At 33.9% G+C, this 235,845-nt stretch overlaps 33 protein-coding genes, 2 long non-coding RNA genes, 2 other non-coding genes and 1 pseudogene across 65 annotated transcripts in view; 18 read left to right on the forward strand and 20 right to left on the reverse strand.

Moving 5' to 3' along the window:
• Window positions 1-5,206, forward strand: part of LOC112711888 (pre-mRNA-processing protein 40A) — a 9,954-nt gene extending 4,748 nt beyond the window's left edge. For all 3 annotated transcript variants that reach the window (XM_025764618.2, XM_025764617.3, XM_025764619.3), the window contains exons 9-29: window positions 90-147; window positions 250-599; window positions 689-761; window positions 850-1,041; window positions 1,123-1,191; window positions 1,314-1,391; window positions 1,640-1,726; window positions 1,814-1,848; window positions 1,961-2,066; window positions 2,440-2,520; window positions 2,602-2,694; window positions 2,764-2,817; window positions 2,916-3,032; window positions 3,203-3,301; window positions 3,542-3,589; window positions 3,665-3,751; window positions 3,882-3,989; window positions 4,088-4,152; window positions 4,374-4,476; window positions 4,566-4,814; window positions 4,918-5,206. In XM_025764618.2, coding sequence (XP_025620403.1) covers window positions 90-147; window positions 250-599; window positions 689-761; window positions 850-1,041; window positions 1,123-1,191; window positions 1,314-1,391; window positions 1,640-1,726; window positions 1,814-1,848; window positions 1,961-2,066; window positions 2,440-2,520; window positions 2,602-2,694; window positions 2,764-2,817; window positions 2,916-3,032; window positions 3,203-3,301; window positions 3,542-3,589; window positions 3,665-3,751; window positions 3,882-3,989; window positions 4,088-4,152; window positions 4,374-4,476; window positions 4,566-4,814; window positions 4,918-5,052 — 2,287 coding nt within the window. In that variant the 3' untranslated portion in view covers window positions 5,053-5,206. The remainder of the gene's footprint in view (window positions 1-89; window positions 148-249; window positions 600-688; window positions 762-849; window positions 1,042-1,122; window positions 1,192-1,313; window positions 1,392-1,639; window positions 1,727-1,813; window positions 1,849-1,960; window positions 2,067-2,439; window positions 2,521-2,601; window positions 2,695-2,763; window positions 2,818-2,915; window positions 3,033-3,202; window positions 3,302-3,541; window positions 3,590-3,664; window positions 3,752-3,881; window positions 3,990-4,087; window positions 4,153-4,373; window positions 4,477-4,565; window positions 4,815-4,917) is intronic.
• A 2,167-nt stretch (window positions 5,207-7,373) lies between these two features.
• LOC112713082 (uncharacterized) lies at window positions 7,374-8,263 on the forward strand. Its single transcript, XR_003158081.2, has 2 exons — window positions 7,374-7,816; window positions 7,928-8,263. It is a non-coding gene; the product is annotated as an uncharacterized lncRNA (long non-coding RNA).
• Window positions 8,264-12,398: 4,135 nt separating this feature from the next.
• Window positions 12,399-17,566, forward strand: LOC112711891 (uncharacterized). The gene is made up of 8 exons (XM_025764621.3): window positions 12,399-12,643; window positions 12,883-12,956; window positions 13,358-13,500; window positions 13,600-13,646; window positions 13,740-13,848; window positions 13,950-14,011; window positions 14,255-14,369; window positions 14,566-17,566. The coding sequence occupies exons 1-8, from the start codon at window positions 12,407-12,409 to the stop codon at window positions 14,706-14,708; spliced, it is 930 nt and encodes a 309-aa protein (XP_025620406.3). The 5' UTR covers window positions 12,399-12,406; the 3' UTR covers window positions 14,709-17,566.
• Window positions 17,567-23,740: 6,174 nt separating this feature from the next.
• Window positions 23,741-26,419, reverse strand: LOC140175225 (uncharacterized). The gene has a single exon (XM_072202175.1). It carries the CDS (start codon window positions 26,417-26,419, stop codon window positions 23,741-23,743), a length of 2,679 nt encoding a protein of 892 aa, XP_072058276.1.
• Window positions 26,420-27,406: 987 nt separating this feature from the next.
• LOC112709523 (serine carboxypeptidase-like 18) lies at window positions 27,407-31,691 on the forward strand. Of its 4 annotated transcripts, XM_072203500.1 has the most exons (15): window positions 27,407-27,526; window positions 27,738-27,829; window positions 27,954-28,838; window positions 29,103-29,248; window positions 29,326-29,408; window positions 29,485-29,607; window positions 29,811-29,913; window positions 29,991-30,133; window positions 30,224-30,310; window positions 30,405-30,569; window positions 30,668-30,739; window positions 30,830-30,948; window positions 31,040-31,153; window positions 31,239-31,293; window positions 31,399-31,691. In XM_072203500.1, the coding sequence occupies exons 4-15, from the start codon at window positions 29,122-29,124 to the stop codon at window positions 31,483-31,485; spliced, it is 1,278 nt and encodes a 425-aa protein (XP_072059601.1). In that variant the 5' UTR covers window positions 27,407-27,526; window positions 27,738-27,829; window positions 27,954-28,838; window positions 29,103-29,121; the 3' UTR covers window positions 31,486-31,691. The 4 variants fall into 4 exon arrangements, with proteins under 4 accessions (XP_072059601.1, XP_072059602.1, XP_072059605.1 ...); XM_072203501.1 differs by lacking the exon at window positions 31,239-31,293; XM_072203504.1 differs by lacking the exon at window positions 27,738-27,829 and having other exon boundaries at window positions 29,103-29,244.
• A 2,286-nt stretch (window positions 31,692-33,977) lies between these two features.
• Window positions 33,978-35,339, forward strand: LOC112713083 (magnesium transporter MRS2-3). The gene is made up of 3 exons (XM_025765838.3): window positions 33,978-34,508; window positions 34,696-34,863; window positions 34,944-35,339. The coding sequence occupies exons 1-3, from the start codon at window positions 33,978-33,980 to the stop codon at window positions 35,217-35,219; spliced, it is 975 nt and encodes a 324-aa protein (XP_025621623.2). The 3' UTR covers window positions 35,220-35,339.
• A 2,267-nt stretch (window positions 35,340-37,606) lies between these two features.
• Window positions 37,607-39,128, forward strand: LOC112711892 (uncharacterized). The gene is made up of 3 exons (XM_025764622.2): window positions 37,607-38,601; window positions 38,681-38,727; window positions 38,877-39,128. The coding sequence occupies exons 1-3, from the start codon at window positions 38,403-38,405 to the stop codon at window positions 39,009-39,011; spliced, it is 381 nt and encodes a 126-aa protein (XP_025620407.1). The 5' UTR covers window positions 37,607-38,402; the 3' UTR covers window positions 39,012-39,128.
• A 2,747-nt stretch (window positions 39,129-41,875) lies between these two features.
• On the reverse strand, window positions 41,876-43,316 carry LOC112711893 (uncharacterized). 2 transcript variants are annotated; one of them, XM_025764623.3, is made up of 4 exons: window positions 42,675-43,316; window positions 42,496-42,579; window positions 42,316-42,389; window positions 41,876-42,189 (listed from the first exon to the last, which is right to left on the reverse strand). In XM_025764623.3, exons 1-4 carry the CDS (start codon window positions 43,038-43,040, stop codon window positions 42,153-42,155), a joined length of 561 nt encoding a protein of 186 aa, XP_025620408.1. In that variant the 5' UTR covers window positions 43,041-43,316; the 3' UTR covers window positions 41,876-42,152. The 2 variants fall into 2 exon arrangements, with proteins under 2 accessions (XP_025620408.1, XP_025620409.1); XM_025764624.3 differs by having other exon boundaries at window positions 41,876-42,186; window positions 42,675-43,304.
• A 10,691-nt stretch (window positions 43,317-54,007) lies between these two features.
• LOC112711894 (cyclin-D4-1) lies at window positions 54,008-56,000 on the reverse strand. Of its 2 annotated transcripts, XM_025764625.3 has the most exons (4): window positions 55,337-56,000; window positions 54,870-55,263; window positions 54,691-54,794; window positions 54,008-54,453 (listed from the first exon to the last, which is right to left on the reverse strand). In XM_025764625.3, exons 1-4 carry the CDS (start codon window positions 55,592-55,594, stop codon window positions 54,229-54,231), a joined length of 981 nt encoding a protein of 326 aa, XP_025620410.1. In that variant the 5' UTR covers window positions 55,595-56,000; the 3' UTR covers window positions 54,008-54,228. The 2 variants fall into 2 exon arrangements, with proteins under 2 accessions (XP_025620410.1, XP_072059606.1); XM_072203505.1 differs by lacking the exon at window positions 54,691-54,794 and having other exon boundaries at window positions 55,337-55,733.
• Window positions 56,001-56,472: 472 nt separating this feature from the next.
• On the reverse strand, window positions 56,473-59,524 carry LOC112711895 (nucleobase-ascorbate transporter 4). Its single transcript, XM_025764627.3, has 14 exons — window positions 59,329-59,524; window positions 59,141-59,238; window positions 58,878-59,054; window positions 58,708-58,808; window positions 58,557-58,632; window positions 58,409-58,468; window positions 58,115-58,293; window positions 57,866-57,962; window positions 57,662-57,748; window positions 57,513-57,571; window positions 57,345-57,436; window positions 57,186-57,263; window positions 56,943-57,103; window positions 56,473-56,850 (listed from the first exon to the last, which is right to left on the reverse strand). The coding sequence occupies exons 1-14, from the start codon at window positions 59,432-59,434 to the stop codon at window positions 56,632-56,634; spliced, it is 1,590 nt and encodes a 529-aa protein (XP_025620412.1). The 5' UTR covers window positions 59,435-59,524; the 3' UTR covers window positions 56,473-56,631.
• Window positions 59,525-62,825: 3,301 nt separating this feature from the next.
• On the forward strand, window positions 62,826-64,498 carry LOC112711897 (protein CYSTEINE-RICH TRANSMEMBRANE MODULE 13). The gene is made up of 3 exons (XM_025764628.3): window positions 62,826-63,105; window positions 63,318-63,498; window positions 64,214-64,498. The coding sequence occupies exons 1-3, from the start codon at window positions 63,054-63,056 to the stop codon at window positions 64,257-64,259; spliced, it is 279 nt and encodes a 92-aa protein (XP_025620413.1). The 5' UTR covers window positions 62,826-63,053; the 3' UTR covers window positions 64,260-64,498.
• An 818-nt stretch (window positions 64,499-65,316) lies between these two features.
• Window positions 65,317-67,501, reverse strand: LOC112711898 (LIM domain-containing protein WLIM1). The gene is made up of 5 exons (XM_025764629.3): window positions 66,538-67,501; window positions 66,118-66,214; window positions 65,993-66,036; window positions 65,821-65,907; window positions 65,317-65,736 (listed from the first exon to the last, which is right to left on the reverse strand). The coding sequence occupies exons 1-5, from the start codon at window positions 66,673-66,675 to the stop codon at window positions 65,548-65,550; spliced, it is 555 nt and encodes a 184-aa protein (XP_025620414.1). The 5' UTR covers window positions 66,676-67,501; the 3' UTR covers window positions 65,317-65,547.
• A 154-nt stretch (window positions 67,502-67,655) lies between these two features.
• Window positions 67,656-71,124, reverse strand: LOC112711899 (ADP-ribosylation factor-like protein 8b). Of its 2 annotated transcripts, XR_003811826.2 has the most exons (7): window positions 70,800-71,124; window positions 70,433-70,514; window positions 70,300-70,332; window positions 70,059-70,180; window positions 69,120-69,281; window positions 68,730-68,912; window positions 67,656-68,033 (listed from the first exon to the last, which is right to left on the reverse strand). XR_003811826.2 is itself a non-coding variant. In XM_025764630.3 (6 exons), exons 1-6 carry the CDS (start codon window positions 70,841-70,843, stop codon window positions 68,795-68,797), a joined length of 561 nt encoding a protein of 186 aa, XP_025620415.1. In that variant the 5' UTR covers window positions 70,844-71,124; the 3' UTR covers window positions 68,552-68,794. The 2 variants fall into 2 exon arrangements, 1 of the variants encoding a protein (XP_025620415.1); XM_025764630.3 differs by lacking the exon at window positions 67,656-68,033 and having other exon boundaries at window positions 68,552-68,912.
• Window positions 68,429-68,500, forward strand: TRNAP-UGG (transfer RNA proline (anticodon UGG)). Its single transcript has one exon. It is a non-coding gene; the product is annotated as a tRNA-Pro (tRNA).
• A 1,437-nt stretch (window positions 71,125-72,561) lies between the features above and the next one.
• Window positions 72,562-73,861, reverse strand: LOC112709524 (serine/threonine-protein phosphatase 7 long form homolog). The gene is made up of 3 exons (XM_025761408.1): window positions 73,155-73,861; window positions 72,946-73,000; window positions 72,562-72,828 (listed from the first exon to the last, which is right to left on the reverse strand). The coding sequence occupies exons 1-3, from the start codon at window positions 73,859-73,861 to the stop codon at window positions 72,562-72,564; spliced, it is 1,029 nt and encodes a 342-aa protein (XP_025617193.1).
• Window positions 73,862-78,535: 4,674 nt separating this feature from the next.
• Window positions 78,536-80,174, forward strand: LOC112711900 (octanoyltransferase LIP2, mitochondrial). The gene is made up of 2 exons (XM_025764631.2): window positions 78,536-78,766; window positions 79,235-80,174. Exons 1-2 carry the CDS (start codon window positions 78,614-78,616, stop codon window positions 79,937-79,939), a joined length of 858 nt encoding a protein of 285 aa, XP_025620416.1. The 5' UTR covers window positions 78,536-78,613; the 3' UTR covers window positions 79,940-80,174.
• Window positions 80,175-82,002: 1,828 nt separating this feature from the next.
• On the reverse strand, window positions 82,003-84,635 carry LOC112713084 (endo-1,4-beta-xylanase 5-like; annotated as a pseudogene).
• Window positions 84,636-88,006: 3,371 nt separating this feature from the next.
• LOC112711901 (uncharacterized) lies at window positions 88,007-90,197 on the forward strand. 4 transcript variants are annotated; one of them, XM_025764634.2, is made up of 4 exons: window positions 88,007-88,254; window positions 88,543-88,786; window positions 89,320-89,380; window positions 89,471-90,197. In XM_025764634.2, the coding sequence occupies exons 1-4, from the start codon at window positions 88,196-88,198 to the stop codon at window positions 90,049-90,051; spliced, it is 945 nt and encodes a 314-aa protein (XP_025620419.1). In that variant the 5' UTR covers window positions 88,007-88,195; the 3' UTR covers window positions 90,052-90,197. The 4 variants fall into 4 exon arrangements, with proteins under 4 accessions (XP_025620419.1, XP_025620420.1, XP_025620417.1 ...); XM_025764635.2 differs by having other exon boundaries at window positions 88,044-88,254; window positions 89,347-89,380; XM_025764632.3 differs by having other exon boundaries at window positions 88,075-88,254; window positions 88,498-88,786.
• A 1,917-nt stretch (window positions 90,198-92,114) lies between these two features.
• Window positions 92,115-92,188, forward strand: TRNAN-GUU (transfer RNA asparagine (anticodon GUU)). The gene has a single exon. It is a non-coding gene; the product is annotated as a tRNA-Asn (tRNA).
• A 126-nt stretch (window positions 92,189-92,314) lies between these two features.
• On the reverse strand, window positions 92,315-95,094 carry LOC112711904 (probable beta-D-xylosidase 5). Its single transcript, XM_025764637.3, has 5 exons — window positions 94,405-95,094; window positions 94,160-94,329; window positions 93,952-94,049; window positions 93,104-93,865; window positions 92,315-93,015 (listed from the first exon to the last, which is right to left on the reverse strand). Exons 1-5 carry the CDS (start codon window positions 95,092-95,094, stop codon window positions 92,375-92,377), a joined length of 2,361 nt encoding a protein of 786 aa, XP_025620422.1. The 3' UTR covers window positions 92,315-92,374.
• Window positions 95,095-100,661: 5,567 nt separating this feature from the next.
• Window positions 100,662-105,241, forward strand: LOC112711905 (vacuolar-sorting receptor 1). Its single transcript, XM_025764638.3, has 12 exons — window positions 100,662-101,488; window positions 101,840-102,532; window positions 102,614-102,702; window positions 102,785-102,854; window positions 102,943-103,026; window positions 103,123-103,199; window positions 103,301-103,382; window positions 103,595-103,677; window positions 103,781-103,847; window positions 104,362-104,490; window positions 104,589-104,701; window positions 104,794-105,241. Exons 1-12 carry the CDS (start codon window positions 101,179-101,181, stop codon window positions 104,890-104,892), a joined length of 1,896 nt encoding a protein of 631 aa, XP_025620423.1. The 5' UTR covers window positions 100,662-101,178; the 3' UTR covers window positions 104,893-105,241.
• Window positions 105,242-110,096: 4,855 nt separating this feature from the next.
• Window positions 110,097-112,324, forward strand: LOC112711906 (AAA-ATPase At3g50940). The gene is made up of 2 exons (XM_025764639.3): window positions 110,097-111,358; window positions 111,634-112,324. Exons 1-2 carry the CDS (start codon window positions 110,327-110,329, stop codon window positions 112,051-112,053), a joined length of 1,452 nt encoding a protein of 483 aa, XP_025620424.1. The 5' UTR covers window positions 110,097-110,326; the 3' UTR covers window positions 112,054-112,324.
• Window positions 112,325-112,331: 7 nt separating this feature from the next.
• LOC112711907 (uncharacterized) lies at window positions 112,332-113,814 on the reverse strand. Of its 2 annotated transcripts, XM_025764641.3 has the most exons (5): window positions 113,307-113,814; window positions 112,920-113,183; window positions 112,770-112,835; window positions 112,600-112,665; window positions 112,335-112,454 (listed from the first exon to the last, which is right to left on the reverse strand). In XM_025764641.3, the coding sequence occupies exons 1-5, from the start codon at window positions 113,724-113,726 to the stop codon at window positions 112,335-112,337; spliced, it is 936 nt and encodes a 311-aa protein (XP_025620426.1). In that variant the 5' UTR covers window positions 113,727-113,814. The 2 variants fall into 2 exon arrangements, with proteins under 2 accessions (XP_025620425.1, XP_025620426.1); XM_025764640.2 differs by having other exon boundaries at window positions 112,332-112,665.
• A 2,029-nt stretch (window positions 113,815-115,843) lies between these two features.
• Window positions 115,844-117,032, reverse strand: LOC112709525 (uncharacterized). The gene is made up of 4 exons (XM_029289060.1): window positions 116,529-117,032; window positions 116,257-116,412; window positions 116,035-116,166; window positions 115,844-115,945 (listed from the first exon to the last, which is right to left on the reverse strand). Exons 1-4 carry the CDS (start codon window positions 117,030-117,032, stop codon window positions 115,844-115,846), a joined length of 894 nt encoding a protein of 297 aa, XP_029144893.1.
• A 3,126-nt stretch (window positions 117,033-120,158) lies between these two features.
• LOC112711908 (uncharacterized) lies at window positions 120,159-124,316 on the reverse strand. Its single transcript, XM_025764642.2, has 9 exons — window positions 124,003-124,316; window positions 123,537-123,617; window positions 123,015-123,135; window positions 122,826-122,920; window positions 122,185-122,256; window positions 121,662-121,895; window positions 121,444-121,552; window positions 121,080-121,266; window positions 120,159-120,700 (listed from the first exon to the last, which is right to left on the reverse strand). The coding sequence occupies exons 1-9, from the start codon at window positions 124,024-124,026 to the stop codon at window positions 120,610-120,612; spliced, it is 1,014 nt and encodes a 337-aa protein (XP_025620427.1). The 5' UTR covers window positions 124,027-124,316; the 3' UTR covers window positions 120,159-120,609.
• A 146-nt stretch (window positions 124,317-124,462) lies between these two features.
• On the forward strand, window positions 124,463-127,496 carry LOC112711911 (mitotic checkpoint protein BUB3.1). The gene is made up of 8 exons (XM_025764644.3): window positions 124,463-124,749; window positions 124,827-125,040; window positions 125,715-125,981; window positions 126,237-126,312; window positions 126,458-126,538; window positions 126,706-126,784; window positions 126,885-126,985; window positions 127,133-127,496. The coding sequence occupies exons 1-8, from the start codon at window positions 124,627-124,629 to the stop codon at window positions 127,212-127,214; spliced, it is 1,023 nt and encodes a 340-aa protein (XP_025620429.1). The 5' UTR covers window positions 124,463-124,626; the 3' UTR covers window positions 127,215-127,496.
• A 181-nt stretch (window positions 127,497-127,677) lies between these two features.
• LOC112711910 (ATP-dependent Clp protease proteolytic subunit-related protein 1, chloroplastic) lies at window positions 127,678-131,001 on the reverse strand. Its single transcript, XM_025764643.3, has 9 exons — window positions 130,239-131,001; window positions 129,984-130,099; window positions 129,671-129,874; window positions 129,397-129,501; window positions 129,245-129,307; window positions 129,023-129,134; window positions 128,472-128,533; window positions 128,192-128,374; window positions 127,678-128,114 (listed from the first exon to the last, which is right to left on the reverse strand). Exons 1-9 carry the CDS (start codon window positions 130,465-130,467, stop codon window positions 128,028-128,030), a joined length of 1,161 nt encoding a protein of 386 aa, XP_025620428.1. The 5' UTR covers window positions 130,468-131,001; the 3' UTR covers window positions 127,678-128,027.
• Window positions 131,002-144,850: 13,849 nt separating this feature from the next.
• On the forward strand, window positions 144,851-146,759 carry LOC112711912 (zinc finger protein AZF1). Its single transcript, XM_025764645.3, has one exon. The coding sequence runs from the start codon at window positions 145,577-145,579 to the stop codon at window positions 146,420-146,422; it is 846 nt and encodes a 281-aa protein (XP_025620430.1). The 5' UTR covers window positions 144,851-145,576; the 3' UTR covers window positions 146,423-146,759.
• A 9,522-nt stretch (window positions 146,760-156,281) lies between these two features.
• Window positions 156,282-161,236, forward strand: LOC112711913 (phototropic-responsive NPH3 family protein NPY2). Of its 8 annotated transcripts, none has more exons than XM_025764649.3 (6): window positions 156,330-156,688; window positions 157,636-158,510; window positions 158,966-159,035; window positions 159,125-160,300; window positions 160,446-160,984; window positions 161,127-161,236. In XM_025764649.3, the coding sequence occupies exons 2-6, from the start codon at window positions 158,449-158,451 to the stop codon at window positions 161,140-161,142; spliced, it is 1,863 nt and encodes a 620-aa protein (XP_025620434.1). In that variant the 5' UTR covers window positions 156,330-156,688; window positions 157,636-158,448; the 3' UTR covers window positions 161,143-161,236. The 8 variants fall into 8 exon arrangements, with proteins under 8 accessions (XP_025620431.1, XP_025620434.1, XP_072059607.1 ...); XM_072203510.1 differs by lacking the exon at window positions 156,330-156,688 and adding an exon at window positions 157,234-157,377; XM_072203509.1 differs by lacking the exon at window positions 156,330-156,688 and adding an exon at window positions 157,236-157,482.
• Window positions 161,237-166,403: 5,167 nt separating this feature from the next.
• Window positions 166,404-172,038, reverse strand: LOC112711914 (QWRF motif-containing protein 2). 2 transcript variants are annotated; one of them, XM_025764651.3, is made up of 6 exons: window positions 170,320-172,038; window positions 168,151-168,270; window positions 167,736-167,852; window positions 167,557-167,646; window positions 167,014-167,121; window positions 166,404-166,908 (listed from the first exon to the last, which is right to left on the reverse strand). In XM_025764651.3, exons 1-6 carry the CDS (start codon window positions 171,742-171,744, stop codon window positions 166,828-166,830), a joined length of 1,941 nt encoding a protein of 646 aa, XP_025620436.1. In that variant the 5' UTR covers window positions 171,745-172,038; the 3' UTR covers window positions 166,404-166,827. The 2 variants fall into 2 exon arrangements, with proteins under 2 accessions (XP_025620436.1, XP_025620435.1); XM_025764650.3 differs by having other exon boundaries at window positions 167,014-167,124; window positions 170,320-172,002.
• Window positions 172,039-178,637: 6,599 nt separating this feature from the next.
• LOC112711916 (small ribosomal subunit protein uS14z/uS14y/uS14x) lies at window positions 178,638-181,202 on the reverse strand. Of its 3 annotated transcripts, none has more exons than XM_025764652.2 (4): window positions 180,918-181,202; window positions 179,694-179,933; window positions 178,952-179,051; window positions 178,638-178,816 (listed from the first exon to the last, which is right to left on the reverse strand). In XM_025764652.2, exons 2-4 carry the CDS (start codon window positions 179,753-179,755, stop codon window positions 178,808-178,810), a joined length of 171 nt encoding a protein of 56 aa, XP_025620437.1. In that variant the 5' UTR covers window positions 179,756-179,933; window positions 180,918-181,202; the 3' UTR covers window positions 178,638-178,807. The 3 variants fall into 3 exon arrangements, with proteins under 3 accessions (XP_025620437.1, XP_072059988.1, XP_072059989.1); XM_072203887.1 differs by having other exon boundaries at window positions 179,694-179,946; window positions 180,918-181,200; XM_072203888.1 differs by having other exon boundaries at window positions 179,694-179,992; window positions 180,918-181,200.
• A 4,830-nt stretch (window positions 181,203-186,032) lies between these two features.
• LOC140175434 (uncharacterized) lies at window positions 186,033-190,169 on the reverse strand. The gene is made up of 4 exons (XR_011866205.1): window positions 190,009-190,169; window positions 188,775-189,001; window positions 188,575-188,695; window positions 186,033-186,422 (listed from the first exon to the last, which is right to left on the reverse strand). It is a non-coding gene; the product is annotated as an uncharacterized lncRNA (long non-coding RNA).
• A 2,762-nt stretch (window positions 190,170-192,931) lies between these two features.
• LOC112711917 (uncharacterized) lies at window positions 192,932-194,945 on the forward strand. The gene is made up of 2 exons (XM_025764653.3): window positions 192,932-193,194; window positions 193,485-194,945. The coding sequence occupies exon 2, from the start codon at window positions 193,566-193,568 to the stop codon at window positions 194,628-194,630; it is 1,065 nt and encodes a 354-aa protein (XP_025620438.1). The 5' UTR covers window positions 192,932-193,194; window positions 193,485-193,565; the 3' UTR covers window positions 194,631-194,945.
• A 257-nt stretch (window positions 194,946-195,202) lies between these two features.
• Window positions 195,203-198,999, reverse strand: LOC112711918 (uncharacterized). The gene is made up of 4 exons (XM_025764654.2): window positions 197,243-198,999; window positions 195,925-196,153; window positions 195,699-195,823; window positions 195,203-195,571 (listed from the first exon to the last, which is right to left on the reverse strand). The coding sequence occupies exons 1-4, from the start codon at window positions 197,582-197,584 to the stop codon at window positions 195,485-195,487; spliced, it is 783 nt and encodes a 260-aa protein (XP_025620439.1). The 5' UTR covers window positions 197,585-198,999; the 3' UTR covers window positions 195,203-195,484.
• A 458-nt stretch (window positions 199,000-199,457) lies between these two features.
• Window positions 199,458-201,777, reverse strand: LOC112711919 (leucine-rich repeat protein 2). Its single transcript, XM_025764655.3, has 7 exons — window positions 201,491-201,777; window positions 201,021-201,153; window positions 200,860-200,931; window positions 200,336-200,479; window positions 200,175-200,246; window positions 199,964-200,035; window positions 199,458-199,847 (listed from the first exon to the last, which is right to left on the reverse strand). The coding sequence occupies exons 1-7, from the start codon at window positions 201,570-201,572 to the stop codon at window positions 199,781-199,783; spliced, it is 642 nt and encodes a 213-aa protein (XP_025620440.1). The 5' UTR covers window positions 201,573-201,777; the 3' UTR covers window positions 199,458-199,780.
• An 839-nt stretch (window positions 201,778-202,616) lies between these two features.
• On the reverse strand, window positions 202,617-207,264 carry LOC112711920 (protein FAR-RED IMPAIRED RESPONSE 1). Of its 5 annotated transcripts, none has more exons than XR_003157627.3 (8): window positions 206,845-207,262; window positions 204,240-206,317; window positions 204,040-204,147; window positions 203,802-203,870; window positions 203,652-203,720; window positions 203,486-203,554; window positions 203,322-203,372; window positions 202,617-203,229 (listed from the first exon to the last, which is right to left on the reverse strand). XR_003157627.3 is itself a non-coding variant. In XM_025764656.3 (8 exons), exons 2-8 carry the CDS (start codon window positions 206,269-206,271, stop codon window positions 203,182-203,184), a joined length of 2,430 nt encoding a protein of 809 aa, XP_025620441.1. In that variant the 5' UTR covers window positions 206,272-206,317; window positions 206,845-207,264; the 3' UTR covers window positions 202,617-203,181. The 5 variants fall into 5 exon arrangements, 3 of the variants coding, with proteins under 3 accessions (XP_025620441.1, XP_025620443.1, XP_025620442.1); XR_003157628.3 differs by having other exon boundaries at window positions 203,652-203,723; XM_025764656.3 differs by having other exon boundaries at window positions 203,652-203,723; window positions 204,040-204,096; window positions 204,208-206,317; window positions 206,845-207,264.
• Window positions 207,265-214,505: 7,241 nt separating this feature from the next.
• Window positions 214,506-217,463, reverse strand: LOC112711922 (probable prolyl 4-hydroxylase 9). Of its 3 annotated transcripts, none has more exons than XM_025764662.3 (8): window positions 217,296-217,461; window positions 217,033-217,143; window positions 216,579-216,736; window positions 216,357-216,459; window positions 216,180-216,275; window positions 216,021-216,086; window positions 215,822-215,941; window positions 214,506-214,729 (listed from the first exon to the last, which is right to left on the reverse strand). In XM_025764662.3, the coding sequence occupies exons 1-8, from the start codon at window positions 217,344-217,346 to the stop codon at window positions 214,643-214,645; spliced, it is 792 nt and encodes a 263-aa protein (XP_025620447.1). In that variant the 5' UTR covers window positions 217,347-217,461; the 3' UTR covers window positions 214,506-214,642. The 3 variants fall into 3 exon arrangements, with proteins under 3 accessions (XP_025620447.1, XP_025620445.1, XP_025620448.1); XM_025764660.3 differs by having other exon boundaries at window positions 217,230-217,459; XM_025764663.3 differs by lacking the exon at window positions 216,021-216,086 and having other exon boundaries at window positions 217,230-217,463.
• Window positions 217,464-219,043: 1,580 nt separating this feature from the next.
• Window positions 219,044-220,049, forward strand: LOC112711924 (uncharacterized). The gene is made up of 2 exons (XM_072203889.1): window positions 219,044-219,215; window positions 219,563-220,049. The coding sequence occupies exons 1-2, from the start codon at window positions 219,178-219,180 to the stop codon at window positions 219,825-219,827; spliced, it is 303 nt and encodes a 100-aa protein (XP_072059990.1). The 5' UTR covers window positions 219,044-219,177; the 3' UTR covers window positions 219,828-220,049.
• Window positions 220,050-235,845: the final 15,796 nt, after the last annotated feature.

A 235,845-nucleotide genomic window follows, 5' to 3' on the forward strand; every position in this document is an offset into this window, starting at 1 on the left:
TATGTATTGGTTCCATCATATCATCATTTTCTGTTTTTAATGTTCATGTCTGACTTTCTTTTATATATTGGTTATTCAATATTTCATAGGTATTACTACAACAAGGTCACTAGGGAATCAAAGTGGATGATTCCTGAGGAACTGAAGGTTTACACCATTAAAAACAATGCCACTTTCAATATTCTTTTTCATTTATTTTCTGCTTCTTATTTAACTGAGATTTCTTTTCCGCAAATTTTATCCATCAAGTTGGCCCGTCAGCAAGTTGAAAAGGCAGTTGCCAATGGAACACATACTGATGCTCTACCGAATTCTCATACTCAACCGTCTGTAACTCCTCCTGTGATTGAAACAGCACCAACTGCAGCAGCTAATTCATCTTTGATTGGTCAAGGGGAACCATCAAGTCCTGTTTCAGTTGCTCCTGTTGTTAGTGCATCTACAAGTCATCCACAATCTGAGATGAGTTCTGGACCATCTGCCTCTCCTCATGTGGCTCCCATAACTGGAATGGCAGTGGCTGAAGTAGAGTTACCAGTAAATACTGCTACAATATCTGATGCTGCAGCAGGAAGTGATAGAGCTTCTGTTACCAATCAGTATTGTCTAGTATACCTTTCCTGTTTAGTTTTTTATTTTGATTATTTAGTGGTAATTTAATTCCTTTTTGTTTGTTGTAAATTTCTAGGAATGATGGCAACAACTTTCTGGTGAAGGATACACTGGGCTCTGCAGATGAAGTTCCAGCAGAAGATAAAGAAGTATGCTTCTCTTGTACTTCTGATGGGGCGCTATCAGTTCTTGTTGTGGATTTGTGGTCAGAAAGCTGATTAATCTTAAATTATGTAGGATGGTAAAAATGATTCATTAGTAGAAAAAACAAATGATGTGGCTTCAGAAACAAAGGCAGATACGGTTTCAGAAACAAGGGCTGATTTGGCTTCAGAAACACAGGCAAATGTGGCTTTGGAAACAAAGGCAGATGCATCTTCAGAAACAAAAACACGTGAACCATTACCCTTAGTTTATGCAAATAAGATGGTATGAGAAAGAAATATTGATATCTTAACTGTCTCTCTTGTTTTGTTCCCGCGGATTGATTATCACATTTTTGCTTATTAGGAGGCTAAAGAAGCATTCAAAGCACTGATAGAGTCTGTAAATGTTGGATCTGACTGGACATGGGATCGAGTAGGCTCATCTTCATGATTTGCTTTGCTGGCACTTACTTTTTTATAACTGTTTTGACTTATTAATTTAAATGTCTCTCTTTTATTTAATATTTATTTGCTGAAAATCTGTATGTTTTTCAGACTATGCGATTAATAGTTAATGACAAAAGGTACGGTGCATTAAAATCGCTTGGAGAAAAGAAGCAAGCTTTCAATGAGGTAATTCTTATGTAATAACCTTGAGTTAATCACAGACACTAAGCTTGGATAGGGCTGTTACTTCGTTTTACATTTGACCCTTACTTTTCCTTGTCCATGCCAAAAAGAGTGGCCTCTGAATCCGTTTACTTGAAACGTTGCATGGGACCGGAATTTCGATAGTGCTGCTGCCACAAATATGTCTTGATGATAATGTACTGCATAAATAATTTGTATGTTGAAAAGTGATATAACTCTTTTTTTCCCAGTACTTAAGTCACAGGAAAAAACAGGAAGCGGAAGAAAAGCGCATGAAGCATAAAAAAGCACGAGAGGATTTTAAAAAGATGTTAGAAGTATGTAGTTTCTACTTCCATTTCCTTATAATTATTTCTTGCTTCTTTGATGTTGCAATTTTATGCTGACGATAAATCAATTTCCAGGAGTCCACGGAGTTGAATCCATCCACTAGATGGAGGTTTTTTCTAAATAAGATTTGTTTATATTCTTGTTTCAAAGTGTCAATTTAAACATTCAGACTATTTGCTTTGTGATAATTTTGTTTTATTGTTTTTTGGACAATCACTCAGCAAAGCCGTGACAATATTTGAAAATGATGAACGTTTCAAGGCTGTTGAGCGTGACAGAGATCGCAGGGATATGTTTGATAGTTTCTTGGAGGAACTTATAAACAAGGTGGATTCTACTACCTCAGTAACTCATCATTATACTACCTCATCATGCTATTCTGAAGCATTTACACACCCATAAACCTTTATGGTGATCCAAAGCATTGCTAAATTTTATTTAAAAATAAGTTTGACTATGGTGAAAATGATCCCACACAGTGGAAAATGGCTTGGTTGTATAACTTGGTGGGTTACACATTGCTCAATTCTGGGTTGTAACATATTGATATGCAGAAATTTGAAACAACATTTTCATTTCACGTCTGATATGGATGGAAATGGAATGATGGTTGAATCTTCATTTAATATGATGAGTTCATTATGCTGTTCAACCTTTTTAAATGCTTCTAATCAATCTTCTTTCATGGTATTTTCATCAGGAACGAGCAAAGGCTCAAGAAGAACGGAAGAGGAATATAACAGAGTACAGGAAGCTTTTAGAATCTTGTGACTTTATAAAAGTACATATATTTTCTTATACATTATATTTCGGAAGATTTTATATGATAGACATTCAATTGATGCAAACTCTTCATCCGTAGGCTAACACACAGTGGCGAAAAGTTCAAGACCGCTTAGAGGCTGACGAAAGATGTTCGCGTCTTGAGAAAATTGACCGCTTGGAAATATTCCAGGTAGTTTCTTTATGCACCTTCATTAAAATTAAATTTTAGATTCAGTCCAATGTATATGTTGCCTTTCAGGACTATTTACGTGATTTAGAGAAGGAAGAGGAAGAGCAGAAGAAGTTACTAAAGGTGTTGTCTTGTTTATTACATATGAGTTTCTCTCAGATTCTACCCCCTTCCTCTTATAGTTTATTGCATTTGGTTATCTTTGTTTTCAAACACAACAGGAGGAATTGAGAAAGACAGAACGTAAAAACCGTGATGAATTCCGCAAATTGATGGAAGAGCATGTTGCTGCTGGCATTCTTACAGCAAAAACTCATTGGCGTGATTATCACATGAAGGTTAAATGCCAGATTATTAGTAACTTCTCTTTATAATTTTGTTTTCTGTTTTACAGTGAGACATTTAAAATATGATTTAGTATATTTATGTTGCCTGGGACCTTGTTTCTTTTTTGTGACTTGTGGCCTTGAATCAACTGCATTAATTTTTGTTTTCCATTGTGTTGTAGGTGAAAGATTTACCTGCATATCTGGCAGTGGCATCAAACACATCAGGTTCAACTGCAAAAGACTTATTTGAAGATGTTGCTGAAGAGCTAGAGAAACAAGTGAGTTTGCTAAATGATCTTCTGGTTGATTCCGAACTTCACTTCTAATTTAGTCTGCAGGATTGCTTTGCAAATGCCAGACATTCGAGCTTCATAAGCATTATCTTAGTTTTATTAAAATGGTGTTGTTCATTTACTCAAGTGAGCTGGAGGACTTTTACTTTTGTGCATCCTGCAAAGTTTTTGTGGTTAACGGAAGTGTTTCCTACAAAATGTTAATCTTCTTTCTTGTTCATGCAGTATCATGATGAAAAGAGTCGAATTAAGGATGCAGTGAAGTTGGCTAAGGTATATGATATATCAATAATATCTTCTGATTTCTGCTTTGCAAATCTGTTCTGATGCATAAAACGTGCTTTTCAGATAACATGGTCATCAACCTATACTTTTGAAGAGTTCAAATCAGCTTTATCTATTGACTCTCCTCCAATATCTGATTTTAACTTAAAGGTAAATACAGCAGTGGCACATATCTCTGCTTTAATGCTTTTCCTAATGTTGAGTTGCTTTACATGTCAGGGTTCTAATTGTCAATTTGGTTGTGTTAATGCTTCTACTTCATACTTTACATATCTTGCAGCTAGTGTTTGATGAGCTACTAGAGCGGGCTAAGGAGAAGGAAGAAAAGGAGGCCAAAAAACGGAAACGTCTAGCAGATGATTTCCTTCATTTACTATATTCTACTAAGGTGTGGTATTGTGGACATAAACTAACAGATGCTGTGCTATTTTGGTGATTGGGCAATAAGAGTATGATTTTTGTTTTTGTTTTACTTACTGGTTGCAGGACATTACTGCATCTTCAAAATGGGAAGATTGTATAACACTTATTGAAGATAGTCAAGAGTTCAGGTCTGGATAATGATGAAACTGTGTTTGAAACTCCAATGATCTCTCCTTTTTTTCTCAAACAATATTTCTTTTTCTTAATAGAAACTTGAAACGATTCTGCTTATATTTGAGTACCTTTCTTAAGTTCGATAAATTGTTGGGCAAGACCATAGTGAATTTTCAGTGATAAATAAACCTACTTATCTTGAAATATTTTTTAAGACTAATGTTCCCTGTTTTAGATCTGTTGGAGATGATAACCGTTGCAAGGAAATATTTGAGGAGTACATTACACAACTGAAAGAACAGGCAAAAGAGGGTGAGCGGAAACGGAAAGAGGAGAGGGTACAAATTCTGTTCATGCCATCTATATTTGAGATTCGTGCTTGTCATTCACTGTGTCATGTGTTCTGAACCCCAATCTTTTTCTGCAGGCAAAGAAGGAAAAGGATAGGGAGGAAAAAGAAAGACGAAAATCTAAGCAAAGAAGGGAAAAAGAAGGAGTTCGCGAAAGAGAGAAAGATAAAGCAGACAGTGACAGTGCCGACTTAACGGAGAAAGGCGATAGTAAAAACAAACGGAGGCAGCATCAAAGTCCTGAGCACACTTCTCATGAATTGGATAAAGAGAGGAGTAAGAAATCTCATGGGCATAGTAGCAGCGACAGGAAGAAATCGAAACGAGTATGGATTCATTCCTTTACCATTTTACAAATACAGAAATGCTTATGCTTAATATTTGATTTGTTCATTGATTGTCTCCTTTTTGGTGTTGTAAATGGAGCAGCATTCATCTGGTCATGAATCAGATGAAGGCCGGCATAAAAGACACAAGCGCGACCACCGCGGTGATCCTCACAGAGAAGGCGGTTATGCGGAGGCGGAAGACGATGACTATGGTAAAGATGTTGATAGATGGTAATTTTGCTGATCTAGACTCCTATAGCAACCTTTAGTTTTTGTCACTATGTAACATTTATTCAAATTATGAAATATAAATTTTGAAGAGTAACTTGTATAATGAAGATCTTACATTACATGTAGACTTAATAGTAGGAAAGATTTAGTTCTCACTATGGAGCATGGTTTGCGGCAACTTGCACTTATGATAACTCGGTCACTATCATTGTTTTTCAACCAAAAAAAAAAAAATGAAATTCTTTCTTTTGTATTGTAATTACATGGAAGCATGTTTCACATGGCCATGGTAAACAAGATCAGTGAAAATACTTTCAATATTGCTTAACATCTCGTTGAGTTCCTCTTACATTATACTTTTGATTTAGAGTCATTATTGCTTGATTCACATTCCTTAACAAAAACTGATTAATCACTCAAATAGGATAAGAGGCCCTGATCCCTATCCTCTTCTGTTAGCATATTTAATGTTGTGAGGATTAGCATCATCCATCACTATCATGTCACATGCACAAAGTCAAAGTGGCGTAGCCGCTTTGGGCGCCTATTTATTTATGTGTAGAAGTCAATTATTTCATTTGAAAGGCAATAATATGTATACGGTAGATACTTCATAGATTTGTACCACTGATTGGAATTGGTCACAATAAATGAGTTCTACAATTACAATTAATAAATACTATAGTATAGTCATTTTGAGCAACAAGATAACGCTGGAAACTTGTAGAAACTTCATAACACAAGAAAACAATAGAAGCATGAAAGATCAAAGATATGGTGAACATATAAAGGATCTTATTAAGAATGAGTTTTGGTAGTTTTTTCACTCTTTTTTGTATATTTAGTGGATTCATTATTCTCTTTAACATATAATTGGATATAGTGTGGAACTTAAATTTGACTCATTTTCTTTTACAATTAGATGTTGTATAAGACCGGATTAACTAGATTTTACAACTCAATTCAATAATGAAAAAAAAATTAATGATCATGAAGATAAATTAAAATGGTCAAAGATCAAAGGCTAATGCTGATCTAAATTGTCACCATAAAATGAAAACACAAAGTGAGTAATAACTGAAAGAGAGGTGCTACACCTACAAGTTTTTTATTTGAAACAAGTCCAATCAAGATGAATAAAATTTAGGTGAGTGAGAGTGATGAAAATAATTTTTGTTAAGGTTAGACTTAACTTGGTTGACAAAAAGACTTGTACGTGTAGTATGACTATGAAATAAAAGCTTCTTTCTCATGCACACTTAAAACGATAAGGATTTAGTTAATATATAAAACATATGCTAAAAATATAATAACAGAAAATTTAAATTATTAGGGCACATATTAACCATACTTTATATATGATTTTTTGAGTCATCAAGCATCTCACATGTCATTGATTTCCACATTAAAGTCATGAAAGCCCACCAGCAGCAACCATATACTAAATGCGAAAAGAACTGTCCACCACTCCTGCCCTCCTCATTGCTTTTAGCTTCTTGCCAATGTTATTCTATTTAACTACTTATTTCTTAAGTGATTATTATTATTATTATTAGAAAAAACATAGTCATGATGTACATAACAATAACATCATACCCCATCAATTGTTTCATATTCAACTCTTCCCATGCCTGAGGCCCAATGGTGGAGCCACCTTGTGACAATGAACTTCCCCATTAAGCATGCCAAACAATATTTCATGAGCACCATAAAATCATTGCAATCCAAAAACAATTACAAATAAAATCTAATGAATGAAAAAAGGAAAATGAAATATCATTGCCATTTGCAACCCTCTACCAAAGAAAACATTGCAATCAATTTTGCACTATGAACTTGCTCACGCATGTTGATGCACTTCATGATTGTTAGGAACATTAAGCAAGTCAAAGAACCATTAACCGAGACTTATTTACATAGGAAGCTATAAATTATAAAAGCTCCTACTTTTGGGACCGTTTCACAACAAATGCCTTATGTTTGCTTTAGGACCTACTTCTAGATGGTTTAATGAGAACATAATGGAATAGTCTAAGGCAACTTAAATTCTAAGGCAGTTCCGGAACCACTAAGCTTTTGTTCAAACAAAAGTCATATATTATCGTGATCCAATTTCAACCCTCAACTTATTATATAATATCAAAGGAATATATACTAGAATGACTTGGGCTATTTTATTAAACAATTAATGCTTAATTAGCTCATATGCATTTTTTAGTTTTTATCAATTAAAAGTCTTATCTTTAAGACTAAATATAGAAACAACTATATTATATTATATATTATATTATATTAACCTGAATTTTGTTCTTATCAAATTAATAATATACAAAATATAGACAGAAACTAGAAGTGTTCTAAAATGCGTTGTTGCTAATTCTTTATTATAATATTGACTTTGTCCAACTCATATAATAACCGAAAAATAATATATAGACATATATACTAGATCTAACATATATAATAGAATATTGTAAAGCGATTAGATATACAAATTTTTATTTATTCTTAAAATATTTTTCATGGTGTATATAAAAAGAATATCTTTTAGAGGATCATGGCTCCTATTGCTCCGGCTCTCTATAAATAGATCATTGAGTCCTGAGAGTGTTGTGTATCAAATCATATAGAGAATTAAAATGCATTCGTCTTCTAAGGTCAGCACCAAACTTTGCATGGCAACACTGTTCTTCTTCTTCTTATTATTCTTAACCAATTTCACATATGCTTCAAGACCTGTCCCTGAATCATCTTCCCAACCACCTCCGGTTAGTCCTCTTACTTTAATTTTTAGTTGCTATCACATCTTATAATATAATAATATATACTCTGTTTCCAATATTAACCAATATTAATTGCATGTTCTTCTCTTATTGAAGGTTGTGGAGAAATCATTTAATGTGGAGGAATATTGTGAGGGTGCTGCTAATAAAGATGAATGCTTAATGAGAAGAACACTTGAAGCTCACGTAGATTATATCTATACACAGAAAGCAAATCCATGATATATATCTCTGCATCACACTTTTGTTGTAATTTTATGTATAAGCTATAGTTTTCATCATATATGCATGTATGCCACTTTTGAAGAGCTACTATACTTCACTTTTCCTTTTCTTGTTTTGATATAGAAAGATATATTGATAAATATATAGTATTTGTAACCAACTATGGATGTATATTGAGTTTCGTAGATATGAATTTTGGTTTGTACTTTTTTAATGTTTTTAATTACTTGTTAACAATTTTAGATTGTGTTATGAATTCAGACATGATTCATTTTTACACTTTAATGGAACCTTGCATGATGAAGCTAAGAATAATCTGGGCTGTAAAGTATCCAACTTGTTTGCCATATATCCTACAAAATTAAAATGGAACCCCAAAAAGGTCAACCTTTTTACTTTTTCCCTCTCAAAGCCAATAACTTTTTTGGGTGGGAAAGTGGGATACACAAAAAAAATTCGTTTTTAACGTTTTGCAATGTTTCTTAATTTACAATCTATCTTAAAGCTAAGGTAAGGTAAATTAAATAGTGAATACTCAGTTGGAGTCAACTTCATGTAAAGTTGATAATTGAGAGCATTTAAATAAAAATTGAATCCTGTTAGAGAGACAATAGACTATTTGTATAATGTGTACAATGGACTATTGAGTTACAAAATGAACATCCACCTTTCGGACCTAGTGCTCTAATACCATGTTATAATACCACTCATTCCAAAAACTTCAGCTGATGAGAAAAAATAACACTAATGGTTATATTTCTAATACTCCATAAACCTCAATTGTACACATTGTACAAATATTTCATTAACTCCTCGTACTTTTCTATAAAAATTTAGTCAAATCATTCAAATCATTCAGTTACTCTCAATTATCAACTTTTAGGAAAAATTAATTACACCTAAATTTTCACCACCGTTAAATTATTTGAATGATTTGACTAAATTTTTATCTAAAAATTCTTAATTATCATCTTCACCTAAAATTGACTGGATCTGATTTTCCACCAAATTAAATATACCGGTTCTTTTCCTTTTCTTTAAGTACTCAGTAATAAAGAAACTTGTTTGGGACAAAAGGATAGGTGATGCCCCTCATCAATTAATAATAATGCATTAGTTCAACAAATTTGCCCAAATATGTGATTATTCTATTGAATAAGTTGGCATGTTTACGTATTGTGCAGGTTGGATTGTCTGATCTTCTAGACAAGCTAAATTAGTTTATTCAAGATTATTTGTCCATAAATTGACGTACTATCTCGTAAAATACCCTCGCTCTTTTTTTAAGAAAAACAGTCTTAGTTATATTAATAGGAAAAGTATATGGAACCAATTAATAATCAGCCAAGAATAGAATAACATAATTAATTATAATTAATTTTATTAATTTATAATTTAATTTGTTTTTTAAATTATTGTTGATCATGTTCAAAACATGAGAGAAGATACGCTAGTGATAGGAGAGAATCACGAAACAGATGCTTTGATCATTTATTAGTTGGTTCCATATAATTAATTATATTTTATTAATGCGTAACAAATGAAACATAGAAATCATATCAAAAATCATCCAATTTACAAGAAAAAGAAACATCCGTGTGCCTATCAGTAGCAACATCCGGTTAAAGTCACCGATGTCTCTAATTTACCAATTGGCTGATTCTTAGCTTATATAGAATTGGTTCCCTAGCATTGTTGATATTAATATAGGTTTAAATATTTAATTAGTTCATTGTATTGTTTGGTCAGCCAACATACGCGTATGTATGTGTCACAAATCTTAAACTAAGCCAAACCATGCATGTAATATAATCCTTAATTGTCGTGAACTATACATATATATAATACATTTATTATTGTTTGACATCATATAAATTGAAAATTACGATTATTATTACCATGGTTTAAGATAGGGGTGCACATGGGTCGGGTGAAGTCGGGTTTGATAGGATTCAGACCTGATTCGAAATATACACTGAGTTTATTTATTAGACCCGAATCCGACTCTAGACCCGATAAAACCAATACACTTTCGGGCCACAATTATATCGGGTAAAAATCGGGCCGTTAATATTACATTACGTTGATATTTTCTTGTAAGCTAGCATGTAAAAACATCCAAATTTCCAAGACTCCAACCATTATTTAACATGGTAAAATTCACTTAGAAAAATATAACAAGAACCAACCCTTCTTTAAAATTAAAGCAAAACCACAATCAATACTAATATTGTCCAATAATACCAAATATTTAAATCAATACAAATAACATAATATTATGCATTAATCTAAAGTCTTATGCATTCTAAACATAAAACATTAACTTATAGCCTTATAATGACTAATAACACAAAATATTAAGGTTTACAATACTTAAATTCTATATAAGAATAATACTTAAATTCCATATAAGAATAGTCATGATCCATCACTAATAACACAAAATATTAATTGTGTATGATGACCGGGCCACCGGACCGAATTCGGGTGACCCAAGCTATGACCCGGACCCGATCCGAAATAATGATCGGGTCTATTTTTGAGACCCTTACCCGACTCTAAACTCAATAAAATCACACCAAATTAGCCCCTAAAGTGTCCATGCCTGAACCTCATGAAACAATTAATCGTTAAACAAAAAGCACATAAAATAAATTACCCTATGACGGCGGCACTGTCTGTATATGATTATGTTTGTGCCACTAATGTGGCTTACAGAGTTGCCAGATGAATGCAAGAATGAATGACTAGTCTATAATTATGTTGAACATACACTCATGTTCCAACCAACAACTTTAGCGGCGGAGATAATGCGGCTCCAGGCCCATGACATTATATTGTTATTAAAATTACGGAGGAAAAATTAATTCGTCGAATAGTTAGTTCACTTGTCTATCTATGTAAGTATTGAGATTTTAAAATTCATCTTATACATACAACACTAGCAATAAATTTTTAAATGAAATTCAGATTCGTAATAAATTAATTTTGATTTGTGCGAATTTTAAATTCAACAGGACTGTTGTTTATTTATTTTTTATTAATTAAAAATATTTTTATACGATAAATTAAGATATAAATATATATAAAATAATTATCAAAGCATTTAATAATGCTTAACTATCGTCTTTGCATAAAAAGATATTTATGAGTATCATAATTAAACAGAAAAAAGTCATTGGATTGTTATTTTATCTATAAATTACAACGTATGGACCTCACAAGTCACAAGTAACAATATATAGAAGCTTCTTTAAGGACCTTGGTATGTAGAATTCTATATTATGCCTCTAGGCTCTAGGTGACTCTTTACGTACGGAGTTATTTGCTGTTCAATTTGAAAATTTTCCATAACCAATTACTGCAAAATTTGACCTACAAACTTGGTATTACTCGTTACACGTACGTTTCGATTGTGACCTCAAATTATATTATTAACGACTAAACTACCAAAAAGTTGTCCCGAAATTTAGATTGTTGATAAAAAGAACTTTAGAATGCTAATGATAAATAAATTTTCGAAATATTTAAAACATGATTTAAAAATTTAGATATTAAATATAATTTTTTAAAAAATTAGAAATTAGATTTTAATATATTTTTTTGTAAGTATTATTAAAAAAATAATTTTTATCTTTAAAGTTTTGCAATTTTATGTCAAGTCAAATTTCTTAAAAAACTTTTTTATTGTGAATGACTAATTTTTTTAAAAAATAAAATAAATTTAGGAATTAAATTTTGCTCAAAATTTTTTTGCTTATTTTCTAAATATATATTCAAATATTATCACAAAAATTCGAATCAAATGGATAAGTTGTTTACTAAAACGAAAATTTTATAGTTACTTATAAAAATATAATATTTATTGATTATTTTTATTATATTTTCAAGTCATTCAAAGATTATTTTGTTGATAACATCTCTTAAAAACTTTTTATCAGCTTATCTTTTGAATACTAATTAGTAGTTAGTTTTATTATTAGTATTTAGTTAAGATGTGTTTTAAGGGCACATAATAAACCTATTACTAGTAAAAAGTTTTAAATGTTTTTATTGAATGAATATAAAAAAATATATTAAAAATTTATATTTTCGATAAAAATTTTCTTGTTTTATAATTTTAATATGTGTTCTAACTTCTAAGGGCAGATGAGAAATAAACCCTCCTTATTACTAATAAGATTTCAGAATTAAGGCAACTGCTAAACAGTGAATAAATACATACCATATATGGGCCTATCTTAAATTGGGCTGATTTGGGATAACCCACCAAAATAGAACCCAAATGAAAATTTCTGACCAAAAATAATTAAGCGGATGAGAATTGAGAAGTTTTGAAAGAGACAAAAAATGAAAGCGAAATTGAATTGGGGCAAATGCAACCAAATGCAAATGTTGCAAACCCTAGCACCCGTAAGGGCAGCAAAACCCTGTTTCATGGTGATTACATCATTGGCATGGCTACGAAACTTGAAAGGGAGAGCGAGAGTGCGTGCATTCTCTTTCTCCTCCTCCGACGACGATTACGGAGACCAATCACGCGGTGGTCTCCCCCGTTTCTACTCCGAAACTTTTCCTTCTTCCAAGGCATCTCTCTTCTTCTAACTACTCTTCCTAATACAGCACATCATTTCTCTGTTATTTCACCTTCATTTTAATAATGGTTTGGCTTTGCTTCCAACATTCAACTTTTGCAACGATTTTCATCTAATTAGCATTACCGCCGCACTTGTCATTCTTACTGTTCTGTGTTAGATACCACATTGGCAAAGCCTTGCCACTTGTTTAATTGAAGATGGGTTTATTCTGTTTCTGTGGCAATGCAGGGTAGTGTTGTGCGTGTAAAAGGGGATGAATTTTGGCATATGACAAAAGTATTGAGGCTGGGTGCCGATGACAGGTAATCATATAGATCACTTGTTATGACTGAGAGGATAGTTTAGTTTTTAAGACAATTGATCTTGTGCAAAATTTAGTTCTGAATTCTACCCTTTGAACGATTTGAATTAGTAATAGGAATTATGATGCTTAATGTTGATTAGTAAGGGGAAAGTATTTTAGGCAGTTGCATTAGACTTGAATGTGGAAAGTGGAGTTCTTTCTTGTAGTTCATTTCCAATATGTCTGTCAAATATTTTATGTCACGGTTGTACCGTTAGCCACTATTTTTGTATATTTCTAATTCAGGGAACTGAAAGTTAAAGAGAGACTCTTCTTGTGCATATTTAGTGGTCTATGTTTCCGTATTCATCTCTAGCATAACTCCTCCATTTCAATGATTTGTTGATGATCCACATCAAGGGTAGAGCTCTTCAACGGGAAGGGAGGTCTGGTAGAAGGATGCATACAGAACATTGATCGTACTGGACTTGATTTTGTTGCACTGAATGATCCAAAGCTAATACATCCACAGAACATGCAGTTTCATGTATTTGCTGGTTTTGGTTAGTTCCTATAGTTGTCAACAACTTCATGGTGTTGTGTGTTTTGAAGATGTGAGCTTTTGAGCTCAATTTTTCACTTGTTGCACCATGCATGTTTAGGAACTTTGAAGGGTGGACGTGCTGACTGGCTTGTAGAGAAGTGCACAGTATGTTTCACTAGCATGTTGAGATTTTATCTGGTTAGACTTATAGCTTCATGTTATGGTTGTTTCTCTTTTATTCATGTTACAATGCCTTAGGAACTTGGAGCCAATAGTGTAACTCCACTACTTACTGAACGTTCTCCATCAATCTCAGAAAATCGGGTAGACAGATTGGAACGGGTAATCTTAGCGGCATCAAAACAATGTAAATATATTTTTACTTGCCTCTGAAGCTAAATGTTTTTGTAATCCTATTAGAAATTGGCTTTTCAGTTTGAGGAACCTAATGTTGTTGCTCTTTTGTAGGTCAACGGCTGCATGAAATGGTCCTGAAACCTCCTGTAAAGGTTAATGACCTTCTCCATCTTGTAAGTTTTCCATTTCAATTTTAGTTATTTGCCAAGAAGTCACAACATTGTAGTTTTTAGGATGCTTATTTTCTTGATGCTTATTTTCTTTTGGTCTTGTGAATTCTTTGTTTAAACAAGGGATTTGATCTTGCTATAAATGGTTATGTAGTGACATTTATGTAGTATATAGACCGATGGGATTCCAAGTCTTCCCTTCTCCTTTCTGCTCATGGCTAACTTTACCTGTTTTCTGTGCCACAGATTGCACAGTCAAAGCTTTCTCTTGTTGCAACAGCAAAGGCATCTCCTGTTCTTAATGCGTTGACAGAATTCGAAAAGGAAACTAGTGGCTTAATCGTAATTGGACCTGAAGGCGGTTAGTTTGCTTAATTTTGTTCAATCTTAACTTTTTTGTTTTTTTTGAATGGTTACATTATGCTTAAAAAATGGCAAGTCTTCTAATTGCTACTCATCATTATGATTGTCTAGTAAATGCCATGTTTCTTGGTATCAATTTGTTGCTTAAAATGAAAATAACGCTTGTTTGTTTTGGTATTGGGTGCCTTGTCCAGACTTCACCGAGAAAGAAGAGAGTATGATGATGGAAGCGGGTGCCATAGGTGTTAGTCTCGGGCCACATCGTCTAAGGGTTGAAACTGCCACAATAGCACTTCTATCAACTCTCGTGTTATGGTCTGACTCTCACCGAAGCTAAAAGTTTTGTATCACATGACATGTTTCTTAGATAGCATACTTTTATTTAATTTCATTTATTGGGGCCTAACTTGAAATTCTCAATTTGAAGTGGGGTATAGAGAATGATAAATGCAGGGAAGGTTGTGCAGATCTCGGCTTTCTTTAACTGTGAGTATTCGTCTTTAAACCTGTTGGTCAATATTATACAACAAGAGCTGAATTCAAAGTATATAATATTATTTTAGGAATCACATATTATAGAGAAAACTGATCAACGGGTAAGATCAACTGATAATAATTTTGATACAATTTTTTGCGCATATCAATAGCAATGCGGTTTCTTAGTAGTAAAGTAGCACAGGGAGAAGACAGATATTTTTGAATTTTGTGGGTGTTTATAGTCCCATGTGATGTGAGGACTATTGTGTGGAGAAATTTAATATAATGATACTTCACCATACACTCCAATCACTCCATAATGAGTCATGAATCCTGAGCCTACATGATTGATATATGTGGTATTTATGATATCAACATTGACTGATTATAAGAATTCAGTGGTTCGCAACTGCGATATCTATGACTAATTTTTAGTTGGTTTATAAGCAAATTCATTCTCTTAATAGTTACATCAAATTAGAGCGAAATTAAAATATATCAAGTGCTAAATAAAATAGAATTTTGCTAGCACTTTAAAAACATTTGTTAAAGTCCAAATTAAATATTTATGAAAGTAACAAGCTTTTGAAAATTTCATAACATTGATATATTTACAACTCAAGAAAAAGTGTTATCTTTTAAATTTTCAACAAGTAGATTACTCATTAATAAACCCTAATACAAAAATATTATATTTTGAAAGGCAATACCCCGTTGACCAAAGGGGAACAATCTGTTATTAAATACTAATATTCAGCTCCACAAATTTCACATTAATGGATAATAAATTTTGCATGACTTACCCATTTGTAATCTTGTCCAACTACCTGTATTAAACGTTGACATTAGGGTGTGAATCAAAGAAAGTTTGGGTGAAATATTTTGGTGATAATAATGAGAATATTATTATTTAACAAGAAAAGCACTCCCCTAGCTATTTCCTATTGATTTTTCTAGTTTGATTCTAGAATTTGCACAAATTTAATACATTAAAGGAGTTGTCTTAAATTGGATTTCTCGCTTCCGAAAGAAGATTTTCCTTACGTTGCAATTGATGACCAAAAAATGATTTTATATGCTATTAGATAACACTAAGGAACAAAAAATAAACTCAAAAAAAATTAATGTAGCTTACTTTTTTCCCCTTAAATTTGACCTAATACTAATCACTTCTGTGTAAAACTCCTAAAATAAGACCGTAAACGAAAATGGAAAAGGTCTTAATAAATTGGCGCTTTTATTTATTGTTACTACTTTTTAACCTGCCTCATGAAAGTCAACACAACCGGCAGCAATGCATGTGGTCCGAGTCAGTAACACCGACCAATTTGGCAATTCATAAGGACGTTGCGAAAATATTAAAAGAAAATAAAAATAAGTCTCCAGTAAGAGAAAGTAAAGAAACGAAAGGAAAAAAATTTCCCTATCAAGAAATAAATAAAAATTGGCGCAACCTATCGTTTCATCTTATTGTTTAACATTTTTTTTTTGTTATAATTGTTTAACATATTTATCGTATAGGTAAAGCTAGTAAACAATTATTTTCCCTTTCAAAAAGGTTTCGTTTTACTCTCTCGTTTTTCTTTCGTTGTAAATTCCCCTATTTTTCTATTGGAATATCCAGTGAATGTGTACCACTTGAAAATTAATAAATTATTTAGCTGAGGTCAATATGACAATATCGGGCCAAACATTTATATAAATACAAGGATCATATTTGAAGAAATTAACGATAATATTCAGTTAAAAAAAATGTTAAGTGATTAGTGCTTTTTATTTTATAAATATATTTATAATATTTTTTATTTTGTTAATATAAAAGCATAGATATAATGAGATTTATAATGGTTTCTCTGAGATTGATGTTGGCGAGCATATCCCATTCATTCCGTATAACATATAAAGTAAATATATATTTTTTAATTAAAAATAATAAATATTATTAAAAAAAAACGTTGAATGGAAGAAGTTGGTGATTACGTACATACAGATCACAAATAAATACAGCATTTATTTAGAGAAGTAGAGTATCTATAAAGCATTGCTTAGATGCGCAGCACTCAGTGCATGCATTATGATTCACTCAACCGCACATACATAAAGTTGATTGATTGATTCAAGTGCTAATTGAAGAGAAGGAACGTCGATCGAGCATCGCAGATCAAAAGGAGATGATGATGGAGAACCTGTTGGAGACGATAAAGTCTCAGGTGAGCAAGCTGAAGCTAACGAAGAAGAAGAAGAAGAAGCCATACATAAAAATCGATAAGAGTGCGAGCGTGAAGGTTGAGATCCGAAGCAGAAAGGCTCGCAACCTTATCGACAAGACTCTTAAGGCTGCTGATCGCCCTGGCAAAACCACCCCTATCTCTTAATCATCACCTTCCTTATGTAACATTCATTCACCACTCCCTCTATCTTCTGAATTTAAATCCTCTAATTTGAGAAATTTGGTATTTTTTACGCTATTTCCATTTATGTAAACAAACTGTCCTTGTAATTATGTAAAACAAAACAATAATTTTTTTTTAAAGTTAGGAGTGAGACTCAATCCGAAACCTCTAGATGAGGATGAAGAGATTATGCCATTTGAATTATAGCTCGTTGGCAACAAAACAACAATCCTTGTAATAGCTTTATTTGGCAATTAATTTTTGGATCATATATTATTATACATCCATCTATTAATTGTTAGAACATAATATTGTTTTCTGCTGATGTTCCTTCCTGCCTAAATGGCAGGCTGTATTATTGATGGTCATGATAGAGATTAAAGAGGTTAAGATAATTGTGATTATAAAAGTGATTTAGTTTAATTAGTATACTTGTTAATAATGACCGCCGGATCGGAAAGTGGCCTTTCAGCCATAGAACAAGGTCAATAAGAATATAAGATAGGCCTACCTAATTAAATGGTGAGTCCAATTCAAATATATAAATAATTTTTGTGGAACTAGCTAGTGCAAATGCTACTTGACTAATCACAAAAGACAAAACACGTATGTAGATTGTTTGATATCGTTGAAAAAACTCATCTAAAACATGATATTATGCTATGATATATTTTGAAGGTTGACAATTCTTGATTTTGAGATTTTTTTTTCTGATTGCTCACAGTATCCTCTAGTTCGACAGGTCAATGACTAATTCATAACAAATCTGAGCTCTATTTAAAGGTCTGTCGCTAGTCAATTGGTTGCTGCATGCACAAGGCGAAATTTAAACCTCCAATACTTATTTAAACAAACAAGTGAACTGATCACTCGACCAAGTTGGTTTGATTTCGAGATCATTTTTTTTGGTAAATGATTTCGAGATCATTACTAAAGTTAATTCCTCCTTGTACAGGAAGATAAACTCGTTTTTTTTTTCTTGGTCACCGGAAAAAGAAAACACATCTTCCCAAGATTGTAACATGTTCTTGCCTGGTTATTCCGAGGTATAGCTCGTCCTCTGATAAGGTCGGCGGACTCCTAGAGTGGACCAAGATATACGTCGACAGCGGATGAACAATGAGGGTGGGTACCTGCAAAGGCACTCCGACGCTCAAGTTAGTGTTGAGTAGATGATAGATCTTAACTTGGAAAGTATGACGTACCTCTCTCGGCTTTTCTTGTCTGCTTTATATTAATGTAAATGGTCGACCGTTTTCCTTGGGTTGTAACGCCCAAGTGGAGGATTAATTGTAAATCCGACATTATTGGTTAATGATTATTTATGGTCATGATGAAATCATCGGTTATGATCGGATCTTAGGCGTTACCGAGCTATAACTTGTAACCGATGCTTACTGGTCATATCACAGCCCCCAAGCTTGACCTGACTTTAAAGAGATAGGTTGAGCTTTTATGGTAGGCGAGTTATAGCTCGGTACACTGTGCCCCCAGATCAGCATATCTCTTTCAAAGTTACCTCTAGTAACTGAAAAGACTGGCCACTGTAATTATTATCCAAGTCTCGATACGTGTAGACTTTTAATTATTATTGTTTCTAAATAGGTGCAAGTTCCAAGACTTCTTTTTAACCGTTGAAAGTGTGCTTTATTTAATGGTGTTTGATTGCACCATAAATTTAAGGAGTTAAGCAACTGAATGGTTTGCATTTTTCTTCCTACAATACATTGGAGGGTTTTATTCAGAATCCTTTAAACATTATGAGTACTAGAGGTTAGTAACACTACCCCTTCTTTTCTTCTATTCTTCTGAGTCAATAAGGAACAATGAGTGAGAAAAAGGTGAAATCGTTACCCAAGATTGGGAATGAAGAACTGTACGACTGGGTTGGGGAGGATGTCAAAATAAGGGCTTCTTTGTTTGTGGATAAGGATAGCGTTAAGCAAGTTAATGTTGCTAGGATAGTGAAACCTGGCTTTCGCTTGGAATTACTGCCATGCAGTCGTTCTGATCGTGTTTTTCACAGAAAAAAGGATTTCGAAAATTTCTTTATGTACACTTGTGTTTTAGAAGAGTTAAGGGTCCGACTTCCGTTTAGTCAGTTTGAATGTGATGTTCTGAAACAAATGAACTGTGCCCTATCACAGGTTCATCCCAATGGCTGGGCGTTCATAAAGTGTTTCCAGATTCTAATGGACTTTTTGGAAGTTAACCCAGAGCTGGAGCTTTTCTTTTCCTTATTCCAAGCTAAGGGGGTATGGAAGGGTTTGTGGGTAAATTTAAACAGTACACCAGGTTTTTCGGTTTTCAAATTATATAAATCTTCCTTTAAAGATTTCAAGGAAATGTTTTTGAAGATTAAGTCAGTGGATGAGGATTTCCCGTTTTATTTAGATGAACATCTTGGGGAAAAATTCCCCTTGTACTGGTGTTGCCAACTGCAACACATCTTAGGTCCTGAATTGATAACTAGCCGGAATGAGTGTATTATATCTTTTCTGATTGAAATGGTGGCTAAGGGGGGACTGATGTCTGTGTCCGAATTGCTTCCTTTGGAAGATAACAAGTCGGCCATGGTGGATTATTTTGGTGAGTTCATTGAATTATATTTTGTTTTGAGTAGTTTTGGATAGAATAATCTTTTCTCTGATTGCTTGTTTTTTATCTGTGTGCAGCTGGGAAATTTCCGGGAGTGTCAGCCTCTACCCTTAGGGCCCGGTTTAAATCCAAAAACTTTGAAGGTTCATCTTCGAATGCTGAAAAAATGGATGTAGGGGGTGAAGTTGATCAGCCCCCACCTAAGAAAAAAGGGATAGTTTTTAAGAAGAGGAAGACTGAGGTTGCTATTACTGCTGGGGAACAGGACAAAGAAGGTGTGATTCAACTTGAAGACCTATCTAGTTTTACTGTGAAACAGGATAAGCTCCATGCTTTTGATGATGGCGGAGATGGCTCATCTGTTTGGGATCGGGGGTTTCCCTTCAATGTTGTTGCGAACGAGGTTGTCCAATGTTTCTCAGATATAGCACGGGTTGAAGAGGCTGGGGATGTGGGAGTTGATCAATTTCTTCAGGTTAGCTTTTCGATTTGAGCCATCTCACTTCAAATATTTGTAGTGTATATTTTATACTGTTAAATTTGTAATTTTCAGGTGTTGGGTTTTCGTTTGGCTTGTATAGGCCGAAGTCAAGAAAAGAAACACAAAAAATTTGTTGCCGAGCTTGAGCAGTGTGCTGTTTTGAAGGAACAGCTGACTTCAAAAGAATTGGTCCTTACTGAACTAAAGAAGAATGTTTCTGATCTGGAAAAGGAATTGAAGGTTGAGAAAGAAAGTCGTGAAAAGGCTACCGAGCTTTTGAAAAAGAAAGAAACTGAGCTGGAAGAGGTAAATAAACGAGTTATTGATCTGACTGTGCAAATGAAGGAGTTTGAGGCAGGTAGAGAGGGTGACATTCTTGATGTCTTTGCGGAAGGTTTCGAACGTGCTGTGACTCAGGCGAAGTTTCTTATGCCTGATGGTGACTTTGCACCTATGGACCCGAGTAAGGTGATTCGGGATGGTCAACTTGTAGATGATGAAGAGGTGATTGAAGAAGGGGGCGATAACTTAGTTAACTAGTTTGTGTAATCTTCAGTTGTTATTGCTTTGGGGATGATGGCCCATGACTGTTTTATTTTGTTTAACTGCTGTTTGTAATTAGGTTTTGTATGACCCTAATTACGTTGTCTGATACCCATAAGAGGGATTTTTGAACTGCATGCTTAATATGGCTTTGCATATTATCTGTTTTGTCTGTTAAGAGGAGTGGTTTGTAATTTGATTACAACTTTTCTCATGATGTTTGTTAGCAAATTGAAATTGAGCTTAAAAGAGAATATTCTATCAAATGTCATAAATGTAAATGAGTTTTATTCAAAACAGTACCTTAAAAACCTAACGTTGGCAAGCTAGCCTCATTAAAACCTCCTTGAGCAAAACCCTTTTGGGAAAAAATCTCAAGTGAGGAAAAAGAGTACTAGCATTCTGCTGTGCCTTAACTGTAATATTGCTTTAAAGAATGGACGTTCCATGTACTTGGGATCTTAGTACCATCCAAATGCTCTAGTCTGTAAGCTCCTCTCCCGAGGACTTCGAGTATGCGGTAGGGTCCGTCCCATGTTGCTGCAAGCTTCCCATGGGAAGATGGTCAGCGAGCTTCTTCAGTTTTCCTCAGCACCAGATCTCCGATATTGAAGGATCTTGGTTGAACCCGTTTGGCGTGTCTTCGGCTTAGTTGTTGCTGTAGAGCTTGTTGGCGAATGGCTGTTGTATTCCTGATTTCTTCTATTAAGTCAAGTTCTGCTCTGCGAGCTTGATCGTGATTCTCTGCTATCGCTCGTAAGGATTGTTGCGAAACTTCCAGAGGAATCATTGCCTCAGATCCATAGACCAATCTAAACGGGTTTTCTTTAGTTGATGTATGCACTGTAGTATTGTAGGACCATAATACTTCTGGAACTAGCTCGGCCCAGAGCCCCTTAGCATTGTCGAGCTTTTTTCTTAAGGCGTGTAAGACGACCTTATTGGCGGCTTCAGCTAAACCATTAGATTGTGGGTGTTCCACAGATGAGAAATGGTGATTTATCCTTAGTTTCTGCAAAAAATCTTTAAAATTATGATCGGTAAACTGCCGACCATTGTCTGTGACAACATGTCGAGGAATTCCAAATCTGCATATAATGTATTTCCAAACAAAGGATATCATCTGGTAGGATGTGATTCTCGCCAGGGGTTGTGCTTCAATCCATTTGCTGAAGTAATCAATAGCAACTACTAAATACTTCATCTGTCCAGGTGCAGTGGGAAACGGGCCGAGGATGTCTATCCCCCACTGGTTAAATGGCCAACTTACGACAGACTGGTGAAGATGCTCGGCTGGGATGTTAATGATCGGTGCGTGCTTTTGACATTGGTCACAAGTTCTAACCTTCTTTCTGCTATCCTCCCACAGACTCGGCCAGTAGAAACCTGCTCGAAGTATTTTCTGTGCCAGGCTTCTTGCCCCCGAGCGTATGCCACATATTCCTTCATGAGCCTCGGCTAACACAAGATCGGCCTCATTCCTGTCCAAACATTTCAAAAGTGGTCGGGAGTACCCCCGCCTATATAGAACGTTATTCATTAATGTGAAAAAAGAAGCTTGTCGTCAAAATCTTTTCTTATCTGAGATCTCTTTCGGAAGAGAGCCATCTTTTAGATATTGTATGTAAGGTAGTTGCCAACTTGTCTCATTGAAAGCGTTTAAAGTGTTAATGATGTGTATGCTCGGCTTGTCTAAAGTTGACTGTAATAGTGTTGCTGTGTGTGACTGTGTAGTGGCTAGTTTTGATAGAATGTCAGCCCTATGATTTTGGTCTCTGGGAATGTGGCAAATTTCTATTTTTTGAAAACCATTTACCAACTGCTGAACAAGTTCTAAGTATTTCAATAAAAGTTTATCTTTAGTTTGAAAGACCTGATTTACTTGTTGTACTACTAATAAAGAATCACAATAAACCTTTAAGCTGGCAATGTGTAAATCAATTGCTAACCTGAGCCCGGCGACGAGGGCTTCGTATTCGGCCTGGTTATTACTGGCTTTGAAGGAGAACCGGAGAGAATGCTCGAGGATTATACCTTCTGGACTCTCTAATAATATTCCTGCCCCTGACCCCTGTGGGTTTGAAGCTCCGTCCACAAACAAGATCCAATCGGAGTTCTGTTCATCCGTACATGGTTGGGTAAGTTCGGCCACAAAATCGGCTAAGTATTGGGATTTAACGGACCCTCTCGGTTGGTATTGAATGTCAAATTCAGAGAGCTCAACGGCCCATTTGATAAGTCTGCCTGCTAATTCTGGTTTTGAGAGGACTTGCCGAAGGGGTTGTTCGGTCCTGACAATGATGGTATGCCCCTGGAAATATGGTCGGAGTCGTCTCGAGGAGAAGACTAAGGCCAGCGTGAGCTTTTCCAACCTCGGGTAGCGAAGCTCGGCGCCCTGCAGTAATTTACTTACAAAATAGATCGGCTGTTGACCTTTCTGCGTTTTTGTTACAAGGACAGAACTTACTGCCATATCAGTAATGGACAAGTATATATACAATGGCTCATTAGGCTTTGGCTTTTGTAAAACGGGTGGTTTTGAAAGGAATTGTTTTAAGTTTTGAAATGCGGCTTCACAGCTTTCAGTCCATTCAAAAAGTTTGGTGTTCTTTTTTAAACATCGGAAAAAAGTAAGAGACTTTGATGCCAAACAGGGTAGAAATCTGGATAAGGCCGCAAGTCGTCCTGTTAGCCGTTGAACGTCCTTTATTGTTTTTGGACTTTGCATATCAAGGACCGCCTGACATTTTTCGGGATTTGCTTCAATTCCTCGGCTGGTGAGGATAAATCCAAGGAATTTTCCTCCGCGAACACCGAACGCACACTTTTCGGGATTTAATCTCATATTATATCGTCGGATCTGCCCAAAAATCTCGGCTAGGCATGGATATGAGAGTTGCTGACCATGGTCTTGGCGACCATGTCGTCCACATAAACTTCGATATTCCGACCTATTTGGTTTTCGAAGACCTTATTCATTAGTCGCTGATATGTCTCACCTGCATTCTTTAAACCAAAAGGCATAACGTTATAGCAATAATTACCATATTCAGTTATAAAGGCAGTCTTTTCTTTGTCAGATGGATGCATGAGGATCTGGTTATAGCCAGAGTATGCGTCCATAAAACTTAATGAACCATAACCGCAAGAATTGTCAACTAAAGTGTCAATGCAAGGTAAAGGATAAGCATCTTTAGGACACGCCTTATTTAGGTCAGTAAAATCGACGCACATGCGCCACTTACCGTTACTCTTTTTTACCATAACAACATTGGCGAGCCATGTTGTAAACCTGATTTCTTTGATGAAGTTAGCGGTAATGAGCTTTTTGACCTCGGTAAGGGATGCAAGGCGTTTTTCCGCTCCAAGGTTTCTTTTCTTTTGGGAGACTGGGCGAGCTTCTGGATTAACTGCCAATTTGTGCGTAATAACAGATGGATCTATTCCTGGCATATCGGCAGGCGTCCAAGCAAATAAGTCGGCATTCTCTTGCAAAAACCTTATGAGTGATTCTTTCTCTTCCTTACTGATTGATGTCCCCATATAGGTGAATTTTGCGGGGTCCTCGGTCAGGGCGACCTTTGTTAAGTCCTCGTTTGGCATTGGCCGATCTTCGAAGTCGGCTCTTGGGTCTATTTCTGTCAATCTTGGCTGGTCAGGTTGTATGGAGTTGACTTGCACCATGTTGCTCTTTTTGATAGGCTTCAGGCTTGTATTATAGCATTGCCGAGCTTCATGGAGGTCGCCGTGGATGGTTGCCACTAAATTATCCTGCACAGGGAACTTAACACAAAGGTGAACTGTAGACATGATTGCTGTAAATTTATTTAAAAATGGTCTACCTAATATAAGATTATAAGGACTAAAGTAGTCGACTACAAGATATTGAATGTCTTGTGTCTTAAATAATGGTTGCTCACCGAGTGTGGTTTGTAACCACACGGAACCCAGAACAGGGACTCGCTCCCCTGAAAATCCGACCAAGTCTCCATGGTACGGTTGCAGAATTTTGTGACTTAGTTTCATTTTTTCGAACGTAGTAAAGAATAAGACATCAGCACTGCTTCCGGGATCGAGAAGTACTTTGCGGACTATTAAATCCCCCAATTGAATGGAAATCACCACTGGATCGTCATAATTAGCATCGGCATGATTAAAGTCGGTTGAACCGAAAGTCATTTCTGGGAAATCCTGGATCGGCTGAGGAACTTTAAGGGCATCTGTAACAGCCAACATGGCCCTGTAAGTTCTTTTCCGGGCCGAGCTTGTATGTCTGCCTCCCGCATATCCTCCTGAAATACAATTGATAATTCCTCTGGGTTGGGCTGGTGCGTTATCTTTTTCTTTTGATGAGAGGCTTGCTGCTGCAAGGTCAGAAGCCGAGGTTACATTCTTCTGCATACGTCCTGTGATAAACTTGTCGAGATGACCTTGTCTCGCGAGGCGTTCTAGGAGATCTTTAGCGATCACACATTCATCGGTTGTGTGCCCATGTTTCTGATGAAAAGTGCAATATTTGGATTTATCAACAGTCTTGGATTCCGGGTAAGCGCCGGCCTTACGAGGAGGCTTGATTAATTTGGAGTTGAGTATTTCTTTAATAATGTCATCTCTCTTTGTGTTGAACTGGGTGTATGACTCATAACGGGGAACTGGCTTAAATGATTTCTTACTGTCCCGGGGTTTATCATCATCCTTGACGGCGGCTGATTTTTCTGCTTTGCGGGCCTGCCAAAGCTCTTCAACATCTATCTGTCCCTTGGCTTTCTCGCGAAACTCTGCCAAGGTTCTCGGCTTACTCACAACAATTGTCTCTTGGAACTTGCCCGGACGAAGACCGCTTTTAATGGCATGGAGATGGACTTCGGGATGAAGGTCGGGGATTCTCATGGCGATCTTCGTAAAACGGGTAATGTAATCCTTCAGGCTTTCTTGTGGGCCTTGTTTGATGGTTGTCAGGTAATCAGAATCATGCAAGTATATTGCGGATGCTGCAAAGTGATCCTCAAACTGCTTGGCTAATTCTTGGAAACGCGATATTGAATCTGCAGGCAAAGAGCAAAACCAGTCAAGTGCAGGACCATCTAAAAAAGAGGGAAAACAACGACATAAAATAGGGTCGGATGCACCGTTAACGATCATAATAGATCGGAATTTTTTAATATGCTGCTTCGGGTCTCCCATCCCATCATAAGGGGTTAAAGTTGTTGGCAAGGTGAATTGTCTCGGGAGTTGAAAATTCATGATGTCGGCCGTAAATGGGCCAGCAGAGTTGTCGCGCTCTTCTTCCTCGGCGTTTGGTTGGGCCTCCTCGGTTCCATGGGCCCCTTCCTCCTCCTGTTGAGGTGTTTCGGAGACATGGATCGGTATTGATTGGCGCTCATGATTTTCTTCTCGGTTATGATGATCATTGTTATGCTCCAGCCGAGCATTGACTAGTTGCGCGATTTGATCCTGCATTCTTTGATTCTCCTCCGCCATCCGTTGATTTGCTTGCTGAAGCTCAGTCACCATCCGTAGAAGCTCGGATGAGGTTGGGGGAGGAACATCGGCCATGAATGTGTTTTAAGGATATTTTGGGACCTTTGCGAGTGATATTTCAAGGTAGGGCCCCACGGTGGGCGCCAAATGTTCTTGCCTGGTTATTCCGAGGTATAGCTCGTCCTCTGATAAGGTCGGCGGACTCCTAGAGTGGACCAAGATATACGTCGGCAGCGGATGAACAATGAGGGTGGGTACCTGCAAAGGCACTCCGACGCTCAAGTTAGTGTTGAGTAGATGATAGATCTTAACTTGGAAAGTATGACGTACCTCTCTCGGCTTTTCTTGTCTGCTTTATATTAATGTAAATGGTCGACCGTTTTCCTTGGGTTGTAACGCCCAGGTGGAGGATTAATTGTAAATCCGACGTTATTGGTTAATGATTATTTATGGTCATGATGAAATCATCGGTTATGATCGGATCTTAGGCGTTACCGAGTTATAACTTGTAACCGATGCTTACTGGTCATATCATAACATATAATGGGCTTAGCAAATGCAACAAAAATTGGAAGTGTCTTTAAAAGGGCCATATAGTAAAATAAAATGCCCAATACTGTGCAATGCAAAAAAGCAGGAACAGTGATAATAATGTTATGGAAAATTATAGGTAACTAATAACATTCTTGAACAATGTGTTTACAATGTGAATTAATATGGTTAAAAGAATAAATTTAATGAGTAGCATTAAATTAGGGTGTAGTGTACTTATATTTGATTAGTGATTGTTCATGTTGTTCAAGATAATCATTGTTCTCCTAGCACTCCCCGTATACGCCGATGAATAACTTTGAATATGATAAACAAACTAAAATTGAACACATATCGTCTCACTGATATCTTCATGTAGATGATTATTTCTTTCTCTTATAATTAAGAATGTCGGAACGAGAATGTTAGAAAGTTAGTTGGCACATATGGATCACTAATTCACTATCACTTTCTCGTTAGTAAACGTAACGTCATATTAAATATAATCCAATTCTTCCATCTAAGGAATTTATTCATGAGGCTATCATTCGTTTTAAAAATATATATGGCACGCTATTTGCGCAAACTGACTTTTTCTATACACACACAAGATACCCAAATCTGTATATCGTAATATACGAAAAATGTTAGGTAATATCAGAATTTATTATTTTTTTAGTATAATTCTTTTAGTTTAGTAAACAATATACTTTATCTCATATTTTTAAACATTAATAGTTCTCTAACATTTCTCATAATATATTCCTTGCCACAGAAATTACAAAATTATTATGGTGTTTGTTGTCTAACACACTTAGCTTCAGTTATTAGTATTTGAATTGAGGCTTTAATTATATTATAGGTTGAGTTAGAGAAGCTAAGATCCAGAGATTAGAGCGTCCCTTTGTATGCTCTCCGAGTCTCCCAACCTTGCCGTCCATACCAATTTAAAGAGTAAACTTAGCATATATGAAGAGACATTTTAATTAATTAATTAATTAATTGTAATTACAATTAGTCCACTCTTCAATCTTCATGTATTACATTGCTCATTGCTATTGATTGTGATGAGTTGCAGGTAGATGACGAAGGAAGGAAGGAAGGAAAGCAAGTTGAAGCAATACATGATAGCACCGTTTAGGATTCTGAACAAAGCAAGGCAATTATACATGAAGGGTGTGGTGGAATGTGCTGGAGGTTATGGCGGTTATGCTGGTAATAATAACGGAGGTGCTCTTAGTCCTGCTCTTGTTCATGCCATTCCTGAAGAAACGAGGGTGGTTGTGCACAGGAAGCAAAGAAGAGAGAAGAAAATGATGAGCTGCTATAATAATGAGGATGAACAAGAAGCAATAATGTATCTTCTTCTCAACAACCGCCCTCTGCATTATTCATGAATTCAAACAAGAACTTCAATTGAAGGCGCAATTCTCTTCATTTATGATTCACCTCGTCCATATATAGCTTTGCCATGTGTTTTGCATATGTTATATCTATTTAGATTTTGTATGTGATGGATTTATATATATATGTAAAAATTGTTGGTATTTGCATGCTATATGTATTGTTATTCATGTTCACTATTTTATTTGATATATCTACTAGTAGAATCTTTAATCATGCATACATGTTAATTCAATCTTGCTTGCACTGATTCAACAACCAAATCACTAAATACAAACCTTAGCTTCAGAGATTTGCATGGAAATTATGATAAGAAGTTAGGTAGAAAGAGTGGTAGTTGGAAGTGTGGTGAGACGATTAAGTAACAGGCACTATAAGTCTGAAGCTCGAGCTCAACTCAAGTTGCTATCTACCATGGCATTCAGGAAACTAACTAACATGACGATCCTCGTGCGGTGCTCATTCTCATTCTCATTCTTGTCATCACTGCCAGTTCTTCTAAACCTGTTGACACGCTTCCTGGCTTCCCTGGCAAACTGCCTTTTAACCTTCAAACTGGGTTAGCTACTCTGTTTTCTTATTAATCATCTATATAATTTAAGAAGAATGCTAGAGAGTCATTAAAATTTATTGTATTTAACCATTAGATAGTCATTAATGGGATAAAGTATGTTGTTGGATTACTATGCTAAAGAAACTACTAAAGAAATTGAGTTAATAGCTAACTAGCTAAGTGATAGCAAAAAACAATAAACTCTGATATCCTAATATTTCTCATAATGTAATTTAGCTAATAATCAATTAATAATGTTGTATTGCAAAGTTATGTGGGAGTAGGGGACATGGAATCCGTGCAGCTATTCTATTGGTTCGTGGAATCAGAAAGGAATCCAGAGGAAGATCCTCTTTTGCTTTGGCTGACTGGAGGCCCCGGTTGTTCTGGTTTCTCTGGCCTCGTCTTCGAAGTAGGTAACTACACAAAACAAATTAAAACCCTAATTCCTCTTCAATTTCTTAAACAATTCATGTATTATGTATACATACAGGTCCGCTTATGTTTGATTATGCCAAATCAAGAGGCAGCGGAACATTACCTACCCTTAAGCTGAATCCATTCTCATGGACAAAGGTCATATAATAATTAATTAACTATCCTCCTCTTTCTCAAACAACTAAAAAATGATGCGTTCTTTCTATTATTTCAGGTAGCTAGCATGATCTTCATAGATGCCCCCGTGGGTACTGGATTTTCTTATGCCACAAATCCCGAATCTTATGGAGTCACTGATACTTTAGCAGCTGCACATAATTACCAGTTTTTGCGCAAGGTATAACTAACTTTAACAAAAGGTGAACAATCAAGATGCGAATACTTCACTTAGTCATCAACTCAATTTATTTAGGATAATAATTTAATAACATTTTATCTTATATTTTTAAATATTAATAATCAACTGATGGTCAAAAATAATAAATTCTGATGATGTTTTAATATTTCTCTGCTAATTTGGTATTTGAATATTGCATGCAGTGGCTTTTGTCCAATCCCAAGTTCCAGAAGAATCCACTATACATAGCTGGCGATTCTTACTCAGGCATAATCCTCCCTATTCTTGTCAAGACCATATCTGATGGTATATCTATATATAATTAATTAGCCTTGCATTGCTGTGACATGCACGTAATAATATAATTAATTAATTTGTTGAAGGAAACGAGATTGAAGGAGGAGGAAAAAGAATGAATCTAAAGGGATACATACTGGGAAACCCCGTCACAGATTTGTCTGTTGATAAAAACTGGAGAATTCCATTCTATCACAAACTCGCCCTTATTTCCGATCAATTCTATCAGGTACCATCCACTTTTCTTTTTCCTACTTCATTCATTCAATACATCTTCTTAGCGCCTCTAATTTAATTTCTTGTGTTAAACTCATGGCAGGCAACTAAAACAAATTGCAAAGGTCAATACATAAACGTAGACTCAAGCAATGCCGCATGTTTCCAGAACCTCCAACTTGTATCCGAGGTAGCCACGTCTTCATTATTATACATTTACATGAAGACAATTAGTTCTACTATTTAATGAGGTGCACTTTAATTTGAATTCATATATTTTGCAGTGCGTTAGGAATATTTTTACAGCGCAAATATTAGAACCAAACTGTTTTGATGCTGCCACAAAAGAGGCTAAAGCATTTGGATGGGATCCTAGTAATCTCACACACCATAATCAATTGAACCTCCTCCTTCCTAACGCTTTTCACCACACCCCAACCTGGTGTCGGGTAAATATAATAATAACAATATATTATATAGTTACTAACACTTGTTACTGCTTTTAATTAATTAAGGTGATGTAAATTAAACTGATTTGTTCTTCTAGTCCTACAACTACGTCTTCTCTTACATCTGGGCTAACGATGGAGAAGTTCAAACAGCTCTTCACGTTCGGAAGGTATATATTTAATTATTATTTATATACGCTAATAAATTAGCAATGCTATTTAATTTGCATACTATATCAAGTTATGAAAATATTTATTAGGGAATCAAGATGGAATGGAACAGATGCAATCGGAGTTTATCTTACACCTATGATGTCACAAGCACTGTACCATATCACAAGTATCTTATTAACAAAGACTATAAAGTTTTGATTTACAGGTAAAATATATATTTACACAATTATACATCGTACACATTGTTTATAGCTCTAATTAATTATTAAATTCACATCACCATGTGGAGTATACAGTGGAGATCATGATGCAGTTATTCCATATTTGGGTACAATGACATGGATAAAATCTCTGAATTTGTCGCTCAAACGAGACTGGTTACCGTGGTATGTAGGTGGACAAGTAGGAGGGTAAGTACACTTGATTATATTTACATCCTCTGCTAATTAACAAGTATATAAAAACATAAACATAAACTAACATGTATTTCTGTAGATATACATTGCAGTATACACAGGGGAATTATAACCTAGTGTATGCAACTGTGAAGGCAAGATAAAGCATTTAATTATATTTGACACGCTGATTTAATTTCTTATGGAGAAATTAAAATAAATAATGTATTATAATATATTAATAAATTTATTATCTGCAGGGAGGGGGACACACCGCACCTGAGTACAGGCCTGAAGAAAGTCTTGCTATGATATCTAGGTGGCTTGCTGGTTTTCTATCTAATTAAAACTATGAAGCAAGTTGCTATATTCGCGTGTCCGATACATTTTGGACGCGACATTCATTGATATTTGTTCGTATGTTTGTTATGTCCAATTATGTCTTAACTAAAAATAAAAAAATTTTCTCTGGATAAACACGCTTGGACACATTTAATTACTATCACGTGTCAGCGTGTTCAATCTTATTCTTAACATGTATTCTTAAAATAAATTTTAGATATAATATATATTATTATTTATTAAAATAAAAAATTTTAAATACTTGATATAATTAAAATAAAACATTAAAAATAATTAAAAAAATAAGTTATATTTTAATATCAATAAAATATCAAAATATCATTACGATTTATCCAAAAAATACTTTATATTTTATATATATGCATGTTTTCGTGTTTTATAAGATTTTAAAATTTGTGTGTCAACGTATTCCAGATCGGTACATCATAAAATTATAATCTATTAGGTCAACGATAAAATATTTGAGAATTATCAAATTTTATTATTTTTTTGTTATTGTTTAGTTATTAATGTTTAAATTATATAGAATAAAGTATGTTGTTAGATTATTAAACTATTATGATTCTCTGCATTTCTCTAAATTAATTTGTACACTACTCCTTTTAATTTGTTTAATTTCTACTATGGATTTTAGAAGCCAGTGTGACACTTTAGTTTCTTCACATCCATAATTTCAATACCATTGTATTCCCTCTTTCTCCTTTAATTTCATGCTATGAAATAAAATCCATTAGTCTTATTATTTTCGGAACCTAAAATATGCACTTAGAAAAAAGTAATGTAAAAAAATAATAGAGAAAAAAAATATCATTACATCGTTATTAACTCAAAGATTAAATTCATCCAATGATGTACAATAGTGCTAACAATGCGTGCTTTTTATTTTTCGATAAATTACATATGGACAAATTAGCAGGATAATAAAAATCAATCAATAATCAATTAGCATATATTTTAGATGTGCAGCTTTTAAAGTTGAATGTGCAAACTTTTTAATTTATGGTGCATTATTTTTTCTAAAGAAGAAAAGTATGGAGAGAGAGGGATAACAAAGATGGATGTCTAAATAATATAGTAATGGGTGTAAAATGTACAATAATTTTACATTATGAGCAAATTTAATTTATGTTTTGATGAATGATGAGTCAATTAGTTTATCAAAACGAAAAATTTTAGATATTCAACACTTTTATTTTATTTTTCCTAACATTCAAATAATGTTAACTATTTTTTTTCTTTTTCACACTAAAAGTGTTGATTTCCAAGCATTATTATTTGGTAATGCTACAAAGACAATAACTCAAAGTTACTTTATTTAATTTAACATTTATAATTTTATTCATATAACATTCATATTTATTATATTTTCTAATGAGTTATACCTCAAATAACATAGTTTCTCATACTCATTTAAAAGGTTGCGGGTTTGAATCTCCCTATCTATCTTTAGTAAAAAATATATATTTATTATATTTAATATTATTTAATTATTTCAGTAGTAATTAAAGAATGCAAAACAAAATAAATGATAACTAAAAAATACAAAATAAAATAAATGATAATTAAAAAATATAAAATAAAATAAAATAATTTTAAATTACTTTAGGTTGAGTTTTTATTGTCTGTGAAATATTATTGTTTATAAAATAAAAGTAATTATTAAAATAGTCAACAAATTATAACTCGAATGAAATTTTAATTAATGAAAGAATCTGATATTAATTATTGTTTTGAGAAATATAGGAAGGAATAACGAAATATCTAACGTAAAAAGGTAGCTAACAATACATAGAAGGAATTAAAAAACAAAATTAACTAGTCATGCTACAAGCCAATTCGTGGAAAAAGTGAACGTGAAAATGAAATTGTTATAGACAACCTAATTTTTTGTATTAATGTTAAATATTATCTAATTAGAGAAATAACATTTTTCATCTAATAATAATTATTTAACAAAAAAGTGATTATTCATATAAAAATATAAAAAATATTAAAAGATAATTAAAATTTATTATTTTTGATAATTATTTTAGTTATTAATCTAATTTTTTTAATATAATAATTTAATATATATTTTAACTCATTCTTAAAATAGCGCTCTATCATTCCGCTGAAAGTATTACGTATTTCATTAAAGTAGTATCAAACCATTTAATTTAAATGTCATGTTGGTTATAGTCTTTATTTTATTTTTGGTTATGAAAAATATTAAAAAGCTATCAAAAGTTATTATTTTTAGTCTATAATTAATTATTAATATTTAAAAATATAAAATAAAATATATTATTAATTTATTAGAATAAAGAAACTACACTTAAAAAAAATCAATTTTGATGTGCTGACATTTCTCTTTCGTTGTTGGTAGTAGTATAGCAAGATCCAAGAATGAAAATTGTGGGTGACATGCGTTACGTTCCCGCCTAAAAAAAAAAACAAAAGAGACCGAATCTCAAGAAAATGCATGCATGAAATGATAATGATGATGAATAGGAGGAGATCAGGAATTAAAAGGGAGTGGGCGGTGGCAGTGGTGGGGGCTGGCGGAGAGATGGAGTCGTTGGAGGCAGGGAAGCAGGAGATAATGCGGAGGACGCGGGTGGCGGCGCGTGACCTGAGGCGGATGCTCTCGTCCTCCAGCAGGACCACCATAGCTGGCAGAGAGTGCGCCATAGTCATCAACTTGGAGCACATCAAATGCATCATCACTGCCAATGAAGCTCTCTTCCTCAACTCCAGGGATCCCTCTCTCGTCTCCCTTCTTCACCACCTTCATAACCGCATCATCCTCCCTTCCTCCTCATCCACCAACATCCTTCCATTTGAGTTCGTTGCTCTCGAAGCATGCCTACACGCTTCTTGCACCACCTTAGAAAACCTCTCTAATATATTGCAGCAGGAAGCTCATACCGCCTTCTATAAACTAACCTCAGAGATTAATATTCTCAATTTGGAGCGCGTTCGCCAAATTAAGAACCGCTTGCTTGCCCTTACTTGTCGTGCTCACAAGGTAATTAAATTAAGGTGGACACTCACATGTAGATGTCTTCACCTAAAATTAATAGTTAAAAATTGAGATATAATTGTTCTTAATTATTAACTTCATGTGAAGACAATTACGTGTGAATTCCTACTTTAAATTGATTAGTGCTAATTTGTGATTAATATGTAACTAATGCAGGCTAATGTTCCAACAGGTAAGGGATGAGTTAGAGAGGTTGCTGGATAATGATGAAAACATGATTGAGATGTATCTTACAAACAAGTTACGTTCTGAAGATGCTGTGAGCAACGTAGAGGAGCTTGAGATGCTCTTGGGAGCATACCTTGTGCAAATCGGTGGAACTCTCAACAAATTATTCACGGTACGAAAATTGAAAACCTTTTATTAGTTGAAATAATTTATGTATATATGCATGATGTATGGCTAACAAGATGAATGAAGGTGAGGGAGTATGCGGAAGAAACAGAGGAGTACATAAAGGCGATGCTGAAGGAGAAACAGGACAAGCTGCTGCAAATGGCAGTGAGAGTGGGCACGGCAAATGTGATTGCGGAGGCCTTCATTACCGTCGTGGGTATTTTTACCATCAACATTCACATTGACCTGTTTCAAAAGCATGCCTTGCTTCCATGGATTGTAGGTGGCTGTGTTGCTTCCTCCATATTCCTCTATGTCTCTGCCATTGTTTGGTACAGGCACAAACACTTGCTGGATTAGCCACTGCTGCTCTTCTGTGGACAAAACAATCATTTTTTATGTAGCCTACCTTCAATTTCAGCTATTTCAAACTAATTGCCATAGTATTGCTCTAATTCTTTCTTGACTCTTATGTGTCATCATATACTGGCTAAAATATTTTTAATGTTTGAATTTCATTTAATTGTCTCTAATTTCGATTTATTTAATTTTGTTTTCTAACGTTTTTATTTAGGTTCAAATATCTTTAAAAAATTTTAATTTTGTCCCTAATATTTTACATAGAGCTAATGTCTGACGATAATTTTGACATAAATCAAAAACGTTAAAGATAAAATTAAATGTAATTAAATATTATATTTTACCTTAATTATAATAATTTGAAAATAAAAATATAATACATACACAAAAAATATTAAAAATGTTAACCCTTGTAAAATGCCAAAACTCACCACATACTTTATTGAATGTTTAGAATTATGATAAAATATAATTATTTCGTGAGAAATTAGATGTCAACTCTTCTATATTCTTTTTTAATTTTGTATAGATAGCATATATAATTTCGCTAAGAAGATAATAAAGAATTAAATCAATGTGAATAATGGATTGTAGATTTATCCTAATACATATAAAAAATAAAAAATACTCTACAAATCATCTAAATTAAAAAGATCCACTTAGTTATTCCAAAAACACAACCATCCCAAACCCTAATTTACCAAAGCATTTCACTCCAATATCATCTTTTTTTCCAACCGGTTGTCATCTCCACCTTCATCAATAATCATCCCATTTCACCGTCGCTGCTTGGTTTGCCACATACCGCCACCAGAGTCATTCACTCCTAGTAAAAATAACCATTCAGTTAAAGACAAAAATAAGAGTTAAATCTCAAAGTAGTCCTTGAACTTGCACTCAAGTTTCAAAGTAATCCCTGAAGTTAATAATTTACTCAAATTCGTCCACAAAATTGCCCTCCGAAACTCATAGTAGTCTCTAAAATAATTTCCGTCCATCCTTGCCATTGAAGACGACTGAAATGACGTCGTTTTGTATTTATTTAAAAAAAAAAAGAAAACTCGAGTCTCCCCTTCCCTAATCCGAGCCCCTTTTCCTTTTTCTCTATTGCTGATCCTTGCTATTGGAGACGACTGAAACGACGTCGTTTTGTATTTATTAAAAAAAAAGAAAACCTGAACCTCCCCTTCCCCTTTTTCTCTATTGCTACTTTTCGCCGATCTCTGTCACAGTATCGTATCGCGCCGCATGCTACCTCTTCTCCAACCTGTTCTAGTCACTGTTGCTGTCTGTACTATACTTATACTTGCACTCTGGAAAACCTTGCTACTCACACCCTTTAAGCTTGTTATCGTCTTTTTTCATGAGGCAAGCCACGTCGTTGCTTGTAAACTTACATGCGGTCATGTATGTCTGTCACACTCCTCTTTATTATTAGTAATTAAGATTCCAATCATTCAATAAGCTCATTGCATTTCTCAATTTGTGCCAAGTACAAAGAATCCAGGTTCATGCTGATGAAGGTGGAACAATCCTAAATTCGTGGAGGCATTTTCTGCTTCATCTTGCCAGCTGGATGTCTTTTTCTCTCGCTCTCTCTCTTTTTCTTTTCTTTTTTTTTTGTTAATTATTGCATTTTGATTTAGTGAGAATGGAATCCATCCAAATCTTTGGTTCATCATTTTAGGAGATGATCTTGATACTTGCGTCAACAAAGTTTCTTACTACTAGAATAGTTTTTTGATGAACAACTTGTTTTCTATTTATGGTATGTGTTTGGGAAAAGGCTCAGATTGGAGAAGGGGAGGGTGAAAGAAAAGGGGACGGGGAAGGGTCTCAAATTGGGGAAGGAGAAGGAAAAGAAAAAATGGGGATGGGTTGGAAAAGGGGAGCGTTGAAGGGAAAGAGAAAGAAGAATTGGAGAAGGGGAATGTGTTTTTCTTTTTCTTTTTTTAATAAATATAAAATGATGTCGTTTTAGTTCTCTCCAATGGTAAGGATAGACAGAAATTATTTTAGGGACTACTATGAGTTTTGGAGGGCAATTTCAGAGACGAATTTGAGTAATTATTAATTTCAGGGATTACTTTGAGACTCGAGTGTAAGTTCAGGGACTACTTTGAGAACTAACTCAAAAAATAATCATCCGCATATCTAATAGATTGAACATCCAACATATTTTAATTATATATAACTAAACCAATCCAATCAAAATAATCATCCACATAAAAATTAAAATAACCATTCGCATACCTACTAAAATAACCATTCTAAACTGGCCATTGTAGTAGGAGAAGAAAAAGATGAATGAACACAAGAGCCAACAAAAGAATGAACAAAATACAAGAAGCCAGTAGAAAAGGATGTGGAGTAGCGCTGCAACTACAGAGGTTATGACTATTGGGAAGACAATGCTTTGGGTTTGCAAGAACATGAGAATGGATTGAAGAAGACCATGCGCGAAAAGGCTTGGGATCAAGCAGCGGGCATACTTGCCAGCTTGGTTGGCTATGGGTTTGTCTTGGCGCATCGCAATTAGAATAGGCCCGTGTATCAACGGAATCTACTGCGGTGGTGGCTGGGATTCTTGTTGGCTGGGAATTGTCAGGGTGCTGGAGGGGATGCACCGGAAAGAGAGGGATCGGAAATCACCGGGATACAGAAAAATAAGGGGCACAATTTGAGGTGGCAGTGGTGTGTGTGGGGACCACGACGACGTCGGTGGGAGATAATACAGGCGTCGAAATTTTCTGCTAGAGAGTGGTGGGTGCAACGGCATAGGTGAGACCGCGGCGGCGAAAAGGGACACCGAAGACGAAGAGAAAACGAAGATATTAGGAGTAATCGTATGTAATAGGAATGACTTCAACCGTAAATTCTAATTTTTAAATTTTTAAATTTTATAATTAGATAATTAATTTAAAAATTTAAATTTTAATTATAATAATTTTAATCATTGTTTCTCCATTCTTTTTTTTAGCACAGAATATAAGTAGATATTAACATTAGTTAAAAAAAAATAAAAACCTACAATTAACATGAAAACTTATAGATCTTGACCGTTGATCCCATGTGGCGGCGCGTTATCCATTAACCGAAACCAGTGGTTGTAGAGAGAGAAGGTATGTAAGGCAGAAAGAAGAGAGTGATGATGCGATGGCGATGAGCTGAACAGAACAAAACATGTTGATGGCACTAACTGTCACAATAAACAAGTATGCTTCTTCCAACCTTCAAGCACTTCATAAGACACAACAACGAAAGCCACCATCAACTTTAACCACCATTACCAACAACGTTCAACTTGGAAGGAGAAGCCTGATCTTATCCACTTTAATCGCCACCACCCAAGTTCCCGAATCTAGGACCCAGCTACTTCAAAGTATGCATAAACTTATCTCTCTTTAATTACTTGTACATGCACTGCTCAAACAACTTTATGTATATACTTTTGTTGTCAGAATATCTCAAGAAATCAGAGGAAAACAAGGACAAAAATGACAAAGAGGTAAGCTAAATTTCCTCCTCACTGCTATCATCAGAAAGTAATGTATTTAGATGTTATTGAATTTGAATGCCACGATATAACTTCACAAGTTTCATAATTGCTTGTGTATGGCATGTATTTTTCTTGAATCAACATGTGTTGTGTTGCAGAGGTTGGAGAGTTATTACAAGCGAAACTACAAGGATTACTTCGATTTGATGGAAGGAACTTTGAGGGCAAAGAATGATGAGCAGCTTTCGGATACAGAAAAGGGTATCCTTGATTGGTTGCAACGTAACAAGTGAAATAATCACTCCACCCTTTTTCTTTTTCAAATGCTAAAGTTGCTTGCTAGTAGATTGTGATGTTTTCCTGTATCATTGAACTCTACAACCAATTCCAAATACAACCATTTCAAGTAATTGTACTGCATATCCATTTTCATACCGGAACGTATTGTAATTTTGTTTGGAAGGCACTTTCTTTTCTTGTAAGGTGTTTCAGTCAGTGAAACTTAAAAAAGATGGAGTATGAGAGACTTGGGACCAATGACTTGTTGCATAATAAGCCAACTTAAGTGGGATTTCCTTGACTTGTTCAAAGGGCTAACAGATATTATTGGTGGACTAAGGCCTAAAAGTCACCCTCAATTACTTGAAAATCCAAAGTGACTCAACTACCGAATGATATGCTACTGTTTAGGTTCACCAGTTACCATATTAAAAGTCAAAACTCAAGATCATTCTTAGTTCACAATTTGGGTGCTGATTGATGCTGTCAGAACTTGCATATTAAAATTGTGGCATGTTTATAATCATCATGGTGATCCAACAATGAAAATAACTAAAGTGAAAATGTATGTATAGAACAGCAAAAGAGTCATAAAGTGAAATCTACCTTTATACAGGCTAGTAAATATAATCCACTGGTGACTAATTTCCAAAATACTTAACCAACTCTAATAGTGCTTATCCTGCCCATGATTTTGGAACAGTTTGGCACATCCCCTGTTATGCTCTGGAGTCACCTTCATTTATAAATTTCAAGAGTCCAAATGAAGATATCTAAAGTCAAATCTGTAGCTAGCAGTTTGTACCAGACTACTGTATATGAAGTTATGTATATCTTCCTTCAATGTTTTGTTTGTACTCACATAATGGAATTTTAAGGCAAGTCAAACACTAATCCAAATTCCAAAGGGTACGAGTCCTATTATTGGAGGTTTCTGTTTTCAAAGTCCACAAATGAGTGAGCAATAATAAAACTTTACTAGGACTACGAGTTTCCAAAATCAGTAGCCTCTACTTGGAAGTAAAGTAATGAAAAATTACTTGGTGATTTGAAGTGAGGTTCTTACTACAGAATTCTATATATTAGAGGCATTGACTATTGGAAAATTTATTTGTCAATTATACTAGTTGTTAGTTGTTGGTTGTTACTGTCTTAAAAAATTGAACAATGTGGTTTGGTTCCAAAGCCATACATGCATAACATGGATTCTAGCAGTGACGTAATGAGTAGTTGTTACTCACTAGACATGTTAGTATGTAGTACCACAGTCATGTCCTTGGCATAATCCTCAGAAATTCAGAAGGTCTTTGTCTTAAGAAACGGGAACATCACAAATAAATTGGAAATGGTCATAAGAAAGATTAAAAAAAATAAAATAAAAGAAGATCATATATGAGAGGCTTATTTGAAGGCAACAAAGCAAAGCATGCACCCTTCTCAGTTTCCAAAAGGATAAAGAGGAGTTTGGTCTTGGTGGTGGTTGGAAGGGCAAAAATGTTCCCCCCCACACCCTTTTTGGATTCTTATATTATCCATTTTAATTTGGTATGGAATGCAGTGAGGCAATGAATATCACCATTCTCCATTTCTTTTTATATTATTTTTCATTCTTTCTAGAAGCTTTATTATGTCTTTCATGATTTGTCTTTATGTTATCTTCTTCTATTATTTCTATCCATTTTTTAATTAATTAACTTGCAGATTGTTTATGACAAACCCACATGTGGGTGGAGATCACAATTTTGACATCCTAAATTCTCAGTGGCCATCTTTTGTATACTTTTTCAACCTTTCCGGACTCATATGATCATATCAGATTTTTATTTTTAATCACAAGTCCAGCTAGTGACTAGGAATAAGCAAAGGAATAAAAAATTTGAAAGGCACAAATGTGGATGACATCAAGTCTTATTATATGACAGCTACAAAGCAGACAGAATTGGAGGGTGCAAAGCTAAATAAACAAACATCACATAGCATGCAATTTTTAAATAGGGGGGATCCTTCCAAAAGAGATAAAGTTGACAAACTAATCAAAATGGGGCATGTTCTTTTGGGTCAGGAAGATCTCAGGCAGGATCTCATGAGTTTAAGAGAGAGTTACTGATACAGATATGATATATTCCAACATGAGTGTTGCCATTGCATTTCCCTCTTCATATTTGTACAATGTCCTTATTGCCCATCCCTTCATAACAATACTACTCAGTATCATATTGATCTTGTCTCTTTCTGAAAACAGATTAAGACCTTAATTTTGATTCACTAGAGCAGTCAGCATACAATCTTTTTTAATAATTAATATACCCTTTTTTTTCTTTATATATATGACATAGAGTTATGTTAACATCTATTGCACTATTATAAAAATACAATGATCCTACCTAATCAAAGTAGAATCATATAGACTTTATCTGAATTATCAGCAAATCTTGTATCTATATACTTAGTCGGCAGCATTTTGTTGTCATGCTCTACTGAAAAATAAAATAAAAAAGGATGTAAATCTGGACCATTATATCCTGTGATATGGTTTGAATGCATTTATCCATATCATTGTGCCAAAAGTTAGCTAAGAATAATACAACGAACAATGCAAGAAGCTTGAAGAACATATTGTGAACCCAGTTATCTGTAATGAATGCAGTTATAATCTCTCTGCTCTTTCTCACAAGTCATTAGATGGCAAATTTTTTTTTTTTTTTTAAGGCCAGAGAAAGTTAAGACAGGGTTCTTTTCTTTTTTGTATCAATGTAACAAGTAAGATATTTATCTGTGTGTGTTTTACTACCAAGAGTTGCTGGTACTTCTTCATTACTCACATAAATTGAGCATGGTTTTCTTATGTAGCTTGTGTGCACCATCCATTTGGACAAAATTAAACTTTGAAATAAAAAATATTTATATATATATCATATTCTTATATTATATATATTCCTAAACTTGTCTTTTCTGGTTGTTTCCCACTGCATTGACATTGCTACCAGAAAGAAAAGAAAAGAAAAGAAAAGATAAGAAAGATACAAGGCCCCTATGGATATAATAAAATTCCTACAGCACCATGATTCTCCCTCCATTGATTTTCAGTAACTTCCACTGCAACTACTTCAATGGCAGAGGCAGCTATTAGGTTGATTGAACTCCCTCATCCTCTTTTACCTCATTCCAATCCCTTTTCCTCCATACCAGCTGCTAATTAAACAAAGAATGAAAATGAATTAATTATTTTAAAAATAATAGAATTCTCTAGTATAGGCTACATATGAATTGAGAATTATTTTACCATGTAAAGAAAAATAACCAAAAAAATAAACTTACTTGTTTTCTTGAAGTTCATTTTCTGATAGAGATGGTTGAAAGAAACCAAAGTGTTCTTGGCATGAAGATTTCCTCTGCAATCACAGGACACAATTGATATTAGCTACTTTAGCTATACCTCCTTCAAAAACAACATCAAATCTTTAAAATAATAACTAAATAATGAATAAGCTCAGTTACCTGAACATAAGTGGCAGAGAAACCTTGTGAACAATCTAGCATACTCTGTGTGTAAGTTTGTTGGTTGGAATCATCAACTTTGTTCTGAAATATTGTGAACAACCATCAGTAACAAACATATATACATTGAACACACATAAAGAAAGAAAGAAAGTATAGTGATGGAAGCTGAAACATACTGTGGAGAAGTCATAGACATGAGAGCTAGCAGTGTCATGAAGATAAGAAGGCTCCTTAACCTTCTTCTGTCTCTTGGTCTTGGAGAGCTTCACTGCTTTGGAAGCAGAATTACAAAAGGCTCCATTATTATTATTATTATTATTCTGATTCTCATCATAATTAGTGTCATCATGTGGAGGCCAAGAAGAAGCATCAGAAACCATGGACAAGTCCTCCTCATCAGTTGAGTCCTCATGCTTGTTCCTCCTCTTGTCCTCTTCATAGTAACCACTATTATGGTTAATGCTGTAAGAGTGGTCTAGATATAGAGTCCAACCAGACTCAACACCACTGCTGCATTCAGAAGCCGCCATTGCATCATTCATCTTGCTCAAAAAGAATAGAATATGGTTTTGGTGGTGGTTGTAGTTCAGTCACCAACACCAACACCAAGAGCAAGACCAATTAGTAAGAATAAAAGAAGTGAAATGGGAGAGTGGGATTTTGTGGTGAATGAAAAGAAGTGCCAGTTGGAAGAGGGTTATAAGAGAGGCCACCCCTTCACATGGTAGACAGCGAGGCACTGTGTACCCTCTTCACAAAACAGACTACACGTCCATTTCCATTCTACAGTATTTCGACACCTATCCCCCCTTCAATACAAACAAACAAACAACCAACCATTTCATTTTTTTATATTTGATTTTAAGTAGAAACTCAAGTGCAATCGACTTCACGTGAATTTGATATCTGAGAGCCGTTAAATAATTTAACTGATTTGATTAAATTTTTATTTAATGACTCTGAGGTATTAACTTCACGTGAAATTAACTTCATTTGAGTTTTTACTTTTATTTTATTAAAAAATTTTGGATTATTTTAAAAATATCGGTATTTCAATTATTTTAATATTTGAGAATTAGATCAAATCAGTCATCAGATTAGTTCGATTTAAATAAATAATCGATTGAATTTCGATTGAATTTTTAAAATTTTTACTCTACTGAAAAAATAATTATTTCAATTTTTAGAATCTTAACTAAAATTAATAAAATACCAGTATTTTTAAAATGCTTGAAATAATTTCTTATTTAATTTATTATGAAGCTACAGAGGCATATGATATGTGAGCAGTAGTCATGTGTCTCTTTCTATATATTTAGTTAGAACCCTGTTTTTGGATGAACACTACTAGTAACTAATAAGGTACATTACTTTTTATTTGGGAGTCAAGTGGTCAACATTTGAATGAGTAATGTATTATGTGATTTGATTTTAAGTACATGCTAAATCGGATTCAGTGTTTATATATGGAAAAAGGAATATGCTGTTATCAATGTAAACAGTACATATATTGCTATGCATGCTAATAGCTCTGAATTTCTATTTATGTGCCCATCATGTGTGGCGATTAAGGAAAACCCCTTAAGCCTCTTCTTCTGTCACTCTTTACCCACTATTATCAACCTTGCACCCCCAAAATGTAATGTGCTCTTTTTATGCCAACTCCTTTTATCTACATCCTCCAAATTAAAAAAAAAATCACTGCTACCATTCTTTTTTCCTTTTTTTTTATTCATTCAAATATTTTATATATACAAATATAATTTACATATTTTTCTACTAAATTATCAATGATTAAAATAATTAAACATGTCATAAGAAAAAAAATCGTTTTTTTTTAAATTTATTTAAGTGAGTTTCTACAAAAAAAATTTGTTAAATAAATTTTTTTAATTTTTAAAAAAATAAAAATAATTTTATATTTAAATATCTCATATAAAATAATTTTTTTATCTAATAATCATCTTTAAATATAATAATATAAAAATACTTATTATATTAAAAATATAAAAAATACCTTTTTATTTTTTCTAATATTCTTATTTTATTATTAAAATTTTACCAAATACACTTAAGTAAAAAAATATATTTTTTAACAATTTAATAATGGAGATATTCTTATAAAGATACTTAAAACGTCTTTTTATAAAAACGCTTATATTTTACATTATTATCGAACGTATTAATAAACCGGTTATTTTAAATTTCTTATCAAATTAGAATAAAACCAATTTATTTTATAACAATAACAATAAATTCATTTTTTTCGAAATTTAATTGTATTTTTAAATTTTTAAAAATTTAAATATTCACAAAACAAAAAATAAAAAATATATCTATTTTTTTATCAAAAAATTTAAAAATATTCGATTTAAATTGTGTAATTCGATCGAATCAAATTGGGTCTAATAATTATAATGTAAATAATTAAATTTATTATTATAGTTATAATAAACCAATTTTATTCTACTTTATTAAAAATAAATTATTAATTAATTTAATAAAAATATTCAATAATAATATAATATATGTAAATATTTTTATAAAAAAATATTTTTAATATCTTTATTAAAGTATCCTACTTTAATAATTAATACCTAAATAATGTATGAAATTTTTTGGTCTCTGGATAAAGGTAAAAGAGATGGTTCATCTATATATGCATTGGAGTGAAAAAGGTAAATTGGGGCATATGTTTGGGATTTTATGGATCGACATCCACATCCAAATCCACATGCAATCGCAGAATGAGATTCATAATCCTTCAAGTCTCTGCTTTTGAAGGATTTACTCTACCAGGTTTCACATTTTGGCATGTGGACACGTGTGCACTATTCTTATATAAGAGCTTCCACTTGCACATTTTCAAACACATGTGTGCACGTGCACATGCACTTCTCTCTAAATCCTTATCCTTCGTTTATTTATATCTATGTATATTGTATAGTGACACTAATACACACATCATCATCACCTCATTTATAAGGATAACTACTATCATCTTTTAATTTAACTATATACACACGAGGCCCTATTTAACACCTTAAACCTATGAAACTTGAATCTTTCAAAGTAAACAAATAATTAATAAAACTCAAGAAAACCATACAATACAGTATATAATATACCACTATATGTTGCTATGCACGTGGCCATCTTGGTCAAAATAACAATACAGTACTTGGACGTACTAATTAGCCCAAGAAAATACATAATATAATAATAAAACATCCATTTAATTTGGTCTCCTATCCATGAAGTCAAATAAAAGCATTATAAGGAAAAAAAAAAAAAAAAGAGAGATTAGGTATTAGATTATGTGAAGAAGTAGCCATAGTTTGGGACTTGGGTTATCCGGTGCTTAAATACATCATATGCTTAAATTTTAAGTTATTGTTTTACATTTATCTACAGCAAATCAACTAATTAAGGATATAATTAAACCGCCCTACATACCATTAACAAGATTGAGCCACCCATCATTAATATTAAAATGTGATAGGTTAACCAAATGGTCAATGTTTGGTTAGAAACAATTTAATAATAATAAATGGAGGTGGATTTTTATTTTAATTTCTCCCCATTTCGGAAGCAGAATTAACGAAGCTTCCTAGTTAACTTCTTTTTTCTTTTTTTTTTTACGTAAACAGTAGCAAACCCTACAAGGCTAATGCAACTATGCAAGGAGGGAAAATGCTTAATTAATGTAAATAGAGCTGAAAAGAGAGTAACAATAATGTTAAGAGAAGAGTAAAGAATGAATTTCTTTCACTATTTTCCCTGATGAGACCATGTGTATAAATACTATAAATGCACCACAGTTCAAATCCAGCTATCATATGCCATAACTTTGCAATTGCTTGATACGGAAATTATTGGCAGCTTTGGGCCCATGACTATTTTTGACCTAGTACTCCTTCAAATGAGTCAACTTCAATTAGCTGGTGATTATTACAAACAAAACAAAAGGCAAATTATTTTGAAGTTGTGCGGTGGTAATTTGGTTATTTAGGAATTAATTAATGTTATTATTTTAAAATATCAAGGATTAATTTGCACAATTTTTTAAAATAAAAATTGGAGTTAAATTATAGAGTTTAATTTTGTTGTATTAAGAATATAAAAAATTTTACACACTCATCCAATTAGATTTATGAATTTAGATAATTTTTAATAATAATTTTAAAAATTATTTATTTTTATTAATATGATAATACATTATTATTTTTTTGGTTGCCCGCTTAACATCTGGAGTTTTGCCTCGACTAATTCAGACTCAAATTAAATGCTAAATTATAAATAGTGTATATATTTTAGAGAGAGTAAAAGTGCATTTTTTTCTAAAGTATTAAGATTTTATTTGATAAATTTTTTTTAAAAAATAATTTGTAAAAGTATAAATTATTTGTATTTATCAAAATTAAAAAGGTTAATATAACCTAATGCATTAATTAATATCCAAATTTAATTCTTATAATAATATTTATTATAATATTTTTAAATTTTAAAAATTATTTTATCAAACGCATTTATTATTACTTATGCTTATTAAAAATTATTTTAAATTTAATTTACAAAATATAAATATTACAACTTTTAAAAACTATCTTTTAAAAACTAATTTTTATAACTTACTTAAAAATAATTAACCAAACTAATAAATCTAAATCTACTTTAAAAAAAAATAGAAAGGACATTAACTATTAAAATTTTACCAAGATTCTAATCCATAATTGAACTATCGCTTATCCCTTTCATCCCACTCAATAAATAAACAACAGCTAGCAACAACAAAAGAGAACAATGTAGATAAACAGTGCTTTTATATTAGAATTCAGTTGGTCTAACTTAATTTTGATAAATTAATTCAAAAAGTGAGAGTCAACTATGAAAATCATCGTATCCTTAATCTAAGGTGGGAATTGTAATAATCAGCAACCCAAAAAGAAGGAAGTGTACATTTGTCCGTACAGTGTGCTGAGTGCAAGTGGAAAGTATGAGTGAGTAGTGTAGGACCAAAATCTTAAATAGCACCGTGGCTAAAATCCAAATCTAACCCTCACCGCCCATATCATCAGCCAAAGTTAAAACTCCAAACCCATACTCTTGAAAAAGACGTACACTAACATTATCTATTTATCCATGCACAACTTATGTTGACGTTTGCACGGGTACTACTTCTAAGGAAAAATAATAAATTAATAAATTTCTACATTATCATTTTGATATTGTTTTGTTGAAATTCATGTATTATTAACCAATAATTTAAGTCTAATATATATATCTTATGTAATGGGATTTGATAAAATTGGATCAAAGTGTATCATGTGTCAAGTTTTGTGATTTCAAACATGTAGGCCAAACACAGAGAATTTAGGCCTAGAAAATGAAAAAGATAGAGTGTGACTCGGGTTCATAGACAACAACAACTCACTCAGTATTCAGTAATGATCAATTTATTATTCTCTGGGAATAGCACAATTCAATGAACAGCGAAATTCAATTGCTACAAGCCAATATTTAATTAATTTTTAGGTACCAGTGAACGTGGTGGTAATGAGTTTTCTGCCTGCAAAATAAAGTTGAGTTATTGGTAGCATATAATTTCTACAATATGATTCCATCGAATTGAATATTGAGTATCAAGTTTGAAAATCTTTTACTTACCTTGATCCATGCATAGTTATGAAATCATAATTAAATTGGTCAAATCCGTATTAACTGGCTAGATGATCTACCAAACCTGAGTTAATAACCCAATGTTTTTGACTAGGTTGATTTGTCAAATGCTTCCAAAATGAGACTACAATCTATGACCCAATTGGTGGCCGACACTATGACTCCAACTAGGCCTCAAGAACAATATGAGCCCCATGGGCCATAGGGTTGTGACCCAAATGGATCGGATACTAGTCCTTTTTTGGGCCTAGGCCCTGCTAGAATACCAAAAAAATATAGCATTAACCAAATTAAGTTACTCTAATAATTAACTTATTAGTATTTTTAAAACAAGTGTCTAAATTGTATCTTATGTATTCTAGACTCGGGGTTTAATATATCAAAGCCTTTATGAATAATTATGATAAATACAAACTATTGTTTTTAATGATAAATCAACTAAAATTTGTTAAAGATAATATAGTCACAATCCAATTAATGGACATACTAACAAAATTTTGCAGAATATTCTATCTTCAACACAGTACAATCAGATCAGTTTAGTATTTAATTTTAAAGATGAGTTTTACAATAATACATTTAGTTATTATTCATTAGAATTTGATTTGCAACCATCACAATAATACATTTAGTTATTATTGCATGCCTCCCTCTATTAACACTACTGGTACAGCAGAAGCTGTGTTTTTTTCCCCCCTCATATTGATTGATGGTTGAACGGAAGAAGCATTAAATGAAAGAAGGATGCACACACTGATTTCTTAGAGAGTAGAAATTGTGTTCCAATTATGTGGTGGTTCAAGAACAATTACATAAATAACTCCAGCTGTCTCAACTGCTATGATAGATGCTTAGTCAAATGCAATTCATCAAAATTGTACTGTTTCCCATGCTCTCCGCAAGTCTGTCTCTCAACTCTGCTCCTTCACTTCTAGTAGTAGGTTACCCAACTCGGAATATATGTCTAAAACTAAAATAATATGTCTTTAATTTATGTTATTAGTTATTACTTATTACTACTACACACACATAATAATGATGTTAAATTTAGGATTTGAAGCACAAATGCTCTGATAATCTTCTTGATATGTTCATGTTTTTTACACTCTGTCAATGCTCCTTTAATTTATTCAAACGCTCTTTGGAGCTAGTCCTTATTTTACATAACAGGGTTAATATGATTAATCAACTGTACTAATCATGGTCATTACTCATTAGAGTCTTAACTCTTATTTGCCATTCACACTACCTTTCCAATATTATAAATTGCTGCCACGTCTAACATTGCTTTTTAACTAATTTGGGTGGTTAATTATGTGATCAACTCATTTATACTATGTTTGTTTGAAGAGAAAATGAAAGAAAAGAAAAAGGAGGAAAGAAAAGAGGAAGAAAAATGATCATTTTTCATTGTTTGGTTATGAAGAGAAATTGGAGAGGAAAGAAAAGGGAGAGAAAACTTATTTTCTCTCACAACTTTCAATATTACCCCTTCATTTTTTTCAATGGATTTTATAATATAAGGGTAAAGTTGTCTTTTTATATCATTTCTTTCATTTTTATTTTCCTTTCATCCAAACACATCTAAGAAAAATAAAAATCCACTCAATTTCTTTCCTTTTTTTTTCTTTCTATTTCTTTCCTTTCAACCAAACATAACCTTAAAGTGTTAAAAGTTTAAATTATCCGATGTATATAATAATTCGTTTATGAATGACAGACTTTTAAATAAAATTTATATAAGAGGTGAATTAGTTATTGATATTATTTTGGCTACAATTTGCAGACTGTGTTTGTGGGCCCTTTTTCTCGAGTTTGAGTGGAGTTCATTAATTTAGTGGCGGATCTAGAAAATTTTGATAGTGTGGACAAAAGTTATATAACATGATAATAATTTTTGTAATAAAAATAATATATGTATGTAAAAAATTAAATATTAAATTATCTATTAACCATTATATATCTATGTAGAAATACATGTATTGTTTAATTTATTTTCAATGTGTATTTTATATTTTAATATATATTTTATACAAATAATTATTTTTTATATACATATAGTATGATTATTGTTATGATTATATTTTGTTATTGTAAAATATAATTAGTCTTCAAAATATCTAACATACAAATTAAAACACTAAAATAGTAATTCAAATAATAATATATAATTTAAAATTCTATTCTTTTAGATTTTATATTTTGAAAAAATTAAATAATTTTTCTCTTAACACTATCATAGAATTTCTCTCTTTCCATATATATTACTAAACAATGATTTAAAAATTCACTTCCCAATACAATTAGAAGCCGATTCTTATTGATATTCATAGTTAAAAAAATTCTTTCAATTAATATAGTTGTTATGCAAAAATTAAAGCTAATTTGAAAAGAAGACAAATAATATTCTTTTGAGTTGATTTTTAAAAAAGAACACTAATTTCGTTTAAATATGAGAATTGATCATTCTAATAAATATCTAATATAAAATTTTTAAATTGACGATTAAGTACCAAAAGTTGAGTAAAAAATTATTGTGAAATCAAATTTAATAATCTAATGGAGACAAATAAATATTATTATCATATACTACTCAAAAAAATTTTAAATTATAGTGGGGTGTTTGCCCCACACCCCTGCACTTAGAACCGTCCCTCCCATAACTGGTTTAAAAAATAAAGTAGAGTAAAATTTACATAATGTGTAAAGGGATAAATTAATTATATTATATAAGGTATTTTAATAAATATTATATTATTTAAAACTTAATTAAATAACATATAAATTAATATTAAATTTAAAGTATTTTATATTAAAAATATTTTACTGAATTGTATATATAAATTCATATAATTATTCAACTAAAATGTAATACAAACTAAAATATAATTTATTATTTAAAAATTTGAATTTATTTATTTTAAAAAAGACATAAATCTTTTATATTAGAGTTGTATATAATTACATCTTCATTTGTTACTTTTATGTTTAAATTTGTTTTAATTGTTATACGTTATCTTTTTATGTGGTGTTATTTGGTTTGCAAATAATTAAAAAAAATAAAAAAAGAATTGGAATGAAAAAAAATATAATATAAAATTATAAATTAATTTTATAATCATGATATATTTAAATGTATCTAGTAAATAGAGGTACTAAATTTGAACTCACTTGGATTAGAAAAAAATATTGAAAATAAAAAATATTAAAAATATAATATAAAATTATGAATTAACTTTATAGTCATGATATATTTGAAGGTATCTAGTAAGATAATATGCCAAATTTAAATTTATTTAGAGAAGTTTTTTATAATTGGTATGCGAGATTAAGAAATAAAGAGTAATAAGAGTCTTACGCAGCATACATAAATAAACTAAATAGTATAATAATAAGAATTTTAATATATATAAATTTAATATTTCAATATTTATAACTGAAATTCTTATAATTATTATTGTGATATTTTTAATTATATATTTATTATATTTAATTAGTATTTTATATTTTAATTGAATAAAATAAAAAAATTTTATTTTAAATTTTCTTCAAAAAAAATTTACTAAAAAAAGATAGTTAGTTAATTTCCACCTTTTACTAAGTCATCAAAATTATTGTCATGACATCATTAACAGAGAAAAAATAATTTATACTCATTATAAAAAAATTTAGTATTAACTTCTATATGTTATAAATAAATAGATGCTACTCTATTAATTGATTTTTTCTTTAATTTGTTGGCGATTAAATATTAGTAATTGAATTGAAAATCATTGTTTTTCTTTTTCCACCCCGACCTTTATAGTTTCCAGTTACACACATGGTATGGACATTTCATTCATTAAACGAATTTGTCTTGTACACCACTACGTAATAACGAGAGTAGAATTAATTGCTATTAAAATGTAATAAACGTTGGAATGATTACATTTGGGACAGAGATGACAAAATAATGCATAATAATAATACGATGATGATGATGCAAGTGGTTTCTCATGTATTGTACAGAGAAATGGTGCAGTGCCGGAAATTTAGCGATGAGAAGTGTTGGAGTTCCAGGCTGTAATGGGACCTGAAAATTGACTAAATGAGCCACGTGGTTGTAGGCCCACTGCCACTAGTTAACCCCCTCTTCTTTCCCAGTCTCCCCCCTGAGACTACAATGCCAATAATTCATGCACCAAAGCATGCATGCAATTGCAAGGGCAATCCCCTATGTGCACAAAACTTGCATGCATAGGGGCATAACAACAAAAATATTAACTCCTTCTGTTGTATTTATCTTATAAAAAGAAAAAATTCAGGTACATTTTATTTTATGTAAATTAATAATCGAAAGTTATTAAATAAAAATTTAGTTAAATTAGTCAAATTATTTAATTACTTCAACTAGAAAAATATATAAAATTAACTCTAAATCAACTAAGAATGAAACAACTTAATTAATTATAAATATAGTAATTAGTTTTATTTATTTATGATTTAAATATTAATTATTAAATGTTTTACCATATTTAAATTAGGAGGAGATACGTCCAGTATCATTGCAACGTGAATCACGAAAATTGACTTATTTAACTTCCATTTTTTCACTCTCTTTCTCTTCAAATGTCTAAAATATAATAAATCAGAAAACAGATTCAGAACTATCCAATTTACAAAAAAAAAACATCTTAATACTTAACATAATACTATCTACATAAAAAATTTAAATTTATCCAAAAATATTTAACTAATTTTTTACTGAAACCATCCTAACTCCCTATTATTATTGCTTCAGCTAGCATCTGAATTTTAACTCTTGTAAAATCTTATTGGCGTGTTCTCTTTTTGATTGTGTCATGACTGGGAGGGAAATAATACCAATAGAATCCATGATATGCTCATCACAAGTCCAACTAACAATTAAAGAGTTCATTGAGTAAAAATATGAGTAATAAGGAGTGAAAAAAGTGATTCTTATCTTTTTATTTAACTACTTTTAGTTATCAATTTTACGTAGAGTTAACTGTACCTACAATTTTATTTTTGTTTTATATTGTTTTGAATTATATATTTCGAATAATATATACCAACTTTGAAATATTATATCTGCAGATACACACTTTCAATATACTTCTTTTTGGTGACTGGACGAAATATATTTGAGATATACAAGAACAATTCCTAAAGACAAATTACAAGAAAATCAAGGTTTCATCACTATGCCTAATAAATTTATTAATATGAGCCGATTATGCGATGTCATTAATATCGTACAATGCCACCCTCCAACGCCGTTTCTTGATTGTTGGTCAAAACCACCTTATTACACACACCTTCAACGTTCAAGCCCCTCATTACGTGGCATGTACTCCTCATGTCCACGCCACCCTCCCTCTTTTTTTCTCGCTCATCACGAGATCTAGCATTCTCGCCAAAGCCAACACCACCACACCTTGCGTTTTCAACGGGATACGCTGTGTTGTTTTCAATATCCCGTTATAGGCCCGATTGTTGGATACGTGGCTCAACCCCTGTGGCTCAATACCTTTTCCTGCGGCCCAATCGCACAACCATTTCCATCCCCCCAAATTACTATTCTGCCCTCACATTAACACAAACGCTATGGACTAGAAAAAAGGGCGTTTCAGGCAATGCAATGCATTATTCACAGACAAACTGTGCTTTCAAAAGAGGAAGGGAATGATGGAAACATCTTGCAGTGTTGAACAACTAAACTAAACAAAACTCAATAGATCCACAATCATTCCTAACAACAACATCAACATCCATACAAGTATATACTTAACAGGTTGATTTTTACTTTATGCTTGATAATACACCAAAATTCAAAAATCACAGTAATAATAATAAAAAATAGAGTCACCTTTAGCCGGACCAAGAATCTACCAAATCATGACCCTTGGTCTTATAATCGAGATATAAATAGAGTGTTTTATAGGGAAAAAAAGTAACCTCTCTTCTCTCTGACAAAAGATACTAAAAAAGGTTACACATATATTATAATAATAAATATGATATGATGGGAGGATGTTTCCCGTCGTCTTATTACGGCTGCCGTACATCCGGGGCAGAGGATCGCAGCCGCTTGTTTGGCGGGTCATGTTGGGGGTGGGCTGAAGAAGGGGTGTCGCAGCTGGCACAGGTGGAGACGTCGAGGACGGCGACGGGGCTTTGAGGTGGCGGGTGGCCTCGCGTGGCTTTGGTGGTGGATGCGGGACACGTGTCCAGCACGTAGTCCTCCATTAGTTGGTGACAGCGTCTCACCATTTCCTATCCGAAAAAACCAACAAAGATTCATTGGAATAATAAAAAAAGGAAAATAGTGTGAGTGTGACGTGCAGCTTTCCATACTTTTGAAATCATCCAACTATTTGAAAAAGCAAAACAAACAAATTTACTACCACAAGTTAAGAAAAATCTTCTACTAACAAAGTCGCAGTACTAAAAAGTAATGATTAATGAACCAACTACTGCATACTAAAGTCAAAATATTATATATCATCATACATGGTTTACTCTGTGGTGGAATACATGAGGCTTGTGGTGGCCAGCTGAGCAGAGGACGGCGGCAGCTGCCACGGCGGACGGCGGAAACTCCAAGAACTTAATCACTAATCACATGGTGACAAAAATCAAGACAACAGTAAACACAAAAGAGAGAAAGAGAAAAAGGTAGATTACGTTACCACGGGTGGAGGCGAGGATGAGGTCGGAGGCAGCGGAGAGTAACTGTAACCGGTTGAAAGAAGAAGAAGAAGAAGGGAGGTTGGTGAGGTAATAATGAAGGTAATGGAAGGGGGTAATGGAACGGAGTGTCCAGTTGAGATTAGACAAGAGGCAAAGCTCCATTCTGCGAAGGGTTTTGGGGTGAAACAGCAAGGTTGGCTGGAAAAGCTGGAGGTCAAGCAAGAGAGGCACTTGTGGCTCCTCCATTTTGGCCGCCACAGACAAACACGCCACGGATAGTAGCTGAAATGCCCACCTGGATCGTACCGGAAGAGAGACGAGGGAGAGGAAACGATCCATGTAGTTGATGGAAAGGAAGGCCGTTACTGGATGGAACTCATAGAATGCCTGCACCTGCATTGCATTGCCAAAACCATGTCACATAACAACCAAACCACGTTGCTTCTTGCATCTTACCGAAGCCTACCTTTAACATCCAGTTGATGGCGTCCAACCGTGCGCTCACGTCCACCGAACCATCGCCGCACCGCCGGAGGTAATCCGCCGACGCCATGTGCCGCGCCTCTGCGTCGATGAGTTCGCTGATGTCGGAATCATCGTCGTAGGGCTGCCAGACTGCTGCCAGTGAGGGCGGAGAGGGGTGGTCGGAGATTGCTTCGCTGGCGTCTTCGACGCACAGCATGCTAGCGGAGGTAGTGGAGTGGTCTGGAGACGAAGAAGACATTGCGGCGGTGGTGGGTGGCGGGTGAGGGTTTAGTAGTAGTAATGGGAGTGCGGTGATGGGTCATTGCATTGTTGGGGGGTTGGTCTTTATGGATTTTTGTTTGACATATTAAGTGCTCTTCCTTCTCTCTCTTTTTTGTCTGTTTGCTGGGTTTAATTTATTTTCCTTGTTTTGTGAATTTTGAGTGTGAAACAGTCTCCAATCCTAATGTGTTTTCCGTTTTGGAAAATGGTGAATGGAGGAGTTATCAAAGCACAGAGACAAGTCATAGGACAGAAGAGAGAGAGTGTGTGGAAGGCAGTGGTAATGAGTAAAGAGGTGATTGGTGTATTAATGCCTTAATATCACGCATTTCTCTCTTCCTACTCTCTTCTTTCTCGCACCATAGCCTCGCTATTTCTCCACCATTGCACTTATTTTCTTTCTTCACTAGTTATACCAACTTATTTTCGTAGCTTCATCATAATTAAGTTAAGTAATATCAAATTTTTATTAGGTAATTTGATGTAAGTCATCACATTTTTCTTTAATGTTTTTATTATGCAACAATTTCTTGTAGTGAAATCCACTCAATTATTAGGTTCATATCTACGATTACCATGTTCTTTTTTTTTTTTCTCTCTTTTGGGCTGGAAACACCAATTTCTTTTGTTTGTTTTCACCTTGTGTTGACAGCATAGTAGCGTGATTCCCGCATGACATGGGGTCCGTTTAGTTCTAAGCAATACCCAAATAAGCCTGTTTCCAAGGGCCATCTTATTTCTAAGTCCAAGTCCTGAACAAATTTCTCTCTTATTTTTTAAAAATATTATATAATGATATATATTTGAATGAATTCCTTATCAGCACTTTTACTCAGATCACATGAAACAGAAATGTAGCACACCATCAAACTATAAGTAGTTAGATTCATCTCCATAATAGAAACATGATTACTTAGTAATAAAAGCTAACCTTAATGCTAGCCAATAATACGCTATAATCTGCCATTTTGTTTTATACATACTTGAAATTTAAAATGCTGGTGTGTTCAGTATTCAGAATGAAGGGAAAAATCTATTAAGGTTCATAGGCAGGGAATAGAACTCTTCGGTTCTAATATCCTGATCGAAGTTCCTGAACCTTCCCCACCAGTGTCTCCCACTGTCACGCCTCGTTGCGCTGTGGCCGCGACTCATGGTAAAATCCAACAAGTAAGCTACTATAATTGCCACAGTTGCTGGGGATGAGAAAATCACTTGCACTATACTGTTGAACTGCAGTAGTATGTCAAACATTGAAAATTCAGTTCCAGTTATATAATTTTCAAACATAGGCAGTGTTTAAGGTGATGTAGATGAATACATACAGCAATGGAGCGAGTATGAACAGGGCCATGACCAGATATTAACAGATATTCATTGAAGTATTGAGGAACGGAAAGGCCCATGAAGAGAGAAAAGCCAATGATGAACATTGTTCTGAAGCTGTTTAGATTACAGAATTGAAGAAAACAAAGGCCTGCTGATGCTGCTCAGTGCAGAAACAAATTAGTACAGCAAGATCAGCAAGTATTGCAACTGAAGTAACAGATTAAAGTGAACACACATACCTACATAGGCAAAGAGAATGCAGTACACAGCTGCTACAATTGGCAATGGGATCGAAGCAAGAACAGCTCCGAATTTTCCTACACACCATGACTCTATGAGCTAAGAGACTAAAACACAAATTGGTTGTCACTTTGACACAAGAGTAATGCATGTAACACCTAATATAGAGAAGAAAAACATGAATCCTGCTGATATTTGAACGACCCTTCGACTTCCAACTCGTGTTAAACCCAATAGTCCTGCATTTTCACTTAATACCAAAGAGTAACATTAACATAGATACTTAGTCTATACACAAATGATTTTGAAGGTAACAAAGTTTTTACACTGATGCAGTGGATCCAGTTGCCGTGCCGAAAAAGGCATCCACAAGATTACTAATGCCCTGAAATCATTGAAACTGGATCATATAAGTTTAATTTTGTGGAGCTACATGCTCATACAAAGATTGGATTCTTAAAGAATCAGACTGTACCAGCCAACCAATACCACGGCTAAGGACAGATGGTGGAACAGGAGTTGCACTTCCAAATCTTGAGGCTGCAATGAATGTCCCAGTTGACTGCTCCATAGAAAGAAAACAATTAAACTTAAATTTAAATCAATGTAGGCAAAGGATTACTGATCACAACTATCACCATAGTTTGCGTGTAAATGAAAAGAAAATGTTAAATCAAACCTCTATAATTGCAACTAGAGAAGCAGCAACCATTGCAAAAGCATCACCAACATTGAAAGAAGGGGCTCCCCATTGAAATGGATATGGGACTCTTAACCTGCATAAATGAGCAAAATCTAAAAGAGAATTCTTTAGATGATGCTTTGCAATCTTAAGTATCATCTGTTTATGCCACAAAGCATCACACACAGCTATGAAATCACTACATGATTCTCTTTAAAACAAGCAAACTGTTTAATTAGGACTAACCAAGGAGCAGCACTAATTAACCCGGATCGATCAGTACGGCAACTCAATTGAGTAATTGGTGATCTTCCTTTATATGCACCAGCTGCAGTCAAAATCTCAGAAAATGCCCATGCAATTCCAATAGAGTATATTACTGAGTATCTATCAACTACTCTTGATTTCATTATCTGGGGAATGTACTGCAAAGGCATATATAGCTCTAACATAAATAGTAGAATAGTTTCATTTAAAATGCATAACTGTTCTGATATGTTAAGCTGAGTTATACAGACATCTCTTAAGAAAGTAACATACCTGGGACAATATCACCAGAATAAGCAATGCAGGGAGCCCAATTTCAACACAATTTGCCAACTTCATAATCCAAAGAAAACCAATTATTTCACTTGTTAGAAGAAGAAACTCAGCAGCAATGTGCGAGAAAAAAGAAGAATGTAGATACTTTTGGGAAGCCAAGCGCAAAGAATCCAAGGCCAGTAAGAGTGACAAGGGGAACCGCACTTAGGGGACTAAGGAACCTGGAATATCAGCAACAGCAATGAATATAAACCGATTTCTGAAGAGAAGCAAGATGTACTTTGTTTTTGTTATACCTTGCAAATATTCTCCAGAATCCCAAGAAGCCGATTATGATTTGGAATACGGACGCAACAATGAGTGCACCTTGTATGGCTCTCACGGATTGTTTAAATCTCTGAAAATTCAATCAAGAATGAACTCAAAAACTGAAACAGTAGAGAGGTAGTAAGCAAGCAAGAATAACCTGGTGAGGGTCTATGAAAACACTCATCCTTGAGGAGAAAGCAACAGAAATAGCGGGAATGATGAAGGCATAGGAAGCCCCCACAACCACTGGAAGCCTTGTTCCAAACCATGTCTGCAAGAGAGTGTTAATGGCAGCAACAAAGAGCAGAGTCTGTATCATTTCAGCCTTCTCCACCTGCAAGAACAGCAAATTGAACAAATTAACGTAGGATCAGATAGAAGGAATGAAAGGTGAGGTTTTGTGTTGTGTTGTGTTCTGACATTGCCACCACCCATCAAAGGGACAAGTAAGGTAGAAAGAAAGACGATGGTGCCAAGCATAACGAGGTAGTTCTGAAACCCAAGTAGTATCCCTTCAGCTGTTGAAACAAAAAACACAAAATAATAATGGGTAATGAAGCATTAACAGTAGAAAGTAGAAAGAAGGAGAAAGAGATATAGGATGATACGCCATGAGGGGGAGCTGGTAATGCAGTAATCAACACCGGGAAGTTGATCCTTCACAGGATGAGGTTGAAAGTCATCATCAGACTTTCCACCACCTCCTGCTGCCATTATTTTCGATCAGTATGTAAGTGTGTATGTGTCTTATATTAATTGTGTTAGGCAGTGACGTTGTGACTACTCGATTAAGAGTAATAATAATAGTTAAGAGGTGGTGAACTAATTTGGTTTAATTTTGTTGTGGTAGCTTGCTTAATTACTTACTCTGTTTTTGGGTATTAGAGGTCAAATGTTGGGATACCAAACATGGAATAATAATTGATATTGATATCATCGTTTATCACTTGCTTTGCATGCTACTATCACTGTTTTTAGTTTCTTCTTTACACACGTTTCTCATTTCCTCAACTGCCACAAGGTAAAAGAAAAAGAAAAATAAAGTTTTCATTATGTTACGCAATTCATTTACTGCAAATACAAAAATTCATATTTTGTTAAATTATTCTTATTGTTATTCATATAATATGTCTTTAGGTAATAAAACCTTTTTACTTAATCAAACCCACTTACTTTTCTTTTGCTATTAAATTAAATTGAGTCTTTAAATATATATCTAACCAATTTAATTTAACTTTTGATTTGTTATACTATAAGAGTCATAATTTGCTTTTGTTTGCATGAATTTCTGAATTTGTAATCGACGAAATTAATTAATATTATTATTGCTGACTTAATAATCGAACAATTATAACATCAGGGTCATTTATCAACATAATGTTGTTATATAAATTTTTTTTTTGCCTCTCAACAAAAGAGAATATCCATGAGTACTATAAATTACATTTCATATTTTATGTTTTTTTGCTATTATTTCTATAATCATAGATTTATGGGTAAACTATAAAAAATATATTCAAATTATTTTGTCTAACAAAAATATTCTTAAATTTGTTATCAACAAAAATATTTTTAAATTATTAAAAAATATGAAAAATATACACTCATGATGATAAATAAAATTTTATACGTGACAAGTGAGACTTTGATATTAACAAAAGAGCCACATCATATTTTTCTATTAATAGAATATAGGTTTCTAATATCAAATTAAGAGGTGGAATCTCTTTTACAAACATCTTTTACTCTCTTATTTATTCTTATTTTGACTTTAACTATAAATATTAAAGAGTTTCTAATGAAAAACTTTTTAATTAAATTATAGTTAAAACTTAAAAGTAACCATTTCATACCTCCTATCATAATGAGACACAATTAATAAAAATTGTACGATAATAGAATTATTAATCAACTTTACCTAGATAAATAACATTTTTGCAAAAAGTGTAAATTATTTGGTAATATGGAAAGGGCAGGATCAGCTAAAAGAGTAGTAGTAGTATAATTCAGACTAGCTAGGCTACCTTTATTCTTATTATTAGCCACAGAAACAGAATATAGTACTAGTGATTTCAGAATGCTCATCATTGATGCAGTGCAGATACACATAGAGATGCAGTAGCCTGCTAATGTTGCTGTCTCCATAATCTCAAATGTTGAGCCATATCTTTATCCCAACTCCAATCTTCTGGTCTCTTTCTTTGACTTTATGCGTCATAAGAGTACAATTACATATACGTTGCTTCCTGGAAGAGAGAATAAACATCCAGAGCTTTTGACCAACTTCCATCTTCATTGTAATTTGAAATTTCACATATTTCAAACAATAAGAAAATTTGATATTGAATAAATTTAGAGAATAAAATATTCTTTTTTAGTTATGCTATGCTGTACCATAAATATGTGTTAATATAACTATATAAGTACTAGTAACATGTTTATGGTAATAGAATTAATGGAAGAAATAATTTTAATTTTTTTCTCATCTAAATTAATAAAATTGGTATATGTGTTATAGTAGTTTAATTGAAAAGACATAAAAGAAAATATCTAATTGAAACAGCAAATGTGAAACCATTACTTTTACTTTTATTTCTTCATTCTAGAAAAACCAAAGATTGACATCATATATATATACGCCTCAATTATAAAATAAAGATAAACAAAATGGACAAGAATAAGTCAACATTTAATTTAATTGTAAAATATGGAAATAGATACGAATTTTTTTTAATTACAAAATAATTGTCCATGCATCAAAAGCAGGCAGCTTCTTCCTAAGTTGATCATTCCACCCAACCTAGTTCTAACTTCTTTTCTTTGATTTTTTTGTGACTAATTTTCTTTGTTTGAATGAGCTCTGATCTATATAGACTTATCGGTTGATCCATCGTTTTTTTATCTATTAAATGTGTATAGTAGCAAGATAATAAATAATTAATTCTTTTAATAAATATATAGTCTTTGGTTCAAGTTTTAAAATAACAAAAAGAATTATATACATTAGTGTTGTGTCTATTTATTCACTTTTGTATATACATAAATATGATAATAACAATAAATATAAAATTAATCAAGATGGTAATTAATAAAATATTTTATTTTATAAATTATATATAATAAAAAATATTTTAGAAAAAAAGTTTGAACTAATTTAAAAAATATATTATATATATGGATATATTTATTTAATTTTTTTAATTGCATATATTTGTTAAGTTATTTTGGACTATATAGTTATTAAATTTTATGATAATTATAATATAATTTAAGGATTAACTATCAAAAATACACTCAAATAATTTTGTTACTGACAAAAATATATCTAAATTTTTCTAATGAAAAAATGTCCTTAGACAAAAATATCCAACATTAAATATATATTTCTCAAAAAATATTGTAGAGATTGAATTTTGATGCAATTTTTTTAAGCATAATTAAAAAATGACATATTTTAATTCTCTTAAACTTTGGTAATTATTCGCTAACTATATATTTTTTATGATTTATTAAAAGTATTATTGGTTGTTGACAAAAAAAAATCATAAAAAATATATATACTTAGCAAAAAAAAAACACCAAATTTTAAAAATAAAAATATATTATTTTTCTAATCGTGTTTGCAAAAAATCCCATCAAAATTCAATTTTTAAAATATTTTTGAGAATACATATCTAATATTAAACATTTTTATTGCGTTTTTAAATGATTTGAAGACATTTTTGTCGAAAACAAAATTTGAGTATATTTTTGTCAACTACAAAAATATTCAAGTGTATTTTTAATAGTTTATCCATAATTTAATTATATTATTTATAAAATTTAATTATAAATTTGAATTTATTTAATTTGAGTTTAATTTTGATATACGTTGGTACAAAATATTTTATACGATAATTTAATTAAATTCATGTGTTTAGATAGTTATTTAGCTAATAAATTTAAAATTCTGTTATATATTTTTCCCACGTGATAACATATGGATTGATTGTGAATAACAAAATTAAATTCTAATTATAAATGTGAATTTATTTAATTTATATTTTTAATTTGTAAATTTTTCCCTCTATCTTCTTGTATTATAGTAACTTTATATACTATTATAAATATAAATCATGTGGGAACAAAAATGAGAATTAATTGTGATAGGTTATAAAAATGAAATGAAATAAAAAAAAATAAACAAAAAACAAAGCACCAGGCTGTCCTCAGTTACAACCTATAATACCAAGGAAGAGAAAGAAAAAGCCATCAATAAATATCATAATCCTTATATCTTTTTCCACAAAATCACACCAAGCATAACAAATCACTCAAATTCTCCGCATCGATAATGAGTTACTACAACCAGCAGCAACCACCGGTCGGCGTTCCTCCGCCGCAAGGTCCTCCCTCTTCCTTTCTTCATATATCAATTTTTCTTTTTCTTTTCTTTTTTTTTTCCTGTTTGTTGTTGCTAGGTATCATTACTTTATTGGCGGCGCATTAGATTCAACTTATGCTTGTCACTGTTATTACTGGATCGGATTTTCCTGAATCGTTCTTCAACATGCTTGTATTCTACGATCTTTAACGATCTCTTTTATTTGAAAAACAGGTTATCCGCCGGAGTCATACGGAAAGGACGCTTATCCACCTCCGGGATATCCGCCGCAAGGTTACCCTCCGCCGCCGGCCTACCCGGCGCAGGGATATCCTCCTCCGCAGTATGCTCCTCAGTACGCTCAACCTCCGCCTCCTCAACAGAATTCAAGTGGCCCTGGCTGCATGGAAGGCTGGTTCGTCTCTCTCTCTCTCTCTCTCTCTCTCTCTCTCTGTGTGTGTATAGATGATGATGATAATGAAATTTGATTGGTTGAATCGGATGCGGTGACTCAGATCGGGTACGATCTGCGAGTTTTAGTCGAGTCTGAGTTGACTCGCTGGCGGCGTGGACGGCGCACCGTTAGCTTACGGCGCAGACGACTTTGACGCGTTAGAACTTAGAAGTTAGATTGAGATGTTTGGTATCATTGACGCTTTCTTTTGGTCTCCGTCACGTTAACCAATGTGGATGTCGTTTTTTTCGGGTGTGTGGCCCCCCTTCGGGGGGTTACACAATAACTTAAACCACCTCACCCACTCTTGGTATAGGGTCTTTTTCGTCCTTTTATTTTAAGAAACAAAAATCCTATCTATATTTATATTTAAAATAATAATAATAATTAAAAAAAAACATTGGCGTATAAACTTGCGTATTCTCCTTTATGCATGTTCCGTGAATGAACACGAGAGAAGAGACTCATTAGGTTCCTTAACAAAGAAGCAGTCAACAATCAATTAATATGTCATTTAGAGAAATTTATTTATTATTTTTGTTAAGCAGAAACTTGTTGACTCTATGAAATTTCATTATTATTATTATTATTATTATTATTATTATTATTATTATTGTGTGTTGTAAGCAAGCGATTCTAATGTGAATTATTGGAACGTGTTGAATTGTTGTTGCAGTTTGGCTGCTCTATGCTGCTGCTGCCTGCTGGAGGCCTGCTTCTGAGATGACATTCATTTGCACAAAATGGAATTCACAAATTGTATCTTGAGTCTTCATATTTAATTCTGTGACTATATATGTTCCTAGATTTTTATCTTCTTTTTCTGTTTGATTGTTTTGTTGTTATGAACCATTTTAATTTGAGCCGTATGATAAACTATTGCAGCATGCCAAATATCAAACTGCCTCATTAACAGAATTTTTTCTTTACTCTATTATTATATATTAGTTTGGAGTTGATACGATACTCTCTCGAACCTGAAGGGGATAAACTTATTTATTTCTTATTTCTTTCTCACCGAATTGAATATTCGGAGAGGTGATTTTGTCTTAAGTTACGCAGTAATGATTTCATTTTCTTGATGGAGAAGCCACCAAAGCTCCAAGCGTAAATAATGTGCAATTTACACGAATACCCTTTTGTTCGCTACTGCGGGTTGGGAATTTTGATTTTTCACTTTTCATTTTTGGGTTTTGTCATTTTCCACTTACCGTCTTTGTGCGATTGTTTAGCTTTCTCACTATACAAACAACTTCATATGCCCCATGACCAAAAAAATAAAAAATTCTTTATATGCCTTGATATTTAATCTTGATCATGATTTTAAGCTTTTGGGAACTTTTCTACTTATATAATTTAACTAATTTTTATGGTTGAATCAAAATCTCTTAATTTTATTTTTCAAGTTATTTCATTAGATTTATAAAATTTGGTGATTTTTTAAAAATCGTTTTTCAGATTAAGCTAAATCGATGTAACTATATATATATATATAACATTAATGATTAACCCTTTTATCCTTTTGGTTACATTCTTGCTATAGTAACTGACATTCCTTGTCTTTGCTAATAGTACATTGTATTTTGATTTTTGACTTTTGGGAATACGTTATTGATTTATTTCTATGTAGTATTTTGTTTGGATCTGAGACTCTTTTTTAACCTGCCTTATATATCTAAAATTTTCTTGCAACATTGCTTACATTTTCACTATTTTGTTTGTGTTTTAGCCTCCGGATTCAAAGTGTAAACAAAAATAAAATAAAATAAAAATAAATAATTATCACAAGGAGTAATGACATTTGCATACTCTAGTACTCATTTTGAGGGGGAAAATGCTGAAAGCATCACAGTCACAGCAATTAAGATGCTTGTATAGCAAATCCACACAAAGCACTACATGTATTTTTTTTCAAGCGATACAAAATTAATAATTGTAAGAAATAAATTAAATTAGAGCAGCATGCATATCCATCATACAAAACAGTGGCAAGATTATATTCCTGCAAAATTAAATAGCAATGGTGTTGACGTCATTCTCGAGCTGGCTGTAATTCCCTTTCTCTTTGAAGAGTTGAATGTGATGGTGTTTGCAGTAGAGCTTCCCCTCATGTGTAACAAAGTTTGATGAGCTTATAGTGCAACCTCCATATGTACATTTGAAGCAGCCCCTATGGTAGGGAGTCCCATTAATTGTAACCTTTAATACAATAGCCACAAAAGAATATTATTAGTATCAAATCAATACTTAATTAATAGTTTATAAAGAGTATTTAGTATTTACCCTCTCAGTGGGATACACTGTCTTTTTGCAACAAACACATTTGTCTGTGGTGCCCACGAAGACGTTTGAGATATGTTTAGGACTTCTCTATAAGATGAAAATGGAAAGTTAAGTTGGCAAGACAAATGATGCAAGAAAATGGGTGGATTCAAATGTATTAATTAATAATCACCTCAATTTCAGAGGGCTGTCTTTCTTTCTGGACTTTGGGAATTCCTGTTATAATAAGGGAAGGCAAATTAAAAGAAATAATAATTAATTAATTTAATTTAATTTGCACATGTTAACTATGTTTACCTTCGAAGCTTTTGTCTAAGCTACCAGTTCTCTTGAAGAGTTGATCATAGTGTGGTCTGCAGTACAGCACCCCCTCAAAAGAACAGTAGTTGCTCAGCTGAAAACATTGTTAAATCGTCACACCAAATAAACCCACCTTTTTTTTAATAGTTTATTATTAACAACAAATTTGTCATTTTTAGAAACCTTAAATTCGACCAGTGCATTTAAGAAATTGGAAAAGCATTTTCTCCTATTCAAATTATATATTTTGATGATAATAACTTGCATGTATCATAGAAACTGATTCTAAACCGAAGTCGTCTTACATGAATTCAAAGACATGATAAAGTTCTAATGCATATATGCATAATGATCATAAAAATGATAAAAGTTTATATCTATGTATGTATGTATGTAAAGTATGTTAGTGGTATAGACCTTAAGGGTGCTACGGCAATGGTGGCAACGGAAGCAGGCCTTATGAAAGATACGGCCATCGGCGGTAAGCTTATCAACAAGGTAGACCGTCTTGTCACATGCCATGCACTTTTGCTGGGTTCCTCCGAAGGTGGCCATGATTAAGAAAGAAGATTGAAGAGAGGGAGGTAGGGAGAGGGATGGGAGTCTATAACAGAAAGGATTCAATTTCCTTTTGCAATGAGATGCTTCTCTTATTTTCCCTCTGCCCCTCTCTCTCCTTCTTTCTTCCTCTTGTAAGACAACACAAATTAGAGGAGGAGATGGAAAACACACACAAAACAAAGAAAGAAAAGATTGTGGACATCAGTGAATTGCGGATCAATTAACCTCAAAACAGATCAGACAATAATATTCATGCACTAATATAGATGATGTGTTGGTGGGCTATTAAATAATCATGCATTTCGTCTCTATTTTTATGAGTAATATTTTTTTTTATAGCATCCTTAAAATTAATGTATATACAAAACATAATTCGAATTTTGACATGTACTTAGTCAAAAGAATCTAAAATTTTTATTTGTGTATTAATTAATTTCTTATAATTCATAATGCCTTTAAATATCATAAAATGACGTGCTAAAAGCTATAATACACGGATAAGACACAAGACACGACACGACACGAGACACGCGGACACACGAATTTTAAAATCTTATAAGATACGGGGACACGGCATATATATAGAATATAAAGTATTTTTTAAAAAAATTACAATGAATTTTTTATATTTTATTGTTGTTAAAATATAAAATAATTTTTTAACTGTTTTTAATGTCTTTTTTTAACTATATAAAAGTATCTAAAATATTTTTTATTTTAATAAATAATAATATATATTGTTTCTAAACTCATTTCAACGATATATGTTAAAAATAAGACTGGACACGCGGACACGTGATGGTATTTAAGTGTGTCCAAGTGTGTCCGGAGAAGAATTTTTTATTTTTTATTAAGACACAGTTAGACACGGCAGACACGCGTGTCGGGCAAGTGTCGTATCCGAAATGTGTCCGACACGCGGACACGACAACTCAATGAAGTGTCCGTGCTTCATAGGCTAAAAGTATAAGATAGGTAATTAACTAATTTTAATTAATCATATTAAATATTGTTAAACAAATCTATGACCATTAGGGCATTTGGTCTAGTGGTATGATTCTCGCTTTGGGTGCGAGAGGTCCCGCATTCGATTCTCGGAATGCCCCTATTTCCTTTTTGAAGTGAAGTCAACAAATTGGTTAGTTGAATCAATAAAGGAACAAACATTTTGAACTTTTGGAGATATTGAAGCTGCCAAATCAATTATCTTAGTCTTAGTAACTGGTTTAGTTTACCAATAGCAAGCATGTCTGCATGAGAATTGAGAAGCTGCATGTGACATGTGAAGACTTGGAAATGAATCATGTGAAAAGAAGAGACTGTTGTAACTTGTAAGTCATATTGGTCTTGAACTATAAAACAAAAAACAAGAGCATAGTAGTCAACAGGTGAATTCTAGGAAAATAAAATTAGCTTCTGTAATTGGCAGAACCAATCAGAATCTTCTATCCAGGTAAGCAGATGTTAGCATTTTGTGCAGACCAATTTTAATAAGAGAAACTACAGATAGAGAGAAGATAATCTTGATTCTGATTGAATGACAAATCTAGAATGTGATTTATTTGCTATGACAAATGTAACCAATTGTCACCTAACAGATCATGAAAAGTTCAAAGCTACCAGACTAATTTATAACAAACTTCAACATACTGTATAGATCTAACTATATTATTTAGAGAAGGTTGACTTTTGATGGATAAATAATTTTAAAACAAAATATAGCCATACAAATGACTTCTCCCAACATGGGCATTTGGTCTAGTGGTATGATTCTCGCTTTGGGTGCGAGAGGTCCCGAGTTCGATTCTCGGAATGCCCCACTTTATTATTTTCAGATGTGTTCTTTTTTCTGTTCTGTTCTGTCATTGACTTAAGTGTAAAACAATTATTTATTTAAATCCATCACACTTGTAGCATGAGTAATAATCTCAAATTATAATGCATAGCTCTCAGATGAAAATCTAAATAATGTACATATAAAAAGACATGGAATCTGATTTGGTGTAAGCCAGTCAAAACAGGAAAAAACAATAGTATTAGTATCATACTTCAACCAGCTTGATTGCAGTCTGTATTAACAGCACACATGGATTCATATGCCAGAACTTGAGCTTCAATTCTTTGATTTTGAATGTTTTATAAGCCAATCAACAACTGTGTCAATGTTTGTGGAGTTTTTACATGAGATCATGTAGCAAGAGACTTCTCTTTCATTGATGGATTTTAGTTCCCTGCACACATCAAACAAATTTTATTGACTAGAAGTAGTACAAGTACAACCTCAATTAGTAACTATGAATTAAGGTAAAAAAACATAAGATGTTAATAAATTAGTAAACTATGAATTATCTGATTTACAATTTTCCTGTAATGGAAATGTTTAAGCGAACTTTCTGATTGATTCAGCACCATGTTATACATCTCAACAAGAGACTTACATTTGCTCCATCAGCTCTTGCTCAGACAAAGCCCCTGGTTTGTCGATCTTGTTACCAAGAACCAACAGGGGAATACCATTTAAAGAATGCTTGCTCAACAAGTCATGAAGCTCATTTCTAGAGGTAGGTATGTTGTCATGATCAGCTGCATCAACAACATAACTGCAGGTTGCAACAGAGACAGAGTTGATGATAATCATGCTTAGCATACTAGTGTACATAGATAATCTACAAGGATTTCTTAAAAGAGAGATCATGTAGATGAAAATTTGTTATGTCTTCCATGGGGATTACAAAGTCTTCATTATACTTTGTTCATTTTAGTGCCACTAAAGTTCAAAGTTGATGCTCCTTCTTTCAATTGTAGACATATTATCCTAATAGTTTTCACCTAATAGGTTAGATTGGAAATAATATTACACAATGCCTCAGCAGAAGATATAGAGAATCAATGTCCAAAATAAATCTGCAGTGTTAATTAGAAAGTTAAAATTGAATGATCACAGAAATTTTAACATAGGAAATGAAAACAGATTGCAAATTAAACCAATTAGTTTTATACTCTTTATGTAATACACATTTTTCATAGCACTAATTTGATTTCTTTCAAATTTGAATTTTCAATTCCATTGTCCTTAGAACTTGAAACTACATCAGAAGCTATTATTCAACCAAAGAAGATCAAAGGAGAGCCTTGACATTCAACTCGTTTCTATAAAGGCAAAAGCCGACAATCAATAGAAGCCCACCACAGAAAATTCTAACATAAAAGTGTTGGTGAAAACTCAGGTGAAGTCGACTTCACGTAAAGTTGATACCTGAGAGCCGTCAGATAATTTGACTAATTTGACTAAATTTTCATCCAACGATTCTCAGGTATCAACTTTAAGTGAAGTCGACTTCACCTGAGTTTTCACCAATTGTGTTTTGAGGGCATACACAATAGCTGAAACGGCGCGGCAGTATCTCTCCCACATACTGCGAAACCTTGGTTGGCCTCCAAGGTCCCATAATTTGATTGTCACATTCCCTTTGGTGACCTTTTTCATGTTAAATCCTACCTGCATGCATATAGGCCACAAACTTCATCAATAAACAAGAAGCTTGTATAAATAGAGCAAAACAAATGCATTGCAGCAATGACATCTTCCAGTTGCATAAAGAAAAATGATAATGTTACCGTCGGGATCATGTCTTCGCTAAATCCACCAGTCTAGAGCAGAATCAAACAGAAACTCAGCATCAGCATCAGCATGGTAGGTAAAAGAAATCATAAAATAGACATGTTGAAGGTTTAGTTACATATAACATACCGCAATAACATTTACAAGGGAAGTTTTGCCAGCATTCTGAAGGCCAATCAGAGATAGCTCCATCTCTTGCTTGAAAAAGAAACTAGCACAAGGGAATAATAACAAAGATTATTATGGTAAACCAGTAAACCACTATAATGAATGAAGAAAAGGGTAGCAAGTTATGATAGGAACATAATTCAGTGCGATGAAAATTGATAAAAGGTATGGACTTTTTTAACCCCAGTTGAGAGTAGTATTGGGGGAATGTAAAGCATGATTCATCAATGATCCATGATCAATTAAGTTTCTCAACACAACACATTCAATTGTAGCATATGAATTGGGAAAGAGAAAAAGTAATGAAAGAGTGTTGTGTTGAGCTGACCTGCGTAACCAGTTGACAAAAGCATCCCAGAACCAAAGCCCCATAACTCTGCACTGTGTTCTGTTCTGTACTTTCAGTTCCGATTGTTGTGTACTTCTAAAACAACACGATCCTCGCTTCACACTTCACACACTTTTTCTCTTCCCTCCTTATCTCATTCCAAATTCATATCTTTAAAAATTAAAAATAAATACAGAGAGTATAACAAAGGCTCTGCCACACTTATAAATATTAATGAGCTTTTATTTTTTGTATGTTTTTATTTTTTGTGATTGAATATAAAATAAAGATATGAAAAGGAAATGCGTCAAATCAATTATAGCATAGTGGCATAGTGATAGTGCAATGAAATAGCCAAATAGGCACATCTTTATTATTAATAAATAAATGAATATATTATTTTAAGGCCGACACTAATTGTTTTTATTCACCGTCAAAATAAAATAAGTTTGTCTTTTATCATTCTAGAGATTGGTCGGTTTCCAAAGCTGAAACTAGGCTAAATTTTATCGAAATGGAACCTATATGTGTGCTTTTCTCGGATATGGAAGCATGGGGAATAGACGTATATATGGGACAGCTTTTTGGCAGTGCGAGGGTGAAGGAATCAGACAGTGTGTTTTCTTTGTAATGAATTTAGCTTATGAAATTGCACCGTCCGAATTGTATGCTGAGGAGAAATGAAATTTTTTGTTTCTCTAAATCGGACCCTCCGTTTTCACTGTGGTTTGTTTTTTAACACGCACTGGCACTACAAGTCGCATGGTCCGAGTTCCATGCGTTGAATTTGATAAGAACTCGGACCCTCCGTGTTGAGTGCGGATGAAATTTTTTTGTGGAACTTCAAGTGGAAATCGCATGATCCGATTTCAGTTGTTAATTTTTTTTTTTAATCATTTTAACCTAGTCGTAAGGTTCGAGTTCGTTAAAGTGATCTATATAAAAGCGTGAAGTAAGCTGGTAGGTTACTCGCGTCTTCTTCCCCAACTTGAACGGCTGCGTCTTCTTCTGTATCTTCGTTCTCTCTTCTTTATTACCTGCTGTTTTAAACTTGAAAATCTAGTAGCCAAATCTATTTTCTTTTCTTTTTATATGATTGAGAGAAATGAGTGATAGAGTGTTACTAAAAGTGTATTATTTTGGTCAGATTTTACTACAAACTTCGGAAGGAGTAAAATTTATCTGTGAAAAACCCTTAGATGTTGTTATTCCTTTTATCATCTCATTTGAAGAGTTGAAAGGGGTGATCTGTTAAAAGATTGATTCTGAGAGGGCAAAAAAGATATCATGTATTCTATACAGATATCCCATACAGGTATTTGGTGGATTCGTCCAGTTTCAAACCAGATATATGACGGACGAAGCGAGCATGCAAGAGATGTTTTCAATGTATATTGAAAACCGGGGTCAGATCTCGTTCATCGAGTTGTATGTTGAGTTTGAACAATCTGAGACCGACCGAAATATTCTACGAGAAGATTATAATAGTGACAGTGAAGAAGAGTTCGAAAGTAACTACGAGTTTGTTGGTTCAGATAGAGATGGAGATGAAGATCAAGGTGACGGAGCTACGGCGCCAGATGTGACAGAGGTGGCAAATGCACTCGCAAACGATGTACCGTTTGAGGAGCCATCATTCATGCGAGTTTTGGACTTGGAAGCCATGCATCTTCCGGAGTTTCCGGGATATATGACTGCAGGTATGTAAAAGTTACGTGAGTTTGTAAATATCATTCGCAGTTAGATCGAACTCTTGTACGGTTCAAATCCAGTAAGTAGGTGCCGTGGCCCAGTTAAAATTCTTAGGACCAGTTAGGACTTCTCCATGCGCCTTGTCCAGATTCCGCACCTCCTGAGGTACTCCCTGAACGAATTCGAATTGTCGCCTATACCTATCGGTAGCATGCCACTCAATACATTCAAATGACACCAAAGGCACTGTTGCGCTCCAGACAACCGAGTGCATATAGATTTCAGCAGGAATTATGTTAGGGTCCACGCGATCCACAGCATACGCAACCCACACAAACTGAAAAAATAAAGGAAATTCATGACTACAACCCACATAACAATCACATTAACAATGATTCATAGTATTTACGCAGGCACTAAACAGGAAACTAATACTACTTTAATGAAAACTCACCTCGCCTTCCTGAAGTTCATCAAAGGCCTTCTTAAAGTCAGCTAGCTTCATATATCTATATCATCGGTCACCACGCTCCCAGTTCCGCCACCTTATATGATACATTTAATGTTGACAACTGAGTTATAAATATCAATATAGGGGTACATTTAATGTTGACAACTGAGTTATAAATATCAATATAGGGGTACATTTGATAATTATATTACTTGTTTGCTAGCGGAAAACTGCGGGGCTCCCTAGGAACCGACGATAGATATGGCAGTCGGATCCAAGCCCAACCAAGAAGAAGTGTTAGTGGGCCATCTATTCCTTTACAGTCAACTCGAGATGCCCGGCATAATGTCCTGTAGAGGTGTGCTAGGCATGCAGATCCCCAACTGTATTGTATAATACTACCAAATTCACGAAGCAATGGTAGAAACTTCCAGTGCACACCTGCGCCTGATTTATCCCCAAACAAGATCGTCCCGATAAGCAACATAATGTGGCATTTGACATACCTCTGTATACCAATTTCATCAGTCAAGGGTAAATTTTCTTTAAGGTCCCGCAGCCAAGTCAGTTTTATGCAGCTGCCTCTACACTCCGACTTACGCGGCGCAACTCCGAATTGATGCAAACACTCCGCCTCCAACGCTTCGAAACTACTCATTGTCATCCCTGTAACTGGAAGTCCGTCCGTTGGAAGACCAAGAATTAGAGCAACATCTTCAAGAGTGACGGCACATTCACCAATGGGAAGGTGAAACGTATGTGTGTCGGGGTGCCACCGCTCGATTAAAGCATTCACCAGTGCCTTTTGACATTGGACTACCCCAATCTGTGATGCATGGTAAAAGCCAGTAAGTCGTAGATGCTCCTCTACCCTATCATTGTACCGATCCGGAAGAACAGGGTGGTCACATGTCAACATTCTTAACTTCTGCAAATAACATAACAAAGTATTGGTCAACTTCTATACACGTACTAGCTTACTACTAAAGTAAAATTATTTTTTTACCACAACAACTATTAATAATAACGATAACTAATACATAAATACCTAATCAAATCTCTCTACAATAACACATTTATCTTGAATAATATCTAATACTAATTAGACATATACTATTATTTAAACATATTTCACTCAATTATAAAAAATATTAATAATAACCACTCTATGCCTAAATTCTTTTTCGAACATCATTCATACCAATTAATAGTTTCCCAAACTAAGACTAATAATTTCTCACAACAACAACAATATAATTTACCTTCATTCATTACAATTATAGTTAATAATTTAAAAAAGATCTAAAAAAATTAAACCTATTTTCACTATTAATTACAATTAAAATTGAACCGTTGGGGCTTTCTTTTTTACGAACTTTTTTAATTGATATGCATGAAAAAAATTTGGGAACCTAAGAAAAACAGAAAAAACGATACATATACTAAGCCCACAAACACATTCTTAATCTTTTGAGACAAATTTCAGCAACTATTTTCCACTATAGAATGTTATGCTTTTTGAGAATCCATAAAATTCAGTAGCTTTTGCTGTTTTATGGTATTGGGATATCTATTGGTTGGGGACTAACAACCAATCTTTTTTAAGTTGCTTATATTTATATTAAAACATAACTATAATACAAATTATTAAAAATTCACAAAAAAATTTACGTGCTCTATGAAAAAAATACCTAACAGAGTTTACATTTAAAAATGTCCCAAACTAACAAAATAATAACAATTATTTCACTAACAATAATATTTACAATTAAAAATTAATTCAAAAATTTCTAAAAATTTTAAAAAATACATATAAATACTAAAAAATAGTAATAATCATTCTATTCTATGGATATTTCGAATTTGCACTTCTAATAACAACAATCATAAGAAATAAACATTTTACATTCATAATTTTAAATAAGAAACTTTAAAAAATTAAAAAAAAACTTACATAATCGGAATGACCGAGATAATGCATAACATGAAGCTCAGATCGATCAACATTCCTAGTTTTATTTTTTTTTTGCCATTCTTTTATTTTTTCAAGCATGCACAGTTGAGAGGAGAAAGAAGAAGAACAATGGGGGCTTCAGCTTGAAAATGAAAATTGGGAGAGTGATGTTTTCGGATGGTGAGAGGAGTGAATGCATGAGTGAGTGTTTGGTTTAAGGACACCGAATTGGGGAGCTGCTGCAAGGCGACGCGTGTCCTTCCCCTTCGAAATCGGACGGTGAGTGTGCTGAGGAAGAAATCGGACGGTACGTGTTGCATGTTGGAACTCGGACAGTGCGAATTGGCTGTGTGTTCGAACTCGGAGGGTCCGACTTGGTTCTATACTGACACCACAATTTGGTGATGCCCCTCCCTCCCCCATAACGGCGTCTAACTCCACCCCAGCTACAATATTAAAAATAAAAAGCGGCTGAAACTAACCCGGCGATGTTTTTTCTTTTATTTTCAATATTGAATTAAAAATCTTTTATGGTGTTTCGTTAATTAATGAAATATTCTCTACATTCATATAATTTTAGTATCGAAGTTCATCCAAATAATTTTAAGTCACATATTTTTTCATTTTTTTGAGTAAAGTATTATTTTTGTTCTCAATGTTTGGATAAATTTTAAAGTTGTCCCTAATGTTTCAATTGTCATATTTAAGTCCCTAACGTTTGAAAATTGACTCAATGTTATCCTACCATTAGGAATCCATTAACAGAATTAACGGTAGAACAAAATTGAAGCGATTTTAAAGCGTTAGAGACTTAAATAGGACAAAAATGTTGGGGACAAAATACAATACATAGAAATAAATTTTAATTTTATTCTTCAATAATATCAATTTTTTACTGTACATAGTATTCAATTATTTTTTAATCACATCTAAGTAAATTACAGTTAATCACATCTAAGTAAATTACAGTTAATCACATTACTTTAATTCTAAATAAATTAATTTTTTTATAATTTTACTCTTAAAATAATGTAATTTTTTATAAATAAATAAATTTTACAATTTCATTCTAAATAATGTAATTTTACTTTCATTACTTAATCACATTACTTATATTTTTTTTATAATTTTATACTTTCATTCTAAATAAATTAATTTTTTTATAATTTTACACTTAAAGTAATGTAATTTTTTTATAAATAAATAACTTTTACACTTTCATTCTAAATAATGTAATTTTACTTTCATTACTTAATCACATTACTTATATTTTTTTATAATTTTACACTTTCATTCTAAATTAATTAATTTTTTATAATTTTACTCTTAAAATAATGTAATTTTTTATAAATAAATAAATTTTACACTTTCATTCTAAATAATATAATTTTACTTTCATTACTTAATCACATTACTTATAATTTTTTTTATAATTTTACACTTTCATTCTAAATAAATTAATTTTTTTTTATAATGTTACACTTAAAATAATATATTTTTTATAAATAAACAACTTTTACACTTTCATTCTAAATAATTTAATTTTACTTTCATTACTTAATCACAGTACTTATATTTTTTATAATTTTATACTTTCATTCTAAATAAATTAATTTTTTATATAATGTTATTCTTAAAGTAATGTAATTTTTTTTATAACTTGTACACTTTCATTCTAAAAAAATAAATTTATTTAGAATGAAAATAACGTGATTAAGTGTAACTTACTTAAATGCGATTAAAAAATAATTGAATACTATGTACAGTAAAAAGTTGATATTATTAAAAGATAAAATTAAAATTTATTTGTGTATCGTTTTTATCCCAATGTTTTCGTCCTATTCAAGTCTCTAACGTTTCAAAATCGTCTCAATTTTGTCCCGCCGTCAATTCTGTTAACGGATCCCTAACGACAATACAACATTGAGTCAATTTTGAAAAGTTAGGAACTTAAATAGGACGATTGAAACGTTAGGGACAACTTTAAAACTTACCCCAAACGTTGGGGACAAAAACGATACTTTACTCTTCTTTTTTTCTCACGCTTCTTCTTCTATTCTTCTTCATCTCTTCTTCCCCGCACTCCTTCTTATTCTCCCACGTTTCTTCTTTTTCTCACGCTCGTTTACGCACGAAGTTTTTTTCGCCTTTTTCTTCACGTTTCTCTTCCTCCTCATTTTTCTCATTTTTTTGCGTTCTTTCTTCTTCACGTGTTTTCTCATTATCATCATTCTTTTGTTGTTGTTGTTGTTGTTTTTGTATTTTTTTTTGTCTTTTACTCCTCCTCTCCCTGGTGAAGAAGTCGTAGAAGGTGAAGAGGAAAAATTTTGAATTGTGCAGAATAGAAATGAATCGAACATGTTATTAATGGTAAAACAATTGTATAGTATTAAATGAACTAAACATTATCCATTATATAAATTCAAATTCGAACAGACTTTCTGCATAACACGTACTCATGCTGAAACAATTGTATAGTACTGAATGAATGAAACATAATTCATTATATAAAATCAAATTCAAACAGGTTTCTGCATAATGAACCGAATGCGCACTCATGGTGAAACAATTTTATAGTACTGAATGAACGAAACATAATCTATTATATAAAATCAAATTCAAACAGTTTTCTGCGAACCGAACACGTACTCATGGTGAAACAATTGTATAGTACTGAATGAACGAAACATAATCCATTATATAAAATCAAATTCAAATAGCTTTCTGCATAATGAACCGAACAAGTACTCGTGGTGAAATAATTGTATAGTATTAAATTAACGAAACATAATCCATTATATAAAATCAAATTCGAAACACCTCTGTCTACAATTTAGAGATTATCAATTCAATTAAGATTCACCTGTGTCAATTCAATTCAATTTAGCAATTGCATTCTATTCAATTCGATTGAAAAAATGATCGATTAGCAAAATGTTGGTGTTGTTGGTGAGAACGATAACAAAAGAGGAGTAGGAGGAGAAGCAAAAGAAGGGATGCGGGAAGAAGGAGAACGAGGAAGAGGAGGAGGTATACGTGAATTTGAAAGAAAAAAAAGACGATGTATGCGTGTATTTGAAAGAAGCGTAGGAGAGAAGGAGAAGAAAAACGCGGGGAGGAATGACACTCTTTTATAAGAATGATTTTTGTTGATAATAAACCTAATTAGATAAAACTTAGATGAAAAAAATATTTAAATGTGTAATATAGCGCTTGGTTAATTGCTTTTGGCTCACCTAAAAATACGCTATTTTTTTTCACAGTATTAAATTTTCAGAAGATTTAAAACATTTAAAATTATAATTATCACTTTAATATTTCATTCAAATCATTTTTTAAAAAAATTAAATGCTTTGTTTTGTTTTTAAAATATTTTTTTTCATCTAGCTACCACCTTATCAATTTATTCCAAGTATTATTAGTAGATTATCAAGTTATTGGTATAATTTAATCAATTTGGATTAGTCTAATTTTAACTATTTCGTCTATTTAAATAAATGTAAGAAATCGAATTTTACCATACAACTATACTTATTCTTAACTGAAGTTCAAATTCAGTGATAGATTAATTTAATTATTTTTCACCCAAAGATTCTTTTTAATTATATTTTTTGGTTTTCTAAAAAAAATAATTATTATTCGACACTGTGTGTCTTCACTTGTCATATTGCATCATCATCGCTGTCTTCGTCTTCTTCTTCCATCTTTGGAATGTAGATGCAGAGATGCTCACATTCTCTGCAACATCATCAACTTGAGCTTCCTTACTCTCTCATCGACACAAGCACTTGCAAGCTCTTTTCTAAAAGCATCTTCAACGATACCACCTCTTTCAACATCACATTCAATTTCTCCATTGCTGCACTAATAGTAAACATCGCGCCACACTCTGCTCCAATTCTACCATCTTTCAATTTACATCCATCTTGTACTCGATATCCAACATACTCATTACAATCTCAATTAGTTAAAATGAGAAAAAAATCTTTTATTTCAATTGAACCAACACGTAGTTAAAAATAAATTTATGATCTTTTTAAACCTCTATGCATTCTACTTGTTTACATTGATATTTTTTTTAACTCTGTAGAAAACACAGTTACGTAAAAGTAATAATTTTCTTCAAATAAAGCTGGTGTAATTATATTTTGTAGCTTTGCTCTGAATGCCCTTGAACTGTTTGCTGAAATGTTTCTTAGACCTGGTTTGGTAGATGCACTAAGATATACATATGACTTGAACTATCTAATTTTCAAACATATGGTATGAACAAATGATTTTTAAAATTGGAATGTTAATAAAGCAGATTTCATGATTAATAAGTTTGTTTGCCAACAGGGAATGAGGGTTTTAAGAAGCCTTGAGGTCTTGAAACTGGGAGTTGTCAACTACTTGGATGCCTTGAAACTGCAAGAAAAGCTGGTCTTGGATAGAAAATCTCATAGGATATGTGATACTCTTCTGTCTTTGCAACATCCACCTACATACACTGTTGGCAAGAGACAAACTGTTCATAATTTATTAATCCCACAGTCGGAATTGGAACAAATTGGAGCTGAACTTCACTACACACAACGGGGAGGAGACATTACATTTCATGGTCCACACCAAGCCATTTTATATCCTATCATATCACTTCGTGACATGGGAATCGGTGCTCGAAGTTATGTGGAAAAAATGGAGCTAACTATGATTGAAATGGCAGCTCAATATGGTGTGAAGGCTTGTCCTGGACTAGCTGGTGAGACAGGTGTATGGGTTGGAGAAAGGAAGATAGGTGCCATTGGTGTTCGGATATCAAATGGAATCACTTCTCATGGGTTGGCATTCAACATTGACCCTGATTTAAGCTACTTTAGGCACATTGTTCCCTGTGGAATTGCTGATAAAGAAGTTACATCACTGAGAAGGGAGACAGATTCTGTTCTTCCACCTGAAGAAATAATGCAGGAGCAGTTAGTTTCTTGTTTTGCAAGAATATTTGGTTATGATAACCTTATCTGGAAAGAGGATGCTTCAGTAGTTACTGATGGAACTGAATGAGACGAAAGTATTTTAGCAAACAGATAGTTGTATAACTTCTATGTTTGCTTTTATTCTTTCTTATTTTACTGTGTCAAATTCATTCTTACAATTATAGAGCAAATGGTGCTACTTATGCAAAGATGGCACTGAATACAATTCCACACATATTATAAATGTATCTTCCATAAACATTGTGTTTTGGGAAATAACTCCATTATTGATTTCTATGGAAATGCTTACCACTTTAGGAATATAATGAACTCGTTTGTTTTGTTTATGTTACATGCAGATCACCAAAATACATTTTGTACTTCATGTTCCTGGAAAGTGGTCTTGCCTGTCAAGTTTAGCTGTGACTGTCACACCTAATCAGGATTAAAAGCAATGATTCAAATTAATATTGTCAAGAATATCAGCAAATGAAGACAACCAATTTTATATCATGTGAATTAGTCACATATACAAATTGGCATGTGATGTAAAGATTGTAGAAATGTCAGAGTAAGTATGAGATTTGATAAGGATCACATGACATGCTCCTTCCTTTCCACGTTCTAACCCGCCAAAAAACAAAAATGCATTGTCCTTTTCCCCCTTCATATCTAAATCTGGATCTTCTAAACAACCATTGATTGGTTGGAGAAATGTTAAATTATGTTTAATCTCATCATTGTAAGAGTGCAAGCAAGCCGCTATTTATGCATTACCCGATAATTTTGATACTTTATCAGAGTCCATGACTCAAACCTCTTAAATTCTTCATTTTCCACAGAAATCTTTAACCACCAACAACCTCTTCACTTTTAGATACACTTGTCTATTCCAGTTCTACCTTAGCCATAAATTACAACACAAACATGCCTTCCAACTCTGCAATGGGGTAGTTTCAAGCACCAGAATTCCTTTATAATAACTGTTGTCAATTGTTGTTTCAAATAAAATCTGCCATGAAAGCTGCCACTCAGCGAGCTCTGGCGGATCTCTTCGTTCTGGTTATCATACATTTAATCATGTGCTCTATAGTTTCAGTCAATTGTGAGAATAGAATTAATCTGACAGATAGGTTGGCGACGCAGAAGCTGCTAGCTCATGCCGCCTCCTCAAAAAGTATAGATAAATTGAAAAGATCATATGAACCTTCTCAGAAATCTGTAGAGCCGAGTTTGAAGAAGGCTCCTTCAAGCAATTCGAATCCAACACACAACAGATGACTCAAACGGAAAGAAGGATCAACTCTAATCTCTTTCTTCATTTTTGTAGTTTATGTAACTAGTTAGTAAATCTTTCCTTTCACTTAATCAAAGATCAGAACTTTTCACTTAGCTGTTAGGACTTTGATGTATTTTACTTTTGTCTGTTTTGGACTAGGAGGATAATATCAAACCATCTAAACTTTTGTGGGATCACATGATAATGAATATTTTGCACTTTTGGACCAAAAAAAGGGTGCAATTTTAGTGATCACTAGTACTCAGATTATGCTAATAGTGACAGCACTTTGTAAGATGTTAATTATTCATGTTGAATTAATGTTATTAAGTTTGAATCTGAAATCTGTGTTTGCTGATATTACAATATTATTATAGCACATCCTCTTTGCCACAACTCCAAAACCCACAATCTTTAACTGAAGAGTCATCACAACAAATGATTCAGGTCAAAATGCATACCTAGAAGTTATCAAACATGTACAAAGTTGAAAGATCTTAATGAAATCATATGGAAAGAGATGTATAAGACAAATGTGAATATTAAAGAACATTTGGAAACTCATCATTTAAGCCTGAATGCACCAATAAAACAGAGCATAGCTCAGTGTCAGGGAAGTGAAGATGTGCCAGGCTTCAAAGTTCGAAGTATTATACTTTAAGGAAACATACATTGTTTTTATTTTTTATTTTTACAATTTGAACTCAATAAGTATACTCAAATATATTGGGTGCTTGTTTCATAATACTAGAGTGAGGGAACCTACTTTGATCGTTCGTTTGCATAACTATTGAAAATCAAATTTCATAAAAAATAATATTATATAATATTTTATCAGGATCTTTCAAAGTTTTACATGTTTGCTATAGCTTTTATGAATGCATTTTGACATGGATGGTTTGTTGTGTAGAATCTTTTCTTACACTTAGATTCAGTGTTTTTGAGGAGTGGCCAAGAGGATGTGTCACAGTTACATCATACTCTCCATGATGCAGTGAAAAATGTATAAATCCAGTGCTGTCTGCTATGGCTTTCTGAGGCTCAGTTTGCCACTCACTGATGAGCTTGTCCACAACGTCACTGACCAGAGTATTCTGAAAATTCTCATCAGTGAGAGCCATGTCCTTGAAACCTGCAGCTATTGCCGGACCAACAAACATGATGATCCCTTCAACAGAAGGATGAGAGTATTATTCTCTTAGAATTTCTTCCAAGTGCTCTGCCTGCTTCCCATCCAAAAATCAAGAATGAGAATATAATTTGGTGTCTTATCATTAAGTCATAAGCTATAGTTAATTAAAGTTGTACAACTTTATTCTAAAATTCTAAGAAGATAGTCTCTATCGAATTCTAAGGATGACACTGATCAAATTAACATGTTTTCATATCTTAAACATTAGAAATACTTGATTTGGATCTGAATCCACACTCACTTCTGTGAGCCATATTGGAAGTGAAGTAGTATCAAAAGCATCAAGAGCAGCTCTCATGTAAGTAAGATTTGGCTGGCCAGCAGTGAAATGGCCTTGCAGCCCTATTGCTGCTGATATTCCTTCATTTCCTGGAAATGACCGAATCTTCGCCATTTTCGCAATATAATTGGCTGGGCAGGAAGCTCTATCACCACTATATTCAATAGTGTTATACTCGTTCATGAACAATAATGGTTTTGGATCAAGCTGGTAAGTTTTAGAAAAATACTTTGCAGAAGCATTTTCACCAAGATTGTCCTCAAAGAAGCTGAAGTGCAGATTCTCATTCACCACATCCCATGCAATGAGTTCACCTTCATACCACAGAATTTATTCTTGTTTCTATTGCTTCCCTTAACTCATCAGAAGATAAGGACTTGACCCATTTAGGCTGCATGTTTTCATTGTCCCAGAAAATGTTGTGGCCTCTGACACTAATGTCATTCTCTTTGGTGAAATCCATCATGGCATCTGCTATGGTGTAGTTCTCTTGGCCTTGAATTTCCTCTGTGCTATACCACTTCATGGCATTGGTGAAAGTTGTCTATTTGAATCTCGATGCAAACCAGTTCTGGTAATCGCTGCTTGTGAGGATATGGAAGTTCATTCCACATCCAAAGGGGAAAACAGACTTTTTTTTGGTTTGATGGTGACACTTGCTCCTTCTAATGTTGTTTCATTTTGTATGTATTATTTGGAACCTCACCTTGCTCTTACGTACCTACAAGTTTAATTCAAAGACTTAGTCTTGATGGAAGTAGAACAGAAGCATAAACTTTCATGCTTGGTATGCACACTTTTAACTAAAAAAATTAAAAGGGTATGCACTTCTTTACCCTCTCGATGCTTTCATCTTGATGTGATCTCCATTGCTCTTTGGTGAATGGTTGCAAGGAAACACTATCAGCCCATATTTCCAGCTTTGAGTTCTTGGTCTGCATGGTTGAATCAATTTCACTTCACAAAATTTGAAAGATATCTAAATAAAAGAAAACCAGAACCATCTGAGCATTTGACTATTTTTTTCATGCTCTTAAAGCTGAGAAACATGCAGGTATTAAGTCTAGAAAGTTTTTCACTTCACCTCAAAAAGAATCTCAGCAGGGCTTGAGTAGTTGGCAACTATGCCACCTTTTAGCTGAGTCCAGCATCCATGCTTTGCTACCACGTGGCCTCCTCGAATCAGCTCAGTTGCATTCGTTTTAAATATAACTGACACTGTCACTTCCTTCACTGAGCTGAAACCAAGCTGAATATGGAAATAAAGTCACAAATTTCTGGTTGAAACACAACTCATGATACTAGAGGTAATAACAAGTCTAGAACATAGATTGTATGTATGAGAATGCTGTCTTCAAAGTCTAAGTTACCAGTAAAGTTGTATAGCATTCTTTTATTAAGTTGGACCTTCTGGGAGAAATTATCTGATGGTTGAGTACTGTTTCCCACAACAATGAATCTATTGCCTGCATTGGATATTCGTTCCTCGATAGAACCATTTTCGAATACTGTCCAACCATCTATGCTGTGATCAAATCCTGGATTTATTATAATGCCCCCACGATACTGTGCTCTTGGTGTTTCTGCCACACACTGCTTCATCAAGGCATTGTCAACAACCGCTTATGTGTCAATGGTTTATAGAAACTATCACATAAATGATTTAAGTATTTGTCTGGTTTAAGTTATATTTTTAAATTATCATGTATTCTTGAACCTCAGAAGCAAATGGTGAACATATACAAATATTTTAGTAGCTTAGAAAAAACACTGTAGTATTCTAGTCTCCATTATTTTAGAATATGATTCTTATTCATGAGACTTTATGTATTCTTGCCTCAGTAGTAGCAGAATAATCATAAGGTAAGGAATGGACACCAAGTCCTGCATTTATTCCATAAATATGTTAGTTAGTTATATGGTGAACAATGTAGATGGTACTGAAAGAGAGGGAAAGAGAGAGATAAACCTGAGATCACTAAAAGCAAAGAGGTGCTAAACAATAGCTTAGAGCCTTCTGCAGTAGTTTTCATCTTTTCACTGCTCAATAAAGCCTTCTCTTAATTTTATGTTACTATAAGGTATATATATATTTGAATATAATCCAATTGTTTAAGGAATTTGCATCCTCTAAATTTTAAATTTTCACTTTAGAGGATAAAATGATATGACAAATCTTAAAGAATGTCAGACAGGGGCAAAAGCAAGTATTAGAGAAGGGGGCAATGGCCCCCCAAATAAAAAATTTTAATGTATAAAGGTCATTAATTTTTATATTAGCCCCCCCTTAAATTTAATTTTTTCTTCTTCTAATATTATACTTTTATGTTGGCCCCCTCCTAAGAATTACTCTAGCTCTGCCCCTGATGTCAGATGCTCACTGTCACACAAATACACAACAAAATTCTTTGGTACATTTTGAATATGTTTATGTGAAATTTTATAAAATCATCATAGATAATTCAAAGCCTTTGTAAATATTTAAATTAGCTCACTAATAAATAGGCTATGTAAATATCATGGTGTTAGGAACTTCTATGATAGTTTATTATACTGCATTTGGACATATTTCTACTTAGTAATATAAATAAGAGTGACACAATTTGGCCATAAAAGTAAAGCGTTATAAGGTGATGCTTTTTTAAATATAAATTGTAATTTTATTTTACTTTTCTAAGTTACTTGCTTGTAAATAGTTTTGAGTGAAGCTAGTTTGGTTTAGGACAAGTACAGCACAGTGCATTAGAGAGTGTTTAGCTTATGACAGTGAATTATGACTCATTTACTATGTCCGTGACTCATCTTGGTTTTAAAATGGCACCATTCATCATAATCATAATAGTAAGTATATTTAATAAAAACCATAGCTTTAAATAATTGCCTTTTTATGTTTATTGATAATTTAATTTAATTAACTGAATGGAGCCGTGTTAATAGATAAATTTAGCCTAATTTTTCATGAATAAACTTAATAAATACTTTGTCTATTCTTGAAATAATATACTTTAATATTTTGAATTATTATTTCACAATAAATAACTTTTGTATGTCAGACTAGTACTTGTTATTTAATAAAATTTGCAGTGGCATCTGAAGAGGAATGCACATTCTTTATGGGAATAAAGAACACTGTTAAATGTTAATCAAGCTATTGCATACGGCAAGAGCATGAATTTGGTGAGTTGCAACTTGCAACTCATATTTGACAATGAAAAATATACCTCAAATATATAGGCAGGAAGTGTTTGGTGAGTGGCAGTGTATTAATGGAGTTTGATAGAGAAACATGCACTAAATTCATGATAATGTGATTGATGATGATAGCTATTAGCTAAGCTTTGATAGAATACATATACTCTTGTCTGAGTGAAATGTAAATCCACTCAACCAGCACAATATTCATTGTGCCATGGCCATACATGTTTCTTAGGCTTCATTTGTTTTTTTGGACTGAAACTAAAATTGAAGGATTAAAACTCATCTGTTTCTTAGGCTTCATGTGTTTGGTGATTATAAATTGGAACTAAATTTTTAGTTTTATACTTTTTTGTGAGATAAAATTTTAGTCTCTTTATTATCTTATTTTTTTTTAGAAATACGTAGACAGAAATTTTTAGAAACAAAGACTAAAATTTTAAACATATATTTAAAAAATATTTTTATTTAACTTTATAAATTTTAAATTTATTTTTCAATTTTCGTATTTATCTTAAACCAAATATGATATTGAAATATAACTTAGTATCGTATATTTTAAATTAAATATAATACAAAAATTTAATTTAGTTTCTATCTCTATCTTTTAATTTTTATCTCTTAATCTTAATTTAGTTTCTCTTCCAAATGTAGCCTTGACGTTCCAAAAAAAAGTTGTTCATAACCTACATTTTTTATTAACAAAGTTTAGAATGTCCCTAGCAAATTGATGTAAATTAGTTTTATATTTAGAAAAAAATGAGTAAATTATTATTTTTATTTATAAAAATTCTTATAAATTTTGTACATAAATAAATTAATGTTTTAGTATTTTTATTTATCCGTACAAACAACTAATATCTTATTAAAGAATTTGAAAGATAAAATAAAAACTCTCAAAGGTTGATGACATAAAAAAATCTAAGTTTATTATTAACTTATATTTATTACCCAAGTGAATTTCTTTTTCTAATTTTAAAATATTTCTTGTTAATTTCGATGGATCAAATTTGTATCTCTCATGACATTTAACTTAAAAAAACGAGTTAAGATATTTTTTCTCAACAATAAAATTTCATATTAACTTAGAGAGTATAACTGTGTGTTCTATGTGAAATGTGCAAAACCAACGTTTATCATTAATTTTACCTAATATAGAGATAGTTATAGACAAAAAATATTAGATGCATTAATTTGTTATGAATAGTTTTCTTGTATATTTTTTATTTTAATATTAAAATAATTCATAAAAAATGAAAAAAATAAAAATATCTTTTATATTCTAAAAACATAAAAAAAATATATAGATAAAAAAATTACTTCCCCTTATTCGGATACATCTTTTGAAAAATATGTTAGAATCATTATTTTATGAGACTAAGGTATAGTATTATTATTTTTCAATAAAAAATTTTATTTTTCACATTTTTATTCTACTTATCTTATGTTTTAAAAGTATATTTTAATAATATAATATACAAAATTTCAAATTTTTATTTATTTAATGCATTAAAAATTAAAAATATTTTATACAATATTCTTAAAATTTATATTCAAATTAAATTATTCTATTAATTTTTATAATTTTATCAAATTTATTTTATAAATTTTTAATTAAGTTCTTATATTATTTTAAATTTTGTAATTCAGTTTTTATTACACAAAAAAATATTTCTTTTAATAAAATATCTTTAAAATAAAAACGTTTAGGTTTATAGATTTAATTTTTAAATATATATTTTTAATTCAAATATTTTTTTATATAATAAAAATTTAATTAAAATTTTTAAACTGTAAAAATTTAATTATAAATTTGGTGAAGATAGTAAATTTTGTTGTGATAAGATGTGGATGATTATGTATGACTTAGGTGGCTAACCTTTTCAATGTTAAAGGAATCATTTTACAAAACAAAATCTAATAAATAAAGGTTGAAAATGAAGTCACTTTTCATGTATAAATAGAAGGCATCATCAGATGCAATATACACATAATAAAATAAAGAGCAATTCTCTCTCTTTATATTAAACTTTTCTCCTCCCTCTTTCATACATTACTAATATATAATAACAATAAATATATAAGTTTTTTCTATTATTATATTACGATAATTATTTTAGTAAATATCAAAACTAAAGTTCTATATTTATATTTTTTTATTTTTTATTTACATCTTCCTTATTTATTTAGTTATTTTACAACAAACTTAACCTTATTTTCATGACACATACGAACAAGATGAAAGATGAGGATCGTGCGGCTGGTGTGTAATGTTGAAAGAGGCATTGGGTAGAATCCGCCGCATGTGAGAATGGATAGCATGAAGTGGCACACAAACAGAAGCTTAGCCCTAAAACTAAAACTAGCTCAGGATCGTTGAATTACACTACAAAATCTCATGTCTCGTCGAGACTCTGATTCGAAGCGCTACCATTCTAAGTTCGATTCAGAATCCAGGTATGCTAACGCATTATCCTTAATTCAGGTTCCTAATCGCTCTATTTCTTAATGTCTACTTTTATATTTTGTAATCGCATCATTTTCTGTTCAAACTAGGGTTAGTTTAAATTCACTCTGGTATCATGTTTGGATTAGCTTAGTTTACGATCAAATGCTTATTCTCAGAAATTTTGGAAAGTTTAACGAAAAACACAAAGACGCTTCTTTTTTTTTTTTTAAATTATATCTGTAAAATTCAAGCAAAGGCGTTGGTAAAAGTGAGATGATGGGTGATGCTATTTTTAGTCCCAAGAGATATAGAAGGGATGGAAGACAAGAAAGAGAAAGAGAAAGAGAGAGGGAGAGAGAGAAGGACAGAGTAGCAACAAATGGAGGCGACCATACGGATCGGGACCAAAGACCCAATTTGCCAAATCGTTCTAAGGAAGTTAACAAAGATGTTGCTGACAAGAAATCAAATGATCATAATGAACCATCCAAGCATTCATCTGATCCTACTCAACCTCCAAGATCCCACCCTTATTATCAGGTGTAGTAAAAGCTACAGAGTAATTGTTTTTTAGTTTTTTTTTTTTATTATTATTATTATTATTATTATTATTATTATTATTCTAGAATTGAGTAAATGTAGGAGCATTGCTTGTTTACATGTGAACTAAGTTGTTCCAGTAGACCTGTATCATATAAATGTTAACAAAGGTCGTGACTGAATTCTGGTTTTAGGATACTAATAGTTTGTACTTGCCTAGTTGGCCGTCCAAGCTGTATAAAAGCGATTCCTCTCCTAGAATTGCTGAAAATTGTTCTCACAGACGTTGATTTGTAAGAAGTTGCATATTCATCATCTTGGGCTGAAAGCAATGCCTTAATGATAATTTTCAAGATGACCTGGAAATTGTTTTCCAGCTGCGGATTTAAAATCATTTTGCATGCTTGATTGTTTATTCAGTTTATCCAAACTATTTTTCGGGTGTGATGTAGCGGGATTCTTGTTCAGCCCCATGCTTTCAAGTGCCCTCACATGTAACCATCTTAGGCTTGCCTATGCATGTTTTATAACAGCATGATGAACGTGGTAATGCTGGGCAGGTTGGTCGAAATGCTGATCGTAGGGAAGCTGGTGGTGAGTTTCCTTCCTTCTTTAAATACTTTTGGATATATATTAACCGTTTGGTTTCTTGTGTATGGATGTTGACACCGGATATTCATGCAGGAAAAGTCTCTTCTCAAAGCAGAGAGTATAATGAAAAGGTGGAGACAGGTCATAGTAGAGAGCCAAGAGATGAGAAATCACATACTAAATTGGATGACAGTTTCCAGCGACGGGGTGGTTTTTCTGAGAGGAAAGATGAGCAACCTACTACTACGAGGAGAAGGCCAGCATTTAGGGAGAAGAAGATTCCAGTGGATTCAGGAGAAGTTAATCCAGCAACAAGGATGGTGGTAAAGGCTGTCCATACTGACCAGTCTTCAGAAAGGAATGAAAGGAAGGAAGAAAAAAGCAGCAACCCCAACCATATGGATAGACCTGAGAAGCAAAATGCAGATGACAGATTACCAAACAGGACTGAAGCTAGGAGGGATGGCTTTTCATCAAGAGTTAGGTATGGGGCCAATGGAGGCAATGGTAATTACAGGGGAAGAGATAGATTCCACGGAAGACAGGGTTATCAACCAACCAAGACCCGAGCAGAGAAGTGGAAACATGATTTGTACCAAGAGGTTAATAAGGACCCTACGCCAAAGAACGATGATGACCAGATTGCAAAGCTGGAAGCACTCTTGGCTTCATGATATCTGAAAAAATAACCAGTATTTGATAAGCTGTATTGATTGTTATCTTGGAAATCATAGTTTATTTCGTGTTTTGTCGAACAATGTCAAAAGATGACTTGCAACATTTGCTGATTTCGTTTTATAAATTACATGTTGAGAGTTTAGTCCTTTTGGTGAATTTTATGCATGTCTGTTAAAGTTGAGTGTAAGACTCTAAGAGCATATACATAGTAAGTTTACTAACACGAGAGTATGCCACCAACTAAAAAATATTTAGTAAGCCACGGCTACTTTTCCATCTTTGAATTTTTTATTCCTACCAACCTAGAGAACTTTCATTGTTGAATAGTATTTCACTTTTAGTTTTTTATTCTTGACAATATGAAAACTGAAAAGAAAGCTCTTTTATTTCACCAGTAAAGAGGTATTCAGAGTAACGAATCAATTTATATCCGTGAATAAAAAAGTAGTTAAATAAATAATGGATCCAAAGCTAGTCGTGTTCATTACAGTTGATACTCTAAGAATCAGTCTTCAAGAGCAGATGTATACACAATTAGATGACAAATAATGATACTCACCCATCATCTTAAACAAATGAATTATGTAAATACCAGAAAAGAAGATAAACAATAATATCTAAAAGTGGCAGGGATAAGATAAACAAAAAAATATTGAACATCTTCCATTTTGCATCAATTAGACTTTTGCAGCAAAAGATTTAGCACTAGTTGTGGCGGCAGCATTTGGAGGAGGAGGAGCAACGGCGAAAGGGCCTCTGGGACTGACCAAGAAGCTATCAACACCTTCAGCTGTAGTATTATTGTTGGGAGGGTGAGACTCAGACCTTGTTCTCCTGTGAGATGATCCAGTGAAGGAGTCTGACCCCAAGAGCAAATGGTAGCTCCGGTTCGAGCTCTCGGAATGGGACAAGCTCCTCTTCATTCCATGGTGGTGGTGGTGGTGATCATGATGGTGATTATTTTGGTGCTTCTTTATCGCTTGATAAAGATATGGAATCAAACCTTCCATTCTTTCCCTCACAAGTCACAGCTAATAACAGCCTTTGACAATCTTGAACAGCAGATGAATTTTGATTCTTGAATTTGGTTTGTATTGCTGAAGGTTTCTAAGGAGGAAATGTATTTATACTGCAACAAAATTGGTGTGCTATGAAAGGTACTAAGAAATTTCCAGCAGTGCCACAAATGGATGGGATGGAATAATTTCATTGACTTGTAAGGTCACTTTGACATTAGAATATAGTCATTAATAACGTGTGATATTTTATTATTAGTTAGAGAAGTAAAAGATTAATGCATGTATGGTGTTTTTAAACAATTTTGCTTGCAATAAAGGGAAAAGTTGGTAAGGCTTTGAATAATTTAACTCGGCAATTGGAAATGGAACTGCAATGCTCGAGTATGATAACTCTGACTTTGACTTTTGCTTCGCTTGTCATGTGTTCTTTGTAGTTTGTATCTTATATAATAATGATATGGCAACTAGTCAACTACTCCAATAAAATATTAAAAATATTTTTTAAAGATAATTTTTGTTTAAAAAATATTTTTTTTATTTAATCACACTTCAAATAAATATAACATTTTATAATATATAAAACTTAAATCTTACAATTTATTATTCAATAATCAAAATAAAATATTTTCACATAATAAAAATCATAAAATTTTTATTAGAATAGTCACCTAATAATATATGGATGGATATGGTCTTATATGGATATAGTTTTGACCAATAGGGATTAGATATTCCTTGCTTCGGCGGCTGTGTTATTGCGCGTAGTGAATACTGAATATCCACAGGACTTTGTTTTTTTCTTATAACAATTCATGGAACCACAGAATTAGTGATTGTGTGAATTCATTCATCAATTTCAGTGACATCCATCTGCAACTAATTAAATAGTGAATTTAATGACAGCATTATGGTATAGTTAACATTTGTCAACGAATGGAAACACGAATAACACCCGGTTAGATGTGCACTAAACCGACCAAAAGATTTAGCAATATATAAATTTAATATTAGTAAGTTTGATTTCTAAGCTTAACCAATAAGCTGGAGTAGCTCAGTTGGTTAGAGCGTGTGGCTGTTAACCACAAGGTCGAAGGTTCAAGCCCTTCTTCTAGCGATAGTGTTTAAATTTTTTTCTAGTAATTGATTTTGTATCAACTTATTTTATATAAATATAAATATTTAATATCATATCTTTATAAGTATAAACTATTAATTAGGTAGTAGACAAATAATGGATAGATTATAGATAGATAGATAGATAGTATTAATATTATGTTACGGCTATTTCCCACCAGAGTTATCACTGAGACATGAAGTGTTCTCCATCCACAATCTCTGAAAGCTTAAAATCAATGTTATGTGTGACTTGGTTATCACCGGAAGAACCAACCACAATAGTGTTCTGTCCAGTGATCAGATTTCTCTTACCATCACCATCCACTACTGATAATTCTTCACATAAATCTATTTTCACCGTTACAAATTCTGTCATCCCAACCTTAACTTGCACCCTTTCAAATCCTATCAGCTGCATAATTGGAGCACCAGGCACAAGCTCAGTCATTGCTGGCTTCCAAAACACTAGCACCACATGAGATCCATCAAAGGGTCCATTGTTCTTCACACCAATCACAAGCAAGAATGTTAAGTCAAGGCAACTTATGGCGGAAATATCAATTGCCTGAACATCGCTGAGGAACTCAAGTTTTGAATAAATGGATGATGAGTTCTTGATCACTATGGTGTTGGGAGCTGATGCTACATAGGTGGTGAATGTGGAGTAACTTAATCCATGTCCGAATTCATAGAGAGTGCTTCCATTGTAGAACCTGTAGGTTCTTCCAGGGTAATTGCTGCTTCTATTGGCTCTCATGTTCATGTCAGTCATTGGTACTTGATCAACATAAGATTCTGGGTACCATGTATAAGGGGACCTACCACCTTAAAAATAATATGAATACTTCACTGTTAGTTTCTTTCTAAAGCTTTGTTGACATAATCCATTAACTAATGATAGAAAAAACATTACCTGGGTTGTAGTCTCCAAATATTACTTGAGCTATGGCATCTCCACCAGCTTGACCAGGATATCCAACCCATAATATTCCTCCTATGTTGCTGACACTCTTAGTGAAAGAAATATCAACTGGGCCAGCTGCCATGATCACCAAAATCAATGTTCCTTTTGTAGCTTGAGCAACATCCTTAACAAGCTTCTCTTGAAATCCAGGTAGTGTCAAGTTCTCTCTGTCAAGGCCTTCTGCTTCAATGGACTGGTCTAATCCCACAACCACCACAACTGCATCAGCACCTGATGCTGCCTTAGTTGCTGCGCCGAAAAGGCTCTGAGTGCTGCATTTAACATTGCTGCAGCCAGGTGCATAACTCACAGAAGAAATGTACTTCTCTACTCCTTGCAATGGACTAGTGTAGCGGCAAGGTATTCCAGCATAGTTGCTAATCATAACTGTGGTTGCATTGGCATTTGGACCAATCACAGCCAGTTTCTTTATCTTGGTTTTTGATAAGGGAAGAGATCCACTATTTTCAAGCAAAACTATTCCTTGCTTTGCAGCATCTAAGGCTAATTGCTGATTCTCTTGAGTGCATACATCAGATGGTCCAAGATTTGCAAATGGAAGTGATTTGGGGTCATCAAAGAAGCCTAATCTCATTAGAACTATGTAATTGTACACCAGTGCTTGGTCTACAACAGATACATCTACCTTCTTCAACTTCACTGCATTTGGCGTGTATTTTTTTAGAAAGTCCCCACAATTCATATTTAAACCTGCATGTTAATGGTATAGTTTTTCTTCCTTGTTAGAAAAATTCTAGAATCTTTTTGTTGGTGTTAACATGAGTGATGATATTTACCTGCTTTCAGTGCAAGAGCCACAGCATCTTCAGGTGTTTCAGTGTAGTGAATTGCATCATAATATACTTCAATTGAATCACAATCTGAAACAATATATCTGCATGTAGAGTACAACATCAGTGAGCTAAGCTTCACTTCATTGTCTCATATAAAAACTAAAAAGAAAAGAATTGAAAATAACTGCATTTTATTTTATAAATGACAAACCCGTCTAAACCCCATTGACCTCTTACTACCCCTTTGAGCAGGTTTGGATCAGCACAAGTGGGAACTCCATTGACCCTATTGTAAGAACACATGACACTGCTAACATGACCTTCCACCACACAGCTCTTAAATGGAGGCTGATACGTGTCCTCCAAGTCTTGCTTTGTCACCTGAAATATACAATCAATTTACACATTACAATGTTCATATGATAATAATCATGCAATAAGTTTGTATATGTTTACCTTAGCATCAAAATGGAAGCGATCAATGCCTTTCCAGTTATCAAGATCATAAGCAGTGTAATGCTTACAACAACTTGAGACCTTAAGGCGATCAGCTTTGGAACTAGCTTCATCAGGCACTTCTTGTAATCCCCGGACATACTTGACAGCATATCTAGACACAACAAGAGGGTCCTCGCCGGGAGTTTCTTGGCCGCGACCCCACCTTGGATCACGAAACACATTGACATTAGGACTCCAGAAAGTGAGGCCAGCCAAGTCCACATTGTACATGGCTCTGGCCTCAGTGGACACAACTTGTCCCATGTTGTACCAAAGTGTTGCATTGAAGCTTGCAGCTGATAGAATCACTGCTGGGAAGCTTGTGGCACCAGGGACCCTTTTGTCAAAGCGTGTCCCTGGACCCAAGTTTGATACACCATGAAGTGCCTCTGACCACCATTCATATGCAGGGACACCTAGCCTTGACACACCGCTTGAAGGGTTCACTAATTGCTCTGCCTTTTCTTCAAGTGTTAGCCGTGAAACCAAGTCTTTGGCTCTGATCTCATATGTTAATGAAGTGTTACAAAATGGGAATTTGCTTCTTTGAGAAAAGCCTTTGTCACATGCATGCTTTTGGCTCCTAATTGGAACTACCACAACACAAAGGCAAAGAGATAATGACAACAATACTAGTTTATTCTTCATGGTCCTTATGGAATTTCTTTATGTTATGTTTGTGATCTCTCTGGTTTGATTTATATACAACAGGTTATAGTGTGGTTGCAGGTTGCTTGTGGATTGAGATATATAATGATTATAGGATGCTTAAATGAAACAAAAGCAGCTTTGGTTCTTCCATTTATAGCATGGCACCACTAGCCAAATGGTCCAACACATATAACCTTACTAATATAAGTTTAGAGTTTATTTCATCATAATTGTTGATATATAACGTTGCTAAATATGATAAGGTAATCAATTATAAGAAAGCCAGTGGGAGTGTGACACTATTGGGAAATGGTGATGTGAGATGGATGGATGAAGGTGGCCTGGGAAGAGAAAGAGAAAGGGTAAGGGTAAGGGTGCCTTTGAAGACACATTAGCTCATAAAAGTGCACGCTACTATATGGAAAATGTAACACCATGAAAGACACTTATAAGTTTTATACATGAAAATTATTATTGAGGCATTGTATATCTTTGATTACTCAACCATACCATGTAAAATTTGATATTTTGGCAGTACCTGGTTTCGTAGTCCAACTCAACTCTCTGATATTGTGTCCTTAATTAATGAGAAAATTGTAAGGAGTATAAATCATTTCACAATCCAGATATTTGTTTAAACGGATGAGTGAACTGATTGTTCGATCAACTTGTTAGTTACAAAAATTTTCTGTTAACACTTAATATTGACACAATAATGTAGGGATGATAACACCATCCGAATCTGTAGATATCCACCCCTCCCCTATCTGTTTGGGTAGATTTTTAGTGGGGTGGATTTTTAGGCGAAATGGGAGCGGAGCTAGGTTTAGATAATACCTATCCGTCCCGGTATATATATAATATGTGTAATATATATAAAATAATTAATAAAATGATTAATAATGTTGTATTATATTTAAAATTTTATTTTAATTTATGTTATATATATGATAATAATTATATAAATTTTAAAATTTAATTTTATTTATTAAATTTTAATAATTATAGAGACGAGTCGATACCCGTCAGGATGGAGCGGAGTTGGATATAGAACAAAAATCTGCCCTTGTCTACTCCGTTGCCACCCGTACAACAATGTTTCTCTCTCTCACTCCATTTCTGGTTATTTTGTTTTTGATAATATGACTGGGCCAAGGCCCAATTACCTCTTTTATTATCAAATTCTCTGTTCTCTTACTATTTTGGTTGGAGTCGTGAACTGCATCTATTTGCAATGTTTTGGTTGATTCAAAAACCCTTCATTTGGACGGTCCAATCCATACCCAAAAAACTTATTAATCATGTTCCAATTGAAGCCCCAAAGGTAGACGAAAAACACAAGGGAAAAAAGAGAAAAAGACAAATAGGTCCATGACTTCAAATTTTTGACAAATACATTTTTGACAAAATTTAAATATAAAAGAGTTCCTGACTTTAATAAACAAAGGACAATTTAGTCCTTCCGTCTATTTGCCTCTCATACACCTAACGGAACTGGCTGACATGGCTGAAACGGTGTCCAGGTGTCCGTTACGGTGCCACGTTGGAAGGAGAAAAAAGTTCGAAGGACAAATAAGTCATTGACGTCATTTTACAAATAAAGTTCGAAGGACAAATAGGTCCTTGAGAATTTTTTTTCAAAATTAATAAACTCATTTCCTAAATTCTCTCATCTACCTCTCTCCATTTTTATATTTCTCTCTACTATTTTTACTCTATATATAATTATATTTTATATTAGTAATTTGACAAATCAAAATATGTCATTCGATATTTTTTTACAATTAAAATATTTTTAATGTAAAATTATACACATTAAATTATTTTAAATTTTCGATAACGAATGTTAAAATTAATTACTAATAAAAAATTAGACTTTTTCATATAAAAATAATAACTAAAAATCTTATTATTTAATTTTTTATCTGCAGATATCTTGGTCTTCTTAGTCAGAAACTTTTGTCAACTTACGACTTTTTTGTAAAAGTAGTTTGATTTTATAAATCTTTTGTGTCATGCATAATTTATACTGTTAGAACAAAGTGAACTATAATTTAAAAAAAAATATTCTCGTAATGTTATTATGCATAAAAATACTAGTTCTAATATAATACACAAATGCACTAATGCTAACTTAATACATGAATGATGCACAAATGAACTAATGCTAACTTGATGCATAAATGAACTTATGCTAACTAATGCAACTGGTATGATGAAAACTGAACTAATGCAATTTAACAAATTCTAATATAATACACAAATGCACTAAAACTAAACTAATGCAATTTAAGAAAAAGAGTAGAAACATAACGAGCTCAATTTCTACAATTTTAATACAAATAATTTAAATTGTAGAATAAAACAAGTTAACTAGATTTCAAAATACAAGCATAATTTTATCAGAAATTATTTTTAATATGGAAAAAAAATTGGTGTTTTGGTTGAATATTGACATTTGAAGTGTATTACAGTATTGTGGAAATTATTTAACACGCCCCCACGTGTTGGCTAAGATGTCGCCACGTGTTCAACACGCCCCCCACGTGTTGGTCAGAATGATGCCACGTGTTCACCACGCCCCCACGTGTTGACTTCCCACAAAAAAAATCCACCCATCTATAATTACACCAAATTCTCCAATTTTCAACAAAAACACCGATATTTTTTTCATATAAAAAAAATTAGCCTAATTTTATAAACTAAATTCTCATAATAGAAGTATAATAGAAGTATAATGAAAAAAAAAAATTCTCAATGACCTATTTGTCCTTCGAACTTTATTTGTAAAATGACGTCAATAACTTATTTGTCCTTCGAACTTTTTCCCCCTTCCAACGTGGCACCGTAACGGACACCTGTACACCATTTCAGCCACGTCAGCCACTTCTGTTAGGTGTATGAGAGGCAAATAGACGGAAGGATTAAATTGTCCTCCGTTTGTTAAAGTCAGGGACTTTTTTGTATTTAAATTTTGTCAGGAATGTATTTGTCAAAAATTTAAAAAGTCAAGGATCTATCTGTCTTTTTTCCAGAAAAAAAAAAGATACACTTGTGAAGAAAAACCAAAGAAAGAAAAGGAGTTTCTTTTTCACATTAATACATTATCATCTAAATTCCTTTTTTTATAAATAAATATATTACTTTAAAATCGTGGGACATTTAAAATATGTCACTTTTAATATTTATAGAGTACTAAAATGCTAAAAACATTATTTAATTTAATTCAGCTTTATTATTTTTAATCCGGACAACCGATTTTCACATAGCTTAGAGTGTATTTGTTTGAGGTGAAAATGGAAGTAAGAAAATAAGAAGGAAAGAAATTGAAAAGAAAATAGTTTGTTTGGTTGAATGGAAAAGTCAAAGAAAAATAATAAATAGTGTAAAAAAATGAGTGGAATCCACTGAAAAAATTTTTCCTCTAATATTTCAATATTACTTTCTATTTTTTAATATATTTTAAAACATCTAAAAATAAAATTGTCTTTTCATAACATTATATACTATTTTCTTCCTTCCCATTTTTCTTTTATCCAAACATATCTAAGGAAAATAAAATTTTACTTAATTTCTTTTCTTTTTATTTCTTTTCTTTCAACCAAACAATGCCTTACAGAAAAATCAACACACACAATTTATAAATTTTCCAATAAATTTAAGTTTTCTTATTTCTTTATAAATATGAGCCCTCACTCTAGCAGCCATCCATGGATGATGGAAGCTGAACATCTCCATGATTCACGGTTGCCAGAAGAATAATAGTATGATAAATCATAGTTTGTTAATTACAAAGTTGTGTAGCAGCATCTCATTTTGTTTTTAAGTATTGAGCAATTAAAATTTAAAACGTTATTGTTGCCTTCAGCCTTCTTAATTGGTCCACGTGAGGTTTCTCCAAACACTTGTCAACTCGTGATTGGTTGGTACACGTTTTCATTTGAACCTACATGCAAGTGAACCTCAGAGTTCTGCTCACATATGATAATGCATTGAAATGCTAAAGAATAATATAATTATCCAGTGTTAGATTTCTTATTACTTTTTCAACTACATAAGATTTTCAAAATAATAAATACTTATATTTTTATTATTATAAAAATCTTGCACGTGAAGAACACTTTGTAATTTTTATGGTTGATTTTTTTTTATAAAAAGACACAAAAAATATTATATACATAAAAAATTCACTTACTAAATTAATTATGATATATTTATATATAAATATATGTATTATTTTATTTTTATAATATATTTTATATTTCACATAAAAATTTAGTAAAAGTCATGTGAGGAATAATAGATATGGTTCAGTTAGTGATTTAGTTATACTTTATTATTATGTGTATGATTCAGTTTATTAATTATTATGGTTCACCTAATGTGCAGCTAACTATGAATATCTGTTTTATTCTCAGACAAACATCAACTCCCTGGATTAATGAGATTGATGCAGTGTATAGTCTATTGGATCCAATGAGATTGTACTTTCTACCTTGCAAATTATAATTTGAGAATTAAAAATATATTTGAACAAAACCGAATCTTAGTTCTATTATTAGATCATTATTTTTTTTTAGTTAAAACTAAATTCATCCATCCTAAATTCCTAATTATACTTTCTTCATAAGTGTGTGTTTGTTTTTTTTAGACTTGACAAGAAAGAAAGCAAGTATTAAGGTATTGATTCTTTTTTGTAAGTCATTTGTTTTAGGAGAAAAAAATTAGTTATACAATATTTTAATATTTAAAATAAAATTCGAACCTTCAACTTTTTTATTAAAATATTATAAGATTACATGATAGAATTTTTGTAAAAAAAAATGTTTAATGGGCCAAGCTCAATATACTAATTCAAAGTAAAGCGGATAACAAATCCATGCTTGTATTAAAAATAGATATTATAGATTATAATCTTTTACTTGAAATAAAAATATTTTTTATATAAAAAAATAAATTATATTATCTATATGTTAAAAATTAGTTTTCAATTAAAAATATATATTTAAATATAAAATATATACTAAAATAAATTAAGTAACTTATATATTTATATTTAAATATATAGTAATTAATTTTTTTTACGCATGACATTTTTATAAAAAAATTAAATATATTCAATATCAATTATCTTTTATTTTTTTAAATTAAAAGTGAGATTAAAATTCAAAATTTTTAGATAAAAATAAAAAAATTATATTATTTAAATTATAACTTGTTGATTTTAATATTTTTGATAATTTTATCTTGTTATTTGCTATAATACCTAAAAAATATTGCTTAATTATTAAAATAGGTAAAATAATTAATTTTAAATTTAAAAATATAAAAATGAAAAAACTTTAAATATTTTAAAATTACTGTAAAAAATAATTTAAACAAAAATTAAACACTTCTATCTTAGTCAACTTAATAAACAAGAGAATATAAACCGATTTACCACTAACGCATTTCAATCTGGATAGATAATATTGTAAATCAACAAGACGGTTTATAATAAATTTTTTAATTAAAATTTTCTAAAATGAGTTTGATATGGAACAGAAGCTAAGGTTTTGATTTTTGAAGAGTCCAAATTAGTAAATTGCTTAATAGCTAAGAAGAGTAATATTTTGTCTCCGTGGACTCAACAGAGTGAGAAAAAGAAAAAAAATAAAGAAATAAATAAAAATTCACACAAAAGAAAAAGAGATCTTTGAGTTTTCCATTTCCAAGTCTCCAAGTCTCTCTCTATAGATTGCGAGAGACTTCACAAATCACTTGTCCCTAACAAACAATCAAACCCTTCAAATCAAGCATGCAAAATTAACCAACACACCACAATTTCTCAGCTTTTTTATTATTTTTTCCAGTCCCCTTCTCAAACAACTCAAAATTAAAAAGCAGCATCGACGATAATTTCCACTAGAGTTTCTTTTTTCCTTCCCCTCTCCCCCCTTTTTTTTTCTTTTTTAATTTTAGCAGAAGCTGGGAATAAAGGTGCAATTTTTACACTCATCGAATCACAGAAGTAGTATCGCCATCCCAATTTAGAACTTGTAAAACCCAGTTTCGGATTCGTCTCTGGGTGCTCCCAAAAATATGAAGAAGCTTCGGAGATCAACGCTGGCGCTGTTTTTAGGGTTTCTGTTGCTGTCGGTGGCGCCGTCGTCAATGGGGAGATTCGTGGTGGAGAAGAATAGCTTGACGGTGACTTCGCCGGAGAAAATCAAGGGGACCTACGACAGCGCCATTGGTAACTTTGGGATACCACAGTATGGTGGTAGTATGGCCGGGAGCGTCGTGTACCCGAAGGACAACCAAAAGGGTTGCAAGGAGTTCGATGAGTCTGGGATTTCCTTTAAATCCAAGCCCGGTGCTCTTCCCACCATCGTTTTGCTCGATCGTGGAAGTAAGATTCTCTTGCTTGAACTTATTTGATGTCTGAGCTTCAGCTGATTTTCAAAGAGAATTACTTTTTTGAAGTTATGTTTTCAGTTTTAAAGGTTTTTTTTTTATTTAGTGTATTTTGTAAGATTTTGTAGCTAGGGTTTTGCTTTGTGGCAGAAGCTTTTTGATGCTTTGCATGTAGTTGAGCTGGAGTTGGTTGTTTACACTGACTTGCAGTTTTGTTTGTGATGAATTTGGATTAAATCATCGGATGCTAGATATTATCTTTGAATGGATTGATAGCTGAAGTATTGAAGTATTGAAGTATTCCGTGGTTTGTATTCTTAATGTTTTATCCATTTGTTCCTTGCAGGTTGCTTTTTTGCTTTGAAGGTCTGGAATGCCCAGAAGGCTGGAGCTTCTGCTGTTCTTGTTGCGGATGATATTGATGAAAACTTGATAACTATGGACACACCTGAGGAGGATGGATCATCTGCAAAATACATAGAGAACATAACAATACCATCAGCTCTCATTGAAAAAAGTTTTGGTATAAAATTAAAGGATGCCATAAGTGGTGGTGATATGGTCAATGTAAATCTTGATTGGAGAGAGGCTGTTCCCCACCCAGATGACCGCGTGGAGTATGAGTTGTGGACCAACAGCAATGATGAGTGCGGAGTTAAATGTGATATGTTGATGGAATTTGTGAAGGATTTTAAGGGTGCTGCACAGATACTTGAAAAAGGTGGTTATACTCAGTTTACACCCCACTATATAACTTGGTACTGTCCTCAGGCGTTCACATTAAGCAAACAGTGCAAGTCTCAGTGCATCAATCACGGAAGATATTGTGCTCCAGATCCTGAGCAGGACTTCAGCACTGGTTATGACGGGAAAGATGTGGTTATTGAAAACTTAAGGCAGCTTTGCGTTTTTAAGGTGGCAAATGAAACTAAAAAGCCTTGGGTGTGGTGGGACTATGTCACTGATTTTCAAATTAGATGTCCAATGAAGGAGAAAAAATACAATAAGGAGTGTGCTGATGCTGTCATTAAGTCACTTGGTCAGTGAATTGTTATTGCCTATGCTTTTATCCTGGCAGTTCATAGTAAAGTTTCCTAATATGATTATTCAATATCTGCAGGTCTTGATCTCAAAAGGATTGAAAAATGCATGGGAGATCCTGATGCTGATTCTGACAATCCTGTTTTGAAGGAAGAGCAAGATGCACAGGTACAATTTTAATAAACTTATAGTACCACTTCATTCATTTTATCAGATGGTTATATGGATATTTAACAAACTAGTTTTATAGGTTGGAAAGGGTTCCAGAGGTGATGTCACCATATTGCCGACTCTTGTTGTCAATAATCGACAGTATCGAGGTTTGTACTGTATGTTTCTCAAGGTTATATTTTGGATTGCAACTTCTTAGGTTATATAATTTTTTATCTCTGCTAAAATGTTATCCAGGAAAACTGGAAAAAGGGGCTGTCATGAAAGCTATATGCTCTGGGTTTGAAGAAACTACTGAACCAGCCGTCTGTTTGAGCAGTGGTAATGTTTACTTTCTGTGTTGCTGGAGGAATATATCTTGCATGCTTTTCAATACTGGATCTGGTTCTTTTTGAGTGACAAACTTTTGGTTGGCAGATGTGGAGACAAATGAGTGTTTGGATAACAACGGTGGTTGTTGGCGGGATAAAGCAGCTAACATCACTGCATGCAAGGTATTTTATATTTGAGTGGAAATATAAATATTTAATAGCGTGTAATTCAGGTTCCAGTTTTCTATATTCCAAATTTACATATATGATTTTTGTTTTATCAGGATACATTCCGCGGCCGAGTATGCGAATGCCCCCTCGTGGATGGCGTGCAGTTCAAAGGAGATGGTTATACAACCTGTGAAGGTTGAAATGCTTTGTAGAAAACTTTTATTTTTGCATATATTCTGTATGGACTTCACTTTTAGGGGACAAAAGAAAAGGACAGTTGAAGATGTTTACTCTACTTTTTGCTTAGTTCTTGCTTTGTTGTGATGATCTTTTAGATTCAGAGCATCTGTGTTTTTTTTAAACTTGCTTTTCACTTTCATTTAACTAGTTTTTTCCTGGTTTTACAGCCAGTGGACCTGGGCGGTGCAAGATAAATAATGGGGGTTGTTGGCATGATGCCCGTAATGGACACGCGTTTTCTGCTTGTTTGGTTAGTAGCTATCTTGTTACCCTTTAGCTCAGCTTATTCCATCTTCAAAAGATCCTTAACAGGAGTTGAATTATGACATATCTTGTCACTGCTTCATCAACAGGATGATGGACATGTTAAATGCCAGTGTCCTGCAGGGTTTAAGGGTGATGGTGTCAAAAACTGTGATGGTGAGACATGATTATATTGTTTATCTTATTAAGTGTATTACAATTTGTATCATGCTTGATACCTGATGCACAATAACTTTCCTCCACTCCAGCTTGGCAAGTTGAATCCAAAATCCTGCTGAAACACAACCCAGCTGAAAAATTTCCAGATTGGTTTCATGATGAACCCCCTTTTTTGCACCCTTTAAGCTAGTTTTTGTGATTGCTTGACTAGTACATATTTCCAAAATGTTGGACAAACTCCTTGCTCCCTCTTCTGTTTGATTTCTCCTTGTTATAGATTTTTAATTGACCTAGATAAACTTATTGCTGGTCCAGTATGTGAAATGCTGACTAACGCGTGTAATGTATATACCATATTTAATTTCATCCATCATTGAAGTAGTTATGCAGTCTTCTTAATCATTTGGCTTCACATTATGAACTCGAGTATATACGGGAATGCTCTCATAATAACTGGCAAAGAAAGATGTATATCTAAATTTTTACACCATCATCTGTTTCATTCTTGCAGACATAGATGAATGCGGAGAGAAGAAAGCTTGTCAGTGCCCTGAATGTACCTGCAAGAATACCTGGGGCAGCTATGACTGCAGTTGCAGTGGAGACCTTCTGTATATCAGGGACCATGATGCCTGCATAAGTGAGTTACATGCACTTTGTCCTTCTCTTTTTGCATATCAGTATAACTTTTGAATATGCTCGTCGTCTTTGTTTAATTTGCTGCTGGGTTTTCTGTAGGTAAAACTGCGAGTCAGGGAGGGAAATCTGCTTGGGCTGCATTTTGGGTCATTTTACTTGGCTTGGTTCTAGCTGCGGCTGGCGCATACCTAGTGTACAAATATAGAATAAGGGTAAGCTTTATCTGGCATTCCATCATGGTTATTTTCAGCTTCTATAAAGAAGCATGTGATGACTCCTCTTTAACCAATATCTTGTTTTGCAGTCATACATGGATTCTGAAATCAGAGCCATCATGGCACAGTACATGCCCCTGGACAGCCAAGGGGAAGTAGTAAACCATGTCAACGATGAAAGAGCATGAAATGGAAAGAAAACACAGAACTTATGAGCCTCCCTAGTCTCTTGGGACATGATGATGATGCATGAAAGCTTGGTTGAGGTGTTGATGATTCGGCGCATTGAATTTAATAATAGAATGTATCATATTTGACACAATAAAAACACCTTGGGAATTACATAGTTGTCCTGCGTTTTTTTATTTGGGATGCACCAAGTTGTGTACTTTAAAAGGATGATTTTAGTAGCAATTTAGTAGGGTGGACTTAAGTTATCTCACTAGATTTTAGGACGTGTTTATGCGACTTCTGTTCCACACTTTGTTATTGTATCTTATCGCGCTTTTACTACGAAATCTACGTACATTGCCACAATGTTGTTGCCCTCACCCGATTTCTGATCACTTCTTAGATTAGATGGTGATGCCTATGCTTATGAATAGGTTGATTGCTTCTTTAAAAGCAACCATGGAGCATGGTTCCATTGCCGACTAGGTTTTGTAGCTTTCTTCAATTTTATTTATTCCCTCTCTTATCTATTCTGTCTTGCCTAATCTATTAACCTATACAATCATGTGTTATTTCCAGACTTATTTTAAAATTAACGACTCACAAGCCATTAGGGGGAAAAAGGGAAAAAGTTATATGATGCTCTATCTCGATCTAAAGGCGATTTAAAAGTATGGTTGAACGGGAGTGGATCTTCTCCAGTGAAAAAAAAATTGGATGGTGTCAATTGTGATCTCTTATCTTTCAATGTTCTCTCTCTCATATTTAATTTTGGTCCTACTTATAAAGTTAATGATGAGAGATCAAACTGTATTTCCTCAAGTGTTAAAAAAGCTGGAGAGGATTCATTTTCATGGTTCAACACTTCATTAAGTGTCGTATATTTTGGTTTGTTCATGTATAGAAAGACATTACGCCCTAGATACTAAATCTAAAGAGATATGTTATACTAGTTATTATCGTCTTTCTCTTAGATTGCATTTGGAAGAGAGATTAAAATTAAATTAAGTTTCTGTATTATGTTTAGTATAAAGTGCATAAAATTTAGTTATATTTTAGTATTTATTTGATTCAAGATAAATATGAAAATAAAATTAAAATATTTATTAAAATATTCTTAGTTATTAAAAAAATGAACTTTCGGTTCCAATCTCAAAACAAACAATATTAATATCAACTTAATTAACTTTAAAAAGCTTAATTAAGTTATTTTCATAACTTAGCCTCAGCAAAAAGAGGGAGCAATCGGATTAATGCTTTAGTAATAAATGAAATATTGGTGAGGAATCAAGCCAGGATCAAAATTGCTATCCGGAACTTTTACAAGAGCTTGTATCATCGAGAAGTATCGCCATTGATAGGTTTTTAGGATGGACTAGTTAATCAGATTCCGGAGGAGGAGGCTGCAAAATTGGAGAGGATGCCATCGGCTGATGAGATAAAGGATGCAGTATGGGATTGTGAATCGTCTAAGGCTCCTAGTTGTGATGGATACAATATGAACTTCATTAAGAAGTGTTGGGGAGATATTAGGTCGGACTTCACTACAGCTATCATGGATTTCTTTCAGTCTGCTACCCTACCAAGGGATTCTAATGTCACATGGACGGTTTTGGCTCCAAATTTGTTGGAGCTAAGGATATTAAGGATTTTTGGCCGATTAGCATGGTAGGATATGTGTATAAAGTCATATCGAATGTTATGGAGAACGAGGAGGATAATGCCAAGAATGGTTGGGGAGACACAGAGTGTTTTTGTGAAGCGAAAGAAGATCCATGATGGACTTTGATTGCATGTGAAACTGTGCAGTGACTAAAGATGAAAAAGAAGAGCTCGGTGATAATTAAGCTGGATTTCCAAAAAGCCTATGATAAAATAAGGCGAAGTTTTATGGATATTGTACTTCAGAATATGGGATTTGGGAAAAAATGGAGAGGATGGATTAAGGAATGTGTTTGCATAGCATCAATGTCAATTCTGATAAATGGCTTGCCATCTAGATCGTTTAAGGTGGAACGAGGCTTATGACAGGTGATCCTCTTTCTCCATTCCTATTTGTTCTTGTTGTTGATGTCTTTCATAGGATGGTAGAAGAGACAGTTAGAAATGGCAAGATTGCTTCTCTGTTGGTTGGGCAGAACAATGTTGCGTTATCTCACTTGCAATTCACAGACAATACCATACTATTATGCCCTCAGGAAGAGATGTCTATCAGAAACTATAAGTGACTCTTGCGGTGCTTTGAGCTAATGTCTGCTTTGAGCATTAATTTTGATAAATTTAATTTGATTCAGTTAATTGTGAGTAGGAGTGATCATGAAAGATGTGTAGATTGCTAGGGTGTAAAGAAGCTTCGTTGCCAGTTAAATATATTAGTTTTTCTTTGGGAGCGAATCTGAGGTTGGTTAAGACTTGAAAATCAATAATTAATAAAGTGAAAGAGAAGCTCATCTTGTGAAAGGCGAAAATACTTAATAAAACTAGTAAACCAATCCTTATCAAATCTGTGTTGAATAGTTTGCTAGTTTATTACCTCAGCTTACATAAGATGCACAGAGCAATGGTGGAGACGTTAATTTTCTTGCAGAGAAAGTTCTTATGGAGTAAGAAGGATAGCAATCAGGAGTTACCATTGGTGAGGTGGGATATTGTCCAAGCCCCCAAAAAGCTATGAGGTTTGGGAGTAGGTGATGTAATCATTCAGAATACAGCTCTCTTGTTCAAGTGGTGGTGGAGATTTTCAAAGGAAGATTGTCCATTATAAAAAAAAATTGTGTGCTCCTATAATGATTTGAATCCAAATATTATTCTCTCTTGTCAGCCCGTGCCAAAGAAAGGAGGCTCATGGAAGGATATATGTCAGTTACAGATAAAAGACAACAGGTAAGAGACAATATGATCAGAGGATTATCTTTGGAGGTAGAAGATGGCAGAAGAATTCGCTTTTGGAGAGATAATTGGCTACCATGTGGTATGTTGAAGTTAGTCTTTCCAAGAATTTTCTCGGTTTCAAACCAAAGCGGATGAATAATGGGAGATTGTGGGTTCTGTGATGGGTTAGAGTGGATATGAAATTTTCAATGGAGAAGACAATTATTCCAATGGGAGTTGGAGTTAGTTAATCAATTCTATGGGGTCCTTCAGCCAGTCATATTAACACATAGAAGAGAGGACCGACTACTGTGAAAATTTGATAAATTAGGAGTTTATTCTACTACCTCCTTTGTGCAGGTTTTGCAGGCTGAACAATTATTGGAGGATATTACAAGTTACATTTTTACTAGTTTTTTGCAGCTGGTTTGTGTTAATGGGCAAAGTCAATACTAAGGAGAGATTAAGTAAATTTGACGTCATTGATCAAAATTATAGTATTTGTGTTTTATGTAAATAGGATATTGAGAATGATTACCACTTATTTATTGATTGTGAGTTTACTTGGCAGGTGTGGTGTGTTTGATTGTGTGCCTATGATAAACTGCAGTGTATTTCAGGTTCAATTAAGCAACATTTTAAGAATTGGACAGGTGCACTTGTTTAAAAAAAGAAGAACGTAACAGATGGTTGATTGAGTTTTTTTCCTATTATTTGGAGCACTTAGCTGAAAAAAATGATAGAATTTTCAGAAATCAAGAAATAGATGTTGCAGAAACAATCAACAAGTTGATTAGAAGTTATAAAGAGTGGAGTGATAATTAATTTTTTGAGTTGTTGATGATATTATAAAAAATAATTAAAAATTAATTTATTTTATCAGTCTAATATTTTTATATTGATGCATGACTTTGGTGTGTTAAATTTTTTGTTTAAAAAAAAAACTTTAAAAAGCTTAACTTGATAATGAGGTGCTAATAGAAATCTTTTACTATTTTAAAGTTTCTCTCTTTTATATAAAAAAGGTGAAATATAATCTTTCACGGTTAAATATTATTATGTTACTTAAGATTTCATATTTTTAATTTAAGGAAAAGTATATGGAATCAAAAGGTTATCAGAAAAAAAAATAAAATTACATTAATTTATATTAATAATTAATTAATTTTAAATTTTTTAAATTCAAAATTTAAAAAATTTAAAATTGATTAAGTAAACCTAATTAAAACCTATAAAAAAATTTTTCTTCTCTCTCACATTAACCTACTCACCTCCAACAATCACACACATACACCCCTCTCTCTCACCGTCAGATCCTCTCCGCCTCTCCACCGCGACCCACTCCTCTTCCATCACCACCTTATTTGTCTTTTTTAGACCACTTCCTTTCTTCTTTGTCCCACTCATTCCAAATCAAATTGTAAAACCAAAAAAACACGAGGATCTATGCCGCGACCACGAAAATTTTCAGAAACATCCTCAGTCCAATTCTCTTGGTATCCTTGGAAAATAACCTTCCCCTGCATTATAAAATCAAGCAGGGCCTGCAGAAGCCTCAAACCACTCCAGGTGATGAACACGGTCAATATCCGAACCTACACCCTGCGACGCATCAAAGCTTTCCAAGGATATTTGTATTATAAAAGCTTTGGAGTGGGTCGGATTTGCCATCATTAACGGCAACAGATAACTGCCATTTTAGAGTCGCAGTAGTCGCACGGTAGCAGCATCATCACGATGTTGCTCTCTGCAGTTTGGGATATTAGGTGTTGTTTTGATGATTAAAAAGACTGCAAACTACACGCTTGATCTTAGCCAAAAGGAGTTCTTAAACAATTACAGAAATATAAAAAAAACATTCATTTAATATGAAAAAAAACATCCTAATACTTAACAAAAGAAACATCCAATTATATTTTAGCAAAAATATTTTAATATCTATAAAATTTTTAAAAAAATATGAAATTTTTAAAGAAATAGAGACATTCACATTTGCAATACAAAAAAATTCGAAAAATATATAAAAGAACATTCATTTAGTATGAAAAAAAACATTCTGATACTTAACAGAAGAAACATCCATATATATCAACTCGTAGAGATTTTGGATTTATCTAAAAGTATTTGGCTGGTTTTTTACTAATACCCTTTTAGTTTCCTAGCATTGCTATATTTTTAATGTATTGAAAAATAAAAAAATTATTATTATATACTTAATATGTGTTTTTAAAGCACAGTTTGCTTAAATTAAAAAATTTAATTTTTTTTCTCTTTTAGAAAAAAATCAAGAGTAAATGTTATACAAAAAGTAAATTACACTATATAGTAGTAATATGAATTTATGATGTTTACGGTATGAAGAATAATTGAAGTTTTATCACTTCTGTCAGTAAATAATGGTGATTCATAGTTACATGTTATCATGAAATTTGAATAACGAAGCAGCGTGCGTAGCAAGGTACTTGTGGAATGGTGAGACTTGATACCATCGTTGACAACAAAAGTCAACCTCCGTCAACCCCCAAGCTTCCATGAAACCCACTCTGCTCTCTCACTCACTCTCATTCCCAAACCCAAACGATGAAGCAACTTCACCTGCCTTCCGTCCAAACAATCATCTCCGCCGCAGCCTCCGCCGCAGCCACAACCATGCTGCTCCGCTCCCTGGCCCGCGACTACGTCCCCCGCGAGCTCCACCACTGGATTCACTTGAAGCTCTCGAAGCTGCTGTCGTCGCTCTTCTTCTCCTCTCAACTCACCCTCGTCATCGAAGAGTACCATGGCCTCTCCCACAACCACCTCTTCAACGCCGCGCAGCTCTACCTCACTCCTCACACCTCTCCCAACTCCACTCGCTTCCGCGTCACCATGCCGAAAAAGGCTACCTCCATCTCCGTCTTCATGGACCGCAACGACGAGATCGTTGACCTCTTCAACGGCGTCAAATTCACGTGGAAACTCGTCGCCAAACATATCCCTTCCACCTACATTCGAACCCCTGGCTCCAACCGCCACGACTACCCAACCCTCAAATCCGAGATCCGTTACTACGAGCTGCGGTTCCACGCTAGGCACAAGGACATGGTGTTCACGCAATACCTACCTCACGTGATGGAGAAGGCCAAGGAGGCGCGGCAAAAGCAGAAGCCACTGAAGCTGTTCACGCTGAGTGACCAGCGCGTGATCGGCATTCGCGGCAGCGCGTGGCAGTCTGTGAATCTGGATCATCCGGCGACGTTCGATACTCTGGCGATGGATGAAGACGCCAAGAACGCAATCGTGGAGGATTTGGAAAGGTTCGTGGCGAGGAAAGATTTATATAGGAAGGTTGGGAAGGCGTGGAAGCGCGGTTACTTGCTGTATGGTCCACCTGGCACTGGCAAATCGAGCTTGATCGCCGCCATGGCTAATTACCTGAGATTTGATGTCTATGATCTGGAGCTGACTGATGTTAGGAGCAATTCCTTCCTCAGGAAGTTACTGATTTCCACTGCCAATAGATCCATTCTCGTTGTTGAAGACATTGATTGTTCTCTTGAGCTTCACAATAGGCTCACCAAGACTCCGAAACCCCAAGGCCCTGCTCACGAATTTCACAATCAACAACCTCAGGTACAATCAGCAGAAAGACTAACTAATCATATCACATGTGTATACGATCTAAATTCGGGTTGATAAATTCTTTGGACACATCAGAATTTATTGTTTTTGGCCATCCCTTAGCCATTGACTCAATTCCTTTAGTTTAACTTTTTTTGTCTAGTAATCGAACAACATACTTTATCCCATAATTTTAAACATTAATAGCTAACTGATGACCAAAAACAATAAATTCTGATGGCCCCCTCTAACATTCCTCATTTGGATATTGTGGTTGCATGATGCAGGTGACTTTATCAGGGTTCTTGAATTTCATAGATGGGTTGTGGTCCAGCTGTGGGGACGAGAGGATCATATTATTTACCACGAATCGGAAGGACAAAATAGACCCTGCCCTTCTGCGTCCTGGCCGTATGGATGTCCACATTCACATGTCTTACTGCACCCCCTCTGGATTCAAGATGCTGGCATCCAATTACCTTGGGGAGGGGGTCGCCGCACATCCACTTTTTCCACAAACTCTGGACCTTATGCAGACATCTAAAGTCACTCCTGCAGAGGTGGGAGAACTCTTGCTCAAGAATGAGGACTCTGAGTCTGCACTGCAAAGTGTCATCCAACTCTTGTTGGACAAGAACAGGGGAGAAAATGATAAATGCAAGGCTGTACAAGGGGAATGCAGCCAAACTTTTGAAACTCAAGGATGACAACAAAAGCTTGGATTAGCTGAAAACAAATAGTATATAACTATATATTGTTCTGTTATTACATTGGAATTCATGTGCTTAACCAATACAATATCCAAGTTTGAGCAATTTTCATACATCAAACGAAAGAAAAGAATAAGCAAGAGAAGTAGAGTATCATGGATTCATGCTATATTAGTTCTCTCATAAGTTTTTGAAGCCATTTTGGCTGATCACCATGTACTGAAACTTTCTTAGAATAATGAAAAAAAAGGGAACATTACAAATGTCATTTTTTATTGCTATGCTATATATCTGCTATTATTGTTTTGTTTGGGTGTGGTAATATTGAAGTCTAGTCCAATGTTCATTCCATTGTAAGCAATTGGAGCGTACATCCAGAGATCATCAGAGCTCAAGAGCTGTCCAATTGAAAACAAAATATGGGGAAAAAAGTTGAGTCAATCTCTGTTTTTTCGTAAAAATTATGAAAATCGAACACATTTTTGCACCGAGATAAAGTTTGTATTTATGCAGAATCAGGAGCAAGGATCCTGGAGCTATCACCTTAATTTGGAGTTGTAAAAATTTCACATATTGGACAGCCTCCTCGAGCATTGTGCTGATATCCACCTGCAATTTCATAAGGAAACAAACTTGAGAATTTTGGCATCTAAACTCAACCAATTTGTTTTATTTTGTTTTGACAGTAGTTGGATTGCCACCAAGAAAGCTACCTTGGTTCCATTAGGCACTAAGTTTTGTAAGATTCTCAACCTTTCATTTATTCTTTCTCTTCTTCTCTGCACAATGTAATTTAGTTTAGAATATCTTCAAAAAATAATTAGGGAGGATATTGAGAAAAATGCACTTGGCATAGGGCATACTCTTGCATAGATGCTCTGTGGATCAGTAGCAGAACCTCTACTAGATCTAGATTTGCCATTTAACTGAAGACCTTTAGAATTTTTCAGGCTCAAGCTCGAAGACTCTCCTTCATTTAGCTCACGACACGTATCCAAGTCATCTTCTGAGCAGGAACAGCTCAAGTTTTCCCCCTGACCAGGACATCTATCTTCTTCTTTAATGTTGCTAATGGAAGCAGATTTTGGTTTCTTTGTAGTCTTAACATTTTTCTTGTTCTTTAGTATCTACAGAATAAAAATATCATATCATGATGAGAAGTTGAGAACACCACCAAATCAAACAAGTTATGAACTTAAAGCAGTAATATGCAATGTTATGAAGCATAAGGCATGCTTTGTGTTTTCTACCTCATTTGAACTCCGAGACCTTTTTCTTGGCTTCTCCAGCTTGCTGGTTATATTCTCTTGGGCTGGTTCAGAAACAGGTTCACTTGGTACATTCTTATCAGCAATAACATCTACACCTAACTCTTTATCAGTATATGTGCTTAATGAGGGATCCACCAAGTTGGTTAATGGATCATTCAAGTTGTCACTATCTATAATTGGAAACATATTGTTAGAAGCATCTGCAGCATAAAATGAACTGCTATTGATGTCTGCATGACCATACCATAATGCAGATGGAATTCCTGCATTCAAATTTGCATGTAGCTGCTGTGTGTGTGAGCAGTTGCTAAGAAACTGGTTCATGAAATCAGCTTCCTCAGCTGTGTATGATCCACTAAGGGAACTCCATTCTGCATAAATTTCCTCACCAGGCTCCATTTTCTTTCTTTGGGAAGCTTACTAATATGATATAATATGAGTTAGAAGCTGAAGTTTGTTCAATGCTTTAATGGGATCAATGCTTCTGCCTATTTATATAACCAAGAAGTCGAAATAAAATGCCTCTTTGCTCTTGGGTTGACTTAAACTATATAAAAAGTTATAGTTTATACTTGCTAATAATTGGTCTCTGACAAAGTCCTACTATCACTTGATTTTTTAAAATAAATTAAAGAATTAAAAGTACTTTTACTTGAATTTTAAGGTTTATTTCTTCTGCATCTTTATCTCCATAATTATCATCACTTCATATTTGTTACCATTTTATCTCCTTAATTATCATCACCTCATCTTTGTTACATACATAGTTTCTAGGATTCAATCTTACTTTTAGGGGAAGATACTATGTAATCTATAGTAATTTTTCAATAATTCAAAATATACTCTATATCTGATTTGTACCTATTTACAGATACTAGTACATATTCTACGAATTAGGCCTGAAAGTTGGACAGAAATGACAGAGAGAGAAGAGAAGAACAATATATATTAGTATTAAAGTATTTGTGAAGGAGGTTTAGGAGTTTTAGGAGATAGAAAAAAGAGAAATACACCTGTTAATTGTGAGAACAAACGTGGGGGTGGCATTTAATATTTCATATTGTAAGACAAGGTCGGCTTAATGAGAATTGAGATCGTGCCATTTATTAATACAGACATCATTATCTTCTAACTGGATTTTTGTCTCTTCCATATAGCTGTTAAACACTCACTCTCACACACACATTCCCTCCAGATTTCAAGTTAGGTTTCTGTTTGGATTTTGAGGACACTGAGTGAAAGTCCTCAGTTTTTGAGATTAGCCCATCATTTTAATTTTAATGTTAATGCTGAGTTGTTTAAGACTTAAGAGTCCAATAATCCAGATATATTAACAAAACTAATCAGTTGTTCTTTATACTATGTGACATTGGAATATATGGACCACGTAACATTATATTCTTTGATAAGATTTCTTGGATGTTGTACATGTATACGTGTCGTGTGTGCATGTTTTCTAAGTTAAAGGTTAACATTGATTATAGAGAGATTCTTCCTTCTGTTAGATAAGGATTCCCCTTGCTCCTCGCAAAGAAGATAATGTTTTGTATGCAGTATGTACTATCAAGTCATATTGTAATTCGTTAAATATGTTCTAAAACTATACAAATATTCATGTCACTACTTGTGATTAATGCATCTTGGCATTCATTCGTGCTAAAATTCTGACAGGGGAAAAGTTTATAATTGTCATGAAGGGAGACAGACATTAACCTAAGAATTTTTCAAGCTTTGTACAAAATACACTCTGAAACCTAGAAATTGTTGTCATGTGTTTTTCTACGTCTCGTATTAGTTGTCTAAGATTTGATTAGATTTTATACATGGTGCTAAGTTGTCTTATGAAGATATTATAAAATTTACATACCCCCACCCTTATTTATAATTTTCTGCATCATGGTAAGTGGAGAAAAAAATATACCAGCAAATTATCACGATTCTTATTAGTATAAATAAAGAATGTTATTTTGATGTACTATTAGTATAAATAGTTTTACATATACGTTTAAGTAGTAGTAAAGTCATGTCAAAAATAACTATTTTTATATTGTTTGTGTGAATGATTATCTAAATAAATAGTTATGATTGAACGACTATATATTATTAATATATCAAAATTAAATTCTTAAATAAACCACATAACTTATCTTATCACTTCCAAATATAAGTTTTACTTTCAGTCAATGTAGCATGTGCCTACATTATTCCCATCATTTACAACCAGGTAATCAACTCAAATTGTATATTCATATAACCAGTGTGTGACTTTGATAATAAGCAAATTAAATTAAAAAATCCAAGACTAAAGTATTAGCAAAATTATCCAGTGTTGCAAATGTTCTCACACAAGGAACAGTGAAATTAAATGAATCAAATTTTTGTCTCATTGCTCAATGTAAAAAGGGCTTTCCCATTTTGAAAAACAAGTAAAAAAAAAAAAAACTCTTAGATGCTGGATTCAGTTCCTTTTATACAAAATCACAAATGAACTGAATTCTTTTTTGTCTTGTATGGTATCAACTTGCTTTAGTTGGAGGAGTAATAGAGAGGTCTAGTCCAATATTAATTCCATTGTAAGCAATTGGAGCATACATCCATAAATCATCAGAGCTTAGAAGCTGTTACATTATCATTCAAATCAAAATATTAAAAAATATAAAATAAAATACAATACAAAAAAGAACATGTTGTCAACTTGGCTTGTTACCTTAATTTGGAGTTGTAAGAACTTCACATAATGGACAGCTTCCTCAAGCATGGTGCTGATATCCACCTTAGTTCCATTGGGGACAAGTGTTTGTAGTATTCTCAACCTTTCATTTATCCTTTCTCTTCTTTTCTACACAATGCAAGCAAGAGTAGTTTAAGACATGATGATGCAATGTGGATTTATCACTTATCAACATGAATGATTATATGATCAACTTACTCTTGCATATAGGCTCTGTGGATCTGTGGCAGCACCACTGCTACTTCTTCTATTTTTGGGAGCTGCAGGGCCTTTATCCTCTTCACTGTTGCTTGTGTAAGAAGAAGGAAGTGGATTCTCCTTCCTTGATTTAACATTCCTCATGTTTCTTGGGACCTAAGTAATGTCATCATCAAGAACATAGTTATGTACAACTCAATGTTATGAGGGAATAATTTGGAAACAATGGGAAAAACTACCAATAGATTTTTAACTCTGAATTGTTCACATACCTCAGATGAACTCCTAAGCCTTTTGGTTGGGTTCTCCAAGTCCTCTGCAGGTTCAAAAACCATTCTTTCACACTCTATCTTAGCATCATCATCAATGATTCCACTTATCTGCGCCCTCGAGTTATCATTACTCTGTGGACTAAACTTGGCACCTTCTAAACAATTATCGGTGGACATGGAGTCGAAATTTGTTGTGGTATCATAGGAATAGATATTACCATTCTCAGTACTGGAGCTACTCCCTTGGGAGAAGCATAGATAGTTAGCATTTTCAATATGTGAAGGAGGCAAATAGGAATTGCCATTGATGCCTTTGAAGCTCACTTTTGTGGATTCATGGCAAGGCCAAAATGCAGAAGATGGTGGCATGGCAACACTAGAATAATGCTTGTCTGAGACAGAATAGTTACCAGCAAGAAGCTGAGTCATGAATTCAGCTTCCTCAGCTGTGTATAGTCCACTAAGAGAACCCCATTCTTCAGAAATCAACTGAGCTGGTTCCATTCTTCTTCTCTTAAGTGTGATAGTAAGAGTGTGTATTTGTTTCAATGATAGATCAAGTGTGAGACTAACTAATATATTTATATGTTACAACCTAAGATAATGCCAAAAAGGGATTGGAGTTATATATGGAAAAAGATCCCTTTCATAATTGCCAAGAATTAGGTAAGGACAAAGTGCAATAATATACTACTAATAGTTTTGAATACACTTTAACTGTTTATTTATTATTAAGGTCTTAAAATGTGAGACTTGGTTCATTAGATGACAAACAAGGAGAATGAAACAATTGACAAGTGCAATTGGCTTCATATGATTATGGTATGAATTAACATCCATGTAGTATGAGAAAAACAAATAATTGTATCACTATTTTAAGAAAAAAGAAAAAGAAAGAGGGGCATGGATTGAGGTTTAGGCGTGGTATCATAGTATATATGTCAAACATTATTCTAAAAATAGTAAAATACCAATCTGACAGAGACTGTGTTGTGTGACAACTGGATTCAAGTGCCCTATGAAGCAGTTTAAAAACCTATGGAAGCTCCTTCAACTCCAGATTCTGTTTTGTTCAGATTCTGTTTGTTGAGTTATTTTGTATTGGTTTGTCGTGACGTCTAAATAACTAACTACCATGTTGTAATATATTAAGATGTTTAACAATTATGTTTGTAAAAAAGAAAAAGAACATTAGTGATCAATATATCTATAGTTCTATACTAACAAAAAAAATAACAAAAATTCCTCTGAAGAAATCAGATTCATCCAAAAAATAAGGGGAAGAGACCAAATTAGCAAGTGTGAAAGGCATCCCAAAAGAATTGCAAAAAAAACAGCTGGAACTCAACGGGTACGTTTACTAATCTTAGATTTTTATGATATAATTAATTGCAGTGCTACTACTGTCGTTACAATCATTGTCAATTAATACCATTACATATTCTCATATATTAATTTCAACTTTCAAGTGATCTTTCCACTACTCACATTAATTAAAGACGTTTATTCTTTTTAAATAATTTCATCAACTTTAGTCTGATTGAAGGTTTCAAATGATGCTACTACTTTTACAGAATGCAGGTATAATTGTCGGATGAAGTAACTTACTGTGAAATAAATTACCAACTTGATGCCATTTTTATAAAGATCAAATTAATGTCAACTAGTATATATAAAAACTTTATCAAATACTCTTCTAAACCAGATTTCAGCCCACTAATCTGTTTGAAGAGTTTAAGCTATTTGTTTTGTTAAAATGTTAGGTAGGGAAGTTTAAATCTCATTTGGTGAAAAGATTATTGTCTAATAAATGTTTAAATTGTACTCAAGTTATCTATTACATTAAGCTTATAAAGTATTTGACACGCTATTAATCTTATTATCAATGCTTTGTTGGTTTAATATAATTGAGTGAATAAAAAAGTTGAGAGTGCAATCAGAAATATTATTAATATATTAAGCGGCTTAAGACACATTAATGAATTTTCATTTTAAGGTCAACTACTACGCGTATTATTGATTTATTGTAGAAGATAAATCTATAACCAAATTAAATATTTTACATGAATCAAAAGCCCAGTTTGGCAAAGCGTGTGGAAACTTTTTTTTTGGTTAATACTGGAACGTGCTGTCCACTGTTAATTAGCCTTTGGAATTCCGATCAAATAATCAATAATCTCCAACTTAAATAGTGATGCATCCTATTTAATAAATGTATAGTTTGCATTTGTGTTGAGATGAGAATGAAAATAATCGAATATCGCTTGTGTTTATAAATATCAACAATTTTTAGTGGACATAATCTTATTTCAGTTAATTTGATCATGAACAAGTGTTGTGTGTACAAGTAAAAGGAATAATCTTATAGATTACTGCATCTGTTTATAAGTACGGCACATTAAAATAAAAACACAAAAATACTAATAAAAAACATAATTTATTTTTTATTTTTTAATTATTTTTATTAATTTTTTATAATTATATTTTTATTATTATATTATTTTTCCAAATTTTTTGAATGAAAAAAAGGAGAATAAATCAGACTTTTATAATTTATTTTAGTTTATCACTGAACAAAATATAAAAAATACTAATTTATATGTATTTGTCATTTGTATCTTGTTCTCAAGTATTTTGTCTTGTCCAGTTCTTAAAACCAAACATGGTCTTCTTTTACTGGACTTGGCGTGGTTGGTTGATGTAAGATAAGAAGCAACGAAAATCCTCTTCTAACTAAAGGCCATGGAAGTCAATGAATTATATTTATTATAATAATATTGTCTGTTTAGAAGATTGACTTTTGATTTGTCAACCATTTAACTATAAACTATCGAACGCTTTCAATATTCATGTATTATAATCCCAGAAAGTCAAAAAGAAAAACAATTCCTCCTCGAACATCCTTTTTTTTAATTTTGACTTCTAGAATGTAAACTAATAAAAGTATCATAATTTGAGCAGCCATTCAGCCAGCTTTTGCTGAGAACACTATTGATTTCTTTGCCCATTGAGGGGAAAAAAATGAAGACGTAATAAAGCAGATAGTGAACTACAATGATCATATAAATGTAATTGACCTCATCTTGTTATTCACCCTGTTTGCTTTATTTGGTTATATTATATTGAAGGCATCCCTCATGTTTGACTCAGCAGTTCACAGTTTTGTGTTATTTTATAAAGTAATTGCCTGTTTTCAATTATGATTTAATAGCGGTGACTGGTGATGATCCAAGTAAACCTGGTGTACTGAAGTGTCTCATACTCTCATTCAAACATTATTTTCCTTTCTCATCAAATATATAAAATAAAATAAAATAGATAAAAAAAATTACATGCACTTGTTTTTATTTAACATTAATAGTTGTATCATTAAATGTCAATTTAGTAAAACATGTCAAATTATTTAATAATTCTCAACTATCAACATGAAGACAACTATATATAAATTTTCACTAATAATGAAATGAAATTCAACCCAAACATGAAACTGCTTTCTCTCTCTCATTTTGTTTTGGACCGGACTGGGCGGGCCAGGATGCAGCCCGACCCGGACCCACAGAAAACACACCTGAAGCAGATAGACCCGGGACAGACTCGACCTAGCACTGAAACTGAAATGAGTCTCCACTCTGCAGGAGCAAGAAGTATCATTTATATAAAGATGGTATTACTGCATAACATCTATGGGACTGTTTTATGAAACAACAAAGACTGGCTAATAATGTGCGACTTATATATCAAATGGTTGAGACAAGTTGGTCTTCAAGATTCAAGGATCCCACATAATTACAACTTAAACCAATTCAGATAACAACATTCAATCCTGAATGTGCAATTCCATTCCAAATGGACACCAAAACTGAGGGCAAAGGGCAAAGATGGCTGACAAGGGTATTTGATACATCACTTCATCGGCATTCGAATGAAAATTATCAATGAGCTAGCTACTTGTATGTTCACCAAAAACAGCCACTGGTCCAAAAAAAGAAGCCAAACAGCAAGCAGCAGAAGCACCAGAAAAATCAGCAACACAGAAAATGGGAGCCACTGAACATCTAGCAAGATTCAGAGCATTCCCATCTCAAATTTGTTCATCAGGAAGAAGCTGCTCTTCCCCTGGACCCCTTTGCACTAGTCTGTAATACAATATGCCCATGGTTGTCATGCATGCCCTGCAGGTAGATCACAATAATTTCATCTGTCAACGACTGAATCAACATATAACTGGAGTGCATACATATGAATGATGATGGTGTAATTTCAGCATCCTAGCTTTTCTTTTCTCGGAGGAATTATTTGGTGAAAGCATTAACTTATATTATCTTGGCACCCAGATATATACTGCTTGCTACAATTTCCCCCATTGCCCAAATATTATTTGAGTAGGAATTACTCTGACAATATAAAAATTTTGGATCCCAGATTTTTCATTTTTCACCTCTTCTGTGCTTCTTAATTTGGATAATAATAATAATAATAATAATAATAATAATAATAATAATAATAATAATAATAATAATAATAATACAGGAATAGTGGAAAGAGCTATACATAATTGCAATCAGGAGAAGAATTTTTCTTGGGTCCATCATTGATGATCGTCGATGCTTTGTACGGCCTTCTGATGTCTCAGTTCCATTTGATGCATCTTTTCTTGGTGGTGCAGTCACTGGTAGAGTAGGTAAAGCGCTAGACCAGAATGGAAGCAATGCTCGAAGAAATTTATGACGGAATGGGCCTACATTTTCATACATGAACATTTGAATAAAAAAATTTGAACTTGACAAATCTCTGCACATAAGTGCAGAGGAAGCATACAAGAATAGAGGAAGACATGTTGAATCAGAAGGTAATATTTTCCAATAATAAAACACAAATTTAAAATATTGAAATTTTAAACACAAGACTATATCACCTCTTTTTGTATACTTTTTACGATTCCCGTCTTCATCATCAGCATAATATGAGATTTCAGAATTCTGTCGTTCAGCATGGATTGAGCCCTTCCTTGTGGTAGCTCCAGGCTGAATTATTTGCAATAAGAACAAAGTTAAGCATAATACTGAATGCAAACACAAATATGTTTGACGAAGCATTTTACTTTTAGCTGTGAATGAGAGTAAATGTCCTTACAACAGGACTTGAGACATTCATGAAGTTTCCTGCTGAATTAGGACCATCTATCTCCACTATATCTGACACCGAAAGTTTAGAAGGTTGAGATCCAGCTGTAGCTGAATATCCTTCTACTGAGTCTGAGTTTCCATGACTTTCCCTATTAATCAATGGATCTGAAGCAAAAGCAGGTGGAGGACTCCCTGACAATGAAACTGGATGATTTCCAAAGATATTCTTTTCCAAACCAGTCTGCACAAAAACAGGTGAAAACAAATGAAAAAAATTGTGATTGTTTCAACAAGTCCTCACACTATGATATTTCATATTCCTCAGCTAAGCATGAAACCTGACACGGACCGATAACAAGTATCAACATGAACATGGTGTTGTTTTAAAGTGTCGATAAGATACATCAGTACATCACAAATCACATCCCAAACCCACATTGTAAGACAATTGTCTCTTATTGTGACGAAAAGTTAGTGCATATTATAGCAAACAAGTAATGCCACCAAAAATTAAACATGCAATAAATCACCTGCAGGATAGCTTCCTTCAACTTGGAATGAAGACGTGATCCAGAATCTCTCACACTTTTGGGAGGCCATATCTGCATAAGTTATTTCACCAAAGTGAGACATCATAAAGAAAGGGTAAATTTGGCAATACAATTGCCTGATGTTCTGCAAGGAGAAGGCAAACCATATTGCCGTTCTCTTTGATTAAGCAACTACATTCATGATAAAGTCTTTGAAACGGGGGATTTAACACCCAAGTGGCCAAGTCCAAGTCATGTAGTGTGGGAAGAGTGACCCCATGCAATAAACTCATGCATATGTGGCAGCAGGGGCCAGGAAGCATGGAAATCTAGGAAGGGCTCCAATGGAAGAAAGAGAAAAGGACTTACAAAGAGTGCTATGTACATGAAAAACCATTAGTTTGTTTTAACAAATATAATCTCCCCTTCTGAGTTTCTACCTACCGTTAATAATTATGAAAAAGAACAAAGCAACAGAAGATAGAGGGGAAAACAAAGAAAAAGAGCACAAAACATGTTGCTTGGTTTTCTACTCCTTGTTTGTACAGAATGCTTTAGTAACCAGAACACCATGAATCCATTCCTTGTTAAGTAAAACCAGACAACTAAATGAACTAATGCACTGAATAACTAAATCTTACCGAAGTGGAACATGAAGGACATACATATCCCGCTGGAGCAGTATGTGGAGGAAAACTCTTCAGATGAGAGACCAAGCAATTTGTGTGAATAACATCTATGTACAAATTTTAATTCATAACATGGATGTCAGTGCCTGTGAACAGTAATTATTTCAAACTTCAAAGGCACACATAGGCAAAACTACATACGCAAGCAACCCAGTCGAGTAGTTTGAGATCCAGCCCCCTCTTCTAAAACAATTTGGCACTGGCAGCATTTAGGGGGCCAATCATACTCCCCATCTATAACCCATTCTGAATAAGTTTGGACCTGTGAGAGACAAAAATAAATAAATAAATAGGTACACAAAGCTTAACCCCAAAAACTTCATAGCTTGGTACATCAATATTTGAAGAACTTAAAAACCCTATCATTTGTCAAGGGAAATAATGAAAACAAAAGAAATGAAAATTAAATGTTGTACAAATATAGTACCAAAATGATGTGTGCCACAATTTTCTTTCCATTTTTTATTTATTTTGCGCAAAATAATCGCTAAGAGTTAATGTTACAAAAGGATCCCCAAAAAAATCCAGTCAAAACCAGAATTAAAATAGTTGTCATCAAACATGAAGCCAGGGCAATATCAATTAAATTAAATGGAGAAATATCATATTGAAAATGGACACCGTTACTTAGACTACGTTAACAAAGAAGAGCTAGAAATTTACCACGCAGATTTGGTGCTCCGGGAAGCAGATACATTCTCCGCAGACAGGAACTTTGTGCACGAAGCAATATAACTTAGTAGCCTAAAACACCATAAAAAATTATCAGTTCTGATTCCACGCAACCAAATGGGAAATGAAATCATGGCTCAGCCCAAAGCTAATCAAGAACAAAATTCACATGCAATAACACTAATCACTTCCCATCAGTTCTATCTTCTATGCTCTAACACACACGGAAACACAGCTCAATCACCCGTTTCCGTCAAGCATTTTCATAAAAACACCGAAATCAAACAAAGATTGAAATTCACAGATCGCACACACGCACATAGTTGATATGAATTTACGACACCAATCCGATCTAGCATTCTCAGCCAACAAATCAAGCACGAATGGGGAAACCAAATTCAGGGTTTCGAAATGAATAAAAAGAAGATACGAACTGCAAAGAGAAAAGAGGGGAAACCTTGCGACATTTGCAGACCACCATTGCATTGACTGGTACAATCCAATTGAATCTGATAATATGGTAACGGAAATCTTTCTTCAGAATAATCCGATTGGAGGAACGAAGACGAAGACCATATATGATTAATAATTCATAGTTCGGAGAGTGAGTTGCTCAAAGTTATTCATATTCACAGAGATTGTTATTTGTGTTCATGATTCATGAATAATAGCCTCTCTCTTCAGCTCACTCCGCACAAAACCCACCTCTTCTACGTTTTGTCTCTCAGATCCGTTTTCATTTTTGTTTTACTTTTTAATAATTGATTAGTTAATTCCATAAATGTATTTATGTTTTTTAAAGAAAAAATAAAATAATATAACGGGCCTTGTTATAAAAATGGGCCGTTATATTAGCTGGGCCCAATGAACCAGATTGTGGGCTAAATTGTTTACATTTGGGCCTAAGATAAGGATCTGTCTTCTTCTAATTTGAAATTTGAAAAAACTCATCATCCTTCATTTGTGAGTCTTCTTCATTGCTTGTCGTATTGTTCTCTCAAAAATCAAAATTAAAAGTCAAAACAATTTCAATTCAAACGAGATTCCCTCTCTGAGTATTCTGCCAGAACCCTAACTAACCATGGCAACTGCAGTTACGCCGGCGTCGCTCGGCCGAGAGCTGTCGGATCCTCCGTCCGACGGAATCTCCAACCTCCGCTTCTCCAACCACAGCGATCTCCTCCTCGTCTCCTCTTGGGATAAGGTACGCTCCTCTTCTCTCTCTTCTTCACTTTGCTTCTCATTTCCGTCTCTGACATCTTCAATTAATCGAATCTTCAGAGCGTGCGCTTGTACGATGCCAGCGCCAATGTGCTCAAGGCTGAGTTCATGCACGGCGGCCCCGTCCTCGATTGCTGCTTCCATGATGACTCTTCCGGTTTCAGCGCTGCCGGCGACAACACCGTCAGGCGCCTCCTCTTCGCCTCTAACAAGGACGACATCCTCGGAAAGCACGACGCTCCTGTTCGTTGTGTTGAGTACTCCTACGCCGCAGGTTTCTCTCACTCTCTACTCTTCATCTAGCTGCTCAGCAATTAATTAGTCAAATTAGGAACTATATCCTAGTTACTCTCCAGTAGCTTATTGGCAATTAAGTTGTTAATCACATGATTAAATACACTAAGCTGGTTGTAGTACGTGTTTGCTTTATCTTTCAGATCTAATGCTTAGTGCTGACAAATCGAAAATGAACCATGTGTGCTTTCTAGCTTAATTGATGCTGTTATTTATGTTCTTTCAGTAGTCAAGTTCATTCTTCAGTTGAATGCATGTTCAGTTTATGTTTTTTATTGTAGCTGAAGACCACATTTACTTGTATGCTCGGCAAAACCTAAACTAAACTATGCGATCAGACCCTCTGATATCTTCCCCTGGCATTGCTGGTTAATATTCTTTCGAATAAGTAACGTTGGTGTGTTTCTTATACAGAAAGTATTCTGACTCTAAAGGGAGGAACAACATTGATGAAATTTAAATCAAAAAGAAAATCCTTTGTGTTTACCATTGCTCTTTAATGCTCCTCAACATGAATGATAATTTTATAATCATGATATAGATGCTCACCATTTGGTGGAGCTGTCATACTTGTATCTGAAATTTTCGACATGTTTTCGTTCATTTTAATCATTGTGTTTCATTCTTTTCTTTTCTTTTCTTTTTTCACAATAGGGCAATTGATCACTGGTAGTTGGGATAAAACCCTGAAGTGCTGGGACCCTAGGGGTGCAAGTGGACAGGAGCGCACTCTGGTTGGGACATATCCACAACCTGAGCGCGTTTACTCCCTATCTCTTGTTGGACATCGGCTAGTTGTAGCAACGGCTGGAAGGCATGTCAATATTTATGATTTGAGGAACATGTCTCAACCCGAGCAACGGAGAGAATCTTCATTGAAATATCAAACTAGATGTGTGCGCTGCTACCCTAATGGAACAGGTAAACTTGAGCATTCATAGACGTGCACTCATCAAAATTTTTGTATGCATTTCTTGGCTAATGGTAGCTCTATGTTTGCTTATGATTTTGTGCTTTAAGTTGTTTACAAATACTACAAAATAGAAATCACTTGGAGGAAGAACATGTAATAAACATGCTCAGATTATTTGATTATGTATGATTGTATATTCCAATTTCAGGAATGACACATTTGATTGCTTTGTTAAAATCAATTGTATTGCTACTTTTTTGTAGGATATGCACTTAGTTCTGTGGAAGGACGGGTTGCAATGGAATTCTTTGACCTCTCCGATGCTAGCCAAGCAAAAAAGTAAATATTTCTTTGTATATCTGTATGATTTCCCTTTCAAATGCCAGTGTGATACAGTGATAGGAATATTCATGTTCATGATGGTCGTTTGACCATATGAGACATAGCAATTACTACCGGCTAATGACTTATGACCTTTATTCAGATATGCCTTTAAGTGCCACCGAAAATCAGAAGCTGGAAGGGACATCGTCTATCCTGTAAATGCTATTGCATTCCATCCCGTGTATGTTTTTAAGAATTCTCAGTCATCAGGATTTTATTACCACCTTAATTTATTCGACGCTGTGAGGATGTTGAATTGCTTACGTAATTGTGCATGATAGGATTACCAAGTTGTAGTCCGAGTTATAGTGATTAACAAAATGCTCTATAAAAAAAATCTTGCTGTAGATATGGTACGTTTGCCACAGGAGGCTGTGATGGTTATGTTAATGTTTGGGATGGAAACAACAAGAAGAGGCTATACCAGGTTTTAATTTCTTTTCTCTTCTGAATAGTTTGAACTACCAGATTTCTTTCCCCTTCTCGTGCACTGAATCCTATTACTAAATCGCTGCTTTTGCTTCCAGTACTCAAAGTATCCAACAAGCATTGCTGCACTTTCATTTAGCAGAGATGGGCGGCTCCTGGCTGTTGCATCAAGTTATACATACGAAGAGGGGCTTAAACCGTAAGCACTCTCGCATAACTGCTGGTTCTAGTCTATGTATTTTTTTGGGAACACTCGTCTCCTGCCTTTTTCCTCTAGGGGACTGAACTGAAGTTCTTTCTTGGTCCTGAATATTATGATAGTTTTTAACTACATTTTAATTTACAGCCATGATAAAGATGCCATATACATCCGTGGCGTAAACGAGATTGAGGTCAAGCCAAAACCCAAGGTCCTTCCTCCAGCTTGATCGCAGATGATGACCCAGATTGCAAGTAGATTTGATATGCTTGTCAACTAATGTGTGCATATGTTCACGTCTCTCTCGTGGACACCAAGAACAAAGCTATATATAAGCTCATTTTGTTTAGTAGTTTTATTTCTAAGTACGATCTGTTGTTGGAAATGTTCTCTTTTCTACTATTGTTTGTCCAGATTACCTTCTTTTGTTAAGGTAGTTATGTTGTAAAGTAATTTGACTTGAAACTGATAACCAGTTATTACCAATGTTATGCCTCCCATTTTCAACTCAGCATTAAGATGGTTATACACCCTTAACTGTGCAGTTAGTCGACAACTATTATGATCCAGGGGTAAGATGTCATGGGCGATGCAGTTAAGAATTAAGATGTAACGTAAACGCGACTTGACTTGAGAAAACAGAAAGCTTCCAACCGTTGAACTTGAATGGGATGTAAAGACAACATAGCGAGTAGAATGACAACATAAAAGTCTACCACATTAGTAATGGTTCCATATTTACAATATAAGAAAACACTAATATTTAAACATTATTCGTTCCCTTCATCCAATGAAATTTTCGAAACCAACAATAGATAATTTAGTAATTCAGCAACGTAAGTAACACATCACCCAAGAGACGAGATCCAGACGTTAGAATCTGTCTGGGGCAAAATTTTTTAGTTGGCCTTCATATAATATAATACCAAGATAGCTGCTTGACCTTCATACAATGAGTACAACAAAACCCACAAACACCCTTTAAAGGCGTTGCTTGCTTTCTTGTGATAGCAGGGAAGAAGTGCCTTATGCTTTGTGCCATTTACCCAAGTCCCGAAGGAGACACTTGAGGGTTAGCACCACCTTGTCTTCTCATAGCTCGTGATTGAGCAAGCATTTCATCATAATTCTGATCCAAGAAGTGATAGTAAGTATAGCATGCATGGTATTTTAGGAGGGAATATATATATTGCAATGAAATATTACCCGTTTGTCAAAAGCAATGTCCTGCGAATCGATTATTTTGTCAGCAAGACCGTACTCAATAGCTTCCTCTGCCCGAAAATATTTAGGCCTCTGGACATCTTTAGCAATTTCTTCCTTAGATTTCCCTGTTCCTTTAGCCAACAGCTCGATGTAAGACTCACTATTTGCGTCCAGTTCTTTTGCCTGTATTTTTCCAATATAATTGTTAAATTGAATAGCTATAACAAAGAGATAAACAAACAAACAAATAAACAGTGAAGAGGACAAACAGATTTATTACCTTAATCCACATATCTATAACAGCACCACTGGATCTGTTGACTTTTGGTAGATGCAATTTTGCTGCAATAGGAAACATTTTAGAATCCACGGTAGTATAAAATATCATACAACACTATATTCCACCTAATCCATTTAAAATATATGGTCTTTTTCTGCAATATTTTCTTATTGAAATCATTCTACTCCACTTCATAAATAGCAACTGACAGGAGAAATATACCTAAGCATAGAACTTTTATATTCAAAATAACAACTCCACCAAGGAAGTTTTTCCTTAAGAAGGAATTGTATCAACTTCTTAACAAGCATGTTAGCAGCCGTTTGATCAGAAGATCTAATATGAGATCCAAAATGGGTGATTATGAGGTTTTACAAGGGAACTATAATTCACTATTCCTATTTCCAAATATACTCATGAAACAAATAAAGGATAAAGGCTTTAGAAGGAAGATTCGTAGAACATGTCTGAAGCCTCTACAAAGGCACAATGATGGGGATTCAATCAAGCAAAAGTTTTTGAAAAAAAATTAACAGAGATGAAGGTCATACTAGATGAATTTGGCTGTACAGCGCGATAACCCTTTGCACCAAGCGACAGAAGCATTGCTGCCTGACCATATGCCATTCCACAATTCACAGTATAGACATCTGATTTGACATACTTCAGGCAGGGAAAAAAAAGGATCAATTAAAGCATGGGTAGCAGTGATGAATCAAAAGAATACACCAAATCACAGCCTGTGTAGTATAGAAGTGGTGACAGAAACTTACAGACATCATATCAGCTATAGAATATGCCTCAGTTTCAGATCCCACAGTCTCATTCTTCTCATTCTAAAAATAAAAAAGGGAAAGGAAAAACAATAATGTAAATCAACACCCCATATAGGGAAACATTTTAAAACAGTGACTACAAAGCTTACCTGAGTCCCAGATGAATTGATATACAAGTATATAGGTTTGGCCGGATTATCATAATCCAGCCACATAAACTGAGCAATAAGAAGTTCTGTGACAGCTGGTACAATCTGCTCGAACGCATAGAAAAACATCAGCATGACCACAATAAATGATTGAAGGTATACAACTATAATAAAGCTAGTGATACAAGAAATCTATACATAGAAGCTAGTGAAACCAGAAATATGCAATCATCAAGAGCAGGCGATATTAAAGTGAAAACATGACGATGCTTACCGGCATACCCAGATAGCATATCCGAGCATCCAAGAGCAACGACGGCAAATCCGGTGGAGCAGTTCTAGGCCTTCCGGTTCCTCTACCTCCTCCTCGGTACATACTGACACTCATGCTGTATTTTGAAGGGCCCTTATCACCGAAGTCAGATAGACTCCACATCCCACCATGATCCAAATAATTTCTGGCAGATGAGATGCTTTCCTGTCATAACAGTTAAAATTGAAAGTAATTCTCAAAAGGCAAAACCACATTCCCAATCAATAATATGATTATCTCAATGGATATATAGAGGGCAATAAAATGTGTGAACCTCTGTAACTCTTTCAGCCTGCTGGCGGATAGGATTATCTTCAGTCATAAACATATCCATTTGTGAAGGACTGAGGCCATATAGAGATTGAGGTGCATTCTTGTAGTTATCCATCACTACACATCATAATCAAGCACGAAATTGTAATGTTCTTCAGCTAGTTCATACTCAAATTCGCAAATAGTAAAGAAAAATCGAAGAGCACAAATTAGCAATAAACCTAATAAATGGGGAAAAGAGGTGAAAAGAACTCACATCCGTCCTTGAGATTTTCCTGGCGGAACTGCTTGGGGATGTGGTCGAAAGAAGAGGACTTGGCAGAAGGAGACTTGAAGGTGCAGCCACGTGGCAGTCTGGGCCTGGCGGGAGAAGGAAGGAGCTTGGTTCCATGGAGAAAGGGGCGCAGAGAAGAAGCTGCGGAATCGTCAATGAAGGAGGAGGGTGCAGAGAGTGGTAATAACAGAGAGGATGCCATTGGAGGCATAATCGGAAGCACGGATGAAAAGGAATTTGGGGTTTGCTTTCAACGGCGGAGAAGAAGATAGCTCTGCCTACCAGATGCTATGCTACTGCTTCATCCACTTCGATCCAAATCCAATTGTTCCCGGGTCGGGTACAATACTTTCTTAACATTTTTTTTAAGTGAAAAAAAAAAATTTCATGTATTCCTTTTGCTTTTACACATAAAAAAATTAATTTTTTTAATTAGTATTAGTGAATCTTTTTTATTTTAAATTTTAAATTCTAAAACTTTTTAAAATACCATCTTATCTTTTAGGTTAAATTCTAAACCTGTTTACCGTGTGCATTTTATCCAATCCCATCAATTATCCTCGAGTTCTCTTTGCTTCAAAAGCAGTAATATTAAGATTGACATAATTCAAATAAAACCCTTATCATATTGGCAAATCTTCATTAACTAGATAAATTTTGGTAGGCTGATATGTGGTACTCGTAATATTAACATGTGAATACAACGTGGCAGTGTGGTTATCCTCTTATTTATCTTGCCTGTCGTAATTGTGTTCCAGTTTTTGTGGACTTAAAAATACATCTACTCTGTTTTGTCCTATGTACTTTGAACTTTGAAGTTTAATCACCTTGATGTTGGCCCATGGTGTGGTCTCAAACTCAACTCTCAATAAGGATATATGGAGAGATATATGGTTCATGTTTGGGAGCCATTATTTTGTTAAAAAAAAAAATTTTTAATAAAAATTTTTTTTTTATTTTTTAACGTATTTGACAAATTTCTAGTAGTAAAAGTAAGTGCATGTTTGGGCGCCATTATTTTGTTAAGATCTTTTTTTATTTTTTAACGTGTTTGTCAAATTTCTAGTAGTAAAAGTAAAAGTACTAGTAAAATAAAAAAGATTTTTTTGAGAAGCTCTAATTTACATCTTTTTTTAAAAGATCTTTTTTTTAAAAAAAAAAGATGTTTTTCATATAATAAATAAACAAAAAATACTTTTATATTGTTATACACAAACATAATTGATAAATAAAAAGACTTTTTTACATGAGATATCCAAACATAAAATTACTTTTACTTCTCTATAAGATCTTTTAAAAAAAGATAACTCGAAAAAAGATCTTTTCTTAAAAACTCGTCCAAACAAGCCCTAAAAGCACTAGTAAAATAAAAAAAAAAAGATCTTTTTTGAGAAGTTGTAATTTACATCTTTTTTTAAAAGATCTTTTTTCTTTAAAGAAAAGATGGTTTTTATGTAATAAATAAATAAAAAAGTAATTTTATATTGTTATATCCAAACATAATTGATAAATAAAAAAAATTTTTTATATGAGATATCAAAACACAAAATTACTTTTACTTCTCTATAAGATCTTTTAAAAAAAAATAACACGAAGATGCATATATGTATCATGTATGTTAACTAAAGCTATGGAGAAGCAAAATACGAGGTTTCTAGAACCGCAAGAAGATGTTTAAGCTCCATAGATCCCTCATGTAGGATTGTGGGAAGGACATATGCTTGACTTAAATACCATAAATAACCTTGGCATATTGCTGTTTAATTTTTGCTAAACCTCAATACAAGAAAGTCTTAGTGTGTTTGGATTACAGTATGCAAACAAAAGTTTACATAAAATTAATTTTGTAAATTTGATTTTGATAAAAAATAAATTTGTATTGAAATGATTTATGTTTAACCATTTTTATATCAAAATAGATTATAGTAAAATAAATATTGTTTAGATTACACTACTTAAAATCACTCTTAGATAAAAATTGTTAAAATAGACATCAATTTAAATAATTGTTTATATATTATTATCCTATCATTTTAATTTAGATATTTGAATAATCTTATTAATTAATTTTATAATAAAATTAATATATATTATTTTAAATAAAAATAACATATAAAAATTAGCAAAATAAAATTATATATATAAGAGTATTTAATCAAATATGTTATATTTTTTAAAAATTTTAATTATTAGCGTAAAAATGTTAATTTAGTATTTTTTATATTGTATTTTTGGTTTAATACTCTTAATAATTTTATTCTTAATATTATTTTAAAATCTAACGTGTATGATTTTATTAATACCTATGATTAATTTTTTATTTAATTTATCTTTTTTTTAATAAGATCATAATCTATATTATAAAAAATTACAATAAAAATTATATATACCAGAATTATAATTATAAAAAAGAATATTAAAAATAATAAAATTAAATATTTATCTTAACAGTGATGGAAGTAAATCTAAAAATTCTTAATGATGTATTTTATATAGTATATTTTTAGCTTTTTTAGTACTCTTTTTTAGTACTTTATAGTTTATTATTATTATTATTATTATTATTATTATTATTATTATTATTATTATTATTATTTATAGTTAATTTTTTGTTTAATATATTTTATCTAATGGAATCAATAAATCATATTATAAAAAGATAATAATAAAATATAATATACAAAAATCACAATTATAAGAATGTATAATGTCAAATAAAAATTTAACAAAAAATAGAAATGATAAGAATTCTATAAATAATACAATAATATGTCTATATGATAAAATTGGTAAAAAAAAAATAGATGTTTAGGATAAATGGCTAAAAGTCCATTAGTGAAACGCCGAAGCTAGAAATTGTTGCTTCTGGTAAACGTAGTTTTAAATACAAAATCACTTCTGTATTTGCCAAACAAAAAAATAGTCAAAAAAGATAAGTTTTCAAAAAATTTAAACGTATTTTTTCTTCTCGAACGAATTTGTCAAACACACCCTTAATTTGGTAAAACCGTCATAAGTAAATTAGTCTTCTATGTTTCATCAACATTTACTATAGGAAGAATGCTTAATTGCTAATAGAAATAATGCAGCTTCAGTTTTAGGATTTGTTTAATAATCTGAGTTTGAATATGTTAGAAATTTATACTTTAGTTTAAATGCAATACTATTGCATTGATAGGGCAAGTTCCCCTGCCAGCATTTATTATTATTATTATTATTATTATTATTATTATTATTATTATTATTATTATTATTATTATTATTATTTGGATGTGGCTCCAGTAATTCAACTCGGTCCAAAATAACAGAAATAATTCGCCCCGCAACCTAACTCAGTTCTGGCATCCGACCCACATGAAATTCGACCCTATAAAAATCTTAGTTTTGCTCTTCGTCCTCCTTCACACTAGGTTCTCCCACTACTATCGTTGTCTCCTTCAGCTCACCTGAGATTTGCTACATGTTCCTGATTCCAAGCGCCACCTTTTCGGATGCCATTGTCGTCCCTAATTTGGAGGATTTTCTTCTGAATTAGGCCATTGTTGCGCCTCGCCGAGTATGCACCTTCCTAACCTAAAACCCCTTTCCTCCTGCTATATGCCATTCCGCGCACCACTCCGCTTTTCTTGGGCTGCAGTTGGAGCTGCCCTGGAGCCCCTGGCAATTCTATGGTTTGATGATCACTACCACTTCTCTGCCATAACGCGTTCTGCGACGTTGTAAGATCGGCTGCGCCCCTACCTTGGTCCGTGTCTGCTCTGTCGATGGCTTCCTTATGGTTATCGTTGGTTGGTTGGAGCTTTGCTGTGGATCGATGTTGCTTCTCGTCTTCAGCTGCTTGCTTGTCTCGGGTTTTTGTTTCCACCCTCCCATGTAACCCCTCTTCCATTTGAAGTCCCTGATGGCTGGTCGAGTCAGAAACCTTGTTTACTTGATTCTGTATACCTTGATTATGCTAAATTGATGCGAAACTTGCTTATGCTCTGATTGTATTCCTAACTTGAGTAGGTGGATTCATTGTTCACTGTCTCCGTAGTTCATTCCCCGCTGCCAGTTGGTGAGCTAATTTGTTGCCATCCCGTGGAGTCCAGGTAGCTCCCACATCTGGAGCCACTTCCAGTAATTGGAGAATGTCTCGGATGATTGCATCTGCTTCCGCTATAGGCATTTCTGTCTTGATTGTCTGAACCAGAGGTAAGCAGTCTGTTTCAGTTATGAAATTGGGTATTTGTAGATTTTTAATGAGTATGAGTGCCTTTCTGTATGCTTGACCTTCTGCTGTTAATATTGATATTGTCTTGAATGTTGCTGTTGTCCCAGTGATGACTTTTCCTTGCCAGTCCCTAACTACAGCTGCTAAAGCTGCCATTCCTGTATCCTTGTGGAATGTCATGTCTGTCTTCACTTTCAACCTATTTTTTGGTAGAGGTCTCCAGGTAATTCTCTTTCTCTCACCGCTCCTACCTGTCCCTGGTTTGTTTTCTATAATGGATCCCTCTGTTGCATTATGAAATTCTGTTGTTAGATACTTTGATTGGATTATTACCTTTTTTGGAATGATTTTTGTTTGCTAGAATATATGCTGGTTCATCGCTTCCCGTATGCACCAACAAACACATCCGAGTTCACATAAAATTTTTCCTTGTTCATTCCTTGCCTCACTCTTAATTCTTTTAATTGTATCCATCATCCACTCTCCAAAAGATCTTACATTATAGGCCGTAGGCACAATTTGAATGCTGAATTTGAACCACACCGCTCTAGTCCACAGACACAATAGTAACGCTTGTTCAATTGTTTCGTCCTCTTTTTGGCATATGCTGCATGAGGGTGTTGTTGTAATTTTTTACTGGTACAAGTTCGTATTTACTGGCAGAATTCTGTGCACTGCTTTCCATAAAAACATTCTAACCTTTTGAGGCACCGGCAGTCTCCAAATGGCCACCCAAACCTCCCTCCAATCTTGACTAGTCGAAGCTTTGCAGATTCTTCCCTCTTCCTTTGCATCATTCTCCTCCTTTGCAGCATGATAACCGGTTCTCATGGAGTACTGTCCATCTTTTTAATGCGACCAAACAAAGTGATCCTTTTGATTAATCAGGCTAATGGGAGTTTTGATTATTAGTTCCGCTACATTTCCAGGAAATATGTCTTAAATTTTGTTCGTGTCCCAGCCCTCCCTGTCTCTTATCAACTCACTCACTCTTCTAATACCCCCTTCTCTGCCTCTCCCCAATTTTCCTATCCTTGCCACTCAATTGTCTTTCCAAATATCTATCTCCACTCCATTCCTTATACTCCACCTTCCCTTCCTTCTAAGGAAGTCCCTTCCCTCCAGCAAGCTCCTCCATATCCACGATGTGTTTCTTCCCTCTCCCGCCTCCCATAGGCTGCAATTAGGGTAATAAATGGCTTTTAGTATCCGAACCCATATTGTGTCCTCCTCTTTTAATAGCCTCTGTTTGTTTAGCCATGTGTGCAATATTTTGGCATTCTAAATCCTTGAACCACAAGCCTCCGTTTGTTTTACTCTTAGTCATTTTTGCCTAACTCTTCCAGTAAATACTTCTTTCCTTTCCATTGTTTGTCCATCAGAATCTGGCAATTGCTGCTTCAATTCTTTTACAAAAGGCTTTAGGGAATTTAATGACATTCATGGCATTAATAGGAATTGCCTGTATTACTGCTTTTATCAGAACCTCCTTTCCTGCTTGATTTAATAGTTTCTCTTTCCATTCTTGCATCTTGTCTAGCATCTTTTATTGTATCTACTCCAATGCCCTATTTTTGGATCTTCCCCATCTCGCTGGTAACCCTAGGTATCTTCCCAGATCCTCCCATGATGTCATTCCAGTGATTTGCTCAATGTTCACCCTCGTTTGTATTGGTACTACCTTCCAAATATCAGCTCGGACTTGTCAGTGTTGATTCTTTGTCTTGATGCCTCTGTATATTTATTTATAATCTGAATGAGTTGATAAATCTCCTCTTCTTGCGCCCGTGCAAAAATAATACAATCATCATCGAATAATAGGTGAGTAATGACAGGAGCTGTTGGAGCAAGCCTAATTCCGGATATAAGATTTTTCCTCCTCGCCTTTTCCATGAGAATAGTAAAACTCTCAGCAACCAAAATAAATAAATAGGGCGATAGGGGATCTCCCTATCTAAGACCTCTTTGAGGATAGATCTTAGTTGACAACTTTTCATTTATTTTGAATCTATAACTAGCGCTTTTCACACAGCTCATCATCAACATGACCCAATCTTTGCTAAAACCGAACTCTTCCATGACCCTTTTGTAGAAAATTTCATTCTAGCCTGTCATATGCCTTATTCATATCCAATTTGATGGCTATGTCATTGGTTCTAAGATTTCCTTTTTTGTTTAATTTATGAAATGCTTCCTGTACTATTACTATATTATCTTGTATGAGTATTCCTTTTACAAAGGCACTTTGAACCGGAGATATAATAGCATTTAACACTTTCCTTAACCTCCCCACTAAGACCCTCGTTACAATCTTATACATGAAATTACAACAGCTTATAGGTCTAAGTTGATTCAGGCTTTCCGGTTGACTCGTTTTGGGTATCAACACAACAGTTGTTTCTCCCAAGTCCTCCAGTAAGCTGCCCTCTCCAAAAATTTGTTTGACTACCCCACACACTTCTTTACTCAAAATATTCCAGTGTTGTTGAAAAAATCATCCATTTAATCCATATGGGCTTGGAGCTTTTAAGCCACCCATGCTAAACACCGCTTCCTTAATTTTCTCATCACTGATTTTCGCCATTAACTCCTCATTCATCTCTTTTGTGTCTCTCTTAGGAATTTCTGTTACGCACTCTTCCAAGTTCCTATCTCCTTTCGAAGTAAACAGCTTAGTAAAATGTCTTTCTACCAATCTCATTATATTTACTTCTCCTTGTATCCACTGCCCTGTCTCATCTCTCAATTTGTCAATTCTATTCCTAATTCTTCTCTGAATAGTTGTCGCATAAAAGAAGGCTATATTTTTGTCACCCCACTTTAACCATTTCAGCCTTGATCTTTGTCCCCAATATTTTTCTTCTTATTTCCAGAGTTATGATATTTGATTCTTCAGCTCTCTCTCCCTTCTTTGATCCCCTTCCGTCATACCTGCCTCTTGAATTTGATGTAGCTCTATTTTCTTTCTTTTTATCTCTTTATTTGCTCTCTTAAACTTCCTACTACTCCATTCCATCAACTCCCTTTTGCATCTATTCCCCTTTTTTGTGAATTGATTCCACCTGTTTCTATTTCCGTCATCCAGTTGCCAGCTCCTCTTCATCACCTCTTTGCACTCCTCATGTTCTGTCCAAAAGGCCTCAAACCTGAAATCCTTTTTTATCTGAACTTGCCGCTGTGTATCCAAAATTAAGGCACAATGATCTGAACTTACAGTCGGGGAGGCTTTTAAAGTGATATTCTGGTATATTTGCAGCCACTTCCAATTCACTAACACCCTATCTAGTTTTTCCCTAGTGATAACGTTATTTCTTGGATTGCTAAGCCATGTATACTTACTGCTTTTAAGGTCAACATCTATTAAACCATTATCATCTACAAACCTTCTCAAAGTTTCTAAATAAATTCTTGATTGTGGATAAATGCCTACCTTCTCATCTTGACTTAAAATATCATTGAAGTCCCCCAAATAAGCTTGAGGTACTTCCTTGCTCTTGTTACTTACTGTAATCTTCTGCCACAGTTTCCTTCGCTTTTGGAAAACTGGATTACCATACACGAAGACACCCTGCCAATTCAAATCGTTGTTAATGTTAATATTTACTTTAATATAATTATCACACCACTCATAAACATTGATATTAGTATTAGATTTTCATAGCAAACTTAGACCACCGGACAAGCCCCGGAGTTCCACGCAAAACATATAGTCGAAATTAAGCTTTCTTCTTACCCTATTCATTTTTTCCTTACTAGCACTAGTTTCCATTAAAAACACTATTAGCGGCTTTACTTTTTTACATAGCTCATGTAACTCAGAAATTGTCGGGGCAACCGCTATTCCTTGACAATTCCAGCTGATAATACTCATGACTGAGGTTGGGGCATGTTAAGGCCCGCCTCCTCAGCCATTTGTATTCCCCTAATCTTACTAGACTCATGCATGGATAACTCATACTCTCCTGTGTCCAGAGCTATATTGTCATTCTTCATTTTCTTGTGCTCCCTGTCCTCTTGTTCCTCCTTCTAATCCTTGTATGTAAGCATTGGCACCTGCCTGTTCTCTCGTTTTCTTTTCAAATACAACTTCAATTCCAACTTCTTGGCTAGCTGTGTTTCCCAATCTGCATGTACCTCGGCTGTTTTGTCTTCATCTTCATCACTTGCTAATTTCACATAGTAGACGTTTTCACCCTAGTTGACATGTTGACCGACCACTTCAAGCTCTTTATTCTGTGCCTCCTTGGATGGCTTGTTTAGTTCATCTTCTTCTATTCCTCTTTTCACTGATTTCTGGTATTTCTTGCTCTTTATTCTACCTTCAAACGTCTGCTAACATGAGCCTTTTTAATTCCTGGCCTATGATTTCTTTTTTTCTTTTATCCTCCTGGCCCAACTTTCAGTCTTCAATTTTATAGCTGTTCACCTCCCTTTCTTCTGTTGGATAATTATTCAGCCCACTTCCTCCAATGTTCCCAACTTGCAAAGGGTTTACTACTAAGTTAGGCCCAATATCCTTTCTTAGTCCGTCTCCACTTAACTTCTGAGCTTCTTTCCTCTTATCTCCCTTCTGAGCCTTTATGTTGTTGGCCCATTCACTATTCCTTTCTCATATCTTCTTAATAAGATTTTTAAATTTAAAGGCTACTCCTAGGTCAAGCTGTGTATCCCTGTCATCCTGAAAGTCGAGAATTTTTGGTACTTCCTCTACCTGTTTTTCTGCCTGTGCCATCTCTTCTTCTCTGCTTGTTTAGTTTTTCCAGACGCTTTCTTCCCTAATTTTCTGCTGCAGTGTTCGCGCAGCCCTTATCCTACTCTCCTCAGAGCTCTGTTCTTCACTACTCTCTCGTCCAAGGCCCTGTTGCTCACGCGCCTGCTCCTCCCCTTCCTCTTTCCCTCCATGTTGTTTTGAAATTTCTCCTCCCATGGTTGGACCTAGTCAAATTTGACCTACTCCTAGTCCTGGTGAGTACTTCTTCTTGGTTGGATCAGCATGCCATGGCTGTTGGATTTTTGCACATTTTCTTCTCGTGTCCTAATATACCGCAGTTGAAACAGTAGCTGTCCGGTAGCCTTTCATACTTGAAAAAGATCCACAGTGGTGACATCTCCTCTCTATCTAACTAGAAGCCTGTTGGCAGAGCCTTGGTAATGTTAATGCTAACCCTTATCCTCAGATATGATCTCATAAGAATGTCATCCACTTTTGGATCTTCAGTCTCAGTCACTACTCCCAACATCTCTCTGATAACAGTGCATGTATCCTTTTTCATGAGGTCATGTGGAATACTATACACTTAAATCCAAAATTTCATGAAATTATGATCTACTTCAAACACAGATTCTCCCTCCCTCCAGAGTCTGAGGTTGACCATATTTCCTTTGACATTCCAAGGACCATTCTAAATAATCTGCAGCCCTCTCTTTCTATCTTTAAAGCTGAATAACATATTTTTTAAACTAATATCAGTAACTGCCACTCCTTCTGGGTTTTCCCACATTCTCAATAAAGTATTCTTGTATGTTTTGAAACTTATCTCTTTATCACTTATTATCTTTTCCACCATATTTAAGCAGCCTCTCTTGTACCTTAGTTCTCCAGATTTGTTGAACTTGTTGACTTTTCCTTCAATGCTATTCATATTGTGAGTTTCTGAATAAAAGTAGTTGTATATTTCAGGTTTTTCAGTATGTTTGAAAGCTCAGGTTTAGTGATGTATGTGTGAGAATATGGTTGTAGGTGTTGAGAGAAGAAGGACTCTCTATTGGAAAAGAACCTGAAGTTCTCAGAAGACTCTCCTGTTGAGAAAAGAAGAGCTCCCTATAAGAAAAAACTTACTTTTAGGTAGTAATTTTCAGTGTTTCCTGCTAGCATTTGATTAATTGGTTTGATGCACTATTGGATTGCTGGAGAACATTTTTGGTTGATAAAAAAGCTAACTTTTCTTTTTCTCCCATGGTCGGATCGATAATGAAAGGTTAGAATTTAGAACAAACAAATAAATAAATTTTTAAATAACAATGGGCCGAAGCCCAAAGAAACAGTTAAACCAGGATAACCCATAAAAGACCATGGCCCAATAAGTTTGAATTGGTAGTACAAGGAGATCAGTGAATTCCTTTATCAAGAATAAAAGGGAATGACCAATGAACCATAGCTCACACGCATTCCGCCCCCTCCCCATCTCAAAGGTCTCGGGTTTGAGTCTTACCAGCTGCAACCGAGAAGAAAAAATTGGTAAGTATGTGAGGAGTATGTGGGTGTATATTGTGTACCTAGGATTGAAGGTTGTCCAATCCATTGGAGTACCTAAGATTGGGGATTGTCCAATCCACCGACCAAAAAAAAAAAGGGTGTGCAATGAAACCCAATAGCACTTGGAGGCTTTGTTCAAGTGGAAGGTTTTAATGACCAAAAACCAAAGTGGAAGGTTTTAGGCCTCCTACAAAGTATATTTGGGTTCAGGGCTGTTATAGCTGAGTTAGTAGAGAATAAACTGAAAAAATAAAAAAAACCAACTTTCGTACCCCGGGTGATCAGTGCTTTGTAATCTTGGGCTTTTATCCCTATTTTAATACCAAAAATAAATTAGTTGAGGCTGTATTCCAATGACAAATTGTTTGCCTCCAAAGTTGCCACACCAGGCTCGAACCCAAGTGATTAAAGAGCCATATATTGTGTGTGTCAGTGTGTGAGTAGGTGAGAGTCTGTGTTATGACCAAAAAAAAAAAAAATTATAAAAGAAGAACATCACCTATAAGGAGAAAAGAAAAAAAATCCAAAAATATGTATAAGGATTTCATTATTTAGATTGACAATTCATGGGATGGAAGGCTTAGTATTTAGTAATATAATAATAATAGATTTAACAAAAATGTTATGTATGTACACTCTAAAAATTAATAACTAAATCAGGTAACATATATTTGTGTATAAATATATATATTATTTAATTTATTTTTAATATATATTTTATATTTTAATATATATTATATGTTAATAATTAATTTTTAATGTATATTTAATATGATTGTGAATTTAATTTAATTTTATTAAATTTTATTCTCTTTTAACTGAATTTATAATTTAATATTAAGCATCCACTCCACTTTTGATCCATTGAAGTTGGAACAGGTAGATTTAATAGTTGTTTGCTTAAACTTTTCAAGCAAGTCTATAAAAATTTAAAAGAGCTTCAACTTCACCAACTGCATACATTTCTGATTTAGTAAGAAGTGTAGTAATAACTAAATATTCTTCAAGTAATCCTTCGCATATTGCTTCATTGTAATCCTCAGAACTCAAAATGACAAGTTTCTTGAATTTAGCCAAGTAATCTTTGGCATAAACATTGAGTTTCTTCCCATTTTTAGTTTTATTTTGTTTGAAGCAATGAAGTTCTACTGCAATATGCAAAGGCACATTTGATTATGCAATTCTTGAAATCATCATCATCCATCGATAATGACAATCAGGAACAAAGATTATAATCTTGAAGCAATCTTGATGTTTGATAAAAGACTTTTCAGTAAGTTTATACGCATCAAAATCAAATTCAGATAGCTCTTTGTTTGGTAGAAGATGTCCTAAAAATTTTGACTCCGAATTTTAAATAATGCAAACTGCTTTTAAGTTATAAAATTATTTTTATGAAGCTTATTAGGAATGAAATAGAGGAAGAATTTTCGTATTAAAATTATAAGAATTAAAAATATAATAGCCATAATGAAAATAACAAGATTGAGATATTAAAATTTTAAAATTTAGGCTCTTGATATCATATTAAAATAGTGATAAGAATAAAAATATTGTAAAATTATGAGTGAAAAAAAATGAACATAGTAAAATCAAATTAGAAAATTGTGATTATTATAATCTTAATTGTACAAAAGCGTATGATTATACTTGTATATACATTAGGGAGTGTACGAAGCAGAGAGTAGAAAACTGTGTATAGAAACTTTGGATAATAAGCATAACTGAAAACAGTTTTTAATAACAGAAAGTTACTGCTACTCTATTAAAGTATCTACTGAATTGTTTATAGTACATGTGAAAATTTTGAAGCAAGTATTGGCTCTTGTTCGAAAGAGGAAAAGAAATAAACGGTTATTGTTGTCGATAGATGAATTGGTAGAGCAAGAATTAGGTGTCATGTGACATGCCAATAATCCTGTTGGCTCCCACAGTTGTGTTCAGTTCAGTGGGGTTCACCTTTTGGAACCCTCCACGTACAACGATGCTTAGTGTTAAGAATAGATTAGTGGCTGGTGTTTCACGCACAAAACTAAATTATATTATAATAAATATTATGCCAACGCACTCCTCCTCCATCCACTCATCCACTCACTACCTACATGATATGTTCTTTCCTTATAGTTACGTATACCCTAAATCCATCACATCTATCTAATTATCGGTTATAAACAAATACAATCCTTTTTAATTTGTCAAGTCTATCTCCCCAAAACAATTAAAAGGACATAGAGAATTTAATTAAGTTTAACTCAAAAATATGAGTTTTATTTAAAAATTTGTTACTTATTAATGAATTTTTATATATACAAGATAGAATTCGTGTAAGTAAACTAATAAATTAATTACTAGATTAATCTAATTTGATTTAAATTAGTAGTATATTAAGAATTAAGTAATTAAGGATTGAGTGTTGATATGAAGTGAGGATAAGAGAACAGGTTGTAGAATAATAATGGTGTGAATGAATGGAAATGATTGTGTTTGTCGGTTATCCATAACATGTGGGAAGTAGGCAGATCAGATGCGAAGTTGAGACTTCAACTGCTACGTGTCACCATTTGAAACTACTTCACTTTATATGCCTTGCGTGTCGCCATTTCCAACGCCTTTCCTTCTTCTCCTCGTTGCTCTCTCTTTTTTTTTTTTATATATTTCGTCGGTGAATCAATCAACCAACCCCTCTCTCCCTCCCACAAAATACCACACTCTTCTTTACTCTCTCTCTCTCACTTATCCTTAACACGTTTCAATTGTTTTACCTGGATTATTAATTAATTCAAAATATCACATATATAATATATTCCACATAGTTCTAGAACTTATTGTATGTGTTGAATCAAAATGCACGGAGATAATAATCATGGAAAGATACCTGATTGAATATATATGACGCAATATTTAGGTGTATATAAAATGCACGCGCACGCACGCATCTACAGTTCCACACTTAGCTTCAATTTGCTCGATCAATATACTCTACTTTTCCAAATAGTTCCAGAACTTGGCTTACATTTCACTAAAATCTTAATTGGGATAATAAAGGACTATTTGATTATGACGTAATATTTATTATTGAAGTTGATCATAGAGTAATCATCACTTCACAGTTCACAATTACGTTTCTTTTGGAGTTTCCTGTGTGGTATTTTGGCATTTTTCAAACGCCGTTAACATTCTTAAGCATAACAATGTAAATATCTTATTAAAGCTTTCTAATAGCAATTACAACCATATTTCAAGAAAATATTTAAAAAAAATTAAAAAATTATTAGAATTTATTATTTTAAAAATAATTAAAAATAATAAATTCGGATAATTTTTTATTATTTTTTGTATGTGTTGTGTTGGAAAAAGGGTATTGGGACAGGTGGCGAGTGTTGAAGGTGGGTGCAATTGTTAGCTGTATTATTGGGTGTGTGCCAACCAACGAATCAACAACGATAACTGATCCATTGCACAGTGGAAGTTGTTGTTGAAGCCACGAAATGTAAAGTGAGAGAAAGAGCAAGTAATAGTGATGATGAGGAGTGTGACTCTCACGCATATCCTTACTCTGATCCAAGCCATGACGAATAATCAATTACCCTTTTATTTTTTCGCCACGAGGCGTCTACACTTTTTTCTTTCTCATTAACACGTCAATTTGGTCAAATACGTTGCCTTCTACGCTTCTTTACAATAATCCCTTTCCATTACTCTAACTTCTACGCGTATGCCTACATGCACTATACGCTTCGATCCATTTTATTATTCTTTTCTCCTTCTCCTTCATTAATTAATATTACTTCAAAATACATCAGTTAATCAAGTTGCTTAGCTTGCAACAAGTTGTAAATGATTGAACTGATTTAAATTCATTACTCACCACATTAATTTCACAAAAATGAATGAATGCTAGTACTTTTGCTTCAATAATGGTGTTTACTTTTCTTCCCTTTTCCCGTTTTCTTTATTCCAATAATATTAGGTATAACCACTATAATTAGCGTTGAATGTGCAAATTGTGAGGAGGAGCATGACAATAATAATACTGAATAACACCATAGATTATTCTTGCCAAAATGTCAGGATATTTTTCGTTGACATTTAAAAGACCGAGCTGGCATTATTAGTAACCATAATCAAGGAGTTAGAAATAAAGAAAACAAAACTATGTAGTAGCTAGTAGATTAGTAATAATAAGTACTAATTAGAATTTAGAAGTAGACCAGAAATGGTAAAAAAAGAACACGAATAAAAATTTGACATTTTCTTATCCAATTGGGGGGTAGAAATTAGAAAATTCCAATTAATACGTAATACCATACATACTCTGACCATAGAAAATCGTGTTTTACACGGAGAAAGAAAGAAAAGTGAATGAGATTAAGATTAGATGAGATAAGAGTAGGCAATTATTCACATTTGACATTCCCACAATAAGAGTGAGCATGATGACCATAACCACCATTCACCGTGTGCGGGATTAATTAATGGCACGGCAACTGCACATTAATAAAATTAAATTAGAAAGAAAAAAAAAAGAAGAAGGTAGAAAGTGCAGGGAGAGTAGAGGGGCATCACGTAGCATAGTTTTGACTTTGAAAAAGTCATGGGGAGGTGTTTTTTTCATGAGTTCTCTCTCTCTCTCTCTATGTGTATATGCTTTAGTTGACCGACTTTTGCTTTTGGTATGATAGCAAGTCACCACTACTCAACACTCAAACACTCACCACCGAGTCACCAACTCATATTCCTATATAAACACACCCGAGCACACTTTTCTCTCATCCACTCATTCACTTCAATACAACACACACTGCTCTGTTCCTACTCTCTCTCTCTCTCTCTCTCGTTAATAAATTAAAGATGGCTTTGGAGGCTCTAAACTCTCCTACAGCTGCAGGAATCACTCCTTTCATTGCAAAGTTCCAAGATCAAGAAGAAGAAGAAGAAGAGCTTCATCAGCTGCGTGAGCCGTGGGCCAAGAGGAAGCGATCAAAACGACCGCGTTTCGAGAACCCTCCCACCGAAGAAGAGTACCTGGCTCTCTGCCTCATCATGTTAGCTCACAGCGGCAATAAGGTCACTGCCACTACTCTTAAGAACGAACAAACAGAGTCTTCATCTTCACAGCAACCACAAGAAGGATCATCGTCGCCGGCTCCGGAGATCAAGCTTACTCACAGGTGCACCGTCTGCAACAAGGCCTTCCCTTCTTACCAAGCACTCGGCGGACACAAGGCCAGCCACCGCAAATCATCCAATTCTGAAAACAACACCGCCGCCGCCACCGCCACAGCAGCTGCAGTCAACAGCGAAAACGTGTCAGCCTCCGCCACCACGAACGGCGGGCCAAGGATGCACGAGTGTTCCATATGTCACAAGTCTTTCCCTACCGGTCAGGCTTTGGGTGGCCACAAGCGCTGCCACTACGAAGGTGGCAACAACCACCACCACAACAACAACAACAACAATAGCAGCGCCGTGGCATCTTCCGAGGGCGGCGGCACCTCCTCTCAGAGCTTCCGTGGCTTTGACCTCAACCTGCCCGCTCCCCTGACCGAATACTGGTCGCCGGCGGCTCTTGATGACGTCAGCGAAGCGAAGACAAAGAACAAGAAGAAGAAGGTCGAAGAGCAAGAAGTGGAAAGCCCTCTGCCGGTAGCCGCCGCGAAGAGGGCGCGTTTGTTTGAAGACGCTGATCAGAACTAAGCAGAAGGGATTCGGATTCTGCTTAATTGATTGAATTTGATTGTGAATATGAACGGACAGATATACATATACATGGATCGCACACAGATTCATTCAAATTCTTCAACTCACTAGTTTCCGGCCATGATTATTTTATTTGGTTTCTCGTTTTCTTTTCTATTTTTGGGATCGGATATGGATGAAGAATTCGAATTTTAGTTTCAGGGGATATGATTTAATTTGTTTCTACTGCACCAATGCATTGATGTTTCTCTGTACAGACAAAATTTCTTCATTGCTTTTTGGACTGTACCTTCCTTCTCTCATCAATTCAATCTAACCATTTTTTACCATTAAATCTATGTATTAATATTTAATATTTTAATATATATTTCGTATAATATCCAATTTCTAGTGTACTGTATTAACTGTACTTTAAATGGAGTTATTATTATGAAGGTTATTAGAGTAACTAAAGGTCATTTAGTTTCTAATCAAAATGTTTTGGACACATAAACATCCACTGCATGCCGCGTGAACAACGCAGGGACAGCAGGGATGGACATATTCTTGTTTAAAAATTCACATTTTGACACCCTAAATGAACTGTACTGTCTCAATTATGAAATAACAGTACATATAGAAAGGAATTTTAGTATTTTAGCATATTTGAAATTAAAGCCTCGCTATCTATTTAGGTCTCGCATAAATATTTTAGATTGAGATGTATTAGTTTAAAGTAAGGAGAAATTAAATTTTTAATAACAAGGTAAGGTTAAGGTACACTAATTATAATGAAAGGTCTAAAAACAAACAACAACAACAACTTGAAGATATAATTAGTTGTGCAATGCAACATCGTCCATGTTATAAGGTAAGGTGGGTTGAACTGAAAACCTTCCCATGTGGTTCGTGGCTTTAATGCACATGTTGTTATCATTATGCCGAATTCACAACTGCTTTAGTTTGTGGCTAATAAGGACACTTGTTATTGGGTTGGCAAATTAAATCTATCTACCCACTAATTAATTCCAACTCTTGGTACATATCCATAATTCCACAGGTACTTTTTCACTACACTGCTATACACACTTTACTAATCAGAATAGTAATATTATGTCGTAATTAATTAAACTCTGGCAAGACGTGTGGGGAATGCTTGAACGTGCGGTGCAGTGTACTAATAATGCATTCAAGTAAGGTACGTTAATTGAGTTGTGAGCAAAGCAACTACTACATAATGTAATGTTAAATGTTATATAATTTTGAATGCCTAATTAGCGTTACGCGTTATGTGGCCATATGAGAGAGAAAAAGAGAGAGGGTTCGTTCAATTAAGACAAGTTTGTGACTTAGCTTGGAGGAGTCTGAATCAATAATCCTAAATATGCCGTGCGTGTCGTGTTGTCAAAGTCGGTTCCTCCAAATACGGCCTTCACTTCTTATACACATTTATTCCTTTATTTATTTATTTATCTATTGCTAGCTCCACATACATACGCTATTCGCTGTTCATATGCTTGAGTGCAAAGAACCACTGCTTTATTTTGACATTCACCAATCATTCTTGTATTATAGTTTTTTAATTTCAGTATCTTCGGAACTTTAGCTTAAGAACTAAGGGAAAAGAAAAGGAGACAATTATGAGAATTACTATTCTTTAGAATATGATGAGTATTTCTTTTCTCTCTAATTTAACTATTACAAAGTTAATGATTGTTTCGTTTTATTTTCTAGATAAAATTGAAGACGAGGAAAGCATAATAAAAACTATAGGCTGGTTTATAAAGTATGTAGCAAACGTGTATAATAGATATTGTTTATTGGTTTATATGGATATACATGAGAGTGTGCATGACGAGGCTTCAAAGATTGTTTTTGTTAAATACTGAAAATTAAATATAGTTTAGAACAAACTGAAAAGAGAAAGGTGCAAAGGTTTCGGTAAGATGTGAACAATTAGGAATTTGTTTCCTTTGCGTATGGAAGGTGAATATATGCATTAAGGAAAATGTTGCGTGCTTTTATCATTTCCCTCTTTAATTTTCCAAAAAGAAACAAAGCAGCTGCATGGGTCAAATAGTGAGCTCTTTCAACGTTTTCAATAGTACTAGCTTAGATATTAATTATTACTACCAACGAACTTCCCAAGAAACAAACAAAAACTGAATATTGATGATCATAATAATTGATTAATCATGGTGTAGTAATCTCAATAGAGAGAACTCGCGTGGTAAATAACATATAAAATGCATGCGGATTTGAACAAGTTGAATAAAATAAAAGACGTTGAAGTAAAAGACACGAGAAACGTGAAAGAAACAGCACTTTATTTTTCGCATTTGATCGTTTCTTGTATTATAATTGACATGAGATAATTGAAAAATCATTTATTTACAGGCACAGCACATTAAAATCAAAATACAAGGACATAAAATTATAGATGAAATATAGATAAAAATACTAAATTAATATATTTTGCGTCAATCATAACAAAAAAAATATAAAAATATATACTATCAAAAGACATTTTTTATTATTCTGATTAACTTTTTATTATTATATTTTTTATTATTATATTTTTTTCAAATTCTTTTAATAAAAATAATATTAAATTAAATTTTATAATTTATTCTAATATATTATTAAATAAAATAAAAATATTAAATTTTATATCTCTATATCTCAATATTTTATTTTTCTGTTCTCATAACCAAACTCTATTATCCATCTCGAATTTATTTATGATGCCACCTCTTCCGTCATTTTCTCATCACCATAGTGCAATTTTTGTAAAATTGTAATTCGTTTTCAATTTGTTGTCGTGTGTACTATGGTGGTAATTTTTGACTAAATTGTAACATTATATTGTTGACTTTTGAATACTAATTTTAATCATCAACAAATAACTGCCAGGTACGTACGGTCAAGAGAAAAAACCAACGCACGAATTATATAAAATTCAGTTAGCAGCCCCTAGCTCCTTATATTATATTAATTTAGTAATTAATGAATTAATCCAACAAGATGATTTTTCGTGGAGGCTCTTTAATTTGTATCAAGTGGATGGATGGATATATAGGCATAATTCCATTTGGCCTAGTTGGTTTCAATTGGCAAAACCAAGTTAAACAGGGTGGTAATTAGGTCATCATATTAAGGCGATAATTAGAAAAGTTGGATGAATGAATTTGGTCTACGTCACAGTAGTACACAGAGTTTAGGTAGCTATTAGCTAAGTTCGTTGTTATCTACTGCTTTGCCCAGTTGCCTTTTCTCTATTTAATAAAATATATAAGATGGGTTTATCACCAAGTAATCGTTTGATTTGGCATAATTTAGTAGCTAGGTTTTGCTTTCATGTGGAGTTAGGTGTTAATATGTTAGCATTAACACGTGGAATGGCAAATAACCTCAAATTTCATAATATGACAACAAGGTTGAAGGCGATGTTAATTCAACTATATATCTTCTTACATATTTTGCATGTTTTTCGCTGGGTAATATCCATGTTCACTAATACGTTAAGCACCAAATTTCTTTTAGTATATATTCACCTTCAAGTTTATCCACATAATCAGAGTAATTTAAAAGAACCAAACATAAAGAGTACTGTGCCAATATCAAAATTGAGAGTAGCGATATCACTCACTATCTAGGTAGGAATATTACACAAAGACATATTATGTGCAAGACAATTAACTTCGGAAACGTTTGAATTTTGTTTTATATATACAATAATTTATTAGCTAATACCAAATTTTTTAATGAAGTTTAAATTTTGGGTTATATTAGATAATTAACGATTTTTTTGAACAACATGAACAATTGATCCTTAAAATGGCCCAATTCAAATAAAATATACTACACTCTAAATTATTTTCTTAAATTTTAATATTAGAATAATCATCCACACATCTAATAAATTTAAGAGAAAAGCTTAGTATACAAGTGATTAGGGCTTGTAACCATTACAAGTTCATTAACGCCTAATCCACTAAAACGCGCTGCAACTCCTACGTCACTTACACGCGCTATACAAAGATCCCGCGTTTGTATAACTACCAAATTTAAAAGATTTGTTTCCTTCTTTGTTTTCTTTCTTTTCAAATTTCATCGTTCTTCTTCTCGCGCGTCTTCCCCTGGTTTTTCGATCGTTCTTTTCCTCTCCTTTCTCATTGGTTTGTTCTTCGTCATTGACGTTAGTTTTTCTCTCTATAACTCCAGCTTCGTTTTGACATGGTGTATTTATAGTTTTTGACATGGTGTATTCTGCAACCTCTTTGTTGTTGATGACCAGTTTGTTCCGAAGGTTGGAATGACATTTACCACCCTTGAAGATACTGGAAAATTTTACAGGAACTATACTAAGGTTGCAGGTTTTTCTACAAGGGTTCGGAGCACAAATAGAAAGGAAAACGAGATTAAGAATCAATTGATTACATGTAGCAGAGAGGGAAAATGAAACTCTCATAGCAAAGACTCATTTGATAGGAATTGGAATGATTTTCTGCTAAACTTTGGTCTTGTGGACAACAAGTGGCTTTCATGTAGTGATGGGTTAAAATCTGCAGCAGAGGTGTAAATTTAATTTTTTATCAGGTGTATTTATAGTCTGTGTTTGGGTGTATTATGCAGATCTCTATGCAGACCGTCATATATGGGTTTCAATCTATCTGATCACCACTTCATATTATAGTACCTGTAAATCAGACATTTTGAATACACCAGAGAGAGTTTAATTAATTTTGGTCTTGTGGACAACAAGTGGCTTTCAGGTAGTGTTGGGTTAAAATCTGCAGCAGGGGTGTAAATTTAATTTTTTATCGGGTGTATTTATAGTCTATGTTTGGGTGTATTATGCAGATCTCTATGCAAACCGTCATATATGGGTTCCAATCTATCTGGATCACCACTTCATATTATAGTACCTGTAAATCAGACATTTTGAATACACCAGAGAGAGTTTAATTAATTTTGGTCTTGTGGACAACAAGTGGCTTTCAGGTAGTGTTGGGTTAAAATCTGCAGCAGAGGTGTAAATTTAATTTTTTATCGGGTGTATTTATAGTTTGTGTTTGGGTGTATTATGCAGATCTCTATGCAGACCGTCATATATGGGTTCCAATCTATCTGGATCACCACTTCATATTATAGTACCTGTAAATCAGACATTTTGAATACACCAGAGAGAGTTTAATTAATTTTGGTCTTGTGGACAACAAATGGCTTTCAGGTAGTGTTGGGTTAAAATCTGCAGCAGAGGTGTAAATTTAATTTTTTATCGAGTGTATTTATAGTCTGTGTTTGGGTGTATTATGCAGATCTCTATGCAGACCGTCATATATGGGTTCCAATCTATCTGGATCACCACTTCATATTATAGTACCTGTAAATAAGAAATTTTGAATACACCAGAGAGAGTTTAATTATGGAAAAAAAATTTACTTATAATTGGATCGAATATATTTTCACCATGTGTTCAATTTCTTGGAACAAGAAGATCAATAAAACCTAGAAGAACATAGAAAAACAGTAAAACATAGTTCTTCGATTTCGAAATCAGAAACAGAAATGTGGAAAATGTACAAGATGAGTAAAACAATAACGTACCTTGAATAATATTTTGTTGATGGTTTCTGCTATTATTCGCGACGAGTTCAAATGTCTCTTCAGTTTGGAATGTTGCTCGAAACTTGAGGATTTGTGTTATCTTTGAAGGAGAAGAGGAAGAGTGAGCCATAACGAGCGGTTTTTTCGAAGCGTAATCGTTCGAGTGACGCGCGTGAAATTGACGCTCCATTTAAAGGGAAGGAGTGCGCGTGGATTAAATCTGAGTTGGGCCAACTTGTAAGGATTGTATGCGTTATTTGCTTGTATGTGTAGTGGGGCCCTAAATTTAATATTCGATATATTAATTGTTGACATTGTTTAATATTTTTATTGTTAGATTTTCATTGGATTCATCCTTACTTCTTGGATTGAGAATACTAAAATAAAAAAATAGTATGTACAAGATTTCTGTTGGGTTTAATGCACATGGTGTTGGTGCTTTCTTTCCGACTTTGGATCTGGGTCATAGTGGGCATGGTCCTTATTAAGTTTCTGTTTGTCCAAGTTGTTATAAATGGACTATGTCTTTGTGCTTTAATGGGCCTCTGCAAGAAAGCCAATGTTATTATTGGCCTAAAAGTGATTTTTATTTAGACGGGCCCAAAGTCACATTTCAAATAAAGCTACCTTACAAGTGAAGCCCAGTTCTACTAAATATATGAAATGAAGCTCACAATCATTGGTCACCCTAACAATTAAAAAAGAAAAAGAAGCAGCTGAGGCTTAGCTCAACTGGTAACACCATGTGCCTCTTAATATGCTGCACCCGGGTTCAAATCTTGGTGAGTGCACCAAGTATTGATTATGAACCCTTAAAATGTGTGTGGGTGAGTGTGTAGTGTGGGTGAGTTGTGATACCTAGGATTGGGGGTTGTCCAATCCACTTGACAAAAAAAAATTAATAAAATTTTTGAGATTCTGAGATAGAGACTATTATGTTTGTTGATTCAGAGGTCGATAATAAAATTTTTGTCTCTATCTCCAAAAAGTGAAGACACAGGGGACTAAAATTTTTAGAGATGGAAACTGAAATTTTAATAATATTTTATACCTAAAATACCTTCTTTTCAATTAATTAATTCCAATTTTACTTTTTGTACAAATTAAATTAGAATTTCATTCTTATTTCAATTTATGTTTCCCATTTTGCACCAAACAGAATACTGATATTTATTTCAATTTCTGTCTCTTAATCTCTATTTCTTTATTTCTCAATCTCAATTTTCCTGTTTTTATCTCTCCATCAAACGCTACCTAAAAAATTATTAAAAGTTCGAATTTTGATTTGCGTATACAATAAGGCTTTGTTTGGTTGGAAGGAAAGAAATAGAAAGGAAAGAAGAGAAAGGAAAGAAATTGAGTGGAATTTTATTTTCCTTAGATATGTTTGGATGAAAGGAAAATGAGGAGGAAGGAAATAGTATATAATGTTATGAAAAGACAATTTTATCCTTAGATATTTTAAAATATATTAAAAAGTAGAGGGTAATATTGGAATATTGATACAAAACACATTTTCCTTCCATTTTCCATCCATTATTGGAAGGAAAAATTTTTTAATGGGTCCCACCTATTTTTTTACACTATTCATTTTTTCCCTTTGACTTTTCCATTCAACCAAACAAAAGAAAATAGTTATTTTCCTTCCAATTTCTTTCCTTCCTATTTTCTTCCTCCCATTTTCCCCTCAAACAAACACACCCTAAAAGATTGACGTAACACGAAAACAAAGAAAAAAAGAATACACCGCTCCACTAAGCAAATTTGTTAATTTTAACCAAATCCTCTTCTTATATATCTATTAAAGTTGGTTATACAGTAGATAGTTAAAAGAGGGTGAGTTAGTTGCGTGTGTTTTGTATCCCGTATATGATAGTAGAAAATTAAGATAAAGGAGTCACATGTTACCAATAAGGCAGCTTTTCATATATGCACTGAATCTACTGGGAAAAATAAAAGTTGTTCATTTAAAAAAAAAATATATCTAATTCTATACTATGTATATGGATGACTTTGGTTGGCTCTTTTATTTTCGTAGTTTTTCCATTGCACCTTAATAGCATCATATGCTTTTGTAGTACGAATATAGTTTAATTTTCTTATTTCTGTCATAAGCAGGAATCATGGAAAGCTATGCTTAATATAGTGCACCAACCATATCACGTTTCACGTTACACATTCAATTCACCCTGCGCCAACACGTTCCCCCTTATATTAAATTGAATAAAACACACACACACGTATTAAAAGAACAACGTCATATGAATCAGGTAACGCATGCTACCATGCAATCATGCTCACAAAAGTAGTCATGCCACATTATTGCATATTATGTGCAAAAGATATCATATCATATCATATATCCCCACTTTTACGATTATAGCCATAATTAGAGTATTATTTCATGTCATAGCTTTGCATGATTACCCAGTTTCAAACAATCTTCTCATTCTATCTCCATACAACTCCTAAAGTTATTCATCCATCAACCACTGCCCATTTCTTTAATATAATATATATCAACTCAAAGTATATTTAATTCTTGATAAGACAATAGTATGCTTTATCATTTATAATTTCTATTATGGCTAAGCTAAGGGTATGATTAATTATTCTTTTACTGTACTGGCTAGCTAGCATACAGTTGCATGCAGCCAATGTTATTATATAAGCCATGTGAATTCTGGTACAAGCAAGGGAAAAAAAAGGGAGATGAATTAAGTTATGACCGTACAAAAATTCCTCTATGTGGCTGGTTTGTACATGATGAGTTTGTGAATGGCAAAGTTGTTTAAATTAGTCCAAGAAGGAAATAAGTAGTACCCTTTGGTAGCTAAGACACCAGGGTTTATGCACAAAATCTGCAGCATCAATACTGTTACAGGATTCTCACAATTCATTATGATTACACTGTCCCCCACCCCACTCAAATCTTTTTCTCACTATACACCATATCTTTGTAGACATAAATTGATAAATATACAGCAGATCATTGGTACACAAATTGACAATATACATTTTGGAAAAAAATATATATGCTAGTAATCACTGCCCAGGTTTTTTCATCATTGTTTATCTTTTTTTGTAAAAAAAAAAAATTAACATTAATGTGTAAAGGGTTTAAAATCCATGTTAGGGAATAGGGGGGACCCTTTTTCCACAACTATGGTAAGAGGGTTTATATTCTTTTGAGATATTAATTGTTAAAATTAGGCAATGTTTGGGAACTTTTTGGCACTGGGCGTGACCATTAGCCGTTGACTAATCCTTGTTGGGAATCTCACTAGTGTTGGAGTAATTTCTTTCACCTAAGTTAATTAAACTAATTATTATTATTATTATTATTATTATTATAGTCATGGCACTCCACTCCACCACTACCATCTTTGAATTTGAACCAGCTAGCACAATCTCAAAGTTGGAAGAATCAAGTACTAGTGAAGGAATATACTTAAACAAATATTAGAATGGTGGAATATTTAGTATTTGTGGTGTGATACAGTCAGCAGCATGTGTATAATTTAGTTTTAGACATCTTCTTAAGACTTTAGGAAAAACATGGAAGGAAGGAAGGGGGACCTAAACATGTGCATGAGAGAGAGAGTGTGTGTTATTGTTTAAAGAGAAAAATATAGCAGACTATAGCACTATTATAGGGATGTGTTCAAAATGGAGAATATGATATATTCTTGGGTGATTCCATAATACAATGTGCTTCCTTCATCTATCTGGTCAAAAGCATAAACTGATCCACTGTTATTTTATTTATTTAAGAAACTTTAGTGAAATATATTTTGTATTGAAAGGATTAGTGAAAAAATATTGCCTATCAGTTTTCTTTAAATTTAATATTCTGTTAATATATTTGATTGATTTGACTTTTTGAACTATTTATTACTTCATTTATAAGCTATCATATCATTTGAGGATTAAAAATTTAAAATCCATTAAGAGATAGGTGGATTTTCAACTAATCCTGTGCGGCAGCTTAGAGCCTGCATAATTAAATTATTAATTACATTTTCAAATATGCATGTAACTTTGGGACTTATGTTCACATGACACAAATTATTAGCAACATGATCAAAATAAAGGTGAAATATTATAATTTAACAGTTAACAATAAATAAAGTTAGGCACTCTATTAATACCCATAGTAACCATTTCTAATAAAAATTTTGAAAAAGAAAATCACAAAATAATAGAAGACAAGACTTATATTGTTAATTTGAATATATTGATAATAATATAGCAGAGTGAAATATTAGAGAGAGAAGGAGAAGTAGAAAAGCAAGGAAGTGGTGCTTTTGTTGCCAACTGTCAAATAATGAAAAGGAGAGAGTGAGAGTGATGATGAAAATGGTAGAAGAAGATTAGGACTGAATCAATGCTATGATATGAAGAAGATAACAGATGCCATTTAATGAGCTTTCATTAACTACTATTTACCATTACTCACTCTTCTCTCCCAACCCAAAAAGAAAGGCTGTAGTGTCAGTTTTGGCGTGCTTAACACTCACCAATGTCCTGAATGTGCTTGCTTTCCTTTCCTTTCCCTTCCTTCTGAAATTGAATGTTCTGCTACTTACTTTCTTACCAAAAATTAATGAGCAAAATGCATTAGGAATGGTGTGGCAAACCAGCCAAAAAAGTGGTAACATTGAAGCTTGCAAGGTTCATGCAACATTTCTTATCACTTTGTCATTTTGTGCGTTTTCAGTGTATGTGTGTGTGTGTGTACTTTGGAGTGTGGAACCAACAACAACAACATGAACAAACAAAACAACACCAGATTCTCTGATGGGTTGTGCTGGTTTTTCTTAAAGCTTTTGGCTTGCTTGTGATTGTGATCGTGTGTGTGTTTGTGTCTCGGTTTGTTTGTTCTTCTGACTTGACAAACACACATAACACTGTCATGCACAGCAACAGTGTTGTGTTCCTGTGCTACTGAAACTCCAAACTCTCTGCTGTAAGATCTTAGGGCCACTCTTCTTTTACCTTCCTTTCTTCCCTCTCTCACTTTACTGTTTCTAGATGGTTTTTCTTGTTTCATCTCCACCTTCAGTGTTGTATATTATTTTATTGTTTTTTAACCTCTCTAGTTAGTGGTTATTTTAGCTCCAAATTTGGCAGATTTTCTTTATTTCTGTGTGCCTTTTTTTGTTGGTAGTAAGTTGTAGTTGTATATATATATTTCCCTCCGTTGCAAAAAAAAAAAAATAGGGTCTTGGTCTTGGGTTTTGTGGGGAACTACACGGAGAGTGAAGTTTGGTGCCTGTCCTTGTGATTTATTTGCCAGTTTGATTTGAGGCACATATTTCTTTCATGTGGGGTGGAGGGTTTAACACCACACACACCATAAAGTTATGATCTTGCTTTCATTATTTTACTTGATTTGTGTGATCCACATTCTGGTGGATTCCATGGGTTTTTCCAGCTAGAATTTGTTTATGATTATATTCTTGCAAGTAAGAGTAGCTGCTAATGTTTGATTGTTGCATTAAGTAACACCATATTCTGTGATCTAGTTCATTTATTCCATGCTTAACAATAAGATGTTTTCTGTCTACAGTTTTGGTGGTTTATTTCTTCTGATACCAAGATGCTGTTTTTGGTTGCAGGTTTTCAAACTGCAACGGTAAAAGAGAAAAAAAAGAAAAGGAGTGGCTTAAAAAAACAAATCATTGTTGCAAGTATAAGAAGATAGGTAGATAGATAGATAGATATATACGTGTTGGATTTGGAACTTGTAGCTTTAGAGGCACTAGATGATGGTGTTGGTGTTGTGAATCTTGAAGTGGCTTTAAAAAAAGGAAGAAAAGGGAACAGAGGAATCAGAAAGTGAAAAGGATAAAAGAAATTATGGGAAAGTGAGGTGGAGTCAGATTTGTGTGTGTGGTGTGTGTCTGATTTGAGAATTGTTTAGTGAGACTAGTCTGTTGGCTATGTCCCCTGAGCTGACTCGGTGCGCCCGGACTCCGTGGGCTTTGCCGGCGACCAAGGAAACAAACTCTTACTGCCTTCTCTTCCCATTTAAGAGAACCTTTACTTAAAAAATTGGACAATCCCCATCTTAGAACATTTTCTTATATATATAATTATATATCACTCTCTCTTTGATTCAGCTTCTGCCTTTGTTTGCTGTCAAGATTCGGTCACACTCCTTTGGTATTTAAGCTGTTCCTCCACATACCATTTCTTTATTACTCACTGAAAACCAAGAACCTTGGATGCTATCTCACTGTGAGTTGGCTGGGGTAGTAGACTCTTCTCTTTCCTTTTCTGGTAAATCTTCATACATAGAGAGAGGGATGTTTGGTGGACCTAACCGGAGCTTGTTGGACTTTGCATTCAGCTTTTGATTGGTGGAGAGTGGTCTTTTTCTTCTTTGAGTTGTCATCTTCAGAGAGGAAGCAGATCTTATATTGTTAAAGATGAAGTTCATGAAACTTGGTTCTAAGCCAGATACCTTTCAGACTGATGGGAACAATGTCAGGTCAGATTATTCTTGTCTTCCTTATACACATTCTTGTTTGCTTCTGTTTTGTGGCTATGATGTGAAGTACATTGTTTGATTGTAATGGTTTTGTTCTCTTTGCTCCGTTTTAAAATATATTATTATGATTTCATTCTCCTCCCCAATCTCTCTGATTAGTCCTTGAAGGTCAATTTCAGTGATTGAGGGAATGTGTTGTGTTTGGTTGCTTCTGATTAGTCAAGTATACAGAAAAATAGTCTGATTATGCTTGGTTTCTGATTTGTTGCTCTTGGAAATGGAAAATTCAATAAACGAAGCCTCTTCCCTTCATTCCAGATCCATATAAAATGTAGGAATGTGAATAGCCTGTATAAAATAAAATCTAAGTGGGAAAATTATGGTTTGATAAAAACATCTTAGTTTATTGTACTTTATTATTATCCACCTCTTAACAAGTTGCATTTCATGTCCAGGTATGTGGCCAGTGAGTTGGTATCAGATATCATTGTTAGTGTTGGGGATGTAAAGTTTTATTTACATAAGGTATGCATCAAACCAGTAAAATATATACATCAATGGATCTGTCTTTTGATATCATATGTTACTGATATTCCAAATATTCATCTATGTAGTTCCCTCTTCTATCAAAGAGTGCTCGCTTACAGAAGATGATCTCCCTCAGTAATGAAGAAAATGTAGATGATGTCCAAATTGGTGACATTCCGGGAGGCGCAAGTGCCTTCGAGATATGTGCTAAGTTCTGCTATGGGATGACTGTTACCCTGAATGCTTACAATGTAATAGCAACTCGGTGTGCAGCAGAGTACCTTGGAATGCATGAGACAACTGAGAAAGGAAACCTCATTTACAAGATTGATGTTTTCCTTAGCTCTAGCATTTTCCGTAGTTGGAAGGATTCGATCATACTTCTTCAGACTTCAAAGTCTATGCTACCATTGGCTGAGGACTTAAAGGTGGTGAGCCATTGCATTGAATCTATAGCCAACAAGGCATGTGTTGATGTATCCAAAGTTGACTGGTCTTACTCCTACAACCGGAGAAAGCTTCCGGAGGAAAATGGGATCGATTCAGATCCCAACGAAATCAGAACTCGGCTAGTACCAAAAGACTGGTGGGTTGAAGATCTTTGTGAGCTTGAAGTTGATTTGTACAAGTCTGTAATTACAAGTATTAAAAGCAAGGGAGTTCAGCCTAATGAGGTAATTGGTGAAGCTTTGAAAGCTTATGCTTACAGAAGATTACCAAGTTTCACCAAGGGAATGATCCCCTGTGGAGACATGTCAAAGCAACGGCTAATAGTCGAAACAATCCTATGGTTGTTACCTACTGAGAAAGGCAGCATCTCTTGTAGGTTCTTACTCAAGTTGTTAAAAGCGGCCATTTTCGTAGAGTTAGGGGATAAGGCTAAAGAAGAGCTTGTAAGGAGAATTGGGCAGCAACTGGAGGAGGCTTCTGTTAGTGATATTTTGATTCGAGCACCGGATAGAGAAACTACAATCTATGATGTCAGTATAGTCCAGAAAATTTTAAGAGAGTTCTTCATGAAAAGTCACAACACTGAGATCGAATCAATAGGTGCTGGTGAGCTTGTGGGGATAAGAAATCCCGGGATTTTATCCGATGCTTCCAAGCTTATGGTTGCAAAACTCATAGATGGATACCTTGCCGAAGTTGCAAAGAATCCCAATTTACCTTTGTCAGATTTTGTTGATCTGGCCGATCTAGTGTCGAGCATCTCTCGTCCTACTCACGATGGCCTTTACAGGGCCATCGACACGTATCTTAAGGTAACAGTTTTCGATTCAATTCGCCTATTACATTATAGTTTAGCTATAAAGTATGCATCTATACTAGTAGTTAACATTTAACACCATTTAAGAAAGTTGTTTAGTGCAATTTTGTTTATTTCAAACTTGCTTTATAATGCTACAGGAGCACCCTGGGATCAGCAAAGGTGACAAAAAGAGGATTTGCAAACTAATGGATTGCAGAAAACTGTCTGTTGATGCCTGCATGCATGCAGTGCAAAATGAGAGGCTACCATTGCGAGTTGTTGTGCAGGTACTTTACTTTGAGCAGGTAAGGAGTGCTGCATCATCCGGTACCAGCACGCCCGACATACCTAAAGGACACAAGGATTTGAGCAATGTATCTAACGCTAGCTCGAGGTCCGGGACAACCAATCCGGAAGACGAATTGGATGCTGTGGCCACAGCTGAGGAGCTGAAGGCATTAAGAAGGGAACTTGCATCATTGAGGATGAGCAATGGTGGTGGTGGTGGTAATGAGAAAGATGTAGATATCAAACCAAACATGGACAAAGCTGTGATTGGAAAGATGAAAGGGTTGCTCAGGTCAAAGAAGTCATTCATAAAGAAATGGGCCAGCAAAGGAGGACAAGGTGAAAATAGTGGCTCTGATTCATCAGATAGTATTGGTTCTGCTAATCCAGAAGAAGTTAAATCCACTCCATCCAGAAATAGGAGACATTCAGTTTCATGAAATTAAGTTTGGTGTATTTTCTTTGCCTCTTTTTTTTTTTTTTTTTTTTTTTTTTTTTTTTTTTTTGCTTGTTTCTTTTGCTTAGTTTCTTATGCCAAACATGACCCCAACACTAAGGTACATATAGTTTAAAAATAGCAGAATTGTGTAGATTGGAAAATCATGTAACCATGACATCATTATCCTATGAAATTGAAAGTAGCTATATTATTTAATTGCAATCAAGTTAGTTACCTTGTCTCATAAGAGCAGTTACTGACAACTTATTAATATCTCATGTGCTAATATTCTTGATCTTGCCTAATGTCAGATTAAATTCTTATAATGTTGAGAATCAAGATATAAGTGGGTGGGATGCTTGATACCACATGTGTTAACAATTTTGTGGAACTGCAAGCTTGTGCTGGATCCATTATTTTGAGCCATTAAGTCAAAACCACTTATTGATTTGCATATAATAATTTTTAACGGCTACTTGTAGATTCTTATATAAGATTCAAAGGTTTTTTTTCTTTTTATTTGACAATGATGATACAAAGAAACTGGTGCAAGTGTAATCCGAAGTGAGACTTCCAACATTACAATATGGACAAAAAATAACAACTCAATTCAGCTGTTAGTGCTCTTAATAAATTGTAATTTAACTATGACCCCATTATTTGTTTTGCTTATCTATCATTACATCAAAAAGATACAAAAGTTGCTTCCGTAAAATCCACACAAACATGCTTCAAAATGCACGTCACAACCATTCTTAATTAATTAGTATAGTCATCCGGCACCCATTAATCGCATACAAAGCTTTCTAGTGATTACAATAATACTAACAAAATCAAGGTTAACACTTGTCCTTAGGCCAAGGCCATATAACTGTGCCGCGGCAGCAAGTAATAAAACTCTGTATAAAATTTTTTTTATGAAAATAATAGAGATATCCAATAGTTACTATGCTTCAATAGCATCTAATTGTACCTTTCATCACACTTCGTTTATGTCCAAGGTTTGACTAGAAAAATTTAGATTAAAATTAAATCGTTGATTACAAAGGAGTGGTGGCAGAAGTTTATCAAGACCGTAAGTTTGGTTATTTATATATTTTCATATCTTTTATAAAGATGTGATGAAATTGAACTCATTTAAAAGAAAAAGGTCAAATTGATTGAAAGGTGCCTGCATAACAATAACGACCAATTATGCATGTGTCTTCTTAATGCATTGAAGGGACACAGATTCTAAGGTGTTTAATTTCCTCTCTAATCCTAATTTTTGAAATGTGTAGGGCCTAATCAAATTGAGTTAATTATAATCTATGAAGACCGGACCAGACCGGACCCTCTCCTCTAGTTTTAAACTAATATTTTTACTTGTAATAATATTATGAAAATATAAATTTTTTAAAATTATAGTCCACTTTGTTCTGATAGTATAAATTATATATAATACAAAAAATTTATAAAATTAAACTATTTTTATAAAAAAAAGTTATAAGTTGACAAAAGCCTCTAACTAAGAAGATTAAGATATCTGTATATAAAAAAAATCAAATAATAAGATTTTTAGTTATTATTTTTCTATGAAAAATCTAATTTTTTATTAATAATTAATTTTAACATTCGTTATCTAAAATTTAAAACAATTTAACGTGTATACTTTTACATTTAATTAGGTGTTAAGTCTGTTGTACAAATAAAAATAATTAATTTTTATACTTGCTATTTAAAAATAATATTTTTTCTCTATGTATATAAAAATATAATTAGATATTAGCATAAAAAATTATATAGACTGATAGTTGTAAAAATTAACTCAAATTTTTTTTAAACAATTGAATCTTGATTCTAACTTTTAATTATAATATTAGTATTCTCCCAAAATTATATGTAATAAATATTTAAAATTAAAGAAGAGAAATAAAAATATAAATTAAAAAGATAAGCGGTAAAAATATAAAACTAATAAAAAACTAAAAAACTATGTATATAATAATAATAATAATAATAATAATAATAATAATATTTTTATTTAAATTATATTATTTTGTTAATTTTGTTTTTTGTAGAATAGAAAGATAGAAAAAATATAAAATGAGAGAAAAGAGAGAAAGATAAAGATGAAGAATGAGAGTGAGAGTGAGAGTTTGTTAATTTTGGAAGAAAAAAATTTATTTTAATTGTAAAAAAATATCGGATGGCATATTTTGATTTGTCAAATTATTAGTATAAAATAACAATTATATATATAGTAAAAATAGTAGAGAGAAACGGAAAAATAGAGACGTAGATGAGAGAATTTAGGAAAGGGAGTTTATTAATTTTGAAAAAAAATATTTTTTCTTTATTTTAATAAGAGAGTGTCATGTGATACATTTGATTATTAAATTAGATAGTAATATATGATACATAATATAGGTATATAGTATATTTTAATTTCAATTTTAATTTTAATATAATTAAAGAATGTCATGTTGTATATTTTGATTGTCAAATTAATAATTAGTTATTGATATTGATAATAATATATAAAATAGATAGAATGGTTGAAGGAACGACAGAAATAGATAAAGGAAAAAGGAGGAAGATTTGATTTCAATTATAACGAGTGACATGTGGTATATTTTTATTGTAAAATTAGTAAGAGGAAAAAATTTTATTTTAATTACAATAAAAGAGTAATATGTGATATATTTTAATTGTAAAATTAGTAAGGAGCAGAAAAAATTTTTTAATTTAAAAAAATTGATTTTAATTTGAAAAAAAAAATACATAATATATTTTGATTTTAAAATTAAAAATATATAATAGATAGATTAAGAAATTGATACCGTGGTGGAATCACATTTATTAATTAAGCCACATAAGATGAGATGCATGTAATATAACGAGCTGCTAAAAAAATTAAACTAAATAATAGGAATCTAATTCTCCGCAAAGAAAATTGATGTTGGAAAAGACGACGTTAAACACTTGTGATTAGAATGCAAGTTTTGGATAAAGATGCCAATTGCCACGTATCCAACTTGGTTCTGTAATTTCTATGCTCCACTATATATTCATGTCCAGATCATCATCAACTTGTCATTATCGCTTTTCTTTAGTTGGAATCAGTTCACTCTATACTATAGGGAAATTTCGAAATGAAGGTAAATAATAAATAAAAGATGGATGCAGAATTATTTACGAGAAGAAAGAAAAAGAAAAATAAAAGCTGGTGTATAAATGTAATTTACGTTGATACAAACTGGGAATCCAAGTGGCGGAGAATTCCCAAAAATTGCGGAGAACCTGAGCAGAGCAGAGCAGATATTATATGAGCACCCATTTCTTTGGAATCCTTACTAGTTCCTTCTTAGTTGCACCCCTACAAACTAGAGTAATACATAAAAAATTAAACATATATCATTTTTAATCCTTTTAGTTTCTACTATAATATAGTTATCCTGATTGATGCAATAATACATAATTAAATATATAACGATACTAAGTCTAGATAAAAAATCAAATATAAAATTAGGTATATGTGTAAAATATAAATTAAATAAAAAAATTTAGGGAACAGTAATTTTTATGTTTTATGGTTAATATTTAATTATAAAGAATAAATAATTTTTTATTATTGAATGTAATTTTATATTATTAAAAATATTATTAATAATTAATTAATAATTATAAAATATAAAAATTATTATTTTTTAATACTCTTCAATTAAATAATATAAAAATATTTTTTATATATTAAAATTAGTTATTAATGTGTATTTATATTTTATTATGTATTTTATAATGATGGCGAGGATGATGTAATATAACGTTGAGACGGAAAATGAATATTTTAATCCGTTTATATAGTAAGGATGGGTAACAGAATGAGTGTAGTCGATAAAAGAAAAGAGGATGAGCTGCAATGGATGCCGTGTGCTACGAAAAGGGTGCAGCGAAGAGTGCATGCTACGACATTGCCTGGTGTGGATACAGGACAATCCACGAGCACAGGGTTACGCCACCCTCTTCGTCGCCAAGTTCTTCGGCCGCGCCAACCTCATGTCTTTCCTTTCCTCCGTTCCCACCAACCACAGATCCGGTAATTTATTTTCTAGTTAAATAGTTTAACTGAAAACCGTTAAATAATTTGATATATCATATTTTATTATTGACAGCATTGTTTCAGTCACTTTTATATGAGGCAGTGGGTCGTACCATAAATCCTGTGAGTGGGGCAGTGGGGCTGCTCTCGACAGGCAACTGGCATCTCTGCCAGTCCGCGGTGGACAAAGTGCTGCGAGGGGGCGGCGCCGCCTTGACGGAAAGTAGTGATCATTTGAAAGAAGCAGAATCAGAAGAGAGAATTGAATCAAAGAAGCAACCAGCCAGCAACACAACAACTACTCATCATTGGCCTTCTCAAACGACTGAAACCAAGCTGCTTACGCTTTTCTTATGACCTTCAATTTTCTTATTTGCTACCAACATGCTTAATGCCTTTAATTAACAACTTATCACTAATCTATATATAACCAATAAATGAACTTATATTCATCATCAAGAATGTTGTTTTCTTCAATCTTTGCTTCCCGACTACCGCATCCATATTAGTCCATCCAATTTTATGTAAAAATATCTCTAGAATTAAAATTTCAGAGTTAAAATCTTATCTCCGTTTTTCTCCTAATATGTGATGACGTTCATTTCGCATTTAGTCGTAGCAAGTGGGAGATTTTTCCATGCATGGTTTAGTATGATCATGTCATGGGGCCAGCAACTTGTTCATACTAAGTAAAAGGATAAAAGCTTCTGCTTCTGTTTAAAAAGGGGGTCCATCATGGATAGAAAGAATTTCATTTGCTTTAATTTGCCGAGTGCTAAATTAAAATAACAATAACGCAAAAGATGTGTAAATAAAATAGTTAAAGTGGTAGGAAATAATTCTAGTGAACTTTATCCAAGTGAATCTTGAAGAATAATAGTTAAAAAATGGGACTTGTATATATTATCACACATCAAATATGACATCTGCATCACTCACAATGTGTACGGTACTGGCTTCTGCTTGTTGTGGTAAGGCAAAAATACAAGACTTGTATTGCATGTACAGAAATGTGAATGTGAATATCACTGCCCCTTCACCTCTTCCAAGAGTCATTTACTTAAATCAAATATTTATATCAACTTTTTGTATTGATCTTTTTTTTTTTTTCATATGGTGGCAGAGAATGGGCCTGCATTCCCATTTTTGGTGTAGTGGGCTATGCTAAAAAAAACCAAAAGAAAAAAAACATTTTAATGATAACAATATACAATTTGGCAGCCTTTACTCTTGTGCAAAATCAAGTGAAGCCTGTGATTGCTAAAACTGCTAATCAGAAAATAAAATAGTGAAAGATGGGAGGAGGAATTGAAATGAAGTAGGCGACATACTCCCTAATAAACAATGATTAGTTGATTACATATAGTATAGATTTATATACATAGACACTGCTTTCCTCAGATGACAAGTGACAAGGTAATTGTATACAACTCTAGCTAACTACTGAGAGAGGAAAGCCACCTATTTTTCCTTTTTTCTTAGTAAATTGAAATCCAAGACACAAAGATATACTACACACAAAGACACATTACAAGACCACACCAGAACGAGGCTCCAAAACTTGTCAAATGAAATACCAAAACACCAGCTGTTAACTCTCCATGATTATTACCTTGTTGGTTGTTGTGTGTTATCATCTCATCTCCACCCCGTGGAAAATAAAAAGGCTGAGAGTAGTGTTAGCATTAAGAGTGAGCAGTCTGTCAAATAAGGATCAGTTGAGTTCTTTCTTCTACACATGTGTTGTCAGGCAGCTGCAACTTGGTACTCGAGATAGTTGTAACATATGCGTTCTTAAGCTACAATCCTTCACCTATAACAATATTTACACATACAACATACCAATAAGAAATTCATAGACAAATTGGTCAATTGGGGTGAGAGAGATCTTCAGAAAGAAAAAGAAAAACATGACTACCTGCATGGCTGCTAATGAGGACAAAAAGTCCTTGCATTGCTCAAGCAAAAACCTTTCCTTTGAGGTCACCTTCACGATTTCCGCCACCAAGCAGTTAGTTTCTTCCACCTGCTACAAGAAACTAGTGTTTTTTAGACATACTGATAGAAGTGTAAATATCCTCTTATCTCTTACCCCATTCCCACTTCCCTAGTCCGTACTACATATGAACCATGCGATGAGTATGTGGCACCCCCTAGAAAATTGAGCCAACAAGCTTTTAGACCATGCTACTTATGGTTTAGCATGTTTGGTTAACAAAAGCTTCTCTCTTGTAGCTTTTATGCAAACCATGATTTTTAGGTCATGTTAGAATTTAAGGTCCAATGACTGATTGCTTCATCAACCCCACTAATTCAAGAAAACCAAGAATCAAACAAAAATATGGAAAGTAAAAATTATACACATTTTCACTCCATACAACCTTACATATACCAATGGACGACAATTAAAAGAACACAGGCACCTTGCTGAGAAGCACAAACACAAGAAAATAAAAATCACCTTTGATGAGAGAGAGTATATAGAGGATGCCATTGCCTGCATCACATCAACTGCTGACCCCAGAGCATCCTTTAGATTTGGTACATCCGCCTGATAAAGAATAACAGTTAAGATTTCACAGTCTAATTGAAAACGGTGAAGAGTGTTTCTAGAAGGAAAGAAAAACAAGAGGCACATACTACTGCTTTTTCAACAACCGGAAGACGGAGGGTACTGGCCTTCAAAGCTTCAGTTGCTCCAAGCAAAGAATTGGCGTGATCTCTATCTAGATGGGCCCATTCTTCCAAATAAGAAATCTATGGCCAAGAAGAAAAAACATCAATAATCGGGGAAATAATGTTAATAAAAATATTTTTTTTATTAGCATTATTAAAAGCATACTGATTGAATGCATTTAGATTATGATTCTCATGTAATCATGAAACCAACTTTGCATCAAGATATAAAAACATCAGCAAGTGCATGCAGGCATTTAAAGCAATAATGCAAAAACACAATATAGAATTGTATTAAGTTTATCAACTTTTGGAGTCACATGCACTGCATACACGCATAATAGGTATTACATTTGAAACTGAAAACCCTGAACCATACCTGTCCCTTTAGGATGGAAGTTAGCTTCAACTTTTGCCTCAGCAACACCAGCTTGATTCTTTTAAGTATGACTGAATGCCTAAGTTCTGAAATTGTAACCCATGCATTCCACAAATGCCTCTGTGCAATGAAATACATTTAAGTTAGCCTAACACTACATTACTATTTAGTAGTACAGTTATCAGCCAACAGAACAGATGTTGTCATCCTAAACATGGAGTGAATTATTTCACTACGCATGGAACTTGAAGTGCCAGTAAAAAAACCAGGTGCAGGAAACATTCTTTAGAAGTGTGTGGATACCTCTCACGATGAGCACTCTGGAACATTGTACAATCCAACAACTGTGAAGTGTGAATCAAACCATTGAATGTCACTAATACTAATACGTTTCTTGATCCTATTCCTATAATATGATGTAAGAAATTAGTAGTGTTACTTTCATTAGACACCTCATGCCATCATAATGATAGATCAAGCTATGCTATCAGGAATTTCACTCAAGGTAAACCTAAACTATTCTATTTTCAGCTCATATACTTAAAGTTTTGGGGCCTGCAAACATCCTCTATCTTGCATGTTACAGATTTTCTTCCTCAACATAGATAAAAAGGCTAAGGGTGAGTCTTGGTGCAATGATAAGGTTGCTTGAGGCCCAGGAATTTGAATCCTCTAAAGTGAGAAAGTTGGTAAAGTGGTAAAGTGAAGGGTTAATCATTATTGATTTTATAATTTTCATGAAATGTGTGCGCCACTATCTTAATTTAAAAGTGATTAACTCCTCACTCTACAACTTTACCAACTTTCTCACTTTAGAGGATCTTAATCCAATGCCCTATGTTTAAGGTCATGGATTCAAATCTTGTGGAAACCTCTGTTTGGGTGGGTACATGCTTATATTCTCCACACCCCCCACTATGTAGGAGAGTCATAAACTGGGATGCCACTGGTAACAAGGTCCATTTTAACCACTTGTAAACTTCCACCTGTAACTAGTTGTAAACTTGACTGGCAAATGGAATGACACTAGTAAATCAAGACACAGACTTTTGTTATAAAGCATCTTCTTGTTGTCAAACTGACAAGATAATTTTTCGGTCAGAACAAGGCAGGAAGTATTCTGAACAAATTTCCAGAGTTAGTATGACTATTGGTCCAGAAAAGGTATGATTGTTCAACTAATACATAAACCATGTTGTCTTTCCTTACCGTGGATAAACAATCTCATGTATGTAAGTTTTCTGCAAGCATTTCCATTTCTAATAGTACGTTAGCATACTTGGGCTAGAAATTTTGGAGAACTCCTTGATAATCTTTATTTATGGAGAACACCCTTCTCAAATGAGCATTAGAATGATTCTATTCAATGGTTGATTTTTTTCTTCTATTTTTTTTATAGAAAAAGAAATTATACAAGAGGAAGGGGCATCCTGACATTGATACAAAGATATATGGCAAGCACCTAATGGGATAAACCTTGTGACAATGCAAGTCATTTCTTGACATCAAGATGAATAATACTATCTTTACTTTTCATGCTTAAATACTAAATCCAAGAAGTATATAATTAATTTTTCATTAATCAGTATTCTATAATACCTAGGAGCCTTCTAGATAAATAACTCAATAGCCTGCCCTCCCTAAATATCAGATGAGAGAATATGAAGGAAAACCCAGCCCCTAAACCAACAACACTTGTGGGACTTGCCAGCAGATAACTAGTTGTGGGAAGAGGAAACACTAGAAGACTTTCACACCATAGAAGGCTAGAAGATTCAGATATTTAAGATACAGGAACAGTGTAGCTCTATCCAAAGAAGCAAAAGTGATTTGTGATTAATTTTAAAAAATGCTATTACCAACAATCCAACATGAACTTAAGCGTTGCATCTGCATATTCCCTTAAAATCAGGCATCAAATTTTCGTTTGAGCAATAAGAACATTCATCATTCACCCTAAGACTCTAGCCTCTTAAACTTCCAGCACATGGTTATACAAAATTATTAGTCTGATGATGCACTCCAAGGCACATTACATCAAATGTAATCCTCACTAATCTAAATTGTTTGTTCCGCAAACCATGCTGCAGGATATAAGCATTCAATGACATGACACAATTACTAGAAGAAAAAAATTGACACCCCAATTTCAAGCAACAAAAAGCATACCTCTGCACTCAGTTTCTGAACCATGAAGGTAGCATCTGCCCTTGCATTAACAAACCGCCACTGCGCATAGCGATTATACAGAAGCCTCAATGTATGTGCATCGAATATCCGATCTTCCCCTATCTTCCCTCTTCTCACATCAGCAGAGAAGCTGAGAATAGAAGGTGTACTACTAGAATTACTACTGATGGAGCTGGCAACAGCACTTCTGACCCTAACAGGACTGGCAATCCCCCTCGAAGGCGAGGATGTAGAAGATGCCCAAAGTTTACTTGGTGAAGCAGGCCGCGCTGGATTACCCCTGATAGGAGAAGCCATGGTTCTTGGAGACAAGACAGGGCCACCACTATTATACCTTCTCAACTGAGAATTCTTTGCTGTACCAACCATTCTAGAGACAGGGCTTGTTGACAATGGTGAACCGGGATCCTGCAGGCGGCGCAGGCGGCTATTAGTCTCCTGCCAAAACTTGGCAGAAACAACAATGCCGCGAGGCTTAGCAGCAGCAGAAGGATAATCCTGCACACCTGAAGTGCTACCAGAGGAAACACTATCACTATCAGAAGCAGAAGCAGTGAGATCACTAGGAACCAATGGAGACTCATGATGATGATTATTATGCTTATTATCGTCACTCTTCAACAACTCAGCTTTTCCCAAATCCAAACTCAACCCTGCAACCCCACCACCAAAAGAAGCCCTTCTACTGCCACCACCATCCAAAACCATCGATTGCTGCAATGCACGCACCACTTTCCCAGCCCCATTTCCAACAGTGCAATCCACACTCCTATAGAGGCTATTCGGACCTGAGTTCGGGTTCCGGGTCCGACCCGGCCACCGGTGCTGATCTCCGGGCCTTGAATTTTCCCCTTGATCTCCTCTCACGGGAGTTGACCTCCGCCGCTCCGGAGTCGCAGCGGCCTTCCTGGAGTTGCCGGAAGAAGGCGGCGTGGCGGTGGCGGAGGCCTTGGCCTTGCTGATCGGAAGCGAGAACGCCTCCCCTTGGAACGAAACGGAGAGGCTCCGCGTGGAACTGACAAGAAGCTTAGCGGCGGCGGAGGAGACATCGGCAGCGGCATTGTCGGGAACCGGAGTCATGGGCCTGCTGGGCCTGCGTCGGCCCACAGATTGGGAACGGTTGGGAAGGAGAGGAGTTGAAGGAGGATGAGACGAATTGGTTGAGCGAGAGAGTAGAGGAGAAGGGAACCTTCTAGAAGAAGTGGAAGATGAAGAAGTTGAAGTAGTTGAGGTTGAAGTGGTGGTGGTGGAGGTGGAGGGTGAAGGAGACATGTACCTTGAAGAAACTTGCCTCCCCTTGGGTCTTCTAGGTATGGTAGAGGTGGTGGTGGTGGTGCCATTGGTGGATTTCGAGGGTAATGGGTCGGTTGAAGCTGCTGCAGTTTCAGAAATGGCAGCCACCATTATAAGGAACTTTGGGGGATAAAGGTGGGAACTTTACCTCACATTGCTTGCCTCATTTACTAAAAAGGGGGTTGAGGGTTTAGATCAAGGGATTCGAGTATGGCGGAGAACGGCGAAATGGGTATGCGCCAGATTCAGTATTGAGAGAAATAGCGTTCCAGGTTGTGAGGGTTTAGAGAGAGACAAGAAAGAAAGAAAGAGGGGTGTGAGAAAGCCAAGTAAGTAGGTAAAACTAAAACAATGAATATGGCTTCAATCTTTGGAGGAACGTTATCTTAATCAAATTAATTAGCTAATCACCATTTATTTAATTTTAGTGCTCTTATTCTACTACTTACCTCTTTTTTTATTCTATCCTCTATATAGTTTCTCAGATGTGAATTAAATTTCTCGCTACCTTTTACTTGGAAGGAATCATAAACAAGTTTATGTTACTTGGAAGACTTCAATTTTTAATATTCTTTTTCTTATCAAGTTACTAACCATTTTAATTTCTAGTGTTTGCATTATTACCGCTTGTGTTATTCTTAGAGTTTAAAAGTTACCTACATTGTTATATAAAGTTAAAAAGGGGAAAATCTAAACACCTTGTTATTGCCTTAATTAGCATTAGCTGGTTCCCTTTTTCCAGTACAAAATATTTATTTCAGAAACCGTGACCAATTTAATGGAGTCTTCAAGGATTAGTTGCATAAGGTTTACTAGTCCAATCCCTTTCGTTAACCGATATTACATCAATCTTATTTTCTTGGAAATATTAATTATGTTAGTAGCTAGATTGGCATGTCGTATATTATTTGGTGGCCTGGTGGGGGAAGAGATTTGAGAGGAAAAATAACTAAATCAAATTGAACACATATTTAGATGCTTAAATACATTAGTAGATATTTGTTATCTATTTCTTCATCTTACCAAATACAACATTAATGTAATAATGTTGTTCCCTTCAAGTCTTCAACTAAGCCATAGCAATGAATGATACCTTTCTAGAATTAAAAGTACATGAATGTAGGGAGGGAAAAGAAATTAGAAAGAGAGAAAAGAAAAGAAGCAAATTTTTATATATTTTTGTGTAAACACACAGCATCATTTCCAATTTTTAGTAGCTTGTTTCCATTAGTTTCCTTCTTGATTACCTTTAACTGTTCCATTACTTGAGGCAGGGGCATTGACTTTATACATAGCTTAATAAATAAAACTAGTACTAGTCTTGGTGGATATGCTCATGGAGTGAAAAACAAAAATTCCTTCTTTCCTAAGCATAAAAGAAATTATTTGCTAAATTTGAATAATCACGATATTTAACTCAAGTATATAATTTATATCCGATAATCAAAACGATATCTATACTATCGATTTTATCAAATGAAAAAAAAGATTTAACTGAGTAAGTTTATTCGTATTATGTATGTAATAATCTATTGTTCTTTGAACAAAACTTAATTTCACAGCACATTAATTCTTGATTTACCGAATTAGAGACGCAGTGAAAAAATGTGTAATTTTTATTACATTTCAGCTATGAGGCTGTCTCTTTCATGTTGGTGTGAAATATTAATTTTGCCGTATAAGCAGCAGAGTGTTTGATTTTCATAAAACAATAATACAAGAAAGTGATGGGTCTTACTTTCACGTGTGTATATTGCATATGTATAAAATTAGTAATAGTAATTAATAATAAACAGAGAGATTTGTGAGAGAGATAGAGAAAGAGATGAATGAGCTAACCCCTTCATGAAAGGAGCTCTAAAGCAGATACAGTGGTTGATGCCATCAATGAATTTATTTTGGGCCATAAAGGCTTAGACATAATCAACCAAATAAAGGGCTAATAGTGATTTTTGCAAGCTAAGCTATAATCAATTTGATTATTATTAACCTGCAGATTAAGATGCCACATCTCTTTCTAGCTATATGTCCCTGTCCCTCTACACCCACTCATTGCACCCTTTGAACGCATCGATCTCATTTCTTCATATCAGCATCCTCCTGTGTTTCCAATGGAGACGGAGATTGAAAGACGGAGAGTGAGTTATACCGTCTAAGTATTATGTTTAATTTAAGATTAATATGAAGATTGAAAGATAAATTTGAAGTTTGAAAAGTTAAATGATGATAATTTTTAGAAGAAATGTTATTAAAATTTCAGTTTCCATCCATAAAAATTTCAGTCCTCTGCGTGACTGTGTCCTCGCTTTCTAGAGGTACTAATTAAAGTAGCGTTTGTTTTGAAGTACTGGCATAGAAACTGAGATTCAATATCATGTTTGTCAGTTGGTTCAGAACTGTCTGTGTTCGTAAAATTCCAGTATTTCAGTACCTTCAAAAAGTAGGGACACATGAGACTGAAATTTTTAGAGACGAAAACTGAAATTTTAATAACATTTTATACTTAAAATACCCTCATTTCAATTAATTAATTTCAATTTTACCCTTTGTGCAAATTAAATTAGAGTTTTATTCTTGTTTCAATTTCTATCTCCCACTTTACACCAAATAAAATATTGAAATTTATTTCCATCTTTATCTCTTAGTCTCCATCTCTCGGTCTCAGTCTCTATCAAAATGCTACCTTATAAAATTTTGAATCCGAGACTAAAATTTTAGTTCCATCACTAAACATAATACTACGTATCAGTCTCCAATGTCACCAGTATCTGAAAACAAAAGCCATTTACCTCTAGCTCTCTAGCCACTTGAATTTATATATGTATGATTCCTTAATATTCTGTTTCTGTTACTAACTTTCATCCAACAATGCTTTTGCTCAAATACAAAGAAAATAAATATACAATTAAACTTTGACAAAACACAACAATAATGTGTTACAGTTCAGTATTCTCAATTAGGCCTAAGACATCTTATCAATCTAAATGCACTTTCTGAGAAGCATAATTAAGTTACAAGATACTTGAATCAGATCATATCTCACCATAATTGGAGATATAATTCTGTATAATTATTTTAAATTTCCTGCTAGTTTCAAGGATAAATAATTGTATATCTTCATGAAGCAAACATCAAATTGAATATTATTCAGAAATATACAAGTAATTTGACGTGGGATGACTTTATAAAGTAGTTGAAAACCAAAATGAGATACAGTTGAGCACCTTAGAGAAGCAATCAAAGAACTGTATTGAAAGCAAATTATGAAATGCCTTTCATTTTGTCTATGTCAAAAAATGTGCCATATAGGTTGTGATAATGTTATTAGAGTATGACAGCACATAATTACATCAGAAATTTTGTGAGGCCTAGCAACAACTCTGTCCAATTAGTCTTGATCTTACTGTCTGAAAGAACCTGAGAGAAATTTATGATTTTGGGTTCAATTAATTGAATTCTTTTTTTTTCCCCATAATTAGTTAATGCAAACATGATTATCCGCTATAACTAGTTACTTCAGAAGGGAAGGAGAGTGATTATTGTTTAGCCAGTTGGTTATTTGCATAACCAGATTGCTGATTAGTGATTGCCAAATAATAATATATTAGCTTTAAAATCACTGATCCATAATTATAAATAGATAAAATCTATAATCTGTGTCCTGTGATGATAGCCCCACTTAATAATGGATCACTCATCCATGGCAAATATATAAAAAAAATGATGAGAAAGTGCATAATCTTTGAAGGCATGTGACTTAAGCCACACTAAATGGAATAATCGGTTAAAAAGTAAACACCCACTTAAAAGATATGGGGGTTTGATTAGTTTGCTTGGGAAGTGATTATAGACATAGACATATATATAATAACAGAAGATAGTATTGTATTATTAATTAAGAATAATATTTTGCTTCTGTCCCATAGCTTTCCAACGTTGCTTCACCTTTCCACCGCAACCCCACAAGCCCAGAAATGAAAATAATAAAGAAAGAGAAAAAAGTGTGTGATTATTAATTGTTTATTTATCAAGAGAAAAATGTGGAATATACAACAAGGTTGGTGACCGTATTATATATATTGGCGGCTAATGCTATTCTGCATGCTCCAAATTCCAAAATGAAGTTATTATAATATATTACTTTTGGGTTAATATTCCTTGAAGCCAAAGATTCAAGATCCTTGATTTTTCATTTGTTGAGCTAAAAAGCTTTTGAGTACTCAAAGAACACACAAAAAATCATCATCTTCTTCTTCTTGCCTGGCTTACGTCACTTTGTACATGTTCTACACAAAATTAATATACCAAGAATATGATTAAATGAGAATATCACGTTATAAGCTCAATAAAAAATAACGAGTATGTCATTAAGATTCATGAAGTCATTAACTCACGAAACTGCCAAATCATCAAATCATCATATTAAAACCGTACATTTAGGTTACGTTTGTTTTTTTAGAACAGGACAGGACAAGACACTGAAAACAGGACAAGCATTGTTAGTGTCTCTGTGTTTAGTGTCTCTGGACACATTGTCTCTATCCATGTCTTTTCTGCCAAATACGATTTTGTGTCTCTGTGTTTATGTTCCAGTGTCCTGTTTTTACAAACAAACGCAGCCTTAAAGACAGTAAATACAGTTATATCGAAAAGATATAATAGAGAAAAAAAGAAAATGTAAGACTTTGTTTACTATTATCATCCAAAAATCACTACGGACTTAGATATCGAAATTTCTTTATAGATTGTCCTCACAGGCTTGTGACCTCCACAAAAATTACGAAATTACATGTTTTGATATGTCATTCATTCGTATACTCTAAATCATCGGTGCATGGGCAACGTGCTTATTTTAAGTACTCCAACGCTTAAGTCAGTATATATGTTTTATTATTATATTCAGACTTAAAAACATTTGATTTTTCTTTCTTACTCTTTATAATAACCTTACTTCATTCTGTTCTGGATGGCTTAATTTTTGTTGCAATCAACGTAGTCGTTACTTCTCTGTTTAATTCCTGGAGTGTTTAGCCCGAGATATTTTGGATGGATAAAAATGGAAGTAAAATATTATGCATAGCTTACCACAAAATGAGGAAGCCATGGAAGGAGCCTTTATTTGTTCCTCTTCTATTCCTATCTTAAAGCCATAGTATCTTGTGCAGTAAATTCCTTGACCATTAAAATTAGCATCTCATCACAGCATAAACTTCAGTGAATAGATCAAAAATAGTTACAAGAAGGATTCTTGTAAAGAATAAAGGGATACCGAAAATGACAGCTTACTTGTGTAATGGATTATTCTCTTGTATCATTGCTTACAATTACACATTTACTTTTTCAATAATTTTCTTTTTCTCTGCATTTTCAAAGCTATAGCATTTCATGCAGTATATATAAACTTGTGTGGAAAGTTGAATAATTGTAGTGTATGATTCTTGTTTTCTTGTGAGAAAAAGATATCCCGAAAATGACAGCTTACTTGTGTAACGATATATTCTTAGTGAAAATTGATGCGTTGTGCTTATAATCTTAACAATAAGGTGACTTGAGCATAATTTGAATCCATATTTTCCAACATAAAAAACTTTTAAGAGTAATTTATTTATTTAATAATTTATTATTTATTAGAGTCCATTGTATGTTATTACCCTAAAAGAAACGTGAGGACGTTTGTAATGTCTAATTTAGTAATGGTAGGTAACAATACGAAGGACATGTTTGATTTGCTGAATACTTGTCTGGACGACACATGGATGGTGATAGGAAAAAGGTGGATAAGACAAGATATAAAAAAATGAAATGGAGAATGGCAGGTGAATGATTCATGCATGAGAATAATAATTGGAAGGAAAAGATGAAGTTGAAATAACTTGGAGAGGAAGGGAATAATTTAGAGAAGAGGAGCAAAGTGTTTGGTACAACATACTAATAAAGGGTAAAAGCAGGTAAACATGAGCAGTGTTTTTGTGCTTTCAGTTTGTTTTTCTTTTCAATGTGGGTCGCAGCCACCACCTTCACTTGTTTTCAATGTTTGTGTCTAGTTCCATCCATATCCAACTTACAAATGTAAGTGCGTCAGTAAACATTGTATGGAGTTCATTGCATTAAATCGAAAGAGAGTTCCTATACTTTTTCTCTCTCTCAAGAATACGAGTGGTTAGTTTTAATTCACATTGTTCAAACATTGTTTAAAAATGTTGTTAGTTACCTATACTTTTTCTCTCTCTCTCTCTCTATATATATATATATAGGATCATGGCGCTCTATTTTAAAATTGGAAATTTTAAAATTTTAATATATATTTTATATATTAAAAGCGTTGACAATTGACCTGTTATTAGCATAATCTTTACGTTTGGTTTTAGAAACGGTTTTTTAATAAGGTAACAGACGTTTAAAAATGGTTTTTATAAAGACAATTTCATATGTAACTCATCGCTCACCATCTTTTATTTTTCATTGGAGCATAAGAAGCTCTTTTCTTTTCTTCTGTTTTTGACAACCTTAGTGAAAACTCCATTTAAATTTAAAAAAAAAAAACATAGCTCCATCCTCACACTTCTAAAATAAACCCAACTAAGAAATGCACTATAGCCCAAACAAAGTGAATTCCTGAGGCTAGAATTTGAGAATACTCGAGTTGCTCAAATAATGTAGAATTCTAGCTTTTGCATTTATACAATTTAATTTTACTATTTTTATCTAAAGATTTATGTTTATCTAAATCTCAATCCCCAGCGCCCAGCATTCAATAAATGATAGTCAATTTACAAGACAATACCGTGGGAAATATCACATTTAATTCAAAGATGAAATTAGAAGACAAAGAAACAACTTATGAAACGAATAAAACTATAGCGACCCAACTTTTTTCCCACCTGATATAATGCCTCCCCATTATCAGTTAAACTTGTTTTCAATCGTGTAAGAAATAACCATTAAGAATAGAATCCAATTCACATAGCACGAAGGAAGATTAATGCATCAAACAAAAGGTGGTGTATACCAGACAGTCAAAAACAATTGATATTAAAATAAAATATTCATAGTTCCACTGCTTCAGTTCTGATAATAAAACTAGTTTGCCATAAACAACTCCTTTAAGATTCTCACATCCCTAATGCAAAATTCTAAAATAGTATGGTGGGCATCTGACCAACCATGCAACCCTTCAGCGGTACTGCAACAACAAGAAAAAAGAATTGGAATGAGAATCAAGACATTACACATAACATAACAAATCAAAGGCAAACAACCAATTCAGCAAATTGGATTAGGGCAAAGGCAACAACTGAGAGCAGCAAGCTCAGTATACCTTGATGAATCCGATTTCCTTAGCGTTGCTGCGGAAGCACTGCCTGCAGCACATGAGCCCATACTTCCTGATCAATCCATGGGGGTTTCCACAAACACGGCTGACAAAAAAGTTTTAAAAAAAAAAACTGTCAGCAAAGCTCTATCAACAAAATCAAACTGCATCAGGTAAGAGTTACACTAGAAAGTCAACTTTCCTTTCGGAGAGTATCAGTCAACGTTTCTGATCCTAAATTCTACATTCTTAATTTTAAACCCTAAACTCTCCAAAAACGGGTTAAAATAATTTTATAATTAAAAGAAGTTGATTAAAGTTGGCTAATTAACAAACTATACGTCTACACCACATATGCACCCAACAAATTTCTATTCAAGTATTCAACAGCACACAATTTCTTTTCGTATAAATCTCACAAGCTTACGCAGCAACAATACAAGCTAGAATTGTAGAAAGGGAGAAGGGACCCATTAGATCCTTAACGTAGGGTCAATGTCTTTATTCAATATGAAGAATCTCAAACCTATAGTCATAAACCCTAAATCATACGCATCTAATTTGCAATCACTATCACATAATCCATACAAATAAGAGACATATAACAGAAAAACTCAGCAGAGACTGTGCCATAGAACATGATAATTGGCAGGATCCAAGATAAATAGACAAGGTTTAAAGCACAAAAGGAATATAACAAGGTTAGAACATTAGAGAGATTAGAAGTGAAGAGGATGAAGAAGAATACCATGTGCGAGAACCAGGACCGTAGTTCTTGGGGTGAGAGTTCCAAACGTTGGAGTGACCCATGGCTATTGCTTCTTCTGCTTCTGCTACGGTGGTTCGCTGGATCCAAAGGTAAAATAGGTAGCTGCAGAATGAGAATGAAGAGGAAGCTGCTCATGCCACTTTATAGCTCTCAACCCAAAATTAGGGTTTCCGTTTTTTTTTTCACTTGATGGGTCGCCAGTGACGAAGAAAAAAAGCCCTGAAACTTGTAACTAAAGCCCACCATTAAAATAGGCCCATGCTAGAGTTTCCTTGAAACTGACCAGAAAACAGTGTCGTTTTATTATTTTAAAAAAATAATAAATAAATTTCTTACAAAATTAAATACAACCAATTCTTTGCCCTTTGGAAATAGGGGATGTATAAGTCTTTCTAGCGATGGTTTGGATTTTAAACAATTTTCATGTCTCTTATCTATAAAAAAGATCAAAAATTTATTTGTAATTAAATTTAATGAGAGATTTATTTATTTTTAGAATAAAAAATCAAAACTATTTCTACTATTTTCTTTCTTACTAAATTCAACAATTCAAAAGCTAAAAAATACACCATACATCCAAAAGAAATTATGTTAGAAATGGTTTGGAGAATTAAGTATCTGGTCTTTGGTCTTTAAAATTTGTGAGTTATATTTATTTAATTCTTAAAATTTTAATTATTCTAATTTAATCTTCTAAATTTAAAAAAATACACCACGTTAGTCCTATGACTATTTTTCATCACTAAAACAATAATATCGAGAGTGACGCGACTTATCCCTTACTAATGGCTAATGTAATTACACCAATTCAGTCTTTTTTTTCCATTTATATCCTAATAATAATAATCTACCATATAAATATTTTTTGGATAAAACATTGAACACATATTGGGTGTAGTTTAAATTAAATACATTTTGGGTTGTTGCTAACACAAATGAATTGAAATTAGGGCAACGATTAGAACAAAAGCAGATCAGTCATAGAAGGCTAAGGGTGGTAATATTACTATTGTTCTAACGAATATTGGACAGATACCTAATGCAAAAAATTTTTAATATCCACTTCTAGATCCTACTTTGGATTGTCTTCATGTATGTGTATCTGTTTTTGATGTTGTTAATTATACAACCATTTAATTTAGTTCAACACTTGTCAATCCTCAAAAGAAAATATTTAAATTGAAAATGGAAGAAAATACAAACCTCAGGAGATTGGGCCTATCGACGGTAAAGGCGAAGCAAGTGATAACCTCAGCAATGAATTAGAGCGGCAATTCAGGGAACGAGCGTGAAGTTTCCGAGTTTAGAGTGCAAGCAATGGAGGTACCTAGCATAAGTGAGGTGGGAGAGAAAACGGGACCACCCAAAACGTGTGGGAGTTGAGAAAAATAAGGTGACGGAAAAAGAAGGAGAAAAAGCTAGTACAATTTGAAAGCCTAATTGCTATTAGTATTATTGGTGTAGTTATGGATGGTCAGGGATAGAGATAGAGTAATTCTTAGGAGGGGGCTAATATAAAATTATAATTTTAGAAGAAGAAAAAATTAAAAATAAAGGGGATTAATATAAAAATTACATGACCGTTATATATTCAAATTTTTAAATTTGGGGGTGTAACACCCTACCATACTGAGCTTTACGCTTAAGTCATAAAGTAGATGTGGTGTGGTATTACGACCTCTAAAATAAAATATGTACATATGATAGCAGAAGAATTATAATATGTTAGGAGCCTTGAAGAATAGAGGAAATAAAACTCGCAAAATAAAAGCACAACACTCAAGGAACGAGTTAACTTGCATGCTAAGAAAACTATAACTATTAAGCATAAGATAATAAAAGTAGGAATAGAATGGCAAAGATACAAAATAACAAGATCCTAACTTAGCCCGCGAAGTCAAAACTGGCCGGAGAATATTTACACATATATACATATATGTCGAAAACCCAAATGTACATAAACACAATTCTGCCTCTTTATAAACCTCTAAGAGGATAAAAAAGAATAAGTTATGCGAAGAGAAAGCCTAGTACATATATATACATCATAGCAAAACAAAATAACTTTGTAACCACTTCGCCTCAAGTATCCAAACGCCTAGTGAGATGCCTCTCGACCTGCATCTGAAAAACAACAACATAGTATGGAATGAGAACCGGGGGTTCTCGGTATGGTAAAGGTGCCACACACATAAGATATAAGATCCTGGGAATGCCAGAGGCAATCCTAGAATGCCGACACTCAGATTATAGAGCTTAAAGTATTAAACAGAAGCCATAAAAGGTGGTTTTCTAAGAGTACCTAAACCTAACTTAACTTAATCTTAAATCTAAGTCTCATACTGTCATTCCTCCATACCTCCAACTTCATCATGTATTTCACAGACAAATAAACAGATAAAGGCAAGTACAAGAATGTTACAAATACTGCAGGTAACAAATATACATTTAACATGGCAAGTACATTTGGGCACACCCAATTAAAGCACAAGCAAGTAATTCAAATAATATGCATATGATGCATGCCTGTCCTATGGCTGATGAGGCTCGTCTGTCGGTTATCCAGCCAACCCGACAAGTCCGAAAACCTTAAACTATCTCTCGGCGTGCATCCCCAAGAGTCTATGCATAGCTTTTTCTCAAATAATCAATATTGCTCAATGGGTTACATTCCCGGGAATTTATAGTGCCCTGTCACCTTTACGTCGCAGGGTCAACAGGGTATCGAGTTTTCAACCTGGTACACGTGGTGACAAGCCACAACACTTTATCCATGGAATCTCATGTCTTAGATCATTAAATCATTCAAGCCAAATTTTATACATAATCTTTTATTTGAATATCCAGTCAAGTATCATATATGGCTTATCTGTAACATCTCATAATTAATTCACTTTTCAATTTTACTTCACCTTCAAGTTATCCTTATTTCCTAACTTCATCTGTTTATCATGTTTAACACTATTATTTATGACCAATAGAATAAAAATAGAGGTTTAGTAGTTTGAAATATGTTTTAAAAACCTTAAAAATCATGTTTGCTGGAACAGGTGCCACGCGTACGCGTGGCTCACGCGTATGTGTGGGATCGTAAAAATGCAGCTCACGCGTGCGTCCCTCGTCATGCGTACGCGTAGGTGAAATCTTCATGTCACACGTGCGCGTGGGTCACGCGTACGCGTGGACATGCTTGTTTACTCCTTACGCGCACGCATGGACTCGTCGAGTACGCATCGCCAAAAATTAACTCCACGCGTACGCGTGGGTGTACGTTCTTTAAAAAAAATAAAGCAGATGCAGTAGCAAAGCTACAGTAGTAGAATTGAAAAAAAAAAAAGCAAAGCTATAGAATTGGTTATAAACACAGTTTATAAATTCAATACATAACTCAATCATTTTAAACCATTTTTCTTCCGTTCTTCGAACGGCATAAACTTCACCAATCCAATTTTTATTTAAAACAAGTTGAAATCAATTTGGAGTTCCGGAAGCCAAATTATAGCCCACCGAAGTTCAACCCAAAACCAAAATTTTCGAACTCTTTAAACCTCATTCTCATCCACAATTTTCATTCCATTCACTTTCAACATATCAATTCCAACACAATCCCCAGCAACAATGCTCAACCATGATTCTTTCCAAATTAACATAATAACAATCACCATCCATAATTAATCACTAACTATCCAACAAACACCACAAAATATATTCATCAACAACAACGTTCAACACATTCAACCATGTTTCTTTCCAAATCAACATAACAACCACCATCCATAACCAATTACTAATTATCCACAAACACCAACCAAGTATATTCCACAACAAATTACTAAACATTAAACATAGACCTGCATTCCAACTTATCCTATGATCATCTAGCCTAAGTTTTCACAGAACATTATATATTAAATGCAAGAAACCTAAACCATACCTTAGTAGATTCTCACGTAATGATCAAGGCACTTTAATTAAAATAAAAACAGCCCTTTCAAAATAAAAACAACCCTTCCAGAATTCAATAAACACTAGGCTCAGCTTCCTCCAAGTTCCAATATTCACAATTTCAAACTCCAATTATTTATTTTCAACCTAATACACATTCATAACACATATATATCCAATTTAATACTCCAAGCTCAAATTCAATGAAATTAAAATAGAATTATCGTATCCTCACCTTACCCAAGCTTCACATAAGCAAGAGTGAACGTTTTTCTCAAGCAAATTGGATCCTAAAACATCAGAAATCAAAGAAATTCAACATTCCTATTCAACATTTGAAAATTGGGAGAAGAGGAGGTTGAGAGTGATTAAACAAATTACCAGTAAAATTGTTCTGATAAAAATGTAAAGCTCGACGCGGTGAACGCGTGGCTGCAAACAGTGTGGCGATTGGAGCTCGGATGGAGAAGTTACGGGGGATTGGAGTTCACTGTAAGGGTTCGGTGTTTTCTCTCTTCCCTGGATGCATTTCACGTTGCTCCAACTGAATGAGGAAGAGAAAGGAGCTTGGCTTCATTTAATAGGTTGGTTCTGTTGGACCGATGGCCCGGTTTGGGTCTGGTTCAATCGGTTCGGCCCGTTCGGTCCATTCTTGGACCGTTTTCTTTGAAATTTGTGTCAAAATTCTTGTTTCGATGAGCTATATCCTAATTTGATATAATATTCGCATTCCTAATCTTCCTTATTAAAAACTAATTTATTGACTAATTATCTACTAATTTCTCAAGGTTTACATCCTACCCACCTAACAAAAAATTTTGCCCTCAAAATTCGAATTTAGTTACCTGAAAAGAGATGTGGGTAGTCTTTCCGCATATATGATTTGAGTTTCCACATGTGTTCCTCAATACCAGCTCGACTCCAAGCTACCTTTATTAATGATACTTCCTTACCGCTTAATTGTTTAATATCGGTGTCATCAATTCTCACCGGAATTACTGGAAGCGTTAGATCTTCTCTTACTTGAATCGGTTCTGGTTCTAGAACATGACTTGCATCAGGAGTATACTTCCGAAGTTGTGATACATAGAACACATCGTGCAAATTCAAAAGATATGGTGGTAAGGCGATTCTATAAGCCACTGGCCCAATTCTCTTCAGGATTTCAAACGACCCAATATAACGGGGATTCAGTTTCTTAGTCTTAAAAGCTCTTCCGATTCCAGTGGTTGGTGTAACTTTCAGAAATACATGCTCCCCTTCTTCAAATTCTAAAGGCTTTTACCTTTGATCAGCTTAACTCTTCTGACGGATCTGGGCTATAAGCATTAGGCTACGAATCTTCTTTATCTGCTCAGTAGTTTTAGCTATCATCTCAGGCCCTAATAAACTTCTTTCTCCAATTTCATACCAACATAGCGGAGATTGACATCTCCTACCATATAGAGCTTCATATGGAGCTATTCTGATGCTCGCATGATAGCTATTATTATAAGCAAATTCCACTAATGGCATATACCGATCCCAGCTCGCCGGATGGTCCAAAACACAAGCCTTTAGCATATCCTCCAAGGTCTGAATAGTTCTCTCTGACTGACCATCTGTCTGAGGGTGATATGCAGTACTTAAACTTAACTGACTCCCAAATGCACGCTGAAAGGCTCCCTAGAACCTTGATGTAAAACGAGGATCTCTGTTAGATATAATAGTAGAAGGCACGCCATGCAACCTGACAATCTCTTTGATATATATTCGAGCTAATTCCTCTATTGTACAACTTATTTGAATAGGAAGAAAGTGAGCTGATTTTGTTAGTGGATCCACAACTACCCAAATAACATCACAACCAGACCGGGTTCTAAGCAGCCCTATCACAAAATCTATTGCGATATTCTCCCATTTCCATTGTGGAATCTCTTAAGGCCGAAGGGTCCCTAATGGTCTCTGATACTCGATCTTAACCTTCTGACACGTTAAACATTTATATACTTGCAATGCCACATCATTCTTCATCCCTGGCTACCAGAACATCACTTTCAGATCTTGATACATTTTGGTACTCCCCGGGTGAATTGAGAACCCGCTCTTATGAGCTTTCTTCAAAATAATATAATAATAATCACCATCCATAATCAATCACTAACTATCCAACAAACACCAGCAAAATATATTCATCAACAACAACGTTCAACACATTCAACCATGTTTCTTTCCAAATCAACATAACAACCACCATCCATAACAAATTACTAATTATCCACAAACACCAACCAAGTATATTCCACAATATAACACCCTAATTATCCTAAACTTTACCTCGCATCGTAAAGCAAAGGTTAATCAAAGGTTATGACAGTTCTAAGCTCATATATATAATATATAGAAAGAATTTATAATATATAGAAGCCTAATGAAATGTATAGTTCAAAAACAGGATTTACAAAGCGCAAAACGTACTAACGGAGCTATTAACTTAAAGCACAAGATACAGATGTCACATAACAAAAAATAAGGAGTATACTATCATAATAATCTAGCCACAGCTCATGGAGTTTAAGCCGGCTAGTCATATATATAGACAAACAGAGAACTGACAGTAAAAACAGCTTATACAAGTTTGTTCTCTCTAATATAAGCCTCTAGGCAAAACAAAATACAAAATGAGAGATATAAAAAAATAAATCAAAAGACTCCAAAAGATATCCGAATCCTCCGCTTCTATCACCATCCAAGCAACTCACCGAGGTGGGTTGCGACCTGCATCTGAAAAATACAACAGAAATATAGTATGAGAACCGGAGGTTCTTAGTATGGTATAACAGTTCCCAGTGATGTAGGATATAAGACCCCGGGACGCCAAAAGCAATCCTAGGCTTCATATCCACCACAAGATTTATCTTAAAGCATACTAAAACATTAAAACATAACTTGAAACCATAACATAATAACAGGGTAATCTAACTTTGGGGATTACTAACTAAACTAATCACCGCTGTCCCACAGCCTCCACCAACCTACCCTCTGTGTGATCTCTTCGTCACCCCTACCTAACCTCCTCAACACCATACAATCATAGATAATGCAAGTAAGGAAGACACATGTAATATTCAAATAGATAACAAGTAATTCAAGAAGCAAGTAGGCATATTATACAATTAGGCAAACTCAAGTAATCAAAGCAAACAAGCACATAAAAGATGCATATGATGAATGTCTATCCTATTGGGTCATGATATCACTTGTCGGTCCGTGAATGCCAACCCGACATATACTCCCGGATGTAGCCTTTTCTGCCGCGCCAGAGATATAGTGCCCTGCACACTCATGCAGTAGCGAATCAGCTACGTCAGAGATATAGTGCCCTCCACACTCATGTAGTAGGGAGTCTACTACGCCAGGGATATAGGCCCCGCACACTTTCTGCAGCAGAGAAGGAAATAACCACAACAAATCATGTAGCAGAATAATCTGTTACGCCAGGGATATAGGCCATGCACACTCTCAACAACACTAGTCATGCAACAGAGAAATTTGTTACGTCCGGGATATAGGCTCCGCACACTTTCAACAACAACCAGTCATGCAGCAGAGGAATCTGCTACGTGGGCGATATAGGCCCCGCACATTCTCAACATCCATCAAGATCATCATTTCTTTTTGAGTCCTCGACTCGTCACAACCATCATCAATTCATATTTTTCCATTCCAAACTCAACAGTTCCTCAATTCTCGTCTCATACATCCACCATTCATCACATACCATCAAACCATCCTCAGTACACCAGAAACCTAATCCGCTGTTTTCTAATTGTTTCCAATTAATATCATCTAAAACCCTTAAGTTCTCTCCCATTCTTTAAATGTGCAAAACTAGGCCCCAAGAGTCTTAAAATGGTGTTATAGAATCTTACAATATTGTTGGGAAGATGAAAGAATTGAAAACAAATTTTAATTTTGAAAAACAGGGTGTGCGCGCGCTGGAGAAGTTTTAAAAAGTGTGCGTACGCACATGTGCCAAAATTCACAATATCTGTTTGCTCGCACAACCTGTGCTAGCGCCCTCAACAAACTGACCTTCCCAACGTGTGCGTGCGCACAGGATCACAAGCTATGCTAGCGCTCAAAACAGGAAGCCTTCCCCCGCGTGTGTGTACGCACAGGTCTGTGCATGCGCACAGATTGAAAATTTCGCAGGGTTGTGCATGCGCACAAGGCTGTGCGTACGCACATACCAGAAATCACAAAATTCTGCAACTTTGTAGAATTTTTTATTTTTAACACCAACTTTGAATGATCATAACTTCCTTTACAAAAACCCAAATCTTACAAACTTTATATCAAGTCAAAGGGTTTTCAATAAGCTTTAATTTTAAACAAGTTTCAACAAATTTGAAAAATTGAGGCAAAAGTTATAATCAGATAAAGTTCACAAAAAATCCACTTTTACCAAAGCTTACCAATAACCAAAATTCTCAATATTCACAACTTAAACCAACCCAAAACCAATTAAAGTCATTCCAAACTCCATTTTTCACCAAAAACTACCCTCTTGGGTCACAATCCACAATTTATACCAATCTTCCATCACACTTCATCATTTTCTACATCAATATCAACATATCACAATTATCAATAATTTTCCACCAACACACTCACCATTCATCATTATATCCCCATCAATTTTCATCATCAAACTCATTCATGCCTCATAGCCATAATCAACAATAATCATTCACCCAAATTCATCATACATCATGATCTCAAAATCATTATTTCTCAACATAACAATATTAATTCAACATACAACATCAACCAACCATCATCAACAACCACATAAATCCAAACTTGTCATATGGGTCACTAGCCTAAGTGTCCATGAATATTATATACTACATAGAGGAAACCAAAACCATACCTTGGCTTATTCTCAATATGCCAAAACCCCAAACGAGCACAACAATAATCACCAACAAGCTTTCCAATACAATCCAAGCCACCAACAAGCTCCAAAAGCTCCCAAACTCACAACAAACAAGCTATATATGCAGAAACCATCACAAATCAACCTAAGGCTCAAGATAAACATAACTTTGCAAGGGTTTCAAGAGTTCTTACCTTATCCAATAGTTTTAGAAGCCAAAACCACAAATAATCAAGTGCTGGAGTATACCTAAAACACCCAAGACACAAGATTTCACTGAAAACCAAACCCCAAAACTCAAAATTCACAAGGATACGAAAACTGGGCAGGGAAACTCAAGAGACTTACTACAAAGCTTAGATAGAAACGATGGGCTCGGCGAGACCTTTACGTAGCCGCTGACGGCACACGAATCGGAGCACTGTAACTCAAGATATGATGAAAAGAGTAAGGAGATAAATAGTGTTTCTTCTCTCTTCTCTCCTCTCCTCTTGCAGCTGGTGTGTGTGTGTGTGTTTATGGGTGTGTTGTGTTGAATATGATCATCAATGAACCCTTATATATGTTGGCCTTGGGCCCAACTTGGGCTCGGTCCAACCCGTTAGCATTTTTAACCCGTTCGACCCAACTTTGGGCCAAACCTTTAACTCTAATGCCCAGTTTTCTATTTCTAATATTTTTCTAAGGTTTTCGACTGTTTTCACATTTTCTCACGCAGCACCGAGCAAATTTAAACCGATTCAACCGGTTTAACAGCCAATTTGCAATTTTTCACAGTTTTTCGCAGAAAATACATTTTCTGACTCAGAAAAGCCTACTGAGCCCAAAAATCATATTTAAATCCCCAAATTCTCGTTCTAACTTTTCGAAAGTTAATTTGGGCATTTAAATATCTCTATTCATGAAAACTCCGGCTCTTACACACAACAACTTACTAAACATTAAACATAGACCTGCATTCCAACTTATCCTATGGTCATCTAGCCTAAGTTTTCACAGAAAATTATATATTAAATTCAAGAAACCTAAACCATACCCTAGCCGACTCCCACGTAACGATCAAGGCACTTTAATTAAAATAAACACAGCCCTTCCAAAACAAACACAACCCTTCCAGAATTCAATAAACACTAGGCTTAGCTTCCTCCAAGTTCCAATATTCACAATTTCAAGCTCCAATTATTTATTTTCGACCTAATACACATTCATAACACATATATATTCAATTTAATACTCAAAGCTCAAATTCAATGAAATTAAAATAGAATTATCGTATCCTCACCTTACCCAAGCTTCACATAAGCAAGAGTGAACATTTTTCTCAAACTAATTGGATTCTAAAACATCAGAAATCAAAGAAATTTAATATTCCTACTCAAAATTCGAAAATTGGGGGAAGAGAAGGCTGAGAGTGATTAAACAAATTACCAGTAAAATTGTTCTGGTAAATATGTAGAGCTCAACGCGATGAACGTGTGGCCGCAAATGGTGCGGTGATCGGAGCTCAGACGGAGAAGTTACGGGGAATTGGAGTTCACCGTAAAGGTTAGGTGTTTTCTCTCTTCCCTGGATGCATTTCACGTTGCTCCAGCTGAATGAGGAAGAGAAAGGAGCTTGGCTTCATTTAATAGGTTGGTCCGGTTGGACCGATGGCTCGGTTTGGATCTGGTTCAATCGGTTCAACCCGTTCGGTCCAATCTTTGACCGTTTTCTTCGAAATTAGTGTCAAAATTCTCGTTTCGATGAGCTATATCCTAATTTGATATAATATTCGCATTCCTAATCTTTCTTATTAAAAACTAATTTATTGACTAATTATCTACTAATTTATCGGGGTTTACAGGGGAGCCATTGCCCCCTTGTCCAACACTTACCTCCGGCCTTTTAGATAGTGATGGTGCTGGGAGAGTTTGAGTTTGAGAGGAGAGAGTGTGAAAGATGAAGTAAGAGTAGAAAGGCGACAAAAGTTTGCAGAGAGTAAGAGGAGGTGGCGGCGGTGGTGAAAGAGAGGAGAGAGAGCGACGGTAAGGAGAGAGAGGAACCTTAGGGTAGCAGCAAAAACAGATACACATATATGAAGAAGACAACATATTTTTTTGTTTAGGTAAATTGGTGCAATTTTACTTATTCACCAGCTTAGGTAACCATTGGTAAAGAATAAGCCACGTCATTCACACAGTTCTAATGACGAAAAATGAACATGAGACAAAAGTGGTACACTTTTTTAAATTTAGATACTAAATTAGAGTAATTACAATCTCAAAAACTAAAGCAACGCAATTTCTAAAATGAAACTTAACTCTAGTTTGGTCAACCCATTGGATTTTCACGTTTCAGATTTTTTTTTGCTTTTACATCCATCTTCATTCAGTTATTTAATTTTATATTAACATAAATACTTTAATTTAATTCTAAAAACTATCTCAAATTTTTTTATGGTATTTTTTTGACTCATACATATCATAGATTATTCTGTTGTAGATTTAAATTCTATTTAAAAATTTGTCGTTGGTCAATGACTACTTACATAAGATAGAATTTAAACTCCAACACTTATTTAAACGGATTAATAAACTAACCGCTAAATCAATTTAAATTAGTCGTATTACATGTATACACAATTTCCTTAATAATATAGATAAAATAACGTTTGCTTGAATTCACATTAAAATTAAGAATAAATATTAAAAAATTTAATTTGTAATTCATATTAACTAACTATTTATTTTTTTAAATTTAATATTTTAAAAAATTAGATTTTTAAATTAGAAAAAAATTAATTGATATGAGTAAAAAAAGTTAATTCTAATTAAATTTTAAAATTAAGTAAAGTTTTATTTTTGTGTTACCTCCATTTTTGCTTGGGGATTTGGGGTAGTGATAGAGAAAGAGAAGGAAAAAAATCCGTCCGAAGAATGTTTGAGTTGTGATTTGTAAAGTCGAAGAAAGGAAAATTGAGGGTGTGTGTGGTTGGAGGGAATACAAGTGTATTTGTAGGAATTTTGAGATGGGAATATCTTATTCTCATGTTTGGTTTAAGATTTAAAAAATCATTCTCGAGTATGTTTTATTCCCTGAAATCAAAATTCCATTCATTTCATTCACATTTCTTTCCTGATTATCTTTAATTCCAATGGGAATGGAATGTGTATAATAAAGTAAAAAGACCAAAACACCCTTGTAAATTTCACTCCAACCCTTCTTTTTAGATTTTTCCCAATTCATTTCAAACAAAACGAAACCCTATCAAAAATCCCTCCTCCATGAAACTCAATCCCTAGCGAGGCTTTTCTTCAAATTCACGGAGGCTCCACCGCCTCGCCGCCGATTTCGATTTGCACGACCACTGCGCTCCTTATTCTAGAAGGAAATCGTTCGCGTTCGTGTCATCATCACAACTCACGGTTCCTATTCGTGCTTCCTGTTCGTGTCGTCTCCCTTGCCTCTTTCCCTCGTCGCGTCTCAGCAATAACCATCAAAAAGAGTTTAATTTGTCTTCTGCAATCTTGTTCATTTTTTTTAAGCACAGAATCTTCTTCTTCAGGTAAGGATCTTTTATTTGTTATTTATTTATTTTTTCTGAACTATGTTTGTGCTATAATTTATTGGCATGAAGGTTTGTGCTAGGTTTAAATTTTACTTGTTCACAAGCTTAGCTAACCATTGGTAAAGAATAAGCCACGTCACTCATGGTGTTATTGTTCCGGTGATGAAAAATGAGCATGAGACTAAAATAGTATACTTTTTTGAATTGGAGACTAAATTAGAGTAATTAGAATCTCAAAAACTAAAACAATGCAATTTACGAATCCCAGTGACTAAAATAAAACTTAACTCTAGTTTGGCCAACCCATTGAATTTTCACGTTTCATATTTCTTTTGTTTTTACATCCACCTTAATTCAGTTATTTAATTTTATATTAACATAAATACTTTAATTTAATTCTAAAAATTATCTCAAATTATTTTCATGTTATTTTCCTATTTTGATAGATCATAAATTATTCTGTTGCAGATTTGAATTCTATTTAAAAATTTGTTGTTGTCTCATGACTACATACATAAAATAGAATTTAAACTTCAATACTTATTTATACGGATTAATAAACTAACTGTTAGACCAATTTAAATTAGTCGTGTCACTTGTATACATAATTACCTTAATAATAGATAAGATGAACGTTTGCTTGAGTTTATATTAAAATTAAGAATAAATATAAAAAATTAATTTGTAATTCATATTAACTAACTATTTAAATTTATTTTCTTAAAATTTTAGAGTTTTAAATTAGAAAAAAATTAATTGATACGAGTAAAAAAAGTTAATTCTAATTAAATTTTAAAATTAAGTAAAGTTTTATTTTTGTGTTACCTCCATTTTTGCTTGGGTAGTGATAGAGAAAGAGAAGGAAAGAAACCGGTCCGAAGCATGTTTGAGTTGTGATTTGTGAAGCCGAAGAAAGAAAAACTGAGAGGATTGGGGTTAGGGATTGGGAATCATGTAATGTTCCAATCTCAACCTCTGTTCTGTTTGGTGTCTTCCACCCCCCTTTGACCTTTCTTGCACCCGCCAATACACCAATTTGGGCCAACTCAACTTCATAGTCAACTCTGGTAACTCTCTTTTCCTGCCCTAGCTTCTATTCAATTTCCCAACTTTCTTCTCAATCTCACCTCCCTCCCCTCTCCTCTTTCGTAATTGATCCTTCATTCCTTCCAATTTTTGTTCATTACTTTATCTTATTGCCTCGGTACCCTTGGGGTGTTCAATGTTGATTTCACCTCAATGCATGTTCTGCTGTCTCTATCGCCAATTGTAATTCAAATCGATGGCTACTTCGTGGATTTGATATTGATTTTGTCTATGGCTGTTGGTTTCTGATTGAGAATGTGGTGAATTGCAGATGATGAGACCGTTTGGGAACTAGGGTTTAAGAAAGCTTTTGTTTTTGGATTACTTGGATTGTGCTGGATACTCTAATCCTATGATTCTGAGAAGACTGGGTGACATGACGATATCCAAAAGGAAGTACACTCGAGTCGACACTTTGGAGCTGAAGGCACTACTTGGCCGGAGGGTTGGTCATCAGAGAGCTGACAAGTACTTTGATCAACTCAGAAGATTGTTCAGTTCAAAGATCAGCAAATCAGAGTTCGACAGGGTTTGCATCATGGTCATTGGGAGAGAAAACATCCCTCTTCACAACCAGTTCATTAGGGCAATTCTCAAGAATGCTTGTCTCGCCAAAGTCCCGCCGCCGAAGCCGAGAGGTTCTGCCAGACTGGGAAGTGTTTCCAGTGTGGAAGTTTCTAATGGGAGGCAAAGCAGCTCTATCCTAACACCATCAGGGGATGCATTATCCCGGTTAGCTGCACAAGATCCCAAGTTCAAAGCCCGCCAAAATTCTCTTGGCAAGCAACAAAGTCTGGCATCTGATGAATTTGCCTTCAAGACACAAGAGCAGCAGAGTGCAACTGAACTGAATTCCCTCGACAGTAGAGCTCCTGTTTCTGTTGAAGATGGAGAAGAAGTTAGACAAACGGCTGGAAGCCCCGGCATCCAAAGCAGGAGCCCAGTTACAGCACCCCTTGGTATATCCATGAATTTAGGTTGCAATCGGAAGCTTGCATCAAATGTATCTTTATGTAGTAAATATTATCCCGAGACCTGTCACAGCATGGGAGATCTCCCCGACACGAGATCTTTGAGGAGTCGGTTAGAGCAGAAGTTGGAGAAGGAAGGTTTAACTGTCACAGTGGATTGTGTAAATCTTTTGAATAATGCATTGGATTCATATATGAAGAGGTTGATTGAATCTTCCCTGGTTTTAGCTGGGTCAAGAGTTGGAAACGAGCAAATAAGGCTGCCGAGTCGACAGCTGATTAATTCAAACGGAATGCTACCAAGAAGGTACATGCAAACAGCACCTAGATTGGCCAAAGCATCAATCTTGGATTTTTGTCTTGCGATGGAGCTAAATCCGCAAGTTCTTGGACCAGATTGGCCGATGCAGCTTGAGAGGATTTCCATACGTGCTTCTGAAGAATGAAGCCTTTGTTATCAATAGATCAGAAATTTGCTAGTAGATGAAATCAACAGGGAGGAGTTAGTTGCCAAGATTTGTTGAATGGTTAGAATGTTGAATTGTTTTCTTCAGCTGACATAACTTCGCAATTTTGTCTAGGCCTGAAGTCGCACAATTTGCCAAATCTGAATAAGCTTTAGTAATTTAGTTATTAAGATTGGTCATTGTTTGGTAGTAGTCATGTTTATACAAAAATGTGTACTTTCTACATAGGATTAGGTTAATTGTTTCAAGAGTGCTACAGAATTTTCAATGATATCCAGTTCTTAGTTTTTTTTTTCTTTTTTCATCTTTTATCATCTCTATTTTAGTTCTCCTGTTATTCATTGAAGCAAAAAAGCATCGCATTCATAGTGCTAAACGGCTAATCTCAGTTGTGGAGGTCAACAACATTTTAGTTGACAGAGTTATGACTTGATGTTGAATTTCTGCAGAAGTCAAGTCATACGAGGAAATTTCTGCAGCATAGTGCTATGTAAGTAACAAATAATAAAGTGAAGACAATGCTTGAAAGCATGGCTAAAAATGGCCTGAAGTAAGAAAAAGAATGTCTTCAATAATATAACTTTATAGAGCATCTGCTTGGTCTACTCATTTAAGAAACTGACTTATACAACCAAAACAGAGAGAAAAACAGGGCTTAAAAGAATTGGTGAAACTTAATATCCTGGTTATAACTATATTCTATAATTATGGAAGATGTGAGATCAAAATTCCCGGCCGAAACCAAAAAGATTTGACTTGTATGCCACAGCTTCCATATAAACACTCTACAGTGAGTCAAAGTCTCTAAGATGAAACAGAATTGACACTGTTGATCAGGAAGCAGTCTTTGCTTTCTCTAGGCTTGCCATGTAGGTCATATAAATGGTCCACAAGTAAGAAAATGAGTTAGTGACGAGTGGCTGTCAAAATGAATCCATGCAGAAAATCATGAGTTAGCATCACAAAAAAATATCATGGATATATTCAGAGCTATCATTGATAATTGTACATGTCATTGATATTCTGAGATGAGAATTACACACATACCTGTAAATGGACTGGAACGAATCTATATGTAATAAAATCACAAAATGGCCAGTACATAACTCCACTTAAGAATGTAGGAAGAAAATCACGCTTTAAACGTGCAGCAATCTCTGTGCTAGTTTCACCTGCCAACCAAGTTAAACTGTTTAGCACATCATATTCACAAAACAGATTATACAGAAAGAAACAGTGTGATAGAATACTATGCTAGAAGGATTGCTCATACCCTGCAATCGAGCATTCAAGGAGAAGAAAACAATAGTCATTGCAGGTCCATAAATTGTCTGGCCCATGACCATCTTCTTCAATGTAGACAAAAGATCCCTTTTTGGGAAAAGCTTTGACACAAAATTGAACCAGAAATGGAGTGTTGGTCCTAAAATGATCATGCCATATCCTGCCATGCGTAAAGTCCTTACGAAATCATAAGAATCTTGTGATTGCCGCACTATAGTCTAAAGAAATTTAATACCAAATACTATGTTAGTATGACAGAGACAACAGAACTTCATGAAGTTTAATACCAAATACTATGTGTTGACAATATCCATTTAGTAGAATCAATAAGGCTACAAAACTGCACAGGAATGTGAAGTAATGTACATTTTGGTAGAATTTGGGAGCGAGTGAAGGCTCAAGAAGGTTACCCATGTCATATGATCAAAGTGCCAGAAATTCAGGTATGACTTTCAACAGTAAATGACTCTGAATCGTATGCTTGTATCACATGATTCAATCTATAGGTTCTAGCTTTTGGGCTCTATTTTGATTTCCTCCTTCTAGTTTAAGCCATTAAGCTTCTGGGTTGTGATCCTTCTTGTCATAAGTCTCTCACTTATGTTTTAACAGCTTTCTTCATGTTTTAACTTGTTTAGCAATGTCTAAATATACCATGTTCATTTGCATAACTAAACTTTAGCATAATCTAAAACACCTCTTGGACAAAGTAACAAAACAAACCTATAGCAAAAACATAAACTACAAAGAGAGACACATCAAAACCCTAAGCCATCTTCTTTGATTCCATACATCATGCTAAAACAAATGGAAAATTCTCAATAATAAGCCAAATCTTACAAAATCTTAGCTTCATAGGTAAGGAATTGCAGAAGTCCCCATGTCATTAGGGCAATCTAGTAACCTATAGTACCGTCCAATCGAATTATGAACATTCAACAAGGGAAAGACATATACAACCTTAACCCACCAACCTAGAAATACTGTCCACGATATTGGAAGCCATAGCCTCTAGGTCAAAAAACAGTTACCATACGATTGCACATAAGATCATCCTCAACACAAGACAAAGCATCACTAGAAATTTCATAAACTTGGCGAGGCAGGGATCAACATTTAACCACAAATATTTCTGTAACCAAAACTAAAAGCTACATGTTTTCATTACCCCCAAAAATGAAAATCAAGTTTTATAATAAAAGCAAAGCAACAAGTCCAAAACTTTGAACTGAACCGAATCTTGTTCCTTGCCAATAGAATTCAGGGGTCCATTAAAAAAAGAAGCATAAGAAAGGTTGATATGATACCTGAGCGGATAAATCAGCAGCGATGTAAATGAGAGCAGAAGTAACACTTTTGGTGAGAATGGGCCAGGACTTGACCATCCCCAAATACCAACCCACAAAGCCAACCTTGGCAAGTGAAGCCGATGCAGCTGTAGAAGATGATGAAGAACAAAATGATGAAGAGAACAAATATGGGGATATCTTATATTCTCTGGGTTTCAGCAGCTGAAGATAAGGCCTTGACTGCAAGTTCTTGCAGAGAAAAGGAAAAGGAGAAGAAGGAGCTCTCGTTGGAGCAATGAAGCGCCTCTGCATCAAAGCATAGGGAATCCTAGCGGGGTTCTTCAACAAAGCGGCACTCATTTTTGCCTCTGAATTTTGGAGAGTTAACTTGAGTTTTAGGCTTTGAAGAAGAAGAAGAATGAAGAAAGTTTGCTGCTTTGGGCTTTGAGGCTTCTGGGACTTCCTAGTATTCGGGAAAATTGGTGACTCCTCCGTCGTATGATGTCAGAAACAGAAATGTGAAGTTGCGGCTTTAAACCCCAACATCCCCTTCAACGTACTCGCTTTCTTCATTTTATTTTATTTTATTTTATTTTATTAAAAGTATCATCTTTTTGACAAAATATGAAAATCTCTTTTTGTTTCAAGTTTGTTGCTTCATACATATATGGTTGGCCTTTTACTCTCCTTGACCTTTTTATTTAGAATAATGTTTATATCTAAATATTTTTATTAATTATATTTAATTAAATTAGTTTAATATTAATAAAAGTTAATTATAAATAATATTATTTTAAATTTTAATATTTAATTTGATTAGATTTGTTTTATAAAAAAAATTTTAGATGTATAAATTAATAATATTATTTAATATTTTGTGGGTATATGCTCTTTTTTCACATTAATAATTTTTTTTTGTTGACAGACTCCACGTCAATATTAATCATACAATACAACACATAAAAGTAAAGAAGGGGGGGGGGGGAAATAATTTTTCTATAGAAATTCCTTTAGTACCTTTATTTTTGTGAATTAATGGTATATAATAAAATTATGACTTTTATATATAATTAGAAATTATTTAAATTTTAGAAATTTGAGCTTGTGGGTTACATTATGAAATTTAAGTAAAAATAATTAAGAAAACTCTCATTTTCTTTTTTTAATAAACTTAATATTTAATGACAACTTTTTAGGTGTTTTAATAATAAATGAAGTTTTTGTTCTGTTTTTGTCATATTGTGTTACATTAATAACCATAAAAAGAGAGAAAAATTAATTCGAACAAAGAAGATTTTTTGAATTTTAAAAATTTAATTTTAAATAATAAAAAATAAAAAATATTCCACGTTATTGATCTATGACAGTATGAATTGGACAGAAATACCTAAAATATTTTAAAAACAGGATATTCATAAATTGTAAAACACGTATCTGACTACCGAAACTTAGGCCGGTGTTTTTGTGCCACGTGCATTGTAGCCTAACACGTTGGCAAGTGATAAACTATTCAGTTCAGTATTCAACAAGGTTGCCAAAGTTGAAATTAGATTTTGCGGTATGTATATTGCATTATTGCATCATGCATCTTCACCATCTAGATAAATCTTGATTTATCAGAATAAGTGTATTTAAATTAATTTTTTATTTATCAAATATATAATAAATAAAAAAGAACAAATCTAATATGAACAAAAAGTTATAAATTTAAATCATTTAAATAATAATATAAATTTTTATAAATTATATATAATAAACGATATAATTAAAAAAAACTTGTATATTAAATTCCTTTTTTTATCATATATAATAGATAAAAGGTTATGATATAGAATATAGTTCGTTGATTTTGAAGTTCAACCCTAATACCGGCTTCTTTGTTTCATTTTTTAGGAAATTCTTATTTTATGATTTTCAAAAGCTCCCGCTAGCACATGATAGCAACAAGTGGTCAAAACCAAAATATATATGGAGTCGTATATGCCGAAAAAAATTGATTTGTACTTCTTATTAAATAAATCTAAAACGCTGGCGCTTTCTTGCAATACCTCCATTCATAAGAGCATCTTGAGGAATATTCATAACTGAATCCGCTGTGCACAAACCCATTATATCTGCACTCAATCTCTTCATGATAATCACAATTGTGACTCTAGTACCATCTTAACCTGTGACATGCTATGTTCTATCCTTTGCCTGCACAATATGTATCTTCCGAATTATCTAAAACAGATTTATTCTTTTTGGATACAAAACACGTAGATTTTTATTAAGCTTCACTTATACTATCTACTTATGCAAAATGTGTGTAAAATTGGGGGAATAAAACAATTTACTATGTTGATTTTTTTTTATAACATTCTTGGCATAAAACTATGCTATGATAGTTGCAACTAGAGACAGTGGTACAATCATCCAATTAGATATAAAGTTCAACATGCAACTACGACATTCTTTGATACATTCTCTGGTCAAGCATATATTTCTGATAGTTAGCCTCTCATTGAAGATTGAAAATTGCAGTTTATGATGAGGGTTTGCCAATTCTATCTTGCTTCAGCATCCAAAATCATAGGGAACTAGTCCTTTCAGCTCAGGACCATTAAGTCTGTTGTTCTCAAAGCTGAAACAGTTATAGGAGCAACAAATTGTGAATCAAACAGTATAAATTGACATGGATATAAATTATCAGTGCATCATGACATACAACAATTCGAAATTCGGAATATGTAGTTTTACCTTTCCATTGGGAAAGATCCGAAGTTGCCATCTACTGGTATTGTTCCACAGAGGTCGTTATTAGAGACATCACTGTAACATCGGAATATCAAATTAGCTGGTTTTAGAAGTACAGAAATAAACTTGGGTAACATGACAGTAACACAAAATCTCAAATTATCTCCTTTCCTTCACACTCCCAACAAAGAACAGGAGATGAAAAGAAACTTACAAGATTTTGAGATTCTTAAGATGAGTGAGTTCTCTTGGTATTGTTCCTGACAACTTGTTATCATTTAGCCGCCTAATTTATCAACACAAAAGGAATGAGCATAACTGGAAGCCATTTATAAACTCCGAGATCTAACTCAATAACAAAATGGCAAATCTTACAGGAATTTAAGTGACTTCAACTTGCCAAATGACTTTGGGATTCTCCCCTCCAATTTGTTACCATACAAATCCATGCTAATAAGTTTCTTCAACTTGCCAAGTTCCTCAGGAATCTTTCCTGATAATTCATTCCTATAGAGTTCCCTGAGATTTGACAAGGCAACTTCTAAGCCAAAGAATATAGTAATCAATAAAAATCTGTACAGTGCTAAATGACTAAAGAAGGTGCTATATTAATAGAATTTAGTTTTAACGTGCATCCAACCATGTAATGTCACGTATGTAAAAAGGTAGAAACTCTGTGCAGTTGTCTTCATGTAAAGTTGTTAGTTGAGAACTCTTAGATAATAGTTTAATCAAACATGTCAAATCATCTAACAATTCTCAACTAGCAACTTCATATGAAGACAACTACTTTTTTTCTATTGTAAGTATAAATAGTCATAATGGTGACTGCATAAAAAATTAAACTCTTATTAATATTAGGTAAGGGAAGAGCATAAGCCATAAGCCATTCCACATACAGGTACTGGAGATGGTGTAACTGGCCAAGTTCTGGGCCCAGAGTTCCAGAAATGTTAGAATTGCCCAAGTCTCTGAAATTTCAAGGATTACACAAAAGCTGGTTAGGAAAAAAGCCAAAGAGCCCAAACCCAATGACTCCAATTAAAAAAGAAAAACGTACAAGCGAATAACGTGATTGTTGGAGTCACAGGTAACATGGAACCAAGTACAGGGATTAACCAGGGTTGGGTCCCAGCTCTGAAGCACGTTGTTTGGGTCAGAAAGCCTGCTTCTCAGAGCATGCAGTGCATTCCCTACAAGCAACAACAACAATAACCATAACAAACATCAAATCAATCATTCTTCTTCTTCTCAACACATACAATTTTTGGACTAATTCAAGTTATGGAAACCCTACCTAAACTCTGTTTGCTAGCCAGGAACAGAACAAAGAATATTTATATTTATAACTCTTTCCAACATGAATAAATAAATAGAAATAGAAAGCAACAAAAACAAGCAATCAAAGAGCGGTGAATAGAGAATATGCGTTGCATAGCTTCAGAACTGAATGTATAAGGAGACATACACAGAAAACAAAAGAATTGAGAAATGAAGCAGTAGGAGGAGGAGGAGCAGAAGATGACATACCTTCGGAGTTGGATGAGAGAGATAGGAAGGGATTTTGGAGAAGCAGCAGAAATAATAGTGAGAAGGGAGTGAAGGATGCCATGGTTTTTCGCTCTTGTGTTCCTGTATGAGCAAATCCGTGAGAATGGAAAGAGCGAAAGAGTGAATCAAAAGTTAAAGAAGGGAGAAAGTGGACAAGTCAGAGTCAAAATGGAAATGGAGAGAGAGAGAGAGAGAGAGTGGAAAAAGAAAAAGTCACGCATTGGTTGTGAGAGAGAGTACTGTGGGTCATACACAGAGTCTTTGGCGCGTTCTGTGGGGCTCACCGACCCACTCCTTAGCCCTTTGCAGACAATTTCCACCAAGCTTCCAGCCCCCGGCCCCAGGCCCACCCAACACTTTCACTTACCCACATCAGTGCCGTGAAATATTATGTCACCTTTTATCTCTTCTAATACTAAATAGTAAATACCCTGCGAATTTAGTCGTTTATGTTCGGTTTAGAGTCGGAGATTATATACTAATAACAGTTAATTGTACATAAGGTGTTTTTGAATTTTTATTCAAAAAAAAATTTGTATACCAAACATATCCCTCATTCCCTCTCTTAATTATAGTTACGTGGTAAGTTGGGAACTATGTGGAGTATTGACTGGGTTGCATTGCTTGACCAAATATCTGAAAGGCAGCATCAACAGGAACTCACAAGTCACAATGTGGATATGGTAAGTGGGAATCTCTCAATAAGAATTATGGATCGCAATGATCATTGCATTAGTAAAGACTAAAGAGATACAATCTCCAGTTCTCCACTAAATGGAAGTAAGGATATATCTCATCTTCTTAAAATAATACCAAAATATTCGTAAAATACACAATAAAAATACATATTCATCTAAGGTTAAAAAATCATGACAGAATTTATATTGAAATAATTTAAAATTTAATTAAAAATATATTAATACTTTATTTGTTTATTTTTATTTTATTTTAACTACTACTCCTAACAAAGTTGCTAATATTTGATTAATCCATCATGTATTCATCTCGCTCTTGCTTGTATTGGATTCATATCAACAATATTTTTTAAGACAGATCGACAGATGGTTAGAAATTATCCATGCCACCAGCTATCTTGGGGATTATGTTTAACGAAAAGTTTGTCCCTTTTGTGGCACAATCTGTATTCATGCTTTTCATCTGGGTGCAAACCAGTTTTGTTCTCAATAAAAGTTTGACTATACAACACGATGGAACTTTTAAAACATCTTTTTCTTGTTTGTTTTTTGGGTATACAGAGAACCTTTAATGCTAATATTTCAACCACTGTACATAAACTATTATCACGACAACTAACACAATCTTCAGAGAAGAGCTGCGGATGGCATTTGATTTTTAGCCCAAAATCTGGTTAGTCTCCATATATTAATTTCACTGCAGATCACATACTTGATGTGTAAATTGCTCCAAGGGACCCAATTGTGTATCCACCATGAAAATTCACGTCCTTGTATCTGTTCCAGTTACAGGACCTGAACAATTTCTGCATCTTGCTTGTTCGAAACTGAATTTCTTGATCTCCAGCATACTACCCCTGATTCTCCACATTCTCTTTAGTTTGATAAGCGGAGAAGAATTCTTTCCCAATTATTGTGCTGCCGAAAATAAACAACAGCGCAGAAAGCAACATGACATTCAGAGAGAGTTGTCTTCTAAGTATTTCTAGAACTACTGCCATGGAACAGAGGATCAGGCTCATCCTGCACTCAGGGTTGTGTAGTTCAGACAGTGAAAACCAAAAACAATTTGTTATTCCAATTAAAAAATATTAGAACACATTCCATGAACAAACCTGAAGGCTATATCCAAAAGAAGTAGCAGGGCGGAATTCCAGTTGCCCTCCCTACATGAACCAATGAAAAAAATCAGCAAAAAGCTATCATGTTAAAGTTAGTTTAGTCATTAACTTCCAAACAATTTCATTGAAAATTAAAAATAAAACAAAAAGTACTCTACCAGCCCATGAATGCTTTGCTGAGTTCCAAAAAACCCATCATGGCTAGGAGCCATAGAATTCAAGGGACCCTACAAGGATATAGATGTCAACTTATAATTGTATATTCCAATCTGTGTAAACATATAATCGTATCTGCAGCTTATCATCATGATTAGGATAACTTACCAAGCCTTGCATATTCTGTTGATTGACATAGTAACCATCATGAGGCGGCTCCATTAAGTTCAACCGTACCTGCTGCAACATTAAAGAATAATAATTAATGTCCTAAAATACGAGAAAATGTAATTTATTAATCAATTAAGTGTTAAATACCAGTCCTTGCATGCTCTGCTGGGTACCATAGTATCCATTGAGTGTTATTGTGTCTGAGCTTAGATTATCCTAAAAGAATGATAGCACAGGTTATATAAAGCATATACACTTATTTCTAGAATTAATCAAATATAGCAGATATTCGCGTGAAATGCCTTGCAATTCACAAGAGAATAAATGCACCGTATGTATTTGTTAAAGCTGAAACAGATCAAACTGAAAAGTAGATAGCACAAACCATTTGCTGCAGGCTATCTTGTGTGTCAACAAGCATAACTTCCTGATCTGACTGCACCTGCAGATAAATGGAATTGATTCTCAAATCGATGTCCTGACCTTCCAAAAGCTACAAAGCATAAAGACGTATTAACATGTAAGTAGATCAACAATAGAACACAGAAATGACCTTTCTTTTCCTAGCAGTGCCCCTCTTCTTACTTGCTTTCAATTGAAGGGTGCCCTGATTTTCTTCTGCTTCATGAACGGAAAAAGAATTGTTGCTAGTTTCTGCACCATTGTTGTTAGAATTATTTACATATACACAGTTCTTCAGGGTATCAACAAGTGTACGGAAAACAACACTATAGCTCTCTTCAGACAGTGATCCTTCTTCACTCAAATCAATAGCACGTTTACACAAATCATTATAACGCTGCACCCTTGTTTGTACTTTCTGAGTCCTATCTGCCATGGGTTCCCTACTTTTGGCATCTTTCGTCCATCTTTTCATAACATAATGAGGTGGAACACTTGAACAACCACAACGTTGGAGAACGCTTAACGCATGCCTGCAAAGGATACCTTTATATTCAAACAATCGACAGAAACAAGAGACATCTGAGCTCAATTCATTCCATGTAACCAAAAACTCTTCATCTTTCTCATAATCTTGAACTATAAACTTTGTAATTGGTCCATCACCAGGCTCTGTTCTAGATTGACAGCCAGCTACACCCAAAACTTCAACTTGGAATTTCTTAAATATTGCATGTGTATAAACCGTTGACATTTGTTTTTCCCAAGGTGAAGGAGATCTGAGTGCTGGCTGCTTGTGCAATGTATCAAAATCTGCAATTGCCTCCTCTTCATACCTATTCTGAAGGATTAACCCATATTGTTTCACAAACTCTTTAAGGGTGATTTTCTTGTGTATGTATTTGTCAAAGAAAGAGTTCATACTTTCAGAACGCTGAGGTGTAGACATTCCAGCTAAAAAAGTATCCCCCATATAAGTTGGCACCCACTTTTTCCGATCTTCATACAGTGATTGACACCATAGATCATCTTGAAGTTCAAATCTAGTGACCATTTTCCACCATCTCATGTCAAACTCTTCATCAGTCCATGACTTAAAAATGCACTTGTTTAACTTTCGCAAGAAGTTCTTATACTGCTTGATCACAGAAGATAGATTTTCAGGTATCCTTTCAAGTATGTGCCAAAGGGCAAAGCAATGTCTCGCATTTGGGAAGACTTCTTCAATTGCTGTCTTCAAGGCTTTGTCTTGATCAGTAATTATAATTTTGGGAGCTTGCCCTCCCATCGCTCTAAGCCATGTCTTCATTAACCAGACAAATGTTGGCTTGGTCTCATCTGCAAGCAAAGCACACCCAAGCAATATAGGTTGAGAGTGATGATTCACCCCAATGAAAGGAGCAAATGGTAACTTATCATTGCTTTTGATGTAAGTGGTATCAAATGAGACTGCATCATTAAAGCTAAGATAATCGTTCCTACTTTTTGCATCAACCCAGAATAGATTCCTTAAACGTTGCTCTTCATTTAAATCGATAGCATAGAAGAAATAGGGGTTCTCCTTTTGGATGCGCTTAAAATACTCCAATATGAAATGGGCATCTCCCTCATCCAAAGCCAGCTGTCGGCCTCTGTCAAACTGATCATTTGTGTCCCCCAAGAGGGATCCAGTATTTCGACACCCACCAGACTGCCTAGACATCTCAACATACATTTTTCTGGTTCGTTCACTAACAGCATGCAAAATATCAATATTATTCTTTTCAGCTAACTTGACATTCCTATGAATACGAAAATGATATGCCAAAGCCGGTAAGAGTTCATGGTTGTGTTCCTTTATAAATTCATGAATGATCCACTTCCCTTCTGACCTTCTTTTCACATGCATGCAGGCTTTGCAATCTGTCTTCTTTACACTGGGTCTTCGACTGCTCCCGCTGTCAGACTCAGGTGTAACGCCATACCGAGAGCACGCAAATTTGGCATCAATAAATTCTTTTGTTTTCTTTGAGCGTCTGCTATTCTTGATCGAAGTTGTGAATCCCATTGATTTGGCATATTCCTGATAAAATGAATATGCTGCTTCATGAGATTCAAATTCAATCCCATTGTGTGGCTCTAAATCTTTGTCTCCTTCAAACAATACAGCATCCCTCTTAGCAGGAATAACAAATGCATTGCCGCTGCGTTGCACTTCATTCAAAGCATCAACCATATTTCACTCACTGATGAACTATCATGCACTCTGTTCTGAATATCTCCTGTAACACAAAGATGCACTTTGATTACTGCCTTGTTACCATAATATACAACGATAGAAAGCTTATCAAAAGCCCAATTCCAAAACTAGCCATCCAGTATAAAATTTACAGTCATACGTCATTAAAAGAGGGGAAAGAAACAAAAAGTGAACAGCTTTCAATTCAAACAGATGATACAAAATTCAGTGTGTATGCAAGCGATCAATCTATAATAAGAGCTGCAAATCGACAAGGCATTAGAAACAAAACAGTTACGCAAAAAGCCACTCTTGACCATTAAAATGAGCATTGAACTGAGCAGAACGCGATTTCTAGCTCCACATTTGGAGTTCCAACATCTAGAATTGTATTTTAGCTTATTTTCTTACACTACAAGTAGCTCATCATAGACTTGGAATTGCTAGAACCACAACGCTTTTCAGCAACTACGTTCACTTTGGCAGCATTGGACGCATTTTCACAAACAATTACCACAAAATTTAGCAAAAAATTAAAAGAGAGAGAGAGAGAGAGGAATAAAAAAGAACCTTGAAGTGGCGGGTGAAGACGGAGTTTGAAAAGGCGGAAGGAAGGGCGAGTGAGGGAAAAGCGCGAGTGGGAAAGCTAGGGTTTGGGAATTGGGGAAAAAAAACAATTGTGGATGGGATCGAAGACAAACTGGGGAGGGTCAAGGTCCACTCGCTTTCTTAGTTCACTCGCTCTCTAAGTCTGAAATCTGCATTCGCCTCACCGCGCGTCGTTGATTTTTATCTTCTACTCTCTTGTTCTTCTTCTTCTCTCACACGCGTCTTCCTCCACCACTGCACTTCCTACGACGACTTGGCGCGTGACTCACGCTCTCATATTCTCTCTCTCTACAACTTATTAGTTGTTGGTTGTGACTCTCCGGAAGCTGTACTTTTCTTCTCACACACTGCACCACATTGCGTTTATCTCACTCACTTTACACACCATTTTCCTATTAATTAACAATAAATTATAAAATGTTGTGAAATAAATAAAAGATATATTAAATATAAGATGAATTCTATGATGTAAAAGGAAAAAAAATTTTACATCTATAAATATTTATTGTTAATAGAAAAAATTATCAAGTGTCTAAAAAGAGAAAATTTAAAAGATAATATCTGTTATTATTTTAATAAGTTGCAGAGTTTTTTTTGTTTGTTTTTTTTGCTACTCTTTGAAATATGTGAAAAAAATTTAGTAACTAAATATAATAAATATTTATTTAATTAGTGACTATAAAAATGATATTGGACTTTTTTTTGTGAATTCTATTTATTTTGGGTAATGATTACGGTTTAAAAGATTAAAATATTTTCATAAATAATAATTATAGTAAACAATATAAAATTTGCAATATATGTAAATATAATCAAATTCAATACTTGATATAGTCACAAAAAAAAATTCAATACTTAATACGTGAAATAAACAAATTCATCTCACAATTAAAAATTAACACATAATAAATTAAAAATAATTAATTATTCATTTATCAACTTAAAAATTAAAATACAATATAAAATATTGTTTAATATTTAAAATAGATAAATTTAAATTTAAATTAATATTCAAATCATATATATTAATTAAAAATTGTATTTACGTATATCACAAATTTTATATTATTTACTAGAACTATTATTTATAAAAAAAATTTAACCTTTTAAACCGTAATCATATTGTTTTTCTAAATATATATTACTTTCTCAAATTTTTTAACCAACTTATTACTCTTTTTATATTTCTAATAAATTTTGTTCATTATTATTCCAAAAAATGTATCTAATTACTATAGAATTTTTTTATGTATTTCTCGTGAACATTTTAGAAGGAGACTTTTTTTTCTCATACATATAAAAAAGATTTTTTTTCTATAAATCTTGTAATTTATAAAATTTAGGTCTATATTTTTAATTTTTATTTATAAATATGATTTGATCCAAAATAAATAAAATTTTACAAAAACAAAAAAATTCAAATAAAGGTCCAATATTATTTTTATAATCACTAATTAAATAAATATTTATTATATTTAACTAATAAATTTTTTCACGTACATCAAGAAAAAAAAATTGAAAACATTTTGCAACTTAATAAAATAATGATAGATATTGTTTTTAAATTTTCTCTTTCTGGACACTTGGTATTTTTTTCTATTGACAACAAATATATATAGATGTAGAAGATTCTCTCTTTCTACATCATAGAATCTACCTAAATATAAAATAAAGATGTATAAATAAAAAACTCTAATATTAAAATAATTAGTTCAATAATAATTTATATATATATATATAATAATATTATATGTTGTAATGTGTATATATATATAGATAGAAAGGAATATAAAAAGTAAAGAGAGAGAATTACATATATATATATATATATATATATATATATATATATATATATATATATATATATATATATATAAAGATAGAAAGGAATATAAAAGTAAAGAGGGGGAATTGTATTCGCTTTTATTTTATTATTGCTGTATAGAGAAAGAAAATAAAGTATTAGTATTTTTGTGTGTAAAATCTATTTGCCTCGTCCATGCTTTTATAGGCAAATAAATTCAACTTTTCAAACTATATTAATTGTGCTGTCATGAGAATTTGCTTCCTTCAGCATAGGAAATTAGATCCACCATCAATGAGCATCCATCCTTATCCTTATTGTAACACTCCCCCTTCGATGCTCATTTAGGAATATGCCTCATTAAAACCTTACTAAAGAAAAACCCGGTGGGAAAAAAACTTAGTGAAGGAAAAATAGTACAATATCCTTTGTGACGGAAACTGCCTCATTAAAAACCTTGTCAAGAAAAATCCAATGGGAACAAACCTGACCAAAGAAAAAAGAGTACAGTCTCCCCCTTATGCCGACATCATTTAATGTCTCGAAATCGGCGCATCCCAATCTCATGTACCAATCTTTCAAAGGAGGATTTTGGGAATGACTTTGTAAATAAATCTACCAGATTATCACTTGAGCGGATCTGTTGGATATCAATTGTCCCTTGATTTTGAAGATCATGAGTGAAGAAGAATTTGGGAGAAATATGCTTTGTTCTATCACCTTTGATGTATCCGCCTTTAAGTTGAACAATGCATTCTGTATTATCTTCAAACAGGACAGTTGGAGCTATCTTATGATCAATCAGTCCACATGATGACATAATATATTGAATCAGACTCCTCAGCCAAAAACACTCGCGACTAGCTTCATGAATTGCCAGTATTTCAGCATGATTAGAAGAGGTTGCTGCTATCGTCTGTTTTGTGGACCCCCATGATATAGCTGTACCACCATACATGAACAGGTATCCTGTTTGAGATCTCTCTTTATGTGGATCGGACAAGTATCCAGCATCCGCATAGCCAACTAATTGTGACTTGGATCCATAGGGATAAAACAATCCCATATCAACCGTTCCATGAAGATATCGAAAGATTTGCTTGATTCCACTCCAATGTCTTCTGGTTGGAGAGGAACTATATCTTGCTAGTAAATTCACCGCGAATGATATGTCAGGTCGCGTATTATTAGCAAGATACGTTAGCGCTCCAATGGCACTAAGATATGGTACTTCAGGACCAATGATATCTTCATTCTCTTATTTAGGACGAAATTGATCATTTTTCACATCCAAAGATCTTACGATCATTGGAGTACTTAATGGATGTGACTTATCCATATAAAATATCTTCAAGATCTTTTCTGTGTATGTTGTTTGATGAATAAAGATCCCATCTTTTATATGCTCGATCTGCAGTCCGAGACAAAATTTAGTCTTTCCAAGATCTTTCATCTCAAACTCTTCTTTTAGAGTTTTTATAATTGTTGAAATCTCTTCAGGAGTCCCAATGATATTTAAATCATCAACGTACACAGCAATTATAATAAATCCAGAAGCAGTTTTCTTTATAAAAACACACGGGCATATATCATCATTCTTGAAACCATTTTTGTCCAGATACTCAGTAAGACGATTATACCACATTCGTCCAGATTGCTTTAGATCATATAAAGATCTTTGCAATTTGACTGAGTATAACCCTTGCGAATATTCATTAGATGGTTTAGATATCTTTAGTCTTTCAGGGACTTTCATATAGATATCCCGATCTAATGAGCCGTATAAATAGGCTGTTACCACATCCATTAAATGCATATGCAGTTTATGATATGCAGATAAACTGACCAAATAACGCAATGTTATCGCATCCACTACAGGAGAATACGTTTCTTCATAGTCTATATCGGGACTTTGTGAAAGACCTTGTGCCACAAGCCAGGCTTTCTAGCGCACAACTTCATTTTTCTCATTTCGTTTTCTCACAAATACCCACTTATATCTAACAGATTTTACATCTTCAAGTGTACAGACTACAGGTCCAAAGACTTCACGTTTTGCAAGTGAGTCTAATTCAGCCTTCATAGCTTCTTTCCATTTTGACCAATCATTCCTTTGTCGACATTCTTCGACTGATCTTGGCTCAAGATCCTTATTTTCATGCATGATATTCAATGCCACATTATATGCAAATATTTCATTGGCAATTATCTTATTTCGGTCTCATTTCTCTCCTGTAAAGACATCATTTATCGAGATCTCGTCATTTTCACAATTTTCAGGTACCTGAACGTCTTCTGGCGTTATATAAGAATTTTGGACAACTGCAGGTGTCTCTACTATGTCTTTTTCAACAGGAATATTATTTACCTCTTTTCTCTTTCGAGGATTTTTGTCTTTGGAACCGACAGGCATGCCACGCTTTTGGCGTGAATTTGCTTCAGTGGCTACTTGTCCGACTTGGACATCAATTCGAATTGGGGCATTTTTCGCTGGTATATAAGATTTAGTTATCCTCTTTGTATCGGAAAATGCATCAGGCAATTTATTTGCTATTCTTTGCAAATGTATAATCTTTCGAACTTCCAGTTTACATTACCCTGATCGAGGATCTAAATGCATCAACGATGATGCATTCCAGTTAAGTTCCTTTTCAGGAAGCTTATTCTCTCCCCCTAATGTTGGAAATTTTGATTCATCAAAATGACAATCTGCAAACCGGGCTTTAAATACATCTCCAGTTTGTATCTCAAGATACCTCATTATAGAGGGAGAATCATATCCAACATATATCCCCAATTTTCTTTGGGGTCCCATTTTGGTGCGATTAGGTGGTGCAATAGGAACATATATCGCACACCCAAATATTCTTAAATGGGAAACATTTGGCTGGTGGCCTATTAGCTCAGTTGGTTAGAGCATCGTGCTGATAACGTGTTGTGAAATAAATAAAAGATATATTAAATATAAAATAAAGATGTATAAATAGAAGACTCTAATGTTAAAATAATTAGCTCAATAATGATATATATATATATATATATATATATATATATATATAGAAAGGAGTATAAAAAGTAAAGAGAGAGAGAATTGCATATATATATATATATATATATATATATATATATATATATATATATATATATATAAAGATAGAAAGGAGTATAAAAATAAAGAGAGAGAATTGCATTCGCTTTTAATAAATATTAGTATTTTTGTGTGTAAAATCTATTTGCCTCGTCCATGCTTTTATAGGCAAATAAATTCAACTTTTCAAACTATGTTAATTGTGCTGTCATGAGAAACTGCTTCCTTTAGCATAGGAAATTAGATCCACCATCAATGAGCATCCATCCTTATCCTTATTGTAACACTTCCCCTTCGATGCTCATTTAGGAATATGCCTCATTAAAACCTTACTAAAGAAAACAATGAAGAGTTAGAGATCACACTTTACACTCTCAATTTTTTTTAACAATTTAGAGGATCCATTCCCGAATTAGGAGTGTCAAACGAGCCAAAATCCATCGAGTTGGCTTGCGTAATTCACAAAAAAAGTGGGTTATGTTGGAAACTTAAAATCGCCAAATTTTAAAAAGTCCGTCTAATTTGCACCGCTTAATCTGTAAGTTTTGACGGGTTTCGGTGGAGCGGGACAGAATACACAAAAGATAATTTTTAGTGTCTCTGTTCTATTGTCTCCATTTCAGTGTCATGTTCTGTCCTGTCTCTAAAAACAAACGCAGATTTAGCGAATTAGACATTTTTTTGTCAGGGCTTTTTTTTACACATTTTTGTAATATTATTGATCTACAAGAAAACGAAGATGATAATTAAAAATGTTCTAAGTTATATTTTGGATTATATTTTATATTTGATTGATTATAAATTTGTAGATGTTTAATTATATATTTTAAATAATATTTATTTTGTTTTGGACAATATTAATTTTATTATTTTATTTTAAGAAAATTGATTTATTATTATATTTATTACATATATATATAATTATAAAAGTTTTAATATTCGTAAATTTAAAAATTATATTTTTTATATTTTTAAAAATTATAAATTTATTAAAATATTTTTTAAATTATATATATTTTTAATATTTAATAGTTTATAAAAAAAATTAATATACTTGACCATCAATCTACTATTAAACGGGACAAAAAAATAATTCATGACATTAGATAGAACCGAACGGACCAACCTATTAGATGAGATGACGGACTTTTGGAAGGTGGGATGGACTTCCCAATTTGTCACCTAGTTAAAATATCGTAAGTTTAGCATAAATAATTAATTTATAAGATTTTACATAATTTTATACTTGTGAATTGCGTTGGTTTTTACGTATGGTCATTCTTTTATTAATAATAGAATATAACATATACGATAATAAAATAAATTCTATCTAATTCTCTTTTAAATAAAAAGTTAGTTATCTTTTACGATATTTAATAATTATTATTAGATGAAATAGATTTTTATTATCACAACTAATACCAACTCTTAATTTAACTTAAGTTTTGATAATTTAAATAATTAATTATAATATTTTTTTTACAATTTTATTAGATAATCAATAAAGATCTAATTAACAATAAATCAATAAATATTTTTAAATTATATTTTATATTAATTAATTATCATTAATTAGTAATTATTTAAATTTTATTTTTTTAAAATACAAAATTAATAATTATTAATTACAATTGTTTAAAGTTGACTAGTTAGAAATAATTGTTCACCTATACTTTTTATTTTTTTTTTAATTAGGAGAGTTACTAAAAAAAATTTCATTTTACAATTTTTTTTATATTTTTTTTCAAATCAATCCATTTATTAATTAATTTCAAAAAACGAAAACAAAAACAAAAGCTCAAATGCTAAGAGGAACAAATTTAAAAAATAAAACCAACGGTGATTGTTCCATTGAAGCTAAATTGATGCAAAGTTTTTCTTTTAAAAAAATTTGTTTTTCCATTGAAGAAAAATAGCAATAGTATATAACATTATGTTATATCTTCAAACAGAATTTTAAGAAGGTTTACTATAACCAAATTAAAAAAAAAAAAGACTACTTTTTCAGTTTTTAAATTCTTTATAGTAAAATTATGTAATTTTGTACATGATACACAAATATTTGATCAGCACGTAATTATTAGACATATATGCTCTTTCGTTTTACTTTAGGTTAGTCTAGCATTTGATTTTTTTTATTTGTTTGTTAGAATTTATCAATAAATAAGTGGTTTGAAGAAAATGAAAATTATAAAATATGACTTCTCTAATAATTGTGTAATTTAAAAAAAAATCATTAGTTAATTGGTTAAATTATTAAAACCCAAATCAAATTAAGAGTTAATATTAATTATAATGATATAATTTATTTTATTTATAATAATACTATACATTTAAATATTTTTATTAATCAAGTCTAACTAAATAGATCTAACATAATAAAAATCAGTTATAACTAATATTATTCTAAATCGTATTATTTAATTTGATTACACTTAATTTATAAAAAAATAGATGTATAACATTATTTTTTTATTTAATTGTTATTAGATTATTGATAAAAAACAATTAATCTTTTATTTGAAAAAACACGAGATCAAATTCACTTAATTATAATGTCTTCATTTTATATTTTTTATATTAATTAAATTTACATTTTTTTTACAATTAAATACATATCTTGCATTTTATATAAATAATCGATTTTTTTATAACGTTACATGGTTGTATTCTTATTTTAACCATTGGAATGATAATGAAATCAAGATTAGTTTAGAGATGCAGCAGATATGTTATACTAAAAAAAAAACTAAAATGGAAATTTGATCAATGTTACAACTTACAATAGAATTATTAACAAGAGTAAAATTTGTATCCAAGAGGCATGAATTTGATAGAGAAAATTGAAAATTTGGGAGTAAGAACATTTAGTAGTGTTGCTTTTTATCATTGATCCACTTAGTTGCCACCCATTTCTCCCCCTCAATCACTGGACAGCTTCCATGAAGAGAAGTCTGCACTAACATTCACATAATCAACCAGGAAGGAAAGTAACAAAATATTATATTATTAGAGAAAAAAATTTAAGTAATTCCTAATAATTATTCTAAAAGATAACGAAATTCTTAACAAACAAAATTATTTTTAATTCTTGATTTTTATTTTTGTGAGACTAATTAACCCTTCGATTAATGTTTTTTCTCTGAATTAACGATTGATAAATTTTTGTGTTTAGGACTTCGTTGTTTTTTGTAGATAATTGTCAGGACCGTTTAAGATTTTTTTTTATTTTGTTGTTATCTTTTTCATATACATTGATTAAATTTATTGTGTATAAAAACTGATTAATATTAGCAATTTTTAAATTTTTTTACTCGTAAAAATTAAATAGAGAATATATATTTTTTATTCAAAATAAAAATATATTTTTTAATCTTTTCATTGTTGTTTAAAACAATTATTAAAATATTATATTATTTAGATTATATTAAATTTTAGGTGTATTCAATTTAAATTAACCATCATAATTTACATAAACTCATTATTTTTAGATGAAGTATACATTTTATTTTATAATAGATAATGAAAAAATTGACACAATATTTTATCTAAAACAAATACAACAAATGATAATGTTTATGTTAACTAACTATGTAAACATAACATCAAAAATCTATATTTTAACATTTTAGAATAGCTAATAACAAATAGATAAGACTTATAACAATAATTATTAATGTCATTCTTATTAATACGTATATTTTCTATTCAATTTCTATAAGTAAAAAAAATTTAAAAATTATTAATATTTTTTAATTTTTGCATAATAAATTTAATTAATATATATGAAAAAATAAAAAATAGAAAAAAAATCTTAAATGACCCCTAATAATTATTCTAATATAAAAGACAATGAAATCCCAAATAAATAAAAAACTGTCAATCCTAGCTTACACTTAGTGGATAAATAAGTTGATTAACTTCTCAAGAGAGAAATTATTGACAGAGGAGGGACTAATCAGTTTCACAGAGTAAAAAAAAACAAAGACAGAATGAGTATCCACCCTGTTATTATAACATTGTTGTCTAAAATGGAAGATTTTTACCTTATCAATGTTCCCATCTGGAAGAACTGAATAGAATAAAAGCCCGTCACCTTGTCTTGGCTTCACCTTCAAACCAATGCATTGTTTATAATCATAACCAATGTCCATGTTCAAACCATCCTGCAAATTAAAAACACTTATCATCAAGTTTGATGGCATTGAAAGTATCAAAGACATGGTAGTAAATTCCATGTTTCACCTCAAAAGGGAACATGGTTTCTCCTCCTGCTTCTACACTTGATAGGTATAGTAAAAACGAAGCAATCTGGGCAATTAAGCATGAGACAACCAGCAAGATGCATTCACAATTAGCATATTATGGTGAAAAGAAAAGTAAAGAGTGTGAAGAAAGATATACCCTTTGGCTCTGAACATTTCCATATTCAAATGGGTCAAAGGCATCATAATGAGTATCATATTTCTGAAGAACCTCATATCTCAGTATATTGAATGCCTGCATTACAGCAACATACATGAATAGAACAGTTTTCCTGTCATGGAAGGTTCACAAACAGATTAAGAAACAAAAACATACTTCTCCATGACTCGTTGGTATCATTGTAACCTTAGCAATTTTCTTTTCAATGAAGTCTAAGATACCAGATTTGTCTTCTGATGCAGAGATGAATGCACCTGAACTGTTGACAGTTGAAAGTTAGCACTCAACTTAACTATGGTAAGGTAAAACTATCATGTGACACCATAATTTTTTTTTTTTTTTCCAATATAAGATCCAAAATTACATGATAAAGAGTACCTTGTTCTAGTGCCTTTTGTGCTCTCAACAGTTTCTCCTTCCCTCAATGCCAATTTAGAGGGTTCCAATTTAGGCTTTGCCATTTCAATTATTTTTTCGCATACATCTGCAGTTGTGAAATTCGGAAAGTAAACTATCCTTGGTCGCCAACTCAAAATCTGAACAAAAAAAAGTCCGACATCTATGTAAAATTACTCCTCTCAAAAGATTAAGCTAATAAAAGAGACATTTGAATAGTTATACACATAGAAATTCACTCTTTTCATTTGTCTAATAAAATTTCCTTTTAAGAGTCAAATCAAACTCTAAATCTTTTTATCAGCAGAAAGGGTGTCTAAAGTCTCCATTAAATCTAAATTACTGCTGATGCTAACTAAACTTCAAAATATATTAATACTCCTCCTTCTCCTTCTAAAGTTCAACATGAAGGAACAGGAGATTATAAGGGTCACACCTGAAATGGGATTGAATGAAGACAGGGGTCTCCAGACTTGCCATATTCTTTGGCAGCAGATTCCTGAAGCAATCTAGACCACGGTTGCCCCTGTCCCACGTCACCAAAATCCTGCAATCATCATCATAGCTAATGCTAATTAAATGAGCTTTTAATATGAAATATGTATCCAGCAAAAGGAAGAAGCTAATAAGAACCTGAAAGTTGAAGAGCATAGGAGATACAAAGAGGCCAGTAAAGAAGAAAAGGGAGCAAACCATTACCAGAACAGGAACCCCCAACTTCACTTTCGATCTTTTGGCTTTCCCTTTCATCCTTATATTATGATCAATCAACAAAACTAGTCTCTTTTTTTTTTTTCACTCTTTGTTTCTTGTCTCTAAAGGTTTTGCTCTGCAACAAGCGTGTGGAGAGTGAAGATTATAATCAAATATTTTGGGTTTGGGTTGCATGTCACTTTCTCTCTACAAAACGTGTCACCTTACGCGATAATGGCGGAACTATTTCCATATTTTCTTACACTTGTCAATCCACACCACTCACTCTAGTTTATTAATTTTTGCAAACCTGGTACCTTTTTCAGTGTAGATGCTACACAACTTTTTAATGAACAAGCAATTGCCTAATATGTAATGTTATATCTAACCACAGTGTTTTATTTTAATTTTTATTTTTATAATGAGTATCTCAAAGTTACACGTGCAATCTTGTTTATTTAACAGCAAAATAATAACTAGATCCTCAGAATTTCGATCTTCAATTAATTAGTTCCTAAAAAAAATAGTAATTTAGTCTTCTGCAATATTAAATAATGGATACCTTATGTTTTTTTTTTTGTCAATTTATGATATAAAATTTAATGGCGGTATTTATGTGTATCGCTAATTATAATGATATGTTTGTTTATAAAAGATCGTCACATAAATAATAATTTTTGAAACGAAATTTAACCTATTTTATTAGAATTTATAATAAATAAAGAGCAGTTTATAAATATTATATGAAAACTCATGATATAATATAACAAATGCATTATTATTTAAAACGACATCATCTTTATACTTATATGACAACAACAAAATGCGCCACTATAAATAACAAAATATATATGAGTAATTTTAATTTCTTTTTGTTTCTTATTATCATAAAAGACTTAAATATTTTTTTTCAAAAACTAATTAATCTGATATTAAAATTATGCATGGACAGTAATATAGTACTATTGTCTCAAATAAAAAGGGGAATCTTTATATGAGTTGAAAATGGCAAATTTTAACTAATTAAATGAAACTTACATTCTTAATTTGTTACTAATATGCACTAGCTTCTTTTTTCCATTAGCTGGCCACACACTTTTTTAAGCTAACAGCGGATAATATGCCATGTTAAATTGTTTCATCAGAAAAGAGAAAAAGAGAACAATTAAGGACTAAGATCATGAGTACTGAACCATGTTGATGGTATTTATTCTATAACACGGATTATACACGATGTAGCTAGGAATAATAGACACTTCCACGCGCAGATTATAAATGGAACAATCAAATGTGACAGTGTCCTTCCAAATAGGGGGCTTGTATTAGCAGAAAATGTGATTAATTAATGATATGAATGAAGTTTGTACTTGTTTTAAACAAGAAATAGTGTGTTAATAGAGTTATTCCAATATCATAAAGGGTCGTACAATAGCAATATTCTTTCTTGTCCTTAAAGATCTTATAAGAGAAACCTCCACAATAATTCTTAATAAGATAGAGTCGCTTTATCCATTTCTGAAAGCACTTTTAACGGTGCCTCAAAAGCAAGGATTTAAAACCACAGATTGGTTTTCCCAGCCAAACACAAAGCTCTCACATCATTAACCCATTTCCAGTAACTCAAATAAAGTCTCTCTATCTGCTTTTATGCTTCAATACATGTGGAAAAAGAACTTATTCTTTCATTGGATCCTTTCTCTTTATTTGCAAATCATGCAGCATTACACTGCTATAAATACCCTTGTGAGGTGATGGGGTTTTTGAAAGCAAAAACATTCCTTGTTTTGAGACAATTGTAACGCATACTATCCGTGGTACTGCATTGATATTGATTCACTACATATTATTGTACCACCTGATTGATTCTGCTTAGCTTCTTGCAGCTCTCATGGCCAGGCGCGGCGTCACAGATATGTTGCTTCTCCGGTAAGTTATCATCAGTAATTTTCTTAATGATCAAGTTGTGTTGCATATTCAGGAGTGTTTGCCACTAGAAATAATAGTGCATTGGCCTTACCATGATTCCTTAATCCTGTTTGATGATTCTTTTATGATAGAGAATCTTGCAGTTAACTTCACGTAAAATTGATAATTGAGAGTCGTTAGATGATTAAGCTGATTTGACTAGATTTTTATCTAACGGCTCTCAACTATCAACTTCGCATGAAGATAACTGCGTGTAAGTTTTCACCATTAATATAATTGTATTTTACGTTGAGATACCAAGAAACATAGTTTTAGTCCATTTAAATGATAAGAATTGAAATGTGAAGGACAAACAGGGGAGCAAGGAGAACAGAAAGTGGGGTGATAAAGTTCTCAGGGAGTTCCCAACATGCAGCAGAAAGCTGTGGAGGAATTCCAAAGAGTTATGGGAAGATAGAGGATTCAACATGCTGGGTTCCACACCCACGCACAGGGATTTACTTCCCAAAAGGGCATGAATGGGTGATGGATGATGTTCCTGAGGGTGCAGCCTCTTTCACTCAGACTTACTGGCTCAGAAATGTTGATGGCGTAGACAACACAAAAGCTTAATTAATTGGATTAAATTCCTGTTAATGGGGGACTAAATAACTACCTATAGATATATAATATACATAGTCAATAAGGTTATTAGTTCCCAAACTTAAAGTAGCACCAACATGCAAATGTTGAGTGGCTATTGTAACTAAATAAATATGGAGATCAAGCATCCTTATGAATGCTTCAATAATCCTTAACAAGTAATTGTGGTTTCTTACACCATGCATAATCACTGTGTGTCTCTTCTGTCACTATACTAAATATCTTAATGTGGCTATTGATTGATACAGTTGCTGAATACACTGCTTGTGGTCTTAATAAAGCATCTAATCTAAATAAAGGAGCCAATATATATCATCGAGAGTTGATAAAATCATAAAATAACACTTTTAAGTTCTCTAACCTAAAAGTCTTGAGAGAATAATATGAAAGGGAAGTTTGTGGTCTAACATTTACTTTCTGCTGCACCATTATAATGGCTCATACATGTATCAAATCTTTGAATAGAATATTAAGTCTAACAGAGAAAAAAACAAAAAATAGAGAGTAAATTAATAAATCATCACAGCATTCATGCCAAATGCAACTATATTTCAAACACTAATTTCCTCGACCAGTTTGTCAATGGGATTGGTCCATCTTATTATTCTTATACTTACATGTTTATTAATTCGGTTATCTTTTTTTTTATGAATTATACATAAATAACTACTTTTCATATGCTGTTTTATAGCCAATTAATTTGAGTTAAACTTCGACTTTTACTCCTGATGCGTACCCTATACCTCGGCCACCAAATAATAAATTAACAAAGGTCGGACACGAAGTTTGAATAATCAAAGGCTATCAACAAAGCAACCTCCCCACAAACGGAACTCAACCCTTCACCAAGAATCACGGAATATTCCAACAAATCAGTAATTTATTCATCTATATAATTAACATCTTTACTAAACCTTTCACTGACTTGAGCGTCGAAATATCTTATGCAGATATTTTTGCCGCGGTGTTCGGGCCAAGCCGACCTATAGCCCTTCAGAACAAGCAGTGTATTGCTCGAAAGAGATCGTCATGGCTCGACAACTTTCCATAGGACGGAACATCTGGCACCCATCGTGGAGCCCGAAATAAAAACCCCACTGAGTTTAACCCTCTTTTTTAGCTTTGTGCTCTCTTCTTTCAAGACTACTGAATCTCGAGGATGGCTGACAACGGAGTCCAGCAACCCACACAAGCAGAGCTCCTAGCTCAAATTGCTAAACTCCAGGCAGAAGTTCGAAGGATAGCCGAATTGTCATCCAGTGATCGAGCTAGAAAACATGCCCAGGAAGACCCCAAAAGCTCGAACCCGAGCAACACGCAATCACAAGAGTCAGAATACCAAAAGCTCACCCCACCAAAAGAGAAGCTGACCATAGACAACCCTTTCTCAGAGGAAATTGTCAAATTTCAAATGCCGAAAAACTTTGTGCTGTGAACTACCCTTGAACCCTACAAGGGGTTCAGTGATCACCGTGTCCATATTAAGAAATTTCAATCTATGATGTTCTTTAATGGTGCCTCTGAACCTATACTTTGCCAAACTTTTCCTACTTATCTAGATGGTGCTGCATTACTCTAGTTTTCTAAGTTGTCTGCATGTTCAATCTCTTCTTTCGAAGAACTAGCAAGATCCTTCACCGATTACTTCGCTGCGTATATTTGCGCATGGGTCAGACTACCTAAGCACTATCAAGCAGGGGCAACATGAGAGCTTAAAGGACTACATGACACGGTTTGCCAAGGCGACCATGGAGATTCCAGATCTAAGCCCAGAGGTCCACTTACACGTCCTCAAAAGCGGTTTCCAACCTGGCAAGTTCCAAGAGACGATGGCGGTAGCAAAACCAAAAACATTGGATGAATTCCAAGAAAAGGTCACTGGACAAATAGAGATCGAAGAGCTCTGTAAAGCTCGGAGGATGAACAAACACCAACCCAGAAGAGAGGAAGAAAAGGCCTTTAGATCACCAAATAATAAAGAACTGAAGAAACCATTCAAGCTTGCCCCAAAGTTTGACACTTACACCAGATTTAACACCAAGAGAGAGAACATAATCAAGGAGATCATTCATGCCAAAATAATCAAACCCCATGCCTGGGCAGGGAGCTACCAGGACCAGAAATTCGTGGACAAAAACAAATACGGCGCTTTTCACCAAAAGTTTGGACATACCACAAAAGAATATGTGATAGCCAAGAACTTACATGAGAGATTATCTCGGCAAGGTCTTCTGGACAAGTACATCGAAGGACAAAAGAACAAAGAAAGCAATTCAGATAAAAAGGAGCATCTGCAAACATCAATGGAAAAGGACAAATGTAAGTGGACAAACCCTAACCCACCAAGAGGTATAATAAACTGCATATCAGGAGGATATGCAGGGGGCGGCGAAACAACCTTGGCCAGAAACGGAGTTATCGAGCAATGCTAGCAATTGAAGGAACGACATATCCAAAAAAGGGAGACACAACAAACACGGCAATAACCTTCACCCAGTTCGACCTCAATTCTACAAGCCCGAACCTCGACGATCTAGTGGTAATCTCCATCCAAGCTGGAGAACTGTTGGTAAGAAAGGTTTTATCAAACCCCGGCAGTAGTGCCGACGTCTTATTTTACTCTACTTTAAAAAAAATAAAATTGTGTAAAAAAGCCATGCAACCCTGCTCTGGAGCGCTAGTTGGGTTCTTTGGAGAAAGAGTCCCCATTATGGGGGCACATATGGCTAAAGAAGATAAGGGGAGAAAGCCTTTTGTCAAGAATAATTAATATTCAATACCTTATAATAGACTGCTCTAGTCCGTATAATATTATTCTTGGGAGACCTGCTCTGAATGCTTTCAGGGCAGTAGTATTTACTTTACATTTGTGTGTTAAGTTTCCTATGCAGGAGAACAAAGTAGTGACGGTACACGCCGATCACTAAGAAGATCGGCAATGCTACAATGCAAGCTTGAAACAAAGCTCGGCAAAACCGAAGTCATCGTCGTAGGTCCAAGGAGTATACAACATGAACAAATTACCTTCCTTGTCCGAGCTTGAACCCATGGAAGATTTTGGTGAAAGACCTCAACCAATGGACAACCTCGAAAACATCAAACTAACCGATTCAGAGGACCAATTCACTTATATAGGAAGCGCCCTGACAGGTGAAGAAAAATTGAAGCTAATAACTATACTCAGGAGTAATGCCGACCTATTCGCATGGACCCCAGCTGACATGCTTAGAATAGACCCTGATATCATATGCCACAAACTGGCTATTGACAAAACAGTTCGACCCATAGCTCAGAAAAAGAGAAACCTCAGAGCAGAAAAAATGAAGGCGTCACTCGAAGAAACCAATAATCTACTCGCTGCTGACTTCATCAAAGAAATCAGATTCACAACATGGCTATCCAATGTGGTAATGGTAAGAAAAATCTCAGGTAAATGGCACATGTGTGTCGACTTTACGAATCTTAATTAGGCATGCCCTAAAGATGCTTATCCATTGCCTTCTATTGGTAAATTGGTTGACAATGCCTCTGGATTCAATAGCTTAAGCTTTATGGATGCATACTCTGGTTATAACTAGATTTTAATGCATCCAGAAGACCAAAGCAAAACAGCTTTCATAGAGCACGATAATTTTTGTTATAGAGTAATGCCCTTTAGCCTAAAGAATGCAGGTGCCACCTATCAGCAACTAATAAACAAGGTTTTCCAGCAACAAATAGGAAGAAATATCAAGAACTACGTGGATGACATGGTCGTAAAGACGTCAGCACAAAGTTACATTGCGCCGACCTAATAGAGATCTTTGGCCAAATCCGAGCATATAATATAAGGGTAAATCCAGAAAAATGTGCCTTCGGGGTAAAAAGAGGAAAGTTCATCGGTTTCATGCTAACTTCAAGAAGAATTGAGGCCAACCCTGAGAAATATGATGCCATACTCAACATGGCAAGCCCAAAAATAGTGAAAGAGGTTTAGCAACTAGTAGAAAGAGTTGTTGCACTATCACGTTTCCTACCTACAGTTGCTAACCGATCGTATTACTTCTTCCAGACTATATCTAAGAACAAAAGGTTTGAATGGACCGAAGACTATGAAAAATCCTTCTCCGAATTAAAAGCAATCCTAACATCACCTCTAATACTGCAAAGATTAGACGTTGGTAAACCTTTATATTTATATTTATCTATATCGAACCATGCTATAAGTTCAGTTCTAATTGTAGAAACAAGAAAAGTACAAAAGTCGGTATACTTCGTCAGCAGAGTCCTACAACTGGCCGAGACAAGATACACCAAGATAGAACAGCTAGCCCTGGCATTGGTAACCACATCAAGAAGGCTGAGACACTATTTCCAAAGCCACACAATAATAGTTAGAATAGACCAACCTCTGCGACAAATACTAACTACAACCGAGCTGGCTGGACGACTGATAAAATGGTCTATCAAACTTTCCGATTTTTACATTCAATACCAATCAAGGCCGACTTTAAAGTCACAAATATTGGCAGATTTCGTCTCTGAGTTCACCACTGACAAGATACCTAAGGAAAAGGAATGGAAGTTACATGTGGACGGAGCATCAAATCGTAAAGGCAGTGGAGTAGGAGTAATACTAAAAGTCGGAGACACAGTAGTAGTAGTAGTCGAACAATCACTCCAATTGAGTTTCATAGCAAGCAACAATCAGGCAGAATATGAAGCTCTGCTAGCAGGACTAAAGCTCGTCCTCAGTCTCCAGATATCTCAACTCATAGCCTATTGTGATTCACTATTGGTTGTTCAGCAAATCAAGGGCAACTTCTAGGTAAAAGATCCTCTGTTAGAGCAACATTGGTTCATGGCAAATGATCTAATTTCAAAGTTTGACAAGGTCAATATTAAACATGTTCAAAGAGAGAAAAATAATAGGGCAAATATCTTATCTAAATTGGCCTCCACAAGAACAACCACACACACACTAACATTGTCACAACTCACATTAGAGAAACCAAGCACTGAGTTATCATGCATATTAAGCATCACACAGGCAAACGACTGGAGAACACCTTTTTTTGAATACATCAACAATGAAACTATCCCAAAGGGAGAATCACATCCCCAACTTTTTTGACGTAGAGCAAGCTTCTACACAAAAATAGCGAACAACTTATACAGGAGGGGATTTTCACAACCACTTCTCAAATGTCTCAGCAAAGAAGATGCTGACGCAATCATGGCAGAAGCTCACGAGGGAGTTTGCGAAAACCACATCAGAAGCCGAGCTCTAGCTGCCAAAATCCTCCGAACACGATCCTACTAGCCGACAATGAAAAGAGACTGCATTGCCAAAGCAAGATTGTGCGACAACTGTCAGAGGTATGCAACAATAACAACAACACCAGCCGTGAAGCTACATTCAATCGAGGTAAGCTGGCCAATCAATAGATGGGGTCTGGATATCCTAGGACCCCTCCCAAAAGTGCCCGAATAGGTAAAATTTCTTTTAGTTTCAATAGACTACTTTTCAAAATGGATAGAAGCATAGCTAGTGGCAGGCATAATAGCTGAAAAAGTGAGATCTTTCTTATGGAAAAACATTATATGTAGGTATGGTATACCAAGAAAAATAATATCCGATAATGGTAGACAATTCATTGATAATAAACTTGCTTCATTTTTACAAAATTTCAATATCAAACATCATTTTAGCTCAGTCGAACACTCGTAAACAAACGGGCAAGTAGAAGCAGCTAACCGAGTTATATTGCATGCTATAAAGAAGAAACTCAATGATGCAAAAGGAGAATGGGCCGAACTCATCCTAGAAATCCTGTGGAGCTATAATATGACCATCCAATCATCTACAGGAGAAACCCCCTTCAAATTAGTCTACGAGGCCGAGGCACTGATACTTGTTGAAGTCGACACTCCAGCCCTAAGAGCCGAGCTATATGATCACAATCATAATATCAAGGCAAGGTCAGCCAATCTGGACCTCGTAGAAAAAGAAAGAGAAATAACAGCTATAAAGCAGCGAGCAATAAAACAGCTGATAGAAAAAAGGCACAACAAAAGAATCATTCCCAGAGCCTTCCAGGAAGGAGACCTCGTCCTTCAACGGACAGAGGAAGTACAAAAACCTCTAACTCATACCAAACTCGTAGCAAACTGGGATGGCCCATTCCAAGTCATCAAAGTACTCGAAATGGGGGCATATAAGTTAGAATCGCTTATAAGTTAAAATCCTAAACAAGTTTTTACCTCAAAGCAAAGCAGCAGAAAACAGGAGATAACTAATTAAGAGTGGATTGGGAAATAGAATAAAGAAACTCAACCACCTTAATTATCCTATGGCCATCTCATTCCTCAGGCTATGCTCCTCTGTAAAGATTATTCACCTCTCTTTGATGCCATTGATGATAAGATAAACAAAGAGCATGCTCTACAACACCAAACTTAAAAGTTTACTTGTCCCCAAACAAAGAAAAAATGAAAACGAGAAGGGAAATTATTATTATTATTATTATTTTTATTAGAAGAAGAAGAAAATGATATAAGGATAAGAAAAATAATAATAATAATTATTATTATTATTATTTACTTTTTATATATATATTTGAAAAATTTGGCGTCACCCTAGAGTAAAAATTGGCCTTGTTTTATTAATGGTGGTGCCAAACTTCCAGAAATCCAAGTTTGGCGTCCACCCTTCCATAATTTCTTCACAAGTTACGTCCACTGTGGCGCAAAATTTGGAAATCCCACGTTTGGTGCCACCCCTCTAGGGTGATTCCATCAATTTACATGCATTATGTGGTGCCAAACTTGGAATTGCCAAGTTTGGCGCTACCTTGGTCGTATCTCACTCCTCCGGGGTGTTTGAAATTCCTTCTGATTGCTCTTGTTCCTATTTTTAATATTCTGTATGACCAAAACACATGTAAAAGAAAATAAAACTATAGAATTATCATTAAGTGATAAATATAAATGATTAAATAAAAAAATAAACTGAGCTTGAAATTAAAGAATATTATGATTGAGTTGCCTCCTAACAAGCGCCTCTTTACCGTCATTAGCTTGACAGTCAGTTCTGCTAAGGTGGAGGTTGATCATAGTGCTTTAACTCCTCCCCTCTCATTGTGAATCGTCTCCCTGTGTTCCCATGAAGTTGCTTAATATGCTCAAAAGAGAGGATTCTATTCACTGTATGAGGTAACACTGGATTACTAGTCAACACCACCTTTATTCCTGGGGAGAAACCTTCAGTGGGGATTTTTTTATTCCTCCAACCTCTTGGTACTTTCTTTTTGGGAACATCCTCCTTGATGGATGATGTATTCCCAACACCAAACTTAGGTTTGATGTCAGGGAGAATTTTGTTGATTGTCACCAAATGAGGCTTGAGCTGTAAATATTGTTGTGCATTATCAGGAGGTTCTTGAAGGGTTGGAACAATAAGCTTAGGTTGCATGCACTTTTCCTCTTCACCTGATGAATGCATATTTTTGAAGACATGAAAGACCAATTGCTTATCATGCACTCTAAGTACTAATCCACCCATTTCTACATCAATTATAGCTCTCCCAGTGGCTAGGAATGATCTTCCTAAGATTATGGAGGCATTTTCATCCTCTTCCATGTCAAGAATCACAAAATCTGTTGGGAAGAAGAACTTACCCACCTTGACCAAGATGTTCTCCATTATTCCATGTGCATGCTTCAAAGATTTATCTACCATTTGTAATGCTATCCTTGTTGGTTGTTCCTCTTTGATTTGTAGCTTCTTCATCACAGACAAGGGCATTAAATTTATGCTTGCACCCAAATCACATAGGACTTTCTCAAAGTAATGCTCCCAATAGTACATGGAATTTGAAAGCTCCCTGGATCTGGCATCTTCCTTGACAAGTTATTATGAATTATGGCACTGCAATTCTTAGTCAGGACCGCTGTCTCATATCCATTTAAAGGCTTCTTCTTTGAGAACAACTCCTTCATGAATTGAACATAGAGAGGCATTTGCTCTAAAACTTCAGCAAAAGGAATATTAATTTGTAACTTTCTGAAAACTTCCAAGAACTTTGAAAACTGCTTGTCCTTGGTCTTCTTTTGAAGTCTTTGAGGATATGGCATCTTAGACTTGTACTTAGGAGCCTTAGGTAATGTCGGATGTGTGTCAAGAGTGACTGGAAAAGGATTGTCTGCGCGCCTAGTTGAGACGTGTTCGACCTCCTCCTTTTTCTCCTGCGGAGCTTCTTTTTCGACCGGCTCCTCAGTAACTTGTGCTTTCGTACTAGCCACTTGTCTACTTATCAAGGTGATAGTCTTGCACTCCTCTCTTGGATTTGGAATTGTGTTACTAGGAAGGAAATTGGTGGACCTCTGATCAATTTCAGCAACTTTTGCGGCTATTTGACCTATTTGAACCTCCAAGTTTCTAAGTGAAGCTCTGGTTTTCTGTATAAAACTTGCAACTAGTGATTCTAAGTCAGTGGTCTTCTGAGGCTGAGAAGTTGCTTGCTGAGGTTTGATGATTGGATTTTTGACGGCTTAGAATTTCACAAATAAATTCTCGTTGCAAGTATAGTTTCTAAACCAATCACTAATCCTTTCATACAAAAAGTTGTTTGTCACTAAAACAAACCCCTAAAATTTATAAACCGAAGTATTCAAACCTTGGGTCGTTCTCCCTAGGAATTACAATAAAGTGTCTTGTTATTGGTTGTGAATTATTTTGGGGTTTTGATAAGAAGTATGAAAGATAAATGGCAAGAAAGTAAACTAAGGCCTAAAAAGGTCTTGGCAAGGGTTGGTGGTCAAGGATCTCTATCCTAATCACTAACCACAATATGAGAATTGGCAAGGATTAATCTCATTAAATCATCCTCTAACTAGTAGTAAAGGAAAGTCAAATGAGCTATATCAATCCTAGTCCATAAGTCCTAACTTTCCACTAATTCAATTAGTGAGAACTAGAGTCAATGGATCCCAATCATCAATTACTTGGACATTAGTAACTCAAGAGTTCCTAAGTTACCTTTCCAAGCCAAGAACATAAAACTCTACTCTAAAATCCAACCAAGCATTTCATCAAACACTTGGAAGGCATAAAAGGAAAGCATAGTAAATTGATAACAAGAATAGAATCTAACAACAATTATTGAAATGAATTAACAATAACAATCAAAAGAAACACATTTATTATGAATTACCTTGATTGAACTGAAAGAGAGTAGAAGAAACAAAAGTAGATCTACAACAAAACACAAGAACAACATAAAGGAAATTACAACAAAAGAATGGAAGGAGAATGAATGTAACAACAAGGAATTGAGAAGATAGAAGTAGAAGAAGATGTATTAAAATCTAGATCTAAGAACTAAACCTAATCCTAATCCTAATCCTAGAGAGAAGTGAGAGCTTCTCTCTCTAGAAACTACTTCTAAAACTAATCCTAATGAGTGTGAATGAATGGAATCCCTTTTTCTCTTCAATCCTTGGCTTTAAATAGCATCTTTGGCGCCAAAGTTGGTTGCAATTGGGCCCCACAACCCTTCAGAATTTGTTGGCCACGTTTTCATTAAAAAATCATAAAACGGCATCGACGCGTACGCGCACAGCACGCGTACGCGTCCATGGGGTGATTCGCAGGTGCGCGCGAGCGCCAGGTGCGCGCGCGCGTCTATGGGCAAGTTCAACTTCTTTGACTTTTCATGATTTCTTCACTTTGCATGCTTTCCTCTTCACTCCTTTGATCCATTCCTAGCCTTTTCAATCTGAAATCACTAACAGACATATCAAGGCATCTAGTGGAATCAAAGGTGAATTAAATTTAGCTAATTTAAGGTCTAGAAAGCATATTTTCACATCTAAGCACAAATTAGGAGACAATCACAAAACTATGCTATTTCATTTAATAAATGTGGGTAAAAGGTCATAAAATCCCCTAAAATCAATGCAAGATAAACCGTACAAATGGGGTTTATCAAGGTTGTTGTGGTTAAGATAACTAAAACTGGCGATTATTGAAATTATTCTGATTAAAACCGCTCTAAGAATTATTAAAATTCTATGGCATCTGAGGTTGTTCTCTCCATCCAAAGTTTGGGTAATTTCTCCACCCTTGATTAAATGTCTTGTCATATGGATCATTGTTGGGATTTCTAGGAGCATTCCCCATAAAGTTGACTTGTCAGGATAAAATTGAGCATATTCATAATTCTCACCTCGAGTGAAGCTACCATTTATGTCATATGAAGTCTCTTGAGGGGCATTCTGAGCACTAACAACTGAAACTTGCATCCCAATCAAGTGTTGTGTAAGTACACTAATTTTTTAAGACATGGCCTTGTTCTGAGTAAGAATAGTATCCAAGACATCCACTTCCAAGACTCCTTTCTTCACAGAGGACCTCTCAGAAGAGTATAAATATTGGTTGTTAGCAACCATCTCAATCAACTCATTAGCCTCTTCAGGAGTCTTCTTCATATGCAGAGATCTACTTACAGAATTATCTAGAGACATTTTAGCCATCTCTAAAAGTCCATCATAGAATATTTATAGTCTGTTTCAGTTTGAGAACATGTCAGGAGGACACTTCCTGATCATTGACTTGTACCTCTCCCAGACTTCATAGAGGGACTCACCATCTCTCTACCTAAAAGTCTGAACATCCGTCCTCAGCTTATGAGGGGGAAAAAATTTGGTCAGAAACTTGTTGACCACCTTATTTCAAGTATCCAAGCTCTCCTTGAATTGAGTGTCAAGCCACTGCTTTGCTCTATCCCTGACAGCAAATGGGAAGAGAATCAGCTTATAGACATCCGAATTCACTCCATTAGTCTTCACAGTATCACAGATCTGTAGAAAATTAGAGACGAACAAGTTTGGGTCTTCCTGCGAGAATCCATGAAACTGGCAGTTCTGTTGCATTAGAGTGATCAACTGAGGCTTCAACTCATAGTTGTTTGCACATATAGGAGGTACCACAATACTGTTCCCATAGAAATCAGGAGTGGGAGCAGTGTATGAGCCAAGCATTCTTCTAGGTTGTTCATTCCCATTCTGATTACCCACATTAGCATTAACAACATTGTTGTGGTTAGGAACCATGGTGAGCTCTCTAGTTTTCTCCTCAAAATTATCTCTAAGATTTTTACTGGCTTTGTAAACTCTAGCTTGTTGTAAACGTATTCTCAAGAAACGTTCGATCTCAAGATCAAGTTTGAGAAGAGGTTCTTTGTTCCTATTCCTGCTCATAAACAATCAAAAAACAAGAAAAATGTGGATCCTCAACGTTACAGTGAAGAAAATCCGGGTGAAATAACCAGAAAATAAAATAGAATAAAATTAAACTGAATAAAAGAATGAAATTTAAAAGGAAAGAAAAGAAAAAAATCAAGGATGGCGCCAAACTTGGTCCCACCCAAGTTATATATAAAAAGTAATAATAATAATAATAATAATAATAATAATTTTTCTTGTTGTTATATCATTTTCTTCTTCTTTTGCAATATTTTTTTTTTGTTTTTACTCATCCGTGTATTTTTTGTCCCTTTCCGTTTTCAGTTTTTCTTTACTTGGGGACAAGCAAAGTTTTTAAGTTTGGTGTTGTAGAGCGCGCTCTCTGTTTATCTTATCATCAATAGCACCAAAGGGAGGTGAATCATCTTCATAGAGGAGCATGGCCTGAGGAATGAGATGGCCTCCTGGATAACTGAGGTGGTTGAGTTTCTTTCATTCTATTTCCCCTTCCACCCTTAGTTAGTTATCTTCTATTTTCTGTTGCTTTGCTTTGAGGTAAAAACTTGGTTAGGGTTTTAAAGTCCACAAACTAATCGACAAGTGCACCAGGTCGTACCAAGTAATACCTCAGGTGAGTGAGGGTCGATCCCACGAGGATTGATGGATCAAGCAACAATGGTTGAGTAATTTACTTAGTCACACAAGCAGAAAATGGTATTGAGAGTTCAATAGTATTAAATAGTAAATTTAGAGAATTAAAGGCAAACAATAAATTGATGAGAAGAATGTGGGAGAAAACAGTTAAGGTTTCAGAGTTGTTTATCTTCCGAATTTCTGTTTCTTACCAACTATTTTAATCATTCAAGATTTCATTTATGGCAAATTATATTTGACTAAACCCTAATTTCTTAGTAATTTTGTTTCTTCTAACCTAGTTAACTGCTAATTCCTTGATCACTTAATTTCAATTAGAGGTTTAAGTCCAATTCTAGTTTATGTACCACAAAAATCCTAATTACCTAAAGTTAACAAGATTATATGTCACGTATCCCAATTAGTTCATGTAATTAGAAATTTAGGAGGAATTTACTTTCAAGCTATGTTCAGATGAGAGGCCTCTTCCAAGGGTCATAAGAACGCATCTAGAATAAGAGTCATACTTCTGTTGAAAGTAATCCTTGAAACTGAATCAATAAATTAATTAAAATAGAAAAGCAATAATTTCAATTCATAGAAATAAACAGAGCTCCTAACTTTAACAATGGAGATTTAGTTGCTCATGGAGAAAATAAATCCTAGCAGAGAGAAATTGCGAAAGTGTAGAAGAGAGAAGCTCCTAAGGACCGAATCTTTTCTCTTTTATATATAATCCTAATTAATGTAAAATATATTTTCTAAAACTAAATAATATATTTTCCTATTGTAAAATAAAATAAAGATTAATCAAAATACATTGAAGATCTTCGTTGCTGGCTGCAGAGACGTGGGGACCACTGACTTTTCCAAAGCTGGCTTCAAACTTGGGTTGGGCCAAGTTTGGCGCCACTCTATCCGTGTCCAATAATCAATAATTCTTCATCCTGGCGCCAAACTTGGAGAATCCCAAGTTTGGTGCCACCATCGCCGTATGAAATTGAGGTTTTGTAATGATCATGGGGCAAAGGATTAGATGGTCCCAAAACGTTTGGACCATTAAATAGTCTTATAACAAAACATGTTTTTTAAAGTTTTTTAATAACTGCTAAATAGTCATTTTCTAATTTTAATTACAAATTAACCTCATATATTTTATTTAATTATAAATTTTTTTTATTTTATTAATTATTATTTTATCATTAATCTATTATGTTTATTAACAATAAAAAACAAAAACAATAACGAATTAGATCTTCCATTGATCGTAATAATTTTTTGGCAATCCCAATCGATTAAAAGTTTATCTTTGATCCGTTACATCCGTCGAGGGTTGTGAGATCGTGTTTCTTAAAAATTCAATCGATTGAATTAACAAAACAATCGACTGAATTTTAGGTTTCTCATAACTCAATTGATTGGACTTCAGGTTATCACAAAACAATCAATTGAAAATTGCAAGGCCATATGGTTTGTCCAAAAATCAATCGATTGGTCATATTACCCAATCGATTGAACTCATCAAAGCAATCTGGGTTTAATTAATTCAATCGATTGGTTATGTTTTGAAGTTTGTACGTGACTAATGCCATATTCCAATTCAATCGATTGGTATGAGAATTCAATCGATTAAAATTTAAAACGCGTTATATATTAATCCTGGTAACCATGCGTATTCAGGTTCTCTCCCCTTTTTAAACATAATAACACCATTTTTGCTAACCTCTCCTCTCTTTCTAAATAAAAAAATTTCTCTCTTTTTCGTTTCTAATCTCACCAACATCCACTCCAAACTATATATATATTATTAATCCTCTCCAAATCCCTACAAAATCCATCGAAGAGGAAGAAAAAGAGGATTAATAATATTGGTTCGGTGGGTTTTGTGATAACTTTTAAACCTCTTTGACATCACGAACTGATCACCTTCACCATTGCATGTTTCTAGCGATCCATTTACTTTTCCATTCATGTCAATGTCCCAAAGTGGTGTGAGATCAGTTTTGTACCACGATGTCGTCATCCAGGAACACCACCTTCTTAAGGCTTGCGAACAACTGTTGAAATTAAGATGTTACATGGTTTTAATAAGAATTAAATTAAAGGCAGAGAAAGAAAGAAAAGGAGGTAAAGGTTTAAGGTTTATAAGTTATTCAACCATGCAGTATATGCTCAAATTGACATGCACTACTGATTGTGTCATTTGATCCTAACCTTTCTTAATAAATTAGTGTAATGTATTCATTTAGTAGTTTATTTTAAACCAAATAATCAAAGTGGACAATTAATTGATATGGAGGGATTATACTTTTACCCCTGGAAGATGCATCCTGAAGTGATTCATCACAGAATTATACTTGGGACTAAGTTCTTGGAGCTTTGCTGCAATGACAAAGCGCTGCAATGTCTTCACTTCAATTATAACCGATGTTAGAGGGTGCAATGAAAACCATGCTTGCATAGGATAGTAAGTCTTTTTATCTGTAATCGCGACCACGGAAGCGCCAAGGACATTGACTGAGACTAGGACAAAGTGGAAGTAGTTGTTGCCAACCAGTCCTGGGACAAGCTCTGGCCTCAGGGGCGGTAGCGGAAGGCGCGCTGCCGTTGTTGACGTGTTTATCGATTGTTTTGTGATAATCTGAAATCTAATCGATTGAGTTATGGAAAATCTGAAATTTAATCGATTGTTAATCTAATCGATTGAATTTTTAAGAAACACAATTTCACAACCCTCGACGGATGCAACGGATCAAAGATAAATTTTAATCGATTGGGATTGTCAAAAAGATATTACGATCAATAGAAGATCTAATTCGTTATTATTTTTGTTTCCGATTGTTAATAAACATAATAGATGAATGATAAAATAATAATTTATAAAATAAAAAATAATTTTAATAATTAAATAAAATATATGAAGTTAATTTGTAATTAAAATTAGAAAAGGACTATTTAACAGTTATTAAAAAACTTAAAAAAAATGTTTTGTTATAGGACCATTTAATGGTCCAAACGTTTTAGCACCATCTAATCCTTTGCCTGATCATGGTACCAAACTTGGAGAATCCCAAGTTTGGCGCCACTAACGCCGTGTGGTTTGAAAGAAAAGTGTGTGGTTTAAAAGAAAAGTGTATGCTATTATATATCATTGGAAAGTTTTGGACAGTTTTCCAATGCCACTAAAACTGCATCAATAGAACCTATGTAGCTCAAGTTATGCTCGTTGGAGTGCAAGGAGGTCAGGGTTGACAGCATCATCCACTTTCTTCCTTTTCTTCTACACACCCTGTCAAATCCATTCGAATGCTACTTGAAATAAACCAAATTGTATACGACTCAAAGTAGCATTAATAGTGGCTCAAAAATACTTAAACCTTGATTAAACTTAACAAATTCGAATACAAATTCACTAAAAAAAGATAAGAAAGATGCTCACGCATCAAGAGACAGCTCGGTCAAAGCCTTGGGCAAAGCAACACCTTCACGCTAGCCACTAGTTGATCATTCTCACTCTTTTTTGTCTTTGCTTGCTCGACAGAGGAAAGCTGAAGTTGTTTCTCCTCGGTAAGCTCCATCTCTTTCTGCTTTAAAGAAGAGGAACGTTCAACGATAACTTTCTCTTTCTCCTGAACAACAGCCGACAATTCAGCAACACTTAAAGCTTTTTTTTCCTCCTTTTCAAGAGCAAGCTCTTGAGTCCTACCAATAGCAACAATGCGGGTACCAATTACCTATAGGAAAAACAACTGTCACAACACGGCCTAGTTTACAATAACAAACAAATAAAAACCACTATATATACCTGAAGAAGTCGACTTGTTCCAACACGGCCGACCTCGTTGATCGTCTTCATATCCTCTGGAAAGCAGCAGAGTTCATCAGCCAAGGTCATACAGGGGAAAAGCTTTGCCCATAATGACTTAGCGTGCTCGTCCTCAACATAGCCGTGCAACCTTTTTTGAGACTCATAGGCAAACTCGACCATCTGCAAGGTTGCTGAAGACTCCCCCTTAACCTCAACCACCTCAACAAGTTTTACCTTCACCTAACCCTTCTTTCGTTTAGGCCTACGATTCAACTCAGATTGCACTGGGGCAGCACCAACGTCTTTCTCGATGTTGGTAGT

This window comes from Arachis hypogaea, chromosome 9, assembly GCF_003086295.3.
Source record: "Arachis hypogaea cultivar Tifrunner chromosome 9, arahy.Tifrunner.gnm2.J5K5, whole genome shotgun sequence".
NCBI lineage: Eukaryota > Viridiplantae > Streptophyta > Magnoliopsida > Fabales > Fabaceae > Arachis > Arachis hypogaea.

Excerpts from the sequence above, each read along its gene's own strand:
- LOC112711918 (XM_025764654.2), bottom strand. The coding sequence starts at position 197,584 with ATGAGTGCCGCTTTGTTGAAGAACCCCGCTAGGATTCCCTATGCTTTG. Across the intron at positions 196,154-197,242 it reads CTGCTGATTTATCCGCTCAG|ACTATAGTGCGGCAATCACA; the intron begins GTATCATATCAA and ends AAATTTCTTTAG. Across the intron at positions 195,572-195,698 it reads TCGTTCCAGTCCATTTACAG|CCACTCGTCACTAACTCATT; the intron begins GTATGTGTGTAA and ends TCATTTTGACAG.
- LOC112711917 (XM_025764653.3), top strand. The coding sequence starts at position 193,566 with ATGATTCTGAGAAGACTGGGTGACATGACGATATCCAAAAGGAAGTAC.
- LOC112711911 (XM_025764644.3), top strand. The coding sequence starts at position 124,627 with ATGGCAACTGCAGTTACGCCGGCGTCGCTCGGCCGAGAGCTGTCGGAT. Across the intron at positions 125,041-125,714 it reads TGAGTACTCCTACGCCGCAG|GGCAATTGATCACTGGTAGT; the intron begins GTTTCTCTCACT and ends TTTTCACAATAG. Across the intron at positions 126,986-127,132 it reads TACGAAGAGGGGCTTAAACC|CCATGATAAAGATGCCATAT; the intron begins GTAAGCACTCTC and ends TTTAATTTACAG.
- LOC112711908 (XM_025764642.2), bottom strand. The coding sequence starts at position 124,026 with ATGGTGGTCTGCAAATGTCGCAAG. Across the intron at positions 122,921-123,014 it reads TACTCGACTGGGTTGCTTGC|ATGTTATTCACACAAATTGC; the intron begins GTATGTAGTTTT and ends ATTTGTACATAG. Across the intron at positions 121,267-121,443 it reads TAAAAAGTATACAAAAAGAG|GCCCATTCCGTCATAAATTT; the intron begins GTGATATAGTCT and ends ATGAAAATGTAG.
- LOC112711897 (XM_025764628.3), top strand. The coding sequence starts at position 63,054 with ATGAGTTACTACAACCAGCAGCAACCACCGGTCGGCGTTCCTCCGCCG. Across the intron at positions 63,106-63,317 it reads CGGCGTTCCTCCGCCGCAAG|GTTATCCGCCGGAGTCATAC; the intron begins GTCCTCCCTCTT and ends TTTGAAAAACAG. Across the intron at positions 63,499-64,213 it reads CCTGGCTGCATGGAAGGCTG|TTTGGCTGCTCTATGCTGCT; the intron begins GTTCGTCTCTCT and ends TTGTTGTTGCAG.
- LOC112711898 (XM_025764629.3), bottom strand. The coding sequence starts at position 66,675 with ATGGCCACCTTCGGAGGAACCCAGCAAAAGTGCATGGCATGTGACAAG. Across the intron at positions 66,037-66,117 it reads CTTAGACAAAAGCTTCGAAG|GAATTCCCAAAGTCCAGAAA; the intron begins GTAAACATAGTT and ends TTATTATAACAG. Across the intron at positions 65,737-65,820 it reads CAGTGTATCCCACTGAGAGG|GTTACAATTAATGGGACTCC; the intron begins GTAAATACTAAA and ends ATTGTATTAAAG.
- LOC112711901 (XM_025764632.3), top strand. The coding sequence starts at position 88,196 with ATGTCTCGTCGAGACTCTGATTCGAAGCGCTACCATTCTAAGTTCGAT. Across the intron at positions 88,787-89,319 it reads GATCCCACCCTTATTATCAG|CATGATGAACGTGGTAATGC; the intron begins GTGTAGTAAAAG and ends GTTTTATAACAG. Across the intron at positions 89,381-89,470 it reads TGATCGTAGGGAAGCTGGTG|GAAAAGTCTCTTCTCAAAGC; the intron begins GTGAGTTTCCTT and ends ATATTCATGCAG.
- LOC112711916 (XM_025764652.2), bottom strand. The coding sequence starts at position 179,755 with ATGGGTCACTCCAACGTTTGGAACTCTCACCCCAAGAACTACGGTCCT. Across the intron at positions 179,052-179,693 it reads GGTCCTGGTTCTCGCACATG|CCGTGTTTGTGGAAACCCCC; the intron begins GTATTCTTCTTC and ends CTTTTTTGTCAG.
- LOC112711900 (XM_025764631.2), top strand. The coding sequence starts at position 78,614 with ATGCAGAGATGCTCACATTCTCTGCAACATCATCAACTTGAGCTTCCT. Across the intron at positions 78,767-79,234 it reads TCTCCATTGCTGCACTAATA|GGAATGAGGGTTTTAAGAAG; the intron begins GTAAACATCGCG and ends GTTTGCCAACAG.
- LOC112709525 (XM_029289060.1), bottom strand. The coding sequence starts at position 117,032 with ATGGAACCAGCTCAGTTGATTTCTGAAGAATGGGGTTCTCTTAGTGGA. Across the intron at positions 116,413-116,528 it reads GGCTTAGGAGTTCATCTGAG|GTCCCAAGAAACATGAGGAA; the intron begins GTATGTGAACAA and ends GACATTACTTAG. Across the intron at positions 116,167-116,256 it reads CACAGAGCCTATATGCAAGA|AAAAGAAGAGAAAGGATAAA; the intron begins GTAAGTTGATCA and ends TGCATTGTGTAG.
- LOC112713083 (XM_025765838.3), top strand. The coding sequence starts at position 33,978 with ATGATGATGAATAGGAGGAGATCAGGAATTAAAAGGGAGTGGGCGGTG. Across the intron at positions 34,509-34,695 it reads TTACTTGTCGTGCTCACAAG|GTAAGGGATGAGTTAGAGAG; the intron begins GTAATTAAATTA and ends ATGTTCCAACAG. Across the intron at positions 34,864-34,943 it reads CTCTCAACAAATTATTCACG|GTGAGGGAGTATGCGGAAGA; the intron begins GTACGAAAATTG and ends AGATGAATGAAG.
- LOC112711912 (XM_025764645.3), top strand. The coding sequence starts at position 145,577 with ATGGCTTTGGAGGCTCTAAACTCTCCTACAGCTGCAGGAATCACTCCT.
- LOC112711920 (XM_025764656.3), bottom strand. The coding sequence starts at position 206,271 with ATGGTTGATGCTTTGAATGAAGTGCAACGCAGCGGCAATGCATTTGTT. Across the intron at positions 203,555-203,651 it reads AACAGAATATGCAAGGCTTG|GGTCCCTTGAATTCTATGGC; the intron begins GTAAGTTATCCT and ends ATATCCTTGTAG. Across the intron at positions 203,230-203,321 it reads CTTTTGGATATAGCCTTCAG|GATGAGCCTGATCCTCTGTT; the intron begins GTTTGTTCATGG and ends CCCTGAGTGCAG.
- LOC112711893 (XM_025764623.3), bottom strand. The coding sequence starts at position 43,040 with ATGAATGATGCAATGGCGGCTTCTGAATGCAGCAGTGGTGTTGAGTCT. Across the intron at positions 42,580-42,674 it reads ATGTCTATGACTTCTCCACA|AACAAAGTTGATGATTCCAA; the intron begins GTATGTTTCAGC and ends ACAATATTTCAG. Across the intron at positions 42,390-42,495 it reads TCTCTGCCACTTATGTTCAG|AGGAAATCTTCATGCCAAGA; the intron begins GTAACTGAGCTT and ends CTGTGATTGCAG.
- LOC112711907 (XM_025764640.2), bottom strand. The coding sequence starts at position 113,726 with ATGGAGCCTGGTGAGGAAATTTATGCAGAATGGAGTTCCCTTAGTGGA. Across the intron at positions 113,184-113,306 it reads GGTCTCGGAGTTCAAATGAG|ATACTAAAGAACAAGAAAAA; the intron begins GTAGAAAACACA and ends TTTATTCTGTAG. Across the intron at positions 112,836-112,919 it reads CACAGAGCATCTATGCAAGA|AGAAGAAGAGAAAGAATAAA; the intron begins GTATGCCCTATG and ends TACATTGTGCAG.
- LOC112711914 (XM_025764650.3), bottom strand. The coding sequence starts at position 171,744 with ATGGTGGCTGCCATTTCTGAAACTGCAGCAGCTTCAACCGACCCATTA. Across the intron at positions 167,647-167,735 it reads CGGTTGTTGAAAAAGCAGTA|GCGGATGTACCAAATCTAAA; the intron begins GTATGTGCCTCT and ends ATTCTTTATCAG. Across the intron at positions 166,909-167,013 it reads CCTCATTAGCAGCCATGCAG|GTGAAGGATTGTAGCTTAAG; the intron begins GTAGTCATGTTT and ends ATATTGTTATAG.
- LOC112711919 (XM_025764655.3), bottom strand. The coding sequence starts at position 201,572 with ATGGCATCCTTCACTCCCTTCTCACTATTATTTCTGCTGCTTCTCCAA. Across the intron at positions 200,480-200,859 it reads TTACACCATCTCCAGTACCT|GGAACTCTATAGGAATGAAT; the intron begins GTATGTGGAATG and ends GTCAAATCTCAG. Across the intron at positions 200,247-200,335 it reads TTGAAGTCACTTAAATTCCT|GCGGCTAAATGATAACAAGT; the intron begins GTAAGATTTGCC and ends TTGATAAATTAG.
- LOC112711895 (XM_025764627.3), bottom strand. The coding sequence starts at position 59,434 with ATGGCAGCAGGAGGTGGTGGAAAGTCTGATGATGACTTTCAACCTCAT. Across the intron at positions 58,809-58,877 it reads TTTTCATAGACCCTCACCAG|AGATTTAAACAATCCGTGAG; the intron begins GTTATTCTTGCT and ends TTGAATTTTCAG. Across the intron at positions 57,264-57,344 it reads GTTTTTCTTCTCTATATTAG|GAAAATTCGGAGCTGTTCTT; the intron begins GTGTTACATGCA and ends CATGGTGTGTAG.
- LOC112711891 (XM_025764621.3), top strand. The coding sequence starts at position 12,407 with ATGAAAGCGAAATTGAATTGGGGCAAATGCAACCAAATGCAAATGTTG. Across the intron at positions 13,647-13,739 it reads GGCTTGTAGAGAAGTGCACA|GAACTTGGAGCCAATAGTGT; the intron begins GTATGTTTCACT and ends ACAATGCCTTAG. Across the intron at positions 14,370-14,565 it reads CGTAATTGGACCTGAAGGCG|ACTTCACCGAGAAAGAAGAG; the intron begins GTTAGTTTGCTT and ends TGCCTTGTCCAG.
- LOC112711892 (XM_025764622.2), top strand. The coding sequence starts at position 38,403 with ATGTTGATGGCACTAACTGTCACAATAAACAAGTATGCTTCTTCCAAC. Across the intron at positions 38,602-38,680 it reads TAGGACCCAGCTACTTCAAA|AATATCTCAAGAAATCAGAG; the intron begins GTATGCATAAAC and ends TTTTGTTGTCAG. Across the intron at positions 38,728-38,876 it reads AGGACAAAAATGACAAAGAG|AGGTTGGAGAGTTATTACAA; the intron begins GTAAGCTAAATT and ends GTTGTGTTGCAG.
- LOC112711924 (XM_072203889.1), top strand. The coding sequence starts at position 219,178 with ATGGCCAGGCGCGGCGTCACAGATATGTTGCTTCTCCG. Across the intron at positions 219,216-219,562 it reads ACAGATATGTTGCTTCTCCG|GACAAACAGGGGAGCAAGGA; the intron begins GTAAGTTATCAT and ends TGAAATGTGAAG.
- LOC112711899 (XM_025764630.3), bottom strand. The coding sequence starts at position 70,843 with ATGGGGCTTTGGTTCTGGGATGCTTTTGTCAACTGGTTACGCAG. Across the intron at positions 70,515-70,799 it reads TTTGTCAACTGGTTACGCAG|TTTCTTTTTCAAGCAAGAGA; the intron begins GTCAGCTCAACA and ends CCCTTGTGCTAG. Across the intron at positions 68,913-69,119 it reads CAAGAGCTGATGGAGCAAAT|GGAACTAAAATCCATCAATG; the intron begins GTAAGTCTCTTG and ends TGATGTGTGCAG.
- LOC112709524 (XM_025761408.1), bottom strand. The coding sequence starts at position 73,861 with ATGTTGACATGTGACCACCCTGTTCTTCCGGATCGGTACAATGATAGG. Across the intron at positions 73,001-73,154 it reads AGTTTTCCGCTAGCAAACAA|ATATATGAAGCTAGCTGACT; the intron begins GTAATATAATTA and ends CCGATGATATAG. Across the intron at positions 72,829-72,945 it reads ATGAACTTCAGGAAGGCGAG|TTTGTGTGGGTTGCGTATGC; the intron begins GTGAGTTTTCAT and ends TTATTTTTTCAG.
- LOC112711905 (XM_025764638.3), top strand. The coding sequence starts at position 101,179 with ATGAAGAAGCTTCGGAGATCAACGCTGGCGCTGTTTTTAGGGTTTCTG. Across the intron at positions 103,200-103,300 it reads CTAACATCACTGCATGCAAG|GATACATTCCGCGGCCGAGT; the intron begins GTATTTTATATT and ends TTGTTTTATCAG. Across the intron at positions 104,491-104,588 it reads GGACCATGATGCCTGCATAA|GTAAAACTGCGAGTCAGGGA; the intron begins GTGAGTTACATG and ends GGTTTTCTGTAG.
- LOC112711922 (XM_025764660.3), bottom strand. The coding sequence starts at position 217,346 with ATGAAAGGGAAAGCCAAAAGATCGAAAGTGAAGTTGGGGGTTCCTGTT. Across the intron at positions 216,737-217,032 it reads TTCATTCAATCCCATTTCAG|ATTTTGAGTTGGCGACCAAG; the intron begins GTGTGACCCTTA and ends TTTTTTGTTCAG. Across the intron at positions 216,087-216,179 it reads GAAATGTTCAGAGCCAAAGG|ATTGCTTCGTTTTTACTATA; the intron begins GTATATCTTTCT and ends TTAATTGCCCAG.
- LOC112711894 (XM_025764625.3), bottom strand. The coding sequence starts at position 55,594 with ATGTCTTCTTCGTCTCCAGACCACTCCACTACCTCCGCTAGCATGCTG. Across the intron at positions 54,795-54,869 it reads CATCCTCGCCTCCACCCGTG|TGATTAAGTTCTTGGAGTTT; the intron begins GTAACGTAATCT and ends CCATGTGATTAG. Across the intron at positions 54,454-54,690 it reads TCCACCACAGAGTAAACCAT|GAAATGGTGAGACGCTGTCA; the intron begins GTATGATGATAT and ends TTTTTCGGATAG.
- LOC112711904 (XM_025764637.3), bottom strand. The coding sequence starts at position 95,094 with ATGAAGAATAAACTAGTATTGTTGTCATTATCTCTTTGCCTTTGTGTT. Across the intron at positions 93,866-93,951 it reads GGCTCTTGCACTGAAAGCAG|GTTTAAATATGAATTGTGGG; the intron begins GTAAATATCATC and ends ATTAACATGCAG. Across the intron at positions 93,016-93,103 it reads ATTTGGAGACTACAACCCAG|GTGGTAGGTCCCCTTATACA; the intron begins GTAATGTTTTTT and ends ATTATTTTTAAG.
- LOC112709523 (XM_072203500.1), top strand. The coding sequence starts at position 29,122 with ATGGAATCCGTGCAGCTATTCTATTGGTTCGTGGAATCAGAAAGGAAT. Across the intron at positions 31,154-31,238 it reads GTAGGTGGACAAGTAGGAGG|ATATACATTGCAGTATACAC; the intron begins GTAAGTACACTT and ends GTATTTCTGTAG. Across the intron at positions 31,294-31,398 it reads TAGTGTATGCAACTGTGAAG|GGAGGGGGACACACCGCACC; the intron begins GCAAGATAAAGC and ends TATTATCTGCAG.
- LOC140175225 (XM_072202175.1), bottom strand. The coding sequence starts at position 26,419 with ATGGCCGATGTTCCTCCCCCAACCTCATCCGAGCTTCTACGGATGGTG.
- LOC112711910 (XM_025764643.3), bottom strand. The coding sequence starts at position 130,467 with ATGCCTCCAATGGCATCCTCTCTGTTATTACCACTCTCTGCACCCTCC. Across the intron at positions 129,875-129,983 it reads AGGCTGAAAGAGTTACAGAG|GAAAGCATCTCATCTGCCAG; the intron begins GTTCACACATTT and ends CTGTTATGACAG. Across the intron at positions 128,115-128,191 it reads ACATTGCTTTTGACAAACGG|AATTATGATGAAATGCTTGC; the intron begins GTAATATTTCAT and ends TTCTTGGATCAG.
- LOC112711913 (XM_025764646.3), top strand. The coding sequence starts at position 158,449 with ATGAAGTTCATGAAACTTGGTTCTAAGCCAGATACCTTTCAGACTGAT. Across the intron at positions 159,036-159,124 it reads TAAAGTTTTATTTACATAAG|TTCCCTCTTCTATCAAAGAG; the intron begins GTATGCATCAAA and ends TCATCTATGTAG. Across the intron at positions 160,301-160,445 it reads CCATCGACACGTATCTTAAG|GAGCACCCTGGGATCAGCAA; the intron begins GTAACAGTTTTC and ends ATAATGCTACAG.
- LOC112711906 (XM_025764639.3), top strand. The coding sequence starts at position 110,327 with ATGAAGCAACTTCACCTGCCTTCCGTCCAAACAATCATCTCCGCCGCA. Across the intron at positions 111,359-111,633 it reads TTCACAATCAACAACCTCAG|GTGACTTTATCAGGGTTCTT; the intron begins GTACAATCAGCA and ends TGCATGATGCAG.